A 288,358-nucleotide genomic window follows, 5' to 3' on the forward strand; every position below is an offset into this window, starting at 1 on the left:
AGCTAACGTGGGAGCCTGGCTACAGGCAGCTAACGTGGGGGCCTGGCTACAGGCTGCTAAAGTGGGGGCCTGGCTACAGGCTGCTAAAGTGGGAGCCTGGCTACAGGCTGCTGAGGTGGGAGCCTGGCTACAGGCTGCTAAAGTGGGAGCCTGGCTACAGGCTGCTGAGGTGGGAGCCTGGCTACAGGCTGCTAAGGTGGGAGCCTGGCTACAGGCAGCTAACGTGGGGGCCTGGCTACAGGCTGCTAAAGTGGGGGCCTGGCTACAGGCTGCTGAGGTGTGAGCCTGGCTACAGGCTGCTGAGGTGGCCACAGGACTACAGACTACAGAGGCCACCGGGCTACAGACTACAGAGGCCACAGGGCTGCAGGCTTCAGGAGACCCCGGGCTGCAGGTTCCAGGAGACCCCGGGCTACAGGCTTCAGGCACCAAAGTCAGACCCTTAGCCCCCAGGAGTCTCAGAATCAACTCCTGGAGGGTCTCAGAAAGAGACGTCCAATAAAGTCTCTCCCAGAGCTGACTGTCCATGAGGGCTATCTGGGGTCTGGACTTGTAAAGAACACCATGAAGCTCTAGGTCTCCAGGGGGTCCCGGTTGTTGCATCCCCTTCTGAGGTCCTGGATGACCGAAGAGCGAAGGATCCCCCTGGGTTCCAACGTCGCAGGTCCGCGATGGACCACTCTGGGTTCCAACGTCGCACGTCAGCGCCGGACCCCCCTGGGTTCCCACGTCGGATGTCTGCGACGGACCCCCCTGGGTTCCCACGTCGGACGTCAACGACGGACCCCCCTGAGTTCCCACGTCGGACGTCAGCGACGGACCCCCCTGGGTTCCCACGTCGGACGTCAGCGACGGACCCCCCTGGGTTCCCACGTCGGACGTCTGCGACGGACCCCTCTGGGTTCCCACGTCGGACGTCTGCGACGGACCCCCCTGGGTTCCCACGTCGGACGTCTGCGACGGACCCTCCTGGGTCGACGCGTCACGAGACTTGAGCAGAGGCGGGTCCTCCAGAATCCCCTCTGGAGACTTGGGCAGAGGCAGATCCTCCAGAGCCCCGTCCTGGCCCTGGGGAACAGGTTCAGGGACCGAGACGTCCGCCGGACCCTCGGGGGCTGAGTCAGGGGCCGAGGCGTCTTCCAGACCCTCGGGGGCTGAGTCAGGGGCCGAGGCGTCTTCCAGACCCTCGGGGACAGACTCAGGGGCCGAGGCGTCTTCCAGACCCTCGGGGACAGACTCAGGGGCCGAGGCGTCTTCCAGACCCTTGGGGACAGACTCAGGGGCCGAGGCGTCTTCCAGACCCTCGGGGACAGACTCAGGGGCCGAGGCGTCTTCCAGACCCTCGGGGACAGACTCAGGGGCCGGGGCGTCTTCCAGACCCTCGGGGACAGACTCAGGGGCCGAGGCGTCTTCCAGACCCTCGGGGACAGACTCAGGGGCCGAGGCGTCTTCCAGACCCTCGGGGACAGACTTTGGTCGGCTGTAAAATGACCGGAGGGCTGACCTGTAATGTCCCTCAACCTCCTTTAATTTTTTCTCCAACTCCTGTGAATAATGAATTAGTAGAGCCTCCCTGAGACGTTTGATGATGGGGGCAAAAGTTCTTATTTTATTCTCCAGTGTCAGATACTCCGAGTCACGGACGCCAGCAGGGGGAGCTGTAGGCCTCTCAACTCCAGGAAGCGAGGAACTCCTGTCTGCTGGACCGGAAGTGGGTCGAGCCAGGGACTCGGCAGCCGGGTGAGGCCGGACTGACTCATCGGGCGGCTGCCCGCCATTGCTGGATGGGGGGCCGGCAGACGAGCGCTTCCTCCTTCGGCGGTGAGACGGCGGGCCTAGCGGGGATGCCGGTTCCTCCCGACGGGACAGAACTGCCCGCGAAGATTCATTCGCCTCCGCGTCAGGAGGAGGAAACGGGACCGACTCAGGGGATAAGTCGGGACGGAGCTCCCAGATCATCTTGGCGTCGACCTCCAGAAAAAGGTTCGGATCCGGGATGAACGGCGATGAGGCGGACTGACAGGGTAAGTCCAGTGAAGAACAGCTTTGAGAGTGGGAGGTTAGTGGTGCGCCGGGCTGAGTTAGCTTAGCTCCTCCAGAAAGGAGATAACGTGTCGGCTTTGGGTTCATGTTGGTCAGGACGTAATGTAATGAATTGTAAAAGGAGAACCCAAATGTTAGCCGGACACAGAGCTGTAGCTTCAAAAAGGGGTTTATTAACAAAAAGGTTCAGGGGACAAAAGAAGTGGCTTCAGGCAACAAAACAAGGCAGACTCCAAAAGCAGACGAACCGAAGGTTAAACGGGCAAACGGACAGGCAGGCTAAACAAAAACAGACAAGGAGAAGTACTCTTACCGGGGAACTTGGACATGGGGATTACACGAGACGTCCTGACAACAAACCAAAAACTAAAGCGGGCTTAAATAGATGAACGGAACAAAAGAGCAGGGCGGGAATAATTAACCAACACAGGTGGAAATAATAAACGGAGCACACTGACTAAACCTAAGGTAAAAAGCAAGACAAAGACTGGACAAACACTAGCTGAAATAAAGACTAATACCGGTTAAGGATAAATCCAATACAAAACAACACAACACAGAAATAAATCCTAAAACAGAAAAGTCGACTAACTGAAAATAACCAAAACCACAACAGAACATTACAATATCACTCTTGATCAATACAATATGAGAGTTTTTACCTTTTAAATTTACTTACTCATCTTTTCAATGAACTGCAAATATGAAACTGTTCCTTCAATCTAACATCCAGAGGCAGAATCTCCACAGACACGTTTTATGCCTTTATAATGTTAGACTGCTTTATATTCCAGAAAAAAGCCTGGTAAAATATCTAATGTCCGTCCCAAATTCAGTCCAAGTAAACCTAGTAAGTGTCAGGCTTGGTCAGCCCCTTTTCATTCATCCTAGTTGACTTTGTGTGAGCGGCTTTGCATTTTCCAACAATATTTTTTACAATAATGGAAAATAATTAGAAATTATCGAGTGCACTCAGATAAATTGTGCCATGATGTGGGGTTTTTTGCATTTTTCTCCCCTTGCGTTTTTATTCAAGGCCACACAATATAAGCAATGCCACAATCTAGGAGCCAACTGTCACAGTCAGACTGCTAGTAGTGAATTGGGATTTATTGGCTCTGATAGTTATTGGATGAAGATTTTTTTTTCCCCTTCTTGCTTTCCCACCTTCTGCTTGTTGTTGTTACTACCCTCAGAAGGATCTTTTCACCCTGACAGTAATGAAAATAATAATAATGGTGAGAATAGCATCACTTCAATCTCACTTTCAGTGATTACATTGTTCCGCCCGTTTCCGTTTCTGCTTAAATTATATTTAACTTCATCTGCCGTGGTCCACAAACAGGATTACTGGTACTTATCTGAAATGAAAGTGCATTTTTAACGCAGTTTAATAACGAGAGTGGAAAATCCAGTCCACAGCAATAAAGCTGAAACTAATTCATTCCAATGGCTGTTGGCGCAGTATGGGAGGAGGGGGCTCAATACTTCCCCACATGGCTGGAAACTTTAAAAGAAAGAAGACAGCCATTTGTATGTAATCTCCTGCAGCCTGACGTGAACATGGTGATCAGAGAAGTGCTGAAGAATCGCCGTCCAGTTTTTTTTTTTTTTTAAAAAGGAGCTTCTTCAAAGATCAACCAGAAGCCCCGAATTTAAAGCAACCTTGTCAACCCCCAACTTTCCATAAGAGTTTTGAGCAGAGGAAAGGTTGAACGAGCAGGAAGGAGGAGGGAGAAACTTCCACATGCCCTCGTGCATCTAAAGTCGTCAGCAGTTTGAACCTGTCCGTGCCTCCTGTTCCATTATGGAATAGTAACACAGGAGCCTGTTTGTTCGCCAAACACAATTAACAAGGTTTCTGCTGCACATCAATACTGCTATTTGCATAAGGTATCGATCCGAAGTCCTTATAATCACAAAATGTTAATTGCTCCAATTAATTCTCAATCTGTTTGTGCCCTTGTCTGGCCGCCTTGAGCCCTGAAGGTCAGTGTGAAAATGAACTGCTCTTTGATTCTCCTCCAGGAAAAGATTTTTTCCCAAGACAACGCAGTTCGCTACTCTCACCATCAAAAGGCCTCACCATCCGTTATCATTATTATCATTCTGTGTGAGTAGCAGCTAATGGGTTTGAAATCTTGTGATCTGATTTGTCCTTTTAAACAAGGTTTTTCTTGTCTCGTTCATTAACTAGGGCTGCCTCCTCCTCTCCGCAGGGCCATGGCTATTTAAACTCAAAGACACAGTATCCCCCCTTCTTATTGACTAATAAGTCATTTTCAGAGACAATGCCTTGCCCGTTTGATTCATGGCCTATATGTGCCGTGTGTGTTTTCCTGTGTCTCTGCTCCTGCTGCTACAATGTGTTATTGCATGCTGAAGCATGACCTCCTGGTTTATTGTCTGTTTGAGATGATCAGAATAATAAGTCAGAGCTGTCTGTTTACTGCTTCTTTGGCTGTGATATGTGGGTGGCCTAACTCTTTTGTTGTGTGCTGATTTTCCATACATTTTGTGCATAAATAGACAGTAATTTCAGCAAATGTATAACGCTGCGGTTATTGATGTTCCTGCGATCTCGATACAATCAATACCAATAAGGTTGCAGGAAGTTTCAGGAAGTACAGCAGGACTCAGAAATGTTATGAGTCAATGGAACCAATTTTTTCTGTGGTTGATTTGCAAGTCTATTCAATGGGGAACTGGCACCCTTTTGTTTTTATGCACAGGTTAAATGATCAAAATGTAAGAAATGTAATGTAAAATCATTCTAAATCATTCTCATTTGTCACCTGGGATGGAAGTAACATTCCCTAAACAAGCAGTCATCGCTGTCTACAATGTCCTAGTCAAGTTTTTCTACTTTTAAACCTAGAAGTACGATGCAGAAGTGTGCCGGTGCAGAGTGTAGCCCGTGTTTACTTCCTGGTTCATGGGCCAATCATATTAAAGTTCCCAAGGTTCCCAAAACAGAACACAGCATTTGGTATTTTATGTTGTTGTTTTTTGTGGGGGGGAAAAAAAGAAGAAGGATAGATGTGTATTTCTCAATGAAATAATTCAAATCTCTTCTCTTCCTGCTTTCAATAAAAGAAAAATGAGACCACGAAAAATCATTTTTAAAACAATTTTTACACATAATGTGGCATATCTTGTCAAATTCAGCTAAAAAACAAACACATTTAACCTAAATGGTCCCTGGGCTGCTATGACTGACTGTATGTTGCAATTACGTTTTTATTCTATCTAAACGGTCTGTTAAATGTTTTTTATATTGTATTTTACTGTGAAGCACTTTGTGACTGCTGCCTGAAAAAGGTGCTGTGTAAATAAAATGTACTTGCTTACTTACTCTTTGTTGGCATGGTGGGAGCGATGGGGTGTATGTAAAAAAATTTAAAAGATGCAATAGCCAGGAAGCCAAATGCTGCACACCAATAAACCCCTTATACTTTGTTGCAGCATCTTCTGATTCAGTTTTAGGATTCATTCTTACTGGGGTCACTCCTACCATCAGCTGGGTTAAATCTGTTAACGCTAAAACAAAATTCACCTGTAACTCTTGAATTGTTATGACTTTGTCCACACTTGCATCCTTTAACGAAATCCACAGTTGCAAGAGGCAGGGAACACACTGGGCAGGTCACCAGTCCATCACAGGGGACACATCCACTCACAAATAAGGGCAATTTAAAGAGATCAGTAAACCTGTGGGACTGTGGGAGGAAGTATACGCGGAGAGAACCCATTCATGTCCAGGGGCAGAAAGACCCCTGGCCAGGATTGCAACCCAGGACCTTCTTGCTGCAAGGCAACAGTGCTACCAACTACTAAGTAATACCAATTGTAACTGTGCAGCTTACAATGAAGACAGTGGTCAATTATCACACTTTTGGTTTGTTTCTCCACACGTTTGGAAAAGGCAAGAACAGGGATTTCCAAGAAGATCTAGATGTGCTGCACATGTTACAAAAATCACTTATAGTCTCAAATACTGAATGATGAAACCAAAGATGCCTTAACAGCACATATTATATATATATATATATATATATATATATATATATATATATATATATATATATATATATATATATATATATATATATATATATATATATATATATATATATATATATATATAATATGTGCTGTTATATATATATATATGGTTCCAGGTTTTGTGACATGTTCCACTCATATCTGCACTCTGCAGTGTAAAAGGATCTTTCCTTCCATTACGTTTCCACCATCCATGCCTGAATACGGCCAAATGAAAAATGAGCCTCCCTGTGTGGAAGATGAATTTCAATCCACTACACCTGTGCCACCCCAGCAAATGACAGGACTGATTGCCTCCAATTGCATATTTAAAATGCTTAATTCCTCCATTAAGAAACCTATTTACATGAATTAGGGACAATTAGCATTTTCAGACCCACTTCAACTTTGTTCGCCCCCATCCATTAACATTTGAAAGTGTCGGCTGGCAGACACAAAACAGCACCTCTATCTGATTTGTGCTGACCCCCCCATGATGACTGCATGGATGGACTTTTTTATCAGCAGCACCTGAGTGAGAAAAGAAGGGAAAGAGGGGGAGGAAGGGGATAAACTGGGTGACTATAGTAGGTCACCTCATTATGGTTAATCAACAAAAACCAGTGAAAGTAAGACAACAGAGTGAAGGGCAAAGGGATGTCTAATCTAAAGAAGCAAAGGTGAAAGTCTCCAACCTCACATGCCTTTTATCTAATGGATATTACATTCATTTCATGTGGCAGAGCTCTTGTGTTGTCCCTCTAATAGTCTGTTGCACACTGAACAATCGAGGAAAAACGAAAAGTGAAAATCCATAGCCTCTGAGCTGTCAGCAGTTAAGTGGAAATAATGAGGGGAAAACTTGATAAAAGAGAGTAAGATGAATTTCAGGGTGTGCACCTGTCAGGTTTCTGGAGTTATTGGGCCTTGTAGCGAAATTCAGTCAACACAATTAAAACGGGGCCTCGTTGAGGACTTTGCACAGCCTTGAATATTCTCCTTGGTCAGCAATTACAGCCGCTGTGATTCAAAGCGCTTACACATCCTTATGATGAGCTTTTTGATGGAGAAAAGCTGTCATCTTCATTAGAAGACGACGGAGGCAGTCACACTCTCCAGAGAATTTATTAGAAAAAAGGGGCCTCACATCATGTGAGTCATATGTAATGCCTTTTATTGCTGCACTCACAGGCGAGAGAGGAGGAGAGAGGACTTGTTTTGATGATTATATTCACTCTCGGAAGTATATTAAAATCTCTTTGAGTTGCATAATCTCTGTGTGCTTGTCCATACTTATGTGATTAAAGCAGGAAAAAGCTGAACTTAAGTGAAGTTTGTTTGTTTTTCAGGAAGTTGTCTTTTTAATGGGGAACATGAAGAGATGCTAGTTAACAGAAATGTTGGCGGTAAGGGTAAAGTTTGTGAGATTTCAATTACTTTCTTACAGAGATAACAGGATTCCTGGAAAGCATTTAGGAGAGTTTTCACGAGTTATGCATCAAAGGAAATTCAACATTTATAAAGAATTTATAAGCAAAGAGAAAAAAAACTATTTCCCGCATCGTAATTAGAATAAAGTTCCAGACATTGGAAACCAAAGTACTTAGGAAGTAGATGTATTTCTGAAAAACTTCCCTTACACTGGGGAATTTAAAGTGTAGCTTTTAGCTCCGCCAAACACACACAATGAAGAAAAATGGTGTTGAACACATAAAAATGTTGTGAAGTTTTGGAGTAAATATGTTTCTTATGGGGCTATTAACATTAACCTCACACTACAAGTCACCAACAGTGCAAGTAATTCACCCGAAATAATAAATTTAAAGAAACGAGTCCATGAATTAATGAGCAATAAAGTGGACTAACACAAGAAATATGGAATATGCTTACTAAAATGTATTTAACACTTAAAGCTACACCCAAACGTATTCACTCATGGCAGATTTATTTAAAGTAATTGTCAAATTTGAACCTGTTTCATCTAACTGGATGTGGCCCGGCCACAGTCCTGACTTAAATCTTTTTCACAATCTATGGAGGGATCTAAAGATTAGGGTGACGGTAAGAGACCTTCTGACCTTAAAGATCTGTAGCTCATCGGCAAAAATAAAACATCAAAAATACAGAGGAAACGTACAAAAATACAAGGATAATGGTTCATTAGTGTAACTACTTACTTGAGCGTTCGCAGCCGAGTGCGAAGCGGCCGGGATGAGAATCAGTGCCTCCAAATCCGAGACCATGGTCTTGAACCGGAAAAGGGTAGAGTGCCTCCTCCGGGTTGGGGAGGATGTGCTGCCCCTAGTGGAGGAGTTCAAGTATCTTGGGGTCTTGTTCACGAATGAGGGGAAGATGGAGCGGGAGATCGACAGGCGGATTGGTGCGGCGTCTGCTGTGATGCGGGCGCTGTACCGATCCGTTGTGGTGAAGAGAGAGCTGAGCCAAAAGGCGAAGCTCTCGATTTACCGGTCGATCTACATTCCTACCCTCATCTATGGTCACGAGCTTTGGGTCGTGACCGAAAGAACGAGATCCCGGATACAAGCGGCTGGAATGAGTTTTCTCCGTAGTGTGTCTGGGCTCTCCCTTAGAGATAGGGTGAGGAGCTCAGTCATCCGGGGAGGACTCAGAGTAGAGCCGCTGCTCCTCCACGTCGAGAGGAGCCAGTTGAGGTGGCTCGGACATCTGGTCAGGATGCCTCCTGGACGCCTCCCTGGTGAGGTGTTCCAGGCATGTCCCACCGGGAGGAGGCCCAAGGGAAGACCCAGGACACGCTGGAGGGACTATGTCTCTCGGCTGGCCTGGGAACGCCTTGGGATTCCTCCGGAGGAGCTGGACCCACCCCGGATAAGCGGAAGACGATGGATGGATGGATGGATGGATGGATGGATGGATGGATGGATGGATGGATGGATGGATGGATGGATGGATGGATGGATGGATGGATGGATGGATGGATGGATGGATGGATGGATGGATGGATGGATGGATGGATGGATGGATGGTGTAACTACTCAGAAAAGTATAAATATTTTTTGACATTACATTTTTAATATTATAATAATATTAATAACTTTGTTCAAAATCAAGGTGACTGTGGAGGCCATGAGAGTACAGTGAACTCATTGTTATGTTCAAGAGACCAGTCTACGATGATTCATGCTTTATGACATGATGTGTTATCACTGTATTACACTGCCGCCAGCAGCCTGAACCGTTGACACAAGGCAGGATGAACCCATGCTTTCATGTTGTTGACACCAAATTCTGAGCCTACCATCCAAATGTCGCAGCAGAAATCGAGACTCATCAGACCAGGCAATGTTTTGCCAATCTTCTGTTGTCCGATTTTGTGAGCCTGTGCAAATTGTAGCCTCAGTTTCCAGTTCTTAGCTGACAGGAGCGGCACCCGGTGTGGTCTTCTGCTGCTGTAGCCCATCCGCCTCAAGGTTCGACGTGTTGTGCGTTCAGAAATGCTCTTCTGCATACTTTGGTCGTAACGAGTGGTTATTTTAGTTACTGTTGCCTTGCTGTCAGCTTGAACTGCAGCAGATCATCTTGACCATGTCTGTATGCCTAAATGCATTGAGTTGCTGCCATGTGATTGGCTGATTAGAAATTTGCGTTAACAAGCAGTTGGACAGGTGTACTTAATAAAGTGGCCGGTGAGCATTTATCACATAGTAAAGGTGCAAAAGACCCTTAACAAAGATTGTTTTAATAAAATCCAGCTTAAATCACTATAAATCTTGGTTATCTGAGAATATTTGAACAAACTTATGTGGATTTCTGTACTTTTAGTGATTTTACATCATAAGTTGTGACCTTTCTCAAAGAACAGTCAATTCATTTTAAAAAGATAGACATTTTCTAAGGAGGTCAATCAGGGGCTATTTACAAAGGTCATACCAAGTTCAACATTAAGAGGCGCTAAAAGCTCTCATCAATGGCTTTTCAGAGCAACATCATACTTGCTGTCAGGGAATGGAAAAATTAGGAGTCACATTTCTTGCTTTTTTCTTTTTACTTGTAGTCACCCAGTTACATTTTGAAGCCAGTTATATTCATTAAGACTGATGTTGGCAAGGTTTTCAGTTTTATCTTGAACAGATACTCAGATACTGTAAATCAGAATTAATAAATCTCTCTTCACAAAAGCTACTCCTGTAATAAAAAATGCTGTCTGAATTGCACAATAGAGAGCCTTACGAACAATCATAATTGGACTATTGATTACACATAACTCACTTTGTCTGATTATGATTACAGTTTAATATTGACTTTCCATGCACGACGAAGTCACCCTCCCGGTGTCACTCTTGTTGACTTGTATGATCTATGATTCATCAATACCATCGATCCTCCCAAAGTTCATCCATCCATATGTGACTGGCACACCAGTATTTTACATAAAAGAGATTGAGGGGAGGCAATCTGCATGTCAGCAAAATGTCACCATAATTGAGCTTGGCTGATGTTATTGTCCTTTAACGAAGTTCTGACTGTTTTATAAACAGGCCTGGGACGAGATCCATCAGTCACAAGGGAGACCGGTAACATTACCAAGGACAAGAGCAGCTCTCATCCTATGTGAAAAGATAACTGTCCATGCGGCATCTCTTTGTTACACAATTGTTTTAATTCAAACACATTAGAGGGTTAGGAGCATGAATGGCCTGTCAGATTTAAGTATAGACTTTGACTAGGCCACTCCAAGTGGAGCTGCTGGTGTGTTTTGGACCGTTGTCCTGCTCCATGAACACAGCACACTTCAGCTCATGGTCACAAAATTGATGTCTGGACATTTGCCATCAAGATTTTCTGGTAGAGAGCAGAATTTGTGTTTTCATCAATAATGACCAGTCATCTAGGTCCTGAAGCTTCCAAATCAAAAGCTAAAGGGTGGCACTAAAATATTATCAAACCCAATACACAAAATATCGAACTGATGTCAGGACCAAGAGAGGCAGAACAACTGAGATAATCACGTACAATGACAATGTCAGTGACAAAACCCAAAGATAATCATAACAAAATCAAAGTGACAGTCAAAACACAAAAGAAAAAAACATAAGTCATTTCACCTCCATCTTTGATAGTTGATATGATGTTATTCAAGTGTTGTGTTAGTATTTTTGCCTGATGTAACCCAATGCACAGCTACCAAAATGTTTTGTCTTGTCGGTCCTCTTGGAGCGTAGCCTCGTGAGACCATCCTGATCTCGCGAGCTTTCAAGGTTTCACTCGCAGATCAGTCTGGCTACTCTCCGTTAAAGAAAATTTGGAGCCGTTCACCAAACGAACGTCCAATCAGCGTTGGCTTTGAGGCGGGTTGAGGTGTGACGCAACGAGAAGATCGACAGTTCAGTCCAAAGAACATGGCGGCTTCAGCCGATGAAACTAGCGTTAGCGTGGCTATCGAGCAAGTTTTATCGGAATTACAGAGCATTTCTTTGCTGAGCTAACGAGCCTTTACCTGCAGCAGTAAGAGTAGCTTGGCTTGTGTTTTCGTCGTCGACGACGAAGCATGTTGACGAGTACGTCATATGCTTCGTTGATCCGATTGGTTTATTTGGCCCGTCTATCACCAACATAGGCCAATCAGCTAACCAGTATTTTCGCCCCTTCCCAAAATTACTTCAACGGAAGGTTTCCAGATGGATATGCGGAGCAAATCTATCTGGCGGCGTCAGGTTACTTGGAGCGTGAAGAGGTATTCTGGCAAAAATAGAAAGTGCCTTTGTGGCCAGCTATGTTTTCGGCATAGGAAATGTCCCATCAATAGCAATTTTATCCTGTTTTTGTCTGGCGACAATGTATCTATTAATCCTATCAATAGTGATATTAATTATTACAATTCAGCACTAGAAAAACTGCTCATCACCAGGCGGCAATTATTACCATCTGAATTAGAACTGGCAAATTTATGATCAAGTAATTTAGCCATGGTTAGAAATTATTTCAACAGTTTGTGTACTTTTGCTGTTTTTCACTCTCTTTTTCGTCTGTCTGCTGTCGCTTGTTCTGCTCTCTGCGTTGTCTCCTCTCAGTCTCAGTGGCGCTCACCCAGCAGTTCTCAATGCTCAACCACTCCTTCCCTCTCTCATTTTGAACAGCAGTTTGCTACAAGATTTAATCGAAGTGATGAGGTGAACAAAATGTGTTCTGGTTCCAAATATTAATGTTTTTTTTTATTTATTTATTGAGAGGTGGAAAATAAAATGTGATGCATGTCTTTTGTTTTAACTGGCTACAGTCATGTGTGCTTTAATCTTTTGTTTAATTGCAACTTTTCTTCCACTGTTTTTGAGGTTTATCAAAGTTTTCTTCAAACTTTAGCTAATTTTTAACTTGTTCTCAGCTAAGTACCCAAGTTTTCACAAGAATGCATTTTGTTAATTAAGCCACGTAACTAAAGAGGAAACTTTTGTTTACTATACTACTAGACACTTTAATTTACTGATTTACTTTTTTAAGTTAGTTTGAAGTTACACAAGTGAAGTGAAGCCTGTTCTTAGCTCAGGCTTCACTAGTGTAAAACCACTAGCAGCAAACATTTGGTTATATCTTCATTGTTTACAATGGGGAGGGCCGCCATCTTGTTTACAAGCATGTTTCACAGCTTGTATTTATTTGCACTTTGAATTCAAGTCAACTCCCAGACGAAATGCTTGACAAAAATTTGGTATAATAAAATCGTGGATTTGACTTTTAAGCCATATTGCCCAGCCCTATACCAGCCTGTCACAAAGACACTGTTTGCTTATATATCTTAATATTAAGAAATATCAAACCATTTAGGAGATAAAAATCAGTTTTCGACCAACAAAGTGATTCATTATGAGCTATCAGTTGAAAATAAGGTGGTGGTCCTGGACCTTGGGGGTCCAAAGTCCAGGACTTATTTGAGTCCTGGACCTTGGACCTTTGCGCCATGTCTTTCCCCTTCTCTTTCAACCACATTTCCTGTCAGCCTAATGTCAAATAAAGGCCATTTGTGCCACAAAAGGCATACATTTGATGATAAACAGAAGGAGGACGCATTTCTCAGATCCAGTGTCAGCTCTTTGACATGCTGTTGTTCATCATGTCTTCTTTTGTCCATCCTTTGTTCGGTATTCTTCTTTTGTAAGCGCCGTACAATGCATGATACTGGTCTGGTACAAGCACAGGACTGCAAAAGACTACAACAGAAAAAAGCTGACGAAGCCAAAAAAAAAAAAAACATTACCAGAAAGCCAAGAAAACCTTTGATCAGAACCACTTTAAGAGGTTAAAGAAAGTCTGGGTGCTTGGAAACGAAGTCTAACTTAATTAGGGGGGCAGTTTTTTTCAGTACAGTACTCTACCAGTCCATCCTACCACACTTGCGACAGTTGACGTGTCCTCAGAACCAGAGCAAACCCACAAAGCAACTAGAATGACAGCACATACTGGCTAATTGGAAAGGGCCTGTCACTGATTACAGACAAACTTGTGCTCTGTCTGGGTGTGTATGTGCGCCTCGCCTGCGCCTCACGTGTGTGCACGGTCGTTCCTTACACACTCACACACACACACACATACACACACCTGCGCATCCCTTGCAATTGCTCTGCTGCTGGACACCACTATGACAGTGGGCTGCCCTTAGAGGTCTCTGGATATCCAGTGTAAATCCAGCCTAGTGGAGCTCAGGGAAAAACAGCTAATAATATGTTATTGCAGACTAGGTCCCCCCATGTCGCCTCTCCATCAGAGCACCACAGTCACCTCACACATGGACCACGGTGTGATAATGGACAATAATGTGGAGGAGCTGAGAGTGAGAACTCCAATCTGCCTCCTGAGTGGCAAAAGTGCTGAGAGGAAAGTACAGGCCGGATGCTGCGGACCAGCCTCTGACTGTGAGGCCCCGTGTCATCCTATGGTGAACCGCTGCCCCCCCCCCCCCCCCCCTCCACTAGCTGATCATACCAGCGTCTATTTTCATCAATCGTAAAAGGTTCAGTCTTCAGTGAATTTGAGGGGTTGGGAGGGGCTTAGCGGTCTTCCTTTGCAGTCGCCTTCTTTTCCACAGAAAAGTATGCTTAATTGATGAAAACTACTCCGCAGCTTTGTTTTTGTTATTACCATTTTCTTGGCATCCAGAAATGTAAACCAGCTACACACCGAGGACCCTTGCCTAATTGTTTCATCATGATGTGTTTATTCATATTTAATGTAGAGGCTCTTTCTCCTGCAAAACACGGTCATTAGTGGGAGCATCAAGAAGAAGAAGAAAAAAAATAAATAAAAATAACCAAGTCTGCTGTTGAATCTCTCAAAGAGAATCTGAAATCATGACTGACTTCAGGCATGTTTGCAGTTAGTTAAAGCACTGCTGCACACAAACCCATGAACCATTGTTATGGTTTCTTTGCTTAGAACAAAGTTTTGTAAAATATCTTAACAGTAACAACTCAGTTTTCCAACCTAAACATATTAAATATGCTTCCTTTGATCAGCTTGGTATTTATGGTCTCCCTGCAGAGAAACGTTATAAAACACTCGAAACAGGAACAGCAAAAAAAAAAAAAAAAAAAAAACAGTGTAAATGTAGAAAAGAGAAAACAAAACTGGTGTAACTTTAGGCCTCCACTGGCAGCTGAGTGCGTTGTCATTCCCTTAAACTCCAAGCACAAACGTTACTTATTAGCAAAGAAGAATTGTCGCATATGTTTGTCCTCTGAAGTGTTTTAATGGAATTTGCACATACAGTAGATATACAGTTTGCATTTACTTTCGGGCAAACGTAATTAAATTTTCCCGCGAGCTCCACATCATTAATAAAAGCTTTGTGATTAACATAAGAAAAAGTTATCACATTAAGCATCACAGCGGCGTCGACGTTCATCAGATTAAAGTATGTTTACTTCTGCAAATTACGTTCTGCCTTTCTAATTGTAATAACTGTGCGACTGAAAGGGCACAGGGGCATTTTATTTTCTGTCTGATGATTGAATTTTCGACTCCTTACAGAGTTGTTGTTGTTGTAGTTGGTGATGGTGGTGGCGGGATTTTTTTTGTGCACGGCCACAAGCTTTGTGATTTTTCCAGCCTCGTGGGACCAATTCCCATTATTTACTTGACTACGACCCCGTATCGTGACCCCTCAAGTCTCCCATTCTCCAGAAGCCTACATTCGAATCGCTCATCTAATGGCGACCTGCATTTTTTTCCCTACTGGACTGTAATGAATGTTCCAATTACGCTGAAGGTGATGAAGGCGATTTTCCTATAATAGAGGAGGTGATTGGATCTCACACACTCCATTTCACTGTCTCCCCCCCCACCCACCCACCCCCACCCCCCAACCTGCTCTTCAGGCGTTTCCCACGGACCTGTGGTCACCAACTTGCTTTTAGGGCGGAAGCTAAGCCTCCACTTGTGGTAACGCACCCTCTCCGCGTCCTGCCAAGCATTGCCCCAGCAGAATTAAGTGCTTGAAATAAATGTAATCATTTTGGGGCAGAAACGTGTAAGAATGACCTTTCCGCTTCTCGTGACACGTGGTGCGCGTTACTCTGGAGAGGGAGCCCTGTTGTAAATACTTGTCAAAGAAAAAATGGTAACCAATCGAATCCATTTCCATGTGTAAGGGTGAGGCAGATCCCCTCCTTTAGGGCGTGTCACGGGGGTCGGTAGATATTTGGAGAGTATAGTGGAGTCAGGTGATAAGAACTCCGGTCATGCTGTGCTAAATGACTGCCAAAGCTCCATAAAACCAATTCAAGGGCGGATGAGTATGAGGGCAAGGAGAAGCAGACAGAGATGAGGGGGGAAAAAAGGCATTGTCCCCAGCGAGCTGCGTTCTGACATCAGTAACGACAGTCACTATCCTCAGAAATTGCGCTGTTTTGGATCATTCAAGGCTGGGCCCATTTTTCATCCCTTCCCCTCCTTCTGATTAAAAGGTTGTTTGCGGGGAAACTGAAGAGTCTCCTTGGAGGTGGCATCCTCCTGCTTGACTGAATGCGGGGCATTTCACCCGGCTCTCCGCGGCACAAGAGACGCGGGGAGCTTATCCGACGGCGGAGGCTTGCCTGTCTGCCTGCCAAGGAGGGATGTGGCTTTAAGAGGGCCATACATGCTGTTGATTAGTTTCACCGAGCTCGTATGCGGAGACCAATAAATTAAATATGAATAAATTAAAAATGTACTGTAGCAGAAAATTGCTTGGAAAACAACCACCTCCCCATTAAAATATGTATAGTAATGCCTTTTATGTGAAGTAACTTGGGATTAGATATCACTGTAAATTAACACGCCATTCAGCCGTAGTGGAGAACTTTTCACATTTAGCAAGGACCTATAAAAGAGGTATTTACTCCAGCGTGTTGAGTAATTAATTTGATATTCAAATGAGCTTACAGTATGCATTATGATTGCAAATACCCTAAATAAGAGTAGTTTTCTTTTCTTTTTTTAAAGGGGGGCAGTGTCAACAAAGATTGATGAGCCTTGCTTTGAAATCGCCATCTGTTTCAAATGTTTGCTTGATGCGAACGCCGCCCCTCCCGTTTTTTTTCTTATTTATTTATTTTTTTGAGGGAAATAGAGGCATCATGGATCGTAGCCATGTTTATATTCAGTTGTTTTGTTTTTTGAGCGGATGGGGGGGGGGTCGCCGGGGGGGGGCCGGATCGCAAGGCATTTCTGCACCGAAGGGATCAGGAACATCAGGGTGATAGATAACGTCTCTGCTATGTTTCCATGACATTGCAGCCATGTTAGCTCATTACCACAATGTCACAGCGGCGGTGTGGGGATGTTGTGTTGGGGGGTGAGGGTGGTTGGTGTTGAGGAGGAGGAGGAGGAGGAGGATGAGGGGGTCAGATGCAGGTATCGGGCCTCTGCAGATGAGCTGATTAATTAAAGAGAGCTCTATTAGGTGATGGAGATGCTCTCCCCCTCCTCCTCGCCGCCTTCAAGCAGTTCGGCGCTCAGTGGATAAAGGTGGAGGAAGCAGAGAGGGGTAGTGCAACAAAGGGAGGGGAAGCATCCTTGCCTCGCTTTACGTTAGCCCGCGCGCGCTCGTTTCCACAACCACGCGACTCTAGCCACAAGTGCCCCCCTCTGCAGCCCACCTTTGCAAGAGTGACACTCTCTTCAGGCTCCAAAATGGGGCTGCAGAGTTTTAATCCCTTCAGCCCATCAACCCACCCACCCATACCTCCATCTGGTCGGAGCACTGCTGGAGGAAAAGGGGGAGGTTTTCTTAGGGGGGGGGGGGTAAAGGGGTGGCGCCAAAGTTGAGGGAGGGTAATCACATCCCTCGTTCCATCCCGACAAATTTTCTAATTTCCTTTGCTTCCTTGCTTTGTCCTAAATGCACGCCCCGAATCTATCCAGCGTACAGCCTCTAACCTGGTCCCCCGGTCCTCATCTCTCATCTCTGTTTGGTGTTGTTTTGGCCCATCGAGGAACCAAATAGCTAGAAGCTAATGTTTACCTCCTTCAATATGTGCAGATTTTTGAATCCTTACATTTGTGTTAAAGAAAAACTGAAATTTATTACATATTCTCTTATAGTTTCACCAACTCTAAACACACACAAGCATTGCTTATTGCTGTTTGGACATTTTGCTTTTACAGAAGTAAAAAATTACTAATTTAGGGCAGGAAAATGATGACCATGAGCACAAATGGCATTTCCCCTCGAACAAAACTGGCCCAACAAGCAGCTATGTAAATAGATTTTATGCTAATGTGCGGTACGTTTAACCAACTACACAAATCACTGTGAGTGTGCTTTTTGCTAATTTCTCAAATTATTCTAAAAAACAAAAATTACAAGACGGCACCCGACAGAAAAGCCGCATCTTAACCATTTTTATTACAACTGCATGGACCGTTGAGGTGTAAGCGTACAACATATTAATTAGAGACAGATTACATGGAAATCACATTTTTTTAATGGGCAGTGGCTCAAGCACTCAATTCTAATTACACATCCTCATGCTGAAAATTAGGTAGCTTTAGGTACAGCTCAAATTAATGAATTCAGCAACTAACTACAGCTCCATCTGCTGTTTTCTAGCAATCTAAGTAAACTAGAGACATTCAGAGTGTCAGTAATACTACAGTAGCAGAGCCGTCCTTCTTTCTCTTTTTTTTTTTTGGCAAGCAGCTTTTATCAACAATCGCGTGTCCTAAAAACATTAAAAAAACATGTATATATATATATATATATATATATATATATATATATATATATATATATATATATATATATATATATATATATATATATATATATATATATATATATATATATATATATATAAAACATAAAGCCTGTGGAGGAACACGGGCCCCATTGTTGGCACTCATTCACTTCAAGATGCAAATGGATGGATTTGAAATTCACCCTCTGTGTGTTATGCTTGGATACGTTAATGTTGTATCTGTGCTGGGGATTATTCTCTCTACAGCGGGGGAAAAAAACCTGTGCTTGAATGGCAGTGCCCTCAAAGTAGCTGCTGCTTTCAGTGGCCTCCAAACGAGATTAGACCCGTGGCTGCCCTCGGTCCCAATCCTCTGCATTTAGATGGAGCGTAACCAGCCTGTGTGACAGTTTCTCTGTTTTGACACTGAGTGGGTGCAGTCGCTGCATATGCAACGCTTTGGGATTGAGAGGTCAGAGCACAAAGGAAGCAAAATCCCTATTGTGCACTTCGGTGTTGTGAAATCATATCCAAAATTAATCGTTTGTATTCTGTTTCACATTTAACTCTCGGCAGTTGAATCTGTAATTATTAAAAGACAAACCACGCTTTGGCTGCGTGCGTCTCCCACAGTAGCGTGCGCGTGTGTAAAATACATTTAAACACAAATTACATTTAGCAAACTGTCACATCTGGTTCAGGTTTGGCACATTTCAATCTTTTTATTTGCTCTCTGTGCGTGTAGTGGTGGAACAAGATAAGAATAAAATGCAAAATGGAAAACATTAACAAAAGAAAAAAACCTAAAAGACGACGTTAATAATAATAATTGTAACCAGCAATAAGTTCCCAGGTGACTTTTTTCACTGAATCTGTCTTGTTTTTGGAAGCTAAAGGCATCGGTAGACACTGATATATAAAAAAAAAGTATTCATTCTCCCACGTTAACCTCTCTTTATAAAAAGTAAAAAAACGTGAATTTTAGCTGCTGGGGGATCTTAAACCCGTAGCTGTGTAGAAGTTTGCTTTTGTTTAGTGGGAAAAACAGCTCAGAGTAGGGCCTTCACATTTGGCACAAGGCAGCGCTGCTCAGGCTAAACCCCCAAGTGCAAAGGGTTTGGACATATTGAACTATTTTCACATTGCATGTGAGGCCCGCTCCTTTTGACACTGGAGCCAATGCTTTATCTCCGGCCAGCACAGTAAAGGTTGCACCACTGATAGCGGTTACATTCAAATCTGCTCAAAAAAAAAAAAGTAAAAACACAACTTACATAAATAGTAAACATACCAAAATACAATTATTCCCTCTAGTGTCTTCTTGTGTGATTTGGCTCATTTTTTCCCCTTTGTTTGTTTATTCCTTTTGCTTTTCTTTGGTGCTCTGCTGGGTTGCAGAGGCGTTTCTGCTTTACTGCTGGACGAACGTCCCTTCTCCTCTGCCTTCGCTGAGTCACAGGCCGGGTTCTGCCCCGCGCTGAAATCCTTCCTGTCTTCAGATTTGTGTGGCGTTGCACTCAGCTGCCTGGGATATTTTTCGCCACTAAAAGACTGAAGAAATCAGATGCATACTCGTCTCATATGTCTGAAATAAGCACAAGATTACCTCAAAGCAACTAAATGGCTGCACTTTTATCAAGATCCCTTTAAGAGGACAATCTGGCACCATCTAGTGGTGATTCAGTATCACATGCACCATGAAAGAAAAAGACAAACGAGATCAGATATATATCAGTTCCGAACTAAATATCAAACATGTGATATATTATAGTATGAATGTAAAAAATATTACTTAAATAGAGATTGAACTGAAACAATCAGGAGGTACAACACACCCTTGCAAATGGGGAGCAGTGCTGTTTTGTCAGAGCTGTCAAGTTCAATAAAGTGCTTGCAAAAGTATTCATGCCCTTTAGCATTTTTCCTACACCGAGTTAAAACAACCATAAAATTCAATGTATTTTATTGGGATTTCTTGTACGAAGCCTATTCAAAATTGTGACCTTTAAACCTTTTTTTTTTGCCAATACACATCTAGAAATTCTGGCTTTATCATTTATTTAGCCTGCCTTCACCTTTATACCTCTAAATAAAACTTAGGGAAACCAATGGTCTAAATCAACTAATTAGTAAAGTCCACTCTTGTGGACTCTCGTTTGGTAAAGACCAAGAGATATGCCACACAGGTCCGGGATAAAGCAGCAGGAAAGTTTAAAGGTATATAGCCACATTATATGCTTTAAAAAAAGACCAAAAACCGTTTCATCATGATAAATTAAGGTTATTTACACCAAACCTCCATCCTGATAATGTTTTGATGGTGGTTTCTAAGACTAAATAGAACCCAGGACCGGCCGCGACGAGCACATATAAACAGACGTGGCGCCATCTACCGACAGTATCGCAGAACTATTATAACACTGGTTTGCTTAATTAATAAATAAAAATTAAATAAAGCCAGACCAAGCCTGATGCTCTGCAATGCCTTGCAGTAAAGTGGCAGCTCGACGTGATAAAAGACCCACTTACAGCAACTTTAAGAGCCTCATATTTACTCACGTCAATTAACTCTGCGGTCACATCTGAGCGACTGGCAGGTTTAGCATCAGTGAACACCAACGTTTATACTGTATTCCGAGCAACATTCTAGTCTTTTCCCTCTTGGAATCTTATATGTTTTTGCGTTCTTTTTCACACTGGATCTTGGACCATTCTGCATTGTTTCGCTGGGAGATGCTAATAGTCGTTAGCCGCTTCCTTGTTGTACCCACCGCTGCGCATGCAGAATGATGTACATCTGTTGTTATTATAAATAAACATGAAAGGCTCTATTTACTAAAAAAAACTGAGCAAAAACAAAGCATAAAATACCAAAATAACAACTAATATGCCAGCAGAATGTGATAATCTTTCATTAAAACTTTGTATGCAACCAGAGTGAGCGAGTGAGATATAAATTTAAAAAAATCAAGTAACATGGGCTATGCACCTTTAAAGCGGGTAAAGTTTTAAAGTAATAGCTCAAGCTTTTAACACAGAACAATGTTCATAATTTCCATCATCTGAAAATGAAATGGAGTATGGCACAGCTGTAATCCCACATGACCGTGCACTAGGCCTGGCTGATAAACTGAAAATTTACCAACACCGAAATTTCTGACAATAACCCACGTCATTTTGTCCATGTCGGTATTTTCGGTGTTAAAAAATAATTAAAGGAAAAGTCATTATTATAGGTAAAAGTAGGCTTGCTCCTGTCCCTTTAAGACGCTACGCTAGATGTACAGGCATCTGTAGTCAGGCAACCAGGATGACTCTAAACATACTGCCAGAACTGTTTTTTATTGGTCTAGTCAAAGTCTAGTCCTAAATATAATTGAGAATATATGGAAACAACTGAAAATGATATTCACAGTTAATGTTTATTCAGTTGGACTAAACTTGGGCTGTTTTGCATGGAAGAAAGATGGCAAGAGTCGGTCCAAGATATGCAAAGATGGTAAAGAGATACCTGAAAACCATTTCACTTTTTCTTTCAGTACTTTGATTTGGTTTATCACATAAAATCCCAGATGTGTGACAACATCTAAAAAACGTATAGGTGGTATGAATACATTGCAAAGCACGGCGTATGACAGCGGAAACAGCCTTAGCTATCACAAACAGCACTTGAACACATGAGAACATTCCTAAATGAAGTGTTGTTGCGTTAAACGGACAAACGGTACCAGTTTGGTGGATGTGGAGGGTCTGCAGGAGCCGTTCTCAGGGCAGAGCTCAGCATCTTCCCCACAGGTGCTGCCTCTCTCTGAAGAGAGGCCAATAGCGGCCAGACGTGGCTTCAACGTGTCCTCTGAGGAGCTGGACGGAGCGCCGTTCCCAGTCTCTGTCTCTGATGAAAAAGATTTTAAATACCAGCGGGAAGACAACCAATTTTCATGCAACTGTAACCTCTGAGCTTTGTGGAACTATAAATTACCAGGCAGAGAAAGAATGTCATTTTTGCTTTGACATTGTTCATGTTTTTAATCATTTTTATTAATTCTTCTGGGGGGAAAAAAATGATTTAAAAAATGATTACACAAACTCACAGAATGATCAGTTCACCTCTGTGTCTAGCAGTAAGAAAATTGTTCCTGTTATTAAAACTCTCACTCATTTATCAGCATTGTAAAACGTCTGAAGAGTAATTCAGGCTAAATAATGCACCACTCCCGAGCATAAGAATAAGAACCACTGCCGCGTTGAAAAAAATGTTTCAGAAATATTCGCTAAATGATTGAAGCCAGTATCTTCTATAGCCCAAGCAGATGTCCAGCATTGCTTCCTCTTTCAATAATCTTCATTACAAATACAGGAAGAAAACTATCCAAACAATAGTCATAAGTTGTTTTACATTAATAGTACAGCAAAGTTTTTAATAAAAATAATGTACATTAACTGCTTCGAGAAGCTCATGTGTGCTTAAGATTGGGACAAAGTTTGCATTTGAGTCAGTAACATATGCAGCTTTGAAAAATGACCATACTTCAGAAATCATTTCATCATCCACTCACACTCATAAATCCACTAACATAAATGTTTGGTCACTCAACAATCATTTGGATATTCTTTTATTATTACCTTGGTTATTCAGCATATAGTGATGCATCATCTCCAGCACGTTGCTCGGGCCCAGAGGCACAGTCGTGTCGCCCTGTTCGACAAAATCTCCCATTAGAACCCTTTGTGCCAGTCACTCCGTTTCTAAACGCAGAGGAGGAGCTGGTGCCTTACTGTAATCCAGGGATGCTCCAGCAGCTGATGAGCAGACATGCGGTAAGCGGGGTCGGCCTTCAGAAGACAAGTCAGAAGATATTTCCCTGTTGAGACAGGCTCGGGACAATCAGTAAGTTGCTATCAAGAAGAACAACCAGCATTGCTTTGCCTTTGTTACCAGGGAGACCGGAGAAAAAGTTTCACCTCCATCACTCACTGCGGCCCAAATGGGTTGAGTAAATCTGACTTCCGTGGACATGATTTGTTCAAGTAGTTTCTCCTTTGTTTTGGCCTGAAATGGAGGCTCTCCGCAAAGCCTGCACGGACAAATGTTTCAGCCATGTCTATTTCTAGATAAAAGTATGATTGATACATAGTTTAAGCGTGTCTACTTACAGCATAAACATAATGACTCCAATGCTCCAAACGTCACACCAATGGCTATAACCGCGGCCGCTCATCATTTCAGGTGCTGAAAATCACACGTAGGACTTATTTTGAGGTACGGAAATCTTGAGGCCAAAACATTAAGCACATCAAAACGAGTCTGAGTAGCAACTGTGCCTTTAAGCTCCCTCTAGAAAACATAAACCATGATGTAGCTCTAGATGTTTGAACACTTCGTTCCCCGTGAGATCAGCGATGTGGAAAAGTGCATCAGAATCGCACAATCCAACAAGTAATATGAAATCTACTAAATCTGCTGAATCTATAGAAATAGAAATTTATAAATTTAGTCTAACTTTTCTTTGTTTTCCTCAAACACTTGAGTGTGTTTGTCCTCCTAACATTCACAGTCGGCAGTGGGCCCCCGTCTGTCTGCGTGCTGCGACCAACTCAGCGGAGGCTCAGCTCTGCTTCAGACCAACAGACCGGCTGGGAAAGATCTGAGCCCAGTGCAGCATGCTGCTATGACACCAGTCGTAAATCATTACAACATTCAAAGCCTAAAACTTAGAATATGAAGCAGGGAAAAAAAAACTCTCTCTTGTTTTGTCGAGACACAAACAAGTGGAGTCATAAAGAAAAAATGTTATAAGCCAATTCATCAACGAGTCATATCCAAACAGAGAGGAACCAAGCTACCGTTAGCGTCACACTGCAGCACTTCTTCAATAGGCGAAGACTGTCACAGCAGAATTTGTATCCGACTCAGGCAATTCATCTAAATTTTAAGATGATAAAACAGATAAATGATAAACGCTCCACAGCTTTCTAAAACTCAGTTAACCCGTGTTGGAGCAAAGATGGCTCTCTCCGGCAGAAAGTCCTGATCTCCGTCCAAAAGCAGCATCCTTAATTATGGGTGAGTTACATCAGTTACACTCACAACAAACTCACTTAACATGTAATACAGACGATAAGATTAAGATTATCAAATATTTGAGTAGTTATTTCTAAAAAAAATTAAATATTTTATTCTTGCATAAGCCTTTTTCTTTTAAAGTCTCAGGTAGCGTTTAAAGAGTTTCTTGAACATCTTAACTGTAAATGTAAATTCATTACAATTTGGTTTGTTTTTCAATGAAACAAGTTAACCTTAAATAGAAGTTAATAATATGTAAAATATGGAATTTGGACAAATAAAAATGGACGAAATGGAATCTGGAAAAAGATTTAAACAGAGGAGTCAAGCATAACCCATTGAGGAAACTGATCAACAGCTAGCGTCAGATATTAAATCTAGCAATGCATTAACAATGTGAGCTAAAAGGATACGATAAAGTGCTAAAAGTAAGACAGTTAATATCGTTCCCAACATTTAGAGAACAGTAAATCCAACAAGCAAGCCTCAAAGACTGTATAGCATCTGGTTTGTCCGGTCTATAGTAGGCTTTCAGAAATAGTTCACAACACCATTACTTGAGCTGAACAAAATATGGTAAATAGAGAAAATACCCATATAGCGGAGAGTCCCACAGGCCTCCGTCAATACGTTCTTAATCCCAACGCCGTCTGCCTTCACTGACAGTCCGAAGTCTGCCACCTAGTTGCACAAAAAGATATTTCAGTACATGTCTCAGGTCTCCTGCTCTGGTCCTGGTCCTACAGCATGCAGAACTTTTAATAAAAAATCCTAACTTCAGGTGCACTTTTAACACTTAAGGTGTTTATGTATGTGCGAAATTACAAAGCAACTGCCTCCTTTTGGTCTGAAGTATCAACTGTAGGCTGCCTTTTATCATTAATATCTGAAAAAAATTTAATTTTGGTAAAATGTGTGGGCATCAAAAGAGGCAGTTATTTAAGTCTATACCAATACTAAAACAGTAGGTGAATGAAATTCTCCCCAGGTTAGGCTTCTGTTTAGTCTAGGAGAGAAACATAGCTGTGATAATAGATTTAATTATATGTTTATATCACAACTTTACCTTAATGTTAAACCTGCCATCGTCAAGAGAGTTCTTCACAAGAATGTTTTCAAGCTTCAGGTCCCGGTGCACTATATCTGTGAAGAGGAAAACTGAAGGTGAACCAGATTACCTTTTCATTAGACTTTAACTGTATTTACTTACTTTTAACAGTATATTACAAATATTTGGTATCAATAACAAATAAAAATATAAATATATGGGGAAAGAATACCCAGATTACTTGTAGGTGTTCATGTAAACATTTTTGATCATTTTCTAAATGTCTTCCGGGCAGCTAAAGTCTCATCTGTTATGTGAAAATGTATTATTTATACAGTCTCTAAATGAAAATTAGGTTTTTAACACACGTTAATTTTGTGTGTAAGCGATAGTAGGTTATGTTGTAAGACAAAAAAAGGCTGATTTCCACAGCCGGAACATTGGAGTTTTTGATGTAGCAGCACTGTTCTGTTTCTTTCAATTAAAGCGACACTGCCAGACTATTTTATGGACTGTTTTCAGGGGAAAAGAAAGTACCTATGTCCTCTCATGAGTCCAGAGAATGTAACAAAGCAATCAAAACAGAGATGTTGAGAGGGGCAGCTGGGAGGCTATTCCTTGAACTGTTTCAACTACTTTGTGCATGTCCTTGTGACAACTTTCTTCCATTGTTGGAAGCAGGCTGCTATGCCATAAGCTGGTTGAATATGCTTATTATTATTATTAATTATAATTTGGTATTATAATTTAAATAATAAATCATTCAACTCAAAATTTCGCTATAACAAATATAGTTCAAATGGTGGTGATGTTAGCTATAAGCTTATAAGTATTTATACCACTAATGCATTAGTTAACTTGCTGTTATGAACTCATTTATGCTGGAATAAATGATCAGGTCGGACTGTTAACCGACCAGGTTTATCCAGCAGGCTGTGAGAACCCCAATGTAACTGCAATTAGAGTTTAAATCCTTATTCCTTATCACCATCCAATGATATTGTCTCTGTATTAATGTCAGATGTTAACTCCAAAGGAGGTTAGCTCTGATTTCTGAATACCCAGGCAACTGTGAATTGGACTGAACACAAAACAATGTCTATTCCGCAGTGGTTGGTTTTATTGAACCAAAAGCAATTCCCTGTTACAGTAATTCTCTGATTCAAACAACTTTGGAATTCTTACTCATTACTAAACTAAAACATGCAAAATATATATGTGGAAATAAAGAATAAAACAAAATAAACAATGGATTAAAATGAGCGGTTAGCAGATCTTAACTTAACTCAAAGTTGTTTAACACCGCCCTCGAAACACCGGCATTTCACGTATCAGCATTGATAGACAGAACAGCTTCGGGAATCTCACTGGACGCTTTGATATCTTACGAAAGCTAATTCAGCTAAGCTACCTACAGTTCAGATACACGTGACCCTCCCAAGATGGCTGCTACGATGACGTATGAGGGGAGGTCCTAATGACGTAACCACGCTTACGCTGATGGGGTAATGCCTCGCTTCGAGGGGCGTAGCTAACTGGGAGTTTAAAGCAAAGCCCGCGACTTGCTCGGACAAAGAGATTAAACTGATAAGGAGAAGCGAAAAGAGAGAGGGGGGGGGAGCAGGGAAAAGATGCAAAGAAATAAGGCGGTAACCCACGGCGGGGTTATTGATGAATCACAAATCAACACAGCAAAATCAATTGTAAAATACATGCACATACAAAGAAAATGTTCAGCAAAATAATTCCAACTTCGTCGTGGAATAAAAGCATTAACCAACACCTACAAAGTTCTACGCCTGCCCAGGCACTTCTAAACACCCTGTTGGTGAGACAGAAATAAAAGGGGAGAGTCCGTTACTTTGAGATGCCTCGGGGCTGGTCCGGAGCGCTCCCGAGTGTTGCGGCTTTCTGGATGCGTCTTGACGAGCGCAGTTATCCGCAGGCTGCAGCGGGACCGGGATGGGAAGAAGCTGCTTCGTTTCTTCCTCCGGGTCCACAGTCGCTTTGTTGGCCAGACAAAGCGGGGTCCTCTTCGATCACTGGGAGATATGGCGTCTCTCAGTCTTTTGATCAGAGGGAATTTAAAAGTACTTATTTTAGTCGACCTCCTGTCTGCACAGGGAATAGTTTGGCTTCGAAAAAAACTCTCGGTCCAGCGAGGAATTCGAGCACGTGTTGTGGGATCACCCCAACGGAAACAGCTGTGTCTTCTCGGGTTGGCTAAGGCCAGGGAAGAAGGAAGCTCATCGTGTGTGATCGGCTTTTATAGCCATCACCATAGCAACCCTATCTTGATCGGCGGCCATTTTGCCGTGTTGCGTGATGGGAGTTGGTGGCCATTTTGACCACATTGCATCATGGGTAACGCAGTCCGTTACGTCCCGAATTGATGCTGTTTCCTTGATCGGCGGCCATTTTGCCGTGTTGCGTGATGGGAGTTGGTGGCCATTTTGACCACATGAGTTGGTGGCCATTTTGACCACATTGCATCATGGGTAACGTAGTCCGTTACCGCTTTCTGTCACGTCTGAACTGGCACAACATACCCCCCTTTAGCTTTGAAGAGTGGGATGCTGGTCACAGTCTTTAAAGCTACAACCAAGTCCATTCTGGCGTGACGAAAATCCGTTGTGCATGAGTGGAACAACCTAATAGTCTTTCTAGTAGTCCATTGGGATTCATGCAGTTCAGTTCATCATCCAAGAGGAGGAAAAACAAAGCATTCATTGTGCCTGGGTCAGTGACCTAGCCTGGGCAGGACTAAGCTATAGCTAGTCATTTCTATTGGCTAATAAGGCAACAATAAAGTAATAATAAAAAAAATATAAAAAAAAAAAAAAAGAGAAATGCAAACTTCACAATCACCATTGTCAATACATTCATTGGTCGTCAGGTTTGAACTTTGAACCAAAGAAAGGAGAGAGGGAAAAAGGGAAAGGAAAGAGACAGCGGTTCGTAGTCTAATCAGCTTATGGCCTTCAAGGAGCTGGTGCTACGAACCTGGGAGCGACAAAGGTGAGGGCGTCAATCCTGGTTTGCAACTGTTTGATCTGCTTGTATGCTGCATACGCCATCGCGGTAGTGATGGCCCATCCAAATACAAGGAGAACCACAATAATGGTCATAATGTGAGTGTCGGTCGACTCTGTAGCTCTGGGGAAGCGAAGCAGAGGGACCGAGCTCAACTCTGATGGAGTGAGACTGAATTTAATCAGCTGGGTGCCTGCAAGTAAAAGCTGTCTTTCAATGCCGACATCAATGCTGAAATTGTATCCCTTAAAGACATCTATTATTTCAATCTCTGAGTCATATTTGTCAACGTCAAGGTGATGCAGAACCATGTTTCCAATGTGGACTACAGCGCCTTGAGGTGGGGAACAGAAAATGGTTTGGTTGGGCAGTTTGAGTCTAGTAACTGTGTCGTGCTGCTCGTAGGATAACAGGGCTTCTGCCTCTGGGGTGCTAACGAGCCAGCGGTTACCTGCCCGCTCAATTTTGGTTTCCACACCTGCATCTTTAAGGGTCATTCTAGCCTGACAGTTTTGTTCAGGAGATTCATTCCTTAGACCACACAGGTAATTGGTAACGTCTCTGATAAATGGGTTGCTTGGGCATACCCAGTGGATGTCTTTGGTTTTGGTACACAAATCCAAATTAGGGACTAAATAAAGTTTGGGATCAGCATCATGATAGGCCAATATTGAGGGGGTTTGTAGGTGTACGTGGGTCTCACCTTGCCAAAAACCGACATTCAATACTGATTTAAGCCTATACACATTAGCTCTTTCAATGATGGGAAGGTTTAGCATAAATCCTATCTCCAAGTTGTCAGGATTTACAAATATCGGAATTGCACTACCTAGGCTATACGCCAGGTGTGTTTGTGGTGGTTGTAGTGTTTCACTGGAGGCAGATTTGAGAACCTTTTCGACCAAATCTATTGGTACCAGGTACGGGGGAATCCGTCCTTCAGCAAGGCTATTTATGGATGAACTAACCTCTCGAGTGAGATCCTGCATTAAATCTCTAACAACCTGAGTATACATCATGTCATTCTTTACCACTTCTGTGAGCGTTTCCAAAGCATGCATGGTGTTATTGAGGAGTGCAGAGTGTAGATTTACAGTAACCATTGTACCCTGAAGTGTTTTAGTTTGAATATTCAACAAGGTCTGTTGTAGGAGGAGTCTCTGTTGGATTTCTGGCATTTCTTCATCTAGCTCTTGTACGTGTCTCTGGACGGTCTTCAGGCTGACGGAATTCGCTGCTGAAAGACCAACTGAGAAAAGCGATCCGATCGCTGCTACGGAAGCTATCAGTCCTCCTAAAAATCTTTTTGGGCGTTTACTGCCACCAAGGTCTTCTTCAGTTACCATGAATTTCTGCAGTTGTCTGAGAATATGGATGGTAACCTGTTTGGTGTGTTCTACGGCGTCATGGACCTGAGTTCCGCGCGGTCTTCCTTCACTGAGCTGTGGGGGGAGTTGTACGTGTTTCCTGTACACATCCCATGGATCTAATCGCACAAAAACTCTTTGAGTGTGAAGTCTACAATGGGTAATAAGGAGCCCGGGCGTGTCCTGGAGGGCAGTACCGGTCGGGGGTCCCATTTCCACCACGTTAGTCGATCGGCTCACTGATGATCCGACAAGGATAATAACCATCCAGATGATCTCCATCCTGCAACAGAGAGATCTGAATTACAGACGTGAAATTGTATATGGGCGGTTATTCGTTTATTAGTGCATGTTTAAAATGCCCTATTTGAACATGCACTTGTCCTATGTAATGCTATGCATTGTTCTCTTCGCTGGGGGTGGAGTTAGGATCCCTTCCCTGCAAGGAGAGTTTGGTGGACGGTTTAATTTGGTTCGCATGAACCCATTTGTACTCTGGACTTTGCCGGGGCTTCGGGATTCTTATCCGGTAAGCCACCGGTGAGAGTTTTCCGACAATTTCGAAAGGGCCAGCCCAGCTCGGAAGAAACTTCCTAGACCGACCGGACGGCTGGGTAAAACGGAAATAGAAAACCTTGTCTCCTATTTCATATTCCCTATGGGATGTTTTCCGATCGTAGTAGGCTTTGGCACCTTGCACGCTGGCTTCTAAGTTCTGTTGAGCCCACGCAAAAGTCGTTCGGAGATGGTCTTTTAAATCGGTCACGTACTGGTGTGCCGTGTAGGCGGTTGTCACACTGACGTCTTCGGGCTGGTAGATGAGATGCAGGGGAAGGGTCATTTCTCTCCCCGTCATCATCTCGAAAGGTGTCACCCCTGTGGAGCATTGTGGGGTCGAGCGGATGGCCATTAGGACCAGGGGAAGCTTTATGTCCCAGTCCCTGCCGTGGCTGTTGACATATTTCTTTAACATGCCGACCACGGTGCGGTTCATCCGTTCTACCTGTCCGGATGACTGTGGGTGGTAGGGAATGTGGAATTTAACTTCCACGCCCAACATATCGAGAAGCGCGGTCATAACGTTTGATGTGAAGTGCGTTCCTCTGTCCGAGTCGATGGACAGGGGAAGGCCCCACCGGCTGAAAACGTGATTTAGCAGCAGGACTGCAGTGGTGACAGCGGTGTCATTTGGTGCCGGCAAGCATTCGACCCATTTTGTGAAGCCACACGTTATTGTCAGGAGGTATTTGTTACCCCTTGACGATTTGGGAACTGGGCCGATCCAGTCAATCTGCAAATGTGACCACGGAAATGTAACCCCCCTTCGCTGAAGCGGAGCTCGGTTGAGTGGTCGTGTAGGTTGAAATTGGCAGCAGGTCAAACAGCCCTGTACGTACTCCTGGGTATCTTGCGCCATTGAAGGCCAGTACGCCACCTGTTGGAGGGTTTTTAGAGTAGCTTTGTAGCCTCTGTGTCCCTCCTACCGGTGAGTCATGGGCGTGTGCCAATATGATCCCGCGATGGTTCACCGGAACGACCCATCGGGGTGGGCCATTTCCGTTTTGGGAGTAAACCAATAGGTTTTTCTCCAGCTTCAGGTGAGGTAAGCTGCGGCGGAACGCCCTCAGTTCTTTAGTTCCTCCGTTTGGAAGCGGAGTTATTCCTGTTGGTGGGCCGTTAGCCACCAGACCTCGGATGACGTGAAGGGTCGGGTCATGGTCCTGCATCGTACACAGGTCCTTGTCGTCTGGTTTGCGTCCCAGACAGAGGATCTCCCCAGAGTTTTGGGGGTTCTCCTGCCTTTCCCTGGTCTGTCGTCTGGTGATGGCGCAGACGGTCTGTGGATCTGGAGGGGAGCTGACGTCTTCTTGGAATTCCCATGGGGTTCCGCTTTCGGCTCCCAGTCTGGCCAAACGGTCTGCTTCGTCGTTTCCGTCTTTGTCTGGTCCCAGAGTACGGGAGTGTCCCTTTACCTTTTTCCAGTAGACGATCATGTCGCTGTTGGTGGTTAGACGGTCACACGCCAGGAATAGCTTCGAGTGTCTCACCTCCTTGTTTCTGGCGTTTTTCATCCCGTTTCCTTTCCACAATGGGAGGTGGGAGACAAAACTGAGCCGAGCATAGTTGGAGTCGGAGCAGATCACCAATTGTTTCACACCCATGGCCGCTGCCTGCTGGATGGTGATGAGCACTGCTGCGACTTCAGCATACTGGCTGGTCTTGGGTCCCAACCGGTAGTGGTTAGGTTCGGCGGAGTCACATCCCACCCAGACAATCCCTACTCCGGCTCGGAGTTGGTGTTCATGCATGTAAGCACAGCCATCTGTGTAGACTTTTGGGAGCCCATGACACACGTTTTCGTCAAAGTAACGGTGGGTCGATGGGGGGCTCCCAAAGGTGGCTGGGACGCTGAGGGTCATGGTTTCTGTGTCGCACTCGCAGTGTTTGCACTCTGCTAACCCCTGCCCCAGCACCATTCTGTTGTTCTGGCTGTACTTTACCTCAACGTTGTAGCCTTGGAGTGCCATCATCCATGTTGCAATGCGACTGTTGGACACCCTGCCTTCTCTTAAGCGTTCGCTGTTCAGGAAGGTAACTGGCTGATGACATGTCTCGATGATCACTTTCTGACCTCCGATGTAGCTGCGGAAATGTTCCACTGCCCAAACTGTTGATAGAAGTGCTTTCTCACAGTCTGAGAATTTGACCTCTACATTGCTCAGTGGTCTACTCGCGTATGCCACTACTCGCGTGTCTTGGTCGTATTTCTGTTTTAGCGCGGCGCTCAGGCACTGTGAAGAGAAACCGGCTTCCAGATAAAACTCTTTGTCTTTGTCTGGGTATGCCAGGCAGGGGGCAGAAACGAGTTTCTGCTTTAAGAGCTGGAATGCCAGCTCTTGAGGCTCCCCCCAGTTGAACGGCACGTCTTTACGTAGCAGTTCAGTGAGTGGCCTGGCCATGTCGGCATAATCCTCAATGAACTGACGCGAGTAGTTACAGACCCCTAAGAAGCTTCGGAGTTCGGAGACATTTCCTGGAGCGGTAATGTCTTGGATGGCTCGGATCCTATTAGCTTGGGGTTCAATGCCATTTGGGCCTACTGTTAGACCCACATAGTCGACTTTCGTCCTGCACCACTGGCCTTTGGTCAGAGCTAGCTTAGCTCCTGCAGCGGTCAGTTGTCTTAGGACGTGTCTGAGTTCTGCCAAATGTTCTTCAAACGTTCGGCTTCTCATAAGGATGTCGTCGACATAAATGAGGTTCCCGCGTGTTGCAGCATCTGACATGGCTTTATGGAGAAAGATGTTGAACTCGGCTGGGGAGTTAGAGTACCCAAACGGGCATCTGTTCCAGGTGTACTGGCGGCTCCCGAAAGAGAATGCTAGTTTGTACTGGTCAGCCTGATCCACCTTCATTGTCCAAAAGCCATTAGCCACGTCCACAGTGGAAAAGAAACGCGCGTCTTTAACCTTCGCTAGTTCTTGGTCTAAATGGATCATAGGCCAGCGCGAAAGAGGTACTTGTTTGTTAAGAGCGCGATAGTCGATTGTCAGACGCCATTTCCCAGTTGGTTTTAACACCGGCCAGATGGGGGAGTTGTAAGTTGAGTTACATTCCCGGATTATCTGTTTTTTCCAGCAGTTTATCGAGGATTTCCTGTATCGACTCATAAGCTGCCAGGGGAATTTTGTACTGACGCACGAAAGTAGGGGGTGAGTTTGGATTCGTTGGGATCCGAACCGTGTGCAAATCTGTGACCCCACAATCATTAGGATCCTTGGATAGAATCGACTGAAACTCATAAAACAGCTCCTTAAGTGCTGTCCTCTCAGTTTCAGTGGTCAGCGCATCAGCTTTTTCCAGCTGTTGCATGATTTCTGCTTCAAAGCCAGGGTAGGGCTCAGTGGGTGAGTCCCGGTCCCCTGGTTGATTTGGTGCTGGTTCTGTTGGGCCGGTTGCTATCGCATACACCAACAGATTTCCTTCAGCTTCAAGCGTTGCACCACAAATGGATCCAGCAGGCAGAGCTTCATGTCGCCTGATTTGGATCATGTTGGAAGGAAAAGTAAACACGGTGTCTGGAGAGTCCTGTCTGCCGGTCAAGGATAAGGGCAGGTCTCCGATGACGGGAATGCTCAGCTCAAAGTCGTGGAAAGAGCTTTCGATGAGCACCCCAAGAGGTTTCTTCGCCACCATTTGGATCGGCATGTGGGTTGGATTCTCCACTAACAGGTAAGCTGAGCGATTGTTCAGCTCAAGCAGGGGTGTGCCCCGGATGACCAGGTTGGATTCCTGGAAATAAGAAAGGGGTTGAAAGTAAACCTGTGTGCTCTGTATTTGTTGTCCTTTCAGGATGGCTAATCTGATAGGTACACCTGCAGTCTGTGGTGGTATTAGCATGTTTGTCTCGCTAGCCACCTGGCAAGCCTGTGGGATGGTCTGCCCTGATCGCATGGCTTCAGGGGTGCTCAGGAAGGAACTTGGGGTCACGTGAGCTTGGGCCCACAGGACCTGGTTACAAGTGTCCAGCTGTGCACCCAGCCGTATCAGAAGGTCAGCACCAACAAATACTGGAGGATGTAAATTCTCCACAATGCTGAAAGGATGAGAGAGCTGTCTTGTGCCAATCTGTGCATAAAGTATGCACACCCCTGTTGCTTTCAGGAGCCGGCGAGGCCAGTCTGCTGAGAGCAAGTAGTGGCTGTGTTTTGTTTCAGCCAGATGGGGCTTTTCACGGCACAGAGAGTTGTACAGATCTCTGCTGATCGCAGACTTCTCTGACCAAAGGGCCAGCAACACGTCTGTCATGAATGTGCTTTCCAGGTGGACACCTTCGGCCACTCTGGGGTTATAGGGTTCAACTCCAGAGTGTTTAAGTGAGCAGAGGAAAGATGTGTGGCTGCTGAGAGAAGTTCTCTGATCGCTGAGAAGCGGTGGTGTGTCAGAGGATTTGGAAATCGGCTCTGTTGAAGGCAGAAATGGTGCTAAAAGTTCTTTGGGCTCCTCGGAGCATGTCACCTGATTGATAGGGACGGACAGTCCACTTCCAGAAGTGAGGGGCTTGGGAGTCCCCACTTGGGCCCAAAGATGACCATGATAGCAGTCAATGAGTGGGGCTAACCTGTTCAACAGGTCCTGACCCACAAGAAAAGGTTCTGTGTCCAAGGTACATATGTAGATGGGGTGCACCAGGGTCATGTCACGGAAAGTGATATCTAACCACGCCCGTTTGGTGATGCATGACTGATCCTGAGTGTAGCTAGTGATGCCCACGTTACAGGTCTCCACCTGGAACGGTTTCCCAAGAGACACCATAGCTCTGGTCACCTCATCAAACAAATCTGAGCACATTAGACTGATCTCGGAACCCGTGTCTAAAAGAGCATTTGCAGTTACACATCCTCCTATGACTGTTGAGCAGTATAAGCGATGCGCATTTTCATGGTGGTTTAGCTCACCTAGAAACCTTAGAAAAGGGGCTTTCTGATCATCTGCTGATGGGATCTTAGAAGGTTGTTGGTGATTTTTCGGTTGGTTCCCCCACTTAATCAAATACACTCTGTTAGAAGGGGAAGCCTGGTCCACGCCTAGTCATGCTGGCGGGTGTTTTGAGCCTGGTTTTCCAGGAGGGTCGACAGGATTGGATGTTGGCTGGGATGGCTGCGGCGCGATCTGATGCACTGTTTCGGCTAGCAACCTGCGACAAATCTCCTCCATCTCCTTTCTCATTGACTCCTCCATGCGCAGGTTCCAGCCTTTGTTGTCATGTGTGCTTTTCGACCTTTCTGGCCTGTCAGTTTGCTTACCGTATCGAGCTGGATCCGGCCTGTGCCCCTTTTGAAACCTCTCACCTTCCATGCTGCCATGCTGACCTCTCCTATCCTGAGAAGCTTTCTTCTGCTGCGGCTCAAAACCATGTTGCTTCTTGGGACCAAATCTAGTTTTAGGTTTGAAGGGAGGCATCTCATGTCCCTCCAGACCTAAACTCTTTTCTGGTTCGGCTTGAATCTGCAGAACTTTTTTATCACTATCGGCTCCTTTGTTGGGCCGGACACGTGTTTCCCATGCCACCTGCGCGTATTTCCTGATTTCCTGCATGGTAAGTTTCTTGGTTCTACAATGCATGGTAACCTCATAACGCACGCTTTCATGAAGATTATGGAGGAACAAAGATTTGAAAGCGTGGTCTTCCTCCAAGCCGGGAGCATTTCGTCCCTGAAAGTAAGCAGCCCGCAAGCGACGGTAGTACTCTTTTGGTGCTTCAGTTCTCTTGTGCTGAATTGCAAAAGCTCCAAGAGTCGCAGAAGCTGGGTCTGTAAACACAGAATATTCTCTCTTAAAGCCTGACAAAGAGCTGAGTAACGGTCACGTGTAGCTGGAGGGAGGCTTTCTATGAAAACATGGACACTTCTGGACGTGGTTTTCCAGATAAGCCTCAACTTTTCTCGAGCCGAGGGGCTATATAAGTCTAACAGACAGCGCTCTACCTCTCTGAGATAGTCATCAATGGTGGATTCTGTATTGCTAGGATCAAAACGCTCTATGTCTCGGGCCAGGGACTCAAGTTGACGCATCCGCAGTCCCTGTTCAGGGATCGGAGCTGGTCCATCTGAGTCCTCTCCTGACGACTCCTGCCTGCGGTAACCACGATAGGAGGGAGGTTCCAGTTCTGACCACCTACCTGGCGGAGGCGGCCGTTCGTGGGACGCAGGGGGACCCCCCCTGTCATGAACTCTTGTCCGTGGACGCAGTTCAGAGGAGTGGGGTTCACCTGTGTCCCAGGAACGGTGCTCTCGTCGCCCTGGTGGGGGGAAAAGATCATAGCGGGCCGTGTCAGGGGTCAGGTGGGAAGCAGGTGTTTTCCCATGATTTACATCATGTGGGTCAGTCCTGATTGCCACCTTAAGTTGTTTAGGCATTTCTTTTCGTATCACACTGCTATATCGGTCCTGACCTTCGCTTACCCTTCGCTCAGAAGGTGTCTGAGGGCCCAGTTCATCCAATGTCCTCCAGGTGTGATCTCCATGTTTTCCTTTGGAGTCCTCATACTCAGATCCTTCAGTCTGCAAGCTCATGTGATCCTCCTCTCGCTCCTCTGTGAGATGACAGCTGCCCTGAACTCTCTGTTCTAGCTCCCTGATTCTTTCCTCAGCTAAAACACGCCTCTCAGTCTCTAGCGTTAACCTTCGGTGGTATAACGCAGATAATTCACCCAAAACATCTGCTACCAATCTACCCTTTGGCTTGCTCTGGACCTCCTCCACCAATTCCTGAATTCTCCTCTCACAGTCCTCCATGTTAAACTGATTCAGACGGGTTTGTTCGTCCGGTGTCATTTTAAGCAGTGAGCTAATGACATCCTGGGCCTCCATTCCAATGGAATGGTTTGGACCTTCAGCTCCTTCAGACCTAAACACTGAGGAATCTTCACTATCCATTCTGTGTCAGCTATGGATAACAACACAACAAGTAACAACACTGTAATTTAGCAGAGCGCTAAATGACAGACAACAAATAACAACGCTGTATTCTAGCTTAGCACTAAGCAACAACGCATACACTTTAATTTAGCTCAGCGCTAAACAACAACTGCTAACAACAACTGTTAAGTGGCTTCACTTTAACTATTAACAGCAAACACGCACTATGACTCACTTTACCGCAGAAAGTGGATTCAAATACGTGCGTTTAATTAGGCTGCGCAAGGGAAAATCAACCCTGCGACTTACAATTCCTATGTTTAGGAACGGTTAATATGCTTGTTTAACTTTGAGAATATTAACTTTGAGTGACATGGACCACTAACCTTTCGGCCAGTAATTAAGTGATAAAGCTGTGGCTTTGTTTGTGATGTAAGTTATTTAAGAACAGGTGCTCTACACATGTGTGGAAAATAGCAAAGTGTTTTGGAGCTTCAGAGGTGGCAAAGAATGACAGTTAAAAACCGCTAAATTGCAACCTTAGTTTCAAAATCACAGCTCAATTTTGACCACTTATGATGAGCAGAAGGGGATAAAGGAGGAAAAAAAAAAAAAAAGAAAAATGTTCAAAATAAAATAATAGTAAAAGTAAAATAAAATAAAAATTCAAAAAGGAAAAAAAAAAATTAAGATATGATAATAAGTAAAAAAAAAAATATGAATAAAATAAAATTAAAAAAAAAACAAAAAGGGCGTAACCATCAGGCAAGTTTAAAGAAACTGACTTTCAAAACGGTCCCTCCGGGACACTGAGCGATCTAAGCTGTCTTTAAGACCGTGACTGCAACTACCTATCCTGGCCACCAGATGGAGGCAGGGTCTCTTTTTTCAAAGCAGAACACGACACAGACTCTGATTGACAAGTAGCAGACGCTGGCTGCTGTGTATTTCAATCTAGCTGACTTCCAGTCCAGAAATCAATATTCAAACCTCGGGTTAACAACCTCAAACCACCACAAACACGTATATATTTAGTAATGATACCTCCTTAATCAATTATGACTGAATAGTCCTTTTGGCAAGGTGAGCAGTCAAAATGCTGGAATATGGATTGTGTTCATTAAATTCATAAGTTGCTGGTTATTCGATTTAGTCTAAAGGAACGCCAATAAGTAGACTCGCCCACACAGGGAAACGCCAATTTATGCTATGCCATAAGCTGGTTGAATATGCTTATTATTATTATTAATTATAATTTGGTATTATAATTTAAATAATAAATCATTCAACTCAAAATTTCGCTATAACAAATATAGTTCAAATGGTGGTGATGTTAGCTATAAGCTTATAAGTATTTATACCACTAATGCATTAGTTAACTTGCTGTTATGAACTCATTTATGCTGGAATAAATGATCAGGTCGGACTGTTAACCGACCAGGTTTATCCAGCAGGCTGTGAGAACCCCAATGTAACTGCAATTAGAGTTTAAATCCTTATTCCTTATCACCATCCAATGATATTGTCTCTGTATTAATGTCAGATGTTAACTCCAAAGGAGGTTAGCTCTGATTTCTGAATACCCAGGCAACTGTGAATTGGACTGAACACAAAACAATGTCTATTCCGCAGTGGTTGGTTTTATTGAACCAAAAGCAATTCCCTGTTACAGTAATTCTCTGATTCAAACAACTTTGGAATTCTTACTCATTACTAAACTAAAACATGCAAAATATATATGTGGAAATAAAGAATAAAACAAAATAAACAATGGATTAAAATGAGCGGTTAGCAGATCTTAACTTAACTCAAAGTTGTTTAACACCGCCCTCGAAACACCGGCATTTCACGTATCAGCATTGATAGACAGAACAGCTTTGGGAATCTCACTGGACGCTTTGATATCTTACGAAAGCTAATTCAGCTAAGCTGCCTACAGTTCAGATACACGTGACCCTCCCAAGATGGCTGCTACGATGACGTATGAGGGGAGGTCCTAATGACGTAACCACGCTTACGCTGATGGGGTAATGCCTCGCTTCGAGGGGCGTAGCTAACTGGGAGTTTAAAGCAAAGCCCGCGACTTGCTCGGACAAAGAGATTAAACTGATAAGGAGAAGCGAAAAGAGAGAGGGGGGGGGAGCAGGGAAAAGATGCAAAGAAATAAGGCGGTAACCCACGGCGGGGTTATTGATGAATCACAAATCAACACAGCAAAATCAATTGTAAAATACATGCACATACAAAGAAAATGTTCAGCAAAATAATTCCAACTTCGTCGTGGAATAAAAGCATTAACCAACACCTACAAAGTTCTACGCCTGCCCAGGCACTTCTAAACACCCTGTTGGTGAGACAGAAATAAAAGGGGAGAGTCCGTTACTTTGAGATGCCTCGGGGCTGGTCCGGAGCGCTCCCGAGTGTTGCGGCTTTCTGGATGCGTCTTGACGAGCGCAGTTATCCGCAGGCTGCAGCGGGACCGGGATGGGAAGAAGCTGCTTCGTTTCTTCCTCCGGGTCCACAGTCGCTTTGTTGGCCAGACAAAGCGGGGGTCCTCTTCGATCACTGGGAGATATGGCGTCTCTCAGTCTTTTGATCAGAGGGAATTTAAAAGTACTTATTTTAGTCGACCTCCTGTCTGCACAGGGAATAGTTTGGCTTCGAAAAAAAACTCTCGGTCCAGCGAGGAATTCGAGCACGTGTTGTGGGATCACCCCAACGGAAACAGCTGTGTCTTCTCGGGTTGGCTAAGGCCAGGGAAGAAGGAAGCTCATCGTGTGTGATCGGCTTTTATAGCCATCACCATAGCAACCCTATCTTGATCGGCGGCCATTTTGCCGTGTTGCGTGATGGGAGTTGGTGGCCATTTTGACCACATTGCATCATGGGTAACGCAGTCCGTTACGTCCCGAATTGATGCTGTTTCCTTGATCGGCGGCCATTTTGCCGTGTTGCGTGATGGGAGTTGGTGGCCATTTTGACCACATGAGTTGGTGGCCATTTTGACCACATTGCATCATGGGTAACGTAGTCCGTTACCGCTTTCTGTCACGTCTGAACTGGCACAACAAGGCATTAGTATTAACCTCAAAGCTTAAAACCAAAATACAGAAAAAAAAGCTGCAGACTTTGTTTGAAAATCTGAAAAAACACCAAAGCAACACTAAAGCTGATTCAAAGCTTTTATTAGTTATTTGAAAATCAGGGCTTTGGTTCAAAGCTACCAACCAGCATGAACTCAAATATTCTCAGCAGAGGTGAGAAAAGTCAGACATGGGGACGAGGACTCAGGAGAACAGCAGCAAACAGCTTTTGTCATGATGAGATTAACCTTTTTTTATGTTGCATTCTTACAATGCTTTGCAAAAGTATTCACCCCCTTGCCCTTTTACCTGTTTTGTTACATTCATACCTGTAGTTATATTCGTCTTTTTAGCACTAGTGCCCCTTATTTTACAGTAAGCAAACAGAAAATGGGGTTGAGAGAGAGGGGGAAGACATGAAGCAAAGGTTCATGGGCCGGGACCCGAACCTGGGAGGATAAAAAAAATAAAAATACAACTGAAAATTGGCACGTGAATAGCAAAGGGGGCTATATGTATCTTCCCACTTTGCTACGAAGCCACTGAAAGGTTCTGCCTCAACCAGTCACCTTCAAAAGTCCCATAATTGGTGAAATGTACTCCACCTGTGTGCTATCTAAGGGTCACATGATCTGTCCTATAAATACACCTTTTCTGCAAGGCCCCAGAGGCTGCAACACCACCAAGAAGGAGGCATCACACCATGAAGGCTGAGCTCTGCAACAGTATTGCAACAAGTCAGGAACAAAGTTGATGAGAAGTACAAGTCAGGGTGGGGTCATAAAAAATATCCAAATCTTTGATTTTACCCCAGAGCACCATCCACTCCATCATCTTTAAATTGAAAGCTCATGGTACCGCAACAAACCTGCTAAGAGAGGGCCGCCCACCACAATCCACAGGTGAGGCTATTAATCAGAGGGCAGCACAGAGACCAAAGGTAAAACTGAAGGAGCTGCAGAGCTCCACAGTAGAGACTGGAGGATCTGTCCATAGGACCACAATAAGCAGTACTCTCCATAAAGCTGGGCTTAATGGAAGAGTGATGAGAGAAAAAAATGCCATTAATAAGTGTTTAAAAATAAGAAGGTGTGTTTTTAGTTTGCTAAAAGGCATGTAAGCGACTCCCAAAATGTACGGAGGAAGGAACTCTGGTCAGATAATAAATTTTAACTTCATGGCAACCAAAGAAAACATGCTGTCTGCTGGAAACCCAGCACATCCCATCGACCCAAAAACACTCTCCCCAAAGTGAAACATGGTGGTGGCAGCATCATGCTGTAGGATGTTTTTCAGCAGCAGGGACTGGTATACTGATCTGAGTCAAGGGAAAGATGGATGGTGCTAAATACTGGGACACTCTTGACTAAAACCTGTCAGCCTGCCTGTGATGTCAACCTGGGACGGAGGATGACCTTCCAGCAGGACAATGAGCCGAAGCATCCTGCTAAAGCAACACTCAAGTGGTTTAATGGAAAACATGCCAACGTGTTGGACTGACCTAGTCTAGACCTCAATCCAATTGAGAATCTGTGGTAAGACTTGAAGCTCGTTCTTCACAAGTAAAAACTATCCAACATTAAGGAGTCGGAGCAATTTTGCCTCAAGGAGAACTGGGAGAGACCAGTTGTCATGTTTAATGTTTGCTTCTCAAAAAAATAAAAATAAAAAATAGATAGATAGATAGATAGATAGATAGATAGATAGATAGATAGATAGATAGATAGATAGATAGATAGATAGATAGATAGATAGATAGATAGATAGATAGATAGATAGATAGATAGATAGATAGATAGATAGATAGATAGATAGATAGATAGATAGATAGATAGATAGATAGATAGATAGATAGATAGATAGATAGATAGATAGATAGATAGATAGATAGATAGATAGATAGATAGATAGATAGATAGATAGATAGATAGATAGATAGATAGATAGATAGATAGATAGATAGATAGATAGATAGATAGATAGATAGATAGATAGATAGATAGATAGATAGATAGATAGATAGATAGATAGATAGATAGATAGATAGATAGATTCAAAGTTGTAGGCACATTCTGTAAATGACATGAAAAATGTATTGTAATTCCAGGTTGTGAGGCAACAAAACATGAAAAATACCAAAGTGGGTGAAAACTTTGGCAAGGCACTGTATGTCACAGGGCTTCATTTCAAAACTAGCTGAAAAGTGATGAGACCCAACGCTTCTCTCTCTTGACAGTTTGACATATTAACCACAGAAGCTGAGGCTCAAACTTAGAACCTTTTTGGTTCAAAGATGACCACTGTCTAAAACCAAACCATTTCAACATCCAAAGTCTGAATGATGTATATTTCTTGTCATCTGCTCTAGCTTTTTCTGCTGTAACTTTGTAACATCATCTTTACAAGCTGAATACACTTGTGCCATTTTAAATTTTCCATTAGGATGGTTCACCTTAGACACAACACACGGCAGTGAGTGCAACTCTGAGCAGAGGAACAAAAAGGAATGTCTTTTTTGAGGACACTTCATCACTCACACACTACAAGTACACACAAACAGCAGCTATTTCCGAGTGAGAAATAACTCACTGATCTTGCAAAGGAAAGAGTTGTAATTGCTTTTTTAGCAGATTAATTCCAACCCTGTCCACATGTTGAAGTGTCCTTGTGCAGGACACTAATTCTCAAGTCCTTTCTAATGAGAGATGGTCCATCACAGACCTGACCTTTGACTAATATTTCACACTTTGACTAGACTTGAGCAGAAGACCTTAATCAGGACATTGAGGTGAAATAATATTTGATTCCCCAAACTATGAGTCAGAATATGATTCTGTGTGTCTGTTTAGACACGTTGATACGAGGCCAAAGCAATGCTCTCTAAAGAAAAAAAAAATTTCTGCTAGTTTAGAGCACAATTCGCTTTTGAAACGAAAACATTCTTTATTTTTTTTCTGAGAATATAAACAGCAGAGAACTGCTTCCAGTTAGGAGTGGGTGATATGGACTTCACATTTGAATCAGGACATTTTATATTTAATGTGGTAACTTCTTTGTAGACTTTTTAAGCAACTGTATGACTGTGGCTGCATGTTACTGCAGTCATAGCCCAAACACAAATACTGCTCTTAAATCAAATTTACCCATTTTGAAATAGGATTCTGAAGGCTAAAGGTAGTGTTAGCCTTCCTCAGTTTGTCCATAATTGGTGAAGGCAGCATTCCCACCCCCTCTCCCAGTTCCAGCCGCAAGTGTAATCAATATTTTATTATAGTTACTGGTGTTAGCCTTTCTAGTTTATTCGTGACTGCAGCATTCTCACCCCCTCTCCCTGTTCAAGCCAACCTTTTGGTCTGAGTACAGCTAACGGTGTTAGCATTCCTGGGCTTGTGGTCTATAACCGGTGACGCCAGCGGCTTTGCCCCCTCTCCCGATTATAGCCAGCCTTGTTGTCTAAGGTTGTATTCCAGCTGACAGTGTTTTCCTCCTGATTTATAGTAAAGCTATAATTGGTGACAGGAGCGGTTTCACACCCTCTCCCAATTTTAGCTGACTTGGTCTAAGTTTGTTTGCAGCTAATGGTGTAAGACTCTCTAATTTCATTTTGGGTTTGGGCTAAAACCTGTTCACGCACTGGTGGTTGAATGTGGAGAGCTCCCACTGTTGTATGGATTGTGGGGCTGCTCTCCAGGCAGATGACAATGAAGACCTGTGCCCTGCCTGCTTTAGGCATGATCATCTGGTGGAGCCGCTATCAGAGAATCCCTGCATGAACGGCAGTTACATGCCCCGTGCTGTTTGGACGGCTCGGTTGTCCCAGTTGCGTCCTCAGTATGATGCTGACCTTCCACCCTCTGGGCAGGTGGCCCCATCTCGGTGTTTTAAGCATCGACGCAGTTACTGTGGCCCCTTCTAAGTCTGAACGAGACCTTTCCACAAGAGTTGAGCGGTTGTCTGCGGAATTGGCAAAGATGAGACGTCTTCTCCAGGAACGTCATTCACAGGCCTCAGTTGCACCGGCTAGGTTCTGTTCTCCACCCATACCTGACTTGTCCACAGGGGAGGATGTTTTGTTTTTGGCTGCATCAGCCTCTAACTTTAGGGATGAGGGGGAGGCAGAATCATCTCACGCTCTGAGGCTGGCTCGCTCTCATCACCTCAGAGCCTAGCTGGTGAGTCAGCTGATGGCTCCATATGGGATGTCATGCGTGTGGACTGGGGCGGGCTTCAGTTTAACATCCCGCAAGGGGAGGAGTCTACTCATGGTAGTGCCTTTTTCAGGCACGGATGGACTCCTACTGCCATTGGATTGGAGGAGTACCCGAAGGCGTTGCATGCTTGTTGGCGGGCATGAGAGGCTTTTCACGCTTCTCCACAAATGGTTGTGTGTTGGCGGCTATGCATAACTCGGCCAGGACAGGATTGGATTCCATTCCCACAGTGGTACCTGCTGTTGCCTCTCTCATTGTTTCACCAGATCTAGTGCCTACGAACTTAATGCTGTGTTACAGACAACTTCTTCTGTAGGGCTTACAATGCGGGAGCACGTGCTGGCTGCCTTGGAAATTCCTTGGCACACGTAATGTTTGCCCTCTCTGCATCACTTCAGGATGCTGTTGGTGCATCTACATCAGTTGGGTTTAGTGATGCAGGCTTAGAGGCCTTTGCACTGATGACCAGAGAGCTTGGGCGTGTGATTTCATTCCTTGTTCAAGCTCGTCGACATGCCTGGTTGTATACTCTGACTGAAACATGTCAGAGGACTCTCTGTAGTGTTCCTGTGGTGCCAGGAGAGTTGTTTGGTTCAGCTGCCCTGGAAGCACTGGAACAGACCATTCAGGCATGACAAACAAGACTGTAGCTTTCAGGCCTGAGCAGGGGTATGACACCTCCCCCTTGTCAGCATTCGAGGCGACTATCTGCTGGCCCCAGTGTTCAGTCACCGCGTCAGGTTTTGGTAGGTATGGTGTTGTCTACCCTCAGGATGCACAGCAGAGACCTGGTGGGAACTTTCGTCAGTTAGGGTCAACCACCCAACCAGGCAGACACAGGCTGCAGACTCAGGTCGCCGCCCAACCCAGGAGCCCTAGGGGCTGTGGGGAAAGACAGTGATGTTACCTGGCCAGCCATTGGATATTTCCCCATCTGCAGCTCAATTATTGAGCTGCTCACCCTGTGAATCCATTGGTGGTTGCCACTGGAAATTTTGAGTGCTCCCCTTCGGTCTCTCTCTTTCCCCGAGAGTGTGAAAGCAGCCCTCTCTCCCCTGCAGGTGTCTGGTGTCAGGGTTCTTCCCTATCTTGAAGTCTGGCTTGTTTGTGCCCCTACTCGGCGTGTGCTTCTCCAGATACAGGCCACCAACTTGATCATGTGTCCCGGCTGGGCCTCAAAGTCATCTTGGGGAAGGTTTGGAGCTTCGAAGCAGCCAGTTTCCTTACATCGCCATCCTGCAGCTACTAGGCAAACTGACATCAGTCACCCGTATTGTGCCTATGGGATTGCTGTCACTGCGGCCCCTGCAGAGGTGGTTCAACAGCTTTCACCTGGATGACAGGCTGCACAGACGTTGCAAGCTTGATCATGACTTTGTGCCCTTACTCCGTGCAGAGACAGGGCATATTTGTCCAAAGGGCAGTGCTGAATGCACTGAATGACTAATACCAACTGTGTCACAAGGAATCCTGAGCACATATCTCACTGGGAAGACCCAGAGGATCCTTGTAGAAGAATCTAGCCCAGAGGATGAAGGACCACGTTGATTTGGAAAACCAGGTGAAAGTGCTTGGGGAAGCCCATGATGCAGCAGCACATAGGGTTTCTAGTGGAACTACCCCATAACTTCCTAGGAAGTGGAGACGCTCCTGATAGAGAGGGCCTTCACACCGACTGGCAGGGGACAGCGTCCTGTACTGTAGGCATGGCTGATGACGTCCACGATCCAATGAGAGAGACGCTGTTTGGAATGAGGACAACCCAAACTAGGACCTCCATAACAGACGAAAAACTGGTCTGAGTGTCTCGAACCTGTAGTAGCAGCAATGAATGCCTCCAGTGTCCTCAATGGGCACAATAATTTAGACATATTTCCAATCGCACCTGACGGAGGGTGAAACTGAGCCAACCTCAATGGCTGGTTACACTAGGAACGGGACAACGCTTTTGGCACAAACGCAGTGTTCAGCCACAAGGTTGTCCCAGAACCGTCCGGATTCAATTTGAGACACAAAGGACTGATGTATAGAGCAGGGATGAAATGCAACAATAGTTACATATGTAACTACGGTTCTATGAATCCCGGATGACCGCCAGAGTTTCTCTGTCACTCAGTATCCTGGCGTTCGTGGAAAGTTTCTGTAGGAACAGAGCCTCAGATGATGTCAGACTATTTAGGTTCTGATTAGTCATCCGATCTGTCGCAGGTGTGACTCCATTGGTATTATTACTAGCCGCATGCAAAGGGAACATTCAGTATTTCAACACTGCCCTCTGGCGGTCACCCGGGAATCACAGAACCATAATTACATAAGTACCTGTCGTTTTATGACTGAAAGTTCTGGTTGAAAACTGATGGAGCTAAAGGGTCCATCTTTTGGATTCTGCCTTTTCCTCTTCAAACTTCTCCTGAGATTTAAGGCAGGTTTTAAGAACTTCTGATTATGTGCTAAAACCTTTGCTTTTGAGCTTCATGAACAGACTTCAGTCATTTAAAAAAAAAAAGTAAAAAAAAAAAGTAATTGAATTAATCTTTAATGTTAAAGTACATTAGTGTGATTGTGAATCCAAGGTTCCTGTCGACCCTTGAAAAGTCTGGAATCTGAATACTTATTCAGGTCTGGAGAAGTACAGAAAAAGAAAATTAAGGTTTGGTAAAACCTATGATTTTTCTGATTTGTTTTCCTCGTCATCACTGTTGTAAAGGACAAAAATCTAATAACATATTACAAAAGTTGTAAATTCTTTTTACCCAAAAAATGTGAAACTTGACAGTGAAAAAGCATGGAATCTGAACAAAACAACCAACCCTGCTAAAAACATAAAGCCTGAGTGACAAATTCCAATTCAAACATTACATTTTAATTAATGTATCATTATTGGAGTTCTTGGTATAAATATTTTAACAATACACTAATCTCATTATTTTCTATAAAGTATGTCATTAGAGCTCATTGACTGAGCAAAATAATTTACTCTTTAGACTGATTATTGATAGACTTGAGACTGATAAGGGAAATAATAGTATTTTATTAATGAGATAATTAGGTAGCATTCTCGTTTGATGTATTTTTCTGATAACCAATTATATAGCTATATAATTTCCTTTAAGGAAGAGTTTCTTATATTTTGGGTGTTTTTTATGTAAAAAACAAAAAACAAAAACAAAAGACTAACTAAAAAATTAAAACAAACAAACCAACAAACTATGTAATCTTGGTATGATCAATATAGCCTTTACATTTGCATTTACACTCTGCTGTTAGTCTGATAAAAATAATTTTACCTCTTTTGTGAAGGTAGACAACTGCATCAGCTAAACAACAGATGATTTCTCTTGTCTCGTCCTCTGTAAAGAACCTCTTTTGCCGCAGCAGCTGCTCCAGGCTGCCTCCTTGACAGAGCTCAGTGACCAGACAAATCTTCTAGGAAACAGATGAGAAAAAGGATAATTTATGTCTTCAATAGTATTTAGACCGAAAGAAAGCCATAAAAAAATATTATAAATCACATTTTTGACGAGGATTTCTGTTGAGACTGGGGATCTACAGGAAAGCAATCCTTACCGTAGGTGTGTTGTAGGTTGCCTCGAGGTATATTATGTGGGGATGGTTTACTTTTTTGAGGATGTTTATTTCGTTATCCAACATCCTAAACTTGGAACTTCCTGCCTGACGTGATAGAATATTAAAGTAAAGAGGAAATGACTGCTCTTGTTACATGGACTTCTCTAACTGGTGCAACTTTTTAATCATAAAAAACAGGCCTCCCAGTGGGACTTCAGACTCTCTCACCGCTGGTTTGCGAACCTCCTTAACGGCCCATTTTGTTTGTGTCTTGACGTGAGTCGCTTCATAAACAGTTCCAAAACTTCCTTGACCCAGTGTCTTCCCAAATTCGTAAATTTCCTGAGTGAAAAAAAAAATAAGAACAAATAATTATACATGTGTTGCAAACTGCTCAATGTTGGTAGCTTTCCCTCACTCTGTGTCTCGGACCCCACAGTTACATTTTCCAAACCAAATGCTTACACGGTAACTCTGATATACCACCTAATTTAAAACGTTCCAAAAAACATGCAAGATTTCCTGTCTCTGGAGCTGTGGAATATAGTATTTTTAATCAACTCACAAATGATTAAGTTGCTGCTGCAGTTCGTTCAATCTCAGGTCTAATTAACTTGATTATTATCTGTGTCCATGCAAGACTGAGCACTGGCTGCTTTGCATGTGGCAAACAGAGCGGTCAAATTCCCCAAAGAAAGCGGCCTAGACAGAAAAAAGTAGAGACTGAACCTCTGCTGGAGCACCATTTTGAGTTGTCAATGTCTTGGTGACACAAACACAAACCACAACCATTAGAGCTGCACAATATGTCACAAATATATCATCATTGTAGTATCACTGTAGGAAGTATCAATATCACAAAGAATTGCTCGTACCGCATTAAATATTTTCTTTCTAATCATACTATGCATTGCTGTACTAAATAACCAGAATGTGTTTGGTGGTGCTTGTTGTTTAATGCAGCAGAAAACCATTTTTTGAGAACATTAAGATTCTGGTAAAGTCAATATGATACCGTAATCATTTTACTGGATCAGAAATGATGAATTTCATTTTCTTCCCGTATCTGGTTATAATACTTACTATCAGAGGTTTAGGTTTGCAATGGACTCACAGCAGAAAGGCTTCAACGCTGTATACTACACAATTTAATCCGTTATCACAACTCATATCGGCATTTAAACCTTCGACCTTTAGTATCACATATTGCATGCTTTCCAAATATTGCATAGTTCTAATTACAACTCTCCTTACCCTGAGTGTTTCATCAGTTTGGAGCCGTATAAGAGGAATATCCCTGTCGGATGTAGCAGCAATGGTTCCAGACTGATGCTTCATGTCTTGCCCACAAACATCTGCTTGTGTTACCCAGAGATAGAAAAAGTGGGATTCCATCATTTCTCTGAAGTCAGCTAGAAAGTAAGAACAATATGTTCATAAGAAAATATTAATAACTATACTTTGGGGAACCTAGTATTTATCTTCTATCATGGCTATCCTATCATTTAAGTGGCACTTTCGTTTTGGTAAAACATTTTTGGAAAAAGCCTACATGCAATTGTCTACATTACTAGATATTCAAGCCCAGAAAGTAGACAAATAATACATATTGTGGAAAAATATTTGTGTTATATACATTATTATTATTTGCTAGGTTAAACAATGCAAAGTAAATTACATATCTGTAATTTGTTGGTATTTAAATGCACCATCAGCATGATATTGTCCACCTTGGCCATGAATATTCTAGTGACGTCAGAGGAAGTGGCGTGTAGAGTACCGATTACCAAGTTAGGTATGTAGTAGCTCCCCCATCAGAGCATTTGTGGATGATCTGATGCTGACTACAACGTCGCTCTAGGGCTGCAGATGCATCTTCCAAGGACTTGAGTGTCTTATTATTGGGCCAGGAAGAACTTTAAACCACCTAATTGCAGGTTGCTAGTGGTGAAGTAAAGAAAGGTAACAGACCAGTTCTGCTTCTCACTAGGAGGGACACAGATACCATCAGTTGCAGAGAAGCCAGTCAAGAGTCTGCACCCTTAAAGACACTGCAGGCCTTCAAGCTACTGCCAACCCGTTAGAGACCTGGCTGTGACAGAGGACAAGTCAGGACTGCCAGGCAAGTTCAAAGATTTGATCTACCAGCATTTTGACTCTACTGTTTTGGCCACTGCTAGTTTATAATGTGCCAATTTCCATCCTAGAGAGCTTAGAGAGGAAAGTCACCCGCTATCTGTGGAACCGGCCAGGCTAACCAGTAGCACTGCCTTATACGGGAAAAAGAAGAAACTTAAACTAATGGAAGAGTTTATGGTGTCCCGAGCAAGAGCAGTACCACTGTATAGAGACTCCAATGACAGCAAGGTCTCCTGTGCAGGCATAGAAGCCAGAACTGGCAGAAAGAGGCAGTCAACCAGCATAGTGAGTTAGTGAGGGAGGTGGAACCTGGATGGGAAGGGCCTTGGAAGTAGTCCAAGACCTCATTACAGAACCCAAGGAAAGAAAAGGTACCAGGGGAGTGGTTGCCTAGTGGTTAGAGCATTGAGCTTGGGTCCCAGAGGTTCTATGTTCAACTCCCACAGACCGCCACTCTGGGTCCCTGAGCAAGACCCTTAGCCCCCAATTGCTCCCCAGGCGCCGCACAGTGGCAGCCCACTGCTCCCCAAGGGGATGGGTTAAGATGCAGAAGTGAATTTCTCCATTGTGAGATCAATAAAGTTCAATTATTATTATTATTATTAATCCAACATAAAGTCCAGGGTGGAGGATGCCAACACCAGCAGGGAATGAGGACAAGATGGGAGCAGGCAGCAGACCAGAAAATATCATGGACAGAGCTGTGGAAGTCTGAGCAACATCGAATCAGCTTCCTGGTTCGGTCTGTAGCCGATACGGTCTCTTCCATTGAGCCCTGGCAGAAACCCCCACTGTGCCTGGAGCACATCTTAGGCTGTTGTCCAAGAGCACAAGGAGACGGGTGCTGCTGTTGGAGCGACGCCCAAGTGCTGAAGGTCATCGCAGAGGTCATCAGCACTGGGATTTCTTACAGTAGACAACAACAACCAGCAAGGCAAAACAGTGCCTTTGTTAAAGCCAGGGAGAGGTCACAACAGCGCCCAAATTGATCAGGGGCGTTGCTCACAGCGGCACAAGACTGGCAGTCGAAGGTCAATCCAGGGAGACGGTTTTAATTGTCAGAAAACAGTGTAGAAATCATGCTTAGACCAGACATCATCTCACAGAAGCTGCCGTAAAGGGATCAAGATGGATGTGGTTAAAATGGGGCTATCTGCGGCGCACACAGGCTACTCAGACACAAGCAAGGCCCTGATCAACCCTGGCTGGGTCACATGGTGGCAGCATATGATGTTGTATGACCTTCAAACACCCAGTGGGACCAGGATACATCACTTATTTCCAGTTTAGATTTTCATTGTAAAAATACACTAAGTTGCTTCTTTTATTTAAAATCCTACATAAACGCCCAAGACCCATTGCTGCATGTCTTCCCCCTTTCTCTCATCTCCCTTTACTATCAAATTAAGGCCACTAGTGCCAATAAATAACATTAAGATGCAGGTTTTTGAATTATTCTTTGAACAATTGTGATTTTAATATTAACCAATGGCAAGGATCAGCATGACTGGTGCATCTATAACAGGACAACATTCAAGAAACATCTTTAAATAATTAAAACATGAAGCCTATTTCTCCTAAAACGTGACTATTGTCTCGGTACGACCCTATATTCACTTTAAGCATAATTTAGCCAGCTTGAAAAACAGTCTTTAAAGCCAAATTAAATGTAAAGCAATTATCAAGTGATGACTAGGAGCGATGAAGTGGATCCGCCACACGCACAGCAATTAATTATTAACAAGGAAGCAGTGTCTTTAACCTCCTCACTCCGACGCATTATTTTAGCCCTGACAGGGCTCTCATAACAGGCCTGTCTCTCCCATTATTTTATGTCTAGTTTCCAATCAAAATGATTGTGACAGCCTCTGGAAATTCCAATCACCTCAATCAGAGCTCATTTGTGGAAGACAGAGGCATGTGATGAGTGTATCACTGAGAAACCGAAGCGACTGGAGCAGGGTTCTGTGTGTCTCAGGTATCTTCTGAGACAGAGGTGCCTGATCCTTCCCACCTAATCTCTGATGCAAAGGAAATGGGAAACCAAGGTCAACCTAGGGTGAGAAGTTGGACCTTAAAAGGGGTCACAAATTGCTTTAAGTCTCGAGTGCTGCAATCTTCAGATCTGTCTTCCAAAAGCCACAGCTCAAGCTACAAGTTAAACCGCAAAACGGATTACCGTACTTACTTTTTTTTATTCGTGTGTTCTATATCTTCATAAATTAAAATGTTTTTGAGTAAGCCTATATCCAACCACAATCTATAACCTAGTAAAATAAAGGTCACTGACCAAAATAGCTATTTTTACTACCACTGGTAATAACTGAAAAAAAAATTACTTTTGTCTACAAAGAACTAAAGCATCCTGCAAAGTCTACCAAATTAAACAAGTTTTCACACCATTCAAGTTGAGTTATTAAAAGAAACACGGCAGAATTGTTAATGGAGTAACAAAGACATGATCAGTGATATGCAAGGCTTCAGGAAATATGCCTGTTGGATGACCCGATTGCTTAATGCACAGCTGGGATTTAAAGCACTCAGCCGTTTCATGGTTAAGAACCTTGCCCTAGTGGACCTAAATGACTCCTATTAAGGATGCACTTTCTACTCATATTGTAAAATTTAATACACTCCCTGAAGAACCAAATCCAAGGACCTTTCTTGACTTCATTAAGTCACCACTGAAACATTCTTTGTGTGCCCCTTTTTTTTTCCTTTCATTTACATAAAGAGATGAACCCCTTTTTTAGAAAAAAAAAACTACAGTACTAGGTCACATATTGACAAGCTCGTTTAGATGGCACAAATTATAGTGAAAACATTTAAAGAACAGTAGTCTTAATTCTTCTCTCACGCACACACCGAGACACAAGTAAACATGAGTACACACCTTAAGCCCAGGAGACGCAGACTGTGGTCCACCTTTTACACCGTGTTCACCTCATCTCCAGTTTCAACAGGAAGTAATTAGAGCCGGCAGACCATCACAGGTCAAGTCCATACTTGCCTTACCTCTCCATCATTTAAGGGGGAAATTACAGCCTTTTTTCTCTTCCATTAGTACAAAATGAATATTCACAGTGCACAATGGAGTGTTTTTAAAGTCAGTTCTTTAATATTGAGCACAAAAAGCCAGAGACATTTTCCAAGAAAACGAGGACCAAAGCAATTAGATGCCTTGCCTCCTTTGTAAGTTTTCCCCCCGTCAAATCTGCTTGTGCTTCATTTGCTGAAGGTAATGTATATTTACACTGCCTCGCACCCTCGGCGTCAAAGACAAAGTCAAACCGCACATTTGTCATCGTCACTGGATTGTTGTAGAGAGCACAATACGCAAGGTGGCTGCCCTCCAACGTGGGGCTCAGAGGAAGTGAAACTTCATGCTATAATGACAAGAAGACGAAGGCATTAAAAGTCAATTGGTGCCGGTCCACACCGTACGGTCCTGTGGGAAGGCTGATGCAGCTACGGGTTCAGAACGAAACGACCTAGGATCTATGAGCTGTGCCAAAGTCTAAACTAATTCTGTAGCGAAATACCACAGATGACCATGAGGCAGTGGATTCACAAACGTTTGAGCTGTGAAGGACAACTGTTTAAAAATAAGAAAACGTATTTTATGATGTGCTGAATCAATATTTTTTTTCCCCCACAGGTAAGAATGTGGCATCTGATCAATGTGCTGGGGATTGTGTTAAGATAGGTTGATAAACCAACTGGTAGTTCACCCCACAGGTATAATACAGCAGCTTGAAAGTGTCTATCTTCTCTAAATACACACACTTTCCAGCAAAACGAGGAACTGTTTTTTTTTTTTACAGTCTTTTACTCACATCCTAAATGAATGCTTGTGGCCCTAATGGTGGCATACTTTGTACTTTATAGGCATGATGACTATAAAGTACAAAATACGACAACAAATATGTTACTGATTGTTGTTGGTGGTGTTTTTAGTTTTTATTTTGAAAATATATGACAGGGGGCAGAGTTACAGGTAAGATATGCAGTTATAAAGCAGCTTTGCATAATACAAATTATTGTTCAGGGCCTTTGGAGGTTTGCTTTCTTTGAATGCACAAACCGTAAAGGTTAAAGCTCTGTAATATTTTCCTGCTGTAACAAAAAGCTGCTAAAACATGTAAAAAGAAAAAAAAAATCTAACAAAAACTAAATTGCTGCAAATGTAATCAAAATATGCACCATTATCTGTTTTACTCAAGCCCTAATATTATATTTGACTCCTGTGAAACTTAATCATTTATTGACAGCTTGGCTTTGATGACTAATGATAAACTTCACAGTCCTAATGAAGCGTGGAATTACGTTACCTGATGAGGCAAGAAATTGCATGTTTAGAATGCAAATGTCCCATCTACTTCAATAAGTTCTGCAGGGAAACCTAATATTATGCAGCAAGATTACCAGAGCTTGTGGGCTAAATATGATATACCAATAACACATCAGGATTAAGGCATTAAAGCTGCCATCTGACTCACTAAAGAGCTGTAAAACTATATTGTAACTGACAGCTGAGGAACAATTGAGGTGAATATTTAGGATAAATCGCAAGAATACCGTCAAATACAGTAATAGAAAGTATTTAGACCACTTGAACTTTTTCACATTCTTGTAACGTGTCATGTGAGAGACCAACACAAAGAATCATTGGAATCATTGATTTGTGCCAGGAAAGTGATACGTGGTTTACTAAATATTTTACAAATAAAAATGTGTAAAATCGTGGCCTGAATTTGGATTCAGCCTCCTTTGATCAATACTTTGTAAAAGCACCCCTTGGTTACATTACAGCAGGAAATCCGGTTGTAGTATGTCTCTACTACTTTTGCATGTTTAGTGCCTGAAACTCCAGGCTGTTCTTTGAAAAATAGCTCAAGTTCAGTCAGACAGGATGGAGAGCACCTGTGAAGTTCAGTTAGTCTTGCCACACATTGCTAGATTTAGGTCTGGACGTTAATGCGGCCTTTCTGTTCGCAGCTCTGGTTGTTAGAATAGAATAGAAATATAATTTAATGTCCCTCAGTAGACAAATGAAGGTGTACCAGCAGCAAAGTCAATGACAAATAGAAGTATGCAGATTCACAAAGGATAAAAAATAAAAAATAAAACGAAAAATAAGACTAAGATACTGTACAGTGAGAGCAAATTTACAACATAAGAAAATAATATTTGTCCTGTCCTGGCTTGTTGTGGACAAACCTAAATAGCAGAACCTGAAAGTTAGATTATGTTCAACGTAAGAGTGGGAAGCTATAAAGCAAAATGCAGCAATAATCAGAGTTCTCCTCAAAGATGAATATCAAAAGAACGTCTCTTTTTGAGAGTGGACAGATAGTCATTGAAGACAAAAGTTAAATATCCAAAAGAAACCAAAATACACAATCCAAACCACAAAGGTGCAGAAACTAAAACCAGTGGCCCAAAGAACCAATCGAGTTTTCACAAAAAAAAAAGAGTCTCTTGGCAAAGATTGTCTGGCTGGCCAGGCTTGTACAAAAAAAAAAAAGCATACCCAGATTAAAATAAACGTACCACTGAGCAGGGTAAATCAGCACCCACCGTGGAGGAAAAACTCCAAATACCAGCAGGGATGTAAGCAACTTATTGAGTTTGGTGGAAGCCGTGATGGTTAGTGTTAATTTTCTTCAGCACATAAAACTTCAAATTTAGGCACAAAGTTTTATTTGGGTCTCTTCTTGACCTCTTTCCATAAAGACTAGATTTATGAGGTGCAAATTTAATAACTATCCTGGGGTGTAGATCTACGCAACTGATTTATCATGGGCAAACCTGACAAACCTCTGAAGACTTCAAAACACAACTGTGATTAGAATACCTACAGCTAGCTTCTGTTAACTAACTATGGGACTTCTTAGGGCAGCTGTTTGGGTTTTATTCAGGTGTATTAGAATAGAAGGAGTGCAAATGCACACCACACTTTTCAGATTGAAATTTAGGAAAACGTTTCGTTAATCCAGTATCCGCACATAAAGTATCAATAAAACACATTGAAGGTTGTAGTTGTCATATACTGTGAAAAAGGCTAATGGGTATAAATAGTTTAGGAGGCACTTTACAGTATCAGGAAGGAATGATCAAAACATTATTTAGCATTTAAGCATTTTGGTAATGAAAACTGGTGTAAAAATGGAAAATATACACAGAACTGTCCAGGAGTTTAAAACAATCCATGTCTTATTTATCAAATTTTCCAAGAAGAAATTCATTTTTTTATCATAAACTTTCACCTTATCTGTACACCTGCAAACTTGTGGTAATTGATCAGCATAGGAGTCTCAAATTAAAAGCCGCTGAATACAATGCACTCTAGACCTTTCAGATTTTTACTTAGGTAAGAAAATCGAAAAAATGTTAAATCACGTGTCCTTGTCCAGTTCCCTCTAAGTAATAACAAAATACTACTTTGTTTTGGTCTATCACATTAAAATCCAATAAAATACATTAAAGTTTGTACATAGTACTGTGACAGAAGGTGTACGAATAGTTTTCCAAAGCCCAGTAAATGTGTGTACCACATTTTAAACTATACAAAAGCAATTTCAAAGTAAAGAACAAACAAATCCACTAAATATGTTGGTCATTTCTTACCTGTTCAGTTGTGGGATCAAGCTAACTCAAGAAAAAAAATCCACCTCTGTGCTGCTTTTAGGCTTTTATTAAACATGTAGTGGATGTCAAGGGTTAAGCTGTTATTCGGATGCAGCAAACAAGTGCATGTTGTTTCCCTATAAACAAACCTCTTAAGAGACCCCCCCCCATCTTTCTTCAACGGTCAAGTATGATAAGTGTCAAATGGCGAGGAAAAGAAAAAAAAAGAAATACACGCTTTGCTATAGGGAAGCAAAAGATCAAATTCTGCCATTCGCTTAGGGCACTCCACATGTTGCTAGAAGATAAGGGCCAACAAATTCAAATTTTCCTCATTGGTTTAATCCTGGTTAAAGCTAATCTCTGCCCTTGCTGGGCTCAGCCTTGGGAGGCGAAGAGGAGAGACGTGTGAGAAAAAAACATAAAATTTAGGCCACTGCAGAAACAAGAGCAAATCAAATTCATTTCCAAAGGTAACTTGGAGGAAAACACAGTGCATACATAACACTGCAAAACTCCACAGACCTTGTCATACCAACTCATAAATATGAAATTACCAGCATATTTAAAGAAAATCGACTAAAACTGTGACCAGTCTCCCAAATTTAGCTATGTTCATAGCAGGCTGGTTTAAAAAAAACAGCTTTAGCTAGCTAGCTGTAAACGTTATATAATTAATAAAATGAGAACTAAAAAAAAAAAAAAAAAAGAGGTTATTGATTAGCCATCACGGACGTTCAGTTTGTTGTGACGTCAGAATAAATGATCGTGCTCACAGTCGCTTTTATTTTTGCATTTAAAAAAAAAAAAAAACACCCCTGAAAGCTTTAGTTTTATATCAGGAAGCGATTCGCCACAGTACGCGTTGCCATGGCAGCGGAGTGTGTGAGCACTCCCGGGTGATTTCACGTTTTAAAATAGGACGGCGCACCAAAAGGGACCGAAAGTGACACACACACACACGCGCGCGCAAAGTGCCACGCTCTAACAGTGGCAGCAGCTTCTCCGAAAATTCAGCAACATTTTCTTACCACTCAGAAGTGATCATTTTCCCCTCAACAGGTCGCTCATCACGCAGAAACTTTTTTCCGCCGGTGGATAACTAAGGCGAGTCGAGAGGGACAAAAGTCCCTCGAAGTGGACCTCGCTGCTCCGGGTCGGTACCGTGCGTCTGTTGACCTAATCCCCCCAAAATAGACGCAAAGAAGTGGACTGGATTTAAAGGCATTAAACAACTACCTTCAACACCTTCACAGGAAACTGGTTATTCTCTGTGGCCTCCTGGATTTAGCTTGATGTCTGTCGCCACTTGGTGGACCAATATTGCAATAACGCCAAAAGATCTTTTTTGGCTTCATAAAACAACATAACTTGAAAATCTGTGCTTTTTCAGAAGCAAAGATTTGCTTAGAAATAAAACTTAGGAGAAGAATGACTAAGAAGTTGCAAGCAGCTCGGACCCAAAGCTTTAAGGCTATAAAGGTGATAATAATGTGATTTAGGACCCCAGTTCAAATCAAGACCATAATCCACAAAGATGCACACAGAATCACAACTAGTATCTCGTTTACACTACTCATATTTTATTTAATTCACATTAAGGTTGCTGGTGAAGATTCTCAATCATCCAGGTCATGATCATTCCAAAAAAAAGTAAAAAAACAAAGCAATTGGACTTGTTGAACTTAAACTACGGAAAACAAGTCCAGTTGCTTTGTTTTTTACTTTTTCTTTTTTTTTTTTTTTTTATCACATTAAGGTTTCAACAACACTTGTTTTATATTTGAGCTAGTTATATTGCGTGAGTCTGTAAATTAGTTTTGTGACTGTATGTGTTTCAAACTGTTTATTCACATATTAAATAGCACCCAAGATAAATGCTAATGTTATTGTTATTTTATTTATTTAATTCATTTTTCTTTGTTTCTTTGGTTGCCAAACTGATCTCAGAAAAGGAAAATAGTGTTTCAGTAAGTCAGTTCTATAAACAAACAGGTGACATGGGTTGGTTCAGTGACAGTCATAGTGGAGGGACAAAGTTTAATATTTATTAGTCATTTTTGTGTAATAAAAAATAAAATAAATAAATAAAACAGTAGAAATAATCACATTGGTAGCATTCTATTCCAACTTTGTTTTTTTAAAAAGCATAGAACTGTCAATTTTTATTTTAAATCTTTCCAGTTACATTATTTATTCATTCCATGGTACACTTTCCCTGTTCTATCTATCTATCTATCTATCTATCTATCTATCTATCTATCTATCTATCTATCTATCTATCTATCTATCTATCTATCTATCTATCTATCTATCTATCTATCTATCTATCTATCTATCTATCTATCTATCTATCTATCTATCTATCTATCTATCTATCTATCTATCTATCTATCTATCTATCTATCTATCTATATAAGAGAAAAGAAGCTTTCTGTCTCCAGAGGTTCATTATTTATGGCATACCTGGATAACAGGGCTCCCCACCCTATCTCTAAGGCTGTCTACCAAATTTAGTATGCACATTCACAAAATAGTGGAACTGTGGAAAATTTTTACTGACTTTTGTTCTTCTTAGTCAGTTTAAATATGTAAATATGATGTTAATTTTACAATTTAAAAGAAGAAAAGTGGACTTTGGCATTAAACTGAAACGTTTGATTTTATAATGTTGTTTCATGATGAGAAAATCCACAAGATTCACCAATGTTTGTCTCCTGCTCTTCTTCTCTCTCAGGATCTGTAATTCCTTCTTAGTGGCCATTGCCTTTTGGTTTTAAACTCACAAACTTGTTGAAAATCTCAGACATCATCAGAAAATCTAAACCTTCCACTTGCCCGCTTGATCCTGCCCCTAAAGCCTGGTTAAATCTTGCCTCTTATCTCTCCTTCCTTTCAGTACCGCTGAAATTCTCTACTGGAATCGTTCTCACCCTCGTTAAGACCACAGTTATCACTCCTATACTAAAAGAACTGGATCACATCCTAACTGCAATAATCTCCCCCTCATTTCCAATCAATTTTTCATCTTCGAATTACTTGAAAAAAAAAACTGTTGTTATTCAACTCCACTCCCATTTAATTCACAATAACCTTTGAACAATTCCAGTCCAGTTTCTATCCCCTACATGGTACTGAAACCACTCACCCTTCTTTATATGAGCACAGCTTTTTATACAATCCCGCACGCCATTCTCTTCAAAAGATTATCCTCACGTGGCGTCACTCACACCCCCCTTGGCTGGTTTTACTCTTTCCCTTATAGACACATTCAGTTTGTCCATCTTATGTCCCTCAGTTCCCACTCTTCTATAAAATCTGGTGTGCCTCATGCCTCTATTCTAGGGCATTTGCTCTTCGTCATTTACTTTCATTCATTTACAATATGTTCTATAAATTTAACATTTATTTCCATCGCTATGTGGATGACATCCAGCTCTACTTATCTTGTATAGCCAATTTCATACTCCCGGCCTCTTCCTTCACCTCCTGCTTGTCTGAAATAAAATCTTGGGTCACATCAAACTTCCTAAATTTAAACAGTGATAAAACTGAGCTCCTTCTTATAAGAACAACACCAGAATATTGCAAAATCCATTTTTTTTCTTCCATCGTTGACAGCTTCATATTCTCCCCCTTACCTCAGATTAACAGTCTGGGTATCATCCTTGATAGCTCTCTAAAGTTCACATCTCACATTAAAAACATGCTCCATGTAACTTATTTGATGTTTTTTTTTTATCTGGTTTTATTGCTCATTAGGTTTTGATATGTTCCGTGACCTTAGGTTTATTCAAAGGCACTTGTAAATAAAATGTATTATTATCTTATATGTTTCATTTAACCTCAGACTGTAAAAGCGGTTTTCAATTTAAGTGCCCCTTATTCTGCAGTGGAGAGAGAAAAAAAAGTAATGATTGGTATATAGCAAAGCTGAACTACCCAGCAACCCAACAAAATGCATTTGAGGTGCACACAAGTCCAGTGTTTTTTCAGAGAGATAAACACTATCCCTTGTTAAAGGACTTCTACAGTAATTAGCAGAAACTGAGACCACTGATTTCTCCCATCAGGCAGGCTAGTGCCTTTTACCAAAACCATTATTGATGAGTTTGGCCATGGACTTGGCGCCACTGTTTTGTCTGACACAAGTGGAGCACTTCAGGCAGTCCATCACATGACAAATGGGGTTTGTCAGGAGCCTGGAAGTTGTAAGGTACTCGTCTGCAACACACGTCTCCAAGAAGAGAAGCAGGACAGAGCGAATCAGATGTTTTTTTTTTTTTTCCCCCAGTAAGAGGATTATTTATTTCCCCCTGCCTGTCATACAATTGTGATGCTGAGTGGTGCGGGAATGGCTGCTTTATTCGGCAGTCCAGATTTATGATAGCTGTTAACCTGTGTGACCTGTCTAAAATAAATTCTTCAGAAAACTGTTCTGGTGAGGTGGTAATAACAGACAGAAGGGAATCAAATATCTCTGTCATAGCCTCACATCTCTACCCTTTATAACATCTAACAAATGGGTATTCCCAAGTTCATCAGAAAAACAAACATTTGCTGATACAAATAATTGTACAGAGGCATAGGGTTTCTGTCCTTATTGCTATGGAGTGGGGCTTGAGGTCTAAATTGGACCAAGCCACTAGGGGGAGATCCTTTTCCTTTTGCCTCATTTCCTTAATCATTTAGACTTAGACTTAGACTTAGACAACTTTGTAATTTTGTATGCACAGAGTGCGTACAGAACGAAATTCCGTTGCTTCTGAATAGTCTACAACGTTGCAGTCATCAAATTGCAAAATATACTGCTACGGGAAAAAGGCAACGGCTGAAAAACGCTGCTTCCTTGTGAGACATTGTGGAAAAACAAAATTTCATGAAGGCAGCTGTGGACCTGCATAAGGGTGGTTTTCAGGTGTATTAAGGTGCTACGTTCATATGCTCAAACAGTTAAATGCAACCATAAACACCATGGGAATGTCTGTGATGTTATGAACCAGGTAAGAGGGTGACCCAATCCAGAGTGAAATGAGTATTAAGAGAGGAAGGGGTGGTGGTGTCAAAATTACTTTGACTGACAACTCAACAAAAAAAACGTGGCATGAGATTTACTGTGCTTTATGCTCAAATTACCTGTTTGATAATATTGAGTCCTCAATGCAGAGTGTTAATAAAGCCATGATCATTGGCAAGACTCCTTGCCCAAGTGTGCTTTACTAACTCATTTTGATATACACCCAAGAGTTAATGTTATCTGTCACCTGTCAGGTTAACGAACTGAGTCTTAAATAGAAGTCATATTTAGAGGGGATTATTTTATCAGTCTACAGCTCTATGATAGTGTGTCACTTATGAAGCACTAAAACGTAGCTTAAAATAATTTGAAAACGGTCTACGGTGCACAATAAGCTTGTTTGTGTGTCGAAAGCAACCAAATTAAGCTGTACCAAAAAGTTAACAATTAAAAAAGGGGCTTTAGAAGGCATGTCCTTTGCTGGAATCAAACCCACGTTTGGGGGAGTTTTCTCCCTCCCCTTCTCACCGTCCCCCACAATTCGTCCCCATCTTATACGGACAAATGTTCCCTAGCTTTTTGGTTTACAAAGCTCTGTTTGACTGCAGAATGACATTAAACGTTGTATCAGTCTGCATCATATTCAGACTTTGTCAATTTAAATATTTTCTTCACCCTGATCTGTCCGCACATATTTATCTCAGGTTGTTTCGTCTTCCATTCCTCCATAAACTACAGTTATCCTGGCTTATTGTTTTTCTTTAAAGGCCTCTCTGATCCACTGCAGGCTGGCGTTGGCATGGAGGCGCCACATTCAGTCGCTGATGTCACATACAGTACCTCCTCCAGGATGCCACAGCGGCAAAGGCACTGTCGATCAAGCTGTCTCATTAAAGAAGCCATGACATTTTTTTTTTTACACACTGAGTAATTCCTAGATTAGCTTCAGCTCTGCTCAGATCCACTACGGCATAAAGCAGGGCACGATTTACTGTCAACCGATGAAAAACAGACTCAGTTCCGTGAAGAAATAAATGTATAGCTGTTTTAACAAAGAGAGTAAAATATTAATGTTGTCATAGATATCCTGTGGAGCTATGAGTCTTAAAAAATGCATATTGTAAACATCCTCGAGATTTTAGAGTCAACTGAAAACAATGGTGTCAACCTTTTCTTCTTTCTCTAAAGAATCTGCAAAGAAATCGTGAAAGATATATTGCATGTTTCCTCAGGGAAAAGTAAATGAAAAACCTTTTTAATGCAAAATAAGACTTTGTAATGACCGTCATATTGACTATCGTATACAATTGCTCACTTTAAGCCACCGTAAAGTGCAAGTCGGCTGCAACCAGTAGCATGAACACTGAGAGATGGGGAAAATGTGCACACTATTGATTTTACACCCATAATGCAACAGACTGAAAAGAGGATTTTCTGGACTCATATTAAACTGATTGAATGTAATTACTTTCCGAAGAAACTGTGCAAAACCCACAAGAGTAATATCCAATATATAAGATAGATAACAATGTTACTGTCACAGTGACGTTGCTTACATATTAACTGGGACCGGGAGCACACTCTCCTATTGTGGGTGAGGGTCAGGGATCGCAGCAGATACCTGGAACAATATAAATTATGCAGGAAAGATGCTTTATTGCCTCGGCTCAAATTTGAAATCCCCAACATGCAGCATACTAAGGGGCATGCAGTTCAGAGCAGGCATCATCTCAGTGGTGGTTCTTGGATGGTGGTTCCCCCCCAAAATCAAAAGACATTAAATCATCTAAGTCATGGGGCAGAATAACGTGCAGTGCAGCCCCGCACAAAGAACATAAAAATGTCGCTCAATCCTCTGCAGGAAGCAGAAGCTGCCAACTCCTCGTTGACCTCACATGCATAAAGGCAATGGAAAACCTGTTCAAGGTGCAGCTGACAGATAAGCTATGACCTCTTATCTGCTGCTTTCAAACGCCACCCTGGGCAACTGCCCACATGGTCCGTATCAAACGCCACAACCGCATCAGTCGCTATCATTTCAAGAATAAGTTCCCCCGGAAGATATAAACCCTCAACTAGATGTAGTTAGATGCTGCTAAATATTTTAAGTACAGTACATTTTCATAAAGGGAACGAACATTATTACTGTGTGTTTCTTTGTTGAGGAAATGTGGAAAACATTCCACACTTTGCTGATATATATCATGTAATTTCCTTTGCTTCATTTCTTTGGAACCTTCTTATTAAAATCCCTTTATCATGTCAAAACTATTCTTGTTAAAAGTTTTGTCGAACGACTCATTTCCTTTTCCATTTATTCTCTCAAGTGATATTGTGAGGAAGTAATACGTGATGGAATGAAAATGACTCTTTAATAAATGCACTCTGAAATTCTCAAAATAGATTGTGACTCCGAATCGGAATGTTGTAGGTTTGATTTCAGCTCTCTCCGGTCACATGTCGATGTGCCCCTGGGCAAGGCACTTAGCCTCGAGTTGCCTATTAATCTGTGTATGAATGTGTGAGTGGATTAGGTGAATGTGGCTCTGGTTTCAAGTGCTTTGAGTGGTCAGTATGACTAGAAAAGTACTGTATAAGTTGAGTCCATTTACTATTTACTGCTAGAAAATCCTTTGTGCCTGTAAGCTTTTCTGGCACTGTTTAATGTAAGATGCTCTGTGTCCCCAAAATCTGTTGTCTGACTAGGAAATCTTGTAGCTTGATTCCAGACAAAGTGAAACTTCAAACAATAATTTAGAGGAAAATATCTGTGTCAGATAAATCTAAATCAAAGGGTTTAAAGTAGGATTTTATCTCTGTAACAAATGGGAGCAGCTTAGAAATATTTTACAAGAAATGTGTTTGTGATGATCAGACACATACAGCTACTCTCCTCATGACTTCAAGATTTCGGTTATGGGCTAAATAAACTCTTACTCCAGCAAAAAAAAAAACCGCAACCTCTTTTTCAAAACATTAAGATAGTTTCTCCAAGTAATGACATTATTCTCACATTCAAAGTTCTGGTTGCATGGAACTCTTTTGTGGGACACAATCCCCTTTCATAAAAATGTGTATGACAAATTGTGGCTTCTTAGAGGCAAAGTTGTTGACACTGTTGCAGAGGTTGACAATTACTTTGTTACTAAATAGATGTTTTGGTTATTTATACTTTAGTGGAGTAATTATTTTTTTAAACTTACTCCATTTTCATGCAATTAGTTGTACTAATTAAGAAGAACAAAACTTAGAAGAAGAACAGAGCATTTTTAGGATCATTTGTTATTTTCTTTTCTTTTTTTCCATTTTTACCACTAGGATCAATAATTAATTTTGACAACACTATCTACTATATACAGACAGCCATATAAGGGTAATTGTTATAGGAGGGTGATGCATTAATTTTCATGTACAGTTTTGTTATTTTAGATCTGTTGCCATCACCATTTCCTGTAGCTACACTTGGATGTTGATTTACATTCTTAATAATAAAAAAGTAAAAGGTCATTAATAATATGTCTCTTAAGTTTGACTTTTTGAACCAATACTAATTGGTAACCAGACATCAGATTTTCTGTTCCATGAAACCCAAGTTGATGTTCAATATTGCACCCATGGACCTTTAATATATTTTCATTGTACTAAATGGTTTGTTTTTAATTGACGTATATATGGGAGAAACCGCAAATTCCAATTTCTTTCAATATTAACATTATAGTATACAATTATAGTGGGGAGGAGTTACTTCTACTTTAATACTTTAAGTAGTTTTATATCCGGTACATTATACTTTACCTAGAGTAAAAGGTTTGAGTTGATACTTCTACAGAAGTATTTTTAAACCCTTGTATCTATACTTCTACTTGAGTCATAGATGTCATTACTTTGGGCACCTCTGCACTGTTGGAGTTGTATTTTCTTCCTGTGCTTGTATGGGATTGGAAAACCTTCCTGTGATGTACACCACCCCTCACCCACTGACAGCATCATGTTCTCACATCTTTCCTATTTTGAAGAGCAGCCAAGCTAGGTCATGTAGGACATGCCATGCTTATATTGCAATTATTTTGCTAATTTACACATTCTGATCTTTAATTCAGCTGATTAAAATAAAGTCAATTCACTATGAATGTCGTCTCAAAGTGCTTTACAATAATAAATATATAAAAAACAAGATCCATTATGCATACAGAAATATAGTCATTTGATTCATTTGCCAGAAGTTGTTAAGGTTGCCGAGGAGTGAGCCAAACGACATTTTTTCAAAAAATTCCCTCACTCAATAAATAATCTTATGTTAAAGTTATGATTTTTCTCACATTTTCTGTGTGGGATTATGTTACTCTAATAAAAATTATTTTAAAGTTATCTACCTGTGGAGGTTGTCTAGCATTTTTTATTTATTTATTTTATTTATTTATTTAATTATTTTTTGCTAAATCTTCCAGCAGGTGCATATACTGAATCCTGTTGCTGCTCAGGTTAAAGCTATAAAGCATCTTTGGAGAAACAGAAGAATATAAAAGGCAACCACATGCAAACTTCTTTGTTCACAAAGGTTTTTGTTTTGCATCTTTAATGTTCTTTTTAGGAAATATCGCTGCACAAAGAGAGAAAAAAATGTTTTCACATGAAGTTATCCAACACTGAGGAGAGTATTGACGTAGCAGTTTTCAAATGTTCCCTATACTTTAGAAATTGTGCTTTCTTTTGGCACCAGTGGCCTTTGGCAGTGAGCCAACAGGAAATGGGGGAAGACATGCAGCAAAGGTCCACGGCACAGGACTCGAACCCTGGACTGTCGCGTCGAGGACTGATACCTCCAATCATGTGTCCCGTGCTCTTCCCTTGCACCACCACCATACCCAGAAATTACACTTTTAAGTGGTCTATATTTCAACAAGCTAGTATATTGTGTCTGTTTATTTTATAACTCAAAGAGAGGATGTAAGGAAAGTTGGTTATTCTTCTTCAAAACAAAAGTAAGTACTACATTTAATGACATATATTGTACATTCATCTATGACATGGTTAAGATTCAGGCAATGTCTAGTGTAAGCTGCAGTAGCATAAAGTATCTGTAAACAGGAAATGATCTGAGGTGTTATAAATCTACATATTTCCTTTTAAAAACAGCATTGACTGTACAAGGAACACTGACATTTTTAAGAGCAATGAATAACATCTAGGGCATACTTTCTTATTCCGCCTGAGTTATATAAATAGGAAGGATTTACAAGTTTTTGTAGAGCATCAATGGCTCTTATTTTACATACTCATGATTCAATGTAAATCTCTTTTTTAACACATAAAATCCTATGTCAATATATTTCTTATCCTTATAGCTTTATCCGAAGGTCTAGTGCTCACAGTCTGTCACCTCCTAATTCTCTCTGGTGAAAAGGACAAAATAAAAGATGATGTTCAGCTGCTTTTTGAATGACATACCAGAACCCAAATTGTGTCAAGAAGAAACCAAAGTTGTTTCTTTTTGCAGCGGGAAACAACAGGAGAATTGTGCAGGCAAAACATGTATAATATGCTGAACATATACGAGTGAAAAGGTTACAGACTTTACCAGCTCTAACATTTTAACGGTTTGTTTATATTGAGAACCAATGGCACTTTTAAAAAAAAAAAAAAGAAGTCCACATAATACAAGGTTCCAAAAACATCCGGCTACAGCATCTCGTCTGTACAATACAGCATAGAGCAGAAAGCGTGCATGTTTACATGTCTACGTGTAAATAGATAAAGCATTAAGCAGTGCAGTGCATCAGAGGGTTATAATGTGATATGATAAAAAAAAAAAAAAAAAAACCTCTTACAGAAATACAGTGAACTTTCTTATGGCTACATGAGGAACTCCATAAACTCTGCTGCATACTCTCTGCCACCAAAACTAGTTTTTACACGTTCAGCTCCTTTGATTAGCTGCCTGCAGGAAGAATAACTAAAGAAAACATATTCTGCTGCCATCAGATGGCAAAACTGACATTTTACAACAAACTACAACATCGGTCGTCTAAGGATGAATAAAATCTCTCTTGTCCCTCCATAGGCTGCCACTTAAAAATCATCAATTTATAATAAAAAAAAAGTGTGAGTACAGTTTCTTTCCCATCTCCATTTAGCTAGAAGTGATGCCTCCTGGACTTGAGTGACTGCCTCCTCTTCCTCTTCCTGTGACACTGCTCCCTCCTCTCTGGCCAGAGGAAGCCGCCATCGGCGGTCCTGCATGCCTCGTCGTACTCATCGCTGTCAGAGTCGACCTCAGCCATGGGGAAATCTCTGTCTGGGAAAACGTCTTTCAGCTTTGACGTGAAGAATGCCTCAAGGCTGCGACCTGCTTGGGCCACCTCAGAGTCGGGCTGCAGTCAGAGTAAAAGAAAGGCTCTTACCGTCTTGTCAACATTGGTTAGCACTGCTATATGACATTAATATAAATTTGAAAAAGAATTAAAAGTGATGAATTTTTTTTTTTTTTTTTTTACTCACGTAATTAAACTTCGCACAGTTGCGGAACATGAGATAGACGTCGGCAACGAACTGGTCCGGGGAGCTGTAATGTCTGAGACTCCGCTTATCAAGCCTTGCTCTGATCACAGACAGATCCATCGGCCTCTTGATGATCTGGTAGTAATGACGTGCCTGGAAGACAAAACAGTCACGTTTAGGACTTTTGCACTCTCCACTTATTTACTCTGAGTAAACAAAAACAAACAAAAAAAAGAACAACTTTAAATCTTGCAAAGGATTCCCATCCAGATCTGCATTATGTTCTGGTGTATTCTGTAAGAAATCTGCTTCAGGCTATTTAAGACATACTTCCGAAAAAAATTTATGCAAATGAGCCATCATAAAATTTAGCACAGGAAGTGGCGCGTTGCTAAGGATGTCGCCCTCAGATAATTTACGAAAGCAGAAGCAAAGAACTGTATTTTGTCTGTAGAAAAAAAAGCATAAAAACTAACACAGCTTATATTAAGTCTTCATTTAAGTGTAACTCACTCCAAAATCAACTTTTTTTGCACATAAACTGTATAAACGTGGTCAACGGGTGCTTCTTTAACACCACTGTGCTATTTTGGACATTTTCATGCAAACATGTTTAGTTTTTGCTATACTTGTCTTAAAACCGTCTTAGTGCTGCCCTCTTAGGGTTGAACGGTGGCAATTGCAGTTGAATTTTCATAGTGGGTCAAAGGGCACATGCTTTAGTCATCAAAGCACTGTGTTCAGGTATAAAATTATCTTAGAGACGTGCCCCGTTGCCCCCGTGGCGAGTCGGACTCAGGGGTTGGAATCACCAGCATTGGGAGCATCGGTCGATAGTGTTTAGCTTCTGCTTTGAACGTTAGCCCATCTTACCAATGATGCTGCTAACACCACTTGAGACGCCACTCAGAAACTGCACCCATCCTGTCCTCCAGCGCCTCGGCAGCCACGGCTTCGGGCATCGCTGAGTCAGCTCCTCGAACTTATGAGGCTCAGCCCAGCTGGGGGTTTCAACATCTCATTTCCCTCATCCTGACCGCCGCCCTGCTTAAACCCCCCCCCCCCCCACCGCTCATCCTCACACTTAGCCTTGGAACCGCCCACTTTGGTGCCATTTTTCAGAAATTGTCAGGGATGGGCTATGCCTTTACATCGGGGTGTGTTACACTTTGATGTTCCTGATTTTGTTCAAATTAGTTTTATTGCTGCAGCACACCTAGCTGCTGCAGGAAGCTGGAACAGAATGGAGCAATTACTCTTTAAGATGCATCTATGTTAGTTTGCATAGCTTTTTCTCTTAATCAATTAAATTATCATTTGAAAAAAACGGTTCTTTGAATTAACTCAGATTAATTACTCCATAACTTACATAGAAATCTTAGAGGTACTGCTGTCTGATTTAAACTTGTGTAGAAACAATGAATGCCTCGAATTCTTGTTAAAAATCAGTTTTTGGAATATTTCATGAAGATGAAAATGTGCTCGGGACATGAGTTCAAACCTAAGGACGTATCCACAGTTTAAAATAAAAACAATCAAAGTGTTTGTGCATCCAGTGTCCTGATTTAACCTCCTGAGGGCGTGTCTGCGTGCGTACAGCTCTGATGAAAGATGTGTGATGTGCTCTTCATTGTAGCTGGGTTGTGAGAATGTGACGATCACTTACAAGTGGACTGACGGGTTCGTGGAAAGGAGCGCTCAAGATGTTGCTGAGAATGAGCAGCGCCAGCCGCTCACATTTCTGCAGTCAAACATAAACAAGAAAGATGTCAGAAATGAAAAGGGGAAAAAAATCTTTAAACAAGATCAGAAACGGAGAGCCATTGATCTGAATCCTGAAGCTGAGAGAAAGGCATACTCTCTGATCGCAAGAAGACAGTCCATGCGCAGTGCTTGCTCCAGATGATCTCTCATTCTCACAGTCGTATTCAACTTCAGGCTGCAACGCATCTCTGCAAACGCTGCACACCCAATCCCCGCTGAACGGGGTAAAGCAGAGGTTACAATTAGCTATACCTGCTACAGAATAAAAGCTCAAGAGAACTTCAGAGATGTCAAGAGTACACTTAAGGAGCTTACGTGGGGAAGCTGAGCAGAGGCGGAACATGGCATGATAAGTGAAAGACTTTAGGACAGCGATCACAGCACAGCAGCTCCCCTCCGATCAGACAGACAGCACAGAAGTCCTCGCTCTCCATCTCGTCCACGTCCTGCTCTGTCTGAATCTCCTCTGTGTCCCTGTGAGCTGCAGGGTTTGCAATCAGGAGCTGCCTCGGACCTGGACCCATCTGCGGTTCCTCCTCCAGGTCGGAACGAAGCGGCTGGGGGTCATCGGTTGTCGGCTCGGGTTCCGACTCCAAGTCGAGATCGGACTCCACGGAGCCCTGAGAATGTGGAGGCTGGCCGGATATAGCGTCCGAGTCGGTTTCGGCCTGAAAGCTGGGATCGTATTCAGGCTGGGTGTCAGACTCGGTTTCAGCATCCCCTGATTCTGCATCGGCATCCAGCCCTTGAGCGTCGTCTGACCCTGCTCCGGCATCCGTGTCTGGCTCCGCCTCATACTCAAGGCTCGGTTCTGAATCCCCACACTGCCTAAGCTCACCTGAACCTGCCGATTCTCTTCCAGCAACAAGCTCAAACTCAGCCTCAGAGGAAGATGCTGCGTTTGGATCAGAATCCAGTGATCCGTCCGAGTTTGACGGAAGGCCTGGACCAGTCTGATAACAGACGACGTCCTCCGAAACTGACCTGGGATCTGAGTCAGAATCCAGATCGAGCGCAGAGTAACTTTCTGCCGCACATTTGGAGTCAGTGGGAAGCTGCGTGGATGCTGTGTGGGAGCCAAGTCTCCTGCTGTTGTTGCTGCTAAAGTCACAGGTGTCAGAGTAGGTGGCAGACGGGCTGCGAGCGGGTCGCACCGTGAGAGAGCGGTGGGTCCTTCTGGTGTCAGACCCCCCGGCTGTTCCCTACGGTCACAAAAGAAGAGCTTTATTTCAGAGTTTCACAACGGGTCAGCACATATTTACATTGTTAGCAACACAGACACACTTTAATATGAGCATTTATCAATCTCCCACTTCTTACCTAATGTGTTCAGTTTATATAACACCTCACATATTAATATTGAAGCATAACTAATGGCTTAATTTAATTTTGGTTTGTTTTAATGTGGAGACTGAGATAGGAAAATTAAGGTAACAACATCAGCTGTAAAGTTAAATTGAGTTACCAGAAGCACCTCAGCTTGCTTGCGATGACAACAAACTATTCTCGGTTCAAAGCTGACATTATAAAGCTAAAAATTAGCAAACAATAATTAGCAAAGGTAACATTTATATTGATACGTTCAGGTCAGTTAGAAAGTTTATTTCTTATGGTGTTAAGTTTTTGCAAATCCAAATGATTTAACATTATTAGCCGAAGCCCTTGATTCTCAAACTGTAGTACAAGTACCACTGGACAAAATTAGGTTGCCCTTAGTTGTTTGTGTATTCCTTACTTGTGAGATAAATATGACCAAATTAACACTGATGTAGAGGTAATTCACTCCTAAAGCCAAAGAGTATATCTCAAAAGAGAAGTGCCCAGGAGAACACCTGGGCCAAACCAACATAAACATGGCCGCACAGGAGGACGCACGCGTAGCTCCTGCTACCACATCTGTGTCGGTTTCTTATAACTTCTGCTGCTTACGTTTTTGTTTGATACCGCGATTGGCTAAAACCAACCTTAAGTAGGCATTTACTAGGTGCCACAATCTGGCTGGCCAGTTTAGATATACGTAGCTTTGATCTGAGAACGACACTAATCCAAGTGATGCACAGGCTAATAATAAAGTCCCTCTGTGAATTTTGTGCAGCTAACTCTAAAATTATTTGCAAGGCAGCCATATTGGATTTTGAGATCACGGCTGGTAATAAATTGCATCTGTCTGTCACTCATTCAGCGCAATGGATACTCAAACTGTTTTGCTATACAGGTGTTTTACAATGTCTGTCAAGATATTATACAAAACATCAATTCTTTGATCCTCCAGGAACCGCCTGCATACTCAGGGCCACAGGGGGCCATGAATTATTATAAACCAGGAGGAACCCAGGACCCGCTGCACCAGCGAAGGGTCCAGCAATGGGTCTGGCAATGGCACGTACTGATGTGCCATCCTGGTCCAGGTGTCCAGTCATAACCCCATGCTAGCAGCAGTGACACTGACCCGGGTCAAATGCAAAACTACAGAAAATCAGTCCAAAAAAAGTATTCTTTGTCCTCCACCTGCAAAACCATTCCTCTTTTTTTGGGGTTGCATTATTGTTGCCCCTTTTGGTGCCGCTGTTGTTAATGTCATTAACACCAAATTACTGATTTAACTGCTACTACTGACCTGACCAGATCAATATGCCAGAAATTTTATAGACTTTAAACTATAAAGAGTTTCCTTATTTATCTTTTTTTAGCTGTGCAGCTAAAATCAGCTTTAAGTCACAGAAATGTAAAAAAAAATATCTAAAACAACTCATACAAACTAAGGTAATTAGTAATAAAATACAATAACATCAAATTAAATATATAAGAGTGGCACCAGATTGCTAGTTTTGCTTAAGAAACCTGCATTGATTTAGTTTTAATCTGAAAACATGACATTCAGAGTTCGGTTTTAGCTCTGAGGTTAATTAATTCAACATGTTGACACCTCGCGCTGAGAAGGTTACTTATCCAAGAGAAGGTTTATGTAAGCCACCTTATAGTTCCCACTGTATCCTCCACAAGTTACTGAACCGGTAGTTCTAAACAAACCCATCCCTCAGGCCAGCGTTTAAAAATAATTTGAAGTTTGAGAAAATAAAACCGTAATTTTAAAGCTCATGGTATCCAGTTTCTTAGGGACAGGATCTTATTTGATTGGTTTCATGTCTAAGATCCTCATCGCCCAGTTATATCTCATCCTCAGCAGTTGGCTGGTGTGGGTGTTGCTTGTTTTCAAGTGGAACCACAGTAATTAAAATGCATTGGAAAAACCCACTCGACGTACTTGTCGGATTTTAAATGAGAATATAAGGAGACACTGAGATATTTCTCAGTGTCTCCTGTTTCATAACTTGAACACTGTTCTTTAGACATAAATCATTACTGTCGATCAGAGATTGACCCCCTAGAGGAAAACCAGAGATGGTTTTCCTAACATTCAACGTCAGACCTCACTTTTTATGCAGCAATAGCCTCCAAATACAAAAGAATGTAACAAAAAGTCATGAAAAGGGAAATTTGTGATCATTCAGACGCGATTATAAGAATACCGTTTTGTTGTTTGTTTTAAAAGTTTTTGTAAGGCATCATAAGAAGTGCGACGTACCAGATGCATTACCGGGTGCCACGTGCTGTGCAGGGGAAGGCCTTCGCTCTTGTCTGTCTCGCTGGCGGGCAAAGGGTCGCTTTGTCTTCGTCCGTGTGGGGGGAGCTGCGACACGAGTATTTTGAGCCGCTCCAGGCAAACCACTGGAACCCTGGACCTCCCCGAGTCCTTCAGGGCTTCTCCGTTACTTTACAGGGAAGCAGAGGATGGTTAATGGAAAACAGAACATTGTTGTTATGATAAGTACCGGATATCAGAGGAGATTTTTGCGTGAAGACATTACGCACCTGCTGATGCTGTTTCTTGGCAGTCTGTGCGTCTCCTGGGCTCCTTGACCAATCTCTTCGTATACAAAAGCAGTTGGGTGATCTGAAGAGTGTAAAAGATAGGCATGCATTGAGTTTTTACTATTTAAAACAATTTCTTTAATCTTCATGACAGTCACAGATGTGATAAAATACAATTGAGCACCTGGTTCTGTCTTATATGGCAGTGAGGGAGACAACCTTTCGGTCTGGGTAGAGTCAGACTCATTGACGATACAAAGTGCTCCATCTGAAGCTCTCCTTTGTTTTAGATCCAGGATATCACACTGAAAACAAGACAAAAAGGTTCTTACTCCAAGTTACGAGGTTCTCTGGCAGAAAATGTGCTTCTGATTTGCTTCTTTAATCTACGTAACATCACGATAGATCTTAAATCTTCCACATTATTGCTTTAAACTTTTTTTTGAGGATTAACAAAACCTAAGGCAGGTTTATTTGTATTGCGCCATTCAAACACAGCATAATTCAAAGTGCTTTACAGGAAAGCAAAGGAAGAGAGATTCAAAACTACAAATAATATATCAAAATGCCGATCATTCATCAGCTGAGAGACGGGGGTGATATAGTCCTTTTTCCTGGCATTGGTCAGGAGCCTTTTGGGGGCACTGCAGCTGTCTGTTGGTCTGTGTTCTGTTTTTATGACATATATATTTTTCTGGTAATGTTTTAAGATGATACAGAGTTTATTTATCGATAAACTTTATTTAGCTGTTAAAATTCAGGTCCTAGTCTATGATAGGATCTAGGGCTTTTGGCTTGCTCCGTGGCGTTTGGCCCAAAGGAGTCTAGTAAGGTTTTAGTTTTCAATCATACATACATTGTTTCTATAAAATATTTGAAACTTCCTCCAGCAGATGTCTTGCTTTACGCGCTAAACTGATTTGCGTTTAGTGCTCGCACCGATTTACTGCACTTAGTACCAGCTTTGAAGACAAGGGCTTCATTCAGTGGAAAACGTAAAAATATGAACTGAAGCCTAACAGTGCAAAAAGTGAAAACAGCAAAAACTGCGGATGCTACAAAAACACACACAAAAAAAATGGAACCCAGAGGTCCCAAGTTTTGCACCTGTTTGTAGACATTTTTGCACATCTTGTCTGCCCAGATTCATAACTGCTCACGTCTTCAGCATGCACGCAAGCTAAAATATGTTTCAGTAGCTACAGCGAAACCAGAATGAAGCATCAGCAGTTTGCTTGCAACTGTCTACAAAGCTAAAACAAAAACTGTGCCGCATTATTGCTGTACCAAGGAGATGGACTCTATCCTTGATCTGGTCCAAAATAAAACAAAATCATTGGTAAATGTGCCCAGGACCTAACTATTAAAAAAAAGCTGGAAAATCCATTCACAACTTACTAAAGCGAGTGAAACAAAGTCAAACGATTATCCTCTTTGCAACAAGTACATACACATGAGAGAGCTTAATAGTAGCATCAACAAATGCTTCAACACGTTTCCTGCCCTTACTTATTTTAGAAGCAACAAAACCAGAAAATGATGCGTCTCTAACAATGTTGGAGTTCACACGCTTAAACTGTCCTCTTCTCAAGATATAAAGTCACCATTTATAAATGAACAAGGATGAAATGTTTCCTCACTTATCAATGTCGTATTGTATCATTTAATTGTATAATTAGGCCTCAAGGGGAAACGAATATGGTTTTAAATGTGTGACTCATCCTTTTTTTCCAGAAATGTTCATTTGTAGCTACAGAAAGTAAATATAAACCAAAGACATTTGAAGGTCAGACCTTCTGTGCATCATGTGTGCCCTGGACTGAACAGAAGTCAAGCAAGATTCAGTTTCTCTCGGTTTCCGCTTCAAAAAGCAGGAATGCTTTTTTTCAGTTAACCGAAAGTTAACCGTCGTCTCATCTTTCTGATTGGCTTTTCAGGTCAGTCAGAGCTGAAACCTGAATTACCCACAATGCCGCAGAATTGAGCTGTGTCGTCTGAGGCTGAATTAGCCTAAAACTGAAAGATTAGCGAGCTCTCCATGCACAGTCGCTCCCTGCATTCTACCTCCCCCGTGGTTCTGTGACAACAGTGGGCATGCTTCTGTATAAAGGTTGTAATTCGATGGGAAACCAAACTTCTTCTATGTCCGTCATGCATTGCTGAGGAACTGTGTAGGAGGACTGTTTCTCTGCGAAGCTAAAGTAAATCCTGAGTGATCTCCACGCAGGCCTCACCGTGTTGGCGGCTCCTACCTGCTGGCCGTTCGTGCATCCTGCAGGCGGCTTTTCAGCGTGACGGCTGCAGGGCGGGCCCGCCAGTTCTGTTGGGATGCTCCGGGAGCGCCTCTTCCTCGTCGCGCACACCGAACCGGGGCTGAGCCTGCTGCTCTGTACATCAGATGCACGCTCGTGGGCCCTGGCGGACGCCTCCAGGGACGTGGACCTCTGTTGGAAACAGTAAGAGAATGGAATTTCAAGACAAATCAGATGCAGAGACGCACCTGCTCGAGCCATTAGCAGCTGAAAGGAAAAGGAGTGGGATGTGTGTTGTGCACAAATGGAGAAAACACAGCTGAGAACCTATTTGGGGAGGGGAAAAAAAACAACTCGGTCTTTACAAACACGCTGCATGAATTAGTGTTATTATACAGGCAATGAAAGGTTTGGTTACCACACCAATTATCAAATGCAAATTCAGCAGCAGGTTTAGCGCTGCTCTTTGATTAAGCCCGACCTGCAGAGCACTTATTACCACTCTGTCTTGCATTACAGTTTAACTAATGCACAGATTTTCTTTAAACCCCTGAGCTGTGTCTCAGATAATATGAGGAGGAAAGCTGGCAAATCCTATAGCACCATCTTTTTCTCTCTCTTTTTTTTTTTTTAGTACACCATCATGCATATTCAGGCCAGGCTTAACTGAGCACACGCTCCCAAGTATCATGTGATTAAAACACTTACCTGATCTACACCCCCTGGGAGCAGGATGCAGGATTCAGACTGTGCAGAGGGGGAAAAAAAAAAGACTCTAATCCTTCTCTTTGGAAGCTGGGGAGCAGGAATTCATCTTGGTGCAAACCGGGGCTAAAATCAAACTGGCAGCTCCCACTATTCCCACAGTGGCTCATTACTGATAGGTTAAGTACATAAATGAGTGAGCCCAAGTGGTTTTATATCATTTTCAGGTGCAGTGAGTCGAAAAACGTAAAAATAACATGCGTCTTTGTGCTCGTAACCGTCTATTTTAGCGAGGGAGGCGATTATGCAGCTGCCAAAACCTCTTTCATTAAGCGTGAGCTTGATGATGATGAGTGCACTCCTGGAATTTTAGGGTGCATTATTTTTAATTTCCTGCGCAGCTCTTTGTTTTCCCCGTCGTTTCTTCGCAAAAAACCAAGGGCAGCTTTATGTTTTGCCATCTGTTAATAGGCAAGCTGTCAACTTTCAGAAGTCATTTCCCTGGTTTTAAAATAAAGTGTGAGTTTCGATCATAAACTACTAATATTCGAAGCTGCCTCATGTTCCCCATTAAAACGTTTAACCGTATTCAACACATTTGCTTTCAGCCTTAATATTTTGTCAGCAACGCTTTCTTTATTGTGCTTCTGTTGCCTCTGTAGTTCCTGCAGTCGTCTGCACAGCCTCTGAGCCTCCGCGCATTTAGAGGAAATGAGCTTGACCGATCAGAGGTGGTTTTCGAGAGGTGCGTATAAACAGTTCTTTGTGGTTCACCACGTCATGATCTGAGACTAAGCCCAACTGGTTTCTTTTGAACTCGTAATGCTTAGACAGAACCACGTGTGAAACAGAAATGAGAAGACAGATGTGCACAAACGCAGAAAAGAAAAATCCCACCGCACAATTTACTTTGATACCTTTGCAAACTTGAAGGCAGTCGTAAATCTGTAGCTTTGCCTCCCCATAACGCTGTGAAGTCATTTCCATCCAGAACGAGGCAAATGTTATAAAAAATCATAAGATGTGTGTTGAATCTAATTAATTCAATAAAATTTTATTTGTCCCCTAGGGGGAATTTAAAGGCACGGTGACAAACAGCACAGCGCAGACAAACAGAAATCAATATGCATAGAAAATCACAGGAAAAGCAAAGAACAGACAACAGACAGGGACTGCCATATAGTCAGTATTTCAATTCTTTTTTTTTTAAAAAGCTGCAACTGGAATAAAATATATGCATGCAATATATGAGCACACACACAAAAGATGGGGGCGGGGGGCGGATGTGTCCTGCAACCTGGGCATCGAAGCCAATGTTTGGAGGGAAGCCACAGTGAGGCGGATGTGAGGGATCTTTAATAATTCTGTGTGCTAAGCTGCATGCTTACTGTTCACACAGAAATTATGATACTAACAATGATATTAATGCATCCATTCATCATCCATCCTTTGTCTTTATCTGTGTGCATGAAAACTCCATGCAGAAAGACCCCTGGTCCAACCCGGGGTTCAAACCCAGCACCTTCTTGCTGCAAAGCAACACTCCTACCTACCAACTGCGCCACTGTGCAGCCCCACAGTGTTAACCAGCTGTATGTACTTGGATTAGTTTTGTAGTTACATTAAATCCTTGCCTGTGTAGTATTGTATGGTCTCTCACCTTGCTGTCTCGATGCACTCTGAGCGTGAGAGCAGGTCTTGTCCTCTGCTGGTCCACAGCTAAACAAGCCTGAAGCTGCAGCTGCTGGACCGGACTCTGATCCCTTCTGTCTGCCTCCAGCTCCTCATCCAGAAGCTCTCTGCTCTCATCTTCTGACGTCTGTTCGCAGGTCTTCTCCCCTCTACGCCTCTCCTCCCATGTCTTCCCCGTCGTCGCATCTTTGTCCCTCGCGTTGTGGCTGGCCTCTCGCTGCAGAGCCGGGCTCGTGGACAACCTGCCCTTACACTTTTCGGGACCGCTGCGGTCAGCGCTGAGATGAGTCTGGCTGTCTGGGGGTATTTCTCTCTGAAGTTGGTGACAGGAGACATAAGTTACAGGCTGAGGATCTTGCGATGCGGATCCTTGGCTGCAGCTCAGCTGGATTGGTCCTGGGAGAGGAGATGTAGGAGGAGGGAACTGCAGGGAGCTCTCTGTGTCCCAAAACCTCTGGAGCTGCTGATTCTGGTGCAGCGAAGCGGAGAAGTGAGCAGGCTGAGTACAGCTGGAGTTAAACAGAGTGCTTTCCATCTGGCTTTTGTCCAGAGTGGCCATCTCCGGCTGAGGGGGAATGCCGTGCAGGCAACACATCTGAGGCTCGCAGCAGGCCTGGTAGCCACAGCCTGGCTCTCGGCCTCGGTGAAACATGGCGGGCGGAGCCAAACAGGCGACGGGCTGTGGCCTTAAAATGCTGGGACAGGGCAATCCTGGAGGATAGGAGCAATTTCCCCCCTCAACAGTTAGCTGACCTGAAAGAGCCACAAAAGAAACATCATTCAGGGCTTCTTCCATGGATGTACCAATGAACAAAATGCAGGTAGAAGTATTTCAAGTTATTTTTATGTTAAATTTTCCCTTTTTTCAAACGTTTCAAACGTTTTAACAAGCCTATATATAGTACAGTGCTTAATATAGTGCTTTTATAGTACACAGTTTACCGAAAGAGGAAATCTGCTTGGTCCAGTAACTTGCATCCCAGTTGAATTTGATCTTGACGGGACTCCAGGAGTCTGCCTGGAGGGACGCCTCCAGCAGCTGCTGCATCTGAAGGGAAATCTAGAGGACAAACATGTTTATTTAATTCAAAAACAGAACTCTAACTATGTTATTTTGAATCTTCACACGGTGATGCTTGATTTTAACGACTGTAGCTCAGCGAGCAAAGACTAAAACTTCAGTTTGACCGAACATTGAAACGTTACGTCGTTTTACATCCATGTAATGGCCAAGGAGAAGGCTGCTGATTGGACAGTATTTCAGCAGAGAGTCATTGACACCAAATAATTGGGGTTTACAGAGTGCTGTTTCCAAGCACATAAAGGGAAGGTTGAAGGGATGGGAAAAAAGTGTGGTAAAGAAAGGTCCTCAAGCAGCTCAGGTTGAACGCAGCTGTACTCTTTAAAGGGCCAACACACACACACAGATGTAACCAGGACATTTGGCTTTGACTGAAGCGTTCCTTTAGTTAAGGCGCTCCTGAAGCAGAGACAACGTCAGAGGTGTCTTATCTTGGATAATTAAAAGAAACATGTCTATTGCACAGAGATCCAGAATCAACCATGCAGACGAGCTATTAGAGCAACCTGAGCTTCCCTAACACCTCAGCAGAGCCGCTGGTAATTCATGCAAGATGGACCCCTACCGAGTCCTGAGTGCAAATGCTGTCTAGTACACAGACATACATTTAAGCAGGCTCAGATTTACGTGTACAAAAACAATTAAGAGACAAGAATTAATATAATTACAACAATTGAAATATATACCACTATTCCTGTGAATGTTCCTTCATGTGCAGGAATCTATATAATAAATTATTTTCACTTTTTGAAATTAATTGATAAATAGATTCACTTTCGAATATGTTTTGACATCAAGAATATAACTTTGCGCTAAAAAAGCAACATTTGAATTTGTTACCAGCTTGTATCACATTTCCTCCCTATATATTTAACTGCAGGTCCTAAAAGAGACCAATCTTTCATTATTGTGAGTAAATCTTATTTAAACGTTTCCTGATGTTCCATTGCTCGTTGTGGGCAAAACCTTCTACACAGCATGAGGTTTGTTTTCATAAGTGCCAGAATAATGTCTCCATCTTTCAGACCTGTTGCTCCAACTAACACCTGCTATCCGTAGCTTCTGGAGCCAAAGCACAACTCGACCTACTAATGCGACTTCAGCAGCTTTCTTTAGCGTACGACCCGACAGCTTCTTCATGAGACCAAAGGACACTGAACACTACAACCGTTCGCATAGGAGGACTGATCCTTGCAAGCATTGCTGTTTTACTCCATATAAAGATGACTCCTTTTTTTTCTTTGCTTAGACAACTATTGTTGTCTCCCTCATGTGTGTGTGTGTGTGTGTGTGTGTTACAGTAGGACACTGGACGTCTGCTGACTGTCTCACCAGAGCCCTGCTGAAGAGCACCGGGCCTCTGCAGTGATGGGTCGTGGCCCTGGTGATGAACTTCTGAATGTGGTCCAGCTGGCCACAGATCTCTATTGCCCCCTGCAGCTGGTCCTCCAGACGCTGCTGAAACTCCTCTGAAATCTTCTGCGGAAAAAAACAAAACAAAAACAAAAAGACGACATGCACAAAGTTACGAGTTCTTAGCGAAAGACGCGGCTCAGTGTAGCCTCTAATCAACAGATGCTTTTCCTAGTAAATCTAGCCGCTCGAGATACCGTTTTTTTGGGAACACGGCCCGATTATGATGGGCTCCTGCTGCCTCTGTTTTGAGGCTGATTAAATCAGGGCTGTTATGGATTCTCCGCATGAACACTCGTGGCTATTTGAACGATAAGACGGAAAGAAAGAGAAAGTAATTACCTCCAGTTGCTCTATTAATAGGTTGGCTCGTTTGTTAAGCTCGTTCATCATAATCATCTTTGCCATTTTAATCTGGTTCTCTGCCTTCCTGTGTGCAATCTTTACTCCATGCAGCCTGCACAGACAGAGGGGGGGAAATAAGGTTTTCATTACGTCTAAAATGCACACAAAAAAAAAAAAAAGCCACAGTTCGGTCAATAATGAATTGATTTTACCACCATTTTACAGGCCCTTTGATTGCCTTCTAATTAAGACTCTGTTTGTGTTGGAACTAACCTGTCTTCTATTTGCTTTGCACTGTTTTCCACCGAAGACCGCCTCTCTTCCACTTGCATCATCAGGTTTTCAAACAGCCACTGCTGATCCTGCAGGGCCTTGCCAATCTGCACCACCCTGAACACATGCACACGGGACACAGACAAGCGCTCAAAAATGTATTCCTCCGAAGGGGAAAGAAAGAAAGAAAAAAAAAGGCAGAATTTAACGTGTTTTCCCCGAGGATGGCACATTATGCAGGTGACCTTGGAGGGATAGCAAATGCACCCCAACGTCACCGAAAACAAACAGGTATGAATAGCTAATGAACGTCCGACCGGCCAAGGGTAGTGTATGCAGATGCATGAGATAAAAATGACAGGGCAGTTAAGGACCGCTTCAGCTTGGAGGAAGCGTTTAACCCACGGTTAGCACCCCCCCCCCTCTCTGCTGTGCCCTTGTGCTACGTGGCGGAGGACTGACCTGTGGTTTTTGTGGGAGGACAGGTGACAGCTGCTGCAGCACAAAAGGTCACATGACTCACAAAAAAGTTCCAAGGGCTCCTGTCGGTGAGCGTGGCACATGAGGAGGGAGCAAGGATACGACCCGGGGCCTGAAATACACACAGAGGGAGGGGAGAGGGACGGCGGAGCATCAGAAACAGTCAACAAGCACAACACAGCCAGAGACGAGGGAACGCAGCATGCTGCGTCTTCGCGAAAGCGGCTTAAAAGTTCATTAGCACGAGACAAACAGCCGTCGTACCAAAGCGCCGCTGCCTTGGAAATGACGTTAAAGCGCAAATGTGAATTCAAAGTTCCATCTGAACAGGTTTAAAGATCCCAAAAATGTCCTCTTTTTGTTTAGAAGCCGAGTAGGAGGCATATTTGTAATATGTGGCGTTAATTTGTAGCGTAAAGCCAGCAAAACTGGAAAAATACTGACAGTAATGCTTGCAACAGTGGGTGCTCGTAAGACAGAATGGGGAAAGGATAAACTGAACTTGACAGCATTGTTTGATAACTAGGATCAATTGAAATTTATTGACTGGGAATCTGTATGATTCGGCTGAATTTATTTTTTTCGACAAGTCCTTTGAGGCGACGTGTTGCGAATTGCCACTGTGCGAATAAAGTGAACTGAAACCGAAGTGAATTAAAGTCGCCTCGTGAATTAAGTCGTGTGAGGCATTTCCGCTCCCAGGAGTCCTGACGGCAGAAAACCCCTCAGAATAAAGACAGAAATGTCACCCTTTTAATAAACATGTCAAATCCACGCCGCCATACTTATGACAGTCCTGACTGACGTTTAACAAGAGCTGAATTATTGTGCTTTCTCCGAGACATCCCCTGAATCATATTTTTCCATTTACAGTATACAGATTTGAAACCATTTTAGGAATCAAGACGGTATAGCTGGTCTCTTTTAGATGCCCTGTTTGCTAAGACTGACAAAATCAGAACAATGTGGGTTGCAATCTGCGACTGAGACATAACAAGAGAAAATAAAAGCATCCCATTTTAAAAACCTTGCCTACCAAAGAGGAAAACGCAATGTGCAAATACAGAAATAAAACTAAATGTAGCTGTCAAAGGAATATCTGGCACCAGGAGCAACAGGATCCTGGTGCCAGCTATAGGTCTGTTTCAGTTTTGCAACCAGATGAGACTGAAACCAGGGACGGTTTACAGATTAAACATGAAAAAAACAAAACAACACAACTTAAATACCTTTTCTTGCTTTCAGTCACTCTGTCCTTTTTGCTGATGTAGATGATCTGAAGGGGAAATCCTTTCAAACCCCTGGTGCATTATTAGCTGCTAAACTCTCAGATGCAACCAAAGGATTATTCTTGCACCAAACCATAATACAAGCTAATATTATTCATCTCTGCCATCAAGCTGTGGTGCAGATAGATTTGCACGGTATCTTTACCCATTGTGGTTTATGCACAACTACACACTAATTCACTTTAGATTTCTCTCTTCATGCTGTTTTCCCCTTCAGGTCCAGGTTGCATGTAGTCAGTTAATAACAATCACATATATACAACAATTTTTTATTTATTTTATTACCTCTTTCTATCCTCAAATCCTCTCATGCCATCCTGAATTCCTGCTTTGACATTTCTAAGACAAACTTACATACTATATTGCTAAAAGGCACCTGCAGAAATCTCCCAGATTGGAAACCCTAACTTCCTGTTGTTGTTGTTGTTTTTGTGGGTTTTTTTTGCTGGCAGCTAATCCGTTCTTTAGCGAGGAGCCTGAAATTATTCACTCCATTGGCAGACTTACATTTAAAGTAATCTTTCATTTTGACCTTTGTGTTTCTTTAAAAAACACGTCCATCTGCATCAACCGCCTCTGAGGTACCATTTTTGAAATGAGGTCGCAGGCCACAACAAATCCTTCCTGAAAACCAGTGTAAATGCAATACACTGATTTCAATCTGTGCCTTTATTAGTTAGGTAAAAAAGGAACATAAAACAGTCTGGCCCTATTTGAAAACATAACCCACTCCCCCACCCCCCGCCTAGCATAATAGCGGGTTCTTCCAGCCTCTGCTGCAACAACTCTGCCATCAAGAGTTTGAAATAATTGGTAATGAATCTTTAACATGACTGTGAGGGAATCCACGTCTTTGCAGAATAGTTTTAATTTAGTCAGATTGGAGGTTTCTGAGCATGCACAGCTTGTTTAGGATTAGGACACTTCCTCTCTAAAACACTTCTTTTTTAAGCTTTCTGAGGTGGACTTGTTGGTGTGCTTTGAATCTTTTTTCCAGCTGCGTAACCCAAGCGGTCATGATCTTTAGTCAGGTGCTGATGGTCAGGATTGTTTTTTTTTTTTTACCAGAGAGCAGACTTCAAAGTTGCTGCAATATGTTGAGATTTTAAAAAATATCCAAAAATTTAAAAAAAAGAGTTATTAGATGAGACTATATTGTTTATTTTTGAGATGGTCTTATGTTGCGTTGTAATTATGCTTTTATGTATTCCAGTTGGTTATTTTTCCCGTATTTAGCTCTGGCTGTTTGTCAAAAGTGAGCCTATGAGACATTTGGGATGAAGCTGTGATTCAGCAATGCCTTTTTATAATGACTTTATGAAACAAAAAAACATATTGAGATAAATATTGTATATCAGCATTCGGTCAAAAAATATTGAGATATTATTTTTGATCCATATCGCCATCGGGTAAGTCGTCCAGGGCAGTCCTGGGAACGTTCACCACTGTTCCAGGTTTTCTTGCTTGAGGATAACGGGTCTCACTTTTGCTGGCTTTCCAGAACCTTTAGAAATTGCTTTTGGACTCCTTCAGGGTCGATAGATGTCAGTGACGGTTTCTCATCTGTTCTTGAGTTTATTCACCCGCAGTAAAATGTGTTTTGAGATCTGTTTTCTATCAAACATGTTCTATTTAGATGATTTTTTCCCCCCACAAGTTAGACACTAATCAGGGCTGAGCGTGACTGGTTAGACTGAAACAAAAAACGTGGTTAATAATTAGTTATTTTTTCATTTTTAACAGATTTCATGATTTCTTCAATTAACAAAAACACCATTTCAAAATCAAAAAGGAGAATGATAATAAAGCACTTGAGGGATATATCAGACAAACCAATAAGGTTAAATAAAAAGATCAGATACCTCTGGTGACGGGCCTGCAGTCATAGACTGAGCCTATTTGCTTTGGGCCAGACGGACAGCTGGATTCCATCATGTGTTGTACTTTGATCATTTTAAACAAAACATCTGTCTGTTTATGACAAACTATGTTCATAAAACCCAAGATTTATTTAAATTTTGAGATGAACAATATAAAAAACTGATACACAGGCCCACAGCTGGACCCTCATGTTGGACATGAAGGTAATATCGTCGAGCTAAAACTGCTTATTATGTTAAGGCTGGCCCGTATCTGCACTATGATACAGAATGGATAATACACGTGTGGTAAATAGGTTGAAGCTAAAGGAAGTTGAGGTTTGACTGGGACTTGTGTTGAGCGACAAAGGAGGTAAATAAACAGTGTGTCAGTGCAGGGCCTTTGAAGTTCCAGCAAACACGAAATGTGCCAAAATACATCTAAAACACGTGGAAATGGGCCAGTGAAGAAACATTTGGTCCATAGAACCTGTCTAACAATAACTCAAAGGCAAAAAAAAAAAAAACAAAGTCCTACTGCTCCCTGCTGGCCAGCTCACCTCATCCATCCAACATCACCCCCCCCCCCCCCCCCTCCTCCTCCTCCTCTGAGCCTGCAGATTATCACAGATCTCTGTGGCAAAGAGCTGAGCATCACCTCGGGTGCATCAGCCTGATCTGACTGACCACATCCTGTCTGTCAACACATTCACACGGTTTCCTCACGAATACACAAACTGAACAGCAGCGCTCCCCTCGTCGCGATTAAGCAGCCGAGGACGAGCGCGTTATGATTAGATATCGACCTGCAAATGAAGCTGGCACCAAAGCGGCACGCCGGGGGCACACTCGAGGGGCTTTAAATAGCGAGACACTAAAATTAGCAGGATGAAATCATCCCGGTCCTCCAGAATCTGGGCCGCGCGTTAAAGATAGGTACAACAAAGCGCACGGCTCTCCAGGAACGATCTGCAACCGTCGGCGTCGTCATACATTATTCAGTGAAAAAGGTTCCTGCTGTAACCGTTAGTACACCAAACGGAGCACAACAACAACAACAACACGCAGAGTGGCACAGCGGGCAAGTATCCACCTTGTCCAGTAGGAGGCAGTGAGCCGGAGCTTCTCTGGTGCAGGTCAGGACACTGGGCGGCACTGGGCCTCTGCTGCTGCTGCTGCTGCTGCTGCTGCTGCTGGAACGAATCTGCATACTGGGAGGAGACTCTCTGGTGCTGGTGCACGTCGGTGCACTGGTAGCACAGCCACTTGTTGCACAGCGTACACAGACTTTGTGCAAGTGTCGGCTCTGTGCACTCTGAGCAGATCTGAAAGAAAGAGAAGAGAGAAGAAAAAAACCCTAATGAGATTAAAATAAACACATACACAAGCGCAAGTCTGGGTGATAAGAATATACGGCTGCTGGTGTCAGAAAATACATCTGCGTTGCTGCCTTGCTTTGAGCTGAATTAACCTTTACCGAGTCGACGTTCTTGAGCGTGGGTTAAGAAAAAAAAATAAACCCGTGCAAGAACATTGGCATGCCACTGATTTAGTTTTCAACCTGCGGCCCTTTAAGATGACATTTCTACGTCTTAGACACTAAAGCGAGGAATGGATTTCAAGCCTCTCGCTGTCAGAGTAGTCAAACCTTATTCTAGTCTCTCGGGTTTCTATCAATTTTTATTTCAGATATTAAATTTCCCCGCGCAAACATTCAAAAACTGCAGCACAGGGGCTGAAAACCTCAACTTGGACCACATCTTATCTTCACCAAACTGATAACAAGGGGCTTTCCTAACATCTGACAAGACTTCTGAGGTGAGAAAAGAGCAAAGCAAATCCTCTCAATGCATCAACTTAACACAGAACCCCCCCCACCCCACCCCCCCTCCCTTCAGTGCGAATAGAGAAACTGCTGCACAAACTGAAACAATGTTCTGCTGCGTCAGAAAAAGAGCTAAAAGTTCGATATTTAAAGGAAACAATGCCGGAGAGACGTCTCTTACCTTCTCCATTTTCGTGCCTGGAGCAGAGGATGTTTTGCCTGCTCAGCTGGAGGGAGCAGAGAGGAGAGAGAGAGAGAGAGAGAGAGAGGGAGGGAGGGAGAGAGAGAGAGAGCAGCCCCTGAAGCCACGGCAGCAGAAACACGGAGGCTTCTACCTGAGGCAGGAAGCAGCACAAACCGAGATGTGGCCCCCAGAGGAGACAGCTACATGACAACCTCGCGGCGCTCTCTCCTCCCACGGTTCATCCAAGTGTAGGACTCCGCTCTGCAAGAGGAGCAGACGAGTGTCACGTTCAGATTCATCCCTCTGCTCTCTGCTGATGCCGACGCCAAAAAAAAGACAAGGGAAAAACCTCATCTTCTTCTTTTTCTTTTTTTTCTTTTTAAATAAGCCTGTGCATAATAATTGGGAATTAGGGAGATAACATAATTATTTTTTTTGTAGGACATAATATCCCTGGAAGCCATTTCCAAAATGGAGGAAGGAGAAAGACCAAGTGACCTACAATGAGAAAGGAGGGTGAATCGGTCTCACGCTAGCAGGTTGTTTTAGACCTGAGCCCTGACGTTAGCCCACAGCCGTGCCGGGTTGGAGTGGATGAGCCGGGGCCTTGTCCCCCTTTTCGTCGGGGGGTGGGCAGGGGGACGTTTCCCAGAGGAACTTCACTCCAGTGCAGAACTCTGAAACCGGGTCAGGCTTGGATAAGCTCCAGATGGGGCTACTCTCCTCCAGCTCCCTCTAACATTGGGAAATCAATTAAGACGTAACACCGCCTTGCAGATTAAATAAACAGAACACGCCGTAAGACGGGTGGGGGGAAAAAGGCTTCGTGTTGACTCAGAGTGAAATGCAGACTCAGAACAGGGATATTTATAAAACTCTGCGAAGAAAACGGCTCACGCTGATGTGACGGTTGAAAAAAGGGAAGCAGGCAATGGGGGGTGAGAACAATTAAAACTTAACGGCCAACATCAAATTTAGCCCACATGAGCTCTAAGACTTGGGTCTGCCTGCCAACAGCCCTCCACGGCCTGACCTACAAATCCGACAACTCTCTCATCCTCGGATGCTTCAGCGGGGAGCTCGGAGAAATCCCATTCCCCATTGTGCGCCAAAAGACCCAATTTTAAGCACAATTAATCGGCTGCCGCTCACCCTGCTCCACCCCGTGGCATGTTTAACCCGTGCCCGCTCCTCCCCTGCACCTTCACAGCATTTATCTTTCACACCGAAACCTGCCGCCCGCTTCGTGATCCGCAGAGCAGGCACCAAGATATGCACACACCCTCCCAAGAGAGGCCACAATAATAGAAACCTGAGCAGTGATCTGTCCCTCGCAAGCTACTTCTTGGTGACATCTATTAACACCGAGGTGATGAGCTCACACAGAGCCTAGGATTACCTTCAGGGCAGTTTTAATACTTATTTTTTTTATTTTGACCAACTTGCTTTGTGTTGGATAAAGAAATTTACAGGAAGTGATGAAACATGGATTTCCTACAAAAAGTTGAAAAAAAAGTCCCTGGAATTGGGTTAGGTTAGAAAACAAATGGATCGGACGAGAAGTGCGTTTAGAAATAGTATCGCCTTTAATCGTTGCCAGACTGGAAGAATAACTTTAGGTTATAAAACAGCATTATGTTGAGTTAAATCATATAAAGTATTTGAATGTGGTTTGCTTTTTTAAGAATTTGGACGAACTCTTTTGACTGACACTTTTGTTATAGCTGAATGTGCATATTTTGCTACAGGCAAGAACCTGTTTAAGGAGGCATTTGGCTACAAAATAAGCAACGAAAGAAGAAAATTTTTAAAGCTGGCAACAACCAGATGTTAGATCTAAGAGAGATTCCCCGGTGAATCAGCCAGAAATCAGAATCGGACATTTTTTTCCTTTCACAGATCTGATCAGCAGGTCAGAATAATGTGAAATCTGATTTATTTTCCTATTAAATGCAGTACGACAGAATTCCTGACAGTATTTATTACGGTAAACTCATCAATAAACAATATGTAGCTACTTTGAGACACCTTTTTTTAGTTTACTAAAAACTCTTTTTGGGGCATTAGAGAAATCCTTCACAGTTCTTGGACAAAAAAAAAAACACTAATAAAAAAATTGGTCAAAATCAGAACTAGCTGGTCTGGCTTAAAAAGAAAACGGGAAATGGGTATTAGTAGGGAATGCCTGAAGCCGATGTGGTTTGTTATTTTTGTATTTTTTAACACTGTGGTGAACAGAACATCTAAAGTAGCCCGTTTCCATCTAGATCCCTTCCAAATAGCTACAACAACATTACGGCGATAACGCCCCCAAAACTTCAAAACACCAATGCTTTTCTGACTTGGACGAGTCTCATTCTCACACACGTCTTGCATCAGCGTCTATTAACGGTTTCTCTTACATGAATGACGTTATGTTGCTGATTAAACAGTTCAGAAAAGGTTTTTGAAATAGTCCATGGTAAATCAAGTCCCAGTTGACTGATTAGGCCCCCAAACATGCAGTGGACATTACAAGAGAACTGATTTATCCACAAGAACATAAAGTAGTTTGACGTATCTTGTCAACGGCTGCAGGACAAGAGCCCTGGGTGATTTTTGACTTTACCAAGTACCGATTCAAAAAGCCATTGTTGCGGTTAAAAGGTTGGTCTAATGAGCTTTCCATAAGGTTTAGATTCATTTTAATGAGATTGTAGGAGCCATACTTTGTTTTGCTGTATATCTTGTGCTCTTCTGACAATAATATCCTCTCTATGGGTGTATGGGCACCCGCATGTGACGTCACTGGTATCTGTGGGTGGCACCGTGGGTGTGGTGTCATCTGTATTAGTTTGTTTGCTCACCTGAGTTCAACAGCGACCTGGATTACGGCGGCTGGGTGAGCTTGGGGAGAAACTTTCTGTTAACCGTCATCAACGCACGGTTTGATGTATCCATGCACGGCTCATAAATGTAAGTAAAAGTTTTGTGTTATGATCGTGAGATGGAAAAATAAAACGACATCAACGTGTGTAATGGTTCAGCGTGACGCGTCGTCAGTAGCCATTACCCCTTGTCTCAGCCGGCCGCGGCGTTTGGATAAGTTTTTAAATTGATACGCCGCAATATTTTGTTAACAGAAACTTTGTTGAAGCGCAGATTTAAGCGTATTGTCATTACAACGCTGGGCGTTTTTTGGTTGCTTTCATAAAGTTGTAAATGATAGACGTGAGCGCACGCTGGGTTAGACGCCCATTCATTCACAAACCTGTTGCTGCTGCTCGTTCTGTTATCACACTTTCCTACAGTGAAAAGATAGACTGCATCATTTTGGATTGGATCTGTTGTGTTCTGCGTGATTATATTCCCTGCTAGGTTCAGCGGTACATTCACATAAGGTGATGTACTGGTTTTGTTTGTTTGGCACTTTTTGTAGTGGTTTGTTTCGTGTGTCAAGCGGGTTAAGCATTGCGCTTGGGAGTGCCGCCGTAGTTCTGGTTCTAAGACGGTCAGTCTGGTTCAAGACTATCGGTAAATAGGCACATAAATACCCACCGCTAGTATACACAGAAGACTAGGGTTGAGTTTAGTTAAGCCCCGCTGGATAGTTAGAGGGAATGATTGACAACGCGTTGCACCTTGTTTACGTAGAACCTAAGCCATAAATTAAGCCGCTGTGTGAGTGTTATAAGCAGAAATCTTTGTGGTTTGTGATTTTTGGATTGTTTTGGCGAATAAAAAAATGGAGTCTATGGATACCAGATCAAATGTTGGAAATGAAACGAGAGAGAAAAGACAAATAAAACTTACACCCAAGGCTTTTGAACTTAAAGTGGAGAAGCTTCAAGAAGAACGGCAAAGAAAAGTAAGAGATATCAAAGGTGTAATAAAAGAAATTAAAGACCTAATGAAAAGTGCTGACAGCGTAGAAAAAGTAAAGTCATATCTTGAAAAAATTTCAAGTATGTTTGAAGAGGCAATACATATGCATGCTGTTCTGATTGCCATGCTCCCTCCTGAAGAACAAGAAAAACAAAATGCTTGGTTTTACAGTATTGAAGAACATAAAACCGCTTTTGTGGAAAAAACTAATAAATGGCTATTTGATGTGCAAGAGGGCGCTGTCGTAGCATGTTTGGGGCCTGCTGTTTCCAAAGATAACATTGATAATGCAGTTGAAGATGACATCAGGCCATGTGACAGTGTTTCTAACGTGTCCGAAAAATCGAAGAAACGCAGCACGGTGGTGAGTAAAACGTTGTCCTCTGCATCATCAGCCAGGCTGAGAGCTGAGGCTGAAGCAGCTGCTCTTATGGCTCGTCAGAAACTGCTGAAGGAGAAGCATGCTCTGGAGGAACAGCAGGAACAGCTGAGGAGAAAAATGGAGGAACAGCAGGAACAGCTGAGGAGAAAAATGGAGGAACAGCAGGAGCTGTTAAGAAGAAAGAAGGAGGAGCTGGATTTAGACATGGATCTGGCAGCTTCTATGGCTAAAGTGAGTGTGTTAAAGGCTTTAGAGGGATCTCATGTGTCTCACATGTCTGCCAAATCAGATGGCATGAATGCCTATTTAAAAGAAAGTAAAAGAACACAGCTAAATGTTGATGCTGCAGCATTTGTATCTAAGTTCACCACACAGTCATCGGCTTTGGAGGCTGTAGATGGTGTTTTGCCTTTAGGTTATGATGCTGTGAGGCCAAAGACACACAAAATGGAGATGCCCACTTTGCCTATGCTGCCTGCTAATATGACTGGTCTCCCTACTCTGACCACTGTTGTGACTGCAGTGCCCAATAGGTCCACTGCTGATCGTATGCCGGCTGTTCTGACTGGGGTTGGTGAGCCAACTCTCTCCACCCTGCCTGTTGCTGCTGGCCTGCCTGCTGCTGTGACCGGAGCTGATCCGCATGTAATACCTGGAGGTGCTTTACATCCATCAGAAACTCACCCCCAGTTTGACCCAACTTTACCTGTAAGACAGAATAACCCTGATCAGCATTTCCTCACTGTTTTAGAGAAGCAAAATCAAATAACATCGTTATTGGTTGAACAACAGTCACTTTTCCTTTTACCTAAGCAAGACCTGCAGATATTTGATGGAGACCCACTGCAGTACCAGACCTTTATACAGGGATTCGAGCACAACATTGAAGGAAGAACACAAAGTCATAAGGACTGTCTGTATTACCTCGAACAATATACTAGAGGTCAGCCCAGAGATTTAGTTCGCAGCTGTCAACATCTGCCACCTTCAAATGGATACATTAAGGCAAAGTCACTACTTCTTGAGCATTTTGGTGACCCATTCAAAATAGCTTCTGCTTATATGGACAAGGTGCTTTTATGGCCAATGGTTAAAGCTGAAGACATCAAAGCTTTACAGGCTTACAGTCTATTGCTGCGTGAATGTTATAACGCTATGGGAACTACTGCAAGTGACTTGAATGTGCCTACAAATATGCAAACCATAATGAAGAAGTTGCCTTATAAGCTGCGGGATCGGTGGCGAAGTGTGGCCTGTGATATTCAGGAGAAATTCCATCGTAGAGCCACATTTCCTGACATTGTCGAGTTTTTGGAAAAGCAAGTCAAGATTGCAAGTGACCCTTTATTTGGAAACATACAAGATGCACCTGTTACAGGAAAAAGAGATGCAAAAATTGTCAAGTCTCAGACTAGCTCAAGAGCCAGAGGCAGCAGTTTTGCCACTAATGTAGCACCTGCCAAGAAGAAAGTGGAGCCTGGAAACAAAAAAGGTAGCTCACATAAGGTGTGTCCGTTTTGTGGAGCTGGACATGATTTGGATGTTTGCCTTCTCTTGGATAAAAGGACTCAAGATGAGAAGATGTCTTTTTTGAAGGAAAACAAGATGTGCTTTGGATGTCTGTGCATTGGGCACATGAGTAAATATTGCAGAAAACGTTTATTGTGTAGAGTATGCAACCTTAAGCACCCCACATTGCTGCATGTCCACTCCAAAGCAAAACAAATGAGCGCAATACAGGCTAATAATGACTTGGAAGTGGCTAGAGAAGGTGCTCTGATGTCTGTGCAGTCTAGTGGCTTGACTGGGGCCGGTAGACCGGACTGTACGCTCTCTATCCTACCTGTACAGGTGAAGTCCAAAAGGGGAAACGAGACTGTGGTCACATATGCATTCTTGGATCCGGGGAGTACTGCCTCATTTTGTACAGAACGACTTATGAACCGGCTGAATCTGACAGGACGGAAGCTGGGAATACTCCTCAGGACTATGGGTCAAGAAAAGGTTGTGGACAGCTACATGTTGTCTGGTTTAGAAGTTGCTGGGCTGAATTCAGACAACTTTTGTAGTTTGCCGGAGATGTTTACACAGAGAAGCATGCCTGTACATCAAGGGAACATACCACACTCAAAAGATCTCATAAGATGGCCACACCTTAGTGATATAAAAATCCCAGAGATCAATGCGGATGTGGACCTTCTGATTGGGACCAATGTACCTCAAGTTCTAGAGCCATGGGAGGTGGTTCGTTCAGTGAATGGAGGTCCTTATGCAATCAGGACCATCTTGGGTTGGACAGTGAATGGCCCGCTCAGAGGAGACTACCAGATCAGTGACCAGTATGTGCTTCCTGACATTAGAGTGAATCGGATCTCTGTGGCCAGGCTTGATGAGCTTTGGGAGAAGCAGCTGAAGGTTGATTTCCCTGAGACCCTGCATGAAGAACAATCTGGGCTATCAAGGGAGGATCAGCGCTTCATGAAGTCTGTTTTAGAGTCGGCCAAGCTCATTGATGGTCATTACAGTATTGGTCTGCCAGTAAAGCAAAGACATTTTAAAATGCCAAACAATAGGACAGTTGCAATACAGCGTGCATTGAGTCTCAAAAGACGTTTGAATAAAGATCCGTCTTTTTGTACAAACTACACCACATTCATGTCTGAAATGCTGGCTAATGGCTATGCAGAGAGAGTTCCAACTGAGCAGCTGGCCCGTTGTGATGGGAGGGTGTGGTATATACCGCACCATGGGGTATATCACCCAAAAAAGAAGAAGCTGCGGGTAGTTTTTGACTGTGGTGCCACATTTCAGGGGACATCACTGAACTCACAACTTCTGCAAGGACCAGACCTCACAAGTTTGCTTGTAGGAGTCCTCACAAGATTCCGTAAAGAACCTGTGGTGCTCATGGCAGATGTTGAGGCCATGTTTCATCAGGTCAGAGTGCCAGCTGAGGACTGTGATTTGTTGAGGTTCTTGTGGTGGCCAGGAGGAGATTGTAGTCAGGAGCTGGTGGAGTTCAGAATGGTGGCACATCTATTTGGCGCTACTTCCTCCCCTAGTTGTGCCTGTTTCGCTCTGAGGAAGTGTGCTGAGGACAATCGTGAGCATTTCAGTCCTTTGGCTATTAACACAGTCTTACACCATTTTTATGTTGATGACTGTTTAGTGTCTGTTTGCTCTGAAGAGGAAGCTGTGTCTTTGTGTGGAGAGCTCATCATGTTGTGTGCTAAAGGTGGGTTTAAACTCACAAAATGGATCAGTAACCGACGCACAGTCCTTGCTACTATCCCTCAGGAGGAGCGAGCCAAAGAAGTGAAAGATCTGGATCTGGACAGTGATGCCTTGCCTGTTGAGCGTGCCCTTGGTGTGCAGTGGTGTGTACAGTCTGACTCATTCAAGTTTAAAATCATCCTCAAAAACCGACCAATCACAAGAAGAGGAATATTGTCTGTGATCAGCTCGGTCTATGACCCACTTGGTTTTCTGGCACCCGTTGTTTTGTCTGCCAAGATATTCCTCCAAGGCCTTTGTCGGAAGCGTCTGGGATGGGATGACCCTTTGCTTTGCTCTGTTACCAGAGAATGGATGTCCTGGCTGGAGGACCTTCATCACCTTGAGAATTTCAAAGTCAGTAGGTGCTTAAAACCTGTTGACTTTGGTGACCTTGTTTCTGCTCGGCTCCACCACTTTGCAGATGCAAGTGAGGAGGGATTTGGAACTGTGACTTACCTACTACTCCAAGACAACAAAGGACATCTTCACAGTTCATTTGTGATGGGGAAGGCACGTGTCGCTCCTTTAAAACCTATCACCATTCCCCGTATGGAGCTTACTGCTGCAGTCGTGGCTAGTAGGATGGACAAGTTGTGGAGACAGGAATTGCAAATGGACCTTCAGGAGTCAGTTTTTTGGACAGACAGCACATCTGTTTTGAAATACATAAAAAATGAAACATCAAGATTCAAGATATTTGTTGCAAACAGAGTGTCTGAAATACTAAAGCTGTCTGACATCTCTCAGTGGAGATACGTGAATACATCTAACAACCCTGCGGATCTTGCCTCCAGAGGTGTTAAAGTTCAGTCCTTTCTGAAGACTGGTGTGTGGCTCTGCGGTCCTGATTTTCTATGCGAGCCTGAAATCAGGTGGCCCGAAAACCCTGAGATCTTGGAAAGTTCTCTTGTTGGAGACCCAGAGGTTCGGACTGAGTTTGTAAATACTGTTCAAGTTGAGCAGGTCAGTCCAATGGAGAAGCTCATTGGTTACTTTTCCTCCTGGCTTCGTCTCAAAAGGGCTGTGAGTTGGTTTCTCAAGTTTAAGACCGTGCTGGTGTCTCTGGTACAACATCGAAAGCTGCTGAGAGAAACTTTTCTTCAATCTGACCTGAATGCCGAGCAGCTGGAGAAAGAAGTACAGGCTCAGATGAAAAATGTTAAAGCTCAATTGCCAAAATGTTTTCTGTCCATGGAAGACATGGTTGTGGCCGAATCAGCTATAATTCGTTTTTGCCAAAGAACAAGGTTTCCAGAGGAACTGGCCAACTTGGAGAAAGGGCAGGGTGTGAGAAGGACGAGTCACCTTTTCAAGCTAAGTCCGTTCCTGGATGGTGGTCTTATTAGGGTCGGGGGGCGGCTTAGTAGAGCTTCTATGCCAGTTGAAGCTAAGCATCCAGTTATACTGGCAAAAGATCTGTACATCTCTAATTTGATTCTCCATCATGTACATGAAGTAACAGGACATGGTGGACGAAACTACATGCTGTCTCATCTGCGTCAGAAGTATTGGATTCCTGGCGCCTGTGTTGCCATAAGAAGAATTCTGGCCAAGTGTGTCATCTGCCGTCGTTTGTCTGCTGCTCCTGGACATCAAAAAATGGCCGATCTTCCTCATAACAGAATTACTCCTGATGAGCCTCCTTTTAGTAGAGTTGGTTTGGACTGCTTTGGACCATTTGAGGTCAAGCGTGGAAGAGCTGTGGTCAAGAGGTATGGGCTCATTTTTACCTGCCTGGCGATACGAGCCATACACCTTGAAGTGTTATCATCTTTGGACACAGACTCATTTATTAATGGTCTCAGAAGATTTATTGCATGTCGTGGTCAAGTCCTGGAAATCCGTTCAGATAACGGTACTAACTTTGTGGGCGCTGAACGAGAATTAAGGAAGGCCATTGAAAAGCTGAACCACAAACTCATAAATGACGTGCTGCTACAAAAAAATGTGAAATGGGTTTTCAACCCTCCAGCAGCATCACACCATGGAGGTGCTTGGGAAAGGTTGATCCGTTCAGTTCGTAAGGTGCTCAACTCTATTTTAAAGACTCAGACCTTGGACGAAGAAGGCTTGGTGACTGTGTTTTGTGAGGCTGAATCTATTGTTAACAGCCGTCCAATAACAAAAGCATCAACAGATCTTCAAGATCTGGAAGCATTAACACCTAACCATCTACTTCTTCTCAAGACACAGCCGTTGTTGCCACCTGGAGTGTTTGAGAAGGAGGATCTGTACGCTCGTCGTCGGTGGAAACAAGTGCAGTATATGGCGGATCTGTTCTGGAAGCGCTGGGTGAAGGAGTATCTTCCTGAGCTTCAGGAGCGCCAGAAATGGAATACTGCACGGAGAAACTTCGTTCCTGGAGATCTAGTGGTGCTAGTGGATGATATGGCACCGCGCAATACTTGGACTACAGGAAGAATTGTGGACACTGTTCCAGACAAAAATGGACTAGTTCGGAGTGTACGGATTAAAACTAAAACAAGTTGTTTGGACAGGCCAATAACCAAAGTCTGTCTTCTGCAGGAAGCAGAAGAGCAGTGAAGACCTGTGGATTATTTGGGCATGAACTTTGAGCTTTTGAATGGACTGGTCTGACTTTATTAGACTGCTTGGATCTAAGACTATAAATTGGACTTTGATGAACTTGTGTGTTCACTTTGAATGTGCATTGGTGTCTCCTACAAGGTGATGGTGGTGGTGAATTATTATCATGAAATAATTTGGGGCCGGAAATGTAGGAGCCATACTTTGTTTTGCTGTATATCTTGTGCTCTTCTGACAATAATATCCTCTCTATGGGTGTATGGGCACCCGCATGTGACGTCACTGGTATCTGTGGGTGGCACCGTGGGTGTGGTGTCATCTGTATTAGTTTGTTTGCTCACCTGAGTTCAACAGCGACCTGGATTACGGCGGCTGGGTGAGCTTGGGGAGAAACTTTCTGTTAACCGTCATCAACGCACGGTTTGATGTATCCATGCACGGCTCATAAATGTAAGTAAAAGTTTTGTGTTATGATCGTGAGATGGAAAAATAAAACGACATCAACGTGTGTAATGGTTCAGCGTGACGCGTCGTCAGTAGCCATTACCCCTTGTCTCAGCCGGCCGCGGCGTTTGGATAAGTTTTTAAATTGATACGCCGCAATAGAGATGCTGGAGGTAGTTCAGTTTTCTCAAGCTCCCCCTGGCCCCACCTGTTGCTGCCAGCTGTCAGTGAGCCGTGTATAAACTAGTGCTCTATGCTCACTTTACAGTCTCCAAAAAACACTGATAGAAATTTACATACTAATCCTTTTGTTTATGGTTTATAAAAATGACAAGAAATAGCACCGCTCCACTGGGTTTTTGCGAACATCCATGAGATAAAAAATACAATATTCTTTTGAATCCAAACTGTTCCAACAGTTGAGGTTCCTCAGAAATTACGTCCGCATCCGGTTTCCTTTTAAACACAGAAAAAAATCGCATCCAAGCGTGACGGAACGACTTCGCGCTGCTTAAGGAGAGTTTGTGCTTCCTAAACGACATCCGCGACACAAGAAAACATTTCGTGCCACGCATCCAGTTTGGCCTGCATGTTCCATACTCAGACAAGAACGAATGGAAAAAAAAAAATCTGCTTTAGGGACGAATAAAGCGCTGTAGTTCTCAGACGTGCTATTCACTCTCTGCACAGCTTAGGGAATTTGGGGTTTCCAGTCATGTTCCCTCTGCCATAACACACGTTTGGCAACCTGTTCCGTCTCCTCACGCATGTGTCACCCTGACGGCACTTTATTAGCGCGCCTTCGATTAAAAACAAGAAACCCTGACAGGCGTGCAGAGAGAGAGAGGGGGGGAGAGAGGGAGAGTGCGTCTACGCCCGCATCCTCAGCCTGCTGCCTGCCTCTGCATCAGCAGCCTCACCTCCAGCGCATCACTGAGCGTGGTATTATTTTTTAGAAAGTGCGCAGGAGATTACGCCCCTATCATGGCATCCTGGAGCCATCCAGAACGCAGCGGCTCAGCCCGCAAACCCCAAACTCCGCGCATGGACGGGGGGAGCCGCGAACACGGAGCGTCCTCTCGTCTCCCGTCACGGCGCTTATTTGCACTTTGTGCCGCCTGCACAACAACATCCTGCCGGCCAAAACACGAGCGTGAATCTGCGCGTCTGAGGCTGTCAGAGTGTTGTTTTTTCGGTCCAGAACAGACGAGGCTGCACGCCGGGTGGGGTGGAGGGGGGGGGGGGGGGGGGGGGGGGGAATAAAAGAAAACTCCCGATCGCCTTATTTACCCCGCAGCAGCCGAAAAGTCCGCACAGATCAGGGGTATGGTTCTTTACCTTGACCCGAGCATCTCCGGGCGGCGATCCCCCCTCATCGGATGACGCTCTTTGGTCCGGACAAAATTTTGGAGATTCAAAGTCTCGCAGTTAATCGTGAGATTTTCTCGTTGCAATACTTCTGACGTTTCTCGGAGCTGAAAGTGTGCCGAGGCACCTGGCAACAAGACTTTGCTCCTCTGTGAAAACTTTAGTCGCTTCCGTCACGACAGCACGGCGGCAATCGTTATGAATATGACTTATCTGTGTGACTTGCTATATTATTAAAGGTCTGCTTCAGATATTATCAAATTGGATTTTTTTTCTGCGTCTAATAAATATAACGATTCGTGAAAAGGACAATTAATTAAGTCAACCACTCAGAGAAAGCATTTTTAAACAGAAAAACAAGATTTTAAAATGGGGGGAAAAAATGCATGTTTAATCTTTAATATTTAGAAGATGGTTCCTGATGAGGGAATCACTTTTCCAGGGCTCAATTCGTAAGGCCATAACTTACATAAAAGGTTTTAATTCAACATGGATAGACAGGGCCGGATTATCCATAAGGGCCAGTGCCCAGGGGCACCAACCATGGGGGGCACCACATGACACATGCTTTAAAAATATATTTTTCATAAATTGTTATATTATTTACTTGAAATTGTTGAAAGACCATGCATTATTCGTTTTGTGAACACTGATGTCACAATAATAATAAATGATAAATAAATCAAGATTTTTTTGGTTTCAACATTTTAAAATGAGATATTTGAATATTGCTCACTGCTCATATGCCTACATGTAGTTGTGTAAGTTAGTAAATAGTAAATTACATTACAGAAATCCCCTTAATTATGTCTGATGTTTTTGACCGGAGGACAGCACGGGTATGGGGGGGGGGGGGGGGGGGGGGGGCTTTGAGGTATAGTGCCCAGGGGCACAACATTGTCTTAAAAAAAGCGGAAAAACTGCTCAAAGTGGGTAAGGTTTGGGTGATTCTAATTGTATCAAGTCTTTCTTTCAAAAAGGCTAATATTTATGAACCGTTGGCTTTTATTGGCACTTTGACACGAAAACCATAATTATAGTTTAATTTGTTTGAATAAATCATGTTTTATGTCTAAACAACTTCTTATTTATGCATTTTTAGACACAAAATGCATTTCACCAAAGAATCAAGTACGTTATGTCTCACATATTATCTTTAATGAAAGAAGATAAAATATCAAGCATAAAAAGCTGCTGCTGGAGTCCTGACCAAAACCAGCGCAACATCAATTCACAGCAGGCCCTGAATCCCTAAACATCTATTTCCCATAAATTCCTGTAGAGAAATAAAAAAACAGAAAAAAAATCCTTAATGTTTCGTAGTTGTTCTGTCTCGAACCTGTTGTTCTAACAGAAACCTCTCTCTAAATTCATGTGGCTTTTGTGGGTCTGGGGCTTCATCCCAAACATGGCTCCTCACTGGTAAAGGACACAGAAAGAGGGGCAGTAACATGGCACCTGGCGCCCACAGAGAGCCTCTCAGTGAGGAGAGCTAATAACAGCACGGCACTGACAGCAGCCGGAGTGATGTGCAGAGACGTAATTAGGTTAGCGGCTGCATGTGGTGGCTGGTTCTAGTCTATTGTGCCTTTTGGGATCCTGAAAGCTCCTTCAAATGCAAACCTTTGAGTAACGCTGTCATTGAGATGTCCCTTATCTTATTAAGAACATTTGTGAGACGGAAAAGCAAAGAAATACTCAGACACAGTCATATTTTTAAAGCACTTAGACGGCTATGTTTAATAACAGATGCACGAGACTGTTAAAATAATTTGTCTTCATTATCTTGATGCATGTACAGTTTTCGAATACACTCCTTAAACAGAGGACAAAAAAAAATTATCCAAAAATAATGATGCGTTAAAACACATGAACTGTACATCTACATCCGTATCAAGTAACATACACTCGCTCTGATAACGCTCCTCACATGCACACCCGGATCTCAGTGGTTACTCTACGACTCAGTCGCTGTGTACCGTCCTGCAATCACTGTCTCATATAGGAACTATAAACATACACTGAAGAGTATCACAGCTTACAGTGAAATATTATGTACATATTTTTACTTTTTTCATTTAAAAAAAAGGCACAAAAAAGAAGGTCTGAGAATCATCTTGAAGCAGAGACGTCCAGGTTTTCAGTTCTTTTTGTGGAGAAACTTCATTTTATTCCCTGGGGAAGAAGTAAAACAAACATAAACACACATCTAAAGAAGAATATGTGTTTAACCTTTCATATTTTATATCAAGATGGCTGAGCCAAAATGCATCATTGATAACACTGATTTAAGAAGGCTAGAGTTGCACTAAAAGCAAACCAAAATAATAATAAGTAAAAGTAAAAACAGAAGAAATGACAAGCAGTATGTAGCTTTGTAAAATGTGGCATACAGATGAAGATAAGAAGAAAAGAAAAAAATCAGCTGTTTTTATAAATTCTAGGAGCATATTTTAAAAAGTCAGAAAAGCTTAAAATAATTTTAACAGCTTTCATTTTTAGACATGCAAATTAGGGGTAGCCTTATAAAATCCTTTTGAGAATGACCTGTGTTAAACTTTAGACATCTCTAAATAAAAGTGTGCCCATATTTAACATTAAAACGTGTTTAAATCGCTTTGAGGTTGTTTTGATATTTGGGAAAATCCCCTCTCATTAAGACGTGTAATTACGTAATGTACAGTGTTTAGGCTAATTGGATACTACAGGTAGCCATTTGGACTTTTGATGATTTTTCTTTGGTGTCTGAGATGTTTAAACTCCACATGAAGTTGTTTCAGGTGAGTATTTCAGTACAGAGCGAGCAACATCTTTTATTGCTGTTGAAAGATGTGTAAGCTGAGGTAAAGTTTTGGTTCACTCCACTTTTTTTCTCCATCATAGCTGCATGACAAACCTGTAATTATCCTTGGGTGTTTGAGTTTTGGTTTTCATTTTTGTTTGTATTTTAATCACTTCTGAGTTCCTATTTATTGTTTTAAATGTCTTGCCATATTAAGCTTATTCCTCTGTATTCATTATCGATTGAAGGATGTTTCCATATTCGTTCATTCCTTTGTATTCAGTTTCTTAGATTGTTCTTGTGTTCTGTTTTTTTGTGAATTTGGATTGGTTTCTCTTAGATCAGTGTTAGACTTTGACACATTGGTTTTTAGTTTTTCTGTTTAGTTGAGCTTCCTTTGTGATGATCAGTCATATTTCCTCACTTTACCTTTTTGCCCTTCTCCACGGCCGTTCCTAATCCCCTGATTAATTCGCATGCATTTCATATCATTCTCCACTCTCACCTCAGTATATAAGCTCACTGGTTTTCATTGTTCTTTGCTGGTTCCTCCTTTAAACTATGTGTGCTTCATGTCCTGCCCTTCCTGTGATTCCCCTGTTAGCTCTACCTATTGCCTATTATTACTAAACAGTTTTTGCAGCAGTAAGTTTCTACGCTTCGGTCTTTTACCAATGCCGAACTTGACAAAATCATAATGATCTCAAAAAGCAGAGTTTAGTGATAGCTGAGTCACTTTCTAAGGTTCTCCAACACAAAGTTGCACTGCATACTTGGTTTCACACACAAACATTCTGCATGTGCTCAGGTTAGGGCTAAACGATTTGGCCAAATCTTATATGACAATATATTTCTTAATTTCAGTCGATAAGATATAATTATGATATTGATATAGACGAAATAAAAGCCCAAAAGAATGCCCAAAACAGATGCCTGTACAAACCTATGACAATTATTTTGCCATGTTTATAAAACTCCTCCAATATAACATATTAGAAATATTTGCTTTAAAAAAATAAAACACATAAAATTTGATGAAACCCAGAACGTCAGTCAGTGGCAAATCCTGTAATCATAGACTGTAATGTTTATTGAAATTTGGAAATGTTATATCACCTTAATTGAATAAAGTTATATTGTGATATATATTGACATTGAATTACTGTCCACCCCTAGCTCAGGCATAAAACTTTGTTTAGTAAATTTGTTAGGAATACATGGGTTAAGAACCAACAGGGCTGTACAGCATATTTTTGGTGGGTATATGTGTGCCTTTACACTCCTGATGTAAATCTATTGGGAACCCTTCACATTATATTCCAAAACAAAACTGGAAGAAAAACATATCGATTTTGTTATCAAACACCAGAAAGTGAGGAGGAAGAACTAGTTTGTTAAAATGGTAAAATTTTAGCTAATCAACTGTGTAAACTAATAAAAATGCTTATCATTGACTTAATATATAGTTCTTTAACCACTGTTTCTGAGACTGCGCTGCATTCAGCCAACGAAACTTCAGCAGGAACCAGTCCAGGTTGACTGGGCTATATTCCACAAGTCCTCCTTATTTCTTAGTTTTACTTTAGCAATAGTATGTCTGACGTCACCACACAGGGTATTTATATGATTAATGTCCAGGGACTGTTCTGGCCAATCTATGACATTAATCTGGTTGGTCTCTAACAAAGATCCTGCTCACTTAAGGCTCCCACATACTCGGGCGTACTGTGTGCATACTGTGGACTCCGCGTTGACTGTCAGAGGACGTTTTAACATTTCTTGTGGCAAATTCCTACAATTCCCACAATTTCTGCCAGCGGGACGAAGTGACAGAACGGGTGGTAAAACGTGTGATTAGCTAGCTGAGCATCTAGAGCCGTTTCTTTTCCAGCAGGCTCCCACCTGTCAGGGAGAACAGAGAGGGACTGTGATGCTGCGCGACCGCTTGCTTGTTGTAGCTCAGTGTATCAAGCTCAGTGTCACATACAAAATGGTTCGATGTAAAGACTTCTTGCCGCCGAGCAGTTTATAGTGTAACACTGCGTACGCGGTCGTAAAAATTGAGCTCTGCGAGTACCTGTATGGGCTGAGTCCGCGCATACCGCTCAGAGTTAAGGAGGACTCGGTCCACAAAAGTATATGTGGGGGCTTTACTGTTGTGTTTGGGGGTCACTTTCTAGTTGAAAGATAATTTTAAGGGGCATTTCCCCTTTACAAATACCTGCTTGGGTCATGTTCCCATACATTTATGTATTTCACCTGATCCATGATCCCTTGTAGGCCGTAACTAGGCCTGATACCACAGAGTGAGAAACATCCCCGTTTCATGATGCTTCAGTCACCACTCTTTGCCGTGTACTCGGGTTTGGGGGTCGTGGCATAAACTGTCTACGGCCCCTTAACTGATTGCACTCCACACTTTTTTATAATGATTTAATTACGCAGACTCAGCATTATGCATGTCATTACCGTTGGCTCTGTTAGTTTTCTATTACTCTACCACAGTTTCTAATATATTTTTCCCCCCAAAAAATGTATTTCTACAAAAAAACAGTGATGGATCTGGTTAGCGATGCTGGACTGCTTTTACTCTGATCAAACTGCAATAGTCACATGAGGGAATGTTTAGCACAGTTACAGAGAATGATGTGGAAAACCTCTGTTTATGTAACTCAGTTTTGAAACACTTATAAGCTCCTGAAATCTGAAACTCGCCTCGTCTAGAGCCTCAGAACCAAAACTCACCCAGGCCTTTCAGGAACTTGTTTACTCCGCTCTGCTCCGTGTCTGGCAGCTCCTCCAGATACTGGTCCACTCTCTGCTCAAACAGCCCTGTCATCGGAACAGCACAGATTCAAACAAAAGGAGTTACCGCACATTTACGCATTCCAGGAAGTTATAGCTCATTGTTTGCCAGGAAGAATTTGGTGCCGTGTCAATAAAAGCTTTCCTCCACAAGGGGGCAGTATTAGTACAATACATTCTGTCGCCCAGTGACTGAAGTTCAAGAGAGGAACTCCACAGAGGAAAGTGCTCAGCTCCAATAACTGAACAGCAACCCACCTTTAGCCCGTGTTTTCCTCAGCTCCCGGTCCTGAATGAACCCTGCGAACATCTGAGACTCCATGAAGACTCCCAGGAAGCGACGGATGCTCTTGGACGCCACAGACTTGCGGAAAGGCTCTCTTTGGAAAACGCGCTCTCCGCGCTCGTTTTGAGTGATGAACAGGGAGTAATGCCCCATCGTCTCCAGGAAAAAGCGGATGAAGGCCTCCGACACCAGGCTGTTCAACGAGTTATACTCTACAGATACCAAGAGAACACAAAGAAGCATGGTAAATATTCTGCTTCACTCCATGAGCCAAGGGAAAAGTGAAGATCTAAAGCAACTGGAGACTCTGAATAGTGTCTTAGCTCGAAAACAACACAAAATTGAATTGTGTAAAGAACTAAAGCCGGAGGTCAGTGGACTCTGAAACAGCTAGAGTTTAAATAAAAACACATCAGATTTTATCACTAAAGTCCCCAATCCCTAGTAACCCTGTAATTTAGACCCATAATATTTCCATATGATGCTAATCATTGTTTAATATTGTAGGAAATCTGCCTATAAGAGTTACTGTTCGAGCTTTTCCTTCACCTGGAAGACTATATTATGAGTTACATAAGCAAGTAAGTGTCTTTGGATTGCAGAGAGCAGCCAACAGACCATGACTGACATGCAGCAGATGTTACATAACCGCAGAGAAAAACAATCCGAAGATTGTAAAGTTGTGAAACAGTTATCACACCTTCATAGTGGCAGGTCTTGACTTTTCTATAAAATATATACTACTAACTTTGGGGTGGGTAATGAGACCCGCTGCAAAAGGCAAAAAGAGTGGAATATCATCTATAACGCACATTATGTCCATTGCTGTTCTATACACAAATGCATCTTTTTTCCCTCCCTTTCCTTTGGCATCATAAACTAACGTTATGTAGCAAAATTGAACTTTACCTGGGTGGTGATGTTAACTATAGTTTCAATTAAAAAGCTTTAGCTAAGTTTGATTTAAGACAGTGTGTTTTTCAAGTGCCAATTTAACTTGACATAAGTTAGGGAAACTGTACATACAGGTTAAATAATCTTTGGGCTAAATAATTTTTTTTAGTTTCTCTAAAGAAAAAGGCCGGTGTTTTTGAATAAAATACTAATCATGATTTCACAGTACAAAAATGTATCCATTATCTATACCTGCTGACCTAACAGTCATGTTTTTGGACCGTGGCAAGCTGGAGTACCTGGAGAGAACCCATAAATGCACAGGGAGAACATGCAAACTCCATGCAGAAAGACCCCTGGCTGGGAATCATACCCAGGACCTTCTTGCTGCAAGGCAACAGTACTACTAACTGCACCACAGTGCAATTTTTATCATATTAACTATGTCTAAAATTATAAAATAATCAAAATAAACTAAAATTTCCTAATCATTTAAGTCTATTTGCAAGTATAATGATAATAATAATAATAATAATAATAATAATAATAATAATAATAATAATAATAATAATAATAATAATAATAATAATAATAATAACATACTGCATTTTAATAATTAATGATTTAATAATTTTATTTACTTTAAATTTGAAAAAAACCTCAAAGCGCAAACAGAAATTTAAAAAGAATGCTTATATATATATATATATATATTTATATATATATATATATATATATATATATATATATATATATATATATATATATATATATATATATATATATATATAATTATTAAACATAGTATATATTCCCATGCCTTCCCCACGTGTTCCTGTAGGGAAATGTATGTTGTATCGTAGCTTAAAGTGGTATTTAAAAAATATGTTGACCTTCCAGGGAATTTATAATAATCTTTCTTGGGGAAAATATACAAAAAATTATATTAAAAGCTATATTTAGCATCTATGGTTGCAATTATTTGCAGCCTCACCATGAGTCTCTCGATATAATAGCGCTGCATTGCTCCAATATGTGCAGCGAAGATTTGTCTGCAAAACATAATAGTGAATAGTACTTGCAATCTTCCAGGACAGTTGTATTCTCAGAGATTTGCAGCATAACTAGCAAAACGTGTCCCTATTTTTTTCAGAAGCTTCACCTTAGATTCCTAACTGGTTGAACTGGGACTGTAATACAGACAGAGTTTATTTCTTAGGGTGACTTTATACTGTACTTCCATGAAAAGTTTAAACTGGGTGATCTCAGGCTTCAAAATTTCCACAATTCATGACAAAGGAAATACGCGTAGTTTGGGAATTCGCCAAGTTTCACCCTCAGCGTGTGACATAATCCCAACTTGGCAGCTCAAACTGCACACTTCACCACCGCTGACTTCATGATCTTATCTGAACGCCAAGCCTCTGTGACACACCGTATGAGAAGTCAATAGAAAAGATAACTCCACCAGCGAGTTTCCCAGACACTCGAACTGAGAAGTGAGCCCGCTGGTGCTGCAATCAACCCAGAGAACATCTGCCTCTGTTAGCAGGAGGATGATCTGTCCCTTACTCACCTTCATCTGACTCGCTGTCAGAGTCCTGGTTGATGATCTCATTCCTTTGCTCGAGCGCCTGCTCCAGAGCTGCTTGAAGTTTTCGTGGCAACAGCGAAGCCTCGTCATCCATCTATAAACAGTTGAAGTCAGCAGAGATAAACAGAAACCATTGGAAAAATAAGTTTAAAAAGCCTGGTGAGACCGCAAACTGCTTGATTTAAAGAGAAAATTATGCTATATTAAACTCTTTACGATCTTCAGACTTATTGTTTCAGCTTTAATATGGCCTGATATCTACGATAATTTTCAAGTTTCAGATGGATATTTGTGTAACAAACCCTACAGCGCTTGATGAAAAACCAACTAAGTTATGTCAGGCTTACAGGAACTCACAAAAGAAAATCTGGCTGTGATTTAACTGCATTGTTATTCTCCGGAGTCTATGAGTAATCATTCCCATTGAGCTTTTTCCCCATTTTGTCTCGTTACAACCACAAACTCTTTGTACTGTATGTGAATTTTATTGTTATAGACCAACACAAAGTAGGGCATAATCGGAAAGCAGAAAGAAAGTCATACATGATTTTGATGAGGGATTGCTGCAAAGCCATGGACAATGCAGACGACTCTTCCTGTGGCTCTACGCTTCTCCAGGAGTGAATGCTGCTTCTCGGGACTTTGATGCAATCAACTGGGTTCCCTTAAATAGGACATTTTTTGACCAATCTGTATAATCTGATTGAATTTGACTTTGTAAAGTGCCTTGAGATGACATGTTTCATGAATTGGCACTATATAAATAAAATTTAATTGAATTGAATTGAAATGATTTTCAACCTTTTTACTTGTAAAAAACAAATCTGAAAAGTGTGCCGTGAAGATTTGTTGAGCCTCCTGGGTAAATAATCTAGAAGATTATGTGGTTCTTTTTATCCTTCTTTGCAAAGTGACTTAAGCTAACCCAGACTGGCTCGAGAGTGTCTTTCAAATTTAAAGACTTGCCACAAATTCAGTTGGATTTAGGTCTGGACGTTGACTGGACCATTTCTAACAAATTAATATGCTTTGATTTAAACCACTGGAGTGTCGCTCTGGCTATTGTTTAGCACAATAATCCTGCGGTAAGATGAATCTCTGCTCATCCACCAAGCCTTTAGAAGATTTCATCTTTAAATGAATGTTTCATTTACATATTTGCCAAGTATTTGGTTTCACCCATGTTCTCCTATCCCTGCTAATGAAAGCCATCCCCGTAGCATGAAGCTGCCACCTCCATGTGTCACCATGGGAACTGTATATTTTAGGGTGAGGTGTAAGAGTTAGTTTTCCACCAAACATTGCATTTGGCATGTAAGGCGAAAAACGTTGGTGTCATCTGAGCGAACACCTTCCTCTGCATGTTTGCTGTATCTCCAACATGGCTTGTAGCAAGCCACAAAAGGAAACTCTGCTTTCTTTTAGCTATGACTTTCTTCTTGTCATTCTGATACATAAGCCTGATTTCTAGCGTGCAGGACCGACAGTTGTCTTGCTGACAGATTATTCCACCTGAGTAGTGGATGTCTGCAGCACCCCCTAGAGTCAACAGTGTCTTGGCTGCTTCTCTGATTCCATTTTTTGGATAATGGACTGAAAAGTGCTCCCTGGGATGCTCAAAGCCTGAGAGATTTTCAATAACCTGACGTTACTTTAAACTTTTCCACAGCTTTCTCCCAAGGCTCTTGGTCTTTGTGAGGCTGTTTGTTCACCCGATGTTCTCTATCGGACCTCTGAGGCGTTCATAGGAGGACGGCTGTATCTATCCTGAGATTCTACCGCACAAAGGTTTAATGTTTTTACCAACAAGTTAACTTGTTGTGATGAATTTGATTTACTGTTGTCAGAGTAAAGGGGGCTGAGTACAAATGTACACAGCTATTTTTCAGTTTTTATTTGTAAAACCTTTAATTTTCTTTCCACTTCACCTTTATGCGCTTCTTTGTGTTGGTCTATTATTACATAAGATTAAATTAAAACATAGCAAAAATTTGTGGTTATAATGTGACAAAGTGGGAATTAATACCCTGGGATTTATAATTTTTGCAAGGTACTACATACTGTGTTACATAATGCTGCTTTAAGTTCAGGTTTCTGTGTACAAACCTGTCGGATGAAGCGATCAGTTCCAAGGTCAACCATCAAAGCCTGAGCGAAGGAAAGAAGAGCAAATTATTCTTCAGATTAAATGAGAACTGACTGCATTCATTTTTTTTTTTTTTTTATTTATTTATTTATTTATTTTTTTAAATTAGCTGACTGCATTCTCCTTAAGTAACATTTCCATAGAAGGAGCCATTAGATAAGGCATGGTACAGCCTGATATATCTCTTCATGAGTCAGGCAACAAAAGGAGAATAAGTTCCCTTTTTGGGAAAAAAAAAAAAACACTTCATGCTTATCTCAAACTGAGCTTCTGCTTTTCCTCAAAATATTTATTGGAGCTGAAGCCAGAAGCTGAAGCAGGCTTCCCAATCTAGACACCAGCACTTTACTGGCTCCAGTTCCCAACACCACTTAGTGTCTCCCACTGCGTTTCTGTGGCCGTGCACACCACTCTGGTACCAAATAGGAACTTCTGGGTTGGTAATTGTAAGGTTCACAGAACAGACGGGTGTCCGCATGAGGAATTTCATCTAAATGCCCTAAGCTGTTGTTGCTCTTTCTGCACAACTTAATCAGTTATTTTCTCAATTAGTGGCTCAATCTTTTTGGTTGGGGAGATGTTTTTAAAGCTTTAAGAAATGTTCTTCATATTTTGGCAACAAGACGCTGACTTTTGACTTGTCGGATTGAAAAGCTCAACGGCAAAATATCAAAAATGTGTTGTTTTGAAAACAGGAGTGTTTCAAAACAAAAACAAAAAAATATGAAACTACATCAAAACGTTTCTAAGCAAATCTCAGAAAGGTCAAAAGACATTAGCGTTCTTTGTCAGGACTAGGGCTGAATGATATATCGATAAATTATAAATCATATTGATCGATATCGATATTATCAACAAATTCAAAACATATATTTTAAGTGCAGCACTCGTCCATTTTATGCTGTTGCTTAATTAACTATTTTTAGATACAGAACACACAAAAACTGAATTCAAACTCAACCCTTTATTCAACCAACTTTTTACCAAAACTGCAAGTTTTTAAAAAACAAGAAAAGAACATGTGCTCTCTGAACCCTCTGAAGGGGGCGGAGCTTGGTTCCTTGGTCTGCGTTGTGATTGGTTGGGAGGATGTAACGACTGTAATAATAACCTACATGTGTAAAATGCATAAGGAAGAAAAACTGTTATTCTACTGGACTTTTTATTTACCCTTTTTTCTATCATCGATTTATGTCTATTGATCGATAAATATCGTTATTGAATTATCATCCAGCCATGGTCAGGAAATCAACCAGTTAGTTCTAGAAGTTAATAAAAAAAAACTATTAAAATCAGAGGAGGTCAAAGAGGCACAAGGACTGCCCCCTGCTATTAATATGATTACCGGTACCTAGAATCTGTGTTAATTTATCAGCCAAAACATACAGGCCCGGTATCCCCAGGGCTAGACTTGAGCCCGAGAACCACCAGAGCAAAGACACTGAACCAGAACAATGAAAGATTGTTGCATTCCTTAGTCTAAACTATAAACTTTATATAAAATATAAGATAAGGACAAGAGGAAAAAGTCAAGATGCCGTACTCACTTCTTCTACAGGCAGCTCTTTGAGTTTAGGCAATGAGCTGGACAGCAACCCCACCAGGAAAGGGGTGGGACAGCACACGATGTCCAACATGGACGCCGGCAGCACAGGGATGAAGGTGTGCTGCCAGGAGAAGGGGTAGAGCAGCGCCACCACTGCGAGCATGCAGCTGGACAAGGTGCTAATGATGGGAGACAAAAGCAGAGACACAGTGTGCTGTTACAACCTTTTTCCCCGAGATTGAGCAGAGAATGGTCCAAACGCACGTTTTAGCTGCACTTTACATCTAGGGTTGAGAGGTTTTATGACATTTATGTGTTGGATTCTTCTAAACACTGACCCCTATGGTCATTTTTTTAACTTTTAATTTTCTCAGAGTCATTTTCCTGGAAGCTGGCTGCCCAAACATGAACAGCATTACAAGCATTTTCACCACCGAGCCTTTGCTGAGTTTAAATGGTTACTTGATCCTTGTTTCGCTCAAAAGCACAATGTAGCATGACGCTTGCAGCTCTGTCAGATACTTTAATGTTTTTTTTTTTCTCTTCGAGCAACTCATCTTTAGTACAGCAGAGTCTAACAGACTCTTGAAAAACAGAAGAATTTTTTATTTTTTTTATTACAAGACTTCAAGCTGCAGGAGCTTTTGGAAGTCCTTCTGCTATTGTGTTCTCCCACTAGTGGGTTTCGTTTACACTTCAAACCACGATGACGAAAAGCGGCTCCAGTAAAATGCATCCTTGTGATTTCACTGAGCTCCGTCTGCAGGGGTGGCATGGCTTTGGCATGTTGCTATAGTTAAAGCCAAAGCCTCGTTGACGCAATGAGAGAAAGCAGCAGTTTGGTTTTAACGTCGACAGCTGCGGTACAACACAAAGATCCCAAACAGCGGTCCATCTTTCTCACGATCCGTCGCTTGTTGACAGTGGCTGACCCCCTCCTCCTCTCTTGTCTTCCACACAGCGTTCATACCATGTGTACAAAAACAGTGAAAATAAACTGTGGGTCCGATCCCGTTCACACACACACACACATACACACAAGCACTAAAACAATATGGATCAAGAATAAGACCAAGGATCAAACATGGTATGTGATTGCGCCCTATTTAAAGGAATATTTTCCACGGTTACTGTCCTCATAGCAGCACAGAGAACGCTGGTGTTCACAGAGGTTACTGCTTTTTATTTAAGCTCATTAGGTGTAATTTCAGAGAAACATAGCCGTCTCTAGAGAACATGCAGAAGACTGGGAGCAGCAGCGTGATCCCCGCGCTGAGAAAAATAACTCCCTTAGCCTTTTGCACTGTGTTTGCTCAGGCTACATGTTTGCCACGGCGGCTTTTCATCTCCGCTTCCCATGAGTCAAATTGCCAAGATTAAAACGTGTCTCCCTGACAGGCTAAAACAGAATTACTAAGCCAAATCCAAAGTCTACAATAACCGCAGCGATCGGGGACTTGTCTTTGGCCTCTCTCGGCTCGCTCAACGCATGGAGCACTCGCAGCGTCGCCTCGGCCAGCCTGATTTCCATTTGCCCGGGGAGGGCTTGATAATTCCAACCAGATCCCGTCTCCGGGGTTTGACAAGTTCCAACAGGGAGCGATGGGGCACGGATCTGAGAAAAACCTTCGCCACAGGCTACACATGGCCCAACGCTCCAACGATACCAAGAGGATCCATTACACTCATCCCCCGACCACGAACTCCTAGGAGAAAATGAACTTACAATGAAAACACTCTGCTCCACCAGAGGTTGCCACTCAACTTTGAAAAGAAAGAGTGTTATGTCCAGGGAAAAGCAGACTAATAAAAGTCATAAAAAATAATTATTAACTGAGCTCCACGTCTGCAACCAGGCACATTAATAAAAAAAAAAAATAAACAAGTAGAAACCTCTTAAAATGCACAGCTTCTTTCAGCAGTGTAAGCAAGAGCAGATCCTCTTTAGTTGTAGATGATCTAGTATTTGTGGTTTATAAATATATGCATATAAACATAAATGAGCAGGAAGGCTTTACTAATATCTGATTAATAATTTTCTAAAACGTTAACCTGTTTTACAGCTAATATGTGCTGCTCTGAGGCTTATGGGCTTTCAATTTATACCCAGAATTTGAGGTTCCTAAATTCCAACTCGTTCCAAAAAAAAAAAAAATCTAAACAAATCATCTAAAACATCTGGCCAGTCACCCAAATTCACTATTAAAACAACCCCTCCTCAAGCTATTCATGTATTGTGCTGGCTGTTTATTGCATACTACCATAAAACCACTAAATTTAAATTTAAAGCCTCATATTTTTCACAGAGCACATTCTGAAATGTAGCTTTTATTCATTTTATTTTCTAAATGAATAAAACACTTGTTGAGGGAAAACAAGAAGTGCAGTTTGACACATCTGACGTCAGAGCGGGTCTGTTTTGTGTTAAAGTACGACAGCTAATCCTGACGAATTATCTGTCATAGTTGACTCGGGCCAGGCTTAATGTTTGCGAGGCTGATCCGGCAGACGCTCCTGGAAGGTTAGTCTCTGGATCCCAAAGGAGGAGGAGGAGGAGGGAACATTTCAGTGTTTAAGGAAGAGGGACTTGGATTAATGCGCTGCGCTCACACTCCAGCTCAGGATTTGAAGCTCTGTACTGTGCAGACCAGCCTTTCTTGGTCTGAGGTATATGGCATAAACCGGATCCTCAAAACCTGGATTAACATCTGTCCTGGATGACCTGACCATCAGTAAAAAAAAAAAATCTCTCGCTGTCTTTCCATGCCACCTTATAATTATCATATAATATAAATAATAATCCCTCTGTTGGCTACCAGTGGTCTGGCCTACGTGAAGCAAAGCCGCAGTTCTGAGGTTTATTATTACACGACTCAAACATTTCTTTGACATGTAACAAATATGACATGAGCGTTTTAAAGACACACCGTTTTTTTTAACAATCAGCTTTCCATTTTCCAGGCAGATGTTTGCTGATAGCAGATAACATGTTTACTGCTTGTAATAGAGACATAGTACCACTCTGACGCGGTTGGTTCTACGTTGCATTAAAATACCAGCTAGTGGAAGAAAAATGTACACAGAGCTTGTTAAATCTTCAGGCCCAGATCGGTTTAAAAATCTGGATGAAAAGAATATTGTCAAAAGAATAAAAATAATACCAGAATATAACCTGGGAACGAAAGAGAAGGAGATCTTCGTTGAGTGACACCTTCCTTTTTATTACAGTTTTTTTTTTCTTCAAGTTGAAAGAAACACTGATTATCGAGCATGATTTTGCTCTGTTTATGTGATCCTTCAACATGCCTTCTAGTCTTATTTGATTTCACGAGAAGGTGTGAGATGTTTCCTAGATCCTCCGTGAATGCGGTCTGGATGATCACATCCTGCACTGAATCCAGAATCCGTTCACACTCGTTTTTATTGTTACCCGATAAGTGAACTGATCAAGCAGGGAATATGGTAGGGGTCTGAACTCCTCTCTGACAACAGCTGTGCCAAAAAGCTCCACAAGAAAAGGAAATCATTTGTCCGTGTTTCACCTCTTTCCGAGCTCAAAATAACATCTGGTGAAGTGCACGCAGACGGAGCTGCACATGATGTATTTTTATCCTTTGGCTTAATATGTTCTCTCTTCGATCCCTGCGTCCCTGAATAGTTTTCCCCTCATTTCCTGCCTCTGAGGACCTGCAGCCACCAGCTCTCTCGTTCTGATGGAAGGAGCTGTTTGACAAAAACATATTCCCTCCCAAAAGGCAAACTGCAGAGTTTCCTATTAATTTACCTCTTCCGATTAAGACCTCAGTAAGGCCCGGATACAGTCAAGCGCGTCTGGAGAGAGTGCAGGTGTCTCGGCGTCTGTCTGTTCTGTGCTTTTCCACTCACAGCGAATGGGACTGATGTGAAAATCAGCTGGTGAATAGCAGAGCACCTGCGGGTGGTGAGGGTGAGAACGCTCCAGGAACAGCGCTAAACATGGGGGGGGGGGGGCGACACAAAGCTACTATTTGGCTGAAATGAAACAGCAGATGTAGGTTAAACTATCTGTCAGCTGCGGCTGCATGCCACGAGGCTGACTGATGGAGTAAGACGACGTGTTTTAATCAAGTCAGGGTGTATAAGAACACTAGAACTTTAAATCCAGGGAAGTGAGAAAAGTAAAATAAGCTAAATGAAACATTGTCGTCCTCTTATGTCTCGTTATCAAGAATAGAAACTGCAGGATGAGAATTGCTAAGCGCTGTGGTATTTTGTAGAAATCAATTAACATGTCTGATTAATCAATTATTTAATCTCAGATTTATAATGATGTCATGTGCTGTATCTGGTGCACCATATTTAGTCTTCAGCTGTGTCTTCTTGCCTTGTTGTTATGCTTAGTTTATTTTATTTTTACCAAGGAAAGAACCTGGTAACTTTACGGGCCTTAACAACTTGCTGAAATCAAAGACAACTAGAGATGAACACTCAGTTTTTATTTATATGTTTGGACACCTACCCAGGAGTCTTTTCCAGTTCAGGACTCCTGGATATCTGTGGAAACATTAATAGAAAACTGTTTCCTTCAATTTAAGCCTGTTGTAGTTGCCGTGACTCGGATAATTGACGATCTGCACAGGCACGTCTACCTGCCTTTAGCTGTTTTTCTGCTTAAGTGTTCATCACCGAGAGTACATAGACCAGAACATTTAAACACATCTGAAATAGTGACGATCTGATCCGGTTAAAAGATGTGAAGGTTAAGATTAAAAGATCTGAAACACTACAGGCCTCGCTTGCAGTTTAGGTTGGTGTTCACAGAAATCGGAATCAGTGTGCTACAGTGAAAACAGCAGCTGACAAAGAGAAAGGCATCTCACATTTGCAATAAAAAAATAAATTAACGTGAAGTTTCTGGAGTCGTTCAATGTGACTGAGACCTTAAACAGGCCATTCATGCTCGAAAACTCTCCTAGGTGGCTAAATTAAAACAATCCAACAAAGACGAGTGGCCAAAACTTCCTCCACAGTCATAGGAAACACTTATGGCCCGTTAAAACAAACACTTGATGGCAGCTGCCGTTGCCAAGGGTTGCACAAGTTATTATGTGTGTTATTATGTAATTACATTATCACACATAGGGCCAGGTTTGTTTAAAAACAAATTTCCCATAATTTATATAAAAATCATCATTTGAAAAATGCATTTTGTTTTTACTCTGGTTATCTTTGTAAGGTAATAAAGTTAGTTTGATCATCTAAAACATTTAAGTGTGACAAAAAAGCAAAAGACTGAATATATCACATACACTAAAGCTTAAGTGAGAGCTGGGAAGATGTTGTTTTGATGGGGCAAAAAAAAAAAGAAAAGAAAGAGAAAACAATTTGCATACAGCGACATTAAACACTAATATCATCTTCATATATTTTCCTAGCATCTTGCAGGCCTGTAACAGCTCTTCCTCTCTTTTAAAATGCCAAAGGACTAAAAATAGGTCAAAATCGGAGGCGTAACAGGAACTAAAATGACAATCTGACGACGGTAGACCTGAAAGAGTAAAGACACGCAGCAGAGACAATTACTGACACCGGCTGGGGGCGGTGATGGATAAACCTGGACCCTGCTGTGTTTAGAAAGAAGAACGCGTGTCAAACTGAAAGAAAGCAGGTAACAGAGAGATAGAGCAGAGGAACGAACGCTAACAAGAGTAAAAAAAACCTCGACCAAGCTGGTTTGAACAAATAACACGTGCTTACAGCTGGACAGCAATAACACTGACATTGTATGTGGTACAGAGCATAACAATGTAGAGGATTTTTATTTATTTTGTCGAATTTCCTATACATTGAGTGTAGTGATATTTTATTGGGGACCTTTTCATTCCTAAAGCCTTTAAATTCTTTTTCCCCACCATCGGCGTACTGACTGAAGCTTCATCCTCTGGTGGTATCCATGTCGCGCTCAACCCTTTGAAAAGCGTAAACATTTCTAATGTTTACAGTGCGTCAGTCTCACTCGACTTCACTGAGCAGCCGGTTACGTTTCCAACGTGGTTTTGGCTTTTTATCCGCTCTGCAGAGCACAGTCGGGGGGGGGAGGCAACGACTGATCCCCGCACAAACAAATCTACCAGCATGAAGTTTATCCTCCGTCACAAAAGAATGTATCCATTTTTTTTAAAAGTGGATTATAACAAAAATACAGGCTTACACCACAACTGTAGTACACAGTTTGTCATTTTTACCAAAGCTCGGCCACAAAGAGAAACAAGACCGTTTCCCCGCAGAAACCCAAGCAAGCTTTTCACTACTTTCCTAAACCTCTCAGATTTCGCTTAATTCTTCTCTCTATTTCTATGTTGGCGGAGGACTTCCAGGACTTACTGTAACAAGATAATATAACAAATACGAAGCCGGTGCTACACGTCAGAGCCGTTTCCTGCTTGGTGCCACGAGATCAATGCAGACGCACACATGCAGGCTGCTGACTGTTCACAGCTCCAGCCTGAGGACAGATAAGGGTGTTTGATGCAGAGAGAGAGAGAGAGAAAAAAACTCACCAGGCTCCTCTGGGTCAGTCAAGTTGAGCAATTACAGGGTGACAGAGTTGATGATGAGTATATCTGATTAGACTTCAAACTTGTTATTACAGGCAACAAAATGGTGAATGAACACGTTAAGAGAAATCGTGTGTGGAAGCAACAAAACCATCTGGCAGAGTAATATTGAGAGTCAGCTATTGCTTAAAATGTCGCCTCTCCTGTTTTTGCGTGCATATCGATACACATTCGGCGGGAACGTAAGAGGCATCGAACTCTATAGCTGAGGTAATTTGAGGACATGCTCTACAAAAGAGCTCCAGTGGGAGAAGCTCTGTTAGCACCAATGTCATTAATAGTGCGGTGAGGTCCTGTGACAGCTCTCAAGTGATCCACAAACAGCATGCATGTTTCGTTACCCTGGCCTTGTCTCATCAGGGAGCAGCAGCAGTCGCTTTGTGAAGGTCGCTGCCCTTCGTCTCTCCCTGTTAGCATCACGTTTATGCTCCAAACAAGCAAAACCAGCCGACACACCTGCTTTTACGCAGATGGTGACACTTACTGACAAACATTTTAGTAAAATGAAACCTCATAGAAGCGGCAGCAGTAGATTTTCTTCTTTCCTTCCCCTGTTTTGGTGTTGTAATTCTAAAATAAATAATGGCTTGCTTTATATGGGAATTTGATTTCATCTGAGAACCAACTGAAGACCGGATCATTTTTATTACATCCTGATAGGAGAAACCCTTGAATTGAAAGAGGATGTACTTTCCTTACAATATTTATTTTGTCTGATTAATCAGTTATTTAATCAGGTATCTTCAGTCTTTAGTGCTGAAGATAGCTGCTTACATCTTTACATGAAACAGATATTGTCTACAATAATATCTAAAACACCACAATGCTGGTACGAAAACCCAAGTCCAAAATAGAACGAGCCGCAGTGTTACCTGCTTCCAATATTGGCTTAGAACATTTAAAGTTAAATTCAGACAGACTTTAAAAAGCTCATAAAAGGTCCCCGAAGATCTCACAACACTGCACAGAATGGGTTGACTCAGACCGTCGTATAACGATAAAGCATCATCAGTAAAATTCACGATTCCCTCCCTGTGACTCTTAGATCATATCACCTCTGGTAATGAGCTACAAAGATGCATTTTCTCCAGGGACGCAGACAGAGAGGTCGCTCGTACGCTGGGAGTGAACGGGGCATCATAAGTCAAACGGCGACAGCTGAGCCACAGATCACAGAGGGCAGAGTCGTGCACACAGGAAGTACATTCCTTCCCCTCACAGTCACTGCCCCCACTGATGTTTGTTTAAACTGGGCTCTGATATGTGGAGAGATAACTTCTTGGCCATAATCTCCACCCTCGCCTCCAATGCTCTAAAAGCATCCCGTTCTTTTCTGTAACAACAGGACAGAGTGGGACACTGAGCCCTTGGGGGCCCTTCACGTCTTATCGGACCCCGCCCTGGATGTACGTCGGTGATGGTGTCCTGCTTTCTTGCTGGTATCAGAGCTAATTGACAAACCGGGCACAGCATCAGACGTCACAATCACATTTGTGTATCTAATGAGGCCAAACTGAGACTACATGGCTGACTGAGCAAACAGCCAAAATACAAGACCGATAGGGCATTTGTGTGTCATGCTTGGTCAAGAGATTGCATTCATGTCTGTCAATACGACCCGGATAATGTACCTATGACAAATCAGGCCTATATTATATAGATTTTGTCACGTGCTATCTGTAATACATGTAATACATTGTTTGTATTTTGTCTTGATGCTGCAATTCAAGGAAAATGTCTAAATCAGAATAAATAATAAAACAATTTAAATAAACTACAGGTTAACGACCAAAAATTTGTCTATGCTGAGTAACATGTATCAAAATATTTCGACAGCTCACAAAATGACTTGAAGAGGTTGGTGAGTCGTTTTTGGGTTTTTTTTATGCGTTTCCATTGTGAATATCGCATAGAATTGCAATCAAGGATGTTCTACTGCATCAAGACTGAGTTTATTTTGCGAAAGTAGGTCAGAATCACTTTCAGTTTCAAGCATCCAGCATGCCGCTGTGAGTGAAGCATAACCATAGCCTATAGTGACATTAAGAGTCATAGTTTGAGTCATAGTTGCGTTGATATGGGAAGCAGTGGGGCACGTGTGTGTGAGCGCTGCAGTGCTGATATTGCAACAACAACAAAAAATAATTACATGTCCAAAAAAATCTCCCAAGATTATGTGATACGCAATTTTTGTAATCTACAGGGTCCAAAGCATAACGAGGCGATGCCGCTATTTTCTTATAGAATCCTGAAGCCTTGAGAAAACAAATACATTATATGCAACAGAGAAGGCCAGAACAAATTCGGTTTGAGTGGAAACAAAATTAGCTTTTTGAAAGAAGGTTACGTTCAATAATAATAATAATAATAATAATAATAATAATAATAATAATAATAATAATATGTATAAGAATATTTAGGGTAATATTTATATAATTTGATCTGAAGAATGTGGTTATGTAATTCTTATAAATAATATCTATCAGCAGGAGGTCTCTCAAAAAAATTTATTTTTATCAGAAGACATGATGTCTTATAATTTGTGATACCTGGACTAAACAGGTAAACCAAAACAAATAGAATAGAATAGAATAGTATATCCTTTATTGTTCATTTGTGGGGAAATTTAAGTATATCTGCAGCACAGTAAAAGGCAAATGACAGCTTGCAGATACACACAAAGCTGAAAAAAAAACGAAAACAAAAATAATATAAGAATAAGACACTATACTATTATATTTAATTTCTATGCAAGAGTTGAGCACTTTCTGATTAATCACCTTTCTAATTCATCTAAACTTCTTAAATAACAAAATACATAAAGTGATAGGAAATGATAGTTTTATGTACATGACTAAGAAATGGTTTGTTTCCACATAAGAAAAGGTATCAGGGAAGGACAAAATGGCAACACCAGCATAAAGGGGAAGGGACACATTTTAACCAAAGCCACTCATAGAAGGTTTAAAATGAGCATGGTAGTTACTTCTGAGCCTCTACTCTTGCGTCCTAGCTCTGTTTTAAATAAAACATTAAACTGCCCCTCTGCAGTCTTGATCTATCGCCAGCTGAAAATAGGACAAAGAATGCTCCAAACTGTTTACATGTCAAGTCTTTTGTAACAAATAATTGGAAACATTTTGTTGGAAGAATTACCACCCCTCCATTTTCAATTTATTCCCAAACAAAAGGGTGGAAAATGAACGGAGAACAAATCGCCCATCTACCTACCATCAATTACAGCAGTCGTAACTGAAAAAGTTAATATTGCCAAATATTTAACATCAGTGAGAACCTTTTGGCTTGTGGCGCAGTGGAAATGGTGGAAGCTCACCTGAGTTTATCAGCCACAAAGATGACTCTGCGCTCCAGAAGCAGCGAGGCAAAGACGCGTATCACCTGCCGTACGCTGAGGCACCTGAACAGGCTGTCAAAGTCAACGTGCTCCAGTCTAGAGTCATTGGGTCGCCTCAGCTCTATGACCTAAATTACAAGACAAAACGCACACATCAAAGCCTAATTTTCTACACATATTTCCTCCTCTGTCATGTCTGAACCAATTATGATGGGTTAAGGATTTAATATGTCTTTCTTGCTATGAATTGTTTGTCTTGTAAAGTGCAATTGATGAAAATAGTGTTATATAAATAAATGAAACAGGAATAAAGTGAAGCAGGTGTATTCAGTTTCGGCAGCTGCACTGACCTCATTTCCTGCACCGGGCAGGAAGGTCTTTACTTTGATAATCTTCCCTGGTGCAGGAAAGGGGGACTCCATCAGACTCCTCATGAAGGGATAAACCAGTGCTGCCGAGATTCCTCTGCGTCTCTCCACCTCATCCAGGATCTGAAAGTAGCAGGAAAGAGAACGGCTTCTTTCACAAAACCGAACCATTAACAGGCACTAACATCACGGACGAGGGAGGTTATTGATTGAGAAATACAGTTTTCCACCAGCATCAGCCGTTTGAAACGTTGTAGTCATTTTGTCTTTTGTGAAAAAAAAGCAACAATTACATCTATTTCCATCCCTACTGAAAAGGAAATTTCCACAGAGTGCTGTTTGGATCAGAGCTGTCTCCTTTGTGGAAAGTTGATTGGGAAAATCATTCACTGCTCTCCTCTGTTACAAAAACTCCCTCAAAAGCTGCACGCTTAAACTAAAAAAAAAATGCTGTGTTTTACAATAAGGTTGTCAAAGTTCCTAAAATAGTGTCAAGAAGCACAATTACACAAACCTTATTGACGCATTAAAATTCATAATGACGGCTTGTATGTTTATTCAATAGTCAGGACTTGCTCACTTTGACTTCATAAAGTAACCAGAAAGGCTGGAAAAAAAACAAAGAATGACTGCCGGGAGACGTAAGCGAAGGAAACAACTGTTCTGGGAAATTAAAATACTGAGGGGAAGTCTGCAGAGATACGACTGAAAGTCATTTCCATCAGCTGTCAGATGATTAACCACAGCTGCAGCGCCACACTGATCTAGGTGGAAGTGGGTCTGAGTCTGATGGTGTGTGAGTGTAAGGGCCGAGCTTACCGTGGAGAACAAGTCAAAACAGCCCAGCCGGCTGATGACACAGTACACCTCTGGAAGGCGAGGTCCTTTCCCCGTCGGCTGGAATGACGAGAGAGAGAGAGAGAGAGAGAGAGAGAGAGAGAGAGAGAGAGAGAGAGAGAGAGAGAGAGCATGGATCAGATGTAAGGAGATACATCTGCAGATGTTCCTAGAACCGGCTATAAATACACTCACTGATGCCTTCCAGCAGGTATAATGTTACACATTAATCAAGTTGGAGGATTTTCAGGAGTTTTTGTTTTAATAAAAAACAGCCGAGTCAAAAATATCAAGAAATAACTGGATCATACGCAGCAGAAATTTCTAAAAAAAATTCCCAGTATTGTACTAGAAGGAGGTTGAGCTATCACTACAGTTTACTGCTATAAAAAGTTTTATATGCACTGTAACTACAACTGTACAAATAAAATGCTTTAGTTTGTATATAATACTCAATTGAAAACCCCTAAGACACACAAATCAAGTATAACAATTATTTTAACAATTAAGTGCCAGAAATTACAAATTAGTACTTTAAGATTGACTGAAGAGTCCTGTCTCATGTCTCAAATTACATTTTGAATCATTGCTTAAGTCGTTACTGTTGTACTCATAATATCAATGTATCCAAAATACTATTTTTATTCTTGCTGGAAAATGAAATCAGCTTTTCCATAAAGCCGCCTGGTAGACAGCTACTATTACTTTGGACTTGATAAAACCCAGAGGACCAACAACAGCAGAAGACGTATTTCATCAAATCATCACTAAATGAGGAAAGCTTCGTGCTGAGCTTCCAGCAACGTGGATTCTGTGGCTCTCCACTCTTCCTCCAGACTCTGGGACATTGGTCTCTGAATGAAAAGCTCTTTGCACCACTGAGCGACAGTCCAGCTGCTTTTGTTTTTGGTCCAGGTAAGATGCTTCGGATGCCACAGCTGTAGCCCTTGTCCCTGATACATCTGCGTGTGGTGGCTCATGAAGCATTACCTCCAGCCAGTGTTGTAGTCAAGTCACTATGCCTCGAGTCCGAGTCCAGGTTCGAGTCTCCAGTGTTCAAGTCCGAGTCAAGTCCAAGTCATTAAAAAAAAATCCGAGTCGAGTCACTATTGATCAAGTCGAGTCCAAGTTCCGCACTAAAGTAAGCATAGCCTACATGTTTTTAAACCAAAAAAAAAAATCCACACTCCACCACATTGCACTAATAATTTAGATATTAAAATCATACACCAAATAATATTCTAATGACATTAAAATTATAGCGTAATGATATAAAAAAAAGTCGAGTCTTTTTTTGAATTTCCGAGTCAGAATGATCTGAATGTAGGAGTCCGAGTCCAAGTTCGAGTCATCAGTGCTCAAGTCCAAGTCAAGTCACGAGTCTCTAAATTTAGCTAATGACTCGGACTCGAGTTTGAGTCTCGGACTCGAGTACTACAACACTGCCTCCAGCTGTAGTTAACATGTTGTGGATTTCCACCAAACTCTTTGATCGGCTTTGGACAATCAGGTTTCTTGAGCACTTTTGGTACCAGACTTTTTCCTTTCACTCAACTTTTCCATTAATACGCTTGGAAACAGCATTCTGCGAACAGCTCCTTAATTACCTTTGTTTGCTTACCCTCCTTGGCAATTCAATTCAATTTATGTCGCGCAAATTCATGATACTTGTCATCTCAAGGCACTTTACAAAGTGAAATTCTATCAAATCATACAGATTGGTCAAAAAGTCTCCTATCCAAGGATACCCAGCAGATTGCATCAAGTCTTGACAAGCAGCATTCACTCCTCATGAAAGAGCGTAGAGCCACAGGGAGAGTCGTCTGCATTGTCTACGGTTTGCAGCAATCCCTCAATGACAACTGGCTAAACAATTGTCGAGTCAGTAATCTTCGTCAAGACAATTAAAGCCATATAAGATGTTTTTTTATTTAAAATCATCTTTTATTATCGGTCTTTTGCAATATTCAATGTTTTTGAGAAGCTGAACTTAGGGTTTTTATTAGATCATAGCAATATTCATTAGAATGGACAAAAAATAGATGCATCACCGTTTGTGTATGACTGTATATAACAAATGAATTTCACCTGTTTTTCAACTTTTCAATGAGATTTTAACAACCTAAATGCACACGGAGGTTTTGTTCTTTCACTTGATCTGAAAAAAAAAAGAAAGATGAGCTTTTAATTTTAATACTGTCAATTATTTTTTTAGGGGTTTATTTTTTAAAGCCAGAATGTTTGACCTCCTCTCTGTAATTTGTCTTTCACTGCTACAAAATCAATCAGTGAATAAAACTCCTTCAAGGGGGGCAATTTTATATTTTGGTCAGGACATTTTCTGGGAAATATGGCAACTGTTCAGCTGACTTTAAACAAAATTTTTCTGGAGATGATTTCAGATGCTGCCGCTGCTCTTAGTCAGCGTCTGCCTGTCTGGTGGCGACCATTACATTTTAAAACACCGCAGTCTCTCAGCTGAAGATTTGTTGTCTCTTAACTGAAGATAATGAGATCATTAGCATGATTCTCCAGGCTCCTTCAGAGCCACAGTAAACCTTTCCGTTCACAGGCCTGAAACATAACCACAATGAGTAAATTGAACTTTACGAGCGTAATCTGTGTATATAAAACAAAAAGACATCATATACAGGGTCACAGGAAGAGCCAGGACAGCGCACAGCGATAACATAACACAGGGACGTCTTTAATTTAATCTGCCCTCCAATGCGAGAGCCTTTCATGTGGTCACATCCCTCCTAAACACAGGTTTATCTACTCCTGCTGATCATATCTGCTGTCCCCTGCATTCTCCCTAACCATTATGTGGCTCGAAACAACAGGGACTCTCAGTCAGAAAAGACATAAATGAATGCAGGCACTCAACAAGCGCCAATCCACTTGTCCATATTAGGTATACAATTTGCCTCTCTTGTTTCTCCTCTGCTTTTCCACATGGATGATTAAATCAACTGTGTGGGGCTTGATTCAAGTCCTCAGGAATGCTTGGTTACTGCCAACTGCTGGACGGACGGCGGGGAGGAAGCACGGTTACTGAAGGAGACCAGTTCCATGCTCGCTGCCTTCGTTAAAATCTGCTTCTGTCTGGGTGAATCTTAGACCAACTAAGCACACGGAATGCATTTTATTAGTTCTTTCACAAAGAAATAGCAAAACGTCTGCTGTCCTGGGTAAACAAACGTGCAGAAGATGCAAAAATACGGACAAAAACAAGACATGGCTAACACAATCTGCACGGTCACAACATCCCACACAGTCCGGCTCTCTGTCCACGCGCCAAATGGGAAGCCCGGTGAAACACTTCAAAGCGCTCCGCAGCCTCGTGACGGGGAGGAAATGCTCCAGAAAGATAAAGTTTGGATTATTCCTGGTTTCTCTTCGTCTTTCCCTTTCCTGAGAAAGCTTCGTTAAACCGAACGGATCAATACCTAACTTGGGTTTTCATTTTTGGTTGTGAAGTTTTTAATCACACATTTCAAGCAGTTTTTATTATGAGCCTGTCAAATTATATTTCTGCTTTTTTTCTTTTTTTACGGAGAGAGATTTATTATTGGAACTATCTTTTTCATCCTCATTCGGAATGACCTGAAATAACTGTTCTTTTAAAAAATGTGGTTTGGAGGTTTGTTATCCTCCTGGTAACTCGGCGGAGCCATTTCCTGCGCTGGAACCAACTCGGATCAGCTGCTATAACAGATAGCCTCTTCACGAAACCCCGCTGATCTCGGTCTCTTTAATCTGGTCAGCTTCGAATGTTTTCGTGAATTGCTTCCTGTTACCATAGCGGACAATCAGGCAGCACATGAACGTCCCTGCAGGAAAACAACATCACGTGCTCAGAGAAAAAGGCCTGTCACAACAAACATGGCCCAGTGAGGTGTGGGCCTGGGTGGTGGACGGGCCAAAGGGGGAACCGGAGATAAACAGGAACTCCTTACCAGGAGGCGTCTGCAGTACCCGAAGCGCCTGCTGCCGTCCTCCCCGGTTAGCATGAAGGAGAAGGTCTCACTGCAGCACAAAACAAATCAGAATCAATACCAACATTTCATTTCGTCATATTTTGCATCTCAAGAGCCAAGCTTTCGTGTAACATTTTATGACCATCTTATAAAACAATTTTTTCAGGCTTTCCAAAAGTTTTTCTTTCGACTCTGGATGCCTTTTTGACTCATTTTCAGTGCAGATAACGGCTGGTTTCAGAGAAGGGTTTTTTATGTGACAAACATTCAGCCTGCCGAAAGAAAGAAAAATTATTTATCGTTTATTTAGGCGAATTAGAAAAAAATCTATTAAAATTTACAGTTTGCCACATAAAAAAGTATTTTAGCACAAACGAGTTGATTCCTTAAGAGCAGTGAGCTTGAAAGCTTAGCATAAAGTAGACAATCAAATAAAAGATGCTGCAACTTGACTTTCAGATACTGTTCATCACCTGTGGATCAGTTTCTGAGTCTGGAGTTTCTCCTTTTGCACCCCAGTTGTCTAAATATTAAATGGACTGAACTTTTCTGTCCATACCAACCACTCAATGCGCTGTTACACAACTAGTCCCACCCACACTCACAATCGTGTGTAGCTTGGACACTTCAACGGTTTATCAATCCCAAAGGTAGACTGGATGCTGTTGTAACTCATTTCATACAGACATGTTGTAGATGCTGGTGGCTGTGGCCATCAACGATCTTATGTAGCTGTTCATCTTACAGCAGATCTAAAGCCTCTGATTTAAGGCACTCTGTTGTTGTATGACAGCTTTATAAAAAGAATGCTTATGTTTTCTGAAGATCATCTCCAGGGTTTCTAGATGAGTCCCAAGAACAAAACAAGCCTTCTTTGTTAGCTTGTTGAGCTTTTTTAAGTCACTGGCTCTGGTCCTATGCTGCCCCGACAGATGACGGCAGAAGAGATCAAACTCTCCACAACAGACTTTTAGAAGATCTGCAGCATCTTGCTGCAAACGGCGAAGAACCTAAGCTTCCTCAGAAAGTACAGTCTGCCATGTCTCTTCACGGCTCCCTCTCATGTCCAATGTGCTGTCCAGGTGAACACCAAGGTATTTATCTTCCTGCACCACCTCCACTTCTTCATGATGGAAATAGCATTTGACCAATTTCCTGTTTCTTCTGAGATCTGTGGTGAGAGTACGGTCCCCTTGCGATGCTCATGAGCTGCTGACTGCCTGGTTAGACACACCACTGTTCTGCTTGTAAGTTAGTCTTGGACCCAGGTGATTTTTTCAGGCTTCTGGAGGTTCTGACAAAGCAAACCAGGCAGAATTGTGTTAAATGCACTGAAGAAATCAAGACACATGATCCTCGCGGGGCTGTATGGCCTTTCTAAACGACGGTGGGTTTGTTGAAGCAGGTGTATGATGCCATCTTCAACTCCAACTCCACGATAATAAGCAAACTGCAGGGGGCCCTGATAGCTGCTTGTTTCCTTACTCAGGTGGGCCAACAGGAGTCTCTCTAGGACCTTTATGATGTAGGATGTCAGAGAAACAGGTCTAGAGTTATTGAGGACGGATGAAGGAGTTTCTTTGGTACCGGAACAAGGGCCGGAGCCTGTTTCTGGGTCAGGTTAAGATTGAAGAGGTACTGCAGAATCCCAGAGAGCTGCTATGCACAGACCTTCAGGATTGTTGGGCAGGCACCATCTGGACATGGAGGCTTATTCTGGTTCAGTCTCTCCACCTGCCTCTTCACCTGACCTCCAGAGACATACAGGTGGCAGGGGGAGACAAAGTCAGCAACAACATCTTCTGCAGTTTGCTCTCCAGCTTCTTCCTGTGCTTCTCTTGGCTGTATCTTGACTCCAAGATGCTTCTGTGTACTCCTCAATAAGGATTTCCGGTCTACCTACCCGAAGGCTCTTTTCTCCTTATTCAGCAATTCATTCAGGTCACTGGTGATCCAGGATTTGGTGATGGGGAAGCGTCTCAGTATTTTGGTGGGGATGGTATCCACGCAGAGGTTAATATAGTCAGTCACACTCTCGGTTGTAGCACTGATGTCCTCTCCATGTGGCTGGCACAGTGCATCCCAGTCTGTAGCCTCAAAGCAACCCTACAGGGTTTCTTCAGCTTCCCGTGACCTTCTCCTCACAATCCTCTTCATTACAGCTTCCCTCTAAACAAGGGGTTTGTACTCCAAGCCGAGCAGAGAAAACCAAAATTGCAATCTGATTTGCCAAGAGGAGGTCTTACGTTGGAGGTGTATGAATCCTTGAAATTTGCATAGAACAAATCCAACATTTCATCGCGCCTTCTGCAGTTTTGATTATTAAACAGACAGCCTTTTTCCCATAAGTCACCAGGATATCCTTGTGTTAATTTTTACCTGCCAGAGGGACATTTTGCACCTGGTCTGACAACCGGTGGCCAAACTCATTTTCTATGGTCAACTCAGTCTGCTGTAAGAAGATGTGGCAACATGGCTTGATTAAATATTATCTACCAGCAGGAGGTCACTCAGAGCTACAAGTCTAATGACATTTTTGAGTTTGAAGGAGTTTCTGCAGCCACGGAAATAGATGCCTTTGTAATAACCCAAAGCAGTAGTGGAAATGTGTGGAGGATACCTGGCGTACTCGGAGACAGGACTCCAGTCTTTGGCGTCTGGGAAGCAGAACTGAGGAATAGCTTTGAGCCTCTGCTCCGCCTCCCTCATCTGCTTGGTCAGCCTCTCCAACTGCAAGAAGACACAACAGCAGGACTTTACATTACCGTTCATGAAATTACAAGTCGATATTCTATAAAAGACCAGAATAAAATGTCTCGTAAACGTTTTAAACTCTGGGCCTTCAAGGCCTCTGTGTCTCCATCACGGAGCGTACGTCCCCCAGGGGACATTTCTGCTGATCCAAACAACTTTAAAGTTTATTTTCTAACAACTAAAAACACTTGTCCATCATATGAATGAATTCCAGTTATTTTTAACTCTGAGTAGAGTCTGGGAGTCTTGGTTATAAACTGCAGCTACCCACAGAGATTTCAATGATCAACAAACAGGATAGTCATATGAAAAACCAACAGAACATTTATTTTTAGAACTATTAATACGTCAAAGAAAAACGGACAAACCAGAAAACCTTTATATAATCCAGAGCTGGTAGCGGTAATAACAGTGCTAACAATAGAAAGACTGTTAAAACGGCATTTATTAGTTACCATGATGTAGTTCAGACCAAGTGAACCTTTCTGAAAGGACACTAGTAACACTGCAGCCAAGGATTAAAGCCCTGGATGAAGCATTTTAGAAGATATTCAGTTCCAGTCAGAGGTTCACACCCAATGACTCTAATATAATTTTGGGCTGTTGATGATGTTTAAGCTACACATTTTCCAGAATAAAATTACTAACAATAAACAACTTCAATACATTAGAAAAACAAAAATTGGGTGAACACAGGTTATCTTATAGCTACAGATTAGATAGATAGATAGATAGATAGATAGATAGATAGATAGATAGATAGATAGATAGATAGATAGATAGATAGATAGATAGATAGATAGATAGATAGATAGATAGATAGATAGATAGATAGATAGATAGATAGATAGATAGATAGATAGATAGATAGATAGATAGATAGATAGATAGATAGATAGATAGATAGATAGATAGATAGATAGATAGATAGATAGATAGATAGATAGATAGATAGATAGATAGATAGATAGATAGATAGATAGATAGATAGATAGATAGATAGATAGATAGATAGATAGATAGATAGATAGATAGATAGATAGATAGATAGATAGATGTATATGTATCCCTGATGTATCCCTGATAATAAATTAAATGTATCGCCACAGCTTACAGATAAATAAAAACCTTTTTGTTATCACTAACAACCTTCTGGCATATCTCTGAATGGATCCTTGACCGCTATTCAATATCTACAAAGTTTGCAGGGTGTTTTGCAAATGTATTGTTCTTGCAGTATCACTGTCCCCAATATGCACAGACGTGCCTGGCCAGCAAAATCTGTCTGCTAATTATTTACTCAATGCACCCAATGCTTGACATTAAAAATCATCTCAAACTGTATGTTACGTGTTTACGTCGAACAGACCTGTATCAGACATTTCACCCGACTTTTCATTGACCAAATACTGATACTGTGATGACGATGCAACCCGAAACATTTCCGCCAGACTGAGAGCGGCTAGAAATGGTTTGAATTAGACGACTTATTTATTTATAGTCAAATATCAAAGAACAGATGTGTGCTTTGTGTAGGCATCTTTTAGGACTAGAGCCAACATGAAAAGACTTCCAAATAAGAAACTTGCCGTCGAGTATTTTGACAAGACATGCAATTTCACAACATTTACATTATTGTTGATTGATATTTAGGGACCATAAATACTTTGTTAGTACTTGAACACAATCACTGACTTTAACACTTTTTAAACTTAGGTGACTGGAAATAAGCATCTGAGCTTGTTATGCCAGGTGTAAAGTTAGCCTCAAAGGACCATCTGCAGGTTTCAGATAAAGCCCAGCCTTTTACCTTGGGGAACTGATAGGTGACCTCCGGGGTGTAGGAGTTCTTGCCAGGTTTCTTTTTCAGAGAAACAACAACAAAGTACTCGAACAGCTCTCGCTCCTGCCACTCGATGAGCTGCAGCTCCAGCGTACGGTAGCTCGGGGCTCGCCGGAGGATGGACTGCAGCTTCAATAACCGCTGGGTGTGAGCTGGGCGGGGAAGATATTTTACATACAAATCAGACCTTAAATACACCCTTTAGTTTGTCAGGAGATCAAATAATATTAGGTGCGTCACCAAAACCAGATTTCATGGATTCTTATCAAAGCTTTGAGGGAAACTGAAAACTAGCATTTTTGGCTCACCTCTACAGATAAAAGCAGAGCTCACCTTTGAACCTGTCGTCCGAGTCACTCTCACTCTCGCTGTTGTCATCTAAAAACAAACATTGAAAATATATTTTTTTTTTTTATGGGTCAGGGGGTTACTTTCAAATATGTGTTTATGTCATGAGAAAGGCACACGGGATGGGGGGAGGAGGAGGAGGAGAGAGGGCTCTGTGTGGGTGGAGGAGACATAAATATTTACTCACTTATCTGGCCTTGGGATAAAAGGGAATAAGGAGCAGCCTTACCTCTGAGAGATGCTGTCTCAAGATTGGTCATGGACAGCTTCTTTAGCCTCTTCTTCCCTCGTTTAGTGCAGTAAATGGAGTTGATCCTCTGGACCAGCTGTAAACAGAGACGAGAGGAAATTCTCTTAGAGGAACTCAGAGTTCAGTTTGTTTGTCTTTTGATCCCAAGTATGGAGGAAGCGGGCCTGTTCCCGGCCAAAAGTAACAGCCTTAAGTGCATCGCATGTATTTCAAATGTAGCAGATTATTAAAAAGAGCAGCCTCTGGGAGAGTTCTTTAAAATGCACCCCGAGGGCTGATTTCCATGCAACAAAATCTAACTGGATCCAAGCCTGGTATCGTTAAACCTTTGTTCCGAACTGAGGAATTATAAATGATCCGGAACTCCGACTTGGTCCCGACAGAAACCCGATCGTGTCTGTGAGCGTTCGGCTGGAGCTCTGACGAGGCCCTTTCCATCTAGCGGTGTGTACCTTGGGGATCCTCCAGTGCCTGCGTGAAGGCAGGGAATCACTGGTGCCACAGAGGCCGTCGTCCAGCAGGCCGCAGGGGGACGACGACATGCCGATCTGGGGGATGAGCAGCATTTCATCGTGGCTGTAGCGTTTGGACAACTGGGACATGCGGTGGCTCTTCCGGTCGCTTGGACCAGGGAGGCGGAGAGACTGGCTGCTGGGTTTGGAAGGCAACTGGGAACAGAGAAGAGATGCAGTCTGAAACAAACAGGTGAAGATTTATTGTTGCCCTAATGTCCGCCGGATTCTAGCACGAGAAAATATTAGGAAACGATACCGACTAGTACGGCAACATGGGCTTCCATCTTTCTCTCTTCTATCAGAGGCTGGGGAAAAAAATCTGAAATGGCTACGGAAATAATCTTTTTCACATAGTTTGGACTCTCAATGATTATTAGACTTAAAAATCATTTGAAAGGATATAGCAGCTATGGAGTAAGAACAACCAGCAGCTCCTAATCCTGAGTTCCTTCAGAAACTACGTCCCTCCATTGCCAATAACCAGTTACTCCTTGTTGGGATAAACTGTGGAAAAACTAATATTGTTCCAATTTCTCCAAATGTATTCAGACCTAAAAAAAAAAAAATAAACCACTTGATTCAAAATTGTTTTTTGTTTGTTTTGTTTTTTTCATTTTTCCAGGCTGCACAGAAACCCTGTAAACAGCTGGAAGTATTTTAGTCATTGAAGTAAAGATAAATGGGCTTTTTGTTCTACTGACCTGCTCAGACAGGGCCGTTGAATAAAGGAAACATAAGGGAACCACCCAAACATGGGTGTTTTCTACTAGAAGTCACTTCCTAGGTTACTTTTTACGGTCTAAACTCCTGACACGTTCTGTGCCATGTCGTAAAACATAAAGGTGACTTTCGGGGAGACAAAACGCCATTTCTGTTTTGTTTACGCACGCAGCAATGATATCCCCCTACTTACAACAATATTAAAGCACCTAAAGAGCTCTTTCTGGAAAATCTAACTTGGATAAACTGAAGGTGTTTACACCTCAGTCTCACTTCCTTTTACAGATTTTCAGCAGCAAAACTTACCACAGCTGACGAAGACTTTCTGACATACAACTGAGAAAAAATGCGAAAAAACTTGGGACATTTGCCAACTTGGATTATCAAATCCTTCCTCTGAAAGGCAGCTAATCAGCAACACAGTTGTTGTTTATTAGTAGTAGGACTGATTATAGGATTTGACCGTTTGAATTTTCAGAGCAAAATAACATCAAATGCACCAAAGATTTGAGTTCAGAAGATAGGATGACAGAAAAATAAGAGTACAGTTTTATTTTGATACAGTTTGGATTGATGCCAACAGTGCAAAGGCATAAGAAGACAAAATGTAGACGTGAATCGGTACTTGGACTCTGTTCTGTGTATGCAAACAAGAAAATAAATGAATGGCTCAAAATTGATGTGTCTGACTTAAGTTTTATATTTTATGGTTCTTCTGCCTATTTTTCATTTATATGTATAAGAAATCATTTATACACTATTCCATATCATAATATCCATTTATAACTTACTAAATGTTCATATTATATAAACATACATCGATTAAACGAGTTCCACAGATCAGATTACAATAAATATCCGTAGAAACTTAGTTAACCATGGATGTTTAGCTTTGATACAAAATAAGTTGTCTGCAGGCTGCTGTGTTTTCGTCTTTGCTTCCAGGATCTGTATTGTTCTTCTTTAATTGATTAAATGTATTATTATTATTATTATTATTATTATTATTATTATTATTATTATTATTATTATTATTATTAAAGTACATACATTTGAACTCCAGTTGGAATGAAGGCTTCAAACTAAAGTAACCCACAACATGTGGCATCCACAAAACAATCCAAACTTACAAATACCGGCAGAGCTGCTTCACAAAGTCTGCAACATCTTACCCAGAAGTCTGTGGATGTGTGGACCACGTCAGTGACCAGGCCAACTAGCTAGCTGAACTTATTAAAGATGTTCCCCTTTGCCAGGTGGCCATGCAGAGGGCTGATGGGTTACTCTGTTCATCTTTGCTCACATACAATTATGTGTTTTTCAGGTGAATGGCAGGATGAAAACTCTATAGCACCAACTCACAACATCTGTCATATCAAAGCCATCAAGCATGTTTGATCCTGTCAAGCAAATTCAGTTGGTGTCACTCCGCTTCATTCCGATGATAAAAAAAAAAATCCCATTCATCCAATGTAATTCTATCATGATTCAGTCAAATTCAGCTGATTGTAAATTACAGACTGGTAAAAAGTTTTCTATCTATGTAATCCCAGAGGATTGCATCGGGTTATTGACTTTGCAGCAATCCCTCATCCTCTCTGAGCATGTCACATCAGAGAGGAACAAGTCCCTTTAAGGAAGAAAGCTTCAGCAGAACCAGGTTTGGTATTAGAATAAACCTCCTTTAAAGTTGCATGTGTTGGTTTACTGAATGATAAGATTCTAATTATTTGAACAGTTTTGTCCATAGTGATGAGTTTTTTGTTGTTGTTTGTTTATTTGGTCCTTTTTAAAGGATTATTTACACGCAGGTTCACAAGCAAACGTTTTGCAAAGCTACAGATGGCGAGCCTTTGCCAAAAAAAAGTCCTCCTGACTGAACCTTTGAGGATTTAGAAGTTAAAAAGACTGCAGCAAAAATAAAGAGATTCGGTGGAAATTTGCACTTAGAAGAAAGCAAAGACTATGTAACTCGACAAACTTGTAAATGAGGATAGTAAAGCATTTATTTATATTCTGCTTTTATTGCTTATATACAACCACAATCCAGTTCATGAAGTGAGATTCAGGAGTTATATTGTTTAATGTGCCGTATTAAACCACACTTACTTCCACCATACAGACTAGACTAAGTGTTCAGGAGTGTAAAAACTCAAAGTATTTTATGTGTAACCTTACTAATGTTCTTCTTCTTTTTATTAATTGCTTATGAGATTATTTCATTCTTTCTCCACCAACCTTCAGAAATTGAGTTCCAGTGAAAACACCCAAACTCTCATGTCATTTACAACAGAAAAACTTATCTACATGGGCTGATGCTGACAACCTTAGGGCTCACCTGAGGCGGGGAGTTAAGCTTTCTGTCCATAGTCGTCCAAGATCGGCTGCTCTCCGACAGACCAGACTTCCTACTCATACTCCTCCGCTTCAGGTCAACATCCTCGTAGGGATTCTCCTTCTCTGTGGAGCCAAAAAAAAAAGTGTGTCAGTACCGAAAGGTAGTAACTCCTGCTGGGATAAAAATGTCGTCTTCGGCCGAAGGCAGATTGGACTGAGGGGGTCAGAGCGGGCAGTAAAGATGTCCAGGGCATAATAGGGCCCTCCCTTCGAGTCGTCTGAAAAAGAGATGAGTCATGGAAGGTAAGTCACAGGTCATTCCCAGCAGGTTCACATGAACTCCCTTTTAAAACTGTTAGTGTTGGCAGCACGCCCCGCAGACCCCGATGGCCCCGCTCAAACTCGTGGACATAATTCTGCTGGTGAGTCACGGTCCAGGTATGCAACATGTCTGCAGAGGAAGAGGAGGGTCTGGAGCAACAGCAGGGTTCAGTTTAGGAGATATTCTAATGAACAAGTATACGCCTTTTATAAGCTGTTATATAGGAAACACACACTCCGCATTGGCTCGAAGCCTATTAATCTATTTATTAGTTGTTTTACTGCTCAATAGATCTTTATAAAGCACTTCTAATTTACATGTTTTGAATCGACATATTTAACAACTAAAAGACCAAATAAGTTAGGGTTTTCTGTCAATAACCTCCATGAATATTAAGAAATAATTTTTTTTTTTTTTAGTAAAAATTTTGTTTTGACAAACAAAACCCCCAAGTTCATTATTTCATAGAGGTGTGAAACCCTTAATACCCTTTAGGGAAGAAAAAAAAACCCTACTAACTCAGTTTCTGAATTGAATCTTGAATCTTTACCTTCCTACGGCTTTAGGGCTTGTGTGTTTGTGAGTTTTAAGAGATCATATTTATAGGCAGATATGTTAAACGACAATAATGTGACGTTACATTGAAGTAATGGGATAAGAAGTCTGTCACTTCAGTCAGCCTGCCGCTGCGCTCCCTCTCCTTTAAGGTTTTTTTCTAAATAACTCTGCAGTCACTTCATAAAAGTTTTTCCCTTGTCTGCCATGCTAGTCAAGCACATCAAGCGTATGAAACAAATCTGTGAGATCATTCTGAGCTTTTCCTGGAGAAGGAGGACATGGCATTGATGCTGTCGTTTATGTGTTGTAGCTGTACCATTTTCTCCATAGCAATTTCTGCAGCAGGAAGAGCACTGCAGTGAATTCAATGCATTTCCAAGACATGTATACAAAGCAACTCTGAACTAACAAAACGATCCTAATTGGTTCACACTAGAACCAAAATTTAAATACTTGCATTACATTTGCCTGATAAAACCTTTCCTAAACGTATAGCAACGGTGGCTCGGTGAGTGTCAGGTGGAGAAAGTTGTCCTCAGCGCACCCAATGAGGTGAACCTGAGCTGCATGTTTTTGCCTCTTCCCTGTCTGAAAAAAATCGGAATAAAAACCAGTAATTCCACAAATTTTCCCTAGAATAAAAAAAAAAAAACAGAGCTGGCTGGGTTTTTCACAAAGGCTATAATCCATGAAGATGATTGTGGAATCAGCAAAGAGCGAAAGCTGTGTTAATAATCCTTTTCGTGTCACATCAGGTGATGTTTGGCATCTTGGATCACGTGAGGTAGCAGCTTTTGATCCAGGTTGAGAAACTCCTTTGTCCTCTTTAAATTTTTACCTTGAAACTGTCCAAGAATAACAAAAAATAAAAATTAAAAAAAACATGCTTTTCTACATGCTGTAGGACGGGAGTGACGGCACCTGCATGCAAACAGGCAGGGCTCATTGGATATGGCCCCTTACCCAACGTCCCACAGGGCCAATAGAGAAGGCCAGCAGACAGAAATGGTGCAGACCTGAGCCTGTGTGAGCACCACTTTGAAATTGGTTATCAATTGAAAAGTCTGCAGCACGCTGGCTCCCCACCTCAGAACGGGTGAGGAGGTCATGCTGGTAGGCCTGTTGCTAATAAAACAAACAAACATGTTTAGACATGACATGTTTCTCCACTATTAAACTTGACTGTTGCAAGGTGCAATAGTTATGAAACCATAGTGGGACAATAAAGGTATTTGTTATCTTTATCTTATCTTATCTAAAAGGTAGTTTTTCACTTCCTCTACCTGACAAGGAATTTATTTGTGACATGAAAAAAGGCAAAAACCAGAAGATAAGCCTCCAACTGCAAAGCAGTGGTTGGATAGTATACAATAACTTACATGGAAATAAAAAAAAAACTATTAATTCAGACTGAAATGTAATGCTTTTGTAAGCAAAAAAAAATTATAACTTTTGAGAAGACATGTAACTTTCAATTCAATTCAATTCAATTCAATTTTATTTATATAGCGCAAATTCATGAAACATGTCATTTATAGTCCTTAGATGTAACACATCTAAGGACTATACATCATAGACTACTGTACAGTTTGGCTCCAATTGTGAAATGTAAACATGTTTATTCTGCTCCTCCTTTTGTAAATTGTTCTCTTTAAAGTTATTTGTTCTTTTAAATTAAATTTTACTTAATTCCCAGTCCTAATGTACATACATTTAGTAAATATTCTTTACAGTGTTCCTATGATAATTCAATTTGAAGATTCAATACTTTTACCGTTAGTTTTATTGACATTTAAATACAAAAAAAAATCAACCTTGATTAGGTTTATAATCTGTTTTGTTTGGTGCTTTTTCCGCTAAAATCATAAAAACCACACAAAAATTCTTCTAGAAACTCAAGATTTTGATCTTTCACATAATGGAATAAGGCATAGAATCTAGATACTCAGCTTTTCCGTACCGTTTTCACCTTTATATACTTATCCAGACATTGAAAATGATAAAGCACCATATTTTTCCACTCTTCAAAGCTGCATAGGAAACTTGTCTTTCATATTACTGGCGGGTGTAAATTCAATAAAGAAAAAGAAGTTTGGAAAACAAAACCCAAGCATTATATCTTCGTCAGGCTCCATAAGGTTTTATAATTACCCTGATTAAACCAAAATCTGAAAACGTGTTGGTCTGCTAATAAGGCTGTTTCTTGGTATTTCATGTGTTGCTGGAGTCTTTAACTCCTCACCAGATCGTTATTCCTCTCCATGCACCTATATATTTTCTCCCTATTAATAATCATTATGATATTAAAGAGACAAAACTCCATTATCTTATGGACAAATCATTAATAGGTGCTTGCAAAGACTAATTAAACACTTTTATGGTATTTATATACTTGTAATATCTGGATTTTTGTTATCTAGTCTAATGTGTTACCTATTCTTTCATCACTAATTAAATATAAACTTAATGTAAGTATTTCTGTTTGTGTTTATTCCTACTACTAAATTCAAAATAGGTACTTGGGTTGACCAGATTTATTTATTTTCTTTTTTTTGTCACGCCAACCTTAACTGTGGATGGTACGAGCACAGATGTGGCTACTGTTCTATAGATGTTCCTCAGACAATAAATTATGGCGGAAAAAGGAAACGAAAGAGCATTACAGAGCACCCAACAGCTTTCACTGATGTCACCTGGCAAAGGACCAACATTAATAAAGAGAGTACTTGTGTAAAGCTGCAGGCTGTTTCTATTCAGATGGGCTCTGAGAATGTTTTTTTTTTGGCAGTGCCTGAAAAAAAAAAGTTGTAAGAACGAGAAGAAACCACACCGAAGAACAAAAACAGAGACAGATGGGGTAAAAAAAAGAAAAAAATGCATGAAGGGAACTTTTTATAGGAAAGACAATAAGCGCTATCTGTCAGTGGGGTTTAAAAAAAAAAAAAAGTATCCGTGGGGTAGCCGTGGCCCAACTTCCTGAGTATTATTATTTTGGCAAAACCCGATGAACTCCAGCAATGAGGGAGTGTTTTTAAAAACATCTGGGATCAGAAAAGACTGCCAGAGTTTCGTTCACTTATCTATTCTTGGGTTAATTATTGTGCCGGCACTCATACACAGACAGTGTGAACTGCCAAAGGCTCCTGCAAGCGTCACGATGGGACTCACAGTAAATTAGCTGAGTGGAGTAATTTTCTGTGCATCGTTAACGCTGAGGAGGAGGAGGAGGTAAAAGAGGGCGCAGTTTGGCCCCACGTTGTGCTGCAGCTCCATTAAACTGAAGCAATACTGTAATGAGAGCCTGCTGGGAAAATGACATGTCTGCATAGCTACTTATATGCAGCAGGGTACTAATCTAGTCCTCTGATTACAAACATCTCTCTGACACGCTCCCAGACACACAGTATTATGTAGGCAGTGGACACACCTCTGCTGCATGCTGTGATTGTGCATTTGTGCGTACACAATGGACTCTGTGGGCAGGGCGAGGCACGGAACAAACCATCCCAACATGTGGGTTTCAGCTTACACCACAGAGGGCATAAAGAGGACGGCAACGTGACAGTCGCTCCACTGTAAGGACAAAGACAAAATTGTGGGTTTGAAAAGCAAGTTTCAACTTTTGGGGAACACAGGAAAACACTGCCAGCTTGTAGGAAAACATGTGGTTAAGTTTCAAAGTGCAGGATTCTAGTTACAGTGCCTTGCAAAAGTACTCAGACCCTTCAAACCTTTTTGAACTTTTTTTACGCTACAACCAGAAACATCATTCTGTTTTATTGATGCATTAAGTGAATAATCAGTGTATAAGTGAGAACCAGAAGGGAAATGATGGATGAAATTTTAGGTATTCAAAGGTTCTACAATTAAAAATATAACCCTTAAGTCAGTCTTTTGGTGCAAGCACACCTTCAAGTCTATAGGATATATATATATATATAGATAGATAGATAGATAGATAGATAGATAGATAGATAGATAGATAGATAGATAGATAGATAGATAGATAGATAGATAGATAGAGAGATAGATAGATAGATAGATAGATAGATAGATAGATAGATGATAGATAGATAGATAGATAGATAGATAGATAGATAGATAGATAGATAGATAGATAGATAGATAGATAGATAGATAGATAGATAGATAGATAGATAGATAGATAGATAGATAGATAGATAGATAGATAGATAGATAGATAGATAGATAGATAGATAGATAGATAGATAGATAGATAGATAGATAGATAGATAGATAGATAGATAGATAGATAGATAGATAGATAGATAGATAGATAGATAGATAGATAGATAGATAGATAGATAGATAGATAGATAGATAGATAGATAGATAGATAGATAGATAGATAGATAGATAGATAGATAGATAGATAGATAGATAGATAGATAGATAGATAGATAGATAGATAGATAGATAGATAGATAGATAGATAGATAGATAGATAACAATTTATACTTTGTTCTAAACCATGTCATTGTAGCTCTTGCTATACCTTTAGGGTCACAGCCCTGCTGGAAGGAGAAGCTCCACAGCAGTCACATGGAAGGGAAGACAGTTGCAGCAGTGAGATAATGTAATTTTATTGTTTGTTATAGAGTTTATATAATCATACATAGCATTAAGTACAGGTCAATCAGTTTAATACATAGACTTGTTTGTTGGTTGCACTTTAAGTTCAACAAGGACTGATGTCCAAATCAACTAAAAGCTGTTCTCTTGAACAATATTCTGGTCAATAGAAATAATAAAAGTTCTTGTTTTAAATAGTCCTTCTTTACAAACGTCTTTATTTAGAGGCCATTTTTGTTACTTGTGGTTAATGCAAAGAAAAGTCAAAATTGCAATTTTGGTTGAAATATATTGTAGGCAGAACGCAATGATTTCTGCTCCGAGTTTAGATGCTGTGGGTCTTTTAGCAACTAATCCACACGGCGAGGAAACAAATTGATTTGTTGTTTGTATATGTTTTTAAAGACATGATAGAATAAACTGGATAAAAAATTCCATTAAATCGCAGTATTAAGATAAAAAATAGCAATTAGATTATTCACGAGTGAATTTCTCCATTGTGAGATCAATAAAGACTATCTTATCTTATTTTACAAAATCGTTCAGCCCTAGACGATACTACAGATTCTCACACCTGAACTCTGCAGCTCCTCCTGAGAACCCATGGGTGTTGTGTCTGCTTCTCTGATTAATTTGCCTAACATGCCAGTTTAGATGGAAGACCGTGTCTTTTAGGTTTTGTATTTTGGCCACACTCTTTCCATTTTCAGATGACGGACTGAAGAGCGCTCTGGATAGGGCTTTATAATATTACTGCTTTAAACTTTACAACCTTATTACTGGCCTGTCTGCGGCGTTCCCTGGTCAGCATGATGCAATATTTTTTCATGAGTGGTATCTAACACACCTCTGAGCCCTTCACAAAACTTTTATTGAAATTGGCGGGCGTGATGTTATAAAATCTGAAATGGTTTGAAGGGCACGGAGTCTTTCACAAGGTACTGTATTTCTTGTTACTAAGAGTTGCAAAAACCAATGCATGTTAAGGTGTTACGGTTAAATCCTCCCTGACGCAGTCTCCCACTTTTACAAGCAGAAGACCAGTCACTGCATCGAGTCACTGCAGCACAGATTCATGATTCATGACCCGCCTAAGCCCACATCACTCACCGGCACTCCATTCATCAACCGCAGTGGTTAAATGCTGTTAAAAAGTCCTTTAAGATAACAATCTGCCATCTGCTTGTATTAACACAAAGGGCTGACACGCCATGGGTAAACAGCTAACTTCAAACACAGGTGCAAGAACTAGAAATGATAGGAGATGATGAAAGCAAGCTAAGCTGTCCTGGAGAAGCTCAAAGTATATTTGGGTCAACCATGGGAGTTTATAATAGAGACACAAAGGGGCAAAGAAAGATTTATATGGTTTGAAGAGTGTCTATTGCGGTGGATTGACTAAATACAATAAACAACAAACTCAAAAACTTCACATATGGACTTGAACCCATTTTCTGTACTTACTGAAACCCGTTCATAGCCTTGGGAGGTTTATCCCAGAAGTCAGTAGGCGAGAGATTGGGTTTAAAGGTATACTATGCAACCGGGATTGATTTTCCAGCGAGGCTCCCCCCAGAGGGCGAAAGTAAAAGTGCACTGTCATAAAGATGCTCAGCTGTTCTGGTTTCTACGTCAAGCCAGGCGCGGTTGTTTTGAACTTAGCAGACAGGCGAACGCAACGAAAAGTCGAAAAAACCGCAGTACAAACAATGTCTAACACAGTGAAAGTATGAACATCAAGCTTCCCGCAGCGCTATCTTGGCGAGGCGGCCGCCTCGCCAACATTCAAAAAAATAAAAAAATAATAATAATAATAATAAAAAAAATTAAAAACTAGATATGCTTGCATGTTTATTTGATGTTAACACGCGGTTCTTTGTTGTTGCTTTCGCGTGTGCATATAGTGAATGTCAGGGCAAAAACACATGGAGTTCTCGCCGTAAAGCAAGACCGACTCTCGCGGTCTTGCACGAGAGTTCTGAGCCTGTGTGTGCGGGCCGAGAGCTCTTGCATGTGCAGTATTTCCCCCACACACCACCAGGGCGGCCGAGAAAACCTTTGTTCGACCTGAAATTACTCATTTAATCATCCAAAACGATATGGAACACATTAATTAACTGAAAAATGTTGCATAATATGCCTTTAAACCGGACAAGTCGCCAGTTCATCACAAGACCAGTACAGAGATGCAAAGCCACACTCTGACACTGACAACGTCCATAAATTGAATCAGAAATTAAGCAGAAGGGATGTTCTTTGGTCTTCAGGAGGAAAGCGGGAAACCAACTAGAAGAAAACACAGGCACGCATGTAGAGAGCATGCAAACTCCAGACAGGAAGAACCCAGCGTAGACTTTAACCACGGATCTTCTGACTGTGAAACAGCAGCAGCTACTACAGAAACTACTGGAGCCACTGTACAATAAATGGCCTCTCTCTGTCTATAGTTTGGTGCTTTCTACTGTTACTCTCCACCATTGTTGCACTTTCAATTTTATTGCTGGGTTCCTTGTAATGCTGTAATTTTCCCAAAGCCATACTGTCCTCTATAATGTTGGGTTTTACATGTTCGGTTCCCTAAACATACTTAAACCCATTTTTTGTCTGTTTGTTTGTTCTTTTCTGTAATTCCAGAGGTTCTTTGTATTGTTTTCGAAGTTTTTATTTTGTTTCTTACTTTCCTTTCTTGAGTTTTGTCCTGTCTCATTGTAGTTCAAAGCCCACCACCGGGTTCAGTCTCCGGGACACCGTTTTTGGTCAAGCACAAAGACAGCCAAGAGAACGTCCCACAAACAGCAAAGTCTAACGCTCACAGCATCGGATGAACAATGGGGGCTTTGTTAAGATTCGCGAGAAAATCCGTCATGCCCTGACACTCACTCCAGTGCTGCACATCCTCAGCCGGGGAGAGAAAAAAATAACAGACACACTCATGAGCAACCAATAGACCGTGAAGTAACGATACGCTTGCATATTAAAAAAAAAATCCAGCCCTTATTTGGTAATCATTGAGCATTATAGCATGGACAATATTTCAGAGAATGAAAACTGCTTCTTCTTTTTTTTTTGCATGTGAAACCCAAGCCACATCATGAGCCTGTGTGCTCGCACTGACACACATTTCAAACCGCATCGGGAATGCACCGGGGGAGTCGGCAGCTGAACTGGGCAGAAGGCCTGGGGTCATTTGCTAGTGGAAAGGAATTTGGCTTTTCAACATGTCCGGTATTTCATACACACATCATCTCTGAGAACAAACTACTGCATTTTTTCAAGGCTCTACAGCCACCCCAACAAGTTTGATCTAGTGTCTCTGTAACTGGTTACAGCACCTTAATCAACAAAGTAGTTAATATTTTTTTTTTTTTTACAAAGGTGATTGCTAAGAATGTAATTATCAGACTATAACTCTGTGCATCGCCCATTAATCTTACTCTAAAGGCTGAGTGTTGACGTACTGAACCGACAATGAGAGTTTTTAACCAGGAACGCCCACAGGAGGAAGAGAAAGCAGCAGTTTCTCTACCGGTCTTATTATATTAGGCCTCCTGCATAAAGCTGCAAGATTCACCAAACGTCTTATTGTTAAACCCACAGTCTGACTTTGTTTCTCTAAAAACACATGTCTTTTTGTAGCACAAGTTATTGTATGAGATGTCTTTTAATGTGCAGTGTGTGGTTGTTCATAATGAATGCACGGTAAAAAGGCACTAAAAGTAAGTAAAATCTTCTTGAAATTAGTGTATTTGTCCTTGATCTGAGCAGGTAAATAAGCTTATCTGCCAATGGAATAAGATTTTTGCACTTAAAATAAGAACAGTTCATCGCCATCATCTTATTTCAAGTGCAGTTTATTTAATTATCTTATTTTAGGGGTAAAAATACTAATTCCATTGGCAGATAGTCTTATTTACCTGCTCAAATCAAGGACAAACAAACTAATTTCAAGAAAATTTTACTTACTTTTAGCTCCTTTTTTGCAGTGTGAAGGACCGTATTAGTCTCCTGATTAACTTGAATGCCTTGTAAGGGGCAGGTCTAATAAGTTACAATGTCAGTTTGGATATTTTCTAAGCAGCATGGCTGTCCAAACAACCTACATTTGGAGAAAATGGGTTCAGTTCTAAGTAGAAGAGTGAAGCTAAACGAGCCGACCCCAAGAGAAGATCCCTGCCATCTTATTCCGCCACCCTTTTTAAGAACCCCTGAGACATACACATGGTAGATTTTTCCTGAAAACGTAAGGTTGCATCGGTATTAAAGACATCAGCGGCCTGCAGTTGGTTATTAACTTGTCATCCAAACAAAAACAACAAAGAAAACAGAATCTATCAAGCATAACAAGTCAAGAGGAAAGTACTTCAACGTAAAAGCCACAACAAAGGGTTAAAGTCAACTACCAGCTGTTTCAAAATAGTGAAAAGTTTGGCACTGGCCTCAGTCAGTTTTATTTCTCAATATTAAACAGCTCTTTAATGTAAAAGACTCTTAAATAAACAGTAAGAATTATCGCTCACTTCAATGTCTAATAATCAAAAATATGTTGAAACTAGTGACCAATCTGAGAATTTTTCTAACCTATTTTATGTTGAACAGCTGATCGAGTCATAGAAAGGTGAATGGCACAGGTGTCACAGTAATAAAAAGTGAAAGTTTAAAAACCTCATCATACTGCAACAACAACTTAGAGACATTTAAATGAGATGCCAGAGCAGCAGCCAGCCTCATGTTGTGCAGATGGTAAAGGACCCAAATCCCGACAAGATGACGGTGGCGATAATTAACTTTAACTAAAGAAACCAGCAAAGAACAACGAGAAGCAAGGAGATTAAATGTTGAGGTGTGAAAAGTGACACAGAAAACAGGTGAGCAAACTCAGGGGAATGCTAACCAGCTGAGTGTGTGTGTGTGTGTGTGTGTGTGGGGGGGGGGGGGGGGGGGGTATGAAGCACGCAGCTGAGGAAAGGTGAAAATAAAACACAGAATAAACACAGCAGGAGCGGAACCAAAACACAGAATAAATAAACAAACTAATGAGAAACACACACATGTGGACCAAAACGTAAACAGATTATGACAGCCGGCATGGAGTAAACCAGTGCTGCCCCTCCCCAACGTGTTGCTGGACAGTGCCAGAGCGCCACCCTCTATTCTTATCAAGGATAACACTGCTTTAAGAGGACAGTGGGCAAGCTAGCCGCCTGTCACCTGACCGTGGGCTCCACACAACTGGGTAGTAACCCGCACTAGCTAACCAGCTTGAAATAGTTTGTTAGATTTCCAGAGCTATCAACAACTCAATCTATTTGGTATTTCACTATATTTTGTCAAGGTGTTCAAACAATTAAAATGCATAGAATATATTTCCTTCATCTCATATTGTCACAAAGTGGGCTGCACTTACCTACTATGTCCTCATAGGCGTTCTCTTCTAAAGTGCTTTTGGAGCTGGGTCGACTCTTGGGGTCTGCGGTCAGCACTCCGTTCTCTGTGGGGGAGGAGGGATACGAAGACGGCAGGCTGGCAGCATCCTCCGACTCACATGACTCTCTGAGCAGCGGTCAGAAAAGTAAAAACAAAAACAGAACCATAAGCAAAGCTACAAGTAAGAATGAGACACCGACAGGCCTAAAATGATACGAGCAAATAAAAAAAAAATGGTCAGGACTGGGGTTGCTTAACTCCTCCAGCAGGTGTTTTCATCCCTAACTACAAAACAAGAAGTGCTACGATCACCATGTGCTTCAATCACAAGGAAAGCCCCAGAACAGTAAACATACAGATCTCCTACTATCTCTTGTACCCCGTAAACCCCCACATCAAATGTCAAGTAGCCGCGGAGAGCGATGAATGCTGGGCTAAAGGTCTGAGAGGATCTACCGTATCTTCACAGCATGCGGCTTTAAGGCCCGCTCTGAAACGGCTGCAACCACAGGAATGTTAAACAGAGTCCACGGGATGAACGTTTGAGGATTTCACATCGGAACGATATGGAGAGGCAACGCCCTCACTCACAAAAAAAAAAAATAGGTCTGAGAGCGTAAGAGTGAAATGAAAAGAGAGGCAAAGGTCAGCTGTTGGATTTGACTGCAGCTGGTAAGTGAGAGAAGCCATGCACTTCTTTAACAGAGAACACGGTTTTGAGAAATTTCCAAATCTGTTTTATAGGCCGTCAAAATGTTCTGGAACGGGTTTGACGTTTTAAATGTCCTGTAAACCAAAACAAATCCGATGTGTCCAGCAGGAGCAGATTCTCACACAGTGAGGCAGTGGGGAGCAAAGCTGAGCGATTAGAGAAGCATAAGCAGACACATGAGATGGCCTCACCTGTCCTGGATCCTCACCGGCTTGCTCCCCTCACGCTTTGCGGTCCACGTGATGCTGGGTGCGGGAGTGGAGGGCAGAGGCGGGGGAGACTCTGAGGGTCTGTCCGGAGGTAATCCATTGGCTGACAAAACGTCCTTCTGGTCCCGTTTGGCATCGTATTCAAAAGTGCGTTTGGGCTTCGGTACGGGGTTCACCTGCGTGCCGACGGGAGTCTGTTGGCCCGGTGGCTCCGGGCTCTCAGACCTGGTTGAGCTCACGCTAAACCTTTGTCTGAGCCTGGAGAGCTTGTCAGGGACCAAAGTCGTGTCTGGTTCCGTGGCCACGGAGCAAATGCTGCTGCGCTTACTGGCGCATGTGCTGTCCAAGTCATCGCCTATGACGAAGGACTTCTGCCTCGTCTTGTCTGGAGCGTAGCAGTTACTGAGATACCGAGGAGGAGCAGGGCTGGGGTTCTCCTTCAGGGCCTGCTCAATCTTTTGTATCCTGTTGAGCACCGCCGACGTCTCCTTGCGCGCGGACAGGGTGCGCACGAACCCTCCGGAGGATTCTGTCTTGCCTTTCCTTTTTTGGAAACGACCCAGGCCCTCTTTGTCTGAAACTCCTTCCTCGTCCCCTGTCCCCGCGTAGGAGCACTCGGAGAACGCCGTGCTCATCCTGCGGACCCCCTTAAAGTCGAAGGTTTTCTCGCTGCAGGGAGAAGAGAGCAGACTCGGGCAGCCCTCGCTACCCCCGACCAGCTCCCCTCCTCGTTTATCCAGACACAGGTTCATCCTAGGCAGAGACAGCCGCCTGCACTCCCATTCTGAGATCTTTTTACGGATTGTGGTGGGGGGTACACCCGCCTCCGAGTGGGTGAGAGAAAGGGTGCGTTTGTGGCCTTGGTTTGAGGACGGGCCCAGAGAGAACGTGCTCCAGCTCAGAGGCCTACCATTGAGTCCTACTCCTACTGGCACTTCCCCTTGACTCTCCTTCTGCTCCTGAAGCCCCTGGTTCTCCTGACAGGACTTGGTTTGTGAAGGGGGCTTATAGATGGAGAGCCTGTTGTCCAGACAGCTGATGCTCTTAGATTTGGAGAACCGGCCCTGGGGGTCGGCGTCGCCTGAGAGAGAGGCGCCGCTGCACAGGCTAGCGGTCTTGCCGTTCCATCCGGCCCGCAGCAGGAACCTGCCGTCGGTCCTGACGTACTTCGTCTGCTTGCTCTCGCCGTCGCTAAGGACCGGCTGCTGGTTCTGCCCCTGGCTGGCAGAAAGTGCCGGGAACGGGGATGCAGACTGGCTCCTGAAACGGGACAGAGAAAGCTGTAAGCATCCATTCAAAGTAAACAACGACGTTTCTCATGGTTGGCTCTGACCGGCGATTACTTGGTCAAACATAGAAAAGGCTGTTTTTTCTGATTTTAATCATTAGATGCATCCAAACCAAAAACTCCCTTGTCTAAACAAGCACTTTTGGAGAAAAAACACATGAAATTGATTGTTTTTGCCATGAATATCCTTAAAGTAAAATGTATAACATGAAAACAATGTTTTGCAGGTGTGAAAATCTCCACACAACGAACACGTGTGGAAAACATTTCACATTTTGGATCATTCTCTCATGTCTTTAACATGTTACTATACAATAAACTTTCCACACGCTTTACCACATGGCCAGCGTCCCCATGAGGAGGGTTCCACATGTTATACCATAGATGTCACATGGGAATTTCCATGTGTTTTACACATTATACCACTAATGTGTTCCAAAACCACGCTTCCCATGTACAAAAACTGTTTTAGAAATATTTTTCATAACTCCCATGGGTTTGTAAGATGTGAAATTTCACATGTGCCTCATCACATTCACATGTGACCACTTGCTCTCTTGAGGAGCTTTCCAAATGTGAAATTCATGGGTCTATTCTGTAATAGAAGGGAAATGCGTTGATTAATAATAGCGAAGGATCTTGGGAACCCTTCATTTTTTTGTTGGATCAAAAACTGCTTCCTCTACTGGTAAGGAAGAATATTTGCATGCAGATTTTTTTTTTTTTTGATAGTCGATGTTTGTTACAGTTACTTTTTTTCAACTAGAATAAAGTTCACACAAACCCTTTTATATGATTTACGGTCAAAGTTGCTCAAAATCAGAAAGGCAGAGCAGCCACTAAAACCCAGATCTGTGCATCCATATGCAGAGGGCACTCAGACAGGTCTTAGTACACAAAAGAAAGCTACCTGTAGGAACTGTAAACTTGTTTACTAAGCCCTTTAGTAATAAACTGAACACAGAACAGATGGGACAACTTTTCCAGATTCAAAGCCATAATGAAAACCTGAAGCCACGTACTGAGAAAAACCACAGGAAAGTATTCAGTCTTTGGCAGTATGAGACTAAAATAAAGGCCAAAGGAAATACACACATCATTTAAACGACGCTGTGGATTTTTCCAGATAATTGAAAAATTACTTGAAGAGATTCCCAGCAGACCTCACACAGAAGGCATTAGGCACGAGGAGGATTTATGAAAGGGCTCTTACCTGCAAAGCCTGACGGGCTCCTCGTAGGTTCTCACAGCCTTTTCTGATCCCTGCAGCTAAGCGATCCTGGACTCTACCACCGTCTCACACGAGCTTTCTCATGCCGCCCACCCCCTTTCAGGAAGACATGTATCCGCGTAGTTACAGTACACTAACACTCAGTCTCCCAGAAACCCTGTGTTCACCTGGAAGCTGACTAACCGTTGTGAAAGTGAAGCACCGGGAGATCTGATGTCACCGTCTCGGTTAGAATAACGACTCTTTGGGAGGCGGAAACTTAAGGCTGCGGACTGTGATCCAACAGTGCAGGTTGGGACAGATCTGGCTTCACACCTATCTGCCCTTCCCTGATTTCACTATCTCTGCTTCAGGGTGGAAAGAAACTTACAGCAGCTCTGTGCCTTCAAGCTTCAAGCATGATGGATGAAACTTATCCTAGGTCCCTTCCAGGAGGCATGAGAGCCCTTGTCTGCACATTTCTACAGCTGGTTTCCGCTTTGCAAAGCTAATCTGATAATATTAGTGACGTATGTACATGAACTGAATTTCCACCTGACCTTAATATTTTATACTACACAATTTGACTTTTTTTTACAATAATAACTTCAGACTATTTTTAACGATTGTCTCTGTGGAGTCTTCAACATCATGTTGATGAATCCATAAATAAAGCCTTTTTTTTTCTTTCAGCAACGTTTGCCATCTTGTAAACTGTTCTGTCAATCAACAATCAGTTCCTTAGGTTTCCTGAAGTTTTTTTTTTAGGACTTATTTTCTGATTTCACCTCTGGTCCCGTCTTTGTATCTGGAGGCCTAAAAATATATCTACAGTAGATTAAGACAATCTGAAAGGCATGTCTTTAAGAAATGTGAAATAATCCAGGAAAGACCCGACTCAGGACCTGAGATATGCTAATCTTTCATTGAATCAGCGACACTATACCGAGTCTACAGCGAATAGCTCTTGGAGGATCACCTTGTAGGAGCTAAAATCGTATTTTTGTTGCTGTTTAAACTGTATTTTTTCAATAAATTCTATTAAAGAAATGGGAATGAATTGCGATTTTGTGATAAAAAAGAAGATTATGTAAAAAAAATAAAAAAAGATGTGGTACTGGACTGGAAATAACTGAACTAAAAATTACACTTTTGCCATTCAACTAGCCAGAGATCCGAATAGGCTTATGTTCCCTGGTTTGCCTCTGGGTGCTGATCAGCAGCAAAATTACTGAGAAATCAATACTTTTGGTCCGTTAACACAACTTTAATTTTAGGGACATATGAGAATAATTTTACAGTTCCTTGAGTTTCTGTTGAATTCTACATTTCTACCTCAATCAAAGGACCCCCAGCACATGTTTTACATTATATGTGGTACAGGTCAAAAACTCTAGATTTTAAAATCTGAACATTAATCTGAACATTGAAATCTCCCAGGTGAAGTCTAATTGGTGCATCTCTACTAAAATATGTAAAAACCAGCTAAAGTTCAAAGAAATGTTTTAAACACTTTTCACTAACAGTGATGTTTGTCAATTTTAAAGCAAAATTACAGATGATTTATACGTTTTTGGGCAGTCCTCTATATCCACTTGTTTCTACTAGCGTGCCCTTAGTTTAAAATGCTGATTTGACAAAAAGACCCACCCATAGATTTCCACTTGATCTCTTTCCAAACGCTTATTAATTCAGTCATAACATGGCTTCGTTTAGTAAGATTTACTTCCAGCGCTGTAAAACAAAATGTGGGCGCCCACATGAAAAACCTCCCAATTAGAGACATTTATTTTGAAAAGTGCTGATTTCTTTCCTTTTTCCATATTTTCTTAGGGGTTCCTAGTGATGTGGATCAGCCTACGTAGAAATAATAATCCCAGCTTTGTCAGCTTCAGCTGGACCGGCCACACGTACAGCACTGTGCAGGGAGCCGAACGTCAGTCACAGCCTGGCCTCTGGCTTCAACTCAGGCTTCCAGGGCATGCTAAACCACAAGCCACATCCCGCTGCAAGCAGAACGGGGAGAGCGACCCGCTCACAGAGCCAGCACTGCTACTGCTGGGGCTCACGGTCCACCAGCTGCTTGTCACTTCCTCATTTGTTTACAACTGGGATCCAGCTTCTGTCTGAGGGGCTTCGCAAAGTTTAATCAGCAAGGGGCATGTGTATTTCCTACATCTTACACCGACTTGTTTAACATGTTAAAACATGGTGTTGGAAGACAAAAAAACATTTGCAAGGTTAGCTGAAACCTTCACTTTAAGCCGCACCGTCAGAACAACAACCTGCAATGGATACATGTTTTAATTGCATAAGATCACAAGGTTCACGAAGAGCTGCCGAAGCATGTGTGTAATTTTTGCCTGAGTTAATTTCACATTTCAACTTCCAAGACAAGCAATTGATTTCCATCTGTTAAAACATCCAGCTGCAAAGCATGTCTCGTGCACATTAAAGCCGGGGCAGAGGCGGACTAGCGGTTAGAGCAGGGTGGCTGCATCCTGCACTCAGAAAAGTGAACCAGGGCAGTAGTTCGCTTTATGTGTACACTGGAAATTAAATGTTAGCGTAAAGTGAACAACTACCCTGGTTCAGGTTTTTTTGGGTGTGGGAAGGCTGTAATTTTGCCGGTTCAAATCCCACAGACTACCACTCTGAGTCCCTGAGCAAGACCCTTAGCCCCAGAAAGCTCCGAACACTGTGGCAGCCCACTGCTCCCCATGGGTTAGATGCAGAGGATACATGACTGGAGTGTATAAAGTCAATGACAATAAAGATAATCATTAACTTCACTGTTGTTATAATTAGGTGTAACATGAGCTGATGTGAACATTTATTACATTAGGACACAGTTTGAATGTAAGTGTGAACATATGCATTTTAAAGCAGGGTTGAGTTGTGCTAAAAAGGCATTGAGAGATTTTTCACTTCCAGAGTGTCTCGTAATCTTTCAAAGAACTCGCGATAAGAGTATTTTAGACGTTCTAAAGTAAGAAGAACTTTAAGATGTAAGTCTTACACACATGAAATTATATTTTAGCACTGACAAGGGGATCTTTGCCCTTTCATTCCGCCACAGGGAGTTACACACAGTTACATAACTCATACCTGCTGAAGGAGACGCCTTACTTGTCTTGATTTAAGGTTATTTTCCAAATAACATCTACAACCAGGTTGCTCAGAGTTATTTTGGTTATACCAGGGATCTTAATCGCTCATATTTCACAAGAATAAACTCACCTAAACAAGGATCAGAACCACAATCAATATAAATATGGTGTAATATAAATTACATTAAATAATGGGTGATATTTGATCATTTTTAAGATTTATTTACTTCTATAATTTATCCAACATTCTTAACTACCAGGAGAAATAAACTAACATGGAAAGGTTAAGTACATGGGTATAATGGTTTGCTTACAGGTGAGAAATGGAAAGAGAGTGACTGCTTATGGCAAAGGGGAAAGTTGACAAACACAGTGTTTCTTAACCCTGATTCTCAGGATCCACTGTCCTTCATGTGTTAAATAAGTCTCTGCTTCAGCACACCTGATAGCATCACCTCCTCAGTGTACCATCAGAACCCTGTTGACCCCCTATTATTTTAAGTCAGGCATGTGGTGGAAAGGAAACTCCAAAAAAAAAAAACATGCAGGACAAGGTACCCTGAGGACCAGGGTTGAGAAACCCTGAATTAGGACACCAAGAAAAGGGGGGATACAATGCACAATTAACTGAGGGATGATGCATCTATTGGTTCTGTGTCCCGTCTTTGCTGCTTTTCCTGCTTCAAATAATGATCAGCCACCTGTGTATGGTCTTTGAAGGCTGACGCCTCTTTTTTTTGTCTTCATTTCTATGCACTAACTGCACATAATTGTCACGGTCAGGAGGGTAACCGCAAGGACTGGGAAGAAAATTAGCTCATGAGCAGAAAAAGTCCCAAAAAACTTTGAAAGGCAGGTGAAATACTGATCAAAATCAACATCACTGTGAAAGATTACAAAAAAAAACTATGCTTCCTAGGAGGAAGACTGTAAAGAAATAAAGGGAACTTTTTTCCACCAATACTTACAGTAGGCTTATGTTTGCTATTTAAACAAAATCAAACTCAGAAATACAAACATTAGAGAAACCAGTAGCTACCGGATATGTAAGGTTGTCTGGTGCGTACTGTATGTTCATCACCAATGGATGAAACTCAGCAGCAATCCTCACAGCAGTGCTTCTGTTAGTTCACCACCAACAGCACCATCACCAGCAACCTTCTCGATCAAAATGACCCCAGAGGCCACAAAAAAAAGCGCTCTTACTAACTCACTGCAAGACTTTCTGGGTTCATTTAAATGTATCATATTAATAATTGCCTTTACAGCAGCCGTCGACAAGCTAACACAAGCCCAGCGCTCACATTTTAGGGTTGGATAGGGCCTTTGTCCACAAAACAGGATCACACTTGCAGATGGTTTGATTGACAATCTTTGGTTATTTTTCCCAGGAGTTCAATAAAAAAAATATATATATATATATAATAAAGAAAATCCATCACACACTGATCCCTAGAAAACATGTTTGAGAATGAATGAGCTGGAAGGCAGAGTGGGGTGAGTGGAAGTGCAGGTCGATTAAGGCAAACTGTCCCAGGTGCCACTGACCTGTCAGGGGCGTCCCGCGCAGCTTTACCCCCTCCTGCTCGGGGCACAGCCTTCGCGTTCTTGTTGGCGGTCATGTTTGTCTGCAAACCGTCCGCTCACCTGCCATGCAAACACAAAAAACGGTGAGACTTTTTTTTTTTTTTTTGGGATTTAAGCAAACCCAGACTTGTAAAAACCTTTCAGTTCTTTATCATAATTGCTGAGGAATACATTTAACAGAGTTATAAGTAAAAGGTAAACAAGATCTGATAGTCTGATAAAATAAAAAAAATAAATAAAAAAAAAACAGGCTTTAATCCATGTTCCCATACAAAAAAAAAAAAACTAGGCGATCAAGATTCCTCTGAACCTGCGCCAGGACTCAGGACCAAAATTCAGCTGTCTGAACAGGTTAACTCATTATCCCGCCACTGAACACAGAACTCAGATTTCTGTGACAGTGGGAGATGACGAACACATGACAAAAAGCCGATTTTAGCTTTATTTTAAAATAACGCTCCCAATCGACGCATCACAGATTAATGTTGAGGTCCAAGGTGGGCTGATGGATTTCATTAAAAAAAAAAAAAGTGGGGAAAAAAACTCTTACTGTAAGACAACCTGCATTTCACCATAGACACTAAACAGATTGTAAAATATTTACCAGACAAACAGAAGCTCATCCACCAGCTTTTTTAATGAAATTTAAGATCAAAATATGCACAGTTGGAAACACTAGAGGCTCGGCATTGCAAAAACAGGACATGTTACCATAACAATCAATTATTCTATGGGACTCTATTTTTTTAGTTTACATGTCAGCCACATTTAATCCCTCACTAAAGTAATCTTAACCATTTGCAAAATCAGCGTGTGAACCTTTTTTTTCCCCTGGCATTCATGCGGATAATAGTTTGACACCTAAAACTAACCCATAACACCGGCTTCAACCCGACAGAACAATGCATCCTCCCACAGCGCAACAGAAAAGCTAAGTGACGGTTTGGGCAAAAACAAACAAAAAATGTATCTGACAAAATGGTTGAAGAGGTCTCTTCAGCCAAATTAGGATCCCTGGGTTTTCTTTTTTTTAATCTTACTGATACATGGTGCAACCAGAGAAAACAAACAGAAAATGTCACACGTCGAGAGAGAGAAAAAGAAGCAACTTGTGAGGATGTAGGGAAATACAGAAATATGCTGCTTATCTACAAAAGATAATAAATACTTAATAAATAAACTTATTACTTAAAAAATAACAAAACACATTGTGGGAATCAGACTAGTTAATTAAATGTACATAATAAAAGCGAAACAACAACATTTAAAAAAGCTATATTAAAAAATATGTAGAAAAAAATGAATAATCAGATAGCAGGAAGTAAAAATGTTTCTCTTAAACTAATTCAGAATGATATAACGATCATGAAAGCTGTTGGTGTTGCCATGATGGCATTATCTATTATCTAGTCAGTTTATTTGAAAAGTTTTTTTTCCTTCTTCAGCCAGCTTTGGTCAGGGTCAAGTTATGTTTTTGGTCCAGGAGCTGAAAGGTTAGGGAACCTCTGCTCTAGCCAACACAGCTTGGACTTGTTACGAGTTCTCACTGAAACAGCTAAAAGTGGCACGCATTTGTTCTCCAGTTTAACATCTTGTTGGATTTATTTAAAAAAAAGACACAACACAGACAACGCTGCAGTAAGACAACTTAACATATCAGCTAATCATCAGGGCATCGTTTGTTTAGGATTGGCACATATACATGTAGATCACAGGAGAGAATAACTTTGTTAATGTGTCTTCTCTCGTCAGCTGTCAGTCGATTGTTTCCCTGCAGCCCAGCATCCTCTTCTTCATACCAACTAAAGGTCCTTAGAACAAACAAACCATAAACAATGTAAAGACGTGTTCCTTACAGGAAACATTTCCTGGACCTTATCTCACATCAGACCAAAAGTAACTTCAAGCCTCCCTTCAAACTGAAGGCCAATGCCCCTGACAACACAGCTCAGACCCTTTTACATAAGTGGGCTCAAAGCAATTGTTCTGATGCAAAACGGGGGTCAAGCGGGGACCCCAGGAGTTCAGAGGTGGAGGATAGGAGGCTGCTTGGCAGCAGGCCTTGTTTACAGGAAGTTGTTGTGTGAAGGAGCAAGCCAACCAGGGCTGTAGCTGATTCCTAACGAGACAGATGAGCAGAGAGAATGAGCATTCCTGCTGTCAGCTATTTCCTGTGACTGTGGACGGCGCTGGAAGGGCACAACATGCATCATTTTTTCATTTGAACACAAAGACCAATGTTGTTCTGTGCGCCACGCAAACCTCCCGCGCTTCGGCTTCTCCTGGAACCACAGGATCCTCGAACCGGATGAATTTAAATAAAAAAAAATAAAAAAATGCTGCACCAGAAACGGCACGAGTAAACGCGGATCAGAGTTTAACACTAAAAGCTAAAAAAAAAACTTTTGTGTAAAATGTTCTTGTCTTTAGGAGATAAGCAGATGTTATCACCAGGTAAACACAACTATAGTCTTATTATTCCCACATGCAAAGGATTATGGGTTGTATAAGGTTTGACCCTATAAAACTTACTTTTTAATAGAAATGTCAAGATTATCTCTGAAAGACAACATCAGTATAGAAAAATAATGCAACTTTTACTCAATGATCCATGTGGACTCGTCTTAAAGTGACCACTATGTGTGTGAATTTTCAGTTTTTCACGAAAAAAAAAAAAAAAGCGTGAGAAGAGAAGTGGGTCAGGCAGGCCCAAGATGGACCCTGCAGTGTAAACACCAAGGCGTTAGCCAACTGACTTCCTGAGGGGCCGATACCATCTTCCTACACAAAATCACCGGCTGTAAACAAGCTCTTCAGAGAACCCTCCAGAGCACCTTCAAAGTGCATTCAACCAGATTTGAGAGAAAGTTTCTCCTGAGATTTCCCAGCCAAAGCCAAGCTATTCGACAACCGCCTAAAACTACGGGCCACGGCTAAGATTCACGCCACGGTTTTAGTTGCCGATTGGTCCAGCTCGACGTGCAAAACCCATCACCGCCTTCACGTTGATGCCTTGCCAATGCGTGTACCAGGCTGGTTTAGTCTTTCAGCAGCAGGTCTTTCTGGAGGAGGGACTTTCCTGTGTTATTCTTGCTCAACTACTTTTCTTTTCTTGCACCGTTTTATGTTTCATCTAAAGAACACGAGAAGATTGCCCTTGTTAGTACTCCAGCTCTATTCCGTTTAATTGAGATTTTCCTGTTACAGGACATGATGCAAAACGTAATGTAACTGCTCCGAGGCTTATAAAAAATTCTTGCCCCTCTTCCTGCCACATCGCGCCGGTGTCTATGAGAGAAAAAAAAATTTGGATGGAGACTCATCTTCGCCTCTGCTCTAAGAAAACTTTCTATTTTTTTCAACAACTTGATCCACTCCCACACCGGGCGAGTCCAGTGAATCGTCAGTTTAATGTCACTTTCCTGTAAATTTAGAAATACTCTTCATCATCCCTTAGTAAGGGAATTCATTTTATGCAATCGAATACGTCATCAAGCAACAAGTAGGCTACAAAGCTTCAGTGTGAGAACCGGTTTGGTCGGACAGTTTCTCACCAATTTGCTTTGCGGTTGCGAAAAACTGGCTTGTAGGCAGCCAAAACTGTCGAGCAGCTAATGTGCTGATTGGCAAAAGGGTTTTCCAGCTCTGATAACAGAAAGGTTAACAGGCCCTAACATCTGATCCAGAAGGCAGCTAAAAAGTTTAAAAGAAATAGTTCCTTCGGTTTTATACGGATGATTTTATTTGAGTTATTACCAAGAAAGTACAAATGGGAAGCCCCGATGTTGATATAGCTGTATGTGGCCGTGCTATAGTTTTAACTGCTTTTAACTTTTATCTATGTGGAAGAAAAAAACAATACTGTGCCTTTAATAAAAAGAAAAGAAAAATAGAGCAGCAATCAGGCTGTCCCATTGATTTTCTGTTTTATTTTGAGGTCTGAATTGCTGTCCCTTATTTTTTATAAAAGTATAAGTATAAAACTGTGCTGCAGGTTCAATGATACAGTGAGAAGATTTGAATCTCACAAAAACAAATGAAGGAATTACAACATTATCTCGGGGTAAGGCATAAAAGTATCTCCTCCTAAATTTTACCGGAATTAAATCAAAGTAACAAACAAAAGTACACACAGTTGGTTAAAAAGAGTTTATGACTGAGAATGGAGGAAATTTTAAATTTTAATGTATTCAATGAGTAGGATTTTTTTTATTTTTCTGTGTTTAAGCTGCCGATCATCGATAAGAGACAACCATGGGAAAACAAAGTGATTCTGACCTACCGCTAACAGAAATGTACCAGCTTGGTTATTCAACCTAGCCACCTGCCTACGAACCTGCAACATTTTTTCTTCCATGGTCAGTGTTTGTTATATTTAATTAATAGTAGTAAAACACAGTGTTAATGCTATAAAACAGATTTTCTTTCGCATGTTTAGTCCCTAAAAAGAACGTCGCAATCAGCCAGCATCGAGCTCCTAAAGAGAACTGGATAATCGGCATCGGCCGGTAAAATCCAGTCAGTGCATCTCTAATTTTGTACCTTTAAAAGTTGACAAATAAGGAGCATGACGTTACAGTGTGGGTCGTCTGGGCATACCACGGGCTGAAGCAGTCAGTACACCCAGCAGCCGGTCCAACTCCATCTCCAGATACTGTCCTTTTACTCCACATCTTCCCATTCTTTCTCCCTAACTCCTGAAAGGGCCACATATCTTGTCAATTACTTTTCTAAAAAACTCTTTTTTTAGGCAAGCAATGTAAGCAATAAGCTTTGCTGCAAACTCTGGGAGCTATCTAGCCTTTTTGATTAATTTCCTTCATAATGATTATTGAAAGAAAGAAAACCTACTGCTGGATTCTTTTACTGTAAAAGTAATTTTGTACTAAAAAAGAAACTAAATCTATGACTCGTGGAGTTGGGACAGTGGTGTTATGAGACTGCTGCCTGGAATAAAGGGACTCTTTGTGTTGGGTCGTCCTTGAGAGGCAGCGATAGTTAAAAAGTACGTTTTTTTATCAGTGTGTGTGCGTGTCAGAGAGAGACGGTCGGGTTAAATATCTTCTAAAGACAGTCCTCATGTCCTTGGCCTTGCCATGTTTGACAGATCGTCTGATACACGGTTCTCTTTGCCCACCTCACTTAGGAATGTGCTAATATTTGCCCCATCCATCAGAGCGCCGCTGGACCCGTGATATTAAAGAATGAGAGGAGCGCACCTGAAGTCGATGCTAATAGTGCTGTGAGTCAGGCGACTTTCAGACGACACGCACATCATCAATGTCAGGCTCCGTCCCAGCTGTAGACTCTAAAGTCATCTTTACATTTTGTAAAGTCTAATTCATCTGGGCTTTCCAGAGAGGGGTGTGTTTTAATCCAAAACACACACCAGAATTAGACACAATGGCAACTTTATAGTGAAGTTTCCTGTTTTTTTTTTTTCTTTCCCTCCTGTATTCAGCTTCTCTGGTGGAACCGCTCGCCTGTTTCTGCTGATCAGCAACCTGACTTCAAGGTTTTTTAGAACCACCGCAAAGCTCAAAGGCAGCCAAAAAGTAAAGAGGGGAGGGGGGTGAAAATTTCTGCAAATTCTCAACTCTCTTCAGACGTCAGAACTCGCTGGCAGGGGAGCGCTCCCAGGCCCCCACACTGATCCTCACCACTGCTTCTGTCAGTGTAGAAACACCAGGTTTGTTCACAGTTATTCAAATTATCACTGGCTGAATTCAAAGTTATTAGCAGAGCAGTGGTATATCCCTTGTGCGGTCATTAGGGGTGCTGGTGCCTATCTCCAGCTGCCAATAGGTGAGAGGCGGGGTTCACCCTGGACAGGTCGCCGGTCTATCGCAGGCAGATGTATATTGTCCTATTTACTTCATTTTTAAACAGAACTTCAGCCTTCGGTGTTCCAACCTAACCCACCATCACTAAATGTGAAGCACAAAGGCACATATTTCCATCTGAAGGGAAAAAGATTGTTCCTGATACTCGCATGAATTGAGCCGGCTCCAAAAACCGCCAAGGTCACCGGCACCAGCAGCTGCTGTGCCTTTAATTACAACACCTCACGGTCTCTCATGCTGCCACAAAGTAGCTCAGTTCGTCTCCCCTTTTTTTTTTTTTTTTTTCCCAGGTTAATCACCGCATATTTTCTCTACGTGGAAAAAGAGAAAGAGTCTTTCAGTGCGACCCAGATATGAGCGTGCACAGCTGCGGAGGCAGGCATGCGGAAAACAGAGCTATGTCCCTCTGAGCTGCAGCGGGAGGGCCGAGAAATCTGTGTCGCAGAGCCGACCTCTGACACAGGAGTCTGGACTTTGTGCTTTTGTTTACCCCGATCTTAAAGTGGGAGTTTAAAAACTACAGCACAGAGTGGACCACCAAAGAGGTTTTCTCTTCTCCAGCGCCCACGAGCCAATACATACGTACATACGTGGGGCCAAAAAGCACGTGCCCCTGCTGAAACCAGAGCAGCCTCCCTTTCACGTCCCCTTGGTCACTCATGGCTTGACTCTTTATGGATGATTAACCTTACAAGCGCTGGTCCTCTGAAAGAATGCTTTAATAAACTGATATATCAGCGATGAGCTAAAATGTTTTGCCATCGTGCCTATTAGAGGGAATTCATAACCGAAGACTGAGTATCAACAAATCCACTTGAAATGTCGGGCAGAGCAAAGATGGAGTAAGCATCCATCAACCAGCTTGCTCAAAGTTTCTTTGAAGACTTCCTAATGTTTAAATATAGGCCCTGAATTATTAAAATCCCAGATCCAACCCTGCCTGGAACAGCAGGGCTGAAAATATTCACTAATTGACTCAAGCAACTTTTATCCACGTGACGGTGTGTGTTTTTTCAGCAGGACAACTACTGGAGTTGAACAGCAAGCTAACACTATATGATGTGTGATTGAGAAAGTCTTTTGTAAGAGAAAATAATTAAAAGCTTCGTAAAAGCAGCCGACTGACGCAGTCACATTTAATGTTTGAGATGGCACTAAGAAGCAGATACATTAACCTGGGAGACATCGGCATTAGGGAAATATTCAGAAGAACGTGCAAATGAACAAACAGAAGTGGGGGACTATTATCAGTGGTGTTAACGAACAGTTTGTTTCCATCAAGGCGTGGGAAATTACCGCAGCATTTCTCAGACACGATTGTGATAAGAATTGTGATTTACAGTGAAAATGACAACCCCGCAATCTGACAGCATGGTCGAGATAGTTTTGCTATTCAAGCTATCTGTTCAGCTGAGCAATTTCAGTCTCAGCTGGCTTCTTTCCTACGAGTCTTAGTGTCTTCGCAAGTCTCCCAGCTGTTTGGAGAAAAAGAGAAGCAGCCGAAAAAGAAAAAGAAAAACAGCAGCGTGGTTTGTTAAATAAGAGCGTTTAACTATTTCGTATACATGCATTATGCGATATAAAACAACTATGTGAGAGCTGTAATCTAATTTTTTTCTCTGTTCCCACCCTGGATAGTAATATTGCAGAAGGGAGCTGATAAGATGATGGGTTTGATTTTTACGACTTATACATAAGTCACTGCGTGCCGTTTATGTTCAAACTTTGCCTGTAGAGGTCAGGTACTCTGATTAAACGGTGCTCCAAAACAAAGCCACCAACCATTCATCATAGGTGAGTGGTCGAGGACTCCCTAAAGAAGCTTTTGTAAATGCAGGGGTCTGCACCATTTATTCTCAGCGTCAACGGGGTTCTGACAAGAGACAGAAAACCAACAGCACGATCGATGTATCTCCTCAAAGAATTAGGAGAGAAACCCTTTCAAAAGCAACGCTACTATTGCTGCCGTAATGTTATAATGATAATTCACTAATGATGCTGTCCACTGAGATTGCAACAGTGACATTGCTTTCATTGCATTGTGCAGGAGCTGCTGACATACATGCATCTGGTTCACCTCATGTTCCTATCGTGTGACGCAATGACAATAAAGTTTCTTGAATCTTGACTTCAGCAACAAAACGGCGTGAAAGACATCACGGCTGAGGACAGAGGGAGCTGACATTGGTAAGTCTCCTGTCATATCAGAGTTGCACACCAACCAACACTTGTTGACATGCTTCACTCCACGTCCAAGTCGGGACTTAAAGCTGACCTACAGCAGTACTCTGACCCGTTGGTCCGAGTCGGACCCACATCATCAGGCTGCACTGTTCTCTCATTTACGTCTGACATGCAGTGAGACAGAATCGCTGACGTGAAGCTGGCTGTGGGACTTTAAAATAGGGCTGAACGATTTTGGAAAATAATCTCATTGCGATTTTTTTTTCTTAATATTGTGATTTAATGCGATTTTTTTCCAGTTTAATTTATCATGTGTTTTAAAATATATACAAACAACAAATCAATTTGTTTCCTCGTCGTGTGGATTAGTTGCTAAAAGACCCACAGCATCTAAACTCAGAGCAGAAATGATTGCGTTCTGCCTACGATATATTTAAACCAAAATTGCAATTTTGACTTTTCTCCGCATTAACCACAAGCAACAAAAATGGCCTCTAAATAAAGATGTTTGTAAAAAAGTACTATTTTAAATATGAACTTTTAATGTTTCTATTGATCAGAATATTATTCAAGGGAACAGCTTTTAATTTAATTGGACATCAATCCTTGTTGAACATAAAGTGCAAAGTCCAACCAACAAACAAGTTTATGTATTAAACTGATTGACCAGTACTTAATGCTATGTATGATTATACAAACTCTAAAACAAGTAATAAAATTAGATTATCTCACTGCTGCAACTGTCTTACCTTCCATGTGGAGGCAAACCCACTTTAAACATTTTACCGACACCTAATGGACGTGTCTAATTCTCTAATTGTGACATAGCCAAAAATTGCAGACCTCTGCGATTTGGAAATTGCGTTTCTTTTAAATCACCATTATATTGAAAATGCGATTAATTGTTCAGCGCTACTTTAAAGCCATGTGAGCGAGCGGCTCAAGTGCCTCCATGAGCACTTATCTAATGTGGAAATACTTTTTTTTTATCATACTTTGAAAGGGAGCTTTCTCTCTGTGGTTGATAAAATCAGCTGAACCCAAGGGTAAAGGTTAAAGAGAAAGTCTTGTGATTTGCACAAAGGCGTAGCAAAATCTGCCAGGCCCTCTTGTAATAGAAGCGCCTGTTAAACGGCGGTGTGAGCGTCCTGCAAGTAACCCGGGTTTTTTCTTGTGACGTCTCTAGCAGCTCAGCGAATGATATCAACACTACCTGGCGGCGGTGGCGAAAGCTTTGACGGTAAAATATCTGCAGACGGTGCGGGACTCACTCCTCCCACACCGATTGAGGGAATGGAAAGGAAGTTCCTCAATAGTTTTGTGTTGACAGTCCCGCGACAGGGAAAGGTCATTGTTTGACCTGCACAATGGCGAGGGGGGTTTTCAGGAGGAGGAAAAGCAGTCTGTGCCATACGGTTTGTGTTAGAAGATAAGATCGCAAAGGGTTAAGGTTGTTATCTGCTAGGAAAACTCGAGCTCCAGAGACAGGATGCTCAGACAGAAACAAGGATCTCAGACGAAAAAAAAGAAAACACTGCTCTCCTTTTAATGCACGATGACATGTTGGGGAAATGAACGAATAAATAAAATCAGATCTCGGGAATGTTGACGAAAAAAATGTCTCGCGGACATGGGCCGATATGATAACTCCAAGTAAAACTACTATGGTATGGCAGACATTGAGAGAAAAGTTTAAACGAAACGGTTTAACGTGATGTCATTGATTTTGATTAAAACAGTTAAGCGCTATTTATTCCAGCTGCTGCTAAAATAATATAACAAGTTGATAAAGATCTTGTCGGTCACATTTATGTCTGAGCCTTTGGATTTTGATCAATTAAACAATAGGATAAACACTCCCTAAATGTAGTAATAATCTTATTGTGCTTATCGCGCTGAGCAATATAATGCTTTGCCCTTCAGCACTTTACATATTCACCAAAATAGAACGTGTCTGCTAAGCAGTCGACTGCAAGCTGAAGCATGCAGTCGACTGCTTAGCAGACATGCTTCTAGCTGGCCATCTGTGGTTTTAAAACAGCGTACCTGAAAAAGCGTGTTGTGTGCCGTTCCATTAGTTCCCACATCATCACTGTCTCTATTTTTTTTTGCATATTTCTCCCAAAAGAGCAAATTTGTCTTCTGTATAAACAAGGGAGACGTGAAGGGGCCTTCTTGCAATCAGCTGACTGGCAGTGTGCAGCCATATGGGGGGAAGGAAGTGTGCCGCGTCACATGATGTGCCATATAATGAGAGAAAACACTCCAGGACTTTCTCTGGCCTCCCACTAAATGGATCCTACACCACAGGAGCGGCATGGTGGAAAGTTTCAGTGGTTCTGAAATAGTAAATTGTTAAAACCTCGGCATACCTTGATACCAATAACCAGCCCGTGACTATTCAGGACAGACCCAAAGATTTCAGAACAACTCATCTAGTTTGATTCTACAAATATTAATATATTGTGATATACAAACACGGGTATTCTTAAAAGTATTCATACAACCAGGGAGTTGGCGCTTAAAATATTAATTTCTTTACCAACATGTTTTTTTGATTGAAAAAAAAAAAACATTTAAGGTTTTGGAGCGGCCTAGACAAATTCCTGACTTAAACCTGACAGAGAATCACTGAAAGTGCAATTTATGAATGTAACAAAACATGTGCACTCACTAACACGCACATATTCATACACTGATGTAAAGATCGGTAGGCAAATCAGATTAAGAGATTTCAATTCAATTCAATGTTATTTATATAGCATCAATTCATGAAACATGTCATCTCAAGGCACTTTCCAAAGTCAAATTCAATCAGATTATTCAGATTGGGTCAGGTTATACAGATTGGTCAAAAAAATGTGCTGTCTAAGGGAACCCAGTTGATTGCATCAAAGCTTTGCCAAGGGGCACATCGGCATGGGAAGAAAGATGCAATAAAAACCCACAACTTTCCAATTGCAAGACCACCAGTCTTCCTTCTGAGTCATAGTCGCCACTTCCTTTGATTTTTAAGAAACCATAAATAGTACACATCTCTTCTAATCTAACACAATGCTAACTTAGCTTACAGTCACAGAAGTAACCAACTGAGTTTCTAACGAATGTTGAAAATACACAAACATCCATCCATCCATTTTCTAGATCTTCATAATTAACAAAAATTACACAAATATATTCTAGACTAATAGACAGCAACATACATGCGGTGTATTGGCACAGCGTTCACATTTAGTCTATTTTACCCAGACTGGAAATTAATCGGATCTGATTGTCTTGGTTTAAGATGACATTAGTTGCCAGTGTAGTCAGTGCTATACAAACAAGCTGAACCTACTGCGTTAAACAAGGCATGGGCCACTTACTGGCATCCAAGTATACCAGCGTTTGAATCAGTATGGGTTTCAAATCTAAAAAAAAAAAAATCCCAGCAATACTGTCCCAACACAGCAACGCCTCTCCCCCAAGTGTTGCTGCACACTGCTGATCAGCTGACCTAAAGAATCTTTCTTCTTTTACTATTACAAGAATGACTAAATCGGTTGTTTAGAAATATTTCGTTTTTTGTTGTGGAAACTAAAGGAGGGCCCCCATTACTTGAATGCTACTTTGAAACTGCTGTTAAAAAAAGGAAAAAAAAAAACACAACAAAACTCAACATGTGTTTAATTCACATGTTCGTAACATTATACCTGTGACACTAAACATGTTATTGTTTGCGGTATAAAATAATAATCGCTTATATTCTCTTTAAAATAACGCGATCTTTATTTAATTAATAAATAAAGATCGTGTTCGACATTTTTCTTACTTTTTTTGTGTGTGTGAAATACCGCGATACCGAAAACCCGTGGGAATCTCACAGCAGCTCTAAAAATGCCTGCATGAAATCTGACAGAAAATAATATTATTACTGTGTATCGACACTTACATCTTATCAAACAAAGCAACATGCGGGGACCGGGATCTGAATCTGTGGTCAACTTTCTGCACATGCGCCCCAAAAAGTTTTGAACCCCTGCAGAAAAGTCCTGCTCTTCCTTTTTTTCTCTTCTTTATCTGCTGCTTTGACGTTTGGGGGTGTTTATGCGATAATAGCTCGGTCTAATTACAGCCCACAAAGTAGCAGCTTGTATCCGCTGGGACATTTTTTTTTCTCTCCCCATTCAAAAGGGTCAGCTGAAAGAAGAAAAGCTTTCTGCTCAAGATAGTCTTTACTTCAACACGCCGATGACCAAATATGGTCACATGGGAACAACTTTAACGAGCCGGACAAAGCTCCTGAAAAACCACTTCTCCTGCAACTCTTAAAACGAGTCAAACATTTCTGCTTTACGGTCTTGTCCGCTGTGTTAAACTTCCTGCAGCAGCTCGTCCGTAACGCTTAAAAAAAAAAAAAAAAAAAAAAAAGCATCTTTCTTTTCTTTTCTTTTTTTTTTGTTTTACCTCCGTGTTTCTTCTTACATCCATGACTGCTGGGGACGTTTTCAGATTATAATCCCGTTGCGACGCGTAAATCCCGTTCGTCCACTGGAAAAACTTTTGGCTGGCTGCTCCGGATACCTGCCCTCTTCAGTAAACTCCGTCTCATGTCTTTCCAACACAAACCGATAAGCGCACACACACAGAAAAAAAAAAAAAAAAGAGGAGAAAAAAAATCCCCCCCTTTCCTACAGCCTGTTGTAGAAAGCGGAGGCAGGACTTGTTGCTGTGGTGACGGGCTGTTTGCCCCCAGTTTTCCTGGGATTTACCCCCCCTCCCCACTGCCCTCCTCCCTCAGACAGGCATTCAGCTCCTCTGCTCCTTGTTTATTGTCCTGCTGGCCTGAAGGGTGCGGATGAATATTCAGGAGTTGAAGGCAGACGATGGGATGAAACCAGGGGGACATTCCGCAGTCACCAGCGCACAAAGATGTCTTTCAGATAAACGGAGGTGAATGTTCAACCAACACCCTGCGCATGGTCGGGATGGGAGACCGCAGCGGGAGATTGAATTTTGCGCTATGACATTTGTTGAGAAATGGCAGTTAGGCAAAAACAAGGAACCTGCATGTAAATGCAAAATTCAGATAAAAGAATAAGCCTGGAGCTGCTTTTCCAGTCTATGGAAAGAGATGGGCTGCTGTGTTCCAGTTAGAAGTCTGAAAATATGAATTTAGTTAATGTTTTGCTTAGTGACCAGCCAAACTAAAAAAAGACTACCCCCCTCCCCCCCCCCAAAAAACAAAATAAAAACACCATATCCAGTTAGTCACATCTACTAACTGCTTTGTTCAGTGGAGGAAAGTCATATGGCACTTGCTCAGGGCGGCATAAGAAAGGGAGAGAGAACAAGCTCCAGAGTAAAAAAGTATAATTTATCTATTGCCGTAACCCAGAACAACCTTTTTTTTCTTGTGTGTTGAGTGGGTACCCCCTGCTTGCCGCTGGCAATAGGGATGACAAGGATTACATCCACGCAGGGTCGAATGCAGTGTCCGCACAGAAAGGTTTGAGCATAAATGTGGAACCGCATGAAGCCGGAGGAGCCTTAATAGGCGTTGTAGTAACCATGCCACGGCAGCAAGTGGCATGGTAACGCTGCTGCAGAAGTAAAGAAGGAAGAAGAGCAGGGAGAAAACAGTAGCCCCATTTACACCCTTTTTTAACCAATCCATGCCGACTTTAGACCGAGCTTGGATCAGTTAACCAAGCCAAACTTGTTTCTTACGACCATTTACACAACACGCTAGCATGGTTCCTCGCCTCCTAGTGACGATCTACGGTACTACTGTTCTCTAGGATTGAAGGAGGGAATCAAGCAAATAAAAATGGCGGCGCCCGTAACATTCAGGAAGTTATGTTTGGTTATAATTGTGATATTTCGTTGTTTGCGGAGAGTCAGGCGGAGGAAACAATGACAGACGTTAAGGTTCATCACACTGCTAAGCAGAATCATCACTGGAAACCGTGTGGCACGGTAAGGTAGCTAGTATTTTTATGAATGACTGAAACCGCAAAATTAGTCAGCTGACTATAAGAAGATGATACGGTCTGCTCATGCGCTCTTTGTTAACAGAGAACCGAGCCACTGAAAAACCGTGCCGAGCCCACCTATCGAACTGGTCTAGATTTAGCGTGGGTCGGTTGTGTCTGGCACAGTCCAGTTCAGTTTGCGATCCATTTACACTCGATAGTTAACTCAGTTACCAAGCTCGGACCGTTCTCGGCACGGTTAAAAAAGGGTAGTGTAAACGGGGCAGTTGAACGCAGAAACGGGAAAAGAGGCATTTGTGTGCAGACCGACAACAAGGCGGTCGTCACAAACGCTGTAGAGGAGCAAAACGCGTCAGTGTAAAAGTGTAAAAAATCTACTATAAGTCTAATAGTGTCGGAAACACCACCGCAACACCAAAGTCAAACAAAAATCCGACATTGCTGCTCTCTGTGTTTTTGCATGCGTGTTGGGGGAGCAGTGAGGTCTACATTGGCTTGTAAGTTCAAACACAGGTGTTTGTAGCCAGTTATGCGGATAGGGGTGTCTAGACAGAGCCGCCATGGGGGGGCGGCTTCAGACTTATCCACTCTGGGAGCAGGTTTCAAATGTAGCCGCTTCGTCTGGATGGGACCCCCTACGCAACCAAGAAGTTAGTTGGATACAATCAAACCCGGCTTCGTCTGGATGGGGCCTAGTTTAAGTGGCCTGTGAGAAACTGCTCTGCATTCATCTTTGTGCCAGAGTCTCAGATCTTTTCCCCAGGGCAGCATTCATGCAAGAACCGCCACTGGTGTCGCTTATGATGTGAAAATGCACGATCTGCTTCTGCGTAGAGTAAGTTATATTCACTGAGATTTGTTCGTCTTCGTCACATATATGAGGATGTTTACATGACCATCTGAGGAGGGAAGTGGTTCTAGATATTCTCTGGCTCTCCCCAAATGTCCAAACAAGCCTACGCTAAAATAATGACATAATATTGGTAACTATTGCAACAATTTTAGTTCCAAAAAATGCCTATTTTCTTCTTTCCTCCTCTTGTCATCTGTGCTTTGATCCGTCTTTGACCCTTAGCACTTTAGGCTATATCGTTTGTGTCCAGTTTGGCTAAATATTCCATTGGCAGTTAGAATGCATGTTCATAACACTGAATATATTAGCAAACAATTATTGCACTCCAAACTGTCCTTTATGATGTGAATGTTACACGTGTCAATGTTGCGACGGAAATAGATCCGCAATAGATGTGCAGCCCTGAAATTAAACAGATGCATTTGTAGGATTGAGAATACATTTATTCACAACAGCACCAAGAAGATGTCTGAGCTGGAAACAGTGTCATATAAAGTGTTCCTACTTTCCCTTTTTGTCGTTAGGTTACAGAGATATGGGGTCAGATCACATCACTACTTACCTCATAGTGCGACTGACATAAACCTAGTTGGCCATGAATGGAGATGAGAAACACGCCTATCAAAGAGCATATAAATGAAAACAACTACATAGACTTTATGTCAAAAAAACTACATCAGTATTTTGTTTCTTTCATTTTTTCTAAAAGTCTTGCGATACTTATTTTTTACTTTGAATGGCTGGTAAGGCAAGGGTGCCAAAATGTTTTAGGAACAGAACATGTGATTGGTTTACAACAAAACTGCTGAACTATCCACCTAATCCACAACAACAATACGATTCTGTTTACGGGTCGATCCAACCAAAGAAACAGACAAAACTCCAGTATTCTCACTGATCATCATAGACCATTCTTGCTTTCTGCGCAAATGGCCAAACACAATTAATCAGACTGAGCTCACAGACATAAAATAAAAAATTAGAATTATTACTGCTGCATGAAATAAAGAACATTTTAGGTTTAACCATGATGTTAATGTTTGCCTCACAGGATAAAGTTATCTCTTATTCATTCTTTTATCGCATTGTGTCTGTCACACTTGGTACGTTGCTCCAGAACAGCCCTGTCAGCATCATTTACAAAATGTCTTGTCTTTTAAATGGAACGAAACAAAAGTCACAGTCTAGACTTCTCATCACCTTCTTCTGTACATTCAAAAGGTTCACATAAAACTTTGTACTGCTGTCTCTTAAAGTCTATTCACAGAGGTTGTGTCCTACACGGTCAGCCAATGGTCCATGATCCAGGCTGAAAACATCAAATGATCAAGCTTTTTTTTTTGATAGGTGCCTTTTAGATTATTGGAATAGTTTGAATATGAATATGGGTTTAATCCAGCCTGTGTAAACGACTTTTGTTTGTTGGCTTTTGAAGTAAGTAGTTTGAGCCCTTAAGAGATACTTAGCAAAGTTTTTAGTCTGATTCACTGGCCTGGTTTAGTCTTATTATTTAATTTGGCATTTTATCGTTGCATCTATTGATTGACATGTGACAATTGCCTTGATATTGACTCGATATCCTAAATAATAAATCTTAGATTTTGTTTTGACAATAATATATTTTCAGTCCGACAGATTTATACCAAGAAACGATACCAATCTAAATAATGTTTTCAGATAAAGCACAATTCCTATTATTATCTCACAAAATGTGTCACACACTTGCAAAATTCCACATGATAATAAATCATTTCTACTCCTTAAATTTTCTTCATCCCTATTTGAGATTGAGTAAAGCGTAGGTCTGTTTTAAACCTTAAATAAAGGCAAACATATTAATAGGAATAATTGTATAAAAAAAAAGTCAAATGCAAAAACAAAACAATCAGAAGTACAGGTTTTCCCGTTTCAAAGATTTAATGCCGTCCACAGAAGGAGGACTTTCCTCTCTATCCTACGGCGACGGGCGATGATGGAAACAGGTGTGACTGAGCACCTGCGGTTCACATCCGCTGCTGCAGGGACGTGCAGCTGCGCTGTGGGACCCATCAGGGCCCTTCAGAGTGTGTGCACAAACCTACCGGTCATCCTGCAGGGAGGCAAATTGAGTTTTAATACTTCTAGTCAGAGGCGGCAGCGAAACATTTCTTTTTAAAGTGAAAGCTGACTTAAATCACTGCAGTCACCTGATGTTTGGACTGTTAGTTGCTGTAAATTTCCACTGACTTTGAGTTGAGATACAAGTCTTATATAGTGTAAACTTGAATGATACATATTTTACAAGGAATGCATCCACTAAACTCTCACTCTCTGTCTCTGTCTCTGTCTCTCTCTCTCGTCATTCTACGCCTTTAAATCTAAATGCGTAAAGCTAAATAAAATGCTTATATACTTCCTCAAATCTTTAAATCAAATCATACGGGGGGCGACATCATCAGGGAGCCGCATGTATGTCAAACATCCTTAGCATGCTACTCGGTAATTAAATGGTCAGAATCTTTTAAGGCGTTTACACAGAAACAAGACGTGTCTCCAGAGCACAAACATGGACTCAGATCATTTTAATTGGCGGTATTCTGTTCTCGTTTTAAACGAGATTACATAATTAGATAATAAGATCATTTTGCTGGGGCCCTTTTCCCTTTTGTTTTCCACCACGGCAAAAAATGCAGATGGAGCATCTCTGCTTTAAGTAATCAAGAAGCGAAGCAGTAGTAGTCACGTTAAGCTTTTTAAAGCAAATTGAAAGCATAAGCCGCCCATAAACCCAGCTTCATTCAGTCTCCTGGGTGAAAAGCAGGAGTGGTCTTAGCGTCCCACAGGCCTGCAATGATGAAGGAAGTCACAAAAAAACACAGACATCCGTGATGGCGGTTTTTAACATTGAGTCAGCAGGAAGCTTTTCTCAGAGACCCCATCAAAACCGTTCAAGGTCTCGTAAAGACCTTCTTTCCTGAAAACACGGCACATCTCACCATCTGAGCACAAAAGGCTGAGCAACTGGCTTGTATTTGTGGGTTTGTTTTACCAGGACCTCGGCTTCATTGTTACATTGATCTCTGAGTCATCTGGTCTTCTCATTAAAAAAACCACATCCACAGCTTCCATTATATTGGCGCATCAAAGACTGACTTTACACTCATAAGTGAAATTCTTTCGCCCAGCATCCAAATACGTCACGCGGATATTTTTACCTTAATGGATTAACCAATGAGCTTTTAAAGTTCTTACGGTAGTCATTGTTTGTTGCCAGGCACATTTAGTACACCCTCTGGATTGTTTTGGTTCTTAATTAAGTATTTTTGTTTCAAAATCAAACATTAAATCATCTATGGGCACACTTTGAAATGAAGTTCCACAGGTTTCTGTTCTTCCCGATGAGGAGATTTTCTGTCACTTATATTTTTTACTTCCTATATGTAGTCGGTAGGTTTTTGCCTGGATCCTCTAAGAACTCCCATGTCACACCTTTACTGATCGCTCTGCATTGGCTTCCCGGTTTAAAGCAGATTACAGTTTGACATGCGGGTTTGAACTTCTATAGCACAGCTTGTTGCATTTCTAACCTTCTGCTGTTGTAAGTAACCACCGGGATCCTGAGATCATCTGTTCAGGGTATCTATCCCCGAATAAAACAGAAAAACTAAAGGCGTAGCCCAGACGCTCCAGAACTCTGTCATGTTTTGTGATTATATTTAAGCTTTTAGAATTACTTTTAATCTGTTTTTATCTATGACGATGATACGCATTCGATGCATTAAATCTTAAATTAAGGGTAATTGAAAACGTCAGAACTTCTTCCATAAATCCAAGAGTCTTTTGTCACCTTCCATCCATCCATTGTCTATACCCGCTTATTCATTACGAAAGGGCGGGTGCCTATCTCCAGCCGTCATTGGACAAGAGGCAGGGTACACCCTGGACAGATTGCCAGTCCATCACAGGTTAACAGAAAGACACACAGGACAAAAACATGCACACACACACACCTAAGAGCAATTTGGAGAGACCAAAAGTCATGTCGGAGTACCTGGAGAGAACCCACGTGTGAACAAGGAGAACTTGTAAACTATGCAAAAGACCCCAGGCCCGGGTTTGAAAACATGCAAGGCAACGGCGCTACTGACAGTGCAACTGTGCAGCACGTCTATTCCCACCTACGCAATAAAATTCATTTCTAATCTTTTAGCTTATGGACAGGTTCAAAGATGCCAAAGTCAGTTTTATTGCCTAATCGTCTCATCCACACATCACAGAATTGTTTTTTTCCATCATAAACTCAATATCACATTTCAGGAGCAGGCTTGAGGCAGCTCTTTGGCTTCAGGATAAAGCTGACATGTTTTGTCAACGCCGAGAGGGAGAAGACACAACTTGCGGAGTGAAGACATCTCCTCCTCTTTAAAAGTACAGAAATCAGCTGGAAGTGGCGTGTGCAGAGCAACTGGGTCAACGAGAGGACCGCCACCTGTTTTTCTTTTTACATTCCGACTGAATGCAGCGGAGGAAAAGTGATGCCAGAGCTGCTGTGTGTTTGCTCAGAGACACAAACATAGGGTGTTTTACATTTCTACCCGAACCCATTTGGCTCTCAATAGCCCACAACAGAAACAGTTATCAGGGCATCCATCTATTCATCTGTCACCACTTGGCACAGGGACTAATTTGAAATAAAAGCCACACATATTCTGGTGTGCAAGCACAGACAGGGATAAATGTCTGCTTTAGATGCTGGATTTGTACTTATTTATATATATATATTTTTTTACAAAATGTTCGACTTCAGTACCACGTATTAAATCAAAGGTGAAACAAACACGTTAAAGTAAACAATGTGATTAGATCTTGGTAATAGAATATTAACTACTCGGTCAGGCTTTGATTAATGAGGCATGAGCAACAAATAATAATGTGTTACTGCTTCAGAACACATGCTCTGAATAGCTGGAGTTCCAATCTTGCGACACACAGGGAGCTGAATTTAGCACAAGGACATCTTCAGTCTCATTAAAGATGAGGAGCCACAGCACCAGTTCCAAAAAAATGATCAAAGAAAAATTAAAGATGAATGCAGATTGTGTAGAAATCAGTTTTTTTCCAGGCTTGCCCTGCTTTGAGTTATGAAATATCCGAGTGTTTCTATCTACATTTAATTGCATCTTGAGGCGAACACATGGTTTGAACTTACTGTGAGGACAATGGACTGGGGGGGGGGGGGGGGGGGTAAACATCTGCGTGTGTTTGTGTCTGTGGGGCTGTATAAGTTACAATTTCCCAACTGACTCAGAAAGGGGAGGAAAACATCGACCTGAGGTTTGTTGTGGCATGAAGTCAAACTAAACACAAACGAGAGAGCAGGGGCCATTGATTGGTTCGCGTTCAAGGTCCTCGGGCGCCCCCTGTAGGCGTAACATTGCAAATGCAGCACCAAAACATCTCCCCAAAAAGAACAATTTTCCAAGAAAAACCATCAACAGACGAGAAGACAGCCAACATCGACCAAAGCCAGAAACTGTGGGCGACTTTAAAATCCCTTGTGTTAACAATAATGACGCCTGTCAACAAATACATGGGCAGTTTGCTTCTTTTTTTTTTTTTTTTTGTCTTTTGTACACACAACAAAACATAAGCACTAACTTTTTTTTCAAACTTTCTTAAAAACAGACGAGTCCGATAGATTTCTCCCTAAACAGCCTTAATGGAGCAGAAACAAGGCACCTACCCGTTTTTGTTTTCTGTGTTGTTGCGGTGTTTGCCTAATAATCCATTCCTCTGCAGAGATGCGTGGCTTTCTGTCTGCGTGCAGCCTGAAAACTGATTTGCGCTTTTTTTTTTTCCTTCTGGCTTTTTTTTTCTGTGGGCAAAGCGACCTTCTCCGTGTAGAAGTGCATCCACTGAGTGAGGGGAGGAAGAAAAAGGGAGAAGCAGCGGACTGCACAGGAAACGATGACGCAGCTGGATGGAAACCCCTTTTTTTAAATGAAAAGAAGATGTTTGCCGTTTTCTCAGAGATCTAGATTCTCCATACCGCAATCGTGGACTTTTGGATGACGTTCCTGGGAAAGTTTGAGTCCACAAAACGATTTTGGTTTAGATGTGCCACATGGTCATAACCATCTGGCGCTACTGACTTTTAGAAATCTTTTTTTTTTATCTTTAGATGAATAAATAAATGCTAGAGAAGATGTTTCTAATGTTTTGTTACTTCTGTCAAAACGGTGCAGCCATCATTGCTTTGCATCTTGATAGATTCTCTTGTAAAAAAAAAAAAAATAACAATAAAAACAATCACACCAAAAAGATTACACCTGAAAGCGTTCAGGACATCAAAGAATGTCCAGCGGGGATCACAATCATCCCCTGCTGAGAAGTGCAATGGAGAACAACGTTGCCACCAGTGCAGAGCATGGTCAACACATGGCAGCAGGCTGTGAGGGCGTCTGGTGCCGCACACAAACTTTCAGACAACAGCCTTTAGGTAAGAAGGGCAGCTAAGAAGGTGATTTTGTTCAAAAATGACTCGGGAGGAGACCAAAATACCGCATGAAGTACAAGGACGGATCACGTCAGACGCAGATGCGTCTGACGAGTCCTCGTTTCAAGGTTCGCGGGAAAGATTACTTGTCTGGGGGGGAAAAGAGAGAGCTTTGTGGTACCAATTGTGAAACTTCAAGATAAGATCTATGAATGACATTCTGTCCAAGAACACTGCTGTTAATAAATAATAAAAATGGGATCAAACTGTCCTTGAAGAGCAATAATCCAGGTACAGTTTGATTATCTGTGTACTTTCCAGCATGGTGGAGCGCAGCGTCGTGAAACACAAATGATGACAAAATTGGTAAAAAATAATGTTTTTATCAGAAACCTAAATTCCCAGATCTGAAATACTTCACCTGACCTTGTTTCTCTAAAAGTGGGAGGATATGCAAAAGCGAAGCAGCTGTGATCCGCTGTGAGTACCGAGACAAGAATGTACCGCCGTCAGTCAGGATCTGATGGGTAGTTCTTGCCTAAAATGCCATGATCCAGAGTTTATCATTTCAGGTTCTCTTTGAATCAGCAGTCAGACCAAGTCAATTTTACTTTTATTTACATTTGTTTCCAGTAATTTATATGATTTTACCAAGATATTTTGCATTTCTAGTTTTCAAAGTGTCTGAAATGTAACTGCGGTCAAGTGAAATATATAGAAAAACAAGTATATCAGTAGTAATTTATCTGAGCTTGCCGATTACATAAGTGTTTGAGTTCATTAGATAATTTTCTTTAAATGCCTATTTTTTTAATAAGATTTTTCACGGCTCTAATGGCTCGCTTCTTAACACAGTAGGCTGACAGGAAGGGGGATGAAGAGAGGAAGAGACATGTGGCAAAGGACCACGGGTTGGAGTCGAACCCGGGTCGACCGCGTAAGGCCCACTGATCTCTATTGATTCGCTGGTTTGCTGATTCGCCGTCGGTAGTACACGTCGCTGTGAAGCCACCAGCTGCCATATTGGTACTCCCTATTTTCCTCCAGTAACCATGGAATACGTGCGCTACAGCATCGAACAACAATGATTTTCTCATGTTCAGGGGGGGCTTAAGACTTCTGAAATGTCAAATGCCATATACTTATATGTTATGTAGCCTACTATTCCAAAAAAAAGTAAAAAATAAAAAAAAAACCCAAAGAAACTGGACTTGTTTTCCGTAGTTTGAAGACGTTTCACTTCTTATCCAGGAAGCTTTCTCAATTTAAAAAGTCTGGAGTAATCAGTAAGTTTTGATACTCCACATTACTCCAGACTTTTTAAATTGAGAAAGCTTCCTGAATAAGAAGCGAAACGTCTTAAAACTATGGAAAACAAGTCCAGTTACTTTGTTTTTTGTTTTTTTGGAATGACCATGCCCTGGATGACTGAGAATCTTCAGCTTATGTACTAATACTATCAAATATTGAGAAAGTCATGTGCTGAAATATATTGCACGGTATTTATAGGCAAACATTATATATATATATATATATATATATATATATATAAACATGCAAAATATTTCAGCACATGACTTTCTTAGTACTTGATAGTGTTAGTACGTTCACTGACTGTAAAATTACCTGTGAAACGTTTTCCCACTGCCAGAAAACTGCTTTGTTGTTGCAGCCAAAATCCTATGTGATTCTGAGAGTAGGGAGTAGCAAGAGATGGAGGCCAGTGACTTCAGTTTTTCGGGCCAACCAGCAATCCAGTGAATAAATAGAGATCAGTGGTAAGGCCTCTGTACATGGGTCGCGCTACCCGCTGCGCCACCAGCGCGCCCTTAAATACCTAATCTTATTTGGAACGTTACATATTATCCATATTCAGAGAGAACAAATATTCAAAAGTCAATAGACTCATTGAATCCCCGAAGACAGGCTGTTACCAAACTTTAAGGATATTTCTCCTAAATAATCCAGTTTTTACTTAGCATAACCAAACAGTAATTAAAATGTGATTAAACAAAGCCTACAGTAACCTGATGCCTAAACATAATCAGCTTGAAGGCATCAGAAATCACTGGGATAACTTTCCAAGTCCTCCCAGCTCTGTATTCATGGCAGCCACATTAAACTGTGTTTAGCAGCAACAATATTAATAAAACACTATAGGACTATGTGTCAAATGCTCCTTCAGCTCAAGTCCACGGTAGATGGAAGAAAAAAAGCGAGTCAGATATTTGACATCAATTTATTTTAAAGTCAAAAGGTTACACAAAGAATAGTTAAGAACACTTTCATGGGTCTCCCTCTAGTGGTCGGTTATCCACCCGTAGGAATGTACACGCCACCCAAACTTTATAGAAAATAAACTTCAAGTTCACTCTGCCACATCCACACGCCGCCCATCAGACAACAAGCACTTGATCAAAAGGAACCGACGGCAAACTGATCACAAAAATCTATCAAAGATTATACAGTTAATAGGTTACACAGTCAGAGAGGGCGATGACTTCATGAGGATCAGAATCAGTAACACAGCTATGTTAACGATCACTATCCAGTTCTGCAGAGTTCAATTAAACTAGGTTCAAAAGTCAAAGTCTATGTATGTAAGAAACATTTCACCGTTTATAAGACGTTAAACGAGTGGTAGGACACATGGATAGACAAACGGTTATATAAAAGAGCTGTCATTACAAAACATGCTTTTCCAAAGAAGGCTGAAAACTCAAATATTTCACACCGGGTTGCTTCCCCCGGCATTGAGATGACGTCATGTTCTACGGTGCTAAATACTGACCAGATTGATCCAGTTGTTGACATTAAGCTTGTAAACCAGAATGACGAGTGTTTTACACAGACGACACTCCAACTTGTACATTTTGAAAGTCGCAGAGTAATTTATTTAGTCTTGTTCATTTGGAGTATGTGCAAAAATTCAAGTCCTGTAGACTACAATGTTTCCAGTAACCTCTGCTTCCTGTACCATGTTCACCTCAAACCCATAACCATAAATAAGACTACAACCAAATTAAAATGGGGTCTCTTTCACAGTGTTTCTTTTTTTTTTTTTTATATATATATATATTTCACCTCAACCAACAGCTCAGACAGATGCTTAACTAAGCACAACATGGCGGTCGAACACAGACTTCCTCTGTTCCTGGACCTGCCTCCTCCAGCGCTGCTGGGCGTGCTCCACTTTGTTTAGCATGTTGGGTCGGGAGTGTGAACGGGACAGGACGTTGTGAGCGTTGGCAAAGGGCTGCTGGTCCTGAAAAAGATCACAAGAAAAGGTCAGCTGGGCGTCAGATAAGGAGAGAACACAGCACTGTTGTTTGGAAAAGCTTCTTACAAGGCAAGGAAGGAAAAATGCACGCCAACCCAAAATGAGCTCCGGTACGACGGCTACCTGGTTTGTTGTAGAAAGGTTTATTTGACTGGTTTTATTATCTATAGATGCACCTATTAGCAGTGACTGCAGACCAGAATACTCACAGCTACTTAGATTGCCAAGTAATAGGAGCTTGGACGGTGCTTCCCCTATTCTGTTTGTTCATATCCAAGTTAATAAGGCAAAGGTTTACATCCGTCTAGCCGTTGTCCTCCTCTTATCTAGGTCTACACCCTCAAACTCTATTGTTCTTCAAAACATGTTTCACAGAGCTGTGATGTGATGTGATGGGAGTACAGTACATGCTGCTTTCAGCCACAGAGAGGACATGAACTGCAGAGGTGTGGCAGACACACATTCGTCAAGCTTTATGTCTTTGGGTTTGCATAGACTGAAAGTGACTCAGAATAAGCTGCTGAACTGCCAAAAGTACAATTAAAGACGAAGAAAAGCTCAAGAAGATTACTGTCAGGGAGACTGGCTAGGAGCCTGGCAGCGTCTTCGTACCAAAGCTTTAGTGAACATCAAAAGTCTGCTGCTTTCCTGTATAGTGAACGTCTCTGCAGTCCTACTGTAGTCCTGTTTACTACTGTTATTCTGCCATTTCTTTTGCCTCCTGCTTGTTGCATTGAAGGAAAAGCTTGCTGTGCAACAAACGTTGGTTCACAGGAGAAAACAAAAATCGAAAAAAAAAAAACAATTAACTTGCATTTAGATAAACAGATTAGGAAGACTTTAGTTGCTCTGCAACACTTGAACCGACAAAGATTGGTTTCCAAAAATCACGTCTCAAGTAAAAACTAACACTTTGTCAAAAGCCCTGGGACATATTAATCCCTCGCTGTATGAGCTCTGTCAAATCGCAGCGTGATCAAAAGGCAGCTGTAGCTCGACTTCCACCCTCAGGGGAAGGCAGCAACCTCTTTCCTCTGTTAATATCTAAACACTCAGCCACACCAGAGGATCCCACGCTGATTACGTTTATCCTCTGCTGGGCACCTAAATTGGGCTTTTTCCACATGAAGTAATAGGAACGTCGGCAGCAAGATTACTGTTTGTTTTACGTTTGCCATCGCTCTAATTGTTAGATGTTGTAAAAGCCAACTTTCCTTCAGGCTGATCAAACCATGTGCTTTTTCTTTCGTATTCACGATCCAGTTACACAAAAGTATGTTAGAATGCCACAATATAAAACAATCAATTTTAACTTAATTTCACTCCCTTGAAGCATTAGTCATGCTGCGTCAGGACACACTGCCAGCTTGGCTTACTCTCTTTGGAGGTTCATTTGATTCATTTGGAGGAGTGCCTTTGCGATCTTTGCAGCTAAAACCTTCGGTGTCTATATTAAGGAGATCCTGTAGCTCTCAGTCCGTCCCTTCTACTTAACCATCAGTGGACAAGTGACAAGTTTCAGAACTATAAGCTATATAGAGTTATGCTAAGTAAGGATGGTCCTAAAATACATTGTTCTGTCAGTAACTCTGTTGTTTTCAGTTATTTTCATAGATTCAAGAAGCAAAACTGGAACAGAGTTAAATGGCTTCAAGAGCAGAAAACGGATTCCTCCTAAAACGAGTAGGTATGCCATAGAGAAAATGGATGCAAAAGCCCGAAGAAACACTTTTAGACCTTCAGGAAAGCTGTTGATTGAAAACAAATTAGAAAGACAACACAAAAAAGGATGTCTTTAAAGCAAAATACTATATAAAGAAATCAAAGATTGATAATTTGACAATGGAGTTGAATTATGTAAAAAACAATTGCGTAAAATTAACAGAAAATTTGTTGTACCAGATAAGAAAAACTTGAACAAAAAAGAAAAACCCACCGGAGACAACTCAATAGTTCTCAGGCTGACACAGGGGTCTATATAGATATGTTTTCTAACTTAATTGAATTTTTTAACCTTTAGCCATACTGCTACGACCATATTTATCCAGATTTTCAGCATCACAGAAAGAGTTTGCAAGTTTAGGCAGCGTTCTGTTCAATGTGGTTTACTTTAGAATATTAAGGCCAAATACCGGTGGTGTGTTTATGTGCACGACATTGTTAACGCCTGCTTGAAAGCTTCTTGGCTTCACTGTTGTGTTGCTTGTGATTGTGGTTGCTAATGTATTGTAAAGATGCTCCTTGAAGCATCTGTTGAGATGGCTTTGGATTCAGTAAGTACCCAGTGTCATATTTCAGGGAGGTTTTATTTTCCCCGACAAAAGGATGTTACACTGAAGGAGTCGGCAGTAGCGTGAAGGAGGATTGCACTGGAACAACTACAGCAGACTAATCAAGTTGTTAATTTTTACCCAGAATGGAGCGTTACCGCGTGATGTTTTGTGCAACGAGCGGCTCTTCACTACCACATAACGAGTCTGATGACACTGACAGAGTCCAGAGTCGGAGCAATATAACACAGGGAATGGTTGGTCTCCCTTAAAAAGCAGTAAACCTTGAGAACAAAACATACCCCGACAACATCGTCATCACTTTGGATAAGCTGCGAGTGTCCAAACAGCCGCCTCTTCAACATGGGCTCCACCATGGTGAGGTAGACCATGTAGAGCAGCAGCAGGCCCAGAATGGAAAGGTAAATTATGATGGTAACCTAAGGATGGAGAGCAATCAGGGTGTCAGTGTGAAAATGTAAAATACACAGCAATTATCACTGGAAGGTAAATAGTTCATGAATGCTGTGTAACCATTGAGAGAGCAGAAAAATAGATAAAACGTGAAGAAGGGTTATATGACGATGAAAACTGATGGAGTTAAAGAAGTACGACATAAACGTCTGTCTGCTTACGCGACAAAGTGAAACTAGATTAATAAATGAACGCTAAAATATTACAGTTTGTTAAAGCCATTTTAAGAGAGAATCTAAGCCAGAAAATTACTTTCAACACAAACCTCAGGATCAACACCATAAGCCCCCGAAACTGTGATAAAAGGCCATAACCACCTCCTGCGTTTCCCTACCATGCAACAAAAAGGGCACTCCGCCAACAAAATTGCCCGCTCCCCCTAAGAAGGTGTGGGCATGTAGTAAATTATTATACGTCTGTGCGTGTTCATGGTTAATTTCATTAAAATCATTAGCCTTTCTAAATAGCGGCAGATCACATCCTGAGCTATTTCTGACTCTAGCTTTCCACATAACAAGGCGGACATGAGTCCGTGGACAGGTACGTGCAGAGCTCAACTTTATGAGCGCATACGTCACGTCACTATAAACTTCTCGGCGAAAAAAGTCTCCAAGGCAGCTGCGACTCGCAAGCTCCTGCAGCGTCTCTACACCACGGACTGGCAGGTGTGCGGTGGGTATCTGCTGTGGGAAATGTAGGAGTCAATAAGTGCGCCCAGCTATGAAGTTTAAAATGTGCGCGGAGAGTCACAGCGCTGCCCAGTACAACCAAGAGTGCAGCCGCCTTTAATGTTTCTCCTAAGCTGAGTAACCTGGGTTCACACGCAGGTAAACTCACTACCGCCAGGAAAAGTTTGGATTAGTTTCTGCGTTTTGTAAACAGACCCTGTTTTAGAGGATGGCTGCACTAAAAACTCCCACAGAGTTGGGAGCGCTGAGCGCCTCCTGGCCGTGAAGATGTCGGTGGAGTCTGTTCTGATGGGGGAACATTTGGCGGTCATTAAAGAGAAATGCTTATAGATGACCAAGAATTATCCCCGACAGAATTAGTATCGCTTGTGTTGGGAGCGCGGGATCCAACAGTATAAATCCTTTTTCTCTGTTACAACTGAAAAAGGACACATTTGTTTATTTTACGCGGTGCCTGATTACTTCAATATACTGAGAACGTTCGCCTGATACAAATATGAGGATGGTCACGTCTGTTTAAACTCTATTATAAGCAAAAACGCTCAATGCAGCACGTTCTCAACAAGTACACGGCTCTGTGGTCATTTTCAGATGTCCTACAAAAATGCCGTTTGCTTGGATAGTCGCACATCACCAAAAGTCTTTCTGTTGGAAATAAAAATTCACCTTCCTGAGTCCATCCCTGAAAACAGATGGCAGATTTAGACTTAGAAAACACTTATCTGTTGCTAGATAGACCCCATGAATGGATGAGATGCAGATCCCAAATGTAATACAATTAAAATTCAATAAAGTTACGCTGAAAAAAATATAAAAACTCTTGACAGATCTAAAATTTAAAAAGATTTTCATTAAATTAAGTAGGAAGGAAATAAGGCAGGTAGCCTTCAAAATATAACCATGAATACATATATATATGATAGAGACAGAAAGATAGATAAATAAGAGAAAGGTTAAGAGAGACAGAAGATGGCTGGTCGTATAAAGCTGTATTCTGTGATATTAATGGAAAGTTAAGTTTTTAGCCCCCCAAAAAGACAAAATTTCTAGGGGAAACTCTGACCTTGGTAATGAACTGAACATTTTTGTCAAAGAGCAACTCTGAACTTTGTTTTTGGCAGTCTATAGTGTAATTAGGCAGTTTTTTTTATTCATAAAGGCAATTTTTACATATGTTTGGTACTTGCAGGGTCAAGAGGGAGCTGGTGTCTAGCTCCAGGGGTGAATTGGAGAGAGATTCTCCGTCACAGGGGCAACAAAAAACACACGAGGGATAAAAATCATGTACTCAAAACTAACCTTTTTGAACACAAACTTACCTTAATAGTCCCCGAGCTTCTTTCTTCATATTTACACTCACAGCGCAAACAGTAGGCCTCAACATCTTTGCCGTCCACCGGCATCGGCTCCACCACATGGAGACAGTTACTGATGGGAAAACAACGCCGTCATTTTATCAACATTAAACTAGCTGCGTTGCATCAGAAAGAGGTAGTGAGGTTTCTAAACACACCAGTCTTTGAGCGAGACGTTTTGTTTGTAGATCTGTCCCTCCACGTCTCTGTAAGGCGGACAGATGCATTTACAGCGGATGTCTTCTGAGTTCTGCAACACAGGAAAAGGTTCGGTTTACGCCTGGGGATCATTTTATTGTTTTCACCTCATGTCTTTTTACCTTGCTACCTGTTTGTCTTGCCTGTTTTCTCGAGTTCAAAATCAAAAGCAGTTTGGTTCACATTAGGAGCATCATTATGACTCTTCATAAAACTCATATTTTATTTTGAGTAACAGGAAATCACACCAATCTTGACCATTTATTTAGTCAATATAAGAATCTAATTCAACTTTACCGTACAAACCAGACAATCTAATTAAATAAGGACAACGACACATGCAGTGAAGTTAGATTTACAGTAGCCAAAAAGAGTAAATAGGAATATAAACATATAAAATATAGAGAAAAGGGGAAATTCAAAACTTAAAATAGAAACTCTACACTTGGGTTGCTGTTGTATTCCACGAATAACATGTTTAAAGTTTATTTAATGAAATTTGCCTTTTTAACACTTTTTAAAACTTTGTTTTGTTGTATTATAGTACAGACAGTTTTTATGTACCCTTTTCCATTATTACTATAGTTTGCATTTTAATGTGATTCCACTCAGTCTGTCCTTATTTCCACACAAGCCTGCATGGAAAAGCATGAAATCCTAACCTAACTACAGATGGAAACCACAATCAAACTATTCGAATAACTCTTTTAAAAACAGAGATAAGGAATGTTTCAGGAAGAAAAAAATGTTCTGCTTCAGTGAGCCACCATCACCATTTTCTGTCTAAAGTTAGCCAACCAGGCTAACTGTATAGCCCTACCTTCGCTGAAACCAGGCTGAGCAGCACAAAACACGCCAAACAGAGAGCCTCGACGCCGAACAGGGACTTCATCTTTTCGGTCTTTTGAAAATATCAGACTGTAAACTGTTTCCAGAGCCCGTCCAGCAACGAGGAATACAACCTATAAATTGACGCCGTTAGCCATCGAGCTAACCCGAGGATAAACAGCTTCCAGTCAGCTGACTCCACTTCCGCACTCTGTCACGTGATGCGCGCAACCTGGAAGGAGGCGGCGCGAGGACAAGAGATATGTCGATTGAAAAGTTCATTTTTTTAAACAAATGTCTACGAACAAAAAGCTGCAAAGGTAAATTACATCTGTTCAATGCAGTTGAAGGTTCTTTTTTTAGAATCGGTTTTTATCGCAAAGTTTGCGTACGCAAACAAGGAATTTGATTTTGATTCCACTTTACTCTCATTGAAGATATTTAAATAAATATACAAAAAGTTTCATTTAAAGTATTTTTTGAATTACACTTACATGAATTAATCCTTTTGAAAAAATATGTTTTAATATATATTTTATTTAGGTAGTTGGCCAAGCGGCCACGATGAGATGAAGGTTGGTAACAGAGATGCAGAGGTATGCCAATTGACAACTCTGCTTCTTTATAAAATTCTTGATAATCACTATTTTTAAGGACAAATTAATTTTGTCATGTTGAAAAATAAGGACTGCTCCATTAAAAGTGGGATGGTCTGTATCTCATAATCAGTGCAGGCTTTCTCCAAGATCTGCTCTAATTCGACCGTGTCTTCCTATAACACTGCCTATATGGATATCTCTCATTGGAGAATAATTATTGTTTCCCACCAAATTCATATCTTTAATGTGTGTACATTCAGAGCAAAGTGGAACCAAAGTCCAATTTATTGTGTGTGTGCACAAACAAGGCAAATAAAGCTGGTTCTGAAAACGTTTGTATAGCACACGCTCCTTCTGGTCAAATCACAGACTGGACGAGTATAAAATTGCAAAAATCCAACATTAATTTGACAACCTTACACATTGAAGCAACATTCATTTTAATCACCTTTTTTGTCACTGCCAGTCTGATGACAAATTTGCTGCATTAAAGATTAATCTTAGTAGTCATACGTGAGATTTGATGTATCCTGCTCTAACTTTGAAATGCACCTTACAATAGTTGCACAGTCTGTAATACCATGTTTCTAACTATGGAGCTGTCGGTTATATGTGTAGTATTCTTTAAAAAATATCTACAGCACTGTGCAAAGTTTTTGAGGTAGATTGTCTTGTAATATTTTAGAATAGAATAGAAATTGTTGTAATTTTACACAATGAAAAACAGCTTAGCTGCTCTTGTTAGGAAGTGTGAATATCCCACCCAAATGTGCAAAATATAATCCTGAGAAATACAAAAACTGCATTAATTAGTTAAAAAAAAAACAGCTCAAGTTCAAAGCAAAAACCACATGAAAAAAGTAAGAGACAATTGGAAGGTCTGGAGAGCTATTGATCAACATCATTTAAAAGATTTTTTTTTTAAATGTCAATATAAGACGTTAAGGGAAACACCTGTGCAACAACTTTATATTAACTAAACCAGCCTGTTTAAATTAAGTTTGTGAGAAGGAATGAGAAACTTATTTTATGCCACATCATATCAAGAGAAAACCTCTATTTACTACTCATTTTGTAGGAGAATCAATAACTGTATTTATGGTAAGTGGTCTCCACTAATGACACAATAAGTGTTTTTAATGTTTGTTAATAAAGTAAAGTAAAGTAAGTAGATAACTAAAAAAATAGTAGGTCTAAACAACGACCAATGAAATTTCCAGTATTTATTTACAGCAAGATAGATGTACAAAACCACAAGAATATACATACATGTATCATCCGGGACAGGTGAACTGCTCAGCTGTACATTACAGGATGTTTCATTTTGTTGCTTCTATCAACGTCACATTTTTTGTTTAATTTTATTTTATTTTTTTCATTTTTTCTTGGTGTCCGTTCAGCTGTTAGCTCACGATGCATCATGTTTGGGTGTTATGTGTTCAGGTCCTTATTTATACATAAAAACGCAGTAGTTATTCAGACACCCTGGAAAAAGAAAACAAACACCACCGGCCTTTGCAGCTACACTGTTATATGTCAGCATTTATCCAAAAAAACTTTTTACATCATATACAAAATATCAATCAGAATAATTGCTTTTTGCGGTGGGACTACCTGTTTAGTAGTGCTAGTGGTCCCGGAAAGGTATCTGTGCTCTGTTTGCTCTGGATATTATTTGTACTCTTTGCCTGTGAAAGTAGCCTACGTTAAAACTAGTTACACACTTTATATACAGTCTCACTGACATTCAGTATTCGTCTGTTCAGATACCAGTCCTGACCCGATCAGGAGAAGCCCAATAAAATCAGCGTGCCGCTTTAATGCACTTTGGAGATCTGTCCTGGTTTTAAAGTCTCTAGGAAGTCCTTACAAAGACGTTTCCAAAAACGATGGGAGATATCCGGATTGTTTTCAGGGATGCCGTAGCAGATCAGTAACCCGTACATCCTCACAAACTCAGTCTTGAAACTCGCGTCTAAAGTCCAGCTGCTTCAGTTGTTCGCATTCCCATCAGTCAGAGATCCGCTCTACTTTGAATAAAAAGAAACGGGAAAATGCTTTCGAAGGGGCCCCCGATACTGCCGCCAGTGTCTGACTTGAGTTTGTTGCGGGAAAAAAATCCCGATCCTGTTTGAACGGACCCTCTAGGGGCGAAAGAATCTCATGACTTTGGACCTCACAAAGCGGATGAAGGATTTGGGAAACATTTCTTTTGATTCTTGTGTCGTGTAGTTGAAGTAGTTCTGTGGATGAGCCAGCACGTCAAACAACGCTTTCATGAGCTTCTTGTCCTGGCGGGAGAATACAAAGAGAACATAATGACCTGTGCGTCCAGTGGACAGCACCGTGTCCTTACTGGACACCATTCAGACAAAATTCAATTAATCCAACAATGCTATGTTTGTCTGGGCAGTTGGAAATAATATAGATTAACTTAATGTGCATTTTATATCAATACCCTGCTAACTTGTATAGGTATATAAAAGAGGACAATTGGAAACCACAGATACCTTGAGAATTTCCTGGTGATTCACTGATGCATATAATCTTCCATCTCTCACTATGTCTTCAATCAGCTCCTGGTAATCCTCTGAAAACAAGCGATGCATGTACAAAAAGCAAACAGAATTAGAAAGTATAGTTGTTGCTAATTATTATTTATTTTATTTATCTCTATTCTTTTCAAAAAAATCTGGAGACAATTTTCCAGAATGTTGTAATTTACTGTCCTTTTAATTGAACGAAATGTATAACTTAAAAAAAAGAACAAATTCAGATGTGATTTTTTTTTGTATTTTGCCCTACTCAGTTATAAATTGAGCACAGAATATTTTATCAAAGCAGTCAGATTTATGCTTGAATGGGATAAAGCAACATAAAAAGGTTGGCCTTATTAAAAGAAAGCGGTACAATTACCCCCAAAAATGTATTTTCTGTTCTGTTTTCTATTCAGATAAAAATGTAAATAGTTTAATAAAAGAGGCCATTGAGTCAAAGTTATTGGCTGTTTGTGAGTTTTCTTATGAAATTCAAATAAAATCAGTGATGTGATTAATTCTGTAGACACCCTTGATTAGAAGTAACTTTTCCATAACTGATCACTTCAAAAGGACAAAGTAGAACAGTTTGATCTTACCGTCGTACGTGACATATAACACCTGGAAGCCCTTGGCGCTGTTTCCCTCGTTAGACCTGAACTGTATCCACAGTCTTTTGGAGCGGGACGTGAACGCAATGGGCCGCTCGTACGTTTGACACGTCTCATAAGTCGTCACAGAATTGGGCAGAGCTGTGAGATAAAGGCGGGACACACACACACACACACAGGAGAACCTCTTCAACTAACGCACAACATTAATGCTAGAAAATCTACTAGAATCAAAAATATCCGTTTCGCTTCTCAACCAGCAAAATATTTGTATACAGCTCTGGCCACTTTGGTGTTAAACTAATAGATTTTATACAAACTGACAACACATCCTTGGCTTTGCTTAGTCCTAAAAATCCCTGTGACTATAACAGATCTACAATCACGGCTTTTCTCTTGCAGTTACACACAAACCGGGGGATACTAACAGCTTTTCCTCATCACCAAGTAGTCTCCGCATTCGTCCTCGATGGGCAGGTAGATCTCGGGCACAACGATGAGGACCCGCCGTTTAGGCGGCGGGTTGATGGTCCAAGTGCACTCGATGTTGGCGGGGTAGTTCCCCGGGTAGTTTGGAGACTCGATGTAGCCGGAAAACTCGCCCAGCTCTCCACCACACTGCCGGTCTGTTAAGTGACGCACACAAACACACACACGTTAAATGTTAATTTTCCTTTCATATTTCAGCAGGGTTGAGTGATGTAAAAGCCGGTCCTTGTTCTAAGTGGTTTTTGAAGCTGCTTACGGACCCCAGCGGACCTGGGACTCAAGAATTTAAGATTCCCGCAGGACAGATTTTACTAATGCAGAACCAGGGGACAACCAATAAAGTTTAACATTTATGTTAACAGACATGATGTTATTTTTAAGTTAAATCAATCATTTCTGCTGCTCATCTCTGAGCTGGGAAAACATGTCACCAATATATATTTACTGAGCAGTTCACATACTTACATCGCAATGAGATTTGTAATCTCAAATCATTGCTCCATTTATATATTTACCAACAACGTAAACAAACATCACACAGCATAACTGAACACAATACAGCATAATATAAGAAAAAAAAAACTCCTTTCCACACACAGAATCCCAGTCCAGGCTGCCAAGGTCACAATATACAACAGTGAGGAGCCAAGAACCACATGACTGAAATAATCGAGCAAAAGGAGCCCAAACTTTTACTAAAATAGGAGAGTTTGTCAGAAAGAGTATGTCTTAACTTTTCAAGGTGTAATGTATTCACAAGTTCATTAAGCCAGAGCTTTAAGGGAGGAGCATTTCTTTTTTTCCCCCCATGAGTAAGAAGAGGTTTCTTTGCAATTACAATACAATAAGATATGAAATATTGATTTGCACTGTTCAATGCCACAGCAGTGCCAGAAGTGACAAGAATATTTTTTAAGGGATCAGGATTCAACTGTACATGAATAATTAGAGAGGTCAAATTAAAGATGTCAGTCCAGTATTTTTGAACTTTGGCACGAAAAACTAAACTATGGCTTAAAGCATCTTCAGCTAAGAAATATTGACCCCACAAGGGAGATTTCAGGGAAGATTTTATGCAACCTTTCTCTAGAAAATGATGTGGATCATTGAATTAAATCAAACAGTGTTGAGCTGGGAAAACATGTCAATTTAATAATTTGATCCACAGAAAATAACCTAATTTCTGTAATGCTAGGTTTTTGTTGTCTGTGTGAAGAAAAATTATCCATCCACTCCTACTCTTGACTCTGTGATTCCTCCCATGTAAAATAATCCCATGTTAACTCCTGGTTAACACACTAAATGCATGTAGTTATCACATATTTATGTGTTTTAAAAAATATTTTAATATTAGTAATATTTTTACACCTGCAGTGCATTTCCTAATTAGGTTAATATTGTGTTGTTGACTGAGCTTCACATTTTGGGAATAGTTTTAAGTATGAAATGTGGCTGCTTTTAACTTCTATGCAGTTTTCTCCTTAACTGAACCATTGAACAGGGATAAACAATTCAAAACTGCATCAGCAGCTAATAAACAAATCTTGCCAAATCCCAGAATTCCTTGAACTAACTATTTATTTAAGGATCAAGTCGGGATGGAAGAAGTATATTTACTCTGAACAGCGTAACAGAGTTAATACGGAAATTAATGCAGAATATAAACATTAATATCCCAGGAGGTGAATATTGTTAAGGGAGGGACATAGACTCTGAAGCGAAGCACGTTCTGTCCTACAGTAGGGTCACTGGTTAACTATAAAACAAGTCGTCTGAAAAGCAGAGGGCAAAAATGATCGATGATCACAAAGCCTTGGGTCCGCTCCGACCGGTGTCTCTCTCTGTGTGCAGCTATGCATAAACAAACCTACTTTTGCATTGCATGATGTTGGTGGAGCCATCAAAGTCGGTGGAGGTGTTTCCGGGACAGGCGACGCAGAAGTTCTGGCCGAACTCGCCCTGGTAAGTGCCGGTGGGACAGCGGATGCAGCGGTGTGTGCTGGTGTTGTAGTAATGACCCGGGGAGCACTGGACTGCAGGAGCCGAGGAAAAACAACCGCAAGCTTGTTAGTTCATACAAATGTTTACCAGGGATCTTTATGTGAGTAACTATTTAAGTCAAATGAAGCACAGTTACCTCAGTAAATTAATCTATTTCCATAAGGAATAAAAAGCAAATCCAACAACAAGAAATGACTTTTAGGTAGCGATTCCCAACCAGCAGCTGTAGAGGGCAGCAGAGCTCCTATCAACACAAACGGAGCTCTGTAGACTGAGTATCTCCAAGATCAAAGAGTTGAGGATGAAAAAAAGTTTCAAATCCCAATAACCACAGATGTTTCCGTTTATTTAATATGTTTGACAGGTTTTCATAAACGTTCTCTGCTCAAAGTCATCCCTCTAAGCCACGAATTTATGCTACAACTGAACCAAACCCAAACGCGAGTTAATAGGAGAGAATGGCACCGATAACTCTTGCACCTTTGGTTTCGCACTCCTGAAAGGAGACAGCGCTGGTGTGTTTGGTCACCAGGTTCCCTCCGCACAGGAAGCAGGTGGTCCGTCCCACTTCTGGCTGGTAGGTTCCCAGCGGACAGGGGAGGCAGGGGACAAAGCCGTCATGAGAGTACTGACCAGGGGGACACTGGCCTGCAGACGCACACAAAGAAATATCTGGTTAAATCAGACCTCAGGCTGCTAAAACAACAACAAATCTTTTGCGGAGGGTGCAACACGGTAAGTGATTTTTTTTTTAGTGCGAGATATTATCTTTTAGAAAAGTGCAGTTTAGGAGAATGACATGTCTCATCTGCACCTCTCCCTCGCTGTGAAGCCTAAGTGACTAATACGAAGTGGGCGTCAGCGGGAATCCCCTGATTGCTCCTCTTGTTTAGTCTGTCCGTGGAGATGGGATCTGCGATTCAGCCACAGAGTCACTGTTGATAAGAGCGATCATAGTGGCTCCTTCGGCTTTTATCCTGAACTCAAAGATGTGGAAATTCAAACACATCTTCATCACCGAGTTCAAGCTTCTTTGGGTTTACACAAAGAAGAGCATCTGCAGAGGACACAGATCTTTATCATGGCACCAATGCTTCCTCTGAGTGCCTCCGATTCACAAAACAACTTACTTTGCTCCCTTTGTGACTGTCTGGGTCGTTATCAGCCTTTTCTGCAATTTGTTTATTTGTTTAAAGTCAAGGTAATAAATGACACTTGTCATGCATGTAGAATCCAACACAGCGGGTAAATAGTTCACCCTATTTACCCTAAGCACTGTTTGCTACAACAGATTAGATCTGCAAAAAGGGCCACCATTGATCAGTAAATCTAAATATAAAGACATTAGTTTGGCATGAATAAATGAAAACTTTGTAAGTTAGCGATTAATTGAAGTTGATGGATTTGCATTTACAAATCTGACGAAAATGTTTGTATTTTCACACAAAAGAATTGAGCACATAACGTATAACCCAAAAAGGCTTTATTACTATTTAAATCTCTTGATCTATAATACAAAACATAATCATTAAACAAAAATAACCCATGAACATCTAGTGCAGTGTAAACTTCCAGTTTTCTTATGTTTTGCTTTCAAGGAGCTAGATCTTCTGGCAATTCTTTAAATGAATCTAAGTAATTCTCCAGGCTTTGTAAAGGTTTTCTTTGGACTTTCTTGGGTGCTTTTTTACAAATCTCCAGTTCATTTACCTGAACATGATTCCCTGCTGTATAAATTAGATAACCATAAACTGCAAGGTCTAGAATGTAACACAAACATTTTTTTTTTCAATGTATTTTTGATAGACTCAATTAGGCAAAGATCAGACTCTCACAGTATGAAAACATGTTAAAACTAAAGTGCATAGCTTGATCTAATAACTAAAAACTTTTTTGGACTATATATATATATATATATATATATATATATATATATATATATATATATATATATATATATATATATATATATATATGTATGTATACCCACACACACACACACACACACACATATAAATAATATAAATTTCAGCCTGCATTCAAAATACAGTAAAAAGGGTGTCTCACACGGGACTCAATTTGGCTCAAATATAGGACTTTCCCAGCTAATACGGGACAGCTGCAAACCCTGGCCTGGGACAGGAACTAGCCTGTTTAGAACTAGCTAGGTAGCTAAGCTAAGCTAACTAGTTTTCTAGGGTGGCAACTTGGTACCTCCAAAACATGGGATAACTTCAGCGGAGGGATGGAGGATTCGGGGGTCAAAATACAAGGAAAAGAGTGTTGCATACAGGACACTTCCATTTGGCTCAAAATACAGGACATCCTGGCTAATACAGCACAACTAGCAACCCTAGCGCAGACAGCATCTGCATAGTGCAGCATGAAGCCGCATCAAGCAATCCAATTAAATTTCCTGCTTCATTGCTCCACCGGAGGCCCAGGATTTCTTTTCTTCCACCCTGCAAATCTTTTTATGTTATTAAAAGCATCTTCAGCCATAGTTAAAACATTTTTATAATTTTTAAAGCGTAACTTTTTAAAACCTTTCTTTACCTTGAAAGGAGTTACTGGCCCATTCATCTAGCTACCGCTCTTGTTTCTTGCTAAGGTACCTGATATGTGTAGGCCCAACACTGGCTAATTTCTTTTGCTTATGACTCTTTTCATGACTCATTGGTTCATAGGATGCAATTAGTGGTTTAACCAACCAAAGATTCTAGTGAAAACAACCAAACGACAATTGGGAGAGAACTTCAGAAAGACTTAAGAACTATGATGAAAGCCACTTTGAAAGTTTATGTGAAGAGGTCTGGCCTCTTGTAGGAAAACGTTTTCCCACCGACTGACTCAATACCTTTTTTCCATTACTTCATATTTACTTAATGAAATAAATCACTAAAAAGGGACAATGTTTTGTGATTTAAGGAATATTTTCAATGTGCACGCATTGCAGAAATACTTTTAACCTATTTTCACCTAAAAATCAACACGTTTAAAAGAGTTTGCATAGAAATAGTGAAGCCAAATAAACTGTAATACAAAAGATATAGATGAAAAACAATGACAGTAGTGTTTCTCTTAATGTTCTTAATGCTGTTGCTGGCAGAGAATCGCATCTCACCTCCGCACTCCGACAGGTTTCGAGCTCCGACCGCCTTGGGCACCTCTCTCTCTTCAGGCGTGGGACAGGCCTCACAGGACATCTGTCCCTCCTCGTCCTGATACGTTCCGGCAGGGCAGGTCACGCAGTGTCCCTGATCACTGTCGTAGTACGTCCCAACACTGCAGCTCACTGACAGATCACATCAGAAAGACATTCGTTCTTTAACAGCTTGGTTTTCTGTACACAAAGGAAGCAAAGCTGAAACATATCTCAATAAATAAAGAGATCAAAAACATTCGCAAAACAGCACAAGAAAAAAAAAAGGGGAAAGAAAATGTGATGTGCGGGCATGAATCAACAAATATTGCGCTTTTCCCCCTGGCTAAACACTGTCAACGGGTTCTTGACATAACACTAAGACAACAAATGCAACTGTAAAGCTGAATGACAAGGCCAATAAAATATCCCAGACCTCAACCATCTCTGAGGTTAAAGCAATGAGGACCAGGTGTGTACTTGAAACAGATAAACACAGTGAAGAGCTTCAAGTGTAATGTTTAAATATTAACACATCAAAGGTATTGCTCAAGCTTTATTTGTTCTATTTAGAGGAGCATTTAGTGAATCTATGATCTTTTTCCAGGCCAAACCTAAGTATAATAGATGATGAACAGATAATGAAATCCTTCATACTGACAAAAAACAGATTAGTACTATGGGTAATTCAGATACTATTGCTGTATACTGCAATGACAATAATGATTAGCCTTCATTTTCCCAGCTCTAGTGTCCTCACAATATCCCCAATTTGCGAGGATTTCCATCTGAACCACTAATGTGGGTATCAAGGACAATAAAAGTCCATGCAACGAGCAACACTATTATTGTCATGCAGAATTTGGATGCATGCCGTTTGAAATATGAAAGCTAATCAAATTTTGCCATCCAAGCTGTCTTTTCAGATTCTTATTACTGCAAATACAGATAGTGACACAACGACTACAACTCCAAATATTGAATAAGATACTGAGCAACAATTATGTTAAAAACTTTGAACATTACACTCTCAACACTGTCGGTTTGCTCATTTGAATCATTGAAACATGCATTAATACTTATTACTGCATCATTCTGTTTTGATTTGATGCTTTATACCATCATTTTTTTTGTATTAGATCAGTTTGCCTTTTGTTTTAGTCAGGACAGAATCAAGCTCTCCTCTCTGAAACTAGAAAACTGAGTGAAAAATTACTTAAAGTTGTGAAAGTTTGGAAAAAGGGATAAAACATTTACTCTGTATACTGATAACATACATTACTTAATAATCTATACAACAAAATGAAACACAAACCCATATTTTAGCCTCCTAATGAAATTAAAATGTAGCTATTACATTGAAAGAAAAAAATATTTATATTATAAAAAATAATACATATTCATAAACATTAAAATCATTTTTGCTTAGATTTATACTATGTAAATATTTTTATGTTTATTCACTGACAATTTCTGCTTGGTGAGAGCTGATTAAAGGTATATAGCCACATAATATGCTTATTAAAAAACCAAAAACCATTTGATCATGAAAGAAATAAGGTTATATACACCAAGCCTCCATCTCGATAATGTTTTGCCTAAATATATTCTACCTAAACTGTTAAACTGCTGTTGAACTGCCAAACTACAACCCACAAACTCTGCACAACATTTGCATTTTTTGCACATTTTAGCACATTGTAGCTCATATATTCACACATTTGCATTTGTTGCACATTTTTGCATCATTGCAGCTCATATAGCATTAAAAATGCTGGACTCCTAGTCTTAAAATTGCACAAACAAATGCATTCATGCAAAAATGCCCTTGCACAATCCAATCTGTACATAAATAATGTCTCCTTTTTGTTACATTTCAACTGTTTGTATACTGTATATTTAAAATCTACTGTTTACTTCTAAATCTCTGCCGCACCTAAAACTGTAATTTAACTTCTACTGCGATTTACAAAAGCTGTACGAAACGAAATTTCGTTCTGTACGCACTTTGTGCATACCGAATGACAAATAAAGTTGTCTAAGTCTGTCTAAGTCTAAGTCTAAGTCTAAAGATTTTTATGTTTATTTACTGACCATTTTTGCGAGAGCTGATTAAGCTCATAAATAAAGCTTTCTGATTTGTGCAAGTAGAAAAACACATTGTGGTGTTTCCTGCTATTCAAACAAAAAGGTTTGTCAAAAACAGAGGGTCTGCTTGCTGCCTTTAACAGAGCTTTATATGCAATTCAATATAGGCATTGTAAGTGAGCACAGATTGTGTATAAAGTGGCCAAATTTATATGCTCAGATGCTTTTAATAAGACCAGTTTAAAGCAGCCATGAAAGGAAGAGCACCAGTCTGTTTGGAACCACCGTCCTGATGCTTGACACGACGAAGGTTTTGCCCTGCATTAAGGAGAAACTTTTAATGCCAGCATAAGCACCCTCGCCTCTTTTAAAAGCCGACCCAGCGGAAAATCAAAGTGGGGGTTTCCCTCTTGCTTCACAAAAGTGCAAAGGCTTGATTACAGGGACCAAAAACACCTTTTTTTTTTTTTTTTTTTTGCAGTTCCTCCCACTCTTAGCAATGCCTTTAATTAATTTTGGGAATTACTGTGTCTGTCTGATAGTTTAAAGAACCTGACTTAAAAAAAAGACAAAAAAAGAAAAGCAGAAGCTGATCTCAAGCCAGAATAAATCAACCAAATCCCTGGGCCTGCGGTGATAAACCTGTCCTAAAGACGCAGCCTTTGGGGCCGCAGGAGAGCTCAGCACACAGCAGCTTGAGCGGAGCTCCATTGTACTCAACAAAGTGTTAGATTTTCCTCTAAAAAGGGGGAAAATGTAATTCTATCAAGAGCAGTTCATTTCTGAGGGCCATTGTTTACTCTGAAAGACCATGAGGAGCCCATCACCGCATTGTCCTCTAACAGCTTTTATTTGACAGAGGGAAACAGTGAGGGAAGAGGAGAGAGTCGGGGTGAAAGAAGGGAAAGAGAGAGAAGAAAAAAAAAAAACCTTGAAGCCTTTCAAATGCAAAGAACAGCTCTATAGAGTCCTCGAATTGATGGCCCTCAAAGAGGTTTAAAAGACCTTTCACCTCTATTCAACGCCCCGCTTCTTGCCCACTTGATGACATAGGAAAACACCGCGGTATCACAGCGGTGAGGAGCTGAACCCAATAAAAGGGGTCAGGTTTTCTGAATCCCCCCCCCTGCATTCGACTCGGCCCAATCGCTGCTCGCGCCCATCGAGCGGAGGCCCAAACAGCTGATGCTAATTGATTCCCATGGTGCGGCTGAAGTCAGATCTTTTTTAGCAGTTTAGTGACTGGGGGTCATGCAAAGTGGCCCCAGCTGGGAGGGAGGGATGGAGGGAGGTGGTGGTTGTTGGTGAGGGGCTGCCCGACACTCCAAGCTGCCAAGCTCGGATCCCCAGAACTTCCTGAACATCTCAAATAGTCGTCTCGTCTAATTATCCTGTCGCGTCTTTCAGATCACAGATAAGGATGTGTCACAATTTACTGAAAAATAGGGCTGAACGATTTCGTAAAATAATCTAGTTGCGATTTTTTTTCTTAATATTGGGATTTAATGCAATTTTTTTTTCCGGTTTAATTTATCATGTGTTTCAAAATATATACAAACAACAAATCAATTTGTTTCCTTGCCATATGGATTAGTTGCTAAAACATCCACAGCATCTAAACTCGGAGCAGAAATGATTGCGTTCTGCCTACGATATACTCCAATCAAGATTGCAATTTTGACTTTTCTCCGCATTAACCACAAGCAACAAAAATGGCTTCTAAATAAAGATGTTTGTAAACAAGGACTGTTTTAAATATGAACTTTTAATGTTTCTATTGATCAGAATATTATTCAAAAGAACAGCTTTTAATTTAATTAGACATCAATCCTTGTTGAAGATAAAGTGCAAAGTCCAACCAACAAACAAGTCTATGTATTAAACTGATTGACCAGTACTTAATGCTTTGTATGATTATATAAACTCTAAAACAAGTAATAAAATTAGATTATCTCACTGTTGCAACTGTTTTCCCTTCCATGTGGAGGCAAACCCACTTTAAACATTTTACTGACACCTAATGGACGTGTCTAATTCCCTAATTGTTACATAGCCAAAAATTGCAGACCTCTGCGATTTGGAAATTGCGTTATTTTAAATCACGATTATATTGAAAACGCGATTAATTGTTCAGCCCTACTGAAAAAAATGACCAATGCCTTCACATGATTCTGATCGTGTCTCTAAAGAGGCGCAGTCTTCTGGCGTACAAGCCGAGGTGAAACCAGAGGGATCAACATAACTTTCAAAGTCACAGAAGCCTGTGTTTTTTTTTTCTTTAAAGGAGTGAGCCCTAAATGTTTTTTTTTTTTTTTCCTCAATGGGGCAACCAAACTGAAAAGGAGTGAAACTGCACTCTGCGCCGAGCCAGCGTGGGAGGTGGGGGAAAATTTAAAGAGCTGGAGGTTAAGAAGAATGCCTCGCTGAACCCCTCCTTTTCCCCCTCTTCCAAATTACATGTCTGCACCCCTGCGCTGGCCAATAGACGGCTTAATGTCGACCTTTAAGTGTCGGCGCGTTTAATGTACATCGAACAGTTTAGACTCAAGTTAAGTGCCAATATCTAAAACTACAAGAAGGTCGTAGCAAGGCAAGCGCCTTCAGACGCTTCTTTTAAAGGTTCAGATAGACCAAGGTGCTCATGGTCCACATCTACCACAAAGCCAGATCTGTCTGAATAAATATTTAGAAGATAGGCTCTGGTTTCCCCAGAGGATGTTTCAGCAGCTGACTGGCTCCCCGTGAGGCCTGGAAACAGGGGCGTGCAGCGATGCCGGCCAGGGAAAACACAATCCAGCTCCCGGCTCTCCTCCCGACAGCGTCACCGACTTTCTCTCCGTCGCAGGTTGTATATAAAAACCCGACCGAGAGGCGCGGCAGCAGAGCCGTCAGGTTGCACTTTTTTTTTTTTTTTTTTATCCCGGGGCGGGATGCTGGAAGATCTCACAGGGTTTGGAGCCCCAACAACAGCTCCTCTGTTCTTCCACACAAACCCGCTCGCCCCACGGCGCTCCAGCTCGCCCATTACAACACGTCTGCAAAACCCAAATATGGCACTCATCTGGCAAACACCTGCACTACATCCAATCATTAAACCAACTTTCTAAATATACCTCCCCCAGCATGTGCCGCTTCTGTTCCCGCGGGCTCCACTGTGTGCACGCACAGTGGAGCCGATCAGACGTTTGAAATCCTCGCCGTTATAAATAAAGAGTCCGACTCACCACATTTTCTGCCCACCGACGCTTGACCCGCCGGACAGGGTCCGGGCAGTCCTGCCAGCTGGCCCAGACTCCTGGACAGGTCATAGTCGGCCCCGGCGAAGTGAAGGTGGAACTGCTCCCTGTTGATGGACTTCCTCAGGGTCCGGATGGTCTTCCTGAGTCTCTTCTCGGAGCGCCGACGCACGCAGTTCAGGTCACAGCTCTCTGCTGAGAGAAGCACTCGGTACCACAACTGTTTGCAGGAAGAGAAAAAAACTCCCGGAGAACTACGTTTCCTGACTTTTTATATCATGCTTCCCTCAAAACAAACAAACAAACATAAAAAACCAGCCAACCAAAAAAAAAGTAAGGAAGAAAGCCCAACAGAAAGCCCCCAACTTACAGCCCTTGCACCCAGAACCGAGCCAAAACAGGAGATACTTTAAGAGCTTTTGGGTCTGTTTGGTGACAGACAGCAGTGAAAAGGGAGTCAGACACAGAAAACGAAGCCGAGGCTGCAGGCAGACAGACAGGCGGGCAGACAGGCAGGAAGCACAGAGAGACCAACCTGTTACCTCCTCAAGGTTAACATCCTGCTCAAACTCAGCTGTGATGGCGAAGCCGTCGTCCTCGCCGGCCTTCCTGCTGTGGCGGCTGTGCGTCCGCTGGCCCAGCGGCGTGCAGCGAAGGCTCACGTAGCTGAGCTGGACGTTTTCGGTGAAGAGAAAGCTGCAATCTGTGAACAGGCGGAAAAAAAAAAAAAAAAAACTTTTACAATAACCTCGAGGAGAAACTGAGAAGTCCGACCGAACTTCCTTTTGGTAAGGACGCAAAACACTGACTCCCCGTCGCAGAGGCTAAATTATCCTACAATCGAGGTATTTGATTGACGAGCAGCCAAAAGGCGCGCACTGGCTAATTACATCCTCCCCTGTCGCTGGCAGACAAAGCGCTGCTCCGCGCCGTTCAAAAAACACCCCAAACCACATCACTGTCGCCACAAACGTCTCTCACGTTTGCCCTCGGTTCCTGGTTCCTTTGAAGCAGCTTTTCAGGTCTGCTTTATCTCCTTTAGATGCTGGCAGCTCTCTGTAAACCCTAAACGTTTTTTTTTTTTTTTTTTTTAACAGCGGCACATGAAGGAGCTGTAATTCCTGGCTGCTGTACCTGAGTGAGCCGAGTTGAAGCTCTCCCAGAGTTTCTCCGGACTCCGTTTGAGGTTGCATTTGGCGGTGCCAGACTTGAAAGTAGCTGTGGTTTTAATCCGCTGCACGCCGGCCTTCTCTGGACCTGAAGGTCAGAGCGACAGGAAACCGCGTCACTCTTGATGTATTTGTACAACAACAACAGACACAAGCCGCGGCGATGTGCACGGTTAATGTTTTCAGAGAGCTCTGTGAGGTTTTTTTTTGTACTTGCCCGAGCAATGGGAGCCGCCGTTGCTCTTTTGTACGCCAGCCAAGCAGGGCAGAGGCATTCCACAGGTCACCGTGTAGGAATCCTCCATCCCTGAAAACACACAAGAGAGCATGACACGCAGGCCGGCGCTGACAAAAGTCAGGGCCACAAAAGCCGAGCCGGGGGAGCAACAAGAGGAAGCGTGTAGGGACACGACGAGTCGGCTCCGTGGACTAAAGCGGACAACTGTTCACACAGCGAGATCTAAAACAGCTCGGCTTAAGCCCCTTTTCAGACACGAGATTCCCAGCCCTGATGGCTCCATCAATCAGTTAAAGCCACGCCATTGAATCCCTCTCATGTGAAAGTTTCCTGTTGCTTCATTCGAGCTTACCTGCGACAGTGATGGAGGGAGCGGCGGCGCGCACGGGGATTCTGCGTTTCCCCCCCCCCGAGAGTCCGAAACAAAGACGGCGTTTACATACAACAGCGTTTTATGTTGCCATAACTTCATGTTATCCTCCCAAAAACGCTGTAGGCTTGTCAAACACCGTGATGGTGGATGGCAGCGGATAAAAATATTAGGTTTTCCACATATTGACACACCTGGTTACAATAAAGGATTGAACGGGATTTCTTGTTGGTGGAGAATCTGATTACGCGAAAATCCAATTAATATCTGTAAATACTGTTTATTACTCAAATTCAGAGTTTCTTTAAATAACAGTATGTAAATTATGTATAATAGACTATTCCACAACGATACGTCCTACACAGTGCAGTGAAACAGTGTATATTTATTACAAAATTCCTCTATTTTTGCTCTTTTTTTATTCAAGCAGAAATATTTCAAATCATCAAAGTTATCAGGCAAATATAGCCTAAGAAATGACAAAATGCAGTTTCATTAAATAACAGAACTCTCAGTCAAATTGGCCCCAGACCATCACACCACCATATTTGACTGCAGTTGTTCTTTTCTAAAATGACGTGTTTTACAGAGATGTCGCGAGACGCGCACCATCAAACAGTTCCCCGATAGTTTCTTGAGGATCATCAAGATCTTTTAAGGTCTATATGTTTTTTTGGGTCTGCAGTGGTTTTCCTCCTGCTACTCTCCCATGCTGTGGATGCCAGTTTTTGTTAAGTCTTGAACACTGACCTAAACTGAAGCAAGTGAGGCCATCGGGGCTTCAGCTCTTGTTGTGGGTTCTTTTGTGATCTACTGGATGTCAGTGCACTCTTGATTTTGGTAGGCGGGCCACTCCAGGGAAGTTTCTCCGTTGCTCTGTGTTTTCTGAATGTGTGGATAATGGCTCTCACTGTAGTTCAGTGCAGAAACTATTTTGTAACCCTCAGTGACTTATTTCTTATTACTCACATGTTTCTCAATGTCTTTAGATCAGTCCATGCCTTGTTGCCTTTGGAGATCCTTTAGCCTACTTCATGTTGTTAGACAGGTACTATTAACTGGATTTTTTCATTCTAGCAGCATATCAAACCTGGGTATAGCCTGAGAAATTAAACTAACAACACTATGACTTTATTCAGGATTTAACAAGGGCTGTCGGGGGGCACTTACTATTTTACATAGAGTCATGTTAGTTGGGATAGTTTTCCTATCCTCATTTGAAAACCGTTTCTTGCACCTTTTTCGGATGTTAAAATTAAGGCTTTATTTCTTTTAACAAATACAGTGAACAATAATCAGCGCAAAAAAGGGTTCCTGGTCGTTACATGGTCAGGAGGAAAAGGACAGCATTCCCAGAATGTACAAATACCATGCCACTGAAACTGAAGCCATACATGTAATATAGGACAAAATAATGAACGGCAATTAAATGTAATAAGGACGTCAGCGTCTAATTTATTGAAAACATAATAATAATAATAATTATGATAATAGAAATAATAACGTGCTAAAATGTTGCGCCTGGTGAGTAAATGTGTCCAATTTCTAATTCATCAGGATCGCATGACTTGGTGTTATTTCTCGCTCTCAGACCCAAATGGGAGAGGGCCAACCCGCAGCGTAACGTTCCCCACCAGAACGCCTTCCAGAATCTCAGGAGGAAGCTTGTTTACTGGGGAGTCAGAAGTCACCAGTTTTTCTACTTTCTGTTTTGCTTAGTGACTTAATGAACTTAATGACATTTCAGGATCTACAAATCCAACATATTAACCCCAGCTAAATCTTTTGATCTAAACGTGGTTGTTTTGCAGAAAACATAACACGGCCAATGCTTTCTTGCTTTCTATGAAAGTATGAACTTGAAACCTTTCAGCTAATAACAGGAATTCAGTCCAAAATAACTAAACAGGTTCAGGTTTGAATGAATGTCATTTTTAAATCTCGTCTGTATTCAACCAGACGAGAACAGAGACGATTATGGGTCGGCGAGATGAATCTGATGTTAATAAAATAAAAAGAGTTCAGGCTCGACTCACCACTGCTGATATGAACTTGAGACTGGCAGTTCAGAAAGCAGCGATCGCCTCCATGCTGCTTGCTACAGTTCAAGGTAGGCTTAGAGGGGAGGTTTGCAGGCGTTAAACCCTCGGCCTCTGGATAAAGACCACAACAAAACTCAAAGGTAATAAAGAAAGTGTTTGACTGCAGCACATGAGATGAGAAACAGGGAGAAAAAAACACACAAAAACAATACAATTCTGCTGTTTTTTTCCCCCTTAAGCACGAGGAAAAAAAAAAAACAAGTGACAGAAAACCAAAGAGAAAAAAAAATAGAGAAACATTTCAAAGTATCTCCTGTTTTTTGTCCCCACATTTCCTTTCCGAACCGTCAATACAGCAAAGAAGCAAAAAAACAAAAAAACAAAAAAAAAAAAGAAAAGAAAAGAAAAACATGGAAGTGGTGCTAACTTACTGATGCAGTCCTTTTTGTTCCAGTGCAGCTTATAGCCGGGACGGCAAAGACACTCAAATCCACCCACAGTGTTCTCACATCCATGCTCGCAGCCACCGTTGTTGACGCTGCATTCGTTTACGTCTGGGATGAAAAGGCACACGTGTTCTTAACAATCACTCTGTCCGGCGGTGTGTCACTGCGTCTCCGGACAGCTTCGTCTCACCTCCACAGTGGGCCAGCCCATACGAGGTGTAGCCTTTGTTGCACAGGCACTGAAAGCCCCCGGGGGAGTTGACGCACGTGTGATCGCAAGTGCGCTCAAAGTAACACTCGTCTATGTCTGTAATCAAAATCACACAGATGATATAATAGAGGGGGCGTCAGTCATAACCTTCCCTACAAAGATTTTCCTCATTATCCGCTGCGGTGGTATACAAGCGCAGGATCAAGGGGAAATGATGGATTTCAGGAATACACGTCAGCATCACTTTTTTTTTTTTACCGATGCTTAAAATCGTCTTTACCCTGGCAAGAGCGCTCATCGGACAGCAACTTAAACCCTTTCCTGCAGTTGCATTCGAAGCTGCCGACGGTGTTCTTGCAGAAGTGCTCGCAGCTTCCGTTGTGAATCTCGCACTCATCGATATCTGCGAGGAACGAGTTTCTGATCAAATTTCAGCCAAAAAAAAAAAAATACATCTTTCACACCGAATCAGTGTGCTGCTACACTTTGTGAGAGGCGCCGCCTCGGTCTGACCTTTGCACGATTTTCCATCTGGCTGGAGTGTGAAGCCGTCGGGACAGCTGCAGCGCACCCCCGTCGATGTGTCCTTACAGGTGGAGTCGCAGCCCCCGTTGTTCAGCGCGCAGGTTTCTATAAATTACAACCCAAACGTGTGACCGTCAGCTGTGTCAGAAGGCGCCGCCTTGTTCCTCGTCGACAGATAATCCCGGCGACAACCGGCACAGGAGCGTGGCTTTCGGACTAGTGTGACCTTAAAAACACACGCAACTACCAGGCTGCGTTACCTATTTAGCTGATAACATGGGTTGCAACATAGAGCACAGCTCCCTGAAGGGCCAAAAAGATGCCATTTATCTGCATTGTACCAGCCCGATAAACGTAATCTCAGCTAAGAAACTATTCAAAACGCCGCCCTTCCTCAAATGGAAGGAAAATGAGAAATCTAACACACTGTCACAAGCGCATATATTACAGGAGGGGAGGTCTGAGGCGGGACGAAAACCAGCACGCAGTCATTTCACAGTTTGCTCAAAAAGACTGAGGAATGTAACGGCGTACGAGACATTATCACTCGTCTTGCCGCCCCACGCCTGTTGGAGCTGTCAGGCTTGGTGAGGGGGTGTAACTTTACCCATTGACAGTCTTCTCTTGACGCGTTTGTCCGCCTCGGTAGAGGACGTGGCGTTGTGGTCCGAGGACTCAGTGGTGGCTTCGTCTCGCTCTATGACACACACAAAACCCATGATTAATAGAGCAGGTGTGGCTGGGGGGAAAAAAAAAAAAAAAAAAAAACCTCCCTGAGATTTAGATTTTCACACAGCCCTGCAACCTGACCAGTCACTTTGTGTTGCCTCTGAGAGACCAGGAGCGTTTTGACATACTCGGCTTGTAGTGGCTCGGGGTGTGTTGAGTATTACGGCAGATTAGGATCTGCAGAAAAAGATGGCATTTGCACGCCTGGACCTCACACACGCTGCCGCTCGCAGTCAAGAGATAACCCGCCATCTCACAGATGATTCTTATCCATCCGAACCCCCTTGTGTGGAAGAATGAGTTGGTGAAAAATTCGCAATGTTTTCAAAACATTCATCAGGATCGACTCCGGTGCATGAGAAGAAACAAGAACACCTAATTTTGGTAAACTCATAACACAGAAGATTGTTCTGATTGTGAAACTTCCCTGGAACGCTACTGGTGAAAAAAACTGTTTGGATATTGAGTTTTTCAGTGTTTTTGCATTTCTTTATTCACTTTATTAGTGAAAACCCCATCTTGTCCTTTAAGCTTACTTGATAAGTTAGTTTGTTTAGCTAAAAAATATGTTGCATGTTCCCTCTGAGCTTGGAGTGATTTTACTTATGTTTATAGAAGAGTGTAATCTCTGAAAAATAACCAGAAGTAAGATGTTCCCATTCCTCTCTACAGAGCCATAGATGCAGATAAATGTGGAAAAAGGTGTTTCCACTCATTTAAAACCAGTTTGTTATACATTTCCACAAGGTTTAGAACAAATTTACACATTTTAGAGCATATTTAGAGCAATTTTAGAGCACATGTGAGAAGGAATCAGAAGTGAGACGTTTTCCTGTCTTTCTCCATGGCCAAACACACAAAAGAAGGAGCTTCAGTTGATTTAACATCCATTAGTTACACATTTTCACAAAGCTTGGAGCGATTTTACTGATGTTTTATAGTGTACGCGCTGTGAAAGAATCACAAGTTGTATCCTCCACGTTCTCTCTCCCCATGATCAGAGATGTGACTGAATGTGGAAGTTGGCATTTCAACTAATTTAACACGTTAGTAACTGATTTCCACCTAATTTGGAGTGACTTTACTTGTGTTTTAGAGCACAGCTTCTAATAAATGGCCAATTCATTTAACATCTGCTTGTTACACAGTCACAAATGCTTTAATCCCAGAAGGAGGGGCTTTGGAGATGAAAAGCATATTCAGTTTAAACCAATAACAAAATTCGACTACAATTGCCATCATTCAACCCAAAAAGGGCAACACTAAGACAGTTTTAAGACAAATGTTGCAGAACTAAACAAGTTTGCATGAAAATTTTAAAATTTGCCCCCTTAGGCCCAGTTTATACAGTTTATCTGCCACAATGATTATGGGTTGAGTTACACTTTAAGATTGATCCTGCTAGTCTGATTTCACTATTTTTGTCTCATTCTGGGGCTTTCTCTTGAGTATTGTGAAATATTGTGAGAAGGAAGAAGCTCTGATAAATCCACATTTTTTTTGTCTTACTCGTTTCCTCCTTATCTCTCTCTCTCTCACTGGGGCCCTTAGATCCGTGTGTCAGGTGTGTGCATCTACTACAGCGATGCTCCAACCAACAGGCTCGAGATACCTACTACTGGCACTGAAACGGTAAATTTCCCAAACTAGCCCTCTTACAACAATAGTAACTGCACATGATGATATTGTGATAATATATTAGCAACGTATTTTGCAGCCCTAATTGCTGTGCGGTGGGTGTTGTGCTGTAAATCAAAAAAAAAAAAAACATCAAACATTACTTAAACCGTATTGGTTGAAAATATTCTGTCTTCTTCTGTCTTATTATCCTGCAAAGTTACTTTATTATCCTGCAAAGTTACTTTATTTATCCTGCAAAGTTACTTTATTTATCCTGCAAAGTTACTTTATTATCCTGCAAAGTTACTTTATTATCCTGCAAAGTTACTTTATTATCCTGCAAAGTTACTTTATTTATCCAGCAAAGTTACTTTATTATCCTGCGAAGTTACTTTATTATCCTGCAAATTTACTTTATTTATCCTGCAAAGTTACTTTATTTATCTGCAAAGTTACTTTATTATCCATGCAAGTTCACTTTCATTATCCTGCGAAAGTTACTTTATTATCCTGCCCAAAGTTCTTTACTTTATTTATCCTGCAAATTTAACTTTTATTTATCCTGCCAAAGTTACTTTATTTCTCCATGCAAAGTTACTTTATTATCCTGCCGAAGTTACTTTATTTATTCCTGCCAAATTTACTTTATTTATCCATGCCAAATTTACTTTATTATCCTGCCACGTTACTTTTATTTATCCTGCAAATTTACTTTGATTATCCTGCCAAAGTTACTTTTATTATCCTGCAAAGTTACTTTATTATCCTGCGAAGTACTTGATTTATCCTGACCAATTCCTGTATTATCTGTTACAGTGCTTTATTTATCCTGCAAAGTTACTTTATTATCCTGCAAAGTTACTTTATTTATCCTGCAAAATTACTTTATTATCCTGTACAGTTACTTTATTTATCCTGCAAAGTTACTTTATTTATCCAGCAAAGTTACTTTATTTATCCTGCAAAGTTACTTTATTTATCCAGCAAAGTTACTTTATTTATCCAGCAAAGTTACTTTATTATCCTGCAAAGTTACTTTATTTATCCTGCAAAGTTACTTTATTTATTCAGCAAAGTTACTTTATTATCCTGCAAAGTTACTTTATTATCCTGCAAAGTTACTTTATTCTGAAAACCACTGCAATTCACTGAAATTCTCAAGCTGTATGCAAACGAAATTTCGTTCTGCACGCACTATGTGCATACAAAATGACAATAAAGTTTGTCTAAGTCTCAGTTCTTTACTTTTAAAGTGTGCATGTTTCAGAAAGGAAAGTGACCCAAATGTGGGTGAATGCCCACTTTGTAGTTCTTTTAACATATGTTAACATTTCCTGTTTCAAAGGGCTGCTTACCCACACACGTCTTCTTGTCAGGCTGTAAGGTGTACCTGACGTGGCACCTGCACACGGGGCCATCCTCTGCGTCCTCGCAGGTGTGCTGGCAGCCTCCGTTGCCGTGGTTACACGTCACTGCGGCGCAAAAGCACATCGTCAGCGCGCGCGCGAACGCACTACCTCTGCGGGCGGCGTCGCCGTGGCGTCACTCACAAAGGCAGCCCCTCTGGTCCCTGGCCAGCTCGAAGCCGGGACGGCACTCGCAGGCCACGCCCCCCCGGTGGCTCTCCCTGCAGATGTGGGCGCAGCCGTGCTCCTTGTTCATACAGCTGAGGCCCTCTGGGACAGAGGGAGGGAAGAAGAGAGGCGCACAATGAAACTCTCCTGCAGTGACCGACCAGCTAAAACACAAAGGCACACACACTGGGAGATTAGTCCAGCATCCTCAAAGACACTGATTGTTCTCGGGCCTTGCGCAACACCCAAAAAAGCTTCCAGCACTGGGATCGTTTCATCACCTTTAGGGAGGAAATGGAAATATGCTGCAAATTTATTTGTCTTTTCTTTTTTTTCTTTTTTTTTGAATGAAAAGAAAACAGAGCAAGCTGTTCCTCTGCAACACAGCCCACTTGATGCTGCTTTCAGGCCTGAAGCTGAGAGGAGGTGCCGCTCCATTTATATCGGGTCACAGCTGAGTGGGCAGGTCTGCGGGATTTACAAAGCCTGTCAAGACCCAATGGAGTGGAAAGCACTTGCATTTAAGTTGACTCCAGTCAAGATGACAAAACAAAGGCACTTCAGACTAATCTGTGACACAGACCACATAGGCCAGAGTGCTGCAGTTATTAACTTATGTTGTCCTCCGGGACGCGGAGGATCTTTTCCCACAGCGTCTGGCTGCCTATACATAAAAAGCAAAGCTGTGAAAGGGGCAGCTCAAATGTCACACTTCCTCACGCCATCCATCTATAAGAGAAGCTGGTTTAAGCTTCTTCTTTTTTTTCTTTTTTTTTTGGTAAATACCCCACCTTCAACTCCGAAACCTCAGCTGGACGGACGAAACACGTCGTCCAAGGGATCAACTCACCAACGGAGCGGTGGATGCACGTGTGCTGGTTGTCGCTGAGGAAGAAGCCCTCTCTGCAGCGGCACTCGTAGCTGCCCACCGTGTTGACACAAGTGTGCTGGCACCCACCATTGTTGAACATGCATTCATCCACATCTGCGGAAAGAGAGGGGCAAGGCTGCATTCAACAGAATCGTTCGCAGTTTTCCCCACACTGCAAAAATAGAACTAAAAATAAGAAAAATCGCCTTGAAATGAGAGTATTTCTCCTTGATTTGAGCATGTGAATAAGATTATTTGCCAATGGAATAAGATTTTTTGCACTTAAAATAGGGACAATTCATCTCCATCGTCTTATTTCAAGTGCTGTATATCTAATTATCTTATTTTAGGGGTAAAAATACTCATTCCATTGGCAGATAATCTTATTTACCTGCTCATATCAAGGAAAAATACTCTCATTTCAAGAAGATTTTTCTTATTTTTAGTTCTCTTTTTGCAGTGCATGAGAGGATTTGTTTCCGCCCCCAAACACACATCCCCCCCCCCCCCTTCCCTCCCTTTATATAAATCATCTTTGGTGCCATAAACACCCCCGATGATGAGGCTATAATGCTTTTTAAATGACTGCGAGGAACTTGACCCACACGAAACACGCATTCCTCGAAGATCAGATTAGATGACTGAGGGCTCCCTGTTGACAGAAGCTCCGGAGAGGACCTTACCCAGACAGTTGTGTCCATCGTTGTCCAGGTTGAATCCATCGTAGCAAGTGCAGCGATAGTTGCCCGGTATGTTGTTGCACTCGTGCACACAACCGCCATTGTACTCCGGGTCACATTCATCAATATCTGAGGAGCAAACACCACATGAATGCATATGTTTGCCTACTGTGGTTCAAAGATGCAGCAGGTTTGGATAAGCGGGTCAGCAGTTAATGGAGCATCCGTACAATGCAACACACATAAAAAATAAAATAATAATAAAAAAAACACACACATGGGCTCAGTTCTCTCAGACTTACCTTCGCACTGTTTTCCGTCTCCTTTAAAGCCCCCCTTGCATGTACACTTGTACGAGCCCTGAGTAGTCTGACAAATAGCATCGATGTGACAGCCATCACTTCCTTCTGCGCAGGGATCTGTTCAGGTTGGAGCAAAACACGTGGAAATAAAGTCAGTCGTGTCCTCAGCACGCAGCCCCACGGGCCCCTTAATGTTTACATTAATAGCAGGAATGAAAGGAGGAGGGGGGAAAAAATCTAGAAACCTAGCTCGTTTTACAGAAATATACCTGTACTGATCTGACAAACTATACAACAACTACACATATTTGCTTTTTTTTCTTTTTCTTTTGTTTTCTCTTATAACAGCGGGGTTCCGAGACGTGCGTAAAACAACAACAAAAAGCAAAACAGCAGCAGCACACAACCCGCGCCTGGTAAAAACAAAAACCCCATAACACGCAAACACTTCACACAGTCCCACCTCGAGTCTCTGGAAGCGCTATGCTCTGGCGACTATTTAACAGGAGCAAAAACAAACAGAGGTCCCTCGCAGCCCAAATGGCTCCCATGGTGATATGGTCCAAGTTTTTGGAGATCCTCTCAAAGGGACGCGGGCGCACTGAAGCCGTGACGGAGCGTCCGCCTCATTTTCACTCTCGCCTGTCAGTCCGCTTCACAAGCGGGCTTTAGAAAAGAGAGAGAGAGAGAGAGCAAGAGAGAGAGAGAGAGAGAGAGAGAGAGAGAGAGAGAGAGAGAGAATGGGGGCGTGCGTGTGCGTGCGCGTGAACGCACACGCACTCACAAGCGCTCGCGACTTTTATTTCTCAAACTCCGACCGGAAGCGTTATCAGTCGACCGGAAGCTCTGCGGCTGCAGCTGAGTGCGAACCTGACCTCTGATGCCATAGACATAATATATGTCTATATCTGATGCCGCTGAGGCGTTTTGACCACTGAGCTATATAATACACTGGAGTGCTGATTTTGCCGAAAAACTGAAGTCACTGGCCGCCATCTTGCTACTCCCTACTGTAACAGAATCCCATAGGATTTGCCTGCAACAACAAGCAGTTTTCTGGCTGTGTGAAAACGTTTCACAGGTAATTCTACAGTCAGTGGATGTACTAACACTATCAACTACTAGGAAATTAGGTGCTGAAATATTTTACATGATATTCATATTAAATACACACACACACACACACACACATATATATATAAAATGCAAAGTATTTCAGCACATGACTTTCTCAGTACTTGATAGTTTTAGAACATAACATAATAGTATATGGCATTTGACATTTTAAAAGTTTTAAGCTCCCCATGAACATGAGAAAATCCTCGTTATTCGATGCTGTAGCGCACATATTCCCTAGTTACTGGGGGAAAATAGGGAGTACCAATATGGCGGTCGGTGGCTTCAAAGCGACTCGTTCTAAAAGTGGGCGATTAGCACTCCAGTGTATTATATAGCTCAGTGGTTTTGACCCATAGACCTTATATACGTATATGATGGCTATGGTTTTGACCGCTCCTGGGTCAGCGATCAAGTCGACCTTTAACCTCTTAAGACCCGAGAATTTCAGTGTTAAAGATTGGCTTTGTGATATCTAAAATGTATGAACATAGAGGGTTTTTTTCTCCTGACAGATCTGTAAGTGGAGTTTACAGTTTATCAAACATGGGGGGATTTTTTTTCTTTTTATTAGTCAATCAAAAAAGTCACTTCAATCAGAAATAAATAATCAAACATATGTGTTTGACGAGCAACTATTAAGCCTTTTTGTTGGGCGCCTGAAAGCATATGTTTGGACCACAATTCTCAGGTCTCAAGAGGTTGATGAATATTTGTATTTTTCGCATCATCTTGTGCTATCGGGGTTTTTATTTTTATTTATTTATTTATTTTGCTTTTATTAATAGAAAATCGGTTAAAAATCAAGAAGTGAGTCACACTAATTGTAGATGTGTGTAAAACCCAAGCTGTAACTAATATTGTGACAACACATACATGCAGCCGTGTTAAAATGAGGTCCTGTGTGTTTTCCTAACAAATTACATAATAATAGCTTACATTTTCATTTTATTTTTTTTATTTTTTTTTTTGGGGGGGGGGGGGGGGGGCACAGCCTAAATATGATCAACCAATCAAAACAAAAAAAAATGCTTTTTTAAACTTTTTTTCCAAAATGTAACAAAAGTCTGTGATGGACTGGTGACCTGTCTTGCCACCAGCACAAACCGTGACCCTCGCATGAAAAAACTGATATAGACAATTGTATGGTTGGATGGAATATAAAAATTCAAATTATGGTGGGGAATATATATATATATATATATATATATATATATATATATATATATATATATATATATATATATATATATATATATATATATATATTTAAAAAATGGTTGCTGCAGTGAAAGGGAAAACCGAGGTGGTGAGGAAGAAAAAGGCTGTCTCAGGCCTCCAAAAAGAAGACTGCAGCAGGTTTTGAGTCTGGAATTTGAGCTCAGTCGCTTCACTGCACGGGGGAAATAGTCTACAAGTGGAGGACATTGGAAACAACTGCTTTTTTTCCTGAAAGCAGACCACTAGATATTAAAAGAAGCCTTCAAAAACCCTAAAATAACATCGCCGGACCTACAGCAGGCTCTTGCTACTGTTGACATGTAAGTGCGTGCCTCTGCAATCAGAAACAGACTGCTCGACTTTAGCTCTCTTTTGAGGCGTAAAGGGAGAGAAACTTTGACTCTGTAAACAAAACATGAGGGCAATATTGCCAGAAGGGACGTAAAAGACCAGGACTTCTAGAATAATGTTGTTACATATTTAATTATTTGGACACCTAAACAGAGGACACAGTTGGCTATGAGTAAATAAGACCTACCTACCATTTTTCCTATCAAGGAAATATATTTTTGTTATCTTTTGGTTAAAAAAGGGAAAGTTTTTGATGTTTATCCACAATCCAATCACTTTGTTTTCTAGAGAGTGAGACATTAACTACGGCTGGAGCGCTTCAGTGCTCCAAGAGCCGCCACACATATGTATCCATGAAGGTATCAACGACACAGGCTGCAGCTGCTTCATTCCTTGTGTGAAGCCACCTCTACGGCACAGAGAATGCCAGAACCATCTTACCTGCTGCATGGAGAAAATCGACTGGATGGTTGCTCATTTGGTACAAACTCCTGTTTTTAGATGAAAGCAAAATTTACGTGCCATTTAAAAATCACGGTGAAGGAGTCTGGAGGAAGATCGGAGAGGCACAGAATCCACGTTCTGTGAGGTCCAGGGTGAAGTTTCCACAGTCAGTGATGATTTGGAGAGCCGTGTCATTTGCTGGTAGTGGTCGACTGTTTCTATAAAGTCGTAAGTCAGTGCAGTCAGGTTTTGTTGATGGAGATCACGATGCTGCTTTAAAACCCGCCCACATTGACAAAAACACCAATACCTGCTTTATTGATCAGGTGTATCACTGCTTAATTGGGCCAACTACCTGGCCTGACCTACTGTCTATCTGGAAGCTGAGGAACAGCAGGCCCAACAATGCACCTTAGCCAGCATTAAAGCGAGCTGGACTTCCTCATCATCTCAGCAGACCCTCCTGCTAGTCGTCTCCATGTCACGGTGCAATGATGCAACAATAGGGAAAAGGAGTCCCAAGCAAGTAAACTCTGTACACTTCTTCTCAGTACAGGCTGGCTTTTGTGTATTAAAATCCTTTTAGCTGATGTAGTAATTTAATCTAGCTATGAAGTATCATCAATAGCACAATTAAATGCTTCTAATGTAAATCTGTATGTTAACTTTTTTTGATTAAGTGACCAAAAAAAGTGACGTCAGTGAGATTTCTGTTTAATAAGGTACTCATGAGCCTTTTATTATAATTGCATTTATGTGGTCGAAAACCCTCAAATCTCAATCCCTGATTTATTTTCCCTTTGACAAATTGTAAAATATACCATTTGTGAAAGACATAACCACGTCTAGTAGGGAATGCCAACACAGGTAATCTGTTTCATAGACACTTAAATGCATGACAAAAGGAAAAGAATGTATCCATATAAATGTTTTTATTCTGATATTTACAGATCTGCATTACATGTTAAATATATATGTGTGTTAAATCCCTGAAAGGATGCATTTAAGACTTTTAGCCAAATATCTTGTAGTGCTAGAGATTACAAATTGCCTGAATGAACGTGGTTGCATGGGAACACTCACTTCTCAACTCTGTTCTTAATGAGGCCAACCATCAGTAAACAAAGTGCGCCCCCTGTCTGTATTGAGCAGGATTTGTTTTTTCTATTTAAATTAACAAACCACACGACATATAGGATTTTGGAGAAGTTTTAAACTTTCTAATAATTTGTGTGCATTCTACTTCCAAAGAGCCTTACAAAGTTGGCTTAAATACCAGTGTTTTTCTTTCTGATTGTCTCAAAGTTTTTTCAGCAGGTTTAGCTGTGGATTGGTGCTGTTTGAACAGCTTGGATTAAACTGCACTGAAATAAAAGTCCAGTGTTATCAATGTTTGCTGGTTACAGCACGTCTGGCTTATGTGCATCCTTCCCACCACCTGTAGATACAAGAAAATACCACAGGAAGTTTTTTTTTGTGTTTATTTATTATACAGATCTACTTTGTGGTACAGTATACAAAAAGCATTATAAAAACATACATTGCATGTTCAAAGGAAGTGCACAAAATCAGAAACAGACTTTTCTCTGAAAGGCTCAACACCAGTTAGCTCAAAATTTCAGTTTTCAAAAAGGTTGCGTAATAAATAAATATAAATTACATACGAATCATAGTGAAAAAGGTCAGCTCATTCATTAAGGCACATCTTACATCCCAAAATGTACCTCGCAAAAAAACATGGCAACTTCCTAAAGATAAAAAAGAAACCCGAGCTTATTATCCAGCTTACAATGGAAGCAGTTTACCTATTTTCAATAAGAATCAAAAAAAAAAAAATTTCAGCATTTCACTACCCTGCCGCAGAATACAGTTTTATATATATTAAGCAACTTTACAGAGCAGTGCCTGTCAATCACTTTAATTCGAGTTTGGTTAGAAAAATGTAAAAAAATAACAAAAAACAAAAGCAACCGTTGTCACTGTAGTACTCAAACCGTATACACCATGGCAACAACTGTGCAATATAAGCCATATTTTCTAACATGGCATACAGACATTTTGAGACATTGACTGGTGATGATGATGATGTAACATTATTGCTAAAATAATAGAGCCAATTCGGTAAAAAATAAAATAAAAAAAATAAAGAATCCATCACTCAACAATACAAGTGACAGAAAGCCCCAGAGCAATTCTCACATTCAAAATGTCTGCATAGCTTGGAACTTTTTTTTTTTTTTTTTTTGAACACGTTCCTTAAAGAGCGTTAAAGATGCAGAGCAACCACGGGTCTCCAGCATGTTCAGTTTGACAGCACAAAGCGCAAGTTCACAGCTCACTGATTCTGCAGGTAGGCTTTCCGTGTCTCTGCAGTTTCCACCTACGACTGCACTGGAGCACGAGCTAAATCAGCGCAGGCCTTTTGAGAAACACACCTGAGAAAATAATGAGTGCCCAAACCGGCTTTTAGCGTGAAAACACATGCCTTCCGCACCTTTCAGATGTAGTGGTTCGCCGTTTCGTGTTAATTCTTATTTTTGGAAAACCCACGAGCCAAAAAAAAACGCTGTATTTACAGAAATCCATCTTTAAAAACGATTTGCTTTACAACATGCAATGTAATTTCATTGGAGGCTGTACAAAAGAAATAAATAAAACCATTAATCCAACAAGCAGTGGGACATACTGCATGCATGGTCTCTGTGCACAAACAGCGGAACAAATTAAAACTGAGTGTTTCAAATGGGTGGCTAAAGCTGTTTATGTCCAAGGTGTCTAATCTGTACACATTTCATCACATTTACACTGAAAAGATTTGCTAATGATCCATGTGTTTTATCAAAAGCAATTTGTGCACTAAAAAAAAAACAAAAAACATTAAACATACAGAGCTAATGGATGACAAAATAATGCAGCAAAAGTTGAAGTATCCCTTCAACACACATGAAGCTGGTATTGTAAATAGCTGGTGTCTTTCATACACACAATTACAGTATTACAAGTCATAAAAAATAAAGCAGTCCTGATATGAAATAACAAAAATAAAAAACAGCCGTTATTTACAAAAAAAACTGATGATTCAATACAAAAATAACCAAAAACAATTTGGAACCAGAGATTTAACTCAACAAAATGTTATCCTTATCCTATAAATAACACTAATGCCCAAAAGTCCCCCCCCCCCCTTGCCCTTCTGTGAAACAAAGAGCTCAACTCTATACAAAAGATAAAAAATACCCAATATAAAAATTAACATTACAAGGATGAACATGAACTGGTCTAACGGGAAATGAAACTGAGGTCTGCCACTGGAGACAAATCCAGGTGGGATGCCATGGATAGCCCCATAAAGGAAGGGGAGAATTGACTAAACCATTCACCAGGTTTCTTTCAAATCTTCTGGGTGCTGTGGTTGAAGTGTGGGCACCTGCGTGGGCGTCAGTGTCTTCTGCTTTTTTGAGCTGCAGCAAGGCTTGAAAAGTCGGGGGTCGATAATCACTTCCCCAAACCGACCTTTGTAGATAATTCCACAGCACACCTTTTGCCTGAAAGTAAAATGAATATAATGCTGAGAGACTAATCTGAATAGAATAAAAAAGGCAAATAAAAAGCAAATGGTTCGGTTCTGTGGCACAGCCCTGAAGATATCTTACCTCTTCCAGTAGGAACGATCCAAGAAGGAGAAGATTGAAGGAGACGAGCGCCTTTGTTTGGACTCGATGTCAGAACCATCATCCGAATGGTTGCTGTAACTGGGAGATTGGGCTGGAGACATGCTGGAAGTGGTGCTGTGAGCATCCGAGTCTGCTTAAAAAAATTCAATAAAAACATAATAAACAACCAAACATGAGGAAATTGAGACTTAGAAAGAATTTACTAGCCATATATATATATATATATATATATATATATATATATATATATATATATATATATATATATATATATATATATTATTCATTATATGAGAAGCATGATTATAGGCCAGCAGATTATTCCTGAAACGGTACAAATACCGGCGGTGTTTATGACCAAGCGCCGGAGTTTCTACATTGTTCTAAGTCATTTATAAAAAGTAAGTTCCCACACAACACCGTGGCCATTTGTTTATACAATGTAAACTGGAAAAATGAAAAACTAGGGATTAGGTGCATGCTCTTTCTATATTAACCACTAGATGGCGCTAGAGATTATTGAACGAAGGCCGTCAGTTTTATAGAGATGAACTGAACAAAACGCACTGATCTGGGAAATTAGGATTTTTAGGAAACGTACTTTGTACCTTAGACTTACTAAAATTACCACTTCCAATTATTTTACAAGGCATAAAAAATAGGAGAAGATCTCCTATCGCACAAAATAAAGATTAATCCAGATCCAAGCGCAAAAAAAAAAAAGAAAATACAGGAACTTCAAAAAAAAAAAAATTTCACTAAGATTGTATATACAAAACCCGAATAAACCCCAAGTAAACACAGTATTTATGCATTTTAACCACTTACTTTGTCTCTTAAATTTATGAAGCCGCTTTAGTTTGCTCTTCTTCTTCCCATCGCTGTTCTTGATCTTCTTGGGCTTTGTCACCTTAAAACCAGGACCAGCTCTGGCATCCACCACCTGAGGAAAAGCAGATAAAAATCATTAAAACTTATAGTTTAAAACATGGAGCCTGTATACCTCTGCGCGCTAAGCAGGAGACGTAGCTTACATGATTCCAGTTCTTCTTGGAGCCGTGGGGAAGCTTCTTCCATCTCTTCACCAGCAGCACACACGCGTTGCAAATGTCTCCAACGCGATCTTCAGAGAGCCTTAAATCAATGCAACACCAACCATGTAACGTTTAAAAGCAACTACTACAGAGGCATAAATGTAAGCGTGTGTGACGTGAAGGAACAAGAGGTTTTTTACCCAAAGCACATCCTGAAGGTCTCCTCGTATCTGCTGCTGTCCGTGAAGCGTGAACTGGAAGACTTGGTCTTACAGATGCAACAGCCGTCATTACTCCGGTAGATCTTTGACTTGTGAAAGCCAAACATCTTGAATCGGTTCGTCGGTGCAAGCCAAGAAAAGCAAAAAAAATCCCTGGAAACGTAAGAGAGAAAAAAACAACAACATCCGTGATCGTCCCGGTGCTTGCTGGTTTAAAAATCATCGATGTGTGCAGACAGTTGTGCTTTCCGCTACTGGAAGGGGGCGGTCCGTACAGGCGAGCACACATACACAGAAATATGAAAAAAAAAAATCATTTAAACCTTTAAATAACAAATCCTGCGAGCGATCACAATCATCTTAATCGTCAGACTGTATCTTTAAAAAAATACGCAAAGTAGTAAATAATGTGTGGGGAAAAAACCCCCACTTTATTTTATCATCTTATAGTATTTAAAGCCAAACCGCACAACAAAAAAGCCCCAGTCAGACAACAATGGCACTAATCTGACGTTATAAAATAATTTCACTACGTAAAAGACAAACTTTAGGCCGAGTTTGGCGAACCGATGTGTCTGAATATGGGAACCTAAACTTAAAGCAGTGGTCGCCGCCGGGACGTTACACCCACAAATACCACGAGTGCCGTTTTACTCTCAAAAATGAGCGCTAAACTTGGACACAAATTCGCACGACAAAAGAAAACGATCTGATCTTTACATATAACCACAGCTAATGCATCTGCTGCCCGACGCTGTTAAGCGGCGGATCTGTCTGAAGCGAATGCCCTAAAAACAAAAAGCGGGCAGCTGCACTTTCTGAAACCAAAGACAAAAAGCTACCACGATATTTAAATAACTTAAAACAACAACTTCCTACGGTTTGGACACGCTTAACGCAAAGGCGCAACTCTTTCGATAAAACCCATGAAGGTAATGCGGCCACATTCTTCCCCTTTGAATTAAAACTTTTCCCATGCGAGTGCGCCAAATATGGCTCATTGTTGTTAGCCGTTAGCATGAATGCTAGCCGTCGAGGCCACGCTCTCGTTCACTTCCACGTTATCCCATTGTCGACATGGCGAGTTTTTACACATTTAAACACAGCCGCGTACAACGCACACGTCAGGTTACTGCAACCTTGCAATATGACCACACGCTTCGCAAACAACAAATCCGCAAAAGTATAATTATTGTAAACCGTGTAACAAAGAAAATAACAGTGTACTTACTGAACAAAAACTTTGAATCTTCGCCGTCCTCTGTTCACACACTGCGCATGCTCCTTACTACTCCCGCATACAGCTGGTCATTAGAATGTGTTTTGCATGAAAAGCTGGAATGAAAGGGCGAGCGGACAATGTCCAAATAAGGAGTGTAGCCGTTGGGTTTGAACCTGGGCTCGACCAATCGCCGCCGTTCTCCCGTACTCCTCAGATAACGTGAATGATGGGAGGCGTAGTGAATGAGCGGGAAAACGCGCGCAAGTCAGCGGTGAAAGGCCTTCTCTTTGAACTCAAAATCCCATAAGCCACCTGGCTAGAGGCTTCAAAGAAAAACAGCTCCCCGACATGGCGCGAACGACTTTGTTTACGTTTTCACAGCTGAGAAAGCGCAGTCAACGGAGAAAAGAACTGTTCATTATCGCCTCAGTGTTGAATTTAAAACCATATTATTACACTTTTTAAAGATATAACTTCTAGTTAGCTATTGTTAAACATCTATTTAGTAGTATTTTGGCCACGTGTGAGCCCTTTCATACAAATTAGTGAATTCAAAACTGCCAACACTTGGGCAAAAGAACAACTTTAAACAGACCAAGTAGCCAAATAAATAATCTTATAGGTTCATTAATTAAGACCAACAACACCATAAGCAATATTGTTTGGGGACCTTAAACAAGTGAATACTTTAAAATTAAATGTGCTCCTTTAGAGGACAATGAGAAACAAATAAACCAACAGTGGGTATGCTGGTAAATTTTGTATAAGGGCTGTAGGCCTATGTGAAAAACAATCACCTTTAAAAGACATACCAAGATCATGCATGTACTGTAGGTTATCTGAGATCTAGGTTCCCTGAATTTGCACATAGTTATGGCCATAAAAACAAGGATCAAACAATCCCTGAATAATGTCTGCATTTTCATCAGTTAAATTATAATTTAAAACACATAATTTGTTCTCAATATACATATATTCACAAATTACAGCTTCAGAGAATATTCTGCTTTGAAACAAAAAGACATCCATGCTTAATTTTCACAAGAAACATTGTTCATTTCTCTTTTCTGATGGCCTGTGCTCATCTAATTTCCAGTATATAACTATTAAAAACAAAGTTGTTTAAATCATGGGTAAAAAATATTCTCATCTTCAGGTAGTTTTCTCAAACCAAAACATTAGGAGTAAGGACCAGCTATGCTATGGTGTAGACAGGAAAAAAGAGGAAAAATCATATTGCAGGTAAGTTTATATCATTAGTAATTTTAGTACACCCAATCTGCAGTTGCAAATAAACCCTGTTTGTTTAAGCGACAGTGCAGCCAGTAGTGAAGTTACCAATTAAGTGATTGGAGAACTATGGAGAAACATACTTTCTAAAAGCAATCAAGTCCAGAGTAATGCTTTACAGATGCTTTAATTTTATTTTTTTTACACTGTACATGGTTGCTCACTTAGTAAACACTACATTACACAAGTATGTTGATAAATGTACAACTGTACTGGAAAAGAAAAAAAAAATATATATCTCCCAAGATGCTCAAATGGGTCGTACACAGGATGAGTACAACAGTCATTCCAGACGCCATTGGCACACAAAAAGAAGTCTGTCACATTTCAAATCTCTTATTCTGCAAGATAAAGTTCAATCCTATGTAAATGGGGAGACCCCAGTAATATCTCAGTTTTTTTTCTTGTGGATATTGCATAGCCAGAAACCATGATGAGAAAAAAAAAATACGGATCGAGGGCGGGGAGATACAACGGTCCTTTGAGCTGCTCACACAGTAATCAGGAGGTCAGAAGTCAGCACAGGAACTACTCAGGTCATCACATTGTATTTCAAAGAACAGAGTACATGTAGTGTAAGGGCTGCAATGATGGTAAAAGGAAAGGGCTGCTGGGAGATATTTACACTGAAGGCTGAAGTCGTGAACCACTTTGCAAAAATAACAAGGTCAAGCATCTCTTGGAGCGCTCTGGAACAAGACTTGGGTTTTATTTTCCTGAATCCAGCTGAACATACCATTTGTCACCGGGTGCAGGCTGGAGCCACACAGTCTCGTCATGCTAGGGGGGACCTTTCCGTCAGCCGAAGGTATTCCATGTAAAAGTTTTGCATACAGACATGTACGTTTGCCAGGGAAGGACTCAAAACCTAAAAACGCCTACCACTCTATGAGCCACCCTGCCATACGCATACTTATAAAGCATACTTCTACATCATTTGCTTTAAACTCTGCGTTATGACATTTAAAAATCAGATTTGACAACAGAGCAAGCAACTTCACCGAGTTAACAAAATAATACTGTTTTTATCTGAAAATATATTAACAGTTTTAATCCTCGCTTTCCCTTAAATATAACCGCTGTCATCGAATCACTGCGACAATGAAAATATCGAGCTTTCAGGAAAAACATCGTAGCACAAGGTCGTCCTCGGTGTTGTGAAAACCATGGTCCATAATAGAAAACATAATTCTTCAACATCTAAATGGCATCACCGTCGAGGATAAAAAATAACAAATCTTGAAAGGCTCATTGCACTTAACATATGGCAAATGTGACAGTAGCTTCAGTAAAGCCAGTAAGTGTACTTTGTTCACGTCTGTTTCTGCATAAAAAAAAGGTTTAGTTATTCTTTTTTTTTTTTTAGTGGTCCTCAGTGATATTCCCGTTTGGGTACGACTGGTGGAGAGCGTGGTTTGGCTTCAGATGCCAACGCCTTTGACTAACGAAGCCTCCAGGGTGATGTTGAACTCCTGCAGAGTCTGTAGCACTCGGATCAGCGAGTTTACCAGTGAGCGGTCCTTAATCAGTGCAGACTCCTCGTACATCTGGGAGGTGATCGGACAATCTGCGAGCAGAGCGATCCAGTGATGCAGCAAATGGTCCCTGCACAAAACACACCGAGTCAACAAAACAGCCTTTGGAGAAGCTAGAAAACCCCAAAATGGGTAAAAGTCTTGCCACAAAGATAAAGGGGAAATGCGTTACAACCCAATGAGTAAACAGTGAATGCGTGCGCTGCCCTGTTACCCACCTTGCTCCCAGACAGACGAGCATCTGGAACTTCCCGTCCTTGCCGATGTTTCTGGACGTGCTGTTGATGGCCCGCATGAAGCGGCAGAAGTGGCGCACTCTGGTTTGCCAGTTTTCATCTGGAGTCGCCTCGCGTTGCTCAGCACTTTCGAAGTATACTTGCGCTTTTTCTGTTGAAGGGCAAAAACGATAAAAAAAAAAAAACATTACTCACTGCTCAAACATATGACTGAACAACAAACCCATTTTAAGCAGTCCCACCAGTCAAAAAGGGGAGATTTGCTTAATGTTTCTATTGTTTTAGAGTGCCATTTTCACACAAAACTCCCAACTAATTTGTTACTTCGAGGCTTTCGGTCTGAGCCTTTTTCAACAGCAGGATTGGTTGAACTATCAAAACTACATGGCCTCCAATAGAGCATTTCAAGGCAAACATCCCTCTACTTTTAAAACACCAAACGATGCAGAGGAAGCTTATTATGTTTAACTAGACTACGCAGCCATTGAAGGTTTTTATACTCCTTTCTGAAACCATAAAAACATGTTTTGAGCCAGTTATAAACAGCATATTGTTTAAGCTGAACTCAGCTGCTATTACTCAGAAAGTTTAACATCATCACCTGGAGCATTCAAGAAAAAAAAAACAAAAGAGCAAAATAGAAAATATAACAAAAGGCTAGAAAAGTATGAAATAAAAAATGCCTAATCACATAATTTAAGTAATACAATAAATAAAGCCAGATTCACAAGTCAAATTAGAAACCTTTATCTTTTTGCTGTTTAAGACTTTTTCCTGTGTGTGTTAGTCGTTTCATCGTGTCCCATAAGGAACGTTGTTCCAAATTATGACGTTTCTTAAAGTTTCCTTTTATTCAAATACAATCCATCTCGTTGCTTTGCCTGTTAATTTCAAATCTTTATCTTATTAATTGACTCCATTTTCTGTTTTGTTGAAATTTTTCTGTGGTTTTCTTTATTGTTTTTCTTTTGCCAACATTGAATTCTTTCATGTTGTTAATTTTGAATTATATAAAATTTTATTGTTTAACGTCAGGAAATAAAAAAAAATAAAAAATTTGCACATCTCCAGTCTGCAGTTTACCAGTTTTAGAAACTGAGGTTCTTACCCAAAAAGTCCCAGATGAAGACGTTCTTAAAGAGTCGAGGGGATTTAAAACCGTGCTGGAAAACCTGCTCCAGGGCCCAGACCAGACCGTACTCCCCACACAGCAGCAGCGTCAGACTGCCTCTCTGTGGAGAGAACAAATGCAAGACGGTGGAGAAGTTTTAAGAGGACAAAAACACATGGCTTTGATTTCATGCCACACAGCACCAATCTACTAAAAATATGAAACTATTCTCCAGATAAATCCAAAAAAAAAAAGGTTACAAAAACAAAACAACTGGACTTCAGCTGAAGACGTTTCGCTTCCCATTGGATTATAAAGCGCACTATATATTCCTCCCTAGTGTGTAATATCACTCCGCCCCTTAACGTTCACAGCTTTCTATCCGTCTCTGTCAGGAGGACAGAGTAGTTGGACTACACTGCTCTGTTTCTAACATAAGGCCAAAATAAACTTAACTCTTACATTGAATTAACTTACTGGGTTTATTGTTGCTAGCCTGTACTCTAAGCTGGGGACTGCCTAAAGGATCCCACATACTTGTGCATACTGTGAGCTTGGCAGACTCCGCACTGACTCTCCACGGATGTTTTACCCTCTATAGTTGAGTGTACTGTTGCCTACGTTTCTTGTGGCAAATTCCAACAATTCCCACATTTTCTGCCAGTGGGACAAATTGGTGGAACGGATGGTAAAATGTGTGATTAGCTAGCTGAGCACCTAGAGCCGTTTCTTTTCCAGCAGGCTCCCACCGCATCCCTGTCAGTGAGAACAGAGAGGGACTGTGATGCCACGTGTTGCGACCCCCTGCCTGGAGCAGCTCAGCGTATCAGGCTCTGTGTCACATATAAAACAGTTTGGTGTAAAGACTTCTTGCCTCCGAGAAGTTAATAGTGTGACATGTACCTGTTTGAGCAGGAGTGAACTACACCCCAGTATGTGGGGGCCTTTACATGAATGCACTTCTAGCTTCGACATTACAGTCAGGCAGTCTTGTAGACAGCTCAAGGGTTCGATCAGGTAGTGACACCACTGAGCTATATTATACACTGGAGTGCTGATTTTGCCGAAAAACTGAAGTCACTGGCCACCATCTTGCTACTCCCTACTTTCAGTTTTCTGGCTGTGTGAAAACGTTTCACAGGTAATTCTACAGTCAGTGGATGTACTAACACTATCAAGTACTAGGAAATTATGTGCTGAAATATTTTACATGTTTTATATATACGTATACATATATGTAAATATATGTTCTTGTATATTGTTATTTATATATTTATAAATGTTATATATATATTTTTTTAAATAAATAAAATGCAAAATATTTCAGCACATGACTTTGTCAGTACTTCATCGTTTTAGAACATAACATAAAAGTATATGGCATTTGACATTTTAAAAGTTTTAAGCCCCCCCTGAACACCTGAACATGAGAAAATCCTCGTTATTCGATGCTGTAGTGCACATAATAATAATAATAATACATTTTATTTCAAGCGCCTTTCAAAACACTCAAGGTCACTGTACATGTAAAAACAATAAATGGTAAAAGCAGTCGTCATAATTAAAAGAAACAACACAAATTACACAGAGGAAAGTGATATAAAATCATAATGAAAAGGCAATCTTGAACACATATTCCCTAGTTACTGGGGGAAATAGGGAGTACCAATATGGCGGCTGGTGGCTTCAAAGCGACTCGTTCTAACAGTGGGCTATTAGCACTCCAGTGTATAATCTAGCTCAGTGAGTGACACAGTGTACCGCAATGCTCTGAATATCCATTGAGCGGAGCGGCTTCGTTGCTTACCAAAGTCATACTTACACATTTTACAGATTTATGAGCACATTGTACCATATACAATTGGTTAGTAAGCACAACGGTAATCACATATAAGGGCATCAATTTTTGTGAAGATTTAAGGATTTCAAGTGCGCCTTATAGTCCTTAAAGTATGGTAGATTAACCTGGAACTGATCGCCACTTCTCAATGGAGAGTTGTGAGGCTCATCATTTGCCTGATCACCTGCAGAGGTGTGAATTTGGGTGAAACTTGGCAGGAAACAAACCTATTGCTGTGTTGTAAGTTGAAACCTGAGTCGTCCTCCTCTGTTCAAAGTTGTTTTTTTCTCACTTTACACAAATGGCTTCCTTCACCCCTCTCTAAAACTCAAAGTAAGATTTAAACCTTCTAATTTATGCTGGGGATTTTTTTTTTTTTCATCAAATTTGACTAATTTCAGACACATTTTCAGTTCTCATCAGGCTCCTCTGTTCTGTTGGTCTGTTAAAGAAAGGTGCCAAGAGAATAAAGGGGATTTCCCCAGTAAAGGTCCTTTGTTCTTGAATAAATATGAATTAGTGATAAACCCTATAATAAAGAGTGAGGTTTAAATACCCTTAAATAATCCACATCGAGCCTTCCCTTTTAATTGAAGACATCAACTTGAACCTGCACTCACTACACAGTAATTAATATCCCCCCCCCACTGATTTACTGAAGTTGCAAAAAAAAAAAGAAAAAAAGAAGAAGAGAACAGACATTCTTTAGAGTAAATAATAAAAAGCAAATTAGCATCATGATGTTTGAACATCCCACTGTAGCCCTGAGAGTAACTGAAGGTGTTGTGGGGTGGACGGGAGCAGACAGCCGTTTTTTCTTCATATGTAATGAATAATAGAAGTACGTGTTCGGGCCCGTCTAGACTGCTCGTCTCTCACCTCCTTCTCCGGTTTGTGGAAGTGCTTCACAATCCCATTGATGGCCTCTCCAACCCCCTCCTGGATCTGGCCTGTGTTCAACTCTAAAGGCGGGTGGAAAGACAATAATGAAAAAAGTAAACAATAATGCTCTGACAAAAAAAAAAACAAAAAAAAAAAAAAACACAATCAGGGAGGAAAATCCCCCACCGGGTTTTATCTCTTTATCCTTTTGCTTATTTCTCCCCCCCAACTAGAGCAGGTGTTAAGACTGGAAACTGCACTGCGATTCAAAAAAATCCTTAAAGCAGCAGCTAAATCAGATTCACAAGAATAAAAATCCCTTCAATGAACAGTAAGATATGAGTTATGAGGATGATTAGCTCACTTGGTTTGCTGCTAGGTGAGATGGTGACAAATCTCCTCATCATCCCTGGAGACTGCTGCATGGGCGGCGTGCGGCACATCCTCTCATCGTTCTCGGTGGTGGGGGTCATCAGCTCTCCCACCAGGATCCTCTCCAGACTGCCATCATCCACTCCTTTCCCCAACCAGCGGCCACATGGAAACCTAACACCAAGCACAGCCAACTGATTAAAAAAAGAGAATCCTCCTTTTTGAAACGACGCTAGGCTTTTTGAGGCCGACTTACTTGTAGGTGTGGCCCGTGATCTCGTTGCGGACCACAACACACTCCACAAGCCACTTGGCGTACAGTCCTGAGTTATCGTGGCCCATCTGCACTGTTGTGAGTTTACCCAGGTTCTGGCACTAAGAGAAAGGGATCCACATGATGTTAAACACCAACTAAAAACACGTTTAATAGAGAAAAGACTTGGCCGATTTCCACATGAAAAAGCAGATTTATTTATCCAGTTTTTCTGGAAGAGTGCAAAAATGCAACAAGTAGAATAATAAAATATCTAAGTTTTCTGTTCCAACACAGTTGTCAACTTTCAACAAATTTTAAGAGCTCATTTTATTGAGAAATATGCTCACTTTCTGTTGATTTATCAAACCCTATTTTTTTTTTACCATGTATTTATGTTTTTATCTTGGCATCACTGTATTTACAGAGAACAATGAATATATTTCTAATGGTGTAGTCACCAGGAAAGCCCTTTGGTCCACGTGTTTAGTCCAGACCAAACGAGGACTTTATTTTTTTCTATTTGATGAGGTTTGCTTCCACATTCTACTTTTTGCAAGTGACCTATAATTTGTAACAGGGTTACACGTGTAACGTAGGGATGTAGAACAAACCAGGAAGTGGAGGAAAACTACCATGGAAACGCTGCATGCAGCACCGCTGTTTTGCATGTTTGTGCTGTTGTTACAGCTGATAGATCACAGGCAGAGGAAGCTAATTCAACACAGGTTTCAGATATTTTACTTCTAATTTGGAACATTTCGGAGAAAGCGTTCTGCAAGCCAAAGGGAGCCATCAGCCTGCAGGTAGCAGAGTTGCTAAGCAACAGGTACTCGATTCACTGCTACGGTGGCTTGTTAAGTCCAAATAGATGAATGTTTTCTGTTGTTGGGTTGGATCAAGGCCGTTTTGGGTTTACACCAGAATCCGTTTGGAAGCGGACCAAGACCCACTCAAAAAGTGGGTCTTGGTCCGGTTGTTTGGTCCAGACCAGGGTTCACTCGAGTGCAGTCAGACCTGCACAAAAGGTCTGGACCAAGTGGGAAATTAACTCTGGTCAGTTTATAGCAGACCAAACGTGGCAGGTGTGAATCCACCCCGAGACTTGGGCCCCGTCCAGACGAAGCTGGGTTTGGGTGTATACGACAAGCTTCTTTGTCGGTTAGTGGGTCCTGTCACAACAACACGGCCGCAAAACCAACTACGTCTGAAACCAGCTCCCAGAGTGGACAGGTTTGAAGCCACCTCCGTCCTGACACCCCTATACACATAATCGGCTACACACTGGCTCGATTGCATATGTAGACCGTGCCCCTCCTTGAACAGGCCCGTTCTACCTTGCCAACAACAACAACAACGATCTTCATATTTGCAGTTGTGCTGCACAAGTTTCTCAACAGTTTTGTACTTTCCTGGTCTTGTAGTCAAGTGTAGCTCCGAGGAGAAGTTCCACCTTGTCGTTGGCCCAAATAAAAGCTTATTTTCTGACTCAAGCGGTGATGGCGGTCACCATTCTTCATCCTAACAGCACTTCCCTGCTCTACAGCGCAACCTACTGGCGTGGCATACGTATTACGCCTATTATCGTTGGTTCGGCTTCAGGCGCATCATTACACTTTAAACTTTTCAGTGCGGACATTTTAATCCAGCTTTGTTCGGCTTCGTGTGGATGCGGCCTTGGAGAACATGTTTATTTTCCGTCTTAAAATTATGTTCTGTTCTACTGACTGTTCAGGGGTGGAGGAAGGTTGGGCTCTTATCAGATCTGTAGACGCTTTCATTAAAACACTTTCAAACTAGACTTTAGAAGTCATTTTCCCACATCAGTGAGATTTGTAAAACAGCACAGGGGCGGTGGTCATAAGCAGCTAGTACGCCCATATGGGAGGTACTTGTAGAGTCGAGTTGGCAAGGCAGTGTGAAGTGGTGGTGGGGGGAGGGGTCGCTGCCACACTATTTCAAAGATCCTTGCAGAAGAGTCTGAAGTAAACGACCAGTGGTTTAAAGAGGAGCTTCCTTATGCGGCCACGTTGCAGATCTGTTCTGCAGGTCTTTGGAGTAGATTGAAATGCGGCTCTGTTGAGTCCTGACATTAAAAGGTCTTCTGGTTTATTCAGATACAAATGGGAAGCTGCGAGCATGGCTGTTCTCACGAGGCCCGATTGATCCGGCTTCTCATGCAAATAGTCACAGGCAGTGGGTCTACTGACTCCCAAATTACAATAAATCCAATTAATTTTTCCAACGTTATCAGAGTTCTGATTTGCATAAATCCCGATTACATAATCTAACAGCTATGATGTGAGAAAGGACAATACAACGCCTGGTGTCTTTACAGAGCGCAATAAAATGCCGACACCTCGCAGTCTATAAGCGGTCAAATGCAAAACTAAATTGGGAACATGGTGGGTGGCTCTGAGTACATTTTACTACATGGTTACAGTGGGTAGCCTCCTATCAGCTTTAAACAAAACTAACTAAAAAGGAAGAAGAAAAAAAAAAGCTCAATGTCCTGCTAATCCACTAAACCCTGACAGATCAGGGTTTTTCCTCCCATGAGTGTTTGGAGGAGCTCATTAAAAGCTTTAGATAATTTAATAACCCCCCCACTGCTCGGTAGGATTTCTTTAAGTAAAAAGAGATGACCTCCTATTTTACAAATCATGGGGTCCTTTTTAAACAGTTTTTATTCTTTTTAATCCAAGAATTTCACACAAACCTCAAACGTGATCTCCAAAGTGTTTCTGGGCACTTGCAGGACTCCGGTCTCCGACAGCTCCCCGGAAACACACACCCAGGGGTTGGCTGTGAACATGGAGCCACTGAGCTTTTTGCTCGAGACAATCACCACGTGGTAAGGGATCACTGGGGGCCAGAGAGGAGGGAAACGTTCTTCTAGCGCCTCAAATCGTTCATATAATAAAAACTCAATTTCAAAGCGCCACTCACTGATGGTTGTGAAGACGTTGGTGAAACAAAAGTAATCAACCGCGTTGAAGGACAGCAGGTGGTAAAGGAACTGCTCCTTCTCGTCGTCGCAGCGCAGGAAGGCGTAACGTTTGTACAGTTTTCTAAAAAAGGGCAGAGAAACATTGTTTAGAAACAATAAAAAAAATTAAAAAAATGACACCGACAAGATAAAAATGGATTTCTGCCGTTTGTTAGATCAGAACATTTGCCAGCTGTCAAAGTGCAATGGCCGACATAAAACAGGGGTAAACGTAACGTGTCGTTCAGCTTTTAGTAGAAAAAAGTGACACCACAGTCTGAAAGGTGGACAGAAATTCCCCATAACCCACTTTGTTCCTCAGATATCAATTATAAAAAGGAGTTTATGATTTATTCAAGCAGTCTGGACTACAATATGATGCTCTGCAATTCCAGAAGAACTGCATTATAGATGACTTGATCACACACACCGTCTGCCTTTCAAATTAAGCAGACATTCCTGCGTATGCAGAGAAAGAACAAAAACGCACAAAAGGGCAGAAAGGTTCACTTTTTAACATTAAAATGTTACCGCTTTATCATATTCAGCAGCTCTGAATATGATAAAATAACTGTTGCCAATGCAGGCTGGTAGTTTTGCTCACTTGGTAAGCTCGTGGTCTGACAGCAGCTGCTTCAAGTGTCTGGACAGCAGCTTCTTCTCCATGGAGAGGCGGACCCAGGCTCTGGCCTTGCCCACATCCGTCTTGATCTCGCCGATATTCTGGATGTGTCTGCAGGTGTAACAACGGGTTCGGGTGTCAGGGAAGGGAGGCAAACGCAAATGCATACAAACTGATGAATAATAGGAGAAGTTTCATTACGAGGGAAATACAATAGCTTTTAATTCAGACTGAAACACACATTGAACCATCAATAATTCACAAGCTGCTTTATGCTTGTGTACCAAATGTGCCATCAAATTTCTGTTAGTTGATTAAAAGGTTTTTTGTTCCAAAAGGCTTTTGTTCTAGATACATTTTAAATAAAAGGACACGACTGATTTTTATCAGTATGAGCCGTGGCAAATCTGAGAGCAACAACATTTTGCCGTCACTACGGCAGCCTGGGAAAATGGTTTTGTCTGAGCGGCATCTCAAGCACAGCACACTCCCTTCATGTGAAAGTGGGTCCTCGGAGATGGCTCCCAGCCACTATCATGTCTCTGATGTCCAGACAGATTCCCTTCCACTCCACCTGTGCCGTACGCGTGCCACATCTATGCATCCTCCGCACCCACCCCACCGTCTACACCATCGCTCACACCAAGTAACCCAGATTTCTCATCATCTCCATGGCAGCTGAGGAAAACATTAGTGAGGTGGTAACGTGGGAGAGTTATTGAGTTATAGCTGGGAAGCTTTAAAACAGGGGGAAACGCTAACAGCAGCACAATAAGTGCTATAAATTAGTTCATTTATTGTCAGACAGTCACACTAATATGAAGTGTTCACAGCATAAAGCAGAGCTGCATGGCTGTGCCCCGGGATGACCCTCCCCTCCTCCTCCCTACTTCTCGTCTCAGTCAGACTGGTGGGAGTTGAGGTAATTAGGCTGGAAGTAACTTGCTGTTCCACGCAGACTCGCTCTGCGTCTTCTTCACGCGAGCCCAGACCGTCTAACTCTAGCTGCCTTTGGTGGATGATCTGACAGCGAGTGCCCCGGAAAAAGGTGACCAGTCTGTTCATCAGAAACATTCTTCATGAATATTTGTAGTTGGTCTGGAAAAATCAGGACGATTAGACGCGCGTCATCCTCTCCATCTTTGCCTTACCTTGAACATTTCATCTCATGGTTCTCATTCAAGCTCTCCCTTTGAAAGCTCTCTTGAATAGTAATGCTATATTATTATTATTATTATCATTATTATTATTATATTTAAATTTGTGAGTAATGAATTAATATATTTACTGTATGAAAGTGAGAATTAATGTAATAGATATGAATGTAATAACTTATTCTGAATGATTTCTGATGACATCTATAATAATGTCTACAATGTTTAATTGTTAAGTAATTTTTGTTTTGTCTTGTGGACCCCGGGAAGACTAGCTCATCCCACTTTTGGTGACAGCTAATTGGGATGTTTTTAACAATAAAAAATATGGTCTTTTTCTCTATTAATGTATTTTACCAGGCCCTACTTGTTTATTTTCCCAAATAATTTTTGAAGAAGTTAGTACTTGTTTGATTTGTGTGTGTGACTACAAGATCTTGTCAATCCTATTTTCATTTTCCTAACTGTGGTGGAGTGAATATGAAAGAAATACATCTTTCACAGTTTTGACATTCCCTTTTTTCTAAAAAAATAAAATAATAATAATAATAATAATAATAATAATAAATATATATATATATATATATATATATATATATATATATATATATATATATATATATATATATATATATATATATATATATATATATATACATACATACATACATACATACACACACACACTTTGTGAATGACTTAGTGGAGGGATTTACTGCATCAAATATTTACAGTTAAATCACTTATTTAACTGTAAAAATAAAAATAAAAAATAGCTGCCAATCTAAAGCCAACACTTTAGTTATTATTAGAGTTACAGACTTAAACATTTACGGAAAATGCAACCCGTGGACATTTGGCAGACAAATGTCAAGATGCAGGTGAACATTTATCTGCATTTTAAAAAACACAGACAAACATTTATAGTATTTGTTGTAAAACATTTAAGTCAGAATATATGTTACAATGTATGTAATACTCTGACAAAAGCTAATTATGTTTGCTTGTTTGAAATATCAGCTACCATAATAGAATTTCTAGTTGAACACCTACCACAAGGGGGCAGCATTACTCTACCAAAACTCTCCCTGTTAAATGCAGATTCATAATTTAAACTGACTGCCTGTACAGAACATTGCCTTGATGTGCCGTCACGATGCTCCTCACCTCATGTCCTGGATCAGGGAGATCCTGAGAGGAGGCATGGCTGATCCACCGCCATCAGATTTCCTCCGCTCCGTGTCATGAATGAACCCTGGCATAAAAGGAAGTGTGACTATGAAAACGTCACCGTTCTGTAAGCTGGTTGAACTCCTTAAAAAAGGAGCATTTACCTGGAGGTCCCAACCCGCCTGGAGTGGCGTTCTTCTCTTTGCTGTCCTGGTAATGCAGGAGGTGGGACCATAAGGCTGACTTACCCTGGAAAAAGAAAAAACATTTGAGCCTAAAGTCGCTCCAGGGCCCGTTCGGTTAATTCCTGGGAGTCAAGCTTCGTGACAATAGTGTCGCTTTCCAGACCTGTTTAACCTGCAACCCGTGACTCCAGATCCTCTCCAGCAGGTCGCAGAGGCTAGCAATGAGAGTGTTCTCCTCCACGCCCGTGATGCTGACCTCGCCGTGACCCAGCTCCACGGCCTCCCGACCCATCTTCTCCACCAGCATGCGCTTCGTCTACACACAAAGCAAAGCAGAAACACACTCGTGTCAACACAGAGACAGACAACTCAAACTTCTACTCCTCCTGTTAAACTCAACATTAATTTAAGAGCAGCAGAAAAAAAAAAACTAAAATTATAAACAAAACAGAGATCCAAACAAAAAACAAAGCTCAGTCAATATTTTAAAGACTTAAAGGACAAATCTTTATTTACTGGAACTGAGAAAAGATACAAACTGAGCTAACTAAAGTAAAGTATTTTATGTATTCTTCAGGGTATTATTTAGTCTTGATAATTGATAACTGAAGCGGTTCAACAGAGACTGCTAAGTAGGAGGCAGAAATGGGCAGCAAACCTTGTTCCTGCACTCCTTCAGCAGTCCTTCAACAAACTTCCAGTTCGTCTGGGCGATGACGGACGGCGACAGGTTGGACAGTTTGGGCTGTCTGATGGTGGTGCCCAAGTTTCGGGCTTCCTGGATGTATTTCTGATGAAAAAAAAAAAGACAACCCGGTCAGCGAATATGAGAAGCATTCTGATTAAGACATCAGCCACATTTACCAGGATCAATCCACATCCAGCTCTTCCAACTGGAAAACTGAGCCGCCAAAAAACACCAGGAGAGCTACGGTTCTAGTGTTTGTTTTAAATCGAATGTGCAGAGCAGATATAGATGTTAACAGTCTCTAGGCTTGTCAAACCTGAAGCCAACAAGTCACAGGGAATTGTAAATCTACAAAGCAAAATGCTCAGATAGAAAAAAAAAAAAAAAACAGGGGGAAACATCAATTGGAACTAAAATTAAAGGTCAGATAAAGCTCGGCTGCTGAGAGTTACAGAGGCAGAGGGAGGTAAAGATCACGTGTTGACGTTCACGTCTGGTCCGTGGTCTACCATCACATACCAAGTCCACAGACACCGACTTCAGACAGGGCCTGAAGGACTGCGAGAGCCAGTAGTAGTCAAGAAACAGCAGGAGCTGCGGCTCCGGAAACAAACACTCTACATGCTGAGAGTGGGTTGAGATCGAGTGTAAGGAAGGCAAAAAGAGACAGAGACACAACATAAATAAAATAGAAACAGTTAGAAAAGAGCAGACATGAGAGGAAGTGGGAGCGCAGACAAGATGAGAAGTCAAGCTAAAGCGGATTAAGACGTCATGCGTAACGAAGCTCAGGCAGAAAAGGATTATGAAGATGGTTGGAGGACGGCCTACCTCTCGCTGGTCGTTGTCCAGGTAAAGGTGCTCGGCGTGCTGCTTCTGCCGGTCTCTCCTCCTCCACTGAGCAGGAGCACTCCTCTTAGCCCATCTGCGGCGCAAAGCGGGACACCTTTGATCAGCTTTAAAAAAGGAACACCGGGCGAGAGTCATTTGAAAAGGGAAGCAGAAAGCTCACTTGTTGCTGGTGGGCCCCGTGGAGAGCACGTCCGACTGCAGCCGGGGGAAGAAGCCCTGCTCGTAGCGGCCCTGGCCGATCTTCATGTCCAGCAGGTGGGGATGCAGGGCGGTGTGGTCGATCTTTGCCACTCGCATCTCAATGGCTTTCTCTGCAGACACGAAGACCACGCACGCCTTTTATTTTCGACGGACTCATTTCCCTAAACGAGCCGTCAGTCAAAGGAAGTTAGGAATAAGGATTTTTGTTAACATTGCACATTTCCATGTAGGGCTGAACGATTTTGGAAAATATTCTAATTGCTATTTTTCATCTTAATACTGCGATTTAATGGAATTTTTTTTATCCAGTTTAATATATCATGTCTTTTTAAACATATACAAAGAACAAATCAATTTGTTTCCTCGCTGTGCGGATTTGTTGCTAAAAGACCCACAGTATCTAAACTCGGAGCAGAAATGATTGCGTTCTGCCTACAATATTTTTCAACCAAAATTGCAATTTTGACTTTTCTCTGCATTAACCACAAGCAACAAAAACAGCAATAAAAATGTTTGTAAACAAGGACTATTTAAAAACAAGAACTTTTAATATTTCTATTAATCAGAATATTATTCAAGAAAACAGCTCTTAATTGATTTGGACATCGATCCTTGTTGAACATAAAAAGTGCAAAGTGCAACCAACAAGCAAGTCTATGTATTAAACTGATTGACCAGTACTTAATGCTATGTATGATTATATAAACTCTAAAACAAGTAATAAAGTTAGATTATCTCACTGCTGCCACCGTCTTCCCTTCCATGTGGAGGCAAACCCACTTTAAACATTTTACCGATGCCTAAAGGACGTCTGATTCACTAATTGTTACATAGCCAAAAATTGCAGACCTCTGTGATTTGGAAATTGCGTTTTTTAAAAAAAATCATGATTATATTTAAAATGCGATTAATTGTGCAGCCTTATTTCTAACTATCAATCTGTCTACTGATTTTCTTTACACACGTGTCCATGCAGGTAGTGGGTGGGGCCACATCTCCCGCGGTCATTAGATGAGGCGCATTTCTAATAAACCCCTAATTCTCTCTCGGTTATTCAGTTTCTTTACCAATGCAGGTGGAGCTCAGTAAACAAGCATTTTATAGAAGTTCAGTAATTCAGTTGAAAAACTGAAACTTGTATAGAAAGAACGGCTTAATTCTCATTTCTTGCGGTGATTATAACATGAAGCTGATGAACAACCAAAATTCAGCTGATCAGAAAGTTAGAATATATGACACAATATCAATTAATGTTTATAACAGGAATGTCGACTCACTGAAAAGTACTGTAAGTCCAAGTACTATACAGTATATCTGTAATCAAGCGTAATATTCTAATCTTGAATGTTGGTGTTTCATTAGCTCATTTACTGAGCAGAAAGTTTTAATTTAGGTTAATCAGATATATAACTTCTACATCTGTTTTACTACATGCATTTTACACCCAAAAGGAAATCTGAAGCATTTATTCAACTAAAGCTTCAAATGAAGACTTTAAATATGATTGTTCTGACTTTAAATATCCCACTGCGTGACTCTGAAGTTCTCATTTGTTCTGTTCTCAATTCATCTGTCAAAATCTGATTGCACTTTCGTTGTATTCATGTACGGTAAAAGGAATCTGAAAATGCATAAGAAAGAACAAGTTGGCACACGAACAAAGAAAATCTCATAATTATTAGAAAGAAACAAAATTCCCTCCCCGACACCCACAAAATCGGAAACAAAGGCTGAGATTCGACTATCCGACAGAATGAAAGCAGCTTTAGACGGCCTGATCAACAGCACACCCACACTAGGTCTGTATAAACAAAGGGAACCATGAGGGGAGTACACACACGTCAACAAGGACGTTTCATACAGTCAGTAAAAAAGGACCTGAAGCCGCATATGAGGAGATAAAAAGCGTGGGAACGCAGCATGAAACCAGGAAAATATAGACAGGTTGAGGCTGCAGACGAGTTAATTTCCCTGGAAAAAAAACAAAAGGAGTTTCACTCATTCACCAACAAGTTAGGAGTAATCAGATAAAACCGAATAGAATGACTGAGGAGTTAACCCTTAAAAAAGGAGCCTGTCTTCCCAAAGTTAGTCAAAAATCTATGCAATGCTTAGAGCAACTTGGGGGCTCTCACATATTTATTAATAATAAGTTCACATACGTGCAAACTTTCAGCTTTTTTTCAACACAAACATTGAAGTTAATCGTTTTCAAGGAGGAGCCCGACCCACCCTCTGAGTTTGTGAGCAAAATGCATTGCATACGCAGTTAGAGCTGCCACCCACGGATGCTTCAGACAACAACAACAAATATTACGACTCTTGGTCTTGCCATTATCCAGCCCAATGGCTCGCGGTCCAGCAGCGACAAAATCGGCCTTCTCAAAGCGCTTTTTAACGGGCCCGTCTGCAAACAAGACAGCGAACGTTCGTGCTCGTCAGAAAAGTAAACGGCAAATTAACAATTTGTAGAACAGATTACTAGATCAATGTGTGCTTCTGTGCTTCTTTGTTTCTCTTGTTGTGTCTCTTCTCTGTCTTCTGTAACCCCCAGTCGGTCGAGGCAGATGACCGTTCATACTGAGCCCGGTTCTGCTGGAGGTTCTCCTTCCCGTTAATGGGGAGTTTTTCTTCCCACTGTCGCTTCATGCTTGCTCAGTATGAGGGATTGCAGCAAAGCCATGTACAATGCAGACGACTCTCCCTGTGGCTCTGCGCTTCCCCAGGAGTGAATGCTGCTTGTCGGGACTTTGATTCAATCAACTGGTTTCCTTATATAGGACATTTTTGACCAATCTGTATAATCTGACCCAATCTGTATAATATGATTGAACTTGACTTTGTAAAGTGCCTTGAGATGACATGTTTCATGATTTGGCGCTATATAAATAAAATTGAATTGAACAATTTAGCCAATTTATGTGACTCTATCCGTGAAATCTTACACTGCAACAAGACCCCCAATACACGGATACCTCAAAGCATTTTTAAACTCCCAAGTGACTGATTGCCTTTACCCGCTTCTTCGATGTTGGTGCATTTTTGGTACATGGAGGTCCGCAGCGTGGGCGTGCGGACGTTCAGCATGCGGATCTTGTCCACACGGGAGTCGAAGACCCTCAGCGTGTGCTCCTTCTCCTCATCGTCATGACAAAGGATCTTGCTATCGATGAAAGAGGCGAACATCTGAGTCTCCAGGAAACGTGACAGGAAGGGCAGGTAGGGCTCTGGTTGATCAGACAGGAAGGAGGCCTGCACACGAGATAAGAAATGGCGGCAATCAAGCAGAATGGTTTTCAGATCGTTTGCACCCTTACAGATTACACAAATGCACGATTTGCATCCTTTTTTTTCTCTCGCACACGAGTAATGAGCTTGTGCAAACCTCCCACCTCAACATCGCTGCTCTTTTTCCTTGCACGACAAATTAAAAAAAAAAAAAAACTACGGCGTAGCGGTGTACCTTGTCGAAGTTCTGCATCTGGTCTCGGTTGGTGAACCAGGACTCCTTGTCGTGGCTCGGCTGGATGACGAACACCTCGTAGTCGGCGAACATCTGCGTGAAGCGGTTGGCGAAGACCTCGCGCACCTGGATGTTGAGCTGGTGCATCTTCAGCTCTTCCTCGTCGCACTGAGCCCGCGGGTCTTTGTTGCAGCTGGCGTCCTCCCTCACCTCCAGCTGGTTTGAGGAAACATCGATTAAAAGCAACATGCAGTTGTCAGTGATACTAAAACAAAAAGGAAGCGATGATAGGGCTGAACAATTTTGGAAAATAATCTAATTGCAATTTTTTTCTTAATATTGCGATTTAATGCGATTTTTTCCCCCCCCAGTTTAGTTTATCATGTCTTTTTAAACATATACAAACAACAAATCAATTTGTTTCCTCGCTGTGCAGATTAGTTGCTAAAACACCCACAGCATCTAAACTCAGAGCAGAAATGATTTCATTCTGCCTACGAAATATTTCAACCAAAATTGCAATTTTGACTTTTCTCCGCATTAACCACAAGCAACAAAAATGACCTCTAAATAAAGATGTTTGTAAAAAAGTACTATTTGAAAACAAGAACTTTTAATATTTCTATTAATCAGAATATTATTCAAGAGATCAGCTTTTAGTTGATTTGGACATCGATCCTTGTTGAACATAAAGTGCAACCAACAAACAAGTCTATGTATTAAACTGATTGACCTGTACTTAATGCTATGTATGATTATATAAACTCTAAAACAAGTAATAAAAAGTTAGATTATCTCACTGCTGCAACTGTCTTCCCTTCCATGTGGAGGCAAACCCACTTTAAACATTTTACAGACCCCTAATGGATGTGTCTAATTCCCTAATTGTTACATAGCCAAAAATTGCAGACTCTGCGATTTGGAAATTGCGTTTTTTTTTTAAAATCGCAATTATATTGAAAATGCGATTAATTGTTCAGCCCTAGCGATGACATATTTAAAAAAAAAGGAAAGAAAACGCAGAGAGTAACCCATTTTTCCTTTGACTGACATTATGGGCTGCTGATGAAACAAAGGGGTCAGCAGCACAGCCACCTAAACTGGGAGGCTAAAATAACCAGGAGTACCACCATAAACATGCTTAAAAAAAACAAAATATGCTTTACTAGGTTTATTAATGCCAATTAAAGGACTTTATTTCATTACCTTCTTGTTACTTAAATAGTAACGCAGCAAGTTCAGCCGCATAAGAAAGGATTGACCTCATAGCTGACAAACTATACAGGGATGATGCGCTAATCTGGTCAGGGAGAGCTAATGGCTGACACAAGTGCAAAAGTGGATTAGACTTCACATATAGACGTTTGCGTATTCAGGCTTCAAATTAAGCCCGTTTATTTATGACATTTTGTGTTTGCAAACCGGCAAAAAAAAATAACAGTAAAAATGTAAAAAAGTGCAAATTACAACCATCAGGGGTTCATTCTGTCATCTGGCTATTCCCAAGCACCCCTAATTAACTGTATTTTCATTACCGTTTGGTTTTAGATGACTATTATGGGCTCTAACCATCTTTCAGCTGCATTGCGGGATAAACAGCTGGTTTCCACGAATGAATGTTGGAAAAACAACAACGCCATTATAATGAGAACCAAGTCAATTCTGCATAGTTTGTACATTTAGAGCTGCACAATATGCTGAAATAAAGTTGAGGTCAGAATCTCAATGTGAGATACTGGCAACGCAAAACATGCAGCTAGTGGTGAGCCGCGTGCCAATAATATGATTAGCCAGTTTAATGGACCCTCCCTGTGCTTTGTTCTCACACCTAACCTAGATCTTAGATGCTGAGATGCTGAAGCTGAACTATAAGGGCAACAAGATGAAAAAGAGTCAACTAAATGCGAGTCAATCAATGTTTTATCACAATATTAAGGAAAATTATCACAATGTCATATTTGCCTTACATCCTGAAGTTGACTGAAGTTTGCACAACAATGGAAGGTGACAGGCACTGCTAAATAGCTGCAGGGCTTAAGGTTTTTCTTTTTCATCTTTTTAGTGAAATATTAAAAGGCCTATATCATTCAAAATCAACTTTTCTGAGCTGTTGACCATGTTATGATGCTATTCCTTCATCAAAATCACCCCCCAAGGAGGCATGTTGCTTGATTCTTGCATATCTGAGTACTTCATAAATAAATATTTCATTGTGTATTATGCCTACAGTTAACTTTGACAGGCTTTAAAAAAAAAGCATGATATTAGACCTTAAAAAAAGGACATTTGCATGTGCCAAGTGCTGTTAAACACAAAGTTTGATAAATAATCTGCAAACACCACACAGTAGGGCTGTGCATAAAAAATCGATATAAAGATTAATATCGATATTTTTAAAAACGATTTAATATCGATATTCTGGCTTTCAATATCTATATACCTCCCAACCTCTAGGGGGCGTTATTACAGCGCAACCATTCCAGTTCACAGCGAAGGAGAGCGAGTGAGACGAATTTGTGGAACGGCCGACAGGATTTTAGAAGCTCCTTTGTCCCTAAAATCAGATGTTTGGGCACATTTTTGGTTTCTGTGACACGTTAAATGCATTGAAGCAAATGCACTTTATTTTCCTGTTAATATGTCTGTGATCAATAAATAGAACATAAACATAATATTTGGTGATTAAATCACTGAGCATTAATTCAAAGTAATAAATATCGATATTGGAATCAAATCAAGCTGAGCTATGTATCGAGAATCGTATCGTATCGGCTCATCCTAGATGATACCCAGCCCTACCACACAAATATCTCTTCTCTCTTGTAATCTGTGGACACTAGTAGAGAATTTGGCTCGGTGCGTGTCTCCATTCTTTTTTTACTGGATTCCTTCTGATTGCGGTTTTATTTCGTTCAGTACATCCCAACAATCGGCCCAGAATTTAAACAGAGTTGCTAATTGTGCATGTAAAGTTCAAACGCTCAGCCATTTATTTATTTATTTATTTGGCAGTGATCCGTTGCCCTGAAACCATGATATCACCCTGTAATCGTATGGAACGCACAGACGCTGCTACTAAAACGTTCGAAATAGTTCATTTATATTTTCCACTTTGGTAACTCGATGAGCCACTCGATTGTCGTGCTTTTCTCCTAGTTGGATCAACGAGTCCTCGATCGTTAAAAATTAACCACCGCTACATGCTAAATGACCATGTGAGCCGGTGATTTCTAATTCATGAGATGACGTCACTCTCTCACCTTCTCCAGGCTGACCCCGGTCCTCTTGACCAGGGCCTGCAGCCGGGCGATCGTTTCGTTCTCCCTCAGCAGGTAGGAGGTGAGGGGAGAGCTCAGGTTGCCGTTGCGATTGTCGGAGACCATGTCGACAGACCGGAAGTGGTACCTGGCCTGGTTCTCGCTGGAGTGGATGTTTCCCTCCGGAGACACGCCGAAGGACATGAGCACCTCGGAGATCTCCTGGATGAACTCCAGCTTGTTGGGAAACTGCGGCAACTCCTCCGGCAGTTCAATGAAGTGGTTATCAATGTCCACAAAGCAGAGGTTAGCCTGAGGGGGAGGGGAAACAAAATAACCTCAATTAGAAATACCTCACTGATTTTATGCAAGAATAAATATTTAAACCAGTCCAAATATTAACTGAAACACCACAAGCAGGGGGGTTAACAGTTCAGCCTTTTCATTTAACCCACATCTGTGACATCAGATTATGCATTCAAGCCTTCTGTCGAAAAACAAAAAAACGACGACACACAAGTAAGGAGCATTTCCTGCTAATGAGACGATTGACAGCTAACCAAGCTGGGAAGTAAATATCCTGGTCCACTCGAGGCTCTTTGCAAGTTAAATATAAATGGGCTCAGGGTCCAGTTATCTGGAGTAATTGGACACCTCTATAGTAGCTTCAATGATGCCATCTTATATTCATTTAATTGGAGAAATGCTCTTCTATAGTTTGTAGAAGTCCACTCGGAGTCAGCTTTTTACGTGAGGTCCGTTTTATTCAATTAAAAACAACGTATACAAGGCCATAGAACCATAATTGCTTTTACAACGCTGCCCGCACGTAGAAGAATTTTATTGCAATGGAAAGTAAAAAAAATCCACCCAAGGTGTCTTTGTGGTTTAGTGACCTGACACACTTTATACAATTAGAGAACATAAAATATACTCTAAGGGGATACAAGGACAGATTTTTGACTGTCTGGGGTCCGATATTGACACATTTAGGTAAACTTAAAACTGTGCCCACTTAATGATCCTCTGGCAGTCATCCTGCGTTTGAATCTGTGATTTTGATTAAACCCATTGTGAGGTGCACAGCCTTTATAAAAAAAAAAAAAAAAACACATTTATTTATTTTATTTATATATATATCTCTCTCTCTATCTATCTATCTATCTATCTATCTATCTATCTATCTATCTATATATATATATATATATATATATATATATATATATATATATATATATATATATAGCTTTTGTTTATTTTTGTATTACCTTCAATTATCTACTCTTGCTGAATTGGTGTCAAATGTTCTTGGGATGGGGGGTTAAAATATAAATATGAGTATCATGTCTCCTGTAATTCAAATTATATAATGTATCACTGATGCTCAATAAAAAAAAAAGTATATAATAAAAAAAAAAAAACAACGTATACTTTTAAATCCACACAATGAACAGCATCCATTCTAAACACGTTAACGTTTACTCAACCAAAGTGCTATTACATGCAAGTGTGTGTGAGAGACAGAGAGAGAAAAAGAGAGAGACTCTTATTACCTCCTGCGGCAGGTCTAGCTTGGTGCGGTCATCCTGCCCGTTGGAGTGGAGGCCCATCAGATACGGCACAGGAGCGTCCAGGAAGTGCAGGAGGGAGGCGGGCAGAATGGGAACGTACACGTGCTGCCACTGGAAGGGGAACATTAAGGCCGTGATGCTCTCCGCCACCGACATCAGCCTCTGGTAATCTGTTGCACGCGCACAAGGGGGGAAAAATAAAAAGTAGAGGTTGATTAAGGATATGTTCCAGCACCATTTTCTTTCATATTACTAGGTTTAATGTCCGGTTCGATAGTGAAACTAAATCCTATGAATCTGATGACCTTACTCTGAGTTAACCCCAAAACGACATGATTTGGGATTAATTTACTGACCAATTAAAAATGCTGAACCTCCACTATAAACAGAAGCATGATGATGTTCGCCTCATAGAAACACTGCTGACAGAAACGAGCTCCGGTTAAAGATAAAAAAGAGATTGTTTTCAACAACATGACTGTTTTGCTCCAGAACATTCCTGCTTTGGACGTTCACAGAGACTTCATCCTGCAGAGATGAATTGAACTAACAACATGACAGGAAGCCACGTCGTCTTTGCCGGGCAGCTGAACGCAGTGAGTGTGGTCACGATGTGGCCGACCATTCTTAAAGGAATTGGCCCTCATGGCAGTCGAAATGAGCTTACATTTTCTGACCTTTTCTACTGGATAATAAAGGACAGGGCCATTAAACACTGAAGCCATGCCAGATATGAGGTCATGTGAACCAAGAATCTCTTTTGTTTTTATTGCTGTTGTTTTTTTTCCTTCCTTCGCACAATGTGCTAATGTCACAAATAATAAAACATGTTGAGTCGCACCTGTCAATCAGCCAGATGTCAGAAGTCAAGCTTTCATATGACAGGCCAGTCAAAAGCACCATCAGATGCATCAAAACTACGAATCCCAACATGCTTTGTGTCACGCATCTACTGAGTTTAGGAAAAAAAAGAATAGTGTAATTGTTCTGTCGGACAAATAACTAATACTTCTATTACGTAATTTGCAGCGATCCCCTCTTCCCTCTAAAAAAAAAATAAAAATAAACAAGATCGACCGAAAAACAGAAAATGGCATCAGTCTGGAAAAGCCAGATCCGTGCATCTCTATAACTAATTGTGACTTCTTGACCCCTGAATCAGCAATACAGGTAGGAAAGCTCTGAAGGCCATATGGAAACTGTGTGCACGAGTTAGACCAAATGCTAATTTTTACTAAAGAAAGTCAAAGAGAGATTCTTAAAAAAAATCGCCCACCAGGAACACAAAAGCTTTTAAAAAAGGAGTTCACTATTAGAATAAAGCAAAGCTGTCAGATTTTTAGGCAGACCTGGGCACCGATTTAAACAACTTCTTCCTGTGGGGCGTGTCTGGCCTCGTCTCCCTGGAGGACGGAGACGCCGGAGCGTGACACAGCTGCAGCCAGCTGACCTGCTGGTTAACTTTAAAGTCCTCCGCCATGACTTCCTCACAGCGACGCTCCTCCCGGGCTCAGGGCTTCACACCACAGTCAACAGCTATACATGCAAATATGTGCGCTGCTCCTCCTCATATGCATTCCTGCTCAATCCCAGCCGACACCTACTGTGCATTCAGCAGCGGCCCTGCCTCTCCTCTTATGGTGCCAGGACGAATACCATTGCTACTTTTGGCCATGTGTTGGTCCGTGAGTGGGGAGCACTCGCCCCCCTTCCCGAGCACGCCGCCTTTCCCAGGATGAGAACACCAACGTCAGCCCCCCTTTTTAAAAAGGAGGCCATCAGAACAAGAAGCCACTTAGAAAGCTGCATGGCTCGGATGTTTTGCGGCTGACCTAAATGAGAGCTGATATTAGTTTGGACGTGAGCTTCTTTACTGCTTCGGTGCAGATGTGCCGGTCAGTACTGCAAACTACCAAGTGGATTAGTTTCAGCATCCCAGCTTCCTTTACAGCGGACATAGAAGTAATACTTTTAAAATAAATGTTCTTAAATGGGCAAACAGAGAATTAAGAAGCCACGGTGATATACTAATGCACTTTCTTCAGATCATGAGAAATAAATACCACAGATCCAGACGTATGTAGCTAAATGTTAAACAGAAAACCCTTAGGAAAACCCCAGACGGAGAAGGTTTTATCATTCTCTCCCTTTTATCTCTTCTTTCATTCACCTCTACTCTTTTTTTTTGTTTGTTTGTTTGTTTGTTTGTTTGTTTCTCTCTCACTTCTTGTTCTTCCTTTACTCTCCCATTGTAATGTCCATATAATTTGAAATTCTCCCTGCAGGAATCACAATAAAAAAAAATAAAAAAAAAAGAGAACCCCTAGGGCTTGGTTCTGTGAACCAGAGCCATAAGATGACCCGATTCTGTGGCGATCCAGCGTAGATGATTAAAAAAAGAACAAAAAGAGGCTGTGTGTTTTCAGGAAAAAGATGGACTGCAGGGATATTCTTAAATGAGTGGACATGTGTACGTTGAACACTGCCAGTCAGATCGGATCTTCCCCATCAAGCCGCTCTCCTCTAATCTGGCCTGTCACTTTCAGCTGCATGAATCACGTAGGAGGCAGCAATAAAAACGAAACGAGGCCCCGACTGTCGCTTGTTACCAAGTTTCTTTCAACGCAAAACAACTAAGGCATTCTGTTATTTTTAATTCCTAATCAGACGTCTGATTTTTTTCAGATCCATCTCCGACATGAAACAGCCTCCGATTCTGTATTTGCAGACCACCACCCCCTCCTCCTCCTCCTCCTCCTCCTCCTCCGGAGTATTTATTCAAGTGCGTAGCCAATTTTCGTCTCACCGGAAGATCCCCAGGCCTCGGCTCTGCTCAACACCCTTCACATGCTCTGCAGTGATGAGCCTCACGGGGGTGAAAGGAGGCATGATGTCACTCCCGACCAATAATAATCATCCTGCATCATCGCCATCCTCCCCCGTCCCCGGGTTGCCTAGCAACACAGCGGCTTTCCCTCCCGGCCCCCGCCGTTTTGCTAATCATTCGCCTCCTCTCTTGCAATTGTAACGGATCCAGCCGCAGCGCCACGTCCAGCATCGCTTAGCGAGCTGCTCGTTTCTCCAAAGTCACTTAAAAAGAAGAAATAAATAAACATACAGCCTCTTCTAATCATGCAATCAAAGAGTAAAGCTGCTGATAAATTAGTGAAGACAGGGAGGAGCCTTCTGTGATCATTACGACTAATCGAGCGGTTTTTCAAAGCAAATTACTAAAAGTAGAACTCTGATTCCTACTCTGTGTTCTGTGCAAATGTTAAAGCAAAATATATAAATTAGACTAAAAGACAAATAGCGGTGCATGGCACCTCTACAAAAACAGAAAATCCTAATGCTACATTTGAAAAAAAAAAAAAACACTGTTTAACCCTCGCTAATGATGCAAATGTTCTAAGCTTGTCAAAGATGAGCCACGTTGCTTAAAGTGGTTGATGCCCTGAAACGAGAGCATGCAAAGCAGGCCGTCAGCCGTAGAAACCTCCACCTGCACTCTGTGCGTTCCCGCCTGCCGCAGGCTTTTAGCATAATTTCATTTCCTTTATGACGAGAGAGAGAGAACGCAAGCAAGAAGTCGTTACAGAAACATCTCCTAGTAGTAACCCAGGACGATCTAGAGACGCCTGTTAAACCAACCTTTACCCCTTTCTGAAACATCTGGATGTACGTTTAGGTCAAATCGACCATCATGTCTTGGTTGGCGCTTCCCTTTATAGATGACAAGACTAGAATACTTTAATCTAGCCCTGCTTTAAATAAACTCAATTGCACGTAGTTGTGTATAATTACACCCCTGACTTGTCCGCTGATGCCGCTCGTTTACTTTTGTTCTCCACTGAACGTCCGAAGCCTTCGTAGAACGGCTCTATTACTTGTACCGAGATCAAATTACCGCAATGTAACCGAATTGTCTAAGGCTACGTTCACACTGCACCCTGAAGTGACCCAATTTGGATTGTTTTGCCCATATGCGACCTGTATCTGATCTTTTTATGACAGTCTGAACAACACAGATCGGATTTTTTTCAAATGCGACCCAGGCCGCTTGGATATGTGGTCGTGAATCTGATACGTATCTGATCTTTTCAAATGCGACCTGTGTCTGTACGGCCGGGTCGCATTTATCCGACCTGTACGTCACCGATACTCAACAAACGTCGCTATTCTGCGTCCTGCTATGCAGAAGCGGGAAGAAAAACAGAAAAACGACACCCATAGCGGATAACAATGAGAAGAGCAGTCAATGGAGGGAAAGCTCCGGTTAGAAAATAAATTAATGACCGCAAAATACGCGGCCAGCATTATAATCCATGTTTACTTCTGCAAACACTGAGGACGCTTGCTACGTGTGACGTCATCGCGTCCTCGACTGCGCATGTGGGACACTTAGGTTCAACGCATTCAGTTCACACAGGAGATCACATACAAGTCGCATATATTTGGAAATGCGAACGACCACGCAAAAAAATCCGATTTCACAAAAAATAATTGGAATTGAGCATTAAGACCTGCAGTGTGAACGTAGCCTGATTCGGTTACTTCAGAGGTCAGTTGATTAAGCTGGATTTTATTTTACACTGCAAAAACGGAACTAGAAATAAGTAAAATGTTCTTAAAATTAGTGTATTTGTCCTTGATTTGAGCAGGTAAATAAGATGATTTGCCAATGGAATAAGATCTTTGCACCTAAAATAGGAACAATTGATCTTTGTCATCTTATTTCAAGTGCAGGATGTCTAATTATCTTATTTTAGGTGTCAAAATACTCACTCCATTTGCAGATGATCTTATTTACCTGCCCAAATCAAGGATAAATACACTAACTTTAAGAACATTTTACTTATTTTTAGATCCGTTTTTGCAGTGTAGAGGCAGAGTGAAGACAGGTTAACACTAATGCAGACCAAACCTCATTGTGTAGACAAACCCAAATTAAAAAAAAGACGCTGAAGTTACGGGGTGGTATATGAGAAAGTTACAAAAGTGTGAATACTTTTACAAAGCACTGCAGAGGCCGATGTCTACACACAGATCCATCTGCCAGCTTCAGAGACCACCGAGGCGTGTAAAGCTTTGGTGAAGTATTTCTGAGCCGGACGGCGGTTTAAAGTGTGCGTTTGCCAACCGTAGCAGAAGAGTGCGACTTACGCTGGGAGTAGAGCAGGATCTGCAGCTCCAGCAGGGTGCACGTAAACAGCTGGAGGACGTTCTCCACCCCGAGCAGGTTAAACATTTCACTGATGGCGAAGTCAAAGAGCGGCAGCTCCGAGGTGCTCGGCCTCTGGCACACGATGGGGCCGTAGACGCCCGAGAACTTGAGCGAGCGCCCCGACGGCGGCAGGGGCACCTCGTACAGTAGGTTGTAGATGTAGCTCTCCAGCGGCAGCGGCGGCGGCTGGGGCGACGTGACGGCCTGGTGGAGCTGCCCCAGCACCTTCCTGCAGGCCTGGGCGAAGGCCATGGGCGTTATCAGGCAGATGCACTTGGACACGTACAGCGTGTCGCGGCTGATGTCGTACGAGTTGAAGCGCTGCAGGCGGGAGATGGCCGGCGCCGCGTGGAGCACGGGGCGGCACGGGGCGAGCCGCGGGTCCTCCGGTCCCCGCGGGGACGTGGGGGTGTGCAAGATGTCGTACTGCTCGGCGTTGTGCATGTGGTAGAGAGTCTGCATGGCGCTGCAGATCTGCTTGCTGGTCACCTCCTCGAAGAAGGTGAGGGCGAAGCCGTAGGTGCGGGAGCCGTCCTCCCTGGTGATGATGAACGAGTGGAACTGCGGCTCCCTGGAGTCCACCTGCGTCCTGAACGACAGACCTTTGGGCATGCAGAGCTGCGGGAGGAGGCACAGAGAGGCGATCAGAGGTGATGCGAGGGAGAACGACTAGATTTTAGAACTAAACCTCAGGAACTTTTTACATTTTGTTTTTATTTGGTCAAACAAACAAATTAGCATACCATGCCGACTGCATCCTGGTCAAATGGATTCCACTCGACATTGTCAGGATAATGTGCAAGGACTTTAGATTTAAAAGTTCTCCGCAGTGGACTCTGCTCAAAATTCTCACCTGGAAGTCAAAACAACAGAGAAAAATGCAAAAAGAAAGAAAGAAAAAAAAACAGACAAGTGGGCATTTAGTTAGTTAAATCACATGCTGACATTGGGGGGAAAAAAAGGAGGGAGAACAGTTGCAGTTTGATCAGAAGCAAGCTTAAAGTGCCAGGCGCATCGCCAAGGGGGAAAAAAAAAGAGACAAAAACAAAAACTAAATAAATAAAAATCTGCATGTTTCTCTTTAGAGGAAGTTTGTATTGCATCATGTAAAGCTGCCATCTGCATCCCGTGCCGAAAAAGTAAAAAAAAAAAAAACAAATCAAACGGCTGCGTCTTGGGGTGGAAAGTGAAACTTTGCGGATCCAAATGCTTCACGACAGCTTTAATGGCAGTACACAAGGGATACGCAGAGGAATCAGTCAAGAGAAGCACAGGTTGAGTTCATTTAGACCCAGAGTCAAAGCAGAAGTGATGCACACACCAAGGCAGCGCTGAGAAGTCATTCAGAGTGAGGGAGGAGGGGAGGGGGGAGAGGGGGTGTAAACATTGACCAAGCGATGCCAGTGCAGGCCACACTGGATGAGTGTGCGAGATACAGAAGCGGCGATTGTCAGACATCAGCTCCTTGTTCAGCTGCTACTGGAGGAGAGGAGGGACATGAAACCAGGAGGAGAGGTGCACTAAACAGGAAGGGTAGAAAGTCGTCCCAGATTTGGGATTTTTGTTCTTTTTTTTGTTTTTTAAAAAAAGGAGGGGGATGCAGAAGTGGGGTGGGTGATCAGGTGCATCAGGTTGAAGGTTACAGGGGGGGGGGGGGGGTCAAAGCTAAGCTCAGGGCAGGAGGGAGGGAGGGGAAAAGCGGTGTGTGTGGTGGGGACGGTTACCTTCGTTTGACATCGCCAATTTTCCTCTGGCCCCATCTCTGAATTTAGTATCCTCTATATACTGGCATAAAGCTACACAACAAATAAAACAAAACAAAACAAAAAAATATACGGTCATTAAAAACCTGGTTCTTGCTGGGAAGAGCATCACTTCTCAGTTTGTGCATACACATCCCTCACAGCGCTACTCTTAAAGCTTCACTCTGAGAAAAAAAAAAAAAAAAAAAAAAAAAAAAATGCAGTTTCTAGGCCTGCTCCCATCGAATCCGCAAAAAGGAGGCAGATCCAGCAGGACTCTGCGAGCTGATTGGGTGAAGCGACACCCCTAGTGCCCGCCTACCAAAAGGTTGGTTTGAGCCAATCACAGTATCAAATGAAAATGTAAGCAGCAGGCGCCATGAGAAACCAGAACAAGTTACGCTGATCGGGGCACTTCTTCCTGTTTTTTCAAAGATGAAGTCGTGGATTCTGACAAAAACAGATGTGGTAGCAGCAGCTGCACGTGAGTCCCGGCGCTGTCGTGTTTATTTTGGGCCGGCTGTGGGCTCGGCAGCTCTTGCCATCCTCACAGCCGTACGTCCCGCCTTAAACCGTAACGCTGCAACGTGATTGGCCCACCCGTTCTGGGTCGCTTCTCGCCTGGACAAATCTTCTCAACTCGAGCACAAAGGAAAGGAAACCTGCGGGACTAGCATCTTTGTTAGACTGATTTTACAGAGAAATATCTTTAGGGCCAAATGCAAATTGTGCCGGCTAACCTGCTGCTGACAAGCTGGTAGTGTCGCTTCACGTTTACCCCACTGGTTCTCTAAACAAAGAGCTGTTTAGAGAAGATCGTGCAACTAAGCACTAAATAATACGCCCACCTAAAAAAATTCAAATATTTCTTTTTTTTTTCTTTTTAAATCAAAGATTTTTTACTTTGTGTTTGAAATGGTTCATGAAAAACAAAATGATGAGCATTTTAGGGGAAAAAAAAGGACATTACCAAAAGTTAGCTTGTTTCACTAATCAGGTATTTAGATAAACATCACTATAAATTAATCTATTTCTATTCATTGCGAAGATTATGTCTCGCATTTCTGGGCTTTTTCTTGGGTTTTCGTTCCAGCGAACGAAAACCCAAAATCTAGTTTATCCAACAATGATTTCATGAGAGACACTCGACAAAACAAAGGAGAAAAACAAAAAAGACAGATAGTTGTCCACTAGTCATCGGCACACACAATGAGGACGCCACCAAAGGTCGCCGTCTCCAAAAGGTCCTGATGGGAGGTTGAAGAGAAGGAAAAAAAAAAAAATCGCAATCTCTGGGCTGTAGTTATCCTGATTGTAGCAGCCCAGAGAGAAACAAAGTCCAATCAAGAATTGGTTGCTTTGCACATTCCTTGTGTCGGGCAACATGTGACCCAGAAACAATGTCAGAAGCTGTGATTGTCAGACATCAGCTCCTTGACTGGTGTCTCCTTTTAGTCAGTGACTAAAAACCCTCTTTAGATAATAATAATAATAATAATAATAATAATAATAATAATAATAATAATAATAATAATAATAATCTTTATTGTCATTGCAACGTACATTCCAATGAAATTTGTTCTCTGCCGTTAACCCATCCCCTTGGGGAGCAGTGGGCTGCCATTGTGCGGCGCCCGGGGAGCAATGTGGGATTAAGGGTCTTGCTCAGGGACCCAGAGTGGCAGTCTGTGGGAGCTGAACCCAGAACCTCCGGGACACAAGCGCAATGCTCTAACCACTCTAACTGGAGGAAGAGTTGAGAGGCACACGACTGAAGATGCTTGAGGTTCAGGGTGAAGTTACTGGGAGGTCATGGTGTTGGTCCAGTCCGTCTCATCGAGTCGGCGCAGCCATCAAACGGGACATTTTAGGACCCTTTGTGCTTCGTTCTGCCTGAGGGAGATGCTGAGTTGATGTGACGGCAGGATTTTAGCACCTGTCCACACCGCCTAAAGTGCCAGTTGTTCGTTTAACGACCACGGCACCAAGGTGTTCGACTGGCCAGGACCTGATACTGAGTACATATACTGCAGAGCGTCAGCTAGTATTATTATTTATTACGTTTATTCTGTGCAGACATTTCAACTCCTCCTCGTCAGCAGGCGGTCATGGGTTGGATACTGGTGTATGACTGCACTTACGCCTCAGCCCTGCGGCTACGTTAGCTTATCTGACATTTCGCATAAAGAAGACCCTTTGTGCTCTTTGCAAGCGGCCAGGCAAAGCTAGTGACAGTCCTCCTCACGCAGCACATTTGCCACACAATAATGAAAAATCTCTGCCTGCACAGAAACGCTTTCATACGGCACGTAAAGCCCAGAAATGCGAGACGAGGGACGCATGCTGTCGAGGCGTTTCTGGCTCCTCTACGTCAGCGCTGAGAGCAAAGCTGCTCTCCGGCTGCAACGCTGCCAATGAGGAACGGCGACTTTTCTACAAGGCAAAGAAATCACTCCTAATGACATTTATTAAAAATGATGGCTTCACAAAGCCGAGAAATTATGCATTTCCTCGTGTCTGGGGATATCACCCTCTTCTGTTGCACACTGATCAGAAATAACTTTAGAAATAACGTGAATTTTATAGGGAAATTGATAAAAAGGGGGTGGTCTGCAACAGGTTCGGAAGCACAGCCGTCGTCTTCGGACGATCCAATTAAAATGCTGTCAATGAGCAGAAAACTGATTTTTATATATTAGGCTCTTTAGCGCATTTTAAGACAGACGACGGACTGAAAGTCTAAAGGATTTAGTTTAATCTGTTTGATGCTTTCGCATCCAAAAACAGCCCACACAGTCGAAACTAGGCCAGACACACAACCCCGACGACAACAGGAACATCAGCAACCAACAGGCAGCTGGATCACAACGACTAAAAACACAAGAAAGAAAAAAAAAAGCTATTTATTTTCTGTTCATATTCAATGTTTAAAAAAAAAAAAGGCACAAAACTCAACTGAATTTATTCAGAGAGAATAATTTAACACTGAAATTGTACAAGCTGTGAGTGCTTCACACAAACACGTGGAAACATCTGGCTGCAGTGATCCAAACACTGTTTACAGCATTAAAAACCTAAATTTTCTATATGTAGACATGAATAAACTGTTTTAGTGATAGAAGGACAAATACGCAGCAGAGTTTCGCTGTTGACCATTTCCAGGTCAACGTGGGTTTGTTTTAATGCCAAAGCAAACTGACACGTGGCGGGTCAAGGATTGCAATCTTTAGATTCGCTTTAAAAAAAAACAAGCCTCGGCGCCCCAAACCTCCCTGTGGAGTAAAGTTTGTGACTGAGAGCAAATGATTTATCTACAAATAGATATTATGCAGCTGCAACGGTTTCTTTGACATAAGCAAGCAGGCAAATCAATGGTGTTTATTTTCAGAAATACAAATCTGTTTAGAGCTACCCACCAATGCGAGTCTGATGAACAGAATCGAGTTCTTGGGGTAATAATAAATTCATGATTACAATCGGTTATATGCTTATTTTGGCATATCACACACAGAAAAGGCGGGACTTTGCACTCAAATAGCAAAGTTTGATGATTGGTAAACGTGAATTGGTCTTTATCACAGACCACACCGGTGGCAAAACAGCACAAGTCAATTCAAAACGTTCCAGTCTAGGATGCTCGATTAAAAAAAAAAAAAAATCCATAAAGATGTTCTCAAAGTGCTAAGTCAATTTGAGCGTATGGAAAAAGTCTATGAAATAATCTGAAAAGGCCGGGGTAAGCTGAGGCAGCTCTGCTACCTGGTTACATAAGGGAGGAAATGTCTTCAAGCTTGTGGTCAGGTCGACAATCTAGTACCAGTAATGGCTCCGATATGATCAAAAGCTAACAAATTACTAAAACTACATAAGGATTGTTAAAGAAATATGTTGTTGTGACAAACACTGAGAAATTAAAGCCACGAATCTGAAAGTTTCCAGATAAATAATCCTGTAAAAATGATCTGGTCCTTTAGACGTCTTAAGGGTCAGCGATATTAAAACTCGCAGTCGTTTTCACTAAATTAAAATGCATAGAGCAGCAAAACGCATTTACCCTTGGGCCTTCACAAATATAAAAAAATATATGTTTTATTATTACTGTAATTACTTCTGCCCTTTCTTGGCGGGAAATCAAAAAGAGTTGTACCATTTGTGTTGCTCCGTTGGTCAACCCTATGGAGACGTAGCATAAAAAACATAAATTAATCACCAAATCTAGCCTTTTCTATTAGATTTACTCTTTTTTTTAATTGCCAATTTTGATTTAATATTTGATATGGCCTATCAAATCTAAATATTACAACTTAAAATCAGATTTTCTAAGAAAAAAAATAAAATCTTACTCTTGCTTTTAACCAATGTTGGACCTCGAGTCAAGCGTCCCCCTGACTTCTCAGCCAATCATAAGCCATCTGCTTCACCAAGAAAAAGCCCTCTTTGACGTAATGAATCTGCTGTGGCACACTATTTATTTTTTTTATTTGAATTTGTCATATATTCTAACAAAAGGTTTGTGATGCGACGAACAGATAGCAGTGGGAGTAATAAAGCTGCACTGATCGGATGAAGAGCCAGAGACCACCCACAGTTTTACAGTGCCTCTCTGCTCCGACAGGCTTACGCCTACAGCAGAGGGGAGGGGGAAAGGGGGGGGGGGGGCACTAGAAAAAGGATGGAGCTCACTTCCTGTGAGTTATTTTCAAGAAGAGCTCAACCTAACTTCCCGCAGAACAGCATGTAATGGACGTTAACACTTTAAAACAGCGTCGATGGCCAGAAGTCCAAGAAGCATCAGTTCCTCCCTTCCTCAGCTCTCGACCTGCACACCCCCAACACACAGCGGCGCTGCAGAAATGAACCGATCTGCATTTTGCAGCCGATTCTCGACCTTCGCCTTTTGATAATTCCCCCCCCCCCCTACTTGTATAGAAGTTTCTTTGAGAACTGCAATATAGTAAAGAGACACAAACAGAATGAAACATATTCCTCTAGCCCTCCTGCAGGGAATTGTGGATCATTAATTTTATTTAGGAGCAGACGCAACATCCCACTGTGTGTGTGTGTGTGTGTGTGTGTGTGTGTGTGTGTGTGTGTGTGTGTGTGTGTGTGTGTGTGTGTGTGTGTGTGTGTGTGTGTGTGTGTGTGTGTGTGTGTGCTTTGTGGCTTAAAAATGTAGACAGAATGATTCCAGTCTTCACGTTTGAAACTGCGACTAGCATTCTGTAGTGGAGATTAGGACAGTTAGCGCAGCTAGCATTACTGAAATAGTAACTCAAGGCCCGCGGGCCAAATTCCAGCACGTCGAGGCAACTTATCCGACCCTCAGAGGCAAAAAAAAAAGCCTTTTCATGTCATAAAGTAGAGGCATTTATCCTTGTAAATTGTATGAAGTGGCTAAAACTGTGCCTCCTGTAGCGAATGTTGATTTTTTTTTTTTTTACTGTGTAGTAACACCATCCTGCCACTAGATGTCAGTTTTCCCACCACACATTAAAAACAGCTCAGAAATGTCCATAAAGGGAAAAAGTGATCCAGAACAATAAGAGTTTAAAGTGAAACTCACGCCAATATCAACTGTTTTTTGCAGATAAACTATAATCCGGGCCTAAGGGTGCTACTTTTATGTTACTGTGCATTTTTTTATTTTTTTAATACTTCTATGTGAACTAAATTATGACATCAAAAGTATTATCTATCCACATGCAACTGGTCCTTTCAATGACTTCATGATGCCAAAGTGGCCCAATGCAGAAATGAGTTTGACAAGCCTGGCCTGGAGAATGAAGCTGCGCACTTTAATCCCGAGATGTCGAGCATTTTCCAAATCCAGCAAGTTTCAAGACAGACTGAGGCTAAAAGTTATTTTCTCTTTGTTTCAGCCTGAATAACGAACTACACAGAGTTTACTAAAACAGAAAGTCTCTCTCCCTAGTCTGCACTGATTTTATTCCGCCTGCATATAAACATTCTTTGTATGACTTGTATTGCCTTAAATATTGTTTATTTAACAAAAAGGTGTGCAACATTCATTTTAAAGTGCTGACATTTCTGTAACAAAACATTCGTTACAGGCGTGTCAACAGCCTGAACATCATTTTAACGGGTCGGCGCTCGGCAACTATCTGCAAAAAAATGACGGTGTCAGCGGTTGGGATTCAGTGTTAAGCTTTTTAGTCTCATCTTTGCACTGGCGTTTTCTCGTCCGTGTCAGAGTTTGTTTGGAACGGCTGCATGACACATACTACAAATATGGATCTTCAACAAGTTTTCCAGTCAGATTGCACAATCATGCGTTTAAAAAAAAAAAAAAAAAAAAAAAAGCGCTCTTCCAGTCACTGAATATTTGTGATGTTTCGGTGCTTGGCTCATATGCGCCATCGTACCGCGTCAGCTGTTTTTGGCGTGGTTACTGGTCATCGGAGGGCCTTTAATTTATCTTTGATAATCAGGTACAGCTTGTTCTGCAGATACAACGTCTCGTGTGAGTACGCCCCTCGCATGTTCGTAAGCATTTCATGATTTCTTTTCATGGGATAACGCTGATGAGGTGCCATATAAGCTCTACCCTGACAACTTTACAATGTAACTGTTTCACACTTGGGTCTAAACTGCTGGCAGGAAAAAAGTGAGTACATCTCTCAGTAGAGTTTCCTAGATTGCCACTGGAGTCCTCTTCCACATCGTGGAGCTGCTGGACGTTAGAGGCCTTGGGTTCCTCCACCTTTCATTTGAGGATGACTGGAAGACGCTCAATAGGGCTTAGGTCTGGGTCCCTTGATGGGGCAGCATCCATGCAACCATCACACTCCCACCACGGGATTGACTTGACTGTAGGTAAGTCAATCAGAAAACTGACGGCGGGCTTCCTCCTGCGTCACCTTTAGAAGAAGAAGAGGCGTCCTTCTGGGACGACAAGCAACGCAGGTAGGGGCGTATGGTCTGTCTGAGCACTGACCCCAACCCTTCTTCGAAATCTGCAGTCAACTTCTTTGGTCGGCCATGTTGAGGCCTGTTCTGAGTGGAACCTGTTAAACCGCCCATGGTTTCTGCTTTGTGCCGCAGCTCAGTTTCTGGGTGTTGGCGATCTTCCTAAAGCCTCGGCCATCTTTATGTAGACAAACTACTCACTTTTTTTTTTTTTCCCCCAGATCCTCACAGAGTTCTTTGCCATGAGATGCTGTTTTGAACCTCCAGTGATCGGAGTGAGAGACTGTGAGGTAGAGTCGGACGATATTTTTATTATTTTTTTTTCTGTATCAGTATCGGCCGATACGCGGATGCGTTCGCCGATCCGTTAGCGCATTCAGCAGCCATGCCTTGAGATCCCTTGAAGCGCATACATTGGCACTCCCTCCCTGGCAGAGAGCGGCTGGCAATGTTGTAAGACTGGGTGTCAACAACCAGGGTACGTTTTCAGCTTTTAGAAATCAATGTAGTTTTAACTGCTTCAGCTGTATCTGGCCTTTGAAAGTCTGTCTCTGTCTCACTGCGAGCGGGAGGGAACAGCGGTGCGTGTCTGTTTCTGTCTCTAAAAACCCTCGTCTGATCTCCGGCTGGCGAGTACAGCGTCTAACTTTACGTAAAATGACGTCCATACACTGCAGCAGTGGTCAGTGTTTTTTTCCCTCTCATTCTCACCGCTGAACTAAAGGAGCTCTTTTCTCGCTGGGACACGTTCATTAAATGCGAGCAAAGCACTTCCATAAGATTTGTGACGCATGTTTTTTTTTCCTATATCAATATTAGCTGGTTTAAACACAAGTTTTGAGACTTGTGTAACATTTGTTATCATTGTGTCATTTTTAATCATGTAAATGAAGGGGGAAAAAAATAAAATCGGCAGCACATATCGGGTATTGGTTAGACCAGGGGTGTCAAACTCATTTTGGTTTAGGGGCCGCATACAGCTTAATCTGATCTCAAGAGGGCCACACGAGTAAACTCATTGCAATATTAAATATAACTAATAAATGTGAACTTGTTGATTTTTATATTAAATTAATTCCACTTTTACACAAAATATTATGAATAACCTCAGCGTTTTTAAGAAAAGTATGTGCAATTTCAACAATACTTTTACACAGTTAAACATTTACTTAAGTGCATTATGCATAAGAACTGATCACAGTGATTATACAATGTTGAAAAACATTTATTCACATTTTTTGGAACTTAAAAACACTGTTCTGCATGACAAAATACATCAAACAGATAAAAATTAAGAAATGATTTAAATTTTTCCACACCTGAAGCCTAATCTGCTAATTAAAACACAGCTAGGAACTGCATATTTTCAATTAAACAAAATACATGTTTTTTTTCAATAATTGTTTTATCATTCTCTTCCTTTTATCTTGTCCACTTGTGAAAGTCAAATCTGATGAGCTCTTTGTGGCATCTTATTGCCACATTGCCAGACAGGACACTGAAAAAAAAAAAAAAAAAAAAAATTTATAATGATAATGCATTTAGCCACAGGGCCGGACTAAATTGTTCGGCGGGCCGAATCCGGCCCGCGGGCCGTATGTTTGACACCCCTGGGTTAGACCGATGTCAAAATAGTGGGTATCGGCCTTAAAACACCTGCATCGGCCGATCTCTACTGTGTGGCTGATGACACCAACTTTACCTGCTGACTATTCACACCTGAGGCCTTGTAACACAAACAAGTCCCATGACACCAGGAAGGCAAAACGGCTAATCGGGCCCAATTTGGATATTTTCATTTAAGGGTGTACTCTGTTGTTGCCAGCGGATTAGACACTGATAGCATTGTGTTATTTTGAAAAGAAAGCAAATATATATATTTATATACTGTTATATACAGACTACTTATATAACAGTAGTTATAGGGAAAAAAATTATCTAAACACAAAAATGTTAGAATTGTACCCATAATGGTGAGCATTCGATATCTCAAAAAAACTAACATGCAGCTGTGTTTTGGGATTCAACTTGTTAGAGATAACATCTGCTGTTGCATCATGAGGAAAAATGCCTGCAAAATATGTTTGCTTTTGTACTGCTGCTGACAGAAAGGTCAGAGTCTGACGAGCTGTTGCCGAAGCAATAGAGTTGATCCTTGTTACAGTGATAAAGAACTATGTGTGTAGAAATCCAAACTGTGTCATGACCCTAATTTTAGGTCACATCTCCCAGCCCCGGTCAGAGCCTTTGGAAAATACAAACATGTTCCCTCACAGCAGGGAATGATTTCAACATCCCATCATGCTTTAAGGTGCTGGCTAACCCTATCCTCTCACATTCTATGTTCCTAGAAAAAAAAAAGACAAAAAAAAAAAGACAAAAATCAAGCCAAGAAGATCCTAAAATGTGCTTCAACTTTAGTTTTGAATGAATTTCCCCTGAGAAAAACAAATGATAAAGGGTGTAACTGCATGGCTATTTTGGGGAACCAATGCAAATCTCCAGTTCTCAAAAGCACATCAGAGGTTCCGAATAAGATCGTGCAAGTTTTATTCAAAAAGGAGAACGGGGCAGCGTTTCACACATCATCCGAAATATATATTTTTTTAATTTAGCCAGTTTTCCTCTCTTTTTTATATGATTAGGTGATAAAGTAATGTGACGGATGTTTAGAAAAATAGAAAAAGAAAAATCTAGTAAGGCACGCTGCTACAAACTGCCCTCATAATGATCCCCAAAAAAATGTTACGATTGATTTACAGAGAGATTGACAGCAAAAATCTAACCGATTAGCGAGCTGCCGAGCAAAAATTATCAATGAGACTGAGCGAGCTTTCTAGCCGAGCCATTCATCCTCATTTGTTTGCAGAGAGGGGTTGAAGAGAGCCTGCCCAGAAAATTTAAAAAGGATATTTAGCATCTGAATAAAGAGAGCCTGTCCACAGAGTTTACTCATGTCCCTCAGTTCCTGCTGTTTCCAGAGTCCCTGAGAGGCCGCAGGGTCATACATATGCAAATCAGGTGCCGGCTGCGCTGCCAAACGCTGCGCTGAAAAGACATTTTTTGAATCCATTTCTTTGTTTTTTTTTTTTTTGTCTCTCCACTGTACAAGACTTAACACGTCATATCACGAATAAATCACACGGCAAGTTTCATTTATATCCCTGGAGAAAACCAGCTTAGAGAAAGAGTTTGTTTATGACATTCACAACATCACTCACCAAGCCCGCAGTTTGTTTCAGCCAAATTAAAAGGCCTAAACTCATTTAAAATTGCTCAAAGTGTGAACTTTCTTAATAACGTAAAAAGGAACGCATCGGTCCTCCAATGTCTGGGTTTCAACAACTAACAACCTTTTTGGTATTATTATTATGTTAAAAGACAAAAAACTAACTAAAAAGGTTTAGGCAAGCAATGCTTAGGAGATAATCATTATTAATTTAACTGTACTAATAAAAGAGGCACCAATCAGGGTTTTGCTGGACAACACCAATTTCGTAGGGCGCGCAGAAGATAATCTATGCAACAGGTTTTTCTTTAATAGACTTTTCATTTATCTTGATGGACTTCACAAATTCAAAAGGAACTACCAGATTTGGGTGTCAAAAGATGATTCACTAATCTTTACCTGCTCAAACCCATCTGGTTGATGCATTTCTAGATGAAACATGGTGACAGATCTCTGGCTGAGTGGCTGGTGCATCTCTAAAAATCACCAACAAAACAACTTAAAAGGTGCTGACTTGACCTTTTCTAAGCAACCACCGACAGAAATCCCCAACTTCTGCATTTCTACCCCGCTGACTCAGCCAACCCTAATAGGAGATAACAGAAACACAACACTGTTAATCAATAAACTTGTTTCTTTTTTTTTTTTTTTCTTTTTTTTTAAGATTTCTTTCTGAAAATGAAGCATTAGTCAAAGAAAATCAAACCGATAGCAGCCAACTATTTGAAACCTGAACCCCAGAACCACATCCTATAGCTTTCTCTTTTATTTATTCCTGACTTAGCAGAAAGGAGAACTTCGAGGAACAGCGTACCTGCAACAGAGTTTCATCTGTAGCCTGTGAAAATGGAATTTCCACACCATTTCCTTTCATCAACTCATAACTGAAACAGATGATAAGGGCAAAAGCCCCTAACCTCTTTCTACAGTAAACAGCAGCAAAATGCTGTAAGTAGAACATCAGAGATGTTTGACCTCAAAGGCCCAGGCGGCGCGTATGAGCAAAGTTTCGGTGGGTTACATTTTCAGTCTCCGCACAGGCACTTTAAAGAAGTGTTATCACACACCTGGGGAAAAAAAACATGCACTTCCTATGCAATGAAGTTGCAGTTTAAAAAAAAAAAAAAAAAAAGAAGGTGATTTTCAAAGCAAGATTAAAGACAAAAAAAATCATCCCAAGTAACAGTAAGATGCATTTTAGAGACTTTTTAAATGTTATGCATATCTGAAAAGAAACAATACCATCTAAAAAGCTGTGAGAAAAACCTGCTGATATATGGAAAAGAGTCAGATGGGATTTAATTGTCTTTACCTGTGTTCAATAAATAAACTGGAAATCATAATTTTAGAATAATTATGAAAGTAAAAGTTGACAAGCAGACAAGCTGAGCTTCACACCTGATCAAATGTCAGAAAAACTAAATTATTATGTTTCTTTTCCCCTCGGACTAGTCGCATCAATGTTTCTTAGAACCTTTAGTAACTTTGTTTCTGGTTTACAGCATACCTACAATGGTTGTTAAAATAATAATAATAAAAATGGCTTGACTATGGCCGAGAATCAAAACAAAGCGTGTCGGCTGAGAATTGAAAACGCCCCTAACATGGCAAACACGTGCCGAGGAGAGCATTTGTGACCCCGTTTAGTCGAAAAGGCAAAAGCATTGACTGTAGGAGTTCTGCCTATGCGGCACGCCAACAGGAAAGCTGAAGAGCTGGAGGAAGCCAATAAGCCTAGATGCTAGCTTTGCTAGCGCTACCCTCCTCGTCAACCATCTTAACCACAGACGCGCTGATGTTTAAGTAGGATATGACTTGGTGAGCAAAGATTCTGTATCTGCAGAGGTGAAGTAGTCCACATGCCAGACAGCATACTGCTTTCTGTTTACATGTTAACTTTCAGCCAGGCCCCGTCGTTGAGACGGTCTGAGCTCCATCGTTTACGATGCGACCCCCGACCGGCGCAGAGTTGGCGCAGATAATGCACGGCGGCTCCATCCTACCACAGGAACTGCCGCTCATGGTAAAGAGGCAACGATTAGCACCCCAAACAAACACGTTGCTCATATATTCAGTAGTAAGTGTAGCTGGTAAAATAAGTAAATCGGCAATAACGCGGACCCAAACTAAAGCCGACAAGTAGAGCAGAAACTGGTCTGAACCCATGGAAACGTAGCTCTAGTAGGACCCAGCTTACTCAAGTTGATCACATAAACAAAAAAATAAAAAACATAAATGATGGTACAAAACGAGGGGGCTGCTGCTGAATCCATTTGCATGGACTAGATCCTTATCTGTACTGTTAAATGTTTGTTTAACAGTCCATATCCGTGTTTATTCCATAAAATGTTTTTTTTTTAAATCAACTACTTAACTGAACCCAGCATACGTACTTTATTTTGAAGAATAATCAGATTTCTAAGCAATGACAAGTTTCGGGTTTAGCTATACAGGGAGGCAAACACAGGCATGGGATATTTTTTCTGGGCATCTGTATCAGGACTGAAACGTTAGCGTTGAGATAACCCGAGTGCCTGCATGCTCTTAAGAATTCATTCATCCCATGAACTCACAGCGAAGATGTCCTTAAGGCTGCAAACAGGAACTTAAGCAAAGGAAGTAAAAAAAGAGAAGCACGTCAGCCTCAGTAAAGTAAAATGATTTTTGGTCACGTTATTGCTTTAAAGGAGAAAAGAACTTCTTGTTAGCAGCAGCAGCAGTAGCCTCACAGGCCTTTCACTACCCGCTGAGTCACAATAAATCACGCTAGCATGACAAGGAGAGGAGATAACGGGGAAAATTTCCCCCGACACCAAAGGCTTTTAATCAGTGACGTTGCAGAAGTCAAAATAGTCCGGCTTGCCCGGCTAAAGACAGCCGAACCTGACGGGGTTCTGGCGTGCGGTTCTTGCCCGTTAGGCTCGTTTTTTTTAGCCAATCAGCGGAGCGTAAAAACAGCCTCAGTGATTCTCTTCTGTTAATGGGCATAATGGAGCAATCGGCATGCAAATGGGATCTTAAAAAAAAAAAGATACCATCAGAGGCGTGCCGTCTTTAGTTCAACATTCAGGGGTTCCCCGTGAAGTAGCGTTAAACAGTGACATTGCTATGGAAAGCCCTGACATTAGTGCAAGATGGGGACGATTGAGCCATCACACCTTAGTGCTAACCTGCCCACTGCACTGATAAGGCCGATCCATGCCTCACGGGGTTTAACCTCCTAAAAAAAAAAAAAAAAAACAGCAAAAAACCTTTGAAGTTAATCAACAGACCTAAAAAAAACCCCCCAAAAAACTCAGGTTTCATATCCAACTTATTTCCCCAAAACCGACTTTGTTGCATAGCACGCAAATTTGAATTAGGAGACGGTGATCAGAATTACTCCACTTTGAATTAAAGAAGTTTAGAGTTCAGCTCGTCTCTGCTGACAGTGACGAGCAGCGACAGCGTCTTCGGCCGAGCGATATCACAAGTTCAGGGACGGGGTTAGCCGCTGATCCATGAGGCTCAGCAAACACCCGTATTAAACAATGCGAAAGCCTAGCAATACGATGCTGTACTGGATCGTTCTGTGCGGTCAGAACAGGGCCAAACCTAAAAAAAGGGAGGAGAGGCAAAAAAAAGTTTGCCTACAGAAAAGCTTTGGTAAAGCTTGGTCCACAGTTTAAAAGCTGGAAGATATATTGCCTCGTTTCGTGCTTGGATTTCCTTCCCAGACGTCAGTCCGGCACGTCAGCCGGCTTGACATCCAGCACCGTGTGCCCTGACATCACCGCCCTGGTCATCAAACATTAACGGGACCAATCACCTGTAATCAAGTGTTGGCCACTCACATCACAGCATTTAAACTAATCACCCCCCCAGCATAACAAACACCTCCAAAATCTTCTTCACAGCAGGAGTCAGAGGTGCAACTTTTCTCTTGAAAGTGTCAACCATCTGAATTTGATCAGATCAGCCCTCAGATCACACATGTACCTCATTATTTACCATATTCAACCACTATTTACCCTTCTACTGATTATAAAAAAAAACAACAACAACAAAACAACTGTTACAGTTCATCAAGCACACCTACGACCTATTGTGCTAACATTAGGCATTTAGGCTATTTTTGTTATTGAATTGTGTTTTTGAAAGGAAGGGTGCGCCCTTTGAAAGCGCTGTAAGTACAGCGTGTCTCTGGTGGATATCATGTATGTTGGTGGATAGAGGGGGGGGGGGGCATCTGACGCATGTGCGCAGGGCTGTTGTTATGAGGTCTATGCTCCATATATATGCTAACAGGTATATATGCAAGCATGCATCACCGGTAACACATACACACCCATTAACAAATAATAATTCACTTCTACGACGAGTTTTTTTTTTTTTTTTTTTTTTTTACCCTAAATGTGTATTCCGAAACGGGTCATAGAGAAGGCTGAGGTCAGCCTCTGAATTAAGACGAGATAAAGAGGAATAACCAGTCGGTAATCCCGTCGGTCCTAACCGAGCCGCGTTACAAACAAACAGGCGGAGGGAAGGTAAACTAGGCCCGGCGTTATTCTGCTCGCGCTGCCTTCACCCCAGCAGCCAACCGTAAATATTTAACACACACAGATAAAGGTTATTCCAGGAGAGAAGACAAGAAAGCCCAAACGAAATACACATAATAATAATATTATTATTAATAAGACAAAGTATTTTCTTATATCTCCCAGGCTATCAGCACGTCGTTTTTTACCCCAACGGCTAATAGGCTTACCGGACAGTTCGTCGGGTTCCAGCCCGCTTTCGGTGTCGAGTCCGCAGATCACGAAATAATCTGCGAACCGGGAGGAACCGGAGCTGAAGCCGGTGGTCATTTTGAGACTGGTCCGGTGGTGCCGTCGCCCCTGGAGCAGGGAGCATATTAAAGGAGCTCGGAGAACTGATTTCTCCTGGCCATTACGTGCGAGACGCTACTGAGAGCCTAGAAAATCTGCACTCATATTTAGCTGAAAAGCCGCAGCAGGAAGCGCAGAAGCCGCGCACATCCGCCGGCTCCTTCAAAGTAAAACACCTTTCAAAATAAAAGTCCTAACACCCGTTGAGTCCTCTAATGCTACCTGACTCTTTGAAAAAAAGACAACTTTTAGTTTTGGATAAATATCTACTATGGGAAATTTGCTTTCAGGACCACAATTTCTGTTATTTTATTGGTTTAAAAAAAATGGATCAAAGTTTTTAAGAGGATCGATACATTTTTTTCAATAGGATGTTGGTATTTGTAAAAAGGGATGTAAACAAGACACATATCTTCCTACTTGATGAAAAAGAAAAGAGATCTGAAAAAATTTACTGGTCCAATCCAATTATCTGAAAAAGCTCAAAGGTTGCATTCCCCTGCTCAGGAGCGTTACTTCAAATATGGTTTATCAGGTTCCTAAAATTAGCAAACCCTTTATATTAAACCTAATTTCTAACATTAGGTTCCATCTACATAAATGTAACAAATCATAATCTTCATTTGCATAATTAGCTCAGATATATTTCCTTCTGAGTACCCAAAATTTGGGCATAAGTACAGTACTTTTGTGAACCTTCAGCTGCTTCAAATGAAAATTAAAACCTATATATACAAAGGAAACTGAGTATTCAAACAATACAATACATACTTCTCTAAATGATTGAGCAGGGTGCTTAGAACTGCTTATAAAGTTTGTCACTAATTTCCAGCAGACATTGTTTCAGTGGTTACCAACTTTTTCAGCTACTAACGCACAAATTAATAAGACACAATCAACTATTGAGTGGATAAACAAGCATTTAAAACGGGTTCACAACATAAACAACAACCAATTTATTAAAAACTGTTTTTAATACCCCTTTTCAGTAATTGCTTTTATTTACTTTGATTTCTGAAGAGGATACCAGGTTGACGGCCTTGTTGAATTCACCCCCAACTTAGGGGAAAACTGAACAAGGTGTTTATGTATACAGATACTTAGCTTCTTATTAGCCTTTTTAATATATATTTTCAATTTATTCAGAGATCTAAATAGGGACATTTTTAAAGTGGATATTTTGGGTCTCTAAGTTAGTTATTGTGTTGCTTTGTTTAAAGGAGTCTTTTAATAGATCTAAAATATTATTGCCACATAAAAAGGTTTTTAATCTCTAAATGTTCTTAATGTCAAATGGAAAAAAATTTTCTGTTTAAATTTCAAAGCATCCAAACAAAAGCTTTTACTCCATCAAAAAACCTGAGGCTGCAAGAAAGGCCTGAATGACCCAATGTCACCACCTGATGGCACTATTCTCTCATTTTGATTGAGTGTTCTGCCCCATAAAAAAAAAAAAAAAGGATTTATTTTGTAGAATTTCAAGTTAGGCCAATAATAAGGAAGATTGATTTAAATGATGCCTGAACTGTAATTAAGTTGATCTTCAAGTCAACTGGATGTTATAGGATAACAAAGAGCCCATTAGACCAACCAATCAATTTATACCTCACATTTGAGAAATACAACATTCAGCATCTACAAAAAAGTTCAATTTATATAAAACTCAGTTTAATCACTGTGTAAAAAGATCATTTGATGTGGGTTTGACTTTAAGAAAACGTTTAGTCTGGATAGGAAGAAAGTTGTAACATGTTTGATACAGAAGAACATCATTACACAGAAGAGAATAACACTGTTTTTTTAATCATTGAAAAAAAAAGGGGAGTGACAGATATCCCCCGATTTATTTGAATTGAGAGGAATAAAATAACAGCCAGAAATAATAAATATTCAGTAATAAGTCTATAGCTGGTGATTCTGCACAAAATGTAGCCACTTTCTTCTTTTTGGCAAAAGAATAAAAAAAAAATCAGTATTTGGAGGAAATAAATTATTTAAAGTTCTAATTATATATGAAGCTGGAATAAGATCGACTTCATAGTGATTTATAGATGTCTTTAAACGCATGACAAGCTCCATTTTTCAGTGTAAGTCAGTGTATTTCCGGTGTATAAATGAATCTCTATTAAAACACAACAAAAAGCAACTTTTATATAAGTTAATTTTTGAATAATCAACTCAATTGTCATTTTTAGAGGGACATTAGTGCAGTTAACATCCTTTGTTAAGACATTAAAAATGAAAACTGTGTAATAAGTTACCACTGTAAAAGGGTTACAGGAGTTATATAAAATAAAGACCATGGTCACATACGGCAGCATGAAGAACTGGAACCAGTAAAAGCAACACATTGCTTTCCTGCCACCAAGTATTTTTGCAGTCTTACAATGGGAAAAATAACAAAAAAAAAAGATGAACACAAAGAAATGAACTTAAATCACTTGTATAAAAATTAGGAGAATCAGCTCATAGTTGCAATAATGCAATCATCAACTCAAGATAATTACTTTGCCAGTGTTTTTTTTTTTTATAAATTTCAAATAGGCATTTTGACCACACAATTTCTTTTGAGTAAAACTCATTTATATTGGCTTTTAATAAAGTAAAAAAATTACTAGCAGAAGAGAATCCATCCCTGGAAGTCCTCTCAGGAAGACAAACATTAACTTAGAACAAGTCCTCTAGAAAGAAAGCAGAGTCCTGCTTCAGGTGGCTCATATCAACGTAGAGGTTAAAAAGAAACAGAGCTTTGTGGCGGAGTATCCAGGCACAATACGCTTTCAAAAAATAAGACCAGTGTGACAATAACTGCAGAAAATTTAGATAAAACTTGACACAAAAATAAAGATCAAATAAATATTAAAAGACATTAGGGATTTAAAGATGCTACTGTTGGCAACCGCTGTGCCAGTAACTTTAAAGATTGTTTAGTAAAATTTCAAAGAGATACTAATAGCTCTGCTGCAGACATCATATAAACCTGTGACCTGCAGAAGAACCATGAAGGTATGCTCCTACAGTACCTTTACTTATCCGGAAGTAATCCAATTATGCAGTGCCTTAAATGAAAAAAAAAAACGAATAAATCTGATTTCTTATTTACAAGATGTGCCAGAATGAGCAACATACATCACAAAAAAATTAAATAAAATCTGCACAGAAGCAGATAGTTTACACTTTACTTAACATGAGGGAAACAAAACAAAAAAAAAAAAAAAAAACCCACAACATGCATTTTGTGGTCAGAGCTTGTTACGACTTCTCCGCAGACAGCACGCCGGTAGTCGCGCCAAGCAACAGCGGCGTGTTCCTGAGCCGAGCTAAAGGAACGCTAGGATCAGTCAGCGAATGAGACGCTGAGGTGTTCTTCAAGAGTTCTACTCAAGTTTCTGCTGCAGCTTCTTCTGGAAGCAGACGGGCAAGATGGAGAGCACAGCGAGCACGCCGAGCACGGCCAGGGAGTTCCAGGACACGGCCTCGCCGGCCGTGGTGAGCTTGTACAGCGTTGTTCCGGCGTTGATCGCTACGAAGGAGGGTGGCGCCACTCCTGTCGAGCAGCCGGGTTAAACACAAGTTAGGGACAACCGATCGGTACAATTGAACCGTAACGTTAAACAGAAAGCACAAAGGATGTTACCGAGGAAGGTGCCAACAAAGAATACCCCCAAAGGCACGTTGATGACAGGTGAGGTGATGTTAATGAACCAGTTTGGAAGGAAGGGGGTTATCCGCAGGAAGATGATGTAATTGATCAAATGATCTCTGTGTTTGTCAACCTGTCAACAAAAAGCAAAAAAAAAAAAATTATTATTAAAAAATACACATTTTACAAATTTTGTGATTCAAAATAACATTTATTTTTTAGGAGCTTGAGATGAATCACTTTAAAACATTCAGATTCACAGTACTACCAAACAGGAAAGATCCCAACAACTTCACTGTATTCATTCAGAACTATAGCTTGATTCATAGACTGACCATTAAGCCATAAAAGTAGTGGAAATCAGTTTTAACTTCATACTATTTTGATCAAAAGCATCATCTGTAGTTCGTCTAAAACCTGCTGCAGAGCAATATTTAGATCTATACCTCAAGAATATCCTTAAAAGCAGAAGTTATTATTCTTATTTACCTGCTGGGACCATTTCTGCGCTCTCTCTGTGAGGTATTTGTAGACCACGGGTCGGCCCACCAGATATGACAACAGATAGCAGAACGAAGCTCCAAGACCAGAGCACTGCCAGTAAATTAGACACATGATGAATAAATTAATATAAAAAAAAACATACAGGAATGAAAACCTCTTGGCTTTAATTAAAAAGAAACATCAAAAATCTTTTTGTTTTTAATGACAACACGCTATCTTTAACACGCAGCGATATTGTTAGCCAATTTGACTTCAAACAGCAGCTGTGCAGTTATTTAGCGACCAGACCATTACGTTCCAGAGAAGACGCTGAGGCTTTGGGGTTTTCACACTTCAACCACAACCCTCGCTAAAATATGAACACGTTATTCAATTTATATTCTGTCATTCTGTTTCTGCGTGCATCATTAGAATATACAGAAATGAAAAGTGTTACAAGATGGGTTCACAGCCACTCCTGGCAAACAGATGTGTGGCGAGCTAAAAACAGAAACTTTGTAGTGACCGTGCCTTAAAAAAAAAAAAAGACTGTTTCTTATAAGAACAGCAACAATTCTTGTATGCAATTTCCTTTTTAAATACAGGTTATTTTTGCAATGTTTACTGAGACGTTTTTTTTCCTAGATTTGTATGCTAAGTAAGGATTACATATAGATATAAGGAGAAAGAAATCACTGTGCTGATACGCTGATTCTCCTGAAAGTGCACTTATATTTTTACATAGATTCAGTTGTCACTGTGCATTGCTGCCTGTTTCGGTCTCATTTTGTTTGTTACTCACCAAGCAGACTAAGAAAAGAGCCAAAGGGAAAGGGTAAAGGTAGCCAGACAGGATGCTGAGGAAGATCGATCCAGGGATGGCAAACGTCTGGAGGCTGACGGGAGTGTTAAGGTGAACGACTTTACAAATGCATTAGGATCAGTTAAAAAGTAATAAAGATAAAATAGAAATGGTCTAAGAAATGTCGTCAAGCTGAGATTATTACACTACGTTCACATCAAATTTGATTTACTAGCTATCATGATCCAAAAAAAAAAAAAAAAAAAAAATTGAGGATTTCCCCTTTCCCAAGAGGCAAAACTGAAATATATTAGTTTTCTTTTTAAGGATACAAAATATAGGTTGCAAAGTACGCAACCAACACCTGGGTGTAGTAGGTGTCCTTGTATTTGGACAACACTGTTCCTAAGGCCTTGGCATCATCCATGTCTTTAGGGATCTTGATTTTTTCCATTTCATCACTGTATTAATAAAAAAAAGAAAAGGGACATTTGTAATTGAGAATAAAGAACAACATCCCAATATCATCTATTCTCAGATAAACAGAACCATGTCGTCATTTCTGTGAAAGGCTAGTCCTCTAAACCCGACATGTTACAACACCTGACAGTTATGCTGTGAATAAGTAAACCGTGAAGCGGTATTAATAAATTAAAGTATAACCACACATTTATTACAAAAATTATTTTTCTGGCAATGAATGATCAATCCTGTTCATGTTTGATTTGCTGAGTTTTCATACAAACCTTTCCTCTCTGTTGAACAAAAAACTGCCATGTTGATTTTTACTACAAGAATAGCTTAATAATTTCCCCAGGATACACAAAGTCTGCTCCTGTTAATGGTTTTGAGTAAAATCTGTTAAAATCTGAAGCTCTGTTAAAGCTCAGTCACAGGGTCCAACCTGCAGTCAAGCCAGCAGCTACTGGCAAAACGCGACTGGAATCTAGGGCTGGACGATAATTCAATAACAACACTGTATATATCGATCAACAGACGTTTATCGATGATAGAAAAAAAAAAAAAAAAAGGGTCAATAAAAAGTTCAATAAAGTAACAGTTTTCCTTCCTTTTGCATTCTAGCCATGTAGATTAATATTACATTCATTACATCCTCCCAACCAATCGACAAACGCAGACCCAGGAACCAAGCTCCGCCCCTTTCAAAGAGTTAAGAGAGCAAGCGTTAATTTTTCTTTTTTTTCCAAAAGGTTTGAGTTTAAATTCAATGTTTGTGTGTTCTGCATCTCAATATATGCTTTGAATTTGTCGATAATTATCTATATCGATCAATATGATTTATATTTTACCGACATGCTTTTTTTCTGTATCGTCCAACCCTACATGAATATAAGCATTTATCAGATATAACAGCAACATTAATATCGGATATCGATAATGGCCCATTTTTTTTCATATCTGTGCATCCCTACTTAGAAAGATTTATTTATACTGTCCCCCACAGACGGCCTGTTTATAGTTGGTTAAACCAAGTAGCAACTTACTCTTGAAGCTCTGGGAAGTTCCTGTAGACCAGGTACATGATGGAGGCAGAGCAGGCGAATATCGATGCCAGAATTAGCAGAGACATGCGTGTTGAGCCTCCTATACTTTGTTGGGCCTCTGTGAGAAAAGAAAACGATAGTTTACGATCCCTACAATTGCAACGTTTCCTGTAACAGAAGAGAAACATGCTCCCCAGGAGTTTTGTGTAATTTGTTTGTGTGTTTTGCATCACTTGCTGAGGTCCCTAAAGCAACCCGGGCTCTCATGTGGGACAGACTCCCGCTATTGCTGTTGCAGCTCATTTAATCGAGCATTCAACGATTACTTTCAGGAGAGATACAGCTATTTAAGGGTGGTCTAAAGACAGAACTTTACTCTGAGGGCATTTTAGCCCTTTCCTGTTCAATCAAACTAAATATGTGAAAAGGTATAATGGATAGAACCAGGCAGACAAATTTAATATAAATGATAAAAACTTAAACTTATTTAGGAATTAGGGTTAAAAAAGAAAAAAAAAATAGAAAAACTACGACAGATCATACCACATGAATCTGATTCAAATGTTGATGGCAGTTTTTGCTTTGAAAGAAAGATAAGTTACATAACAATTTTCCCTAAAGTTATATTGTAAGTTTACTGAACCATTTTAAAATAGTTGGTTTTCAGGCACCTTCTTAAAAAAGAGTAACATAATATATGGAAATGCAATTTCCTATAGAATTTTTGAAGCTGTGATTTTCAAAAATATTTAATTAATCTCAATAATCTACTGACAGACAGCAAGAAACAAATCCTGTTGATTAAACTCTTTTTTATGTATTTAATAACTATATAAGTCCTCTATTTTTAAATATAGGAACAAGTATTGAACAATCTTGTTATGTGAAATGGGTGAGATGGACATTTGGACAATATAGAATAAAGTTCAGAAAGTTACAAACTTTCCACAACACAAGGTTGGAGAAAGCAGTATTCTTGATTATTTTGGATTTTCCAGGTATACACAGGCAGCATAATTTGGGAAATAAATAACACCCCCTCCACATACACAACATGACTTATAACTACAAGTAAATGTGCAAAGGATCCCGATTTTAAGCAGACAATTGTCAAATTCGTATTTCTTTTAAAAGTGCTCAGACATTTGGACCAAAAGAAATTTGGGCTGCAGTTGGTTATGAAAGCATAGGCCACCATTACTAATGTTACATATGGTAATACCTGCAAGTACTGCAACCCAAGCCCACTATTGCAATTATCCTACTGCTTTGACGATTACAAGTTGATATAATTTACACGTCTAAATGACATGATCTTCTGTTATGCATGTGCTATGTTATTAAATCAATTTCAGCAGGTTCTGGGTTCAACTCCCACAGACTGCCACACTGGGTCCCTGAGCAAGACACTTAAGCCCAGAATGCTCCCTGGGCGCCGCACAATGGCAGCCCACTGCTCCCCAAGGGGATGGGTTAAATGCAGAGAACAAATTTCATTGGAATGTATGTTGCAATGACAATAAAGATTTGTATTATTATTATTATTGATAATAATAATAATAATAATAATAATAATAATAATAATAATAATAATTCTTGTCAGTTGCAAATAGTGTATTTTTAGCAGAACATTTATCCAGCCACACAACTTTACGCAAACTAATGAGATATGACGAGCAAAAACAATCCAGCAATATCTAAAACTAAGAACCAGGAACTGGACAACTTGCCTCGATGGTTTGTTATCGTGACAGATGCCTGTACATTTTCAAGGACTTGATTACTGTTGACTGTCTCTAAAGAAGATCAACGCTGGTCCAAGGACTAGCTTTGCTAACCAACTATTAGTATTTCTCTAGTGACAGGGAGTAAAACTTTGGTGTGTTCTTTATAATTTTTTTAATATATCATCATTTTAGCTTTTTGGGGCGTCACTATTTTGAAAAGATAACAGCGTGTTTTCGCTGTTTAATTATTGAACTTGTTACCAGCGTTGATTATATCAGGCTAACGATCGCAGTCATCGCTCGGGGCTAATTTTTCACTAGCTTCCTTGCGGCTAACATTAGCTCCTGCTCTTCAACACGGACCGATGTTCGTGTAAACAAGACGACCCCAGCCCCATACGCTGCCTACTCTGTATTCCCCTTTCCTCCCATGTCACAGTTAGCCGCTAAAGAGAACATACCGATCAGATGTCGAGAGTCTCTGTCGCTGGACTTCACTTCCGTCTGCGCTGATGAAGATAAATCGTCCGTATCTCGTACATCTCTCCGCTTCTTGGCCATTTTTTTACAGTGGCTGCTAGGATAGTTGTTCTGTATATTAATGGGTGAATCGGTAACAACCCCGGCACAGTAACACCGGGTATGGTGACAGTCTGCTGACACGTTACACAGAGCGACCTTTTACCTCTACGATATGAGCTGCAAACGCTCCACCACCGACGGTAGCGCCCCCTGCTGGAACCTGGCTACACTTACACAATGGCCTGGCGATTCAAAAGCACTGTAAACAAATACTTTTTTAAAACCAAATAATACAATTTGATAACTGAAATTTAACATTTGGCATTCGTAGTTGGATAGGTAGAAAGTATCCAAAATATTTTTTTTTTCATTTTGACCCCCATGTAGTAGGTATTGTTTGGGATAAAGAGCTATCCAACTAAGAGTTACAACTAACCTCTCATCTGTGGAGTAAGGACGCTGTCAAAAAGATGTGTGCAGATTCTAACACCTCGTATATGGAGTAAGGAAGCTGTCCTTACTCCAACATTATCCATATATTGAAGATAATATTGGAAAATTTTTGTAAGTAAAAGCAGTGGCTTCCAATAAAAAAACCTAGAACGGATAATATTAAATCCATACACACACACACACACACACACACACACACACACACACACACACACACACACACATATCTATCTATCTATCTATCTATCTATCTATCTATCTATCTATCTATCTATCTATCTATCTATCTATCTATCTATCTATCTATCTATCTATCTATCTATCTATCTAGATAGATAGATAGATAGATAGATCTATCTAGATAGATAGATAGATAGATAGATAGATAGATAGATAGATAGATAGATAGATAGATAGATAGATAGATAGATAGATAGATAGATAGATAGATGTATATATAGATAGATATACATGTATATATATATAGATAGATAGATAGATAGATAGATAGATAGATAGATAGATAGATAGATAGATAGATAGATAGATAGATAGATAGATAGATAGATAGATAGATAGATAGATAGATAGATAGATAGATAGATAGATAGATAGATAGATAGATAGATAGATAGATAGATAGATAGATAGATAGATAGATAGATAGATAGATAGATAGATAGATAGATAGATAGATAGATAGATAGATAGATAGATAGATAGGACGTTTGGATCAGGACTACAGGGCACTATTTGCAAAAACCAGCCGCCACAGAGGCATCTACTTTTGTTTATATGTATATATTCATATTTGCAAAAAATATATTTATGTTTACATATTTTGCATGCCGTAGAAACTTAAAAGAACAAGTGGTAGCAAAGTAAAATTTCTTGTCGTATGGAGTAACTTGCTAATTAAAAACTAACTCTGAAACTAGGCGTGTAGGTCCTCAGACTCTTTAGTGAGGTTCCTGACAACCATTAAATGTGCTGTCTAAAGACAACAATAATAATAATAATAATTCTGTGTATTTAAAAGGAAACCAGCCAACTTGTTATGCTTTCATTTAATTGTGTTGTCAGTTTTATGGCTCGTCAAAAGGCAAATTTCAAGAATTGAAAATGTCTCATATGATCTTTGGTTGTAGTACACAGAATATTAGCAGTAAATGTTTCTGAATATTATCAGATATATCCAGTATATTATTATTATTAATATTAATATTATGTAATTTAGCCGATTTCCAATCTGAACTACAACTCCCACGTGGTGCAGCTGCAGCCGGATGTTCGTGTTGCACAAATTTGGCGCTGATCTATCCGGGTACTTCATTCACTGCTTCCTTTCGCGCCGGGTAACCGGAGAGCCGTGCGTCCATGTGCGCAGTGACTGGGAACTGATAGACCTCTGAAAAATTAAAATCCGAGCCGCAAACAGAGTTTTCGCAATGGATCCCGAGTCTTTGGTCGAGGCCCTTCGGGGCACGATGGACCCCAACCTGCGGGAAGCCGCGGAGCGACAGCTGCACGAGGTAAAAAGTTGAGGTTAGCTGTTCGCGGTGATGTCAGTTTGTGGCGCGGCTCTGAAGCTCGGGCCTCGGCCGTCCACAAACATGAAGATGCAGCGATCACGGCCACCGGGCTCTGCTGTCGTTAGCTTGGGACAATCAAGCGCGGAATCTCCGTTGTCTAATCTACTATACATTACCACAGTTGGATATGTTTGTTTGTTTGTTACTACACGCACAAAACGAGGAGCGTTTTTTTTTTTTTTTTTTAATGGCGATGACAGTAACCGCTACTAGCTTCATCTGAAGCCAGCTGTGTTGCTAATGCTAAACAAGCTAACCAGTTCTGGTATGGTGTACGGGCAAATTATAGAGCCGCGCTCTGCTTTAATACAGCTAAAACCGGTTTAGACCAACCCAGTGAGCTCAAATTACACATTTTGGGTAATTTGTTATCGACTAAAAGTATTGAGAATCTTCGGACAATTCCCAGCCGGGGGTATCAACAGCAGGGAGGGTAGCTGTTCGGCTAGCATCGGCTACATAGCCGCTTCTGCTGCTCACGTGTCACTGTGATGTGCTCGCAGCTGAACACAATGTTGCTCAAGATCAAAAATAAAAACGCCGTTGTCCAGAATGAAGCTGTTGCGCAGTTTAGTTTCTCTCATCACGCTAGTGGCGAATATGCAGCTGCTTGTCACATGAAACGCATACACGGCAGTTCGGAGTTAAAGTTCACCAACTTAGCTTTTTCCTTGTCAGACCCTCAGCTGGCTGTTAAATGCTTTAAACGCCTAGAAATACAGGTTTTTATAAAGCTGTCTGCGAAGGATGCGGGGAAAACGAACTACAACTTGGAGTGAAAGTTTTCTGGCGTTATCAGCCGAGGCAGATAATACCAACGCCCATCCCAGCCTGTGGGGCTTAGTGAGTTTTAATAATAATAATTGCATATTTAGTCATTAAGGGGGGAACATTCCAGAGTAAAAGAGCCAAATACCCAAATGGCAAATAAATGGATGGTGCCACAACAGGAATAATCCAAAAATCCCAAGAGGCGCATGGAAAAGGTGTCATCAAATATTTTATTTATATTAACAGCTCCAATGGCAGATTGATCTGTTTGATGCTATTAAAAGCTGGACATATTATTTGAAACATGTGCAATGGACTAAAAAAATTCTATGTAAACAACTAGAACTTAGGTTATTGTTATCTCTCGTGTCTCCTATGTAATTTTAAGTCTGAAGTACCTTTTTTCTTTTCTTTGTCACATTAAATATCAATATATCAATAGATTTATTGTTTATTATAGTTTCCCCAGTCAAATTTTTTTTTAAGTTGTTGCTTTGACTCCACTCTGACCTCAGACAATGTTTAAAACACCCCACCTTGGAGAATAGAATCAGGTTCTATTTTAGGCTTGACCTCTAAAAAAAAAAAAAAAACAGTGTAAATCAAAGTGTTTTTGACTTTGATTTAAAAAGTCCTTTCATATTTTCTGTATTGGTGGTGACGCTTCAGCTGCTCGTGTGTACCACAGCGCAGATTTATGATGCCCTTCAAAACAATAATTAAAATGAAGCCAAATGTTCATTGTGTTTTGCTCTAGTTAGTCAAACATCCCAAGTATATTTTTGGCAGTGCTCAGGGCATGTTTTTTTTTTTTTTTTTTTTTTCTTTCTTACACCCACATATGCATTGATGGTGATGGCTCACTTGAATAGCACAGCTGAGAGAATACTTTTGGCTTCCGGCTCAGCGAGTTTGTATTATGTTTTGAATAAAATGTCTGCAGAGATCAGGGGAAATGTGTGGAACATATGTCCGTGCATATACCGTCACCATTTTCTTTTTCTTAATGAAAGTTGTAATTAAGTCAATGATTTACGCTGCATTTAGTTCGTGGGTCTCAAAGCTAGACTCTGGGCTATAAGATCAGCTCCAGAAATCAAATATGTAAAAAAAAAAAGTGAAAAGATTTAGGATTTGGTCTATAAAAGCCCAAAAAAAAGATGGACTTAGGGAAGCTGTAGAGACTGAAATAATTTCCTGATGCTTATAAAGATAGATTTGTTGCAGAGAGCACTGCGTGCCTCTGTATTTGTGAGTACTTAGTCATTCTGTTGCACACAGGCTTCAACTCTTCTCTAAAACAGAGCATCTGTTGCTCTTTTGTGAAATAATAAGTGGCTTTTTATTTTTTACTAATTTGTTGATTTTGTTTAAAAAATTAAAAACGGCATATTTAAACTTTTACTAATTATTATTTATTTATTTAGCTCAGATAACTGGCTGTATGTTGTTTTTGTTCTCAGTTGCTCAGTAACAGTGTTTGCTAGTGTAAGCATCCAAATGCCTTCAGTTCACATATATTGCTTTGGGGGAAAATAGGAACAGGTGTGAATCACAGCTGTATGACTAAAGGTTTTATGATTTATTTTTATTTTTTTAAGATTGCATGCATCTTTTATGGCTGTTTTCTAATAAATATATGCTGGGTTTCTTTCTGTCACATTTCCAGGCTCACACCCAGGTGAACTTCATGTCCACTCTGCTGCGCATCACCATGTCCGATCAGCTGGATCTGCCAGTCCGGCAAGCAGGTGGGGCCGTACTCTGCCTTTCTGTTGTGGACAAAACAAAAGCCTGCATGCTGTGATTAGATTTCATAAACCTGTTTGGAAATAACTGAATGAAACGGCTATACTCTGGAGCGCCTGCCCACCAGCAGGGCACACAGCAGGTTTTTATGTGTCGATCAGAACCATTTTAAAACTTTACTTTTGCTTCAACTTTAACACATTATCCTACATATTTGAATAAATTGAACACATCCGACCGTATAAATATTTATTATCTGAACACGGAGTTCTCTATAGATTAAATTAGGGTATATTTGCATTGATATACGAGTCACGCCTGTTCTATTGCGGTTAAAGGGCCGTCCTGACGTCGTGTACACAAGCCGTGCTAAGTTAATATTCTCTAATAACACGCAGCAGAGCACAGAGGAGAACGTATGTCTAAAGTTTGCAGTCTAAACTACTTCCGTTCATAGCTGACCCTTTAAATCGGCACTCTAATATGGAAACGCTCAGATGTGGCAGGTTACCCATGTGGAGGAAAGGCGACGGCACAGAGGAGCAGCGTCTCCAGGCTGTACGCTAACTATTGGAATTAGGGCTGAACGATTTTGTAAAATAATCTAATTGCGATTTTTTTTTTTTTTCTAATATTGTGATTTAATGCAATTTTTTTTATTTTTTCCCCCAGTTTAATTTATATACAAACAACAAATCAATTTGTTTCCTCGCCATGTGGATTAGTTGCTAAAACACCCACAGCATCTAAACTCAGAGCAGAAATGATTGTGTTCTGCCTACGATATATTTCAACCAAAATTGCAATTTTGACTTTTCTCTGCATTAACCACAAGCAACAAAAATGGCCTCTAAATAAAGATGTTTGTAAACAAGGACTATTTTAAATATTAACTTTTAATGTTTCTATTGATCAGAATATTATTCAAGAGAACAGCTTTTAATTTAATTGGACATCAATCCTTGTTGAACATAAAGTGCAAAGTCCAACCAACAAGCAAGTCTATGTATTAAACTGATTGACCAGTACTTAATGCTTTGTATGAATATACAAACTCTAAAACAAGTAATAAAATTAGATTATCTCACCGCTGCGACTGTCTTCCCTTCCATGTGGAGGCAAACCCACTTAAAACATTTACAGACACCTAATGGACGTGTCTAATTACCTAATTGTTACATAGCCAAAAATTGCAGACCTCTGCGATTTGGAAATTGCGTTATTTTAAATCACGATTATATTGAAAATGCGATTAATTGTTCAGCCCTAATTGGAATAATCATAATAATAGTAAAAACATTACATCCAGAGGGGATCCTGCTTTATATTAAAACTACGAAAGCTGAAGCTCGCTGGACGTCTCTTTTCTCTTACTCTCATGTTAAAACATCTCATTGGTGACTAATTGAGTGGCAGATTCTTTGTGCCGTATCGGTCGGAGGTGAGTCGTGGGGGGGGGGCTGGCTGTTTTTCTGCTTTGTCAGCCTCGATGGGCTGGATTATGATCACCAGCGGTGGAGACATTGGTGTCAGCACTCTGACGCGTGCGCTCTCTCAACCCTGCTTTGTCAAATGCCTCTCCCCGTGTGTCACAGCCCAGCTCACATCGGTGTCACATTTAAAACCACTCGGCTGCTGAGGGGAGAATCTGTGCGACTTGCCTAAAATTAAAAACCCAGAGTGAAGAAGACTCTGGTGGTTTTTACGATCTCTTTTATTTGGAAGCCTGACCTTTGGTGCCCCCTCTCTCTCTCTCTCTCTGTGTCTCTGTAGGTGTGATTTACCTTAAGAACAAGATCATCCAGCACTGGAGCGACGGCGAGGTTGCTGGCACAGAGCCGCACGTCAACAACATCCCAGAGGAAGACAGGCAGTTCATTCGAGACGGCATAGTAGAGGCAATCATCCAGTCCCCCGAGCGCATCAGGTAACCGCGGATGCTGCCAGCTCCGTTAAGACGGAAGAGCTCGGATTTTTGCCATTTATTTAAAAAAAAAAAATTTCTCGTTGGCGCCTCATGCTCTGTCGCTTCCTGCCTCTGCCCCACCAGAGTCCAGCTGACGACGTGCATTCACCACATCATCAAGCACGACTACCCCGGGAAGTGGACGAGCATCGTGGACAAGATCGGCTTCTACCTGCAGTCCGACAACAGCTCCGCCTGGCTGGGCATCCTGCTCTGCCTGTACCAGCTCACCAAAAACTACGAGTGAGTCTCCGTCCGGGTGCACGCCTTGTTTGTTTTTTGTTTTTTTTTTGCAGAATTTAAAGCCGTCCCTCATGTCTTGGCTCAGATACAAGAAGCCAGAGGAGAGGCAGCCTCTGGTGGCAGCCATGCACATCTTCATGCCCATGCTGAAGGACCGCTTCATCCAGCTGCTCCCGGACCACTCAAACGAGTCGGTCCTCATACAGAAACAGATCTTCAAAATTCTCTACGCCCTCTTTCAGGTACAGCTGGGTCTGAGTTGACATGGGCGCTGACCTGGAAGTCAGTTTTTGGTTCAAAACTTTTTATTTATATTCTTAAATGGCTCTGTTGTGTCCCCCTCCTCCTCCAGTATAACCTCCCTCTGGAGCTCATCAACAGACAGATTCTGACAGAGTGGATGGAGATCCTGAAGACAGTGGTGGACCGAGACGTGCCTCCGGTAAGAAGGCAAAAAAATGAGCGCGTCTGCTTTAATAGACCATTTAAGAAAAAAAGAAATCCTGCATAAGAACACGCTGCGCTAATGTCCTCTGTGCAGGAGACGATGCAGATCGATGAAGATGAGCGACCTGAGCTGCCTTGGTGGAAATGTAAGAAGTGGGCCCTTCACATCTTGGCTCGCCTATTCGAGAGGTAAAAAAAAAAAATCCTTTCAGCCGTTTCCTCAACCCGCTTTCTGGAGGAATCCAGAAATGATTCACCAAACCTTGCCTGCAGGTACGGCAGTCCTGGTAACACGACCAAAGAGTACGTGGAGTTTGCCGAACTGTTCCTGAAGGAATACGCCGTGGCCGCCCAGCAGGTAGAAAATTGGCAGCTAGCCTGAGTAAACGACTGTATGGGAGCCTGGTGCGAACTATTTTTATTTTTTTTTTATTACAGGTGCTGCTTAAAGTCTTATACCAGTACAAGGAAAAGCAATATGTGGCTCCCAGAGTTCTCCAACAGACGCTGAACTATGTCAACCAGGGAATCGCCCACGCTCTGACCTGGAAAAGCCTCAAACCACACATCCAGGTACCCAAACGCCTCATCTCAGCCTCTCTCCTACACTTAGGCTGCAGGATTTTAGGAAAACATGCCGTCGCAGTGACCCCCATATCGCAATTGACTCTGATTTTCCTCCCTACGGTCTTTTCCATCATCACAATGTCCCCACCGCTCTGCCTGAGCTTTAGTTTCCTGCTCACCAGAGCTTAGATCAGGTGTGGCCAAATACGTCGTCGGAACATGTTTCACGATAAAATGAGGCGTGAAATTGCGATCCTTCGCCGATTCTGTTCTATAATTCGCGTCACCAATTAGGCGATGGCTAGAAGTCAGCTTGTCTCTGTTCTGCGCTGTGCTAAATCTCTGACTGTTGCTCTTGCTTTTCAGGGCATCATTCAGGATGTGGTTTTCCCCCTCATGTGTTACACAGATTCCGACGAGGAGCTCTGGCAGGAGGATCCGTACGAGTACATCCGCATGAAGTTCGGTGAGGAGCTCTCTGTAATACGCAACGCGGCCTCGGCGCTAACGCGGTGACTAACAATTTCTCTCACATGTGCCGTCTCCTATTAGACGTGTTCGAGGACTTCATCTCGCCGACCACAGCCGCCCAGACGCTGCTTTTCACCGCCTGCAACAAGAGGAAAGAGGTGCGTTGAATAAGTAAATTAGCGACACCCAGGTTGTCTTATAATTGGTGCTCTGAGTTAAATAAATGCCTGTTGCTGCTCTGTGTAGGTCCTGCAGAAGACGATGGGCTTCTGCTACCAGATTCTCACCGATCCCAGTTCTGACCCCAGGAAAAAGGACGGCGCCCTTCATATGATTGGCTCCCTGGCTGAAATCCTGCTGAAGGTAAGCTGTCTTTGCAGGACATCTTCTACGGCGTATATTCTTTTTCTCCCCGCTGGAAGTCTCTCCCTTTTTAGAACTTGAATTAACAAACAGGTTATTCTGGTTTGAAATCTTATAATTCACCAAAGTTTCTATTTAATGAGCTTCGTTCCTGAAAGTATTAATAAGAGTAGAGCCTCTGAACACAAACACGCTGTTTGTGTCTTGAAAACTTGGATTTTTTTTGTGTGCCAATAATGGTAATGAGCATTTGGCAAAAGATGCATTGCTCTTAATCTCAGTACTTTTCTGCACCTGTTTATAAAGTTCCTGAAAGTGTAAATAATAACACAACAATGCTTAACAAAGACCAGGAATCCAGTTTTTCTGGGACAACTAGCTGTGTGGCATGATGGGTAAATGTAGTTCTCACGTGTCTGAAACAGCTGAAGGCGAGCACAGGTCTCGCTAGGCAATAAGGATCATTATGGATTCCAGATGAACAAAAATAAAGTATAAAGATTTTATTTATTTTTTATTTTTTTTGACCAATCTGCAAGTGAACAACAAGTCCAGAAAATCACTGCGGTTGGGAATGAGGTGATTCCCCATCGCGACACAGCACTCGACTCTTTTTGGGATGTAGTGAAAAGACCACAAAACACGACAAAAGGAGACGTCACACAGCAGCAGATGTATGCAATTGTTTCTAGAAGTGTTCAATAAAGTTTTGTTAAAAATAAACCCTCATAAGGGGGAAAACCCAGCGGACACCAGCCGGCATCTCTCCTTGTTATCATTAGAAAGCCGCTGTGAGCCGACAATATTAAGACCACATCATAGCACAACGACATAAGGTGAGAAGAAAGCAGCACAGCTATTAACGATGGTTTTCTATGGAGCGCTGGCTGCTGCTGTGTTGATGTGTTGTTAGAGACAGGAGAGTGACGTGAAGGACGGATAAAAATTTATCCAAATTGGTACCGTATATGGAAGTGGCACAGATCGGATCTAAAGCGACTCTACCTACCAACATGGCGGCTAGCGGCTGAATGTGGTATTCAAGACGGGACAATCTACCTTCTGTGGTAGAAGACACAGTGACGTCTTCTCCATCCTAGAACATGGAGCACGTCAAAGACCCGACACGGCGACCGCAGATGTCGCCGTTCCCCTCTGCCTGCCTAGAAGCTGGCAGAAATAACGTTACTTTCTCTGGATTTGCTGAAATGAAATCCAGTCTGCCTTCAGAAGGCTAATAAAAATCCCAGAAGAGTTGCGCCGTGGAAGACGGCTTTGTGTGACGGCACTAAAGGTAGCAGCCTTTACTGCCGTCACACTTGGCAGAAAAGACTACTGCACTTCGCAATGTTAGTTACTACAACATTTAACACATATTTAAGGGATCAAATCACTGTAAATGTTACCTTAAAACACAGAAAAGGCAGAAAAGGTTTATCCACAAGCCTACCGACACAGTCAGCATGCTGGATTCTAAATCAAACTCAGTACGCTTTGTCCGTCTGGCCAAAAGTATTCATGGTCCTGCCATATTTTGATCTTAAATCATTTTCATTCATAAGAAACGAGAAAAGAAAAGAAAAAAAGAAGAAAAAAAAAAAGTAAAGGTAGCAGCCCCTGGTCGAGCATACTGTAATTGTGCCATTAGCGTTTACTTTGCATTCAGTTTGTGCTCGGATGCATTTCTTTTGGGGTTTCAATGAAAAAAAAAAGTGCAAGTTGATCATTATGTCTTCCTCCTTGCACAGAAAAAGATCTACAAAGACCAGATGGAGTTCATGCTGCAGAATCACGTCTTCCCCCTTTTCCGCAACGAACTGGGCTACATGAGAGCCAGGGTGAGTGCGGCTTTTTCAACACCTCCCTTCGTTTGCAGCTCCGCTTTCAGCCGCTCGCACTGCATTTACCGTAATGTCCGTTTTCCTAAACAGGCCTGCTGGGTGCTGCACTACTTCTGCGAGGTGAAGTTCAAAAGCGACCAGAACCTGCAGACGGCCCTGGAGCTGACCCGGAACTGCCTCATCAACGACAACGAGATGCCCGTAAAGGTGGAGGCGGCCATCGCGCTGCAGGTTCTCATCAGCAACCAGGAGAAAGGTGAGGCTGCGGTCTGGCTGCTGGGGGGGGGGCGTCGCCGCGTCGCTGCATCTGATTCACGCCGTCTTCTTTTTGCTTATTCCCTCAGCCAAAGAGTACATAGCTCCCTACATTCGGCCGGTGATGCAGGCTCTCCTGCACATCGTCAGGGAAACGGAGAACGACGACCTCACCAACGTCATCCAAAAGATGATCTGCGAGTACAGCGAGGAGGTCACGCCCATCGCCGTGGAGATGACGCAGCACTTGGTGAGCGGCTTTAATCTGGAAAAAAGAATCGGTTCAGCACATAAAGAGAAAACGTGCGATCGTTTATGTGATCTAAACGTCGGGGGCCCCTTTTTGGCAGGCGATGACGTTCAACCAGGTGATTCAGACGGGCCCCGATGAGGAGGGAGGCGACGATAAAGCGGTGACGGCCATGGGCATCCTCAACACCATCGACACGTTGCTAAGCGTGGTGGAGGACCACAAAGAGGTGAGCAGCATCGCCGCGGACCCACGCACGGCGCTCGCTCTGAGCGCTGGGCTCGGCTCGGTGCCGCCTGACGAGGGGAAACGGGCTCCGGTCTGCTGCGGCGGTTCCTGCCAACACAGTTGCGCCGCCCACCAACTCCTGGGAACAGGCTCTGCTCTCGCCGTGTTCAGAATGACTCACAGGCTGAGGCAGACGCCAGAAATAGTGCCGGGGCACGCTGCCACCATGTCTGCTGATGCACTAGTGGTGCTTGTGCTGCAAACGGCTTGACCATCCGATTTTTGATTGCATAATGGCCTCCGTACCTGGAAACGTGTCGGATCGAGTGGTTCGCTGCGTTTTAACCGGTGTGGATGAAGTTCAACTTCGCTGCTTCTAGTTTGGCTGTCCGTTAGCGTGTTGCTTTTATTTATTGGTTATACGTATTTTTTTACATTTTAAATAAATCAGAATATGATGGAAAAGTTGATTCGTTTCAGTAATTTCATCTTAAAAAGTAAACTTGTTACTCGGGTTCATCGCGCAGAGCGATGTGTTTATTTGATAGAATTGGGCTGGTTATGGCTTGCAGCTAAATGGAAAAAAATCAAACATCTGAGTTGCTCTGGGAATGGAAAGTTTGATGGAAAACAAAGAAGTTGGCAGCAAAAAGCGACAGGAATAAATGCAGCTTTGAAAGGTGGGATTCGGTGCTTCAAGAACCGCCGTACACAGATGGACCTGGGACTGGGGCTACAGCTGCATGCATGGTGTCGACACGTTCTCCCCCAATCTGGTTTTTAAAAAAAAGAAAAGTTTTGCTTCATAATCTGCTCCTGGCTGCAGATTATGGTTATTGAACCTTTGTTCTTCCCTCCCTCCACTCAACCTTCCACTAAAAGGCTAGCATGTCTGCTCAGAAATGATCACATGAAGTACATGAAGACAGGTTTAATTTTGAGCTTGTGTGTTAAACTGTGCACAGACCAGGTCCTTATTCTCTTTTTTTTTATTTAATTTTATTTTTATTTTTTTTACCTTGTGGCATTGCAGATCACCCAGCAGCTGGAGGGCATCTGTCTGCAGGTCATTGGCACCGTCCTGCAGCAGCACGTGTTGGGTAAGCTGAAGTGGTCCGCCCTGAATCTTTACATTCCACCTGCATGTCGCTCTCCTGCTCTGCCGGCTTTAAAAAAAACAAAAAACCCTGATGACTGTAAGCAGGTGTGGTTTATATCCAGTGACCCCGAACTTCTGTTGTGTTCTCAGAGTTTTACGAGGAGATCCTGTCCCTGGCGCACACCCTGACCTGCCAGCAAGTGTCGCCACAGATGTGGCAGCTTCTTCCTCTCGTGTACGAAGTCTTCCAGCAAGACGGCTTCGATTACTTTACAGGTTAGGCCCTGAAGGGAAATCAGTTCAAGACTCCTAAACGCACCAAACCCATTCGCGGTAGTGACCGTATTTTTGTTTGTTTTTAGATATGATGCCTCTCCTTCACAACTACGTCACAGTGGATACAGACACCCTCCTGTCGGACACCAAATATCTGGAGATCATCTATAGCATGTGCAAAAAGGTAAACGGTGCTGCTTCTTCAGATGTTGGCTAAACCTGTCAAAAAAAAGTAGCATTTATAAAAACGACATTAGAAAAATGCTTAATGTAGCCTCACGGGCGACACGGTGTCTTATTTGGTCCGGTGAGGCAAGAAGGTGATCTTCATACCGGATTGGTAAAGACCCGGGTTAACAACTACCACTGGTGCTGGTGACCAACAGGGTACTAAATTGGACTATTGGTCACTAAAGAAGAAGAAGAGGAGGAGGAAGATGTGTCTATAGGCAGAGAGAAGGGACTCTGAATGGTGGGACTGTGACAGGAAAAGCTAGAAATGTGGCAGACTTGTGTGTTCAGGGGACCAATAGGAAAGGTAGTAAGGCTAGAAGCCTAGCAGGGTTCAAGCTGCTCCACCGTGGTCTGGATGGGAGGAGAAATAGTTTAGGAGTTATCTTAAAGGGGGATTTTTATCAGGAACATTCTGGAGGTTGAGTGTCAGGGTGACGAGTCTGGAGCTGGAAGCTGAAGGCGTGATGTTCGGTGTTGGTGGTTATTGGTCCACAGGAGGTGAGAGAGCGGTGATCGGTGCAGGAAACCGAGGTGATGGGCAGGTCTGGTATCAAGAACAGGAATGCAGGAGGACGGAAATGGCTGTAGTGAATACTTTCTTTCAGAAAAGCCAGGGATGCTTGTGCAATGTAACCTTAAGGAGCTCATTGACTGCAATGTAGTGGAAGGTGAGTGTGTTGCCAGACAACACAGGATGCTGGTGTGTAGAGTGACTGATGGGGATGAAGAGGAAGTTGTTTCTAGGAGGAGCTGAGACGGGCTCTGGGTGATGAGGAGGTGCTCTCAGATTACTGGGCAGGGAGACTTGGGCTGCTGTGGTGTTGTCAGGAAGTACGTTGGAGCATGAGAGCTGGAAGACAGCGGTGAGGTGTGCTGAAGGTGTGACGGATGAGTCCAAGGTGGAAGTGGGACTGCATCAAGGATTGGCTCTGAGCCCCTTCTTGTTTGCTGGAACCTCCATGGATTATGATGTCCAGAACAACCGCCAGTGGAATAGAGGAGAACTCTTGAATTGGAGAAAAGTGTCAGGTGTGTTGTGTGATAAGAGTATCAGTGAGAATAAAAGGAAATACGTGTAAGACGGTGGTGAGACCAGCGATGTTGTATTGTTTAGAGATAGTGGCAATGAAGAAGAGACAGATCTTGAGAAAGAGATGAAGATGCTGAGGTTCTCCTTGGAAGTGATGAGGATGAAGAGGATCAGGAATGAGTACATCGGAGGGACAGCTCATGTTGGATGTTTTGGAGATGAAGCCAGAGAGGCCGGACTGAGGAGGTTTGGACTTGTATAGAGGAGGGATAGTGAGTATATTGGTAGAAAGAAGTTGAGGCTGGAACTGCCAGACAGCAGGCATAGAAGAAGATCAGAGAGAAGATTTCTGGATGGAGCAAGAGGACAAGAAGGCAGTGAATGTGAGAGAAGAAGATGCAGGAGATGAGGTTAGATGGAGACAGATGAGTCCCTGTGGTGACCCCTGAGAGGGGAGGCTGTTATCTAGTCTGTTTGAGTTTAAGATTGGCAGCAACAGTGATTCTCATCAAATTGTCCTTTTTTTTCAAATGGGAGTCGGTAGCGTACATGAAGCAGAAGAGTCACAGATCGCTTTTAGTTTAAAAGACGTGAAAATTAAATTCGCACAGTACTAGGGCTGAACGATTTTGGAATATAATCTAATTGCGATTTTTTTTTTTTTTTTTCTTAATATTGCGATTTAATGCGTTGTTTTTTGTTTTTTCCCCAGTTTAATTTATCATGTCTTTTAAAATATACACAAACAACAAATC

At 41.4% G+C, this 288,358-nt stretch overlaps 9 protein-coding genes across 21 annotated transcripts in view; 1 reads left to right on the plus strand and 8 right to left on the minus strand.

Annotated features, from left to right (window-relative positions):
* Positions 1-18,977: 18,977 nt before the first annotated feature.
* On the minus strand, positions 18,978-58,103 carry stk33 (serine/threonine kinase 33). 2 transcript variants are annotated; one of them, XM_012873066.3, is made up of 13 exons: positions 57,870-58,103; positions 49,324-49,437; positions 48,298-48,411; positions 48,070-48,174; positions 47,790-47,928; positions 25,406-25,482; positions 24,933-25,020; positions 23,430-23,505; positions 23,238-23,350; positions 23,052-23,137; positions 22,899-22,971; positions 22,004-22,167; positions 18,978-19,826 (listed from the first exon to the last, which is right to left on the minus strand). In XM_012873066.3, the coding sequence occupies exons 2-13, from the start codon at positions 49,405-49,407 to the stop codon at positions 19,611-19,613; spliced, it is 1,335 nt and encodes a 444-aa protein (XP_012728520.2). In that variant the 5' UTR covers positions 49,408-49,437; positions 57,870-58,103; the 3' UTR covers positions 18,978-19,610. The 2 variants fall into 2 exon arrangements, with proteins under 2 accessions (XP_012728520.2, XP_021177411.2); XM_021321736.2 differs by lacking the exons at positions 49,324-49,437; positions 57,870-58,103 and having other exon boundaries at positions 48,070-48,170.
* An 8,642-nt stretch (positions 58,104-66,745) lies between these two features.
* Positions 66,746-99,329, minus strand: trim66 (tripartite motif containing 66). Of its 3 annotated transcripts, XM_021321775.2 has the most exons (19): positions 99,240-99,329; positions 87,563-87,649; positions 87,386-87,431; positions 86,473-86,704; positions 82,214-82,343; positions 81,752-81,868; positions 81,476-81,590; positions 81,053-81,199; positions 79,582-79,699; positions 78,608-79,392; positions 76,243-76,434; positions 74,175-74,295; positions 73,991-74,072; positions 73,704-73,890; positions 70,433-71,319; positions 70,212-70,332; positions 70,020-70,094; positions 68,354-68,506; positions 66,746-68,226 (listed from the first exon to the last, which is right to left on the minus strand). In XM_021321775.2, the coding sequence occupies exons 3-19, from the start codon at positions 87,392-87,394 to the stop codon at positions 67,990-67,992; spliced, it is 3,708 nt and encodes a 1,235-aa protein (XP_021177450.2). In that variant the 5' UTR covers positions 87,395-87,431; positions 87,563-87,649; positions 99,240-99,329; the 3' UTR covers positions 66,746-67,989. The 3 variants fall into 3 exon arrangements, with proteins under 3 accessions (XP_021177450.2, XP_035986658.1, XP_021177451.2); XM_036130765.1 differs by having other exon boundaries at positions 81,053-81,196; positions 87,386-87,649; XM_021321776.2 differs by having other exon boundaries at positions 73,716-73,890; positions 87,386-87,649.
* Positions 99,330-100,980: 1,651 nt separating this feature from the next.
* On the minus strand, positions 100,981-174,941 carry dennd2b (DENN domain containing 2B). Of its 3 annotated transcripts, none has more exons than XM_036130758.1 (20): positions 174,816-174,941; positions 154,200-154,298; positions 147,026-148,303; positions 146,103-146,248; positions 135,227-135,348; positions 132,106-132,321; positions 131,633-131,729; positions 131,389-131,433; positions 131,023-131,207; positions 129,079-129,188; positions 126,438-126,507; positions 122,461-122,538; positions 121,624-121,764; positions 121,253-121,401; positions 111,324-111,501; positions 109,737-109,778; positions 107,613-107,724; positions 105,115-105,354; positions 104,797-104,883; positions 100,981-101,444 (listed from the first exon to the last, which is right to left on the minus strand). In XM_036130758.1, the coding sequence occupies exons 2-20, from the start codon at positions 154,271-154,273 to the stop codon at positions 101,410-101,412; spliced, it is 3,405 nt and encodes a 1,134-aa protein (XP_035986651.1). In that variant the 5' UTR covers positions 154,274-154,298; positions 174,816-174,941; the 3' UTR covers positions 100,981-101,409. The 3 variants fall into 3 exon arrangements, with proteins under 3 accessions (XP_035986651.1, XP_012728483.2, XP_035986650.1); XM_012873029.3 differs by lacking the exon at positions 174,816-174,941 and adding an exon at positions 166,712-166,897; XM_036130757.1 differs by lacking the exon at positions 174,816-174,941 and adding an exon at positions 158,838-158,951.
* A 2,850-nt stretch (positions 174,942-177,791) lies between these two features.
* On the minus strand, positions 177,792-184,887 carry tmem9b (TMEM9 domain family, member B). Its single transcript, XM_012873054.3, has 5 exons — positions 184,655-184,887; positions 183,795-183,886; positions 183,601-183,709; positions 181,421-181,558; positions 177,792-178,833 (listed from the first exon to the last, which is right to left on the minus strand). The coding sequence occupies exons 1-5, from the start codon at positions 184,724-184,726 to the stop codon at positions 178,678-178,680; spliced, it is 567 nt and encodes a 188-aa protein (XP_012728508.2). The 5' UTR covers positions 184,727-184,887; the 3' UTR covers positions 177,792-178,677.
* Positions 184,888-186,469: 1,582 nt separating this feature from the next.
* scube2 (signal peptide, CUB domain, EGF-like 2) lies at positions 186,470-210,802 on the minus strand. 4 transcript variants are annotated; one of them, XM_036130770.1, is made up of 23 exons: positions 210,606-210,802; positions 210,143-210,259; positions 209,844-209,969; positions 209,140-209,274; positions 208,266-208,391; positions 208,071-208,187; positions 204,974-205,063; positions 204,355-204,471; positions 204,122-204,244; positions 203,821-203,937; positions 203,616-203,738; positions 203,179-203,295; positions 200,752-200,841; positions 200,500-200,622; positions 199,901-200,068; positions 199,354-199,557; positions 194,024-194,194; positions 191,380-191,547; positions 190,770-190,931; positions 188,838-189,035; positions 188,398-188,550; positions 187,772-187,851; positions 186,470-187,552 (listed from the first exon to the last, which is right to left on the minus strand). In XM_036130770.1, the coding sequence occupies exons 1-23, from the start codon at positions 210,691-210,693 to the stop codon at positions 187,406-187,408; spliced, it is 3,060 nt and encodes a 1,019-aa protein (XP_035986663.1). In that variant the 5' UTR covers positions 210,694-210,802; the 3' UTR covers positions 186,470-187,405. The 4 variants fall into 4 exon arrangements, with proteins under 4 accessions (XP_035986663.1, XP_035986662.1, XP_035986665.1 ...); XM_036130769.1 differs by having other exon boundaries at positions 199,354-199,560; XM_036130772.1 differs by lacking the exons at positions 199,901-200,068; positions 200,500-200,622; positions 200,752-200,841; positions 203,179-203,295.
* A 3,941-nt stretch (positions 210,803-214,743) lies between these two features.
* Positions 214,744-219,563, minus strand: sinhcafl (SIN3-HDAC complex associated factor, like). 2 transcript variants are annotated; one of them, XM_012873052.3, is made up of 6 exons: positions 219,435-219,563; positions 218,183-218,356; positions 217,983-218,082; positions 217,777-217,891; positions 216,928-217,078; positions 214,744-216,819 (listed from the first exon to the last, which is right to left on the minus strand). In XM_012873052.3, exons 2-6 carry the CDS (start codon positions 218,308-218,310, stop codon positions 216,651-216,653), a joined length of 663 nt encoding a protein of 220 aa, XP_012728506.1. In that variant the 5' UTR covers positions 218,311-218,356; positions 219,435-219,563; the 3' UTR covers positions 214,744-216,650. The 2 variants fall into 2 exon arrangements, with proteins under 2 accessions (XP_012728506.1, XP_021177438.1); XM_021321763.2 differs by having other exon boundaries at positions 216,928-217,081.
* A 1,260-nt stretch (positions 219,564-220,823) lies between these two features.
* Positions 220,824-265,206, minus strand: dennd5a (DENN/MADD domain containing 5A). 4 transcript variants are annotated; one of them, XM_036130785.1, is made up of 24 exons: positions 264,966-265,206; positions 250,045-250,116; positions 249,064-249,173; positions 248,260-248,938; positions 243,079-243,266; positions 241,529-241,837; positions 238,269-238,484; positions 237,823-238,057; positions 234,765-234,915; positions 234,584-234,677; positions 234,272-234,376; positions 233,723-233,854; positions 233,228-233,380; positions 233,044-233,128; positions 232,877-232,964; positions 230,538-230,666; positions 229,894-230,015; positions 229,664-229,809; positions 226,948-227,066; positions 226,684-226,865; positions 226,317-226,399; positions 223,595-223,718; positions 222,469-222,637; positions 220,824-222,320 (listed from the first exon to the last, which is right to left on the minus strand). In XM_036130785.1, the coding sequence occupies exons 1-24, from the start codon at positions 265,063-265,065 to the stop codon at positions 222,137-222,139; spliced, it is 3,975 nt and encodes a 1,324-aa protein (XP_035986678.1). In that variant the 5' UTR covers positions 265,066-265,206; the 3' UTR covers positions 220,824-222,136. The 4 variants fall into 4 exon arrangements, with proteins under 4 accessions (XP_035986678.1, XP_035986679.1, XP_035986680.1 ...); XM_036130786.1 differs by lacking the exon at positions 250,045-250,116; XM_036130787.1 differs by lacking the exon at positions 234,272-234,376 and having other exon boundaries at positions 264,966-265,205.
* Positions 265,207-266,868: 1,662 nt separating this feature from the next.
* On the minus strand, positions 266,869-273,941 carry tmem41b (transmembrane protein 41B). The gene is made up of 7 exons (XM_012873007.3): positions 273,708-273,941; positions 271,520-271,637; positions 270,347-270,475; positions 270,015-270,108; positions 269,219-269,323; positions 268,724-268,862; positions 266,869-268,633 (listed from the first exon to the last, which is right to left on the minus strand). The coding sequence occupies exons 1-7, from the start codon at positions 273,805-273,807 to the stop codon at positions 268,464-268,466; spliced, it is 855 nt and encodes a 284-aa protein (XP_012728461.1). The 5' UTR covers positions 273,808-273,941; the 3' UTR covers positions 266,869-268,463.
* Positions 273,942-275,549: 1,608 nt separating this feature from the next.
* The window catches only part of ipo7 (importin 7), a 17,756-nt gene continuing 4,947 nt past the window's right edge, over positions 275,550-288,358 (plus strand). Inside the window, exons 1-19 of the mRNA XM_036130734.1 lie at positions 275,550-275,753; positions 278,254-278,335; positions 280,107-280,260; positions 280,384-280,542; positions 280,628-280,784; positions 280,895-280,984; positions 281,084-281,178; positions 281,263-281,347; positions 281,428-281,562; positions 281,923-282,022; positions 282,109-282,185; positions 282,274-282,390; positions 284,139-284,228; positions 284,322-284,487; positions 284,576-284,736; positions 284,837-284,965; positions 285,998-286,064; positions 286,214-286,339; positions 286,426-286,523. Coding sequence (XP_035986627.1) covers positions 275,670-275,753; positions 278,254-278,335; positions 280,107-280,260; positions 280,384-280,542; positions 280,628-280,784; positions 280,895-280,984; positions 281,084-281,178; positions 281,263-281,347; positions 281,428-281,562; positions 281,923-282,022; positions 282,109-282,185; positions 282,274-282,390; positions 284,139-284,228; positions 284,322-284,487; positions 284,576-284,736; positions 284,837-284,965; positions 285,998-286,064; positions 286,214-286,339; positions 286,426-286,523 — 2,172 coding nt within the window. The 5' untranslated portion in view covers positions 275,550-275,669. The remainder of the gene's footprint in view (positions 275,754-278,253; positions 278,336-280,106; positions 280,261-280,383; positions 280,543-280,627; positions 280,785-280,894; positions 280,985-281,083; positions 281,179-281,262; positions 281,348-281,427; positions 281,563-281,922; positions 282,023-282,108; positions 282,186-282,273; positions 282,391-284,138; positions 284,229-284,321; positions 284,488-284,575; positions 284,737-284,836; positions 284,966-285,997; positions 286,065-286,213; positions 286,340-286,425; positions 286,524-288,358) is intronic.

This window comes from Fundulus heteroclitus, unplaced genomic scaffold, assembly GCF_011125445.2.
Source record: "Fundulus heteroclitus isolate FHET01 unplaced genomic scaffold, MU-UCD_Fhet_4.1 scaffold_38, whole genome shotgun sequence".
Lineage (NCBI taxonomy): Eukaryota > Metazoa > Chordata > Actinopteri > Cyprinodontiformes > Fundulidae > Fundulus > Fundulus heteroclitus.

What these genes read in the sequence shown, in the direction of transcription:
- stk33 (XM_012873066.3), bottom strand. Translation starts at nt 49,407, where the DNA reads ATGAAGCATCAGTCTGGAACCATTGCTGCTACATCCGACAGGGATATT. An exon ending in TGTCTACCTTCACAAAAGAG is followed by an intron (nt 25,483 to 47,789) that starts GTAAAATTATTT and finishes TCCTCTTCACAG; the next exon opens with ATATAGTGCACCGGGACCTG. An exon ending in TGGAGCATCCCTGGATTACA is followed by an intron (nt 22,972 to 23,051) that starts GTAAGGCACCAG and finishes TTTGTCGAACAG; the next exon opens with GGCGACACGACTGTGCCTCT.
- trim66 (XM_021321775.2), bottom strand. An exon ending in GCAAAGCAAATAGAAGACAG is followed by an intron (nt 81,591 to 81,751) that starts GTTAGTTCCAAC and finishes CTGTCTGTGCAG; the next exon opens with GCTGCATGGAGTAAAGATTG. An exon ending in CAAGCAGATTTCCTCTTTCG is followed by an intron (nt 79,393 to 79,581) that starts GTAAACTGTGTA and finishes TGGCTCTTTCAG; the next exon opens with GTCAGCTAACTGTTGAGGGG.
- dennd2b (XM_036130758.1), bottom strand. Translation starts at nt 154,273, where the DNA reads ATGACCGCCAACAAGAACGCGAAGGCTGTGCCCCGAGCAGGAGGGGGT. An exon ending in TGACAGCGAGTCAGATGAAG is followed by an intron (nt 105,355 to 107,612) that starts GTGAGTAAGGGA and finishes TGGTATCTGTAG; the next exon opens with AGTATAACTCGTTGAACAGC. An exon ending in GAGGAAAACACGGGCTAAAG is followed by an intron (nt 104,884 to 105,114) that starts GTGGGTTGCTGT and finishes TTCCGATGACAG; the next exon opens with GGCTGTTTGAGCAGAGAGTG.
- tmem9b (XM_012873054.3), bottom strand. Translation starts at nt 184,726, where the DNA reads ATGAAGTCCCTGTTCGGCGTCGAGGCTCTCTGTTTGGCGTGTTTTGTG. An exon ending in AACGTCTCGCTCAAAGACTG is followed by an intron (nt 183,710 to 183,794) that starts GTGTGTTTAGAA and finishes TTTTCCCATCAG; the next exon opens with TAACTGTCTCCATGTGGTGG. An exon ending in GTGATGACGATGTTGTCGGG is followed by an intron (nt 178,834 to 181,420) that starts GTATGTTTTGTT and finishes GATCTTTTTCAG; the next exon opens with GACCAGCAGCCCTTTGCCAA.
- scube2 (XM_036130769.1), bottom strand. Translation starts at nt 210,693, where the DNA reads ATGGGAGCCATTTGGGCTGCGAGGGACCTCTGTTTGTTTTTGCTCCTG. An exon ending in TCAAGTTCATATCAGCAGTG is followed by an intron (nt 200,842 to 203,178) that starts GTGAGTCGAGCC and finishes GTGTGTTTTCAG; the next exon opens with GGATGGAGGATTCCTACACG. An exon ending in TAACCTTGAGGAGGTAACAG is followed by an intron (nt 199,561 to 199,900) that starts GTTGGTCTCTCT and finishes TGCTTCTCTCAG; the next exon opens with CAGAGAGCTGTGACCTGAAC.
- sinhcafl (XM_021321763.2), bottom strand. Translation starts at nt 218,310, where the DNA reads ATGTTTGGCTTTCACAAGTCAAAGATCTACCGGAGTAATGACGGCTGT. An exon ending in CCAAGAAGAACTGGAATCAT is followed by an intron (nt 217,892 to 217,982) that starts GTAAGCTACGTC and finishes GCTTTTCCTCAG; the next exon opens with GTGGTGGATGCCAGAGCTGG. An exon ending in GATCGTTCCTACTGGAAGAG is followed by an intron (nt 216,820 to 216,927) that starts GTAAGATATCTT and finishes TTTTACTTTCAG; the next exon opens with GCAAAAGGTGTGCTGTGGAA.
- dennd5a (XM_036130785.1), bottom strand. Translation starts at nt 265,065, where the DNA reads ATGACCACCGGCTTCAGCTCCGGTTCCTCCCGGTTCGCAGATTATTTC. An exon ending in ACCAGGATGCAGTCGGCATG is followed by an intron (nt 248,939 to 249,063) that starts GTATGCTAATTT and finishes CTCCTCCCGCAG; the next exon opens with CTCTGCATGCCCAAAGGTCT. An exon ending in ACGGGTTGCAGGTTAAACAG is followed by an intron (nt 233,129 to 233,227) that starts GTCTGGAAAGCG and finishes TTCTTTTTCCAG; the next exon opens with GGTAAGTCAGCCTTATGGTC.
- tmem41b (XM_012873007.3), bottom strand. Translation starts at nt 273,807, where the DNA reads ATGGCCAAGAAGCGGAGAGATGTACGAGATACGGACGATTTATCTTCA. An exon ending in AGACTCTCGACATCTGATCG is followed by an intron (nt 271,638 to 273,707) that starts GTATGTTCTCTT and finishes CTTTTCTCACAG; the next exon opens with AGGCCCAACAAAGTATAGGA. An exon ending in CGCAGAAATGGTCCCAGCAG is followed by an intron (nt 268,863 to 269,218) that starts GTAAATAAGAAT and finishes TTTTGTTGACAG; the next exon opens with GTTGACAAACACAGAGATCA.